The sequence below is a fragment of the Drosophila subpulchrella genome, chromosome 2R (assembly GCF_014743375.2).
Source record: "Drosophila subpulchrella strain 33 F10 #4 breed RU33 chromosome 2R, RU_Dsub_v1.1 Primary Assembly, whole genome shotgun sequence".
In the NCBI taxonomy this organism is placed as follows: Eukaryota; Metazoa; Arthropoda; class Insecta; order Diptera; family Drosophilidae; genus Drosophila; species Drosophila subpulchrella.
Window position 1 is genome coordinate 5554226 of NC_050611.1, and position 284426 is coordinate 5838651.

Consider the following 284426-nt stretch of genomic DNA (forward strand, 5'->3'; position numbering starts at 1 on the left):
ACAATTCCAGCGCCGCCAGCAAAGTCCTGTCAGAGGTCCTCCCGTAATTGCTCATTTTGCTTATCGGTCCGCCCAATCCAGGGGCTCTGCAGGTGCGGAGTGTCCTGCTCTAGGGGGAGATCAATAAAACCCAAAACCCAGTAAACTCTATAACAATTTCGATTTGTGGAAATTGCGTTTTTATTAATTGGCTCTGACATGCCAGTCACTCGAGTGTCCCACAAAGTAGACCATTTCCCATTTAATTTTTTTTATGGCACTCGAAAATCGCGTGCCCTTTGTCCACCTACAAGTCGATTTTTCTGGAGGGAGGGAATTACGGCTAGTAGTGCGACTCCCAGAAAAAGGTACATGATCCTTAGATCACTTTTATCTTATCGTTTGTCGGCAACTGTTTACGAAATTGTTCGGTTCGTTTTCGGGCCACGCGCGTCCCGAAAGCAAGGTGCAACAGGATCCCAGGACCCGGGGAACTGAGGATCTGAGGATCTGGCATCGGGAATAAGGAGGCGAGGCTGCAATGCAACCTGCCTGACTGCATCCATCATCGCGTGGCAGCAATGCTCATGATTTGAGGCACATGCGTAACCTGCGCCAATTTGGCGACCCGCACACACACTGAAATCGCCTTTGTCTTTATATATATTGCTTTTTTGTCCCTTTTCTCGGACAATTTTCGGGACTTCTTGGCTTGCATCTGCTGATTGCAAAGAACGGGGACCCCGAAGCGAACCCTCAATTAGGCCGCCCCTGCAATTAGAAAATATATTCCATACCAGGCTCCGCTTTTTTCATGTGTTCCCCAACTCAAAGGCATGCAAAAAAAAGGGAAGAAAAATAGCGGCAGCTAATTTGCCGCAGGTTTTCGGGCAGCTAATTTCAGATTAGAAGGGCGCCCACGCCAAAAGTCCCAGTTTTTGTTCGATTCCCAGGCGCATTCCTGCGGACACCGCTCATTAATGACCATGAAATCTAGACTCTGCCCCGGAGTCATTCCCGCAGACAGACTGACCTCCAGGCACGAGCCGCCCAAAAAAACAGCTCCTAAATCGGGAGCAGCTTCTGTTTACGGGGTTTTTTGGCCATCCACATCCACCTAATGAGTCGGTAGCACGCATCGCGGAATGCATAGCCCTCGGCTAACTGGATGAGTTCGGTATAATTTGATTAGGCAAAAAGCTGATGTGGGTGTCAGTAGTCTACCAGTCCCTGTCCTCTTCCACCAGACACTCCCAGACCCAAATCACAACCCGCTGCACGAACTGGATTCCATTTCAATTACAATATAAGCGAGTGTAAGTTCTGCGATTGCGATCGCATTTGGGCGCGTGGTAAGCCAAGTCAATCGGAAGAAGTTAAGCCGATTGTACCGCCCCTTTTCATTACAGCTCGTTTTTTGCCCTGCCGGAGGTGCTCAACCCCTGACACCCGCCTAATAAAACCGGAGCAAACCCACTTCCGTTGCTCATTTGAATGCCCTTTTTACTGGAGGGTATGATGGAAGATTCAATGGGTTTGATACACCCCAAATATAACAGGGACCGGAAAGAAACTACCCAGTAGTAGGATTTTTGTAAAATCCATTTGATAGGTATAGCAAAGTATTTTAAAATAAAGAATTTAAATAAATGCAAATATATTTAACGACTACCATTAAAATGGTCTATTTTTTTTTTAATTTTTCGTTGTTTTAGGTATAAAAATGGATATTTGCGTTTTTAAAAAATGTAACCCAGTTTTATTGATAAATCCTGACGAAAAAGTACTTACACTTAATATAATAACTTTCAAATGTTAAAAGTCCGATCGTCCCGAAATTTTACTTTCATAATTTTTTGATAATTTAGTGAATAGACTACTGAATTACCTTTTGCTTGTACTGGTAAATAAGGCGGTGCAACAAATGAGCTTAGGGATATTCGAGCCATCTAGAAATCTAGAATCAGTCACATACTCAACATGTTCATGAACAGACTAAGATGTAACAAAGGGTCAATAAACCATCACTGATAAAAAAATATGGCTTGCTTAAAGCAATGAATTCGCTTTAATTTGTTCGGAAATGCAGTATAATTATAAAATGCATAACATTTACTAATGATTTACTGAGAATATGATATGAGTAGGTTCCTAATTTTGGAATTTATACAATATCCCATATTAGTTTGTTTAAGTTACATATAAAATAACCCATTAAGAGAGAGTATCACCCGTTCGATGCTTTCCACCCTGTTGGCCTTTTTTGCTGCCCGGCTAAACGCACTTCCCACACAGATTTGTGTGTGTGCGCCTTAATTGGGGCGTAGTTGGCTTTTTGGGCTCGAGGTTTGTGTAATTGCCACTTGAAAGGCTTTGGGTCGCATAATCGCCTTGTCAGATAGAGCAAGACACACGTTGAAGGACCCGCGAAGAATGGGCGGCGGGGAGGTGGGCGGTGAAACAAGCTCATTGGGCGTGGGGCGTGGCGAGTTGGGTGGGCCGGAGGACCGAAGGACCAAAGGACCGAAGGACTCTGTGTGTGCCAAAAGGAACAGAGAGGTGTGTGTTGAAGCCACCACGCACGGCTGACTCGCTTGATCTTATTACGCCGCGCTTGGTTGCCTGGGAAAAGTCAGAGGCAGCTGCTCGTAGCTGGGTAGCTGGATGGATGGTTGGATGGCTGGTAAATGGCTACTGGTAGCCCGGCCTTTGTGACAGTTTTATCTCTGGCCAGCAGAAGCTCCAGCCAAGCTCTCGCCATCCTCCTGCCTTTGGAAAATCCTCGCTAAAGGGGCCCAAGAATTTTGCATGTTTTCGCACAGGTTTTTGTGGTTTTTGGTGGCAAGTGGATTTGCATGCGCCACGCGGCTACAAAAAGGGGTTAGGTTCTAGCCAGACTTAGAGCAGGCCTTCCTTTGCCTAAGAACCATTGATTTTCTAGTCATGGAAACTAATTTCCATTCATTATTCATTCATGCTGTCCCTCGAATGGATCAATAATCCATACCCACTCCCTCGGAACAATCGCAAACAATATGACAGCTTTATCTTTCAGCACCAGTCGCCGTCGCAGTGGAAATTCATTTTCGATTGTGAATGCCGAGCGACAATTGTCGAATTCAATTAACGCCTGCGGCACCACCGAGCGTTACTTAACGCCACCACCCACCCAAGGACCTCCTCCTCCTCCTCCTCCTGCTACCCTGTCCCTCCTCCTTTCTCCTGGGAGTTTCCAGTGGGTGGGCCAGGACGAGCCGTAGCTGTGGCCGTAGCTGTGGCTGTTTCGCCAGGGTAACGGCTATGCAGTGTCACAATGCCGATGTGGATGGGCGTCCCTGGAGTGGGAAGTCGAGGGTATCCCTGTTTCTATCAGGGATCAGGGACGCCGGGGGGATCGGGGGCAGAGTGAGAGCGTTTGCGTGCTGCGTTGCCTCCGCCGATTGGCCGGAACGCGGCTGCAACGGCAACGGCAACGGCTGCGGAAACGGCCACGGCTAAGGCCACGCTCTGCCGCAACGCTCTCTGCCCGGAACTCACCGACCATCGACATATCCATAGACATCGACGATGGTATACTACTACCCCTAAAGCGTTTTCGAAGCGGAGGCGGGCTGCACGGACGTCATGCATGCGCACAGTGGGACGAACGCGACAGGAAAGGAGATCCTTTAAAAATATTTAAGTTATAAGTATTACTGTCAGCAATATCAGCTTTTAGTTCTTAATCAGCATATCAAACATTATAGGAATTCTTTTTTCCAGTTTAACTGACTGAATTTTAAAGAATTTCTATTAACATGTACGCTTTGATTCAATGCATAAATTAATTAAATGTTAGGATCCATAGTCCATCAAATTTTTAAATAAAATCCATTAAGTTTAAAGAATTGTAAGCAAGCGTTATAATGACCTTACTTTTCTTACCTTAAAGACTTAAAGTTTCACATTTTAAATGACAATAAAATACGCAAAATTTAAATTTTTATAGATTCAAAAACTTGGGTATCATACTATAGACTATATAAAGACGTTTTCAAATCAAACACAGACTTCGCTTTGGATACAAATCAAGTTAAAGAAAAACTACAGACACTTTTTTATTACCCCGAAGAAAAAGAAATGAATTTGGGAAAGTTAAGGTTAAGCTAGTTTAACCCTTTGTTTCTGTAAGACTTTCTTTAATAATAAAGTTGTATATAGTCTTCATATTAATATAATAATATCATATTAAATGATTCCTTTTTAAGCTAGTGGTTTAGTTAGAAAAAAAGAAGTGACTTAACCTATTTGACAATAATGTTTTCACTGGTTATAAGTGTAAGATATTCAGAGTAGTGGCTTTCTTCTTCTTAAAGTAAGTTACAGACATTGAGCGCTATGATAAAAGAGAGATATCTATTGGAAAGCACCTATTTCCAAAACACCTTTAGATATAGTAAGTTTTCTCCTAATACCATAGCCTTCAGTGTAGTTTTTAAAGCTGTTAGGATTGCGTAAACCGTAGATCTAACCCACTGGCCTCTCCACACTTGACCCACTGTGCCCGTGTCGATTTCGCTCCCGGAGGACGTGTCACCTGGCCCCCGCCACTCCTGCGGCTTCTGGCCAATGGCAGCGCTCCGTCGGCGCAGCGGGCGACGCATGCGCAGCAAGACCGCTCGGGGATTGGCCCTCATTGGCTGGCGGTGGGCCAAATGGGGCTGGAACTGCCGCGGACGTCGCAGCCGTGAAAAACCGGTTACACCAGAAAAACGGTTCGTCCGTGAGTCCGTGAACGCTTCTGTCAGTGTGTGTGGACCCTGAAGTACGAGTGTGTGAGTGAGCTGCGGCTTTTCGGTGGCGTTTTGGCCCGCTCTGCTCGGCGGCGCCTCAGTAGAAATCGTCGGCTGATGGACCGCGGGCGAGGCACGAAGCCAACTCTCAATTTCCACAGCCACGGCCACTTCAACTGCCACCAAATTGATCGGATCGATGCGCCGGCCCCGCGATTCGCGTGCAGTTAGTCGAATTTTTGACGGTCGAGTGACAAGGTGCGTCGCGTCGCAAACTCTCCACGAATAAGAAAGAAACAAGAAAACCCATCAGGCAAATAAGAATCATCTGCCGTCGCGCCACTGAACTGAGTAATCGGCCAATATCCGCGGGATAAGCCCACTGTGCATGCAAAACTCGAGCGGAAAGTGTAGTGCTCAAGTGCTCAAAGGATCCAAAATCAGTTGTAGCCAAGTTTGTGGATAGCCGGCGAATCAAGTGTTCCAAGATTAAGGTAAGCAGTCCTTTAAAACATAGACTTAAGCATTGTCTTGTATGTGAAATTTATTCTGAGTAGCAGTGCTTTATCTAGCTCTAAGGATTTATCTTAAGATGCCAAGTTACAATCATTCAATTTTTTATTACCCTTATGGTACAAATGGGGACTCGACAAGAAATTTTAAAGATCGTACAACTTTTTCAAAGAATGCTAGCTTTGGACAATATTGCGTGATTCTAATTTAAGAAACGTGAATAGAATATTTGATTAGTTTTAAAAAGATTCAGTTCTAAAACGAATCTTAGGTCCGTTTTCTCGTCTGCATGTTAAACTATGTGGAGGTTAAACTGTTGTATCATCTGGCAGAGTGACTTATAAATGTTTCCGGTCATGAAAAATATATTTTAGCTTTATTTGTTCACTGAAAAGGCTTTTAGCTTATATCTTTGCAGAGGTGATTTTCCGGCAGATGTGTTATCTAGTTTTCTATTCAACACCAGATAAGCTGTAATGCCATTGCTGCACTTGAACTTGGTTAGGGGAACACACACTGCTTTTCAAATCCAGACATATTTTGACCAGCTAAGCCCCTGTATTCAGTATTATTCCAAAACTTGACAAAAGCTAACGACGATGACTTATCGGCGACTTAATTAAGACCCAGCCGCATCGATCGACCTGCCTATAATGGCCACCATAAACGATCGTAATCAATTTGTTTGCGCATAATTTGCTTTCTCAACAACTAAATCATTAAATCGAGTCGCTCCCGAGCAGGTTGCGGCATTTTTTGAAAGGCTTTAATAACGATATTTGCTTATCGTGTTCAACACATCGGTCTCAAGTTCCCTTAGCCCCCTTACCTATCTGCTTTTTTCTTATTTCTTAACGAACGACGATCTGATCTAACGGATTAAGTCGGAACGGAACGAACTCCATTCAATATTGCCTGTCCAATATTCATATTGTGAATGAAGTGGTAGATGAAGATGCCACCGGATGGCCGATCGAATTTGCAATGCAAAACCCCGGCCAATTGAACTTCCGCCGGACCGAGATAAGTCATTTGAAGCGGCCAAATCGATCGTTTGGCAGATCGATGACTGCCGTTTGGGCCCGGACTTTAGTTTTCCCACGAGTCCGGCGAGCGACAAAAGTCAAAAACCGTATGCTAATTAATTCTTTGTCATGCCGTCTTTTCTGGCTGCCATTATACCATTATGGCTCATTGATTTGGGAGCTTTCTAAGCCAACGAGCCGCCGGACAACTTACTTAAGCGTGGTCCAGAAAGAGCGAGCTAATCATATTCAAATGGTGAAGCGTACGTTTTATTATAATTTTTATACCCGTTACTCGTAGAGTAAAAGGGTATACTAGATTCGTCGGAAAGTATGTAACAGGCAGAAGGAAGCGTTTCCGACCCCATAAAGTATATATATTCTTGATCAGGATCACTAGCCGAGTCGATCTAGCCATGTCCGTCTGTCCGTCTGTCCGTCTGTCCGTCTGTCCGGATGAACGCTGAGATCTTGGAAACTATGAGAGCTAGGCTATTGAGATTTGGCGAGCAGATTCCTGAGCTTCTTACGCAGCGCAAGTTTGTTTCAGTAGAGTGCCACGCCCACTCTAACGCCCACAAACCGCCCAAAACTGTGGCTTCTACAGTTTTGATGCTAGAGTAAAAATTTAAACTGAAATGAATTGTTCTCATCAATACCTATCGATTGACCCAAAAAAAAGTTTGCCACGCCCACTTTAACGCCCACAAACCGCCTACAAACTTCAAAAAATCGTAAATATGAACGCGGATATCTCGGAAACTATCAAAGATAGAGTATTGGGATTTCAGATTTAGATTCCGTAGCCTTGTACGCAGCGCAAGTTTGGTATGCGAATATGCCACGCCCACAAGCCCACAAACCGCCCAAGCCTGTGGCGCCCACAATTTTTATGCTAGATTAAAAATTTTAACGGAAATGTATTGGTCTCGTCAATGCCTATCGATTGATCCAAAAAAAAATTTGCCACGCCTACCCTAACGCCCACAATGCTTAAATCTGTCTTCCGCCGGTAGGTGGCGCATTTAAATCTCGCTTTGCTGCTTGCATATCTCCATTTCCCTTTAATCCCTTTAGCTGAGTAACGGGTATCTGATAGTCGAGGTACTCGACTATAGCGTTCTTCCTTGTTTTATTTTAATTAGCGGCTGTTAATGCCCCGGTTCGATCTGGCTTCGATCGCTCCGATCCGCGGGGGTCTCGAAATAGAAAAAAAAGAAAGGGACAGGAGAGCGCTTCGATCCGCATCCAAATCCGAAACAGAAGCTCGGCCAACCTGTCGGTTCCACTTTCGGTAATCGCACGAATTTAAATTATTGAATGTTTAACTAATTTCTATCGGTTTTTATGTCTGTTCCGCCTGACATGTGCACGAAGCTAATTGAGACTTACGAGTGGAACTCCATGGAGAAATCGGTAGCACTTGAGGGATATATATATATCGGCTTGTTCTTCCCCCTTAAAACCTGAAAGGGGTTCTCGAATATGGCCTGGATTAGCCACCACTCTATATATAACTCGCCATTAAGCTCGAAGATCATTTCTAAAATTAAATTTGTGGCAGTTAAAGCTCTGAAAAAACCTTTGCTACGCATTTACATTTTATAAGGTCTGTACAAATAAAAGGGGATTCTTTACACTTTCGTTAAGTACCATACACCTTGGATCACTACCTGGTTATTTCATAGTTAAGGCCATATGAACCTAGCTTACATTTTAGAAAACTGACTGGTTGTTATTATTTTTTCAAACATATCCATTCAGTTAGTCAAACATAAGCAAGTGACATAAGGTTTAGCCCTTGGTTTATAACCTCAGTTGGTTCTAGTTGATTTGAATCTCATCTAAACTATAAAAAGAGTTCCATTTCTGGTTTTGATTAATATAACTGTAAGGTTAATATGGTGGCTTCATTGTATTTCTCAAGCAGAAAGGAACCCAAAAACATGGTTGGAAGGGAACAACTTCTAGGGGTTGGCACCTGTCCGGAACTATTTAGTTTTGACTGCTCACTGGCCTCGATTGGGCCAAAACCATTCCAGCGAAATGGGCGAGCAGCACGCCAGCGGGGAAATTAACCCTTTCAGTGCGGCCGAAATTGGATTTGGCCGGAATGTCTATTTCACTTTCTACAAAGTACCAAGCCGATGGAATGGAATCCTTATCGCGCTGTCGGCCAAATCTTGGCCTGGGGCCAGTCCAACTGCGAACTTTATGGCCTTAACGGCCAGCACGAGTTTCCCGTTCGCGGTGAGCGGTAGGGTAACAAAAAAAAAACAAAAACTGAAACTGAGACTGAGACTGAGGAGGGCCAAAAAACCTAATGAACAACTTAATTTCGAGTTCTTTTTTCGGTTTTCTCGTTCTGTTCTGTTTTTTTTTTTATCCAACTCAAACTTCAAAGGGGGAGTATGTGGTGCGTGCGGTGGTTCGGTGGCTTAGCACGCGCATTTCAGTGGTTTTATGAGCTGAAAAGTGGCAAGGGCTAAGGACTCCGGGCTCGGCAATTAAATCTAATGTGAATTCCATAATAATAACATGGCCATGACAAAGTGTGGACCCTTTGGCGGTCGGTGGCAGTTACAGTTTTTGATTTATACGGTTCTTCAGCGCGTTTTCATGCCTCTGACAGGCTGGCGACAGGCCCAAATCCTGGCCAAAAAAAAACACAAAATATAATAAAATAGAAACGGTAGAGGGAAAACAGGAAGCGGAAACCACCGGCCGCAAGTCGGTGGTGCTGAAAGCCCATTTGCATATCTCTTTCGGCTTTCGGTTGCATATTTAACGAAATGAGCAATTGGCCAAAATTCATTTTAATTGTTACCCCTGGCATTTGCATACTCTATAGTTAGGCGTACTAGGTATGCTATATACCATTTAAGACCTGGCTCAAATGGTGCGGTGGGGGGAGTTTCTCGATAATGGGCCAGCAGTTCACGCTGCGCCGGGAATGTGCCTGATAAGCAGCTAATTTGAGATACTCCCTGGCACTGGTCACTGGTCACTGGTCAGTGGTCAGTGGTCACCGGCGGACATGGCCATTGGGCACATAAACCACTGCACATTAAACTCCCAGCCGCGTAGTTTTATAAAATAATTAAGTTTTATGTATTTTCCTTACTAGATTTTCACTGTTCAGCTCGGCACTTGGATCGGATCGTATTGGATCGGTTCTGGCCCGGCCTGGACGCCGTCCGATTTCGTGGAAGCCGTAAAAAGTCTTCGGGGAGTGGGCCGCCAGCATCCAAGAGCCAAGCATTCAGCTCTGAAACTGAGCATCCTAATAGCCCGGCGACCACGACGACATCCATCAAAGCGTTTTTATGACGTTCTTGCTTGAAATTTGATTAAAATTCAGCGATTAACTAAGCAGCAGCCGCAGCAACGGGACGAAAGACAAAATAAAAACTAAAAACAAACAACCATCAGCAAATAAACCAAAATACTTTACGGAGGCTAAGCGACTGCGAGCGACTACCGATCGAATCGGATCGTATCGAATCACATTCGGATTGAATTGGATTGGATTGAATTGAATTGTTGATCACATTTCAGCCATGCCGCATACAGGTGAGTCCCGCTAATGAACTCCGAAAGGAAATTAAACAAAAGCGCCAGATGCGATCTCCAGTCCCCTATCCCAAGTCCCCCATTTCTCTACCTTCCGACTACCCGAATACTTACTATATAGACCCACGGTTATTACTGGCGCACTTTTGCCGCCTTTGTTTACGATCGACAGTTGGGGAAGGTTAAGATGAGATTAGCAAAGTCAACAGGGCGGTTGCCAAACTACGGCTATTTAGCTCAGACGCGTGTGTATATTGTAAATCTTTCCGGCTTTGTCCGCTTTATTGAGAAGCTTAGGACTTGTGATTCCAACCATATTATATGGTTTATGGTCCATATACCTTAAATATTTGTCTGGCTAACTTTTACTCTAAATATTTGTGTAGGCTTTAGATGTTTAAGTTAACAAAGTTAATGTTTATTTAAATTTATTCGACTCTAAGGAGAGGTTTTACAGAGTCAACCAACAAAGATAAATACAACTTTTTACATGAATTCTAAAATTTATTAGTTTTTTATTGGAAAAGGTATACCTATAAGTATAATTATAAGTATAAAAGGCTTAAATTTTGATATGAACATGAAATGGATTTTACCTATACAGTATTTCTATGTAATTTTTTACTGTTCCTTGAACTACCAGATTTTTGAGATATTATTGTACAGAAGAACCGCATGATCTTAAATGTGATTTTTAAATGAGGAGCAGGGACTATCATTTGCCAGGGTCAAAGCTACCAAGATAAATACTAAGTACTAAAATCTAAAAAATATCTCTTTTGATCCTTTTAGGTCAAGCCGGTGTCAACCAATTGGGTGGAGTGTTTGTGAATGGGCGCCCTCTGCCGGACTGCGTTCGTCGCAGGATCGTGGATTTGGCCCTGTGCGGAGTAAGGCCGTGTGATATATCCCGCCAGCTCCTGGTTTCCCATGGTGAGTTCACTAAAGACTAAGTTCTTAACTTCTATCTACAACATTTTGCTTTCTGATCTCCTTTTGTAGGTTGCGTTTCCAAAATATTGACGCGGTTCTATGAGACGGGCTCCATTCGACCGGGTTCTATTGGCGGGAGCAAGACTAAGGTAAGTGGATTCCGAATGGAAACAGAACGGGATTTGGAATAGCCATGGGCTTGGGGATGGAAACCAGATCTGGGGGGACGGGAAACCACATGTGGTCTGATGTGGTGCATGAAATCAACAAACGATTATATAAAAATCAAACGCACAGCAGTAAATCCATAAAGTATCACAGATACACGGAAACAGATAGCCCAGATAAGCATTGTAACCAGCAGCTAGTTTACATGTTCTCTTATTTCGATGACAGCTTTTATGGCCGCGTGGGAGTGGCAGGTGGGAGGAGAAGTGGTAGTGGGACAGGGTTTTCGAGTGGAGAGAGCGCAGCAAATCAATCTCGCCTGCCCGAGGATGATAACTGGCTGGAATAAGTGGGCTAGGGCTGCCTGGATGGAGCCACCTGTCCAGTTCGCACGCCCAATCAAGTGTGGCTGCTACCGTTTAAGCCGCTGCTCGCTTCACGGCCCCAAAAAGTGACGACAATGGCACGATGATAGTGGTGATTGCACCGGGTTACGGAATCAGCCACGCGATAACACCGAATCACGACCCATACGCACCGTAGTTAACGCTTTTCGGAAGGGTATTGTAAAAATATTTGTTATACTCAAGAACACATAGCTACTATGAATATCTACATAAATATTTATTTTGATTTTTTCCAACGGAGAAAAATAGGGTACCAAAGTATAAAAACATATGAGATCATATAAAGACATAAATGATTCAATACCTAAATTCATAATTATTTTTCTAATTGGTTTCCAAGTGTCAGGTAATTATCTTAAAGTAGAGAATATTTGGACCAGTAAGGACCAACCGAAAAAAAAAATAATGCATTGGTGATTTTAGAGATATTACGTTTTAAGTCATTTAGGTGATAAATCAATCTAAATGAATTAAGTTTAACAGTTTCTACAATTATTATTGTAATAACATTAAGTTCTATCGTATCTATGATATTATGTGTTCATAAAGGTCCTTAAAGACTTTCCTCAAGGGGTATTTCCATATTTCAATCCCTGGAACTATCCTCCCCATTTCGGTTCCCCTTCGACTAGGCAAACACTTGCTCAGGTGCTATGTTTGCCGACGGAACAGAACGCCTAATTAACGGTAGTTGCACCGCCCACCAAGTGCACAGTGTACCAGGTAAGCGGCGGTAACCCCCACCCCATCGGTTACCCACCCGCTTACATGGTGATTCAATAAGCGCTCTGCACTCGCTCGCTGAACAAAACGCGCATTTAACACCTACGGTGGGTCAATAAAGAAGTTGCCCCTCCCCCCAATTTTCCCATTTTCCCCTTTGGCATATGGAAAAAGGGGGCGGGGCGGGGCTGGTTGGGCGCAAGGACAGTGGTTACAAAAAGTAAGCGCGCGTGTAGATTTCCGATAAGATCTGGCATGCAAGCTTGCTGCGCCGGGGGGCTTCCGACCCCTCGAAAACCCCATGCCCATCGATAAGCCCCCTTAGGCGTATTTATGAATTTTTAATGAATTGCCGCGTCACACGTGAAAAGCGGGCGCCAGCAAAAAAGGAGGAAGGTCCTTTGAAATACTCTTACAAATTAACATATGCAAAAAGCAGGTACAACACCGATGTGGGTCCGATGCAAATCTCCCTGCGAACATGACAGCTGAAAAGGGGCGTGGCCGTGTTCGCTGTCAGCTTTTGCAATTGTTGCAAGTGCACTTTGGTTTAGTTTAGTGCACAATTGAATTTCACGGCAATTAATCGTGGAGACACCTGAGAATAAAGGGGTTAAAAGCATGTTGCCGAGGGTTATGTTGCTCCATAAAACGTAGTCACGCAATACACCTAATATTTTTATGAGACACATTTTTTATGGTGTAGAAAAAATGCATGATAGATTAAGGGTCGATTTTACATCCGCATTTTTAGGTAAAAGTAGGTTTTAGAACTAGAAAATGTTTAGATATTTGAATAGGTTTTAGGCCAAGAAATGTGTAATTTAAATCCAACTTTTAGTTTAACCTACAGACGAAACTTAACTAAAGGCTTACTAATTTATGTGAGTTACATATTGATCATAAATGTTTAAGTTACAAAAGGTTTAATGTATAATCCCAAAAATATATTTTCACTGAAATCCACAGGATGTAAAGACCCATAAATTTTAGTATAAGCCAGCGTTTTGATGGGTTTTTCTAAATTTTCATTTAATCCTGAACTCATTTTAATCATTTATCTTTCTCTCCTTCCAGCAAGTGGCCACGCCCACCGTGGTGAAGAAGATCATCCGGCTGAAGGAGGAGAACAGCGGCATGTTCGCGTGGGAGATTCGCGAGCAGCTGCAGCAGCAGAGGGTCTGCGACCCCAGCTCGGTGCCCTCGATCAGCTCCATCAACCGGATTCTGCGCAACAGCGGTTTGTGGACGGACGAGATGACCTCCAGTCAGCAGAATGCGGCAGCTGCAGCAGCGGCGGCGGCGGCGGCAGCGGCTCATCAGGCGGGCAGCGGTCCACCGAATGGCTATGGCCCCCAAGCTCCTCCCCCTCCGGTGACCGTGGCCCCGCCCACTGCGGCAGCCACGCCCTCCGTTGCTCGCTATGCAAAACCACCGGCGCTGATGATGAGTTCCGCCGGCGAGATGCCCATCAAACCCGCTCCCAAAATGCCGCCCACCATGGGACATGGCCACAACCACGGGCTGAATCCCAGCGTTTCTGGCCTGGATCTGAGCTACTCTGCTCTGCACAAGCACTGGCTGTGGAATCCCTCCCTGCTGTACTACACTCAGGCTCACATTCAGGCTCAGGCGGCGGCTTCGGGAGGGCAGTTTCTGCCCTATGCCGGCGGCTACTTGCCCCATGCCATGGCAGCGGCGGCCGCCTCCTCCACATCGACCCTGGGTGGCTTCACCAAGTCGGAGAGCTCCATCGATCTCTCGACTCCCGGTGCCGCCGGCGATGCACTCAGCGATTGCGATTCCGGCAAATCCTCGCCAGCGGCGCTCTCACTAACCGCTTCTGGTGGGGGAAATGGAGCAGGATCAGCTCCAGAGGCTTCTCCAGGATCAACGCTTAGCCACAGTCGCAAGCGGAATCCCTACTCCATCGAGGAACTGCTCAAGAAGCCGGAGAAACGACTGCGACTCGACAGCAATCGACTGGAGTGCCTGGAGTCAAGTTCCAGCTGCGAAAGCAGCCAGGATAGTCCAGTGCCTCCTCCCCTGGAAGTCCCAGAGGATGAGGATCCCGCCGAGGGAGAGGAGGAGCAGGAGGAGGAGGACTGCAGCGTGGAAGTGGTCAACTAAATCCCCGGGCTCTACCTGCGCCACTGACCCAGTTTCTGATCTGTGTATATATAGCAACTTAGTATAATCCTAAACGCCCCTGAAACCAATACCATCTTAATCAAAGGTGGAATACGAACTAGTGGAATTTCTAGTGCTGTACGATCTAACCACTTTCTTCTCTCCAAAACTGGATCTCTGATAATGATGTTTTCGAAATGAAACGATTGCTTGATTTAATTAACCGTGAAATTGTATTAATTCATGTTTCATCAAATATGATGGGGTTGAAATGGGGTTATTATATAATAAAATATTTAAATAAAACAATCCGAGTATTTATGCTGAGTAAATACAATGTTTTATATCTTCTGTGGTTGGGGGAGGGAAAAATTCTAGAAATAAGTTATCATGAAGTGCATTTTAGGATGTAGTTTGTACCTGAAACATTTTAGCATTTGATACATTTGGTACTATCTTTGAACATTGTTGATACTATATCAAATTAATTTTTCATATTTTTAGATCCCATAATTTGGTACTTAGACTAAGGTGCGAAATTTCCCGAAAAATAAGCTTTCAGTGTTAATCAATAAGGTTAATATATACAAAATAACCATTTTGAGAGGACATGTGATCGCTAAATGATAAAATAAAAATTTTTAAAATTTTCTGCTTCGAAATTCGTGTAATTTGTACCGAGATACCTATTTAAATGATGATAAATGAAGTGTTTTCCACCAGTACGCCGGTGGTCGGCGGTATCTGCCGCTTCTCCTTCTTAATTAACTTGCGCGCCAATGAAGTGTCAACAAGTTGCCAACACGCCGCCGGAGGAGGAGTGGAAATGGGGATGGGAATGGCGAAATTACAGGATGTCTGACACGACCATAACTATCGATCGCCCGCGGAGGCAGTCGCGCACCGATCGCAGGTTCCCCCAGAAAGAGGCGACAATGGTTGCCAACTGCAACTCGCAACTGCCGAGTGGCGAGTGGAAGTGCGAAAATGGCATTGGAATCGGAATCGGCATGGTGTGGCGGCAGACAATGTGAGTGGAATTCGTAAGCAGGTGCCCGGGGGAGCACGGCATCGCTATCGGCATCGCCATCCTGGGCGAAGGTGTGAAGTTGCGAGAAACTTTCCCAAGACCACTACTCTGAATATGCCAACAATAAATCAGTGGCTAAAAATAATTGCCGCGACAATTGCGCGCAGCTAAATTATGCAAAGCGGGCAAAAAATATGCGAAAAAACGCGCTGCCATAATTGTATCACGTGCATGCCGCGATTCCGTATCCCTTGCCCCGTATCCTGGCCAATGACCAGCATCGCCACATATACTATACCGCTCCTTGCCACTCCACTTCATAAACAATGCTAAAAGGCGTTGAGGATGCGCGCAAGGAAACTGACGGCGAGGAATGCACAGCCAGCTGAATATGCCAAGGAATCGGAATCAGTTCGGAATCGGCACAAGAAGCCTCCTGATCATGGCCAGATTGGAATGCCCTGGCATGACTATGACTGACAGCCACTGGGAGCATCACGCAAAAACTGGACACATGGAGAAAAAATCATATTATTCTCATATTTATTAACAAAAGATATGATATGATCGTGTCTTTATACATATTGCATATCATATCATTTCAACCATAGACTAGCTGAAATTCACTAAGATAACTAAAAGATTTTGTTTATTTATTTAAGATGATAGTTAAGTTTACAAAACTTAGACTTACATAGGGGAGTAGTACTAGCTTTGGGCCTTTGACTACGTATTTTTAGTTAGTTAACTTAATTTATAAAGTGGTTCTTTTTAAGGAAATTTATGATTGCTATGATATTTTCAGATGTTGGGTTCTTAAAGTAATCCGTGGCTGAGCGATTTTTAAGAAAATGTGGCTTGTCCTAAAAGATATAAATGGGAATGTACTTATTTTTAAGGAACAAAATCAGAACAGTACTCTACAAGAAATTTAAGCTAAAACACTATAAACCCTATACCATTTCTTAAGTAAGTTTATTTACTTAATTGCTTTATCAACTAACCACATTATTACACAATCATATCTAAATCCCAAACATAAATATAAATTTCGGGGTGCTAATGAAATTTCTTCCACACAAAGCTGGTTGGACATCCATAACCTATTGATAAGTAGATATTTCTGTGATACACCGAATATAACCATATTATGATTTTGATAGTTTGAAAAATGTAGTTCTTATTTTAAAGAAATAAATATATATTTCTGGTAAGTCGGAGAGGCATCAATTTTTCTCTCAGTGCATTCGACGAAAGACGAAGGGCTCTGGATCGCCGGATCGATGATGATGATGACGATGATTTCTGCTGATCGCTGATCGCAGCGACGATCCCGCTCGGGCGACACTTTTAGGCCAGGCCAGGATTGGAATCAGAATCGGAATTGGAATCGGGATCGCCAGCGGCAGTGGCAGCGGCATCGGCATCGGGATCTCGGGATCGGCCGCGACAGAATATTTTTATACGCTCGCGCTCGAAATATCAATGAGGCTGAGCAGGCAGAGAGACGCGTTTTTGCTGCGTCCATTTGGCGCGGCAAAAAACGCGCGCGCCGCTCGCGTTTGGATTTCGCGCTCGCTTTTGGCCTTTTTTGCTGGCCAACTCGCTGTTGCTCCTCTTGTTAGCCAGCATTTGTGGGCCGGAGCTGGAGCAGCTAAAAGGAGCTGGAGGAGCCACAAGAAGCCGGAGCAGAGCTGGCATGGATTGTTGCAATGTTTCGTCGCGCTGTTTGCGTTTGATTTGTGTTTTCGGTTTTTGCCCGCTCGCCTCTGCGATTTCGGCATAAATCAAAATCCAGTTGGGGCATTGGAAATTGGACTTGGATGCGGACGCGGAATGGGACACAAGATGTCGTCGTGGACGTTTGCCGTTCGAGGCCCTTCCGCGCGACAGATATTATGGCAGAAAATTTATTTTATGGCGGTAATGGTGTTATGTTTTACGCGATTAGCAGATCCAAATGTTTGACATTGCGGCGACATCGGGCTGGGAATGGAATCGCCGAGCGGTTGGAATGGATTTGCCCCGCCGATGGGGATGGTAATGGTAATTGTGATCGCTTGACAGCAGCATGCACCGCAATTAATGGCATTCAATTACGGATAAACTCTCTGGATTACGATGATGGAGATGGAAAGCATAGATATGGGTATGGTACTTGTTGATAGAGTTGCTACTTAGTTAGATTTCTTCGTTATACGACTCTTTCTTATTATCCTTAGCTGTGGTAAGAATTAATTCTCGCTCAGAATACCTTCAAAATTCATGTTGTCGGAAATGCATAGGGCGATGTCATCAATTAGCAGAAGGTATACCAATAAATCATTAAATATCCCAAATATCTCATTTGATTTCGAATAAAGTGTTAGCAAACTGATTAATTTACTAAGGTCTTTTTTAAATGTAGCACTCGTGGAAAAAAATCTTACAGCGGGTCTTATGAAGCCACAAAGCTACGTAACTAGTTCACATTTAAAGCTGAGCTTGGTGCGTCAGTATCAAGGACCTTTTATTTCGACAAACGAGGAATGGTCTTTCGAACATTTCTTTGTGGAACTTTAAAAGTTTTCGGTTCAAACATTTTGCGTTGTGATATATCTTTATGTAAAATAATATCCATGCTATCTAAATTTCTCCCAAAACATAGAAATTTGGTATACGGAAGTTTAAAACTAAGTAAAAAATCCGTTTGAACTTTAAATTTACATTATATTATATTTTAATATACAGTTAACATTTAAAGATCCTCTTTACCCGTATAATATAATTTTCAATCGACCTACTGAAACATATATCAGTTGTACTATTATGAATAATAATTTGTATAGACCATTTGGTTATATTTCTATTTGATCTTCAGCTCAGTAATGTTTTTCCAATATTTCTTAATAATTTCGGTGCATTGCCATAAAAACACATATCCATCTGTTCCCTTATAATTTTCTTCCATCAACACTTATAAAATTCCTAATGAAGTTGTAGAAAAAGTGTGTTGAAACAGTTCCCGTGTTTTATTAACCCCATCTTCCGCTGTAACCTGACTTCCTTCCCCAGTGGTTAGGCATCGTCGGTCCAGAGCTTCCGCTTTCTAGGCCAGAACCTCTGGCCCCCGAAAACCCAGAGATGTGACAGAGAGGTGACCCGACGTCACTCTGGTTTTCTCTCGCTGCCTTTGGCATTTGGCTTCTCCTGCCCCGCGTTGGGACATTGTCTGGGTTGGTTTTTAGTGCCGCACTGCCTTGTTAAATGAAGCAATTTTTTATGGTTAATTTCCTAAAGGTGCACTTAAATGCACCTCGGGGTCTCCGGGGTGACTCCTCGCAATCTCTGTCGGCTGCCCATCGGTCGGGACCTGAATCTTGGGCTGCTCTTGCTCTTGGCCCCACTTGTCAACGCATTTCGAGATTGATTTCTCTGTTTTGTCTCTGGCCGTGGGCACAATTAAACCGTAAAAAGCCGCAACACGGGGGAAGGGGTTAATTGGCGGTGGCAACAGAAGCAGTTATGTTCTCATTTAGAACGCTCCCGACAACAGGTTAGGACCCAATGTGAACTAATAAAAATTGAAACGTTTCGAGACCATTAAATTGTGAGTTTTGAGCGCGTTTCGGAATCGGAATAGGAATACATGGGCAGTGCGACTGGGAATGGGAATGGGTCTGGGAATCGAATTGGAGTGGGAAATGGAAATGAAAATGGATTCGACGACGGTGGACAACAGTAGCAACTGTGTGACATTTACATAATTAACCTTTATTGTGGCCAGTGGCCATTGATTGGGGCCGCAGGGGCGGAAATGAAGTGAACTGGCCCTGGGTGTGAACCGGCCGAATTCGAAAGATCTTTCGCAAACGAGGCGACTGATGCGCCGATGGATCCATGGATCGATTTCAAGTCGAATCCAATGAGCCAATGACCCTTCGGTGGTCCAGCGGCCGACTGTGCGGCAATAAAAGTCGAGTTAACAACTTACAGGAGCCAAACACGCCACACGTTGATGGATATCTGTGCGGCTCCCTGCGCGGCTCTCCTTGAAGAGTGGGGCCAGCTCGGCTGGATTGCAGCCAGAACTAGCCATTTTTTAATGTCCCAAAGTTCTTACTAGGACTATGAACTTAAGAGACTTAAAATATATTTGATTCTTGGTTAAGGTCGATTGAAGCACTTCCGACTTTAAAAAGTATGAAATTCTTGATCAGGATCACCAGCCTAATGAGCGCTGAGATGTCGGAAACTATAGCTGCTAGAAATATGGCGCTAGGTATTCAGATTTTAGACCTTCTTGCGCAGCGCATGTTTATTTCAGAAGGGTGCCACGATCACTCTAATGCCCACAAAGGCCCATAACGCTAAAACCCGTCTAGCGCCCACATTTTAAAATATTTTATAAAAATGTATCTGTTCTGATTATCTATCACCCAGCTTCATGCGTAAAATTGTTCAAATCGGACCATTCATAAAAAAGTTACAAGCAAATAAAGTTAACAATCTCGTAAACAGCCCATTTGCTGCATGCATGTCTCCATCTCCCTCGCACCCTTTAGCTCAGTAACGGTAACAGTAACATTTGTATCCAAACTTTCAGCTATAAGCTTTTTCTCGACTTAAAAGCCATCTTAAATTCAGACATCTCTGTCCTGGATCGCTGAATCGCTGGTCGAGTGGTTCTCGTTCTCCTCCTCGAGCTGGGACATCGCACCATCGCCCGCTGGGCCGCCGAAGTGGCACTCTCCGCTGGAAGTTGGATGGCTGGACGGATGGCAGAGGGACTCCTCCACGCCCCGCAGATGCAAATGAGCCCCCGGACGGAGGCGGATGGGGTCCGAGCGACGAATCACGGCTCCTCCTCCGCCGGGCGACGCAGTTAATTGGGAGCTTGTGTTATGACATTCTTATCGCCGAATGCGCGTCGACCCCACCTGGCGGCTCATAAAAGCGTTGAGTTGAGCGGTTGGATTTAGGTGGTTTTGGTTTGGCTTAGGTGATTCTGGCGGCTGAGCTGTTTAACTGTTGAGCTGGGCAGCTGCGGAGTGGCATCCTAATTGGCAGGGGAGGGGGCAGGGGACGGGAAATGCGCGTTTCGGACATTCCATCAAATGCGGATCGGATCGAATGCGCTGCGAATCGGGCGAAATGCGCATACTTCCGCATTTCGGAGGCCGCTCCACCGATTCACCTGCTCGTCAGCCAACTTGGCGCGTTCTGGCCACATTAACACGGGCCGGCCCGCATTATCCTGGGCCAACCATCATTAGTTGCCGGCTCGGCAATTACGCCACTCAATTGTCTTTGACTTGCGCAGGATCTCGGCGCAGGATCAGCAGCACCTTACCCATTGGGTTCTTGTTCCTGTTGCTCCCCGGTAATGGAATTATAATTATAGCCTTGCTTCCTCCGCTGCTAATGTTGTCAGCGGGCACGATCCCGAACCCGAGCTTCACTTTCAAGTAGTTTCGGTTTCAGCTCCTCAAGCAGAGTTTTCAGTTTCGGACCTGCAGCTTGATGACTGTCGCCACATTAAATTGTCAAATTGTTTGAGCCCGTTATCGTGATGTCCTCATGGGCACGTGCCCAAGCACTCTGTGCTCATCATCCTTTCGTCCTTTGCCCCTCATAACGGTAGTTCCAGTTGACAAGTGCAATCACTAAAGAATCGATCTTTCCGTGAGGTGAACGATATCAGTGTATGTTAAACATAAATGTATTTAACAGCATATTTAATAGCCCGAGTAATGCGTATAAAAACCATGTCCAAGATTTTTCAAATATTTTCTATTTAAGATAATTGCCCTACACTTATTTCATGCTTACCATTTTAAGACCGTTCGTACTGAAAAAGTCTGACATTAAGCACATTTTGGAGTTAAATATCTGTCAGCCCCAAAAACTCCCAACAGTTTATTCTGGAAGTGCTCGGAATATAAGGCGCATAAAATACACAGTGTTAGTGCCCGTGAGCGGCAAGTCGTAAGTAAACTTGTAATATTAATGTAATTTAGATAATGTAATTTAGATAAACAAGATTAATGTCATATTCTGTTTCCAATACTTATATCTCTTACTAGCATATAATTAAAACTAAGTTTAAATTTACAATATATGTGTATAGATTTAAGAATTAATTTAAATTCGTCCGAAAGCTTGTACTTGGCGTAGTTTTGACACTGAAAATACTGGATTCAAGCACGAAATACTAAAATTTTGCTCTGAGTGTACGAGTAAGGTATATAAAAGCATGTTTTTGTTATCTTTTTAAATGCTATACAAAACTTTTTTAATTATTTTCTTCTTTTCTTAGAAAATGTTTTTTTCTGAATACTTTTTACTTTTTTTTGGGGGGATTTATTTCCCGAACCCCCGCGGGTGACTAAAAATAAAACCCTCTGCAAAATATCTACATGTAAAAAGGCGCCACCTATATGTTAGGCAGTACTAAGTGCGATAAGTGCGCCACTAGTTAAGAAACTTCTTTTTTGGTTTCTGCGCCACCTGGATTTCATTTTTAATTGGAAATCAAAGAGTAGAATAGAGTAAACGCCTATATTGTATTTTTCGACAGCAAAGAGTATAGAGTTTAATATTTATACTCTGTGGTACAAGGTAAATTTCCAACCATATATATATTCTTGATCAGGATCGCCAGCGGCCCGCCAAAAATTTTTTTTTTTAATTGAACCATTAGTTAATAAGTTATGATCAATTTAGGGTAGCTTAAACTCATTTTAATGTTGAAACTTTGTTGTTTCAGATTCGTGCGCCTGGGGGTGCCAAACAGATCGTTCACTCAATGGAAATGTGTAGGCATGAAACAAATTAACCCCATCCCAAATTTAGTTCAGCCCTTTTAGAAGATGATATAGGTCTATTGAGGCTGCAAAGCGAAGTGACATTCAATGGTAATATTTTGGATTATATTATTTGATTCCGTTGCGTAATCTAAAATGACACGGTAAATTTATCTAATACCTAAAACTTTACGATATTTTGCTGGGAAAGAAAACCATCAAACCCTCAAGCAACTTTCTTCATACCTTTCGTCCAACCCGGAATAGTTGAGCTGTTTCCTTATATAAATTAATTTTAAGCGATAAGCAATTCTGTGCCGTGGGCATAAATGTAAATCATACTGGCGACTCCGGCGCACCGGTGGCTGCCGATTTCACGTACCAGCAAAAAACAACCTACGTTCAGGCTGGAATCTCAAGCTATGCTGTCGACATTTCCGGTGCAAATATGGTCTACACAAATGAGCAGAGATACAGCAGCTAGATAGCTGATACTGTGGCGGTATAATCCAAATACATACTTATTTTATTTTATTTTTGAAATTCAAAGTGTTAAAAAAATTTCATTTAAAGGATACCCATCTGCTGCTGTAGCTCATGCCCACAATTTTTAGCATTATATAAATAAATATACCCATGTTCCAATGAATTATTACACTCGGGTGTACTTCTATAGATCACATTGATATTTTCAGAATCGCTGTTTATGAGCCTCTCTTTCGGTCTGAACATATTTATATTTCTTCATGATTTTAATTTTTTTATTGGGTATTAAATTGACAGCTGATTGATAAGCTCGTCTAGGGGCATTTATTTATACCTATGTGTGCTCTTCTTTTGTCAGTAGTACAGAAGATTTTCTCCGGGAACAATGTGTGTCCGGCTTCCGTTGGTTCTGCTCGGGATGGCGCTCTGCCACATGGGATTGGCCCAGCTATTGGATGAAAAGTGCCATGACCCGACGGTCACGGGTGACACTCCGTGGATTGCAAGCATATACAATAACGATGAATTTATTTGCCATGGGACGCTTGTTCACAAACGTAAGTATATGAACATTGAACAGACTTTCCAGAGTTATTCAAGATGATTGGATCGTAATACTTCTTATTTCAATGTTAATTTCATCTAGTCTTCGTCCTAACGGCTGCGAGTTGCATAGGGAAAAGAAGAAATATGTAAGTAATACTGAAATACAAGCCATACTGGGTTTTAACGACCGTCTTTCCCTAGATTTGTACGTTTCGGGGAGTACGATAAGTCCTGCACTCCATCTTACTGCAATACCGTCGATCAGTACGGAGTTGCGACGGCTATTCGGCATCGCGATTCTGACCCCTACAAAGACACAAGCGATATACTTTTGCTTAGACTCTTCGGGGAGGTGGAATACAATGGTAAGATAATGCGATCGAATTTCGTCTTGAATCTACACAAAAGAAAGCAACATCCGAGTAAAAACCCTGATTGAAATGTAGCACATCGCAATCTATCTTTTGATGGACTCATTAATTTTAATATTTCTGTGTGCCTCTAGCCCATATCCGGCCAATCTGCATTATCTTCGATGACGTGGTTAGCTCAGGAACAATTGAAAGATTTAAAGCCTTCGAATGGAGTGGGCCGAACCAAGTGCTGCAGACCATAGATGATCTGTATCAAAAGGTATATACCGATTGCGAGAGAAATGGTATGGAATGGCAAGCCAACCAGATTTGTGCGGGCAAATTACATAAAGACTACTGTGTGGGAATCCCTGGCGGTCCCCTGACGGCAGATTTAATTTACGGCGGAAAAAGACTCGATGTTCTATTTGGGATCGTGAGAGATGGCAGACAGTTGTGCAGTTTGGCTAGCGTCTACACAGATGTGACGGCCTACCAGGACTGGATATATAAAAATGTGCGAGATGCCGAAACCAAGGCGGTTCAGGTTTTCAACGAGGAGTGCAGAACCAATTGGACTGAGGAAGTTTTGGTTCGCCTTTGGGAGGTGTCTCTGATGCAGAATTCTTTCACTGGAGCGCTAGTAACAAGCCGTAAGCAATTGTTTATAAGTTTTTTAACAAATATTAAGTTTATTACTTTTTAAAAACCAAAGAATTTGTCGTGACTGTGGCCAGCGCTTTCCGTAACAATCCCACTGTAATGTAAGTAAAAATGTTATTAATATTTATTTATACCATCAAATTTCCCTTCATGAATATCTACATTACAGAAAGGTAAAGACCAAACTTGGGCAGAGTCTTGATGTGGAATCGATCCACCAGCACCCCCACTTCGCATATTCATCAGTACCAGTAAGGAACAATATTGCTTTGCTTAAACTAACTGAGAAACTGTCAAGCTTAGGTAACTACGTGACCTTAATATTCGAATTATTCTCTATAACAACTTTTACTCTAGATGCAGTAAAACCGATCTGCATTATCATGAACCCGAAGCCCTCAAGGACCCTAACTGCACTTTGGAATGTTAACCAGAACGGTTTTAAGGGTGTTTATGAAGAAATGATAGTCCCCATGGATAATTCGCTTTGCAGCCAAAAGATAGGTATGATAGTTGGATCTAACCAATTTTGTGTCGAGAAGCTCGGCGATCTCAATCAGAAACCTGGTTCAATAGTAGGTACGTTTCAAAATATCCGCGGTGTAGATAGGTACGTTGTTATCGGCATAGTTAGCTTTTATAAGAACGGCGTGTTCGTTTTTACAAATGTTCAAAATCACGCGTATTGGATAATGGATACAATTAATGATCTAGTCATTTAAAATGCTTTGCTTTTACTTAAACTAAAGGGAATAAAAAACAAAACGGACAAAAAAATAAATGTGTAAGTTGTGTTGATTATCCCAACAAAAGAGGCACGATTGACAGATTTAATTAAAAAATATTAAAAAGTTTAGTGCCCTCAAGTTGAATGTTGCAATAAATTTAAGAATATATGGTTAAATTAACAGCTCTGGTGGCAGAATATCGCTGATAAGGGAGCATCTCCTATCAAATTATTGTAAATATATGCAGCAGGAATATTTTACAGTGATCGAATGGATTCAGGGTCAGTAATAAAGCATAAAAAGACAAGGAGGGATGTCTTCCTTGGTTTATTCTCTACTTCTGGTTGCATTGGTTTTCTGGCAGGAGGGACACTCCCAGTTGCTAGATGATCGGTGCTACCAGACGAACCTTGACAATTTCATAATCTTGGATGACAAGGCCAACTCGGCGGATGGGCTTTAACCAACGCAAATGAGCCATTAAGCAATGTTTTGAGAACCATCTCTCTGAATCGCAAAAACTCGCAGGACTGCTTCCGAAATGGCGAATTGAGGCAAGTCTCCGATAAACAGATCTGCGTGCTGGGGTTAATTGGGGTCCTCTGGAGTGGAATATCTGGTACGGAAGTAAGTTCTTGCCCGTGCAAGTGGGAATCGTTAGCTATGGCAAAAGGGAGTGCGATGGTATCGGCACCTAAACCGATGTAAAAATTATAGAAAGAAAAAATCAAGATCAAAACTTCTTGATTTTAGTATTTTTCATCCCGCTTTTTAAATAGAAGTACTGGAAATCGAGACGAAATGGTTCTTAAACTGTTTTTCGAGAATACATTATGCTCGAATTTGTTTATCAAGATTCAACAATCTTCAAAGATCGAGTTTTAAATATAAGCTATTACATATTTATCTATGTAGCAAAGTAGAAACAAAATATTTCGAGAGATTTGCCGTTGAATCGATCCACAAGCATCCCCACTTAGGAACTTTACCAATGAGAAGGTTATCAAGCTCATGTAAGTACTCAATTTTTTAAGAGCCCAAACTAACAAAGTACGTTTCTGTTAGATTTAATTCATTTTTATTTGCGCTCAAAAAGAGGATTTTAATCAGCAGTACCGATTTCTCTAGCCAGATTATTATGTTAGTACAGACTAATCGATTCTGCGTCGAGCAACCCGTTTTGGTCTCATTTGATATGGTAATGGGCGTCAAAGTGTAATTTCTGGTTGACATGATAAACTTAATTCAGAACGGATTGATCGTCCTTACAAATGTTACAGGCTATGAAGATTGGATAGTACGAACGATTAAAAGTAATTTATTAAAACCTAATTTAAATAAGTAGGAAGAATAATATTAACAAGCCACCCAGCATAAATTGAGTACAAAGTTCTAAATCGTTCAAGCAATAAATTTAATATTTATATTTGAACATTTATTGTTTTATTTACTTTTATTATTATTAATTTTTTTTAACAATATAAATGTCATCATCATCATCATATTTTAATCATTTTTTTGAAATTCTTTTACAAATTCAACGCCACAAAAAAAACAATATTTTTATTTGCATTTTTAAATAAAAGCGCCAAACATTCTTCCTCTTCTTAAAAAATACCAAAACTGTTTCCTTCAGCTGAGCCGCATAGGCGGCGCTGTTTCAGTGTAAAATATTTGTAAAATACGCAGCTTCTGTAAATGGACGCTAGAGGTCTCGAACAAGGGTTTTAGTTTTAAACATCGATTAATCGATTGTTGTGGCGCCACTGTAAACAATTTAAAGATAAAATGTAAGGCACATGATAAGTTTTTAGTTTAGCGAATAAAAAGTAATTGTTTTAGGTTTTTGGTGTGCAAGTTAAGGGAACTTTCTTTAACCAATACGTAGATGTCACTTCCATTTGTACACAATTTATGTGTCAGCTGCTGGTTTTTTACGGCTTATTCCCAGACAATTGTTGTATTTTAACGCTCATTAAATTGCCAAGCCAAGTGGATTATATAGTTGGCACATCCTCTTGGCCGCCGCACATCCTCAATGCAATTACGCGCATGCCGACGCGCATGCGTGACATTTTCGAGATGACTGCGCGATGTCGCTTCCTCCGCCTGGGTTCTCTGCAAAGTCCGTCCTGGGGTCTCCAGTCCGATCGGTGGACCCTGATCAAACAAAATAGCTGGCAAATGATTTACTGCCGCCTTCGCGTGCATTAGCCAAAGTCGGGGGGCTAGCACTTTTGGTTTCTGTTTGTTCTTTTCACCTTCCATATCGAGGGACAGGGGTTCAGCCGTTCTGTTGGCCCGCTTCTCGCTCTTGGTCAATATCACTGCAAAGGGCCTAAAGCTGGCGATCTGCAAGGCGGCAACCGGTTTCGGCCAACTGCGCAGTTTGATCGCTTTTTTATTTTCCTTTTTTTTTTGGGAGGCATTGCATTTGGTGTAGTGTTACCCTTACAAAAGGGTTTTGGCGATTTTGCAGCGAAGTTGCATAACTGTTCTGATCCCATGTCCTATTTCACAAAATTAAAAAACCCATTGATTAGACTTAGTTTATAGAAAATCTTGAAAATATTAAGTAGGTTCTGAAATTTTATTTGGAGTAGGTCGAGAATCTTTTATTTCTATTAATTAGAAAATGTATTTGTAACTTGTTTATCAGTTGTGGATCTTTAGAGCTTTGATGCAAATCCAAAAATATTATTAACTATGCCCAAAGTATTTGTTGTAGTTGTGATATTTTGGATTTTTAATATGGGTGAAGCGTTAAAAATATAGCTCATATGCCAGTTAAGTTGATTAGTTTTTTTTTATTATGATTTTAGGGACTTATTGATTTCTTGGTAAGAAATAATTTCCCTCTAGTAAATAGGGTGTGCATAAAATGTATCTTCACCGACTTTTCTGATTTTTCTTTTTGGCGCTAAAAAGGAAAATCAGACAGTGGTGGCCAGTGGAGCTATTGGCCCGGCCAGAATCGGGGTGTTGTTGTGTTGGGGCCGCTGTTGTTTTGGGTTGTGTAGCCGTCACCCAGATTATCAGGAAACTGGAGGAACCAGTTTCGGTGCGATGTGGCATGCAACCTAAATATAGAATTGCAGTTCGCAAAAAACAGCGCGACTTGCTGCAAATTAGCTTGGGCCGAATTATTGATCCAGGCCCAGTGATGCGATTATACTCGATTCCATGGCAGTGGTACACCTTTATCACACGCTGCGAAAATCACGGATATACCAAATGTTTGCATTGCCTTTTCTGCTTTTTCGGCTTTTTCTGGCCTTATCTTATCAGCAAGTGCCGCACGCGAGTGCCGCATACAGGTACAGATACAGATATACAGATACATTTGCGCACCTTTCGGCCAAACGCTTACCTGTTGATTGAGCAAAAGACAGAGAGGAAAAGAGGGAGAGAGAGCTGGCCGAGTGGCGATGTGTGGGTGAGCGGGAGTATCTGTGTGAGTCGCTCGCCTTTCAGTGCGACTCCAAACAACCCGTCGTCGTCGTGATCCCGAGATCCCAGCCCTCATTCGCTCGAACGCAACGATCGCGCGCGGTTGTCTCGCCAAAAACAGCATAAGATACAAGCCCGGAACGAAAGATATAAAGCCGAGCAGCAGTACTCAAGTTCTCAAGGCGTCCAGAAACAACTCTCCCGGTCACGGTCCCCCCACAAATCGCTTTTCATTTTCGCAGAGAGAACGATTCGAATCCGCTTGCGATTCCAACAAGTGCGAGTGAAGTGTAAGTGTCTTGGCCAGTTTTAGCCTCCCTCCTGCCAAAAAGTTTTCAAAACGGCCGAGAAGAGCCGGTTTCGAGCCACAGGGCTCGAGTGTGATTCATGATTCATGGTCCAAAAGCTTGACCGTTGACTCAGCATCCCCGAAAATCAAAGACAGATTCAAGCAATTAACCCCTTGATTTAAAAGCAAAAGTGTTAACCGCAAGTTGTTGTGTAACTAACCGTTGTCATCGTCGTTAAAGATCGTCGAGATGCGGTCTTTAAACTTAATTACGTCCATATCTCGCCCGTTCGGCATCTTAATCGGCTGACAATAAAAGAAACAACCGCTAGAACAGTGTTTTTTAGTGATTTGATTGGATTGCGCACAGCGCCAGATTTTTTGATATTATTTTTACCACTCAACATGATTTAATTAAAAAGCCGAAATTGTTTTTTCGGGCTAAAGATAGGTGATGGGGTAGTGGGTTTATTATTATTTGTTTACTTGTTTGCCGTTCTTGTTTAACTCGCCTGAGCTTTTTATGCCGCCCGCGTTGTTATGCGATGTAGACACAAATACGCGCTGCATAAAACATCCAAATATTATATTATATTATACATATTTATCCACATAGTCAGCCATGTTTTCCTGCAGCTTTTTTGTGGATTGTTTGCCCCGATACGATTCAATTCGTTTCGTTTCATTTCACTGCTTGATTGAGCACATCAGCGCTGGCAAAAACATATTTTACGTTTATTTTTGTTAGCACAGCGCGCCGCGGCTACATTTTAACATATTAATGTTTTATGGCTCACTTTTCGTGCACTCGAAATTGAATTTGTGGAAATTTCGATTTAGCCAGAGCCATCTCTTTATTAAAGCGACCTTCGATCTCAAAAGGTTATGGGGGATGTGTGACCCGGCGGCATGATTAATAGTTTATTGGGAAATGGTTAATGGATCGGGTAGATCATGGTTCCGATGGAGTAGTCACCACCGCTGATTCACGCACTCAGGATCTTTTGTGACCCAAATTCCCCGGGGTTGTTGTTCCCAATTCGATGAGCACTTTGTTGTGGTCTAAAGGAAAACAGATCACGGGAAGTAGTTCACCAGCAGAAACTGAATAGCGCAGCCGAAAGCACCTGCACTTGTTTTTAACTTCAAAGAGACGGGCCAAATGTGCGTTTCATAGGCATAGGGAAATAAAAAAAATAAATAGGTATAATAGTAAACAAGAATACGTTCATAAAAATGGGAGATTCTTTAGACTTTTTTAGATAAAAAATAAAAAGTATATATATAACATACTTCAGAATTGGAAGTTCTATAAATCTGTATTTTGGTTTATCGTCTTACGTAAAATTAATATAATTAATAATAATAATTTTTTTGAACTCTTAAATGTAAATATGTGATTATATTGTTCAATGGCTAACTACCGAAATAGTAAAACCCATTTCACTGGCTGCAATTATCGGATTACTATGAGTTATAGCCCCGAAACGGACGGATTGCACATCGGCATTTAGCTGGCTGCGCCGTTAAAAGTTGGGGATTGAAAACAAAATACAAACAATTAGCCAAATAACAAAATACATATCCCGAGCGAAGAACAACAAAACCAGGCGGCCACAAAAGCCAGACAGACATTGGCAGTCGTCGTCGCCGTCGTCTGGCGTTTGTAGCTTTGCGGCTCGGCCGTCGAATCGGTTGGGAACTGAGAACCACCAGTGTCTATATAGCCGCCATATAGCCTCTCACACGGCCCAAAAGCAGCGACGTCGACGGCGACTGCGACGCCAGCGATGTGGTTGAAAAGATTTTTGTATTCGAAAACGGCACAAAATGCACATAAAAATTTTCGGTTTCGGTTTTTGCTTTAGTTGAGAGAAAATCGTCGCTTAGTTAACGTCGCCCAAGAACTGAAGAACTGGCAGTGCACCACAAACGCCACGAATATACGAAACCGATCCAAGTCCAAATCAAAAACCCAATCGAAACCGAATCGAATCGAATCCCAGCTAAAGCCACCCGATCGGAATAAATCGGTCAGTACCAATCACACGTGAAATCAGCCAAACGTTGGGTATAGATCAGCTGGTTATACAATCGATTCGAAAGGATTGCTGATCAATCCGAATCTGAGTCACAGACCCCTTTTCGCTTTCCCCCAAATAGTGCCCTGTGTGAATTTTGTGAAGGTTAACAACAAGTAAAGTCCCTTACGAAACCAAAGACTCATCGCGAATACATTCAATTGCTAAATAATTTTCTTGGCACGCCGATCCAGGGAATTTCTTTTGACGCATATATCATTTTTGTTGGCCAGAGCACAGATACAGAGATACAAAGATACAGATACGTCGTAGATCTTCGGCTCGTTGAAATTGAATAAAATTATATAGTCAAAAAGCGAGAAAATTTTTAGAAACTTTTCAAGGTGAGTTTATTTTTAGCGCCTCGAAATGGCTGCTCGGATTGGATTTGTTTCCGAATATTCTCGCTCAGTCAGTCAGTCAGCGCCATTCGCCATCCGCCAGATAAAATATCTGCCAGATATTCAGATATACACAAATTGCGAAAGTGCTGCGGATGTGGCAGCCACCTCCTGCGCCTCCTTCAAAACGCTCAAATTGCTGCGGTTTGGCGCCACAGTTTCTGAGGCATTTTAGAAAACGTTTTGAGCGATATATCGCCTATATATCACCGCGTATTAATGAAGCCAGCTCTCTAGGTCGCCTGCTCGGAAAAAAATGTCTTTCGTTGTCTTGGCAATTGCGATTTTCGTGGCTGCTCTTCGGTCGGTTTTCCTTTTCGCCCGATCTATTTTCAGCCATTTTCCCTCGCTCACTCTCGCCTGCTATCTCTGACATCACGTATACGCAGTGGTTGCTCTCCATTTCCATTTGCCATTTCACATTTCCCATTTCCAATTTCCAATTGATGCCTGGCCAGCCAGCCTGTGATGTAATTTAGCCATGACCAGAACTTGTTGATACTCGCCCTGTTCTGTTGTTTTAGTTTGGCTAGGGTTCAGTGACCCAACCACCAATCAATCACCCACCTGCTTATCTTACGGTTGGTCACCTCACCAATAATAGCTGTAAAGCAACCGATACTTCTGCCGAATCAATCTTACAACGCCTCAAAACATCCGTGAATCAATGTCCGATAAGATAGCTGTTCTATAAACTTGAATGAGCTAATGGCAATTGCCACTGCCCACTTTGCCGATGAATGAAATGTCTTTGTTTACACTGGGGTTTATCAGGGCAGGGCGGAATTAATTACCCCGAGGATGGTTGCCGAGGAGAATACACAGAAAAGAATCAGTTTTGTTGGAAAACATTAATACTTATAATCCTTTAGATTAATTCTACATTTCTGTCTTCCAATGGAACAATCAAGTTGATTTATTATATACAATTTTGTATAGAAACAGTATAGTCTGGGACTTAGCATAGCAACATATATACACTAGTGGGCGTAAGTCTTTTGACTGAACAGAATTTAAATATAGTCATAAATTGAATGATACAAGAGTTTTCTTAACCCATTTAGCACTTGTTGATAATGCTGAATTTTTGCGATGGTCTAGTTTTTAAACTTTTTTCCTCGGTATGGAAAATAAGGAAATTTGTCTCTGTGTTGTGGAAATACTTGCAGTTTCTTCGCTGGCCGGGGATCGTAAATTAAGGCCGTCGCGGAAATGTAGCTGGGCTCATTAGAATGGCACTTCTCGCTCACATCCTATTCCGTTCCTGGGTGCGTGACAATATTTCATGGCTTGACTTCACTTGACTCGGATTCTGATTCGGAATCGTACTCGTATTCGTGCACATATTGCAACAATCGGGGGACTGATGGGACCGTATGGGGAAAAGGGGAGACATGCTCTAAAAATTTCAAACAGCTTTGCGTATATTTTAATTAGTGCGCTCTCGCATTGGCAGTTTGCTTTTTGCTTTCTGCATCTTGCAGTTTGCAGTTCGCAGTTCGCTGTTCTCTTGCCACCAAATCATTTCTCAAGAATTTAACCTTCGTGAACTGTCATGGTAGATTGCGTTCTCTTTCCCCTTGCTGAGGCGAGCACTTTTCTCGTATCTTTCTCGGCTCTTTGGGGCTCGTATGTCATTCACGGCAAAAAAGACAGCGGAACAACGCGAAACCAGACCAAAGATAATCATTAAAGCATATTTTTACAGACCTTAATGGGCGGCTTCCCTGAGAACGGTTTACTGGCATTTTTGAGATGTGAGCTCTTTTGGGCTGATCTTGAACTGTATCCGCATTTGAAAGCTGGAAGGCGTATGAAAACAGTTGGGTGTATTTGTTGTTTGAAGCTTCTAAACCAACCTAAATAATATTTCTGATTTAATCGTAATACTACTTGTTGTTTCTTAAAAAATAGACTTGTTATACTTAGGTACTTTTGAAGTAAATTCGTTGTAAGTTTCATCATTCCGAAGTCTTTCTAGGATTTTATTAAAAAATTTTTCATAGAGACTTCTGAGATACCATCATATAATGCCCAGTTTAATATTCCCTGCTGAAGCTAGCTGGTTGTTTGATATTTAAAATAGCACTAGTTCACTGATTAATCGAGTTAAAGTGCCTGGATTAACCCAAAGTAATACTCGATGGCTCCCACTTTAAAAGCACTTCGCTCTGCAACCCTGACCTTAACTTCTGCCAGCGGTTTTATCACTTTCCCCTGGCCAACAACTCCGATGGCACACTTTCGCACAGATGCGAAATCGCAAGTGAAGGAGGCGAAATTACACAATATTCGAGCGGCAATTTGACTAAAAGTAATCACGTATCTGACGCCTCGCAATTACATAACCGCAGTGCGTTGAAAATAAACGCCCACAGACGCGAAATCTTCCACGACGAAGAAGTGCAGACTCAACTCTGCTGTTATGGTATAGTACCCCCTTTTACCCCCTTTTGGGGGGGAAGGGGAGCCACTGGCACTGCTCTTTCTGCACCACAAACGTGACTGGCAAACAATTTTTGGTTTCATCGCCTCGGCAAAAGCCACAAAAACCCATCGAGAGATTGCGATTGAGTCGGCACTATGGGCTGGCATAGGGTTAACTGGGTAGTGGGGATGTGGGAAAACCCGCATCACTCTGGAGTTTGTTTTGTTTATGAATTTAACGAAGGGAAAATATTTATTTTGGCCATGCACGTTACGTTGAACAAATTATAAAATCTCGTGCGGCGCGCGCTCATAAATCAGAAAACCATTTACGTGCACATCTCTTTTTCGGGATCCAGAATTAATTGCCCGGCATTTGGCAGCGCTTAAACGGGCTATTGGGAATTTTTTGAATAAAAGACATTCCGAGAGCTTTCCTTGGAAAACCAAGTATGTAGTTCAAAACGCTGGCCTTCCGCCCACCGAGATATTTCTTTTCGAGGGCCATTTCTGCGCCAAGTCTATTTCGATCGGCGGACGTCAATGCCAAAGTCACAAATATTATATCAAATATGTGATTGGCGAAAGCGAAAGCGAACGGCATCTCAATGAAAATTACTTTGCCTTAACCCCTGCTGACCAATGCAGCTCCAATTACCCCACGGAAAAAGTAGAATAGACACAGATGACAGCCGTGTGCGTCCGTCACCGAAATCGAAATAGTTGCCTCGGCATTTTTGTGCGGCGGGGGCAAGAAATATGTATTTTTGATGTATTTTTAAAAGAATCAGACAGTGACACTTGCCTCTGTCCATTAGCAAGGCTGACAAATTGTTTGTTGAAACGGGCTGAAATGCAAATGCTAAGCATTTTATTTAGTCTTTGATTAATTCATATCCAAACAAGGGTAGGATGTTTTAACAAATTCATTTGGGTGTTCGCACAATGTTCCCCGAAGTTCCCCTCTCGAAGGCAGCCGAGGTGCCCAGGAGCCCAGAAGTCGGGCACTTTGTCAACTCTAATTGCAGCACTTTGTAAACTGTCACAGGACAGGCAGTTGCAAGGGGGCGGGGCAGCAACAAGTGGATGGAGTCCTCCGCCTGGAGTCCCCATTTTTGATGGAGAATTATTGCCGCCCGTCCTTGGGGCCGACTTTATCTGCCGGTTTCCATCTGCCGCCTGTCATTAGCCCAACTGACTAGAGGATGCCGATTCCGATTCCGATACATATCCCCCCTACAATCATCATCCGAAAGAGGCAAATTTGCATTTCACAATTGCATTTCGCTTAATCGCATTTTGTTAACCCATTAAAGCCCACCAATTATGCACAAAAGGTAATTACAAACAACCAAAAACAAAGAGACAGAGCGAAAATAGTTTTCAATTAATTGCATTTTGTTCATTAATGTTAAATCAAATGGCAAATCCATTCGCTGTCCGTCTGTTTTTCAGTTTTCAGTCCGATAATCTTGTTGACTGCATAATAAGTTATGTCGATTGTATAAGTATAATGATATAGGTAAGGTTAACCAGGAATGATAATACTTTTAAACATACTTTGGGCTTTTTTATCGTAAGAACTTTTTGAATTAGGAACCCTAGATTTTTAGGCCGGGATTAAATTAAATTACCGCACAAACAGCAGCAGATTGACAAGCCTATTAAATTGTCATTATATATGCCACACAATTTGTAGACAATTTGGAGATGGGGACTGATTGAGGGGCTTTGTTCTGCGCACTTTGTGCGGCTAATTAAATAAATGCGTTGATAATTACGCTTTATTAGCTCAGAACAACTAATATGGCATTAACTATTCCAGTGACAGATTTAAAATTGTATTATTTTCCCACATTTTTTCGCAACGCATTCCTTTTTTTTGTCGTATTTGTTCAGTCGCCAAAGCCGAGAGTGTGTTGTGCTGAGAGTTTAATTTATGGGATTTGGTTTTTTGATTGTTTTCTATTATATTTAATTACATTTTGTGCTGGCAAATAATGTGATATTTTGCAATATTTATGGTGGCATTTATCAGTGCTCCCTTACCATTTTTATGCGGATTTTAAATCCGTTTACTTATCGATATCGAGACTGGAAAAAAAGAATGTATCTTTCCGCTCCCCGCAAATGTATCTGCATCTGAATATCTGCATGTGGCTCTTTAGCTTTCAGCTTTAAATGCCGTTTTTTGACGCACAGTTTAATAAATATTTACCTGCCACATTTTGCCTTTGTTGATTTACTCGAAATTCCTCCGAGCCGATGAAAATAGGTGAACGCATGGAAATTGCATTTTCGGCATACTGAATCGGGCGACGAACTATCTCCGATTAAAATTTGCATTCGCATTGAATTTCACATTTCTCATAGAAAATATGCGCGAAATATTAATCAATTTTGTGCACAGTCATGGCACAATTATAATTCCCATATACAAGCAATCAAATTGCCGCATAAACTGTACTGCCCGCCCAGGGAATGCCATGTGATTGTATTTGTAGAATTTACATATTTTATTTGTGAAAATTTATGCAATTACAGGCAAATATTTGAAATTGCCAATCGGGAAAAAATGTCGATGAATATCGCGTATGTTTACATAAAGAGTGTATATAATGGAGCAAAATAATGGTGGTCTCGGCAGTTTTTGGCTTATTAAGGAACAATTCTGGTAATGAACTTATGGCCATCTAAAAAAGGAGAGCTTCCATGGCTGGCGGAAAAATGTAATGAACTTATGACCACCAAAAAGTACGACTATCAAATGTATCTGTATCTTTATTTTGTATCTGAACTAGGTATGTGGGTGGGAGAACTTCCATGGCTGGCGGAAAAATTGCCACATTCAATGTCACTTGCCTTTCTCCCTCTCTTTCCATTTCCACTCTCTCCCGCACTTGAAAAGCGAAGAAAATAATCACAAAAGAAACGGCAAGAATGCATGCAAAGTGTCACTTTTGTCAGCTTTTCCCTCGCTTTTTGTTTTTTCCCCTGCGCCTAGTGCGAAAATATTAAAAATATCATACAAGCACACACGCAGCACAAAGAGAAAAACTTTTCCCCTGTTGTTTTTCCTCTATTTTTCCTTCGTTTTTCTTCTTTTTTCTTATTTTTTCCCCATTTTTTTTTCAAATACTCAAGTGTTTTGATGCACTGACAGTTGCAGACGTGTGCTGGTGTGAGTGTGATTGCGAGTGAAAAACTTTTTTAGCTTTCAGCGCTTGATAAGCGCCGCGAAAAAAAGAAAATATGGGGGGAAAACATGAAAAAAGAAAAAAGTCGAGTCGTCGAGCCGTTGAGTTACGCCCATTTAGCACGCGCATTGCATTAGACAGACTGAAGAGCAACAGCGTCGTCATCGCCGGCGGGGGAGCGGAGGGATCGGGGGATCGCGGGTTCCCCGGGGGGAGGGGCTTCCAGGCGGGCGGAAAACATGTCCTGTTAGCCGCAAGCACGAGCGCACACATGACGTCACGTCACGTCACATTGCATCAGTGCGGGAAGCCAGCGAAAGCTGGGTAGCAAGGCGACTCGGAAATGCCCTATGGGAACAAAAATCAGACCTCGCCTAGAACCCTCTAAAAACTAAGAAAAGCTTCAAGTATTACCTATATCGATCTTGACTTAATTTTCCTATAGCGAACACCATATTTGATTTCACCAAAATGAAATTGGGCTCCTTTATTTATCTACGTTTCACAACATTTTTTCAAACAATTTCATTTCATCAACATTTGCAAATACTAACTGTACTAAGTAATTTGAACTTAAACCTTATGGTGGCAACGCTCTCAAATGTATCAGTAAAAAGAAGTTAAAATACATTTTTGTCATCTCACTTAGAAACCCTAGAATATGATAAGATAAACTGTTAAAGGCAAAACTATTTTCCAGATATATAGAGTATTACATTCACCAAACAAAAAAATAGTCATAGAAAAGAAACTATTGTAACATTAATTGTACACTATTGAATATCGTTTTGGGGTCGATGATACTGCATTGTCACTGTCCTAAGTATTACATTGAAGTTAATTGGTTTGAAAATAATACCACATAACCAAATTCTAGACTCTTTTTTATAGAAATGATACTGTGAGGTATTTTATATTATAGTACTTTATATTATTTAGTCTTGAATATATACTTAATTTTCAGTACTGCCTCTGGTATTATTTAATTTCAACCGGTGTTAAGTCTTAGCATTCGGTTTTTTTCTTTGGGTGTACTAAGATCATATTTATTCTATGGATCATATTTGTAAGTTGGAAAACAAATCAAACTTTTGATAAAATGTCATAAACTCACAATATCTTTTTCCAAATATTTCGATTTCTATGAGATACCGAAAGTTTTAAAGCTGTCTCCTTATAACCGACAGATCTTTGGTGATCCCTGCCCCAATCACCCCGTAAATCCCATATGCCCAAGCTCAGCGCTGCCTGAACGTTATTCAAAAATCACTCGCCCCCAGGCGGAATTTCTACGACTCGCCAGTCCCCCTCTTAACCCATACCCCTCCATTTCCCCACCGGCAACTTCAGTTTCACTCAGCAGCAGCAAAAGTTTAGTTTTGGCCTGGCCAACAAAAGCGCGTCTGTGAAAAAGGCCAAACAAGGAAAAAAAGAAGAGAAGAGAGGAACTTGAAGAGGCAACAAGCGGGGGAGCTACAAAAAATAAAGACGAAAAAACGTTGAGCAGTTTGAAGTGTACGTGAAATTTGCATAAATGCGAAATCAACGCGTTCACTACTTGGCGCTGCCCTCCGTTTCGATTCCCAGTCCCCGAAAAACCCAGAAAACCCAGGGAACCCCTGGTCCCCAAATCCCCGATTCCCCGGAGGAACTGCAAAGCACTTTGCCACACATATGGATGTGTGGGGATATGTGGCATGGCATTTGCATGGCTTGTTATTCCCCGACAGGCGGGTCTGCTGACTGCGTTTTTCCACTCCTAATTTCAACCAACTTCTGCCAGTTAGTGGGTGAATATGTCGCTCCGGCTTCACTTTTGTTTGGCCCAAAGAGCCAAGGCATCAGCAGCAGAAGCAGCAGATCTTTGAAGTAGTTTTCTTGGGGCCTCGACCACTTGACAGCCGGCAGTCAAATGGGAAATGGAAAATGGGATATGGGATATGGGATATGGAAAAGCTGTTGCTGCCCCGCTCGAGTGGCTTTTAATGAGCTGTTCCCTTATGCAGTTTATTAATGTGTTGAAATGGCCAGCTAACCAAATGCACACTGTTTGCCCAATACCCGATTTGTTTGGAGTAGAGTCTGTAGCACGTAATTAGTTGGCTCATTACAGATTGAAGCTGTTCCGTTTGATAAACAGATATTCCAGAATAAACACCACACCAGACTCCATGTTTCGAAAGCGATTCTAATTTCGATTGGTACACGGCAGTAAAATTTTTAAGGAAGTTTAGGGTTTTTAACATTTACAAAGAGTTTTTAAAATCTTACAAACTTAATTTCTTGAAATAGATTCCTTTTTAATTTCTAAAACATAAAATAATATGGGTGTAGAATTTGAACTCCCTTATTAATAGTTATGATTGGTTATATTGAAGGGTAGAATTAAGCTAGAAGGTAAAAATATATTGAACTATTTCGTTTAGTTATCTTGTTTCAAAATATAGTATTAGCTATTCCCAAAAGAAATTATTATTAACACAAAGAAATCGTTGGACCTCTTTCTTATTGTATTTTTTTTAAAATTGGTTATTATGGGTAAATATAGATCTCTTATGGATTTTCGCGCAGTGTTCTGTAAAGCAGCGTGCGAAATGGCCAAATCGAATTGTCGACCCCAAAGACCGTTTCCTCCCACTTTTGGTCCCGCTTTTTTCCCCGACCATACCTACCATGACATCATCCGTGGCAGCAGCACCATCATCATCATCATCATCATCACCATCATGGCCATCGACTTTGACTGCTGATGGTTCCAGTTTGGTTTCGGTTTCGACGTTTTTTCCCCTTTGTCTGTTTTCTACTCCATCTCCCTGTTATTATTCTGGCTTTTATGGCGGGGGCCAACTGCTAATGATGCTGTGTGCTCCGAAATCAATTTGATTCCTGCTCACTTGCTCGATGGTAATGGCAACTCATGAGCTGCCTCTGCGATTTCCATAATGGAACTCGTTCGGTGACAGGAAATCGGCTTACAACTCGCCCTTTTCACCGCTCACAACCCAGAACTTTTATAAATTTTCGGATATTTTACAGTTTTTGCATACCGAAAACACCACGCCCTCTGCTCGTTGGCAATAAATCTTTGGAATTACCGCATGCAAATTGATTTGTTGCTCTCACCCCGAATCAAATGCAAACTGCATTTTCAGGGGGGGATCAAAAGGGGGGTTAGCTGGGGCGACACATGAATAAATTGTAATTTGCCAATTGTGTGTGTAAAAGTTATTAGCGATAACTCGTTTTTCGACACTGCCCCAGCGCAACGGCTCAAAATCGATGTTTCACTGTACCCGGAAACGGACTACGCCGCTACGTGTCCCCCTGGCTTTTCGCCATCCCCATCCCCCCCACACTCGCCAGCCCACCGCCACTGGCATTTGGTTATTAGTCATAAAGCTGCAATGGGATTGCCGACTGGACAACTTTGTTAATGATACATGGTTGACCAAGTTTGGACTTGCCGCCCCTCGTTGTTGTTTGTGCGGCGTCAAGTTGATAAGTTGCTGGGGCTGGAGCTGGAGCAACTTGCCTGTTTGAGGATCAAATAATTTGTTTACAAATTGCTTGCATATGGAAAGTTTGCGCCGCAGTTTGCCCAAGGCCGACTTAAAGTCGGAAAAGTGGGTCAGGCCCACTGACGGGATGGATGGGAATGCGGAAAGTGTTTCGAGAAGGAAGGAAGATTAAGAAGTAGAAAGGGGTGGCCTAATCCAGGTCCAAACAAATTTCACCATTTGTTTGGAGCTCCTCCAGTCGTCTCAGAAAAGGGTTTGGGTTTACCATAAGGATAAGCAAAGTTAAGAAAGTAAAATTGAAATACGCCATTGGAATTAATCCATTTTTGACATACAAGCTTCGATTTAAAACGGTCTAAGCTGTTTTAAAAAGATAACCGGAAAGATTACGAATCTGTATTTACTTAACTAGGAATATACAAGAAATTCTTAGTTATTTTTGAAAACACATAAGGACCTTAGTATGACAAAAAAATATATTTCGGATGTTATTATATTATATCACAATTAAGATTGAGCTTAATCTTATGATGGTATGGTACTATGATATTTTGCATAAGTCAAAGCAGTTTTAAAAAGTTTACCAGAAAGAGAACGAATATGTGGGGCTTAAACTAGGAACATACAAGAAATTCTTAGTCATTTTAGAAAACAAATTAAGACCTTGGTATGACGAATAAAGATGTTTTGGAATCTATGCTGCGAGTTTAAACGATCTATTATTCAACAACATTTTAGTATAATATCACAATTAAGATTGAGTTTAATCGTAGGATGGTTTTATAGAAAAATGTATAAATAATTAAAATCGAAAGTTTAGAAAGCTAGACATATACAATAAATTTATTAATTTTAAAAAATTAAATAAATAAATATTTAGAATGTTCTGATGGGAAAAATATGAAAATAAGTATTAAAACAAAAAGGAAATTACAATTTCACAATAGACTCAACTCCTAATTAAGGACACCATTTAAATCTCACAGTGTGCTAAATCGCCGATGACATTTTGTCAGCCACAGAGCATCCTCGTGGCAAGAGCATTTGAGCCAGTAATTAGCCAGGACTCCAAACTGCTCCTTTGGCCAAGGAACTCCCATTTACCCCACCTCCTTTCCCCCTTTCAATATCCCCCGGAACTGGAGAGACGCGTTCGTGTTTGCTTTTTCGTGTTGCTGCGCTTTTAGCCTTTTCAGTCTGGCACTTTGAATCCGTGGAAGAGTTGGCCGTATCCACCTCCGCCTCCGCATTTATTTAATATTTTAATTAAATTATTCCCGTGCATGTGCAGTTGGTTTGCCGGGGCGTCTAATGGCCCAACTTCATGGCGTACAAAGTATTTACATGCAAATGCCGTCAACGTGTTACGGCCTGTGCTCTTGGTTCTTGGCAGGAATTCGAGCCGGAAACGGGGAACCTGGAACCTGGACTCGAGATGGAGCCATTACCACCCGCACTTAACGTTAATTAAACTGCTGTGTGTGCTAAAATGTCTCTTTTCCATATGTGTGCGGATATCCCGGCGTCCCCGCCCCTGGAATTCCCCACCTCCACCGGCAGCTGCTGTCGTTTTAATAGCTTAATGTAGTTACTTCCACTTTGAGTGTCTTCTGCTGAAAAGAGAGGGCAGATGCGGAGCGAAAGAGACCGACCAACGAACGAACGAACACAGGGCAAATGTGTCTTTGCTAATAAAAAACACAACACTCAGCAAAATTGTTATGCAGCAAACTAAATCAACAGACACCCATGTCCCGCCCCCTTTTCCATTTTCCCAGACCCCTTTCCCCCCGCCGCCGCCACCCCTGCGACGCACGTACAAATTACAAAGCTATGACGGGAAAAAAGTGCGGCAGGACATGGAGCAGTACGGACGTAGAACCCGTGTAAGCCACACTTACAACACGGCTCCATGTGCCGTTTGGGGTGCGCTTACTTACAGCACTCACTGTGGCAAGTGGGATGGGGACGGGGATGGGGATGGGGATAGGGTCCTTCGCAGTCCTAGTCCTATTCCAAGTCCCCTGGCCGGGTGTGAGTTTCTGTGTGTGCAAAAAAAGGCGATATCTAACAAAGTTTAACTCGTTTTATGTCCAACACCCTGTATAGGGACAACTTAGGGGGGTATAATAGAAGTCTTTGAATTCGGTTGGGTATGAGACGTGGTCCAAAACAAATTTAAAGAAGTTTATCTTGAAGTTAATAGTTTTACAAGATCTTTAAATCCTGCTATTATGATCCCAGTTAAAGCCTCTTATTTCTATAAATTGTAAACTAAACCTAATCAAAATTGAACAAAATGATATAATATTAGATTACCTGACTATGTGACTAAAATACTATTTTTAAAGACGGAATAAAAAATCATGAAAAATCTTTAGGACCTTGGCAAGCATTTTCATAGCACATCCTTTCCCCTAGAACCACCCAGGATATCCCCAGGTCCATTCTACCCCTAAACCACTTTCCTGGCTGCCTGCTGCATTCAGTCAGCCGAATATGTTGGCTCAGTTTGGCACACAAAACGACGCAGCAGCTTTTCCGCATGCAGCTGCATCTGGCAACCGGTTGTGGGTGGCGCCAAAGTGGGGCAGGACTCCTTTTCGGGGGCTATGATGATGATTTGGGGGAGGGGCTGGAATGTGTGCTGGCAGGAGCCGTCTGACTGCTGGCAGGATTAGCCTGGACATGCCTGAATAATGTCTTTATTAGTGCCCAAAAAGGAGCAATCCGCCGACGTCTGTCAGCGTTGTTTTTCCTGGTTTCGTGTGCGTTGGGGTTTTGATTTCATTAATTAGTGGCCTACGTGATATCAAGTATACGCCATGTTATCGTCATTATTACTAAGCCACCCAACCACCCTCTGCTCTTCTCGTTTCTCGTACAGTCAGCGCTAAAAGAAGATGGCCCAACCACAGCTGCTGCAAGTCAAATTGTCACGTTTCGATGCCCAGCCCTGGGGATTCCGCCTTCAGGGGGGCACGGACTTCGCCCAGCCCCTGCTGGTGCAAAAGGTAAGTGAAGGGGGTTCTAGAGGGGTTCTCTCCCCCACAAGAATATGTATTTCCATTTCCCAACACGCCAGAAAATCAGAACCAATTCGCTTATCGGGCGATTGACAAATGGAATTTGTGTGTTCGGCAACACTCGCTGAAAAATGAAATTAAATTTACGCTGGCAACAAACGCGAAAAACGAATATTAGTTGGGCAGTTAATTTATTTATGTATTTAAGTGCTCGCTGGCTTTTTTCATATACGAATTTTTTTTTTTTGTTTGTTAAAAATAAATCTGTGGATATAAGTTTCACTTTTTGTGGTCGCTTTCAGTGCGATTTTTGCGCACGTTACCCAAAACAAATAAAAGCCGTATTTTTCCCAATTTTCAACGAATTTCCTCTGGCCATATTAACATACAGACGAACACATACAGACAGACAGATAAACCCACACAAACTCACGGGCAGAAACCCAACTAAAAATTTGTTAAACATTCATAACAGATCTCGAAACATTTTACATTTGCGGCGACACGCAACAACAAAATTTGCTAAATCATTTTGACAACTTTATGAGCGTTTGCGGCGCGAAAATGTCGAAGGAATAAATGAATACGCCTAGTTTTATATTGATGTGCAGTGCGAATCGCAACTGTAAGGCTGTGATTAATTAATGGGAATTTAATGGCTGCAGTTTCCGTTTAGCGGAAAGTTTTTATGTATAATACTATATAGAACATACTAAAGGCTTTCTATCTAATCTAAAGATAGTATCGCAAACAAAAACAAATGATACCTGTGATAAAAAGAGCTAATATTTTAGAAAACCTTGTAGAAATTAAATTCCTGATACTTCATAACGAAACGAATCATGAATCATATGTGGATATAGCCAGAGCAACTGATGGAACCCATAGCGAAACAAAAACAAATGATACCTGTGATAAAAATAGCTAATATTTTAGTAAACCTTGTAGAAATTAAATTCCTGATACTTCATAACGAAACAAATAATGAATCATATATGCATGTAGCCAGAGCAACCAACAAAACCCATAGCGATTTCGTTTATGACTCAAATTCCGATAAGAGCCCTTGTTTGTGAGCGACTCTAATCAGAAGCTGAAGTCAGTGGAATTCTTATTGCTCTCGTCATAAAGAGAATTGCCTTATGATTGGGGAGACTCAACTAATTTGGAATTATTGATTCCGAGCTTGATATTTGGCCCAAAATTCCCCGTTCTTTGCTCTTGCCCCCAAAACAATCTGTAAATATTTTTGTTCGTTCAGAAATAACACGAATTCTGTGCGCTCTTTTTATCTGTTTGTTTTTGGCTTCGAGTGGGCGGTGGGCGGCAGACCGTGTGGAGGGGGCGTGGCCAGCGCTAAATGCGCAATTTCTATTTAAACAGCTGTGGATTTGTGTCAATGCTATGCGGCTTCTCTCTTTCCGAGCTGCACTGAGCTATTTAAAACGGAAAATAAATAAAACACAATACAGCAAGTACATGGATTATCATGGAATTGAGTTGTTTCGATTAATTTAATTGGGATAAACTGAAGCACTTCTGCAATTACCACCGTCAGAACGGCCACTAAAAACAATGTTGGCCAAAAGTGCAACAGGACTGGCATTTAATGGAGGTGAAAAATGGACTGGTCAAAATTGTTTGGAATTTATGCGAAAATCATACAGCGTGCATAACGCAATTTGAAATGGAAATATTTATGGATTACACAACGAAAAACAAAGCCAGGTAAATCCCAATCGTTTTGCTAGCCACTCTCTGGTTTCCCCGTCCATAAATCCCATCCAGACCAGCTCCTGTCCAAACCCAGATGAGATGGTATAGTCTATAGCTGCCTGCCGGCGGTGCGACATCTCCTGGCTGGCTGCCTTTTGCTTTTCGAACACTTCAAGCCCAATTGAATTTGGAATGGCGCACTTAAGCCGCATCCTGCTCCGCAGGATTTTGCGTAAAAACTTTGCTCATAATGAGCCACACAGGGAAAAACTTTAAAAAGTTTGGCTTTGAGGACTCAAAATTGTGACAAAAATAGTTGCTAAGTACAAAAATCATTTCTAATTACTTAAAAAGGAACATTTGTAAGATAGTTCTAGGGCAAGCGCCTTTAGGTATGCAACATTTTTTTTAAATGCCAAGGATTATCCTTGCTTTTTATTCAGGAGTCTCCTTTTCTGTTACATAATATTGTTATTCTGTAAAATTTATATATAATAAAGAGATGCTTAAACGATATATGATAAAATGCACCTTTGATCCCGAAGAATATCACGTTGGTGAAGCGGTTCCGAGGCATTTTCTCCCTGTGCCGAGGCTGAGCTCCTTGGTTGCCAGGACACAAGCTCCGCAGCGGAACTAAATCCCGACGAACTCGAATGAACTCCGCCACTCCGCCACTCTGCCCAACTGAGCACCGGCACTCGAAAACTCGAGCTCGAACTCGAGCCCGGGCTCTCCTACCTTGACAACGAATCATCATCTCAGTCATCGTCAGCATCCAATCATGTCAGCTTCCTGGCTCTTGAGCCACTGCCAAACAAATTGGTCTCCTTTAAATGCTGCCGCAACTCATCAAGATGCAACACATGACATGGGCAGGCACAAGACCCCCACCGCTTTCATCAAACGGCAAAAACTGGTGGTTCGGAGTTGGTTGGCATAAAAATAAGCTACTGAGCTGCTTAAATCGGATTAATTTACGATTTCTCGCAGCGAGTGTTCAGTGTTCAGTTCTCGAACCCCCAGAGCCAGTGCTATAAAGTCCTTTTCCTGTTGCTTCCGTTGTTGTCCCGTGTGTCCTGTGTGTGTTATAAGCCGTATGCCCACGGATTTTCACCCACTCGCACAGAAGCCACGTCTATATATTTCATTATCAAGTGCAGGGTTGGTCGTTTTGGGCCACAAAAAGCGTCGCACAAAAGGCCAAAGTCAAATAAAAGCGAAAGCCAAGCAGAGCAGCGCACAAATAATGGACCAAATAAGTAATACAAGAGCACAAATTCGGTTTACTACAAATTTCTGGCTTTCTGGCTTGCCGACCAAAGAGCCAGTGTCCACATACCATATCATGCCAGCTGAAAAACAGAAAGCTGAAAAAAGCAGCAGTGTCGGCTATTAGCCAACTTAAAGTCTAGACAACCCCGGGAACTCTGGAGAGGACAGTGCATAACAAGCTACTGACGGCATCCAAGGCAACCGACGTGGCCGCCAGTCCCACACACATGATCCTCCGACCAGCCCCATCCTACAGCATCCTTTTCCCGCCGAACTCCGCGTTTTGCTCATGCAAATCCGTTGGCGTGTTTTTTGGATACCCTTGCAAAAGGTTGACTAACTTTTAACCAATTTTTAATTAAAAATTAAATGGCTATGAATAAAATCTATATATATTTTAAAGTGATCATATCTTGACTTATTCTTAAGAACAAATATATTCGTATACGTTTAAAAATGGCTAAATAGAAGTATTTCAAATATATTTTTGGAATTCTTTAAATATTATAATAACCTTGAGTTCTATAAAACCTTATCAAGGTCAATCAAATATTTGTATATTAAAACACTTTTTAAAACCTATAAACTCAGAGATATACATACTAATTATACAGTTAATCTCAAAACAAATAAAACCCGCTTTGACAAGAAAGTGCATTCGAAACATCGCTTTCGAGTTGACCTTCCTCTTGAGATTTTTTCTGGTTTCGCTTCGTTTCGGTTCGGTTTCGGTTGTTTTTGTTCGTTTTTAGCTTGTTTGTTTGCCATCTCTTCCCCGACTGGCCATTAATTATTTGACTCCTGTCTGGGGGCAGCCTTTGTGTTGCTGGCCGTGTTTGTCTTTGTCTTTACCTCAAACTGGAGCTTTCATAATTCGGAACAGCTCTTCTTTATTGACGGTATATCAGTGGCACATCCTACTTTGGATAGTAATCCCCTAACCTGGACAAAAGGGTATCCACTAGTTGCTGCAAGCTCTCCACGTCTGTTTCTGATTTATGCGAGCCAAATTATAGAAGCAAATTTCCTTTGCTTTGATTAGGGGCCTTTGTGTAATTGAATCAGGCGCAGAGGCGACTCCCTGCTGCGGTCTCCACTCTCGATTGTTGACTCTCGACTGCAGTTAGTAGCTGCTGCTGATTGAACTTGCACTTTTCTCGACCACATGTCAACAGACCAGCGGGGCGAAAGTGGGGATTTCTGGGACTTCTAGGGCTGCGGTTGCTCTCAATTCACTCGGACATTTTATTAATTGCACAATGGCTCAAGAGCAACTGTTGTTGCACAATTCGCCCGGCACAGAGACATGAAAATTTGCTTTTGTGCACTTGGCAGGAAACCTACACACACTTGCAGTTCTGGAAATTTCCTTTGCGGTTCATTGTCGCACTCGATAGCCACAGAAGTGTGCTGATTAAGGCCTTAAGACTCGAAACCGAACCACCTGATCCGCAGGCTTTTGCCTTGAGTCGCCGGCTAATTCCACACCAATTGCCCGGCGCAACGTTAATTGAATTAATAAAGAGCCAGTTGCCAGCCGATGCATTGCTGATTTCCCGTGATTCATCTCTGTCAGTCGCAAAGAGGCGAAATTGAAAAAAGTTGAGCCAGCGGAACAAAAAGGATAATCAGACAGTGATTAAGTGCCTGGCTGCGTCGGCGGCCCATTTGATTGATTATCAATTTCACCGGGTCCGCTTCGCTGGTGAACCCATGACTACTGACTGCTGACCACCGACTATTGAGTGCCGACTGCGGCCCATGGACATCGACATCGACATCGGTGCATCGCATGCCACTGCATCGCATTGCCAATTTAAGAGTGCTGAAATTTATTGAACAGCCCTCATGGCCATAAAGCCGGCTTCCACATCCACTTCCGCTCCAGGGAATCGAGTGGCGCTTCCGTTTTGTTTTGAGGTAGATCCTGAGGGTATGAGTTCGTGAGCTAAAACATAACAATTTGTTTATAAATTGTCAGTTGCAAGTTTGTAACTTTTATACTCATTTCATTCGAGCATTTATAGATGTCGTTTGAATTTCATTCCTTTCTAGATTTTTGATTACCAACTTTGATGGGGTCGGCATATAAATAGGCTGCCACGTGAAAAATGTCATTGTATTGCGTACTGATCGCTGGATTAGTCATATATGGATTTGTATATAGGGATATCCATATGGACATATGGATTCTTTAGGTCCTTTTCTTTAGTCAATGAAATATTTCAGATGTTTCGTCATATTATATTTTTACGGTTTTTGAGCCTAAGGGGATTTTTGAATATGTTTTTGTTCTCTAGTAAACAGTTTTGGCAAATATCTTCTTTAAGAATCCAGAGATTCAGTTGTTCAGTAACGTTCGTGCCTGGAATCCGCACATCCGTCTGCCTCACGCGCCCATCCCTCGTGTGTTCGTGGTCAGGTACCTAGGTAGTTGGGACTATCTTTAGTCGCTTTAAGTTCACTTGCACTTCATTGCACAAATTCTCTGGCTGCTCTGCTGCAACTTCCATGCCGCAGAGAAGAGGGGTATCCGATGCCATACCGCCCCGTCCCACAGCCAGAATCGAAGCACGTCTTATTTAGATTTATCCTGCCTGCTACGCTTCAGTTGAGTTGTCGAATTCGTGCCTGCTGGTGCGCCTGTATCTGCCGATGTGAAGAGCCCCCTCTTGCATCCGCCGCCTTTGTGTGATATCTCTTTCGGGTTGCTGGCTATATCTTTAATATATTATTGAATATTTTGTGGCCTGGACCGGAAATTGTACTAATGTCTAGCCAGTGCGAGCCGAAGTACCAGGATGCTGGAGCAGCCTCCACATGCAAAAGTCACATAAATTTCAGCTCCTTTCTGCTGCAGAGCCCCCTGCCATCCGGCTCCTCCGGCTCCTGGTGGCCTAATCCTTGTGCTCAGCAGCCAGCTTCCCCAATTGTTGTTCCGACTGCACAAGAAAAGTATCCCGCATAAGGAAAGTTTGCCGCTTGTGCTCCTTGCGTCCTGCTTCTGCTATCTGTTGTCCTTGCTTTTAAGTTGCATGTCAGCGAGCATAAATCCTTCAGTGGAAAATGCTCGCTCCGCTGCATCTGGAGCACACACATATCCGTGCATTTAGCCGGGGCTCCCAGCAGCCCAGCAGCCCAGCAGCCCAGCATCCCAGATACACCAGATATCGCAGAGCTGTAAGCGGAGAAATTATTGGCCGAGCTCAACGCGCTGCATTATGTGCGCCATAAATATTTATAACTTCTAAGCGTAAAGAGCAAACGCTTAAAGCGGAATCGATTCTGGTCTTGGATTGGCTTCAAGTGGACTGGAGTGGTACGCAGTGGATGGCTGCCACTCTTGGAGGCCCCGATTAGTCAGCTAATGGTAATGCATGGCGGCCTTTTGTTACCTGCTCGCCAATGATTCACTTCAGGCAGCCTTTGTCTTTGTTTCTGTTCTCCAGTCCTCAAATTGATACCTCTGAGTCACTCGGGGAGTACAGTCAACCTCATGTAACTCGAACTTCTAAGTTTTATAATAGAAGTAGAAATAAATAAAAATAAATTAGTTCATTTTCAAGGCGAAACAGATTTTTGAAGTGACTAAAAAACTCATGAGGCATCTGTCATCGCTTAATAGATACACGTAATTCGTAATTCGCTTATAAAAAAGTATTTCCGTTTGAGAAATCCAATGGATAATTCAATTTTAGCCTAGGCATATAAGATATATGATAAACACACTCGAGCAATAAGTACTAATTTTGGGACTGTCTTATAGACCCATAAACTTTGAACTATAACTATTATAAATTAAATTACTTACTTATTGCTACATATTAAAGAATCCAAAAGATACAATAGATCAAATAAATACTAGCTTAAATACATACAATTTAATGTAGATATCATTCAGCAATTTAGGAAGGCTGGCTCATAGAGCGATAAACTTTGAACTATAAAGGACCTATTTATTAGGAAAGTGTGGTTCAGAGGAGTCTGACTGTACGTGGTACCATCCCAACATTGTGTTCCCTGCTTTCACCGCTCCTATCTCCCCGAGTTGCTCTCGGGAGTCTGTGATTTAATTGTTGCTTAGTGGATTTTCGCAGCATCAGCGCTGGATAAGGGCAGCAAACCAAGCGGAAACGGAAATTGCGCGCTGCGCACACTTATCTCTGGACCGTGGAGCTGGTGGCTCCTGGATATCTCACTTCCTGTGCGTGTCCGTGTGCTCGAAAAGGATGTGCCCGGCGCAAATTGCGTGCTGCGGCGTAATCGAAATAAATTATGAGCCGCACTTACATTGCGGCTGGGCTGGCTCCCGGTAGCCGTGGAGTTTTGGATTGAGGGCTTTTAGCGCCACGGCTGCGGCCGCATTTGTTTGGCCTTAATTGGCGATGAGCTTAGGCGGCGACAGGCTAAGTTTGTCCCACAATTAGCGGCAGGTAATGGCTCCCGCCGCCAACATATGCTATTATCCGGGTTATTACTTTATTCCAAACTGCTTTCTGCTTTCTTCATGGCCCCGATGGGCATTCGCATTTGGCCGTAACTATATGTCATTGATTTGCCGTTAAGAAGACGGAGCTCCGGATCGATGTCATCCCCCTTGGCGGCCATTACGCATCAGTGTCCTTCGAAGCTGACTCTCCATCTTCGTGTGTGTCGTCAGGCGCCTTGGGGCCATGATATATTATGGCCTGTCGCCTTGTCTTGTTTATTTGCCGCACATCGGGGCGATGTGGAAAATGGGAATTTTTTTTATTGTTATGACGCATATCTGCCTCGGAGAAATTGAGACGCTCTTGATTTCCCGGTGATTTATTGTCCATCCAAATTGATTGAATATTTACTAAACGTCTCCGGCACTGCCGGCTAAATGGTTTACAGCTGCGCCTGCTCTCCATCGATCCAAAATCGAAATCGATTGCTTTGAACTGGCAAGTCTGCAAAAAAGTCAATTTTGTTAATCAACACGAACGACTTAATCCAAATTGAATGAACTCGAACCTGGGAGCGCTGCCAAAGCGGATCAGCCGCTACACATCATCCGGGCCAAATGCGAGAAATAAAAGCGGGCGCAAATTTACACATTTTTCGCATTTCTGCACCAGATTCCGCCCAGTTTTCCCCCCGGTTTTTCCTCCTTTTTTCAGCTACGAAACATTTGCCAATAAGTGACTGCGAACCGAACTGAACCAAACGAAACCAAACCGAACCGAACCGAAACAAATCGGCTCAAGGCTCAGGGCTCACAGAGCTCAGGTGAGAGTCCGCAGGCCTAAAAAAGCGAAAATTGAAAAACGCAGCTGCCAGCGCCATAATAAAGCCCCCAAACACCCAACAAAAACTGAGAAAAGGGGAGCCAGCTGCGGGCACTGAACTGAAGAATACCCTAGCAGTCTACACAATTATGTTTATAAAATATATTATATTAGTTAAATTAAATTTAATTTTAATGAATTCCTTAAAATTGATTTAGTCAAGAAGATGCCATTTTTTATCAACCAAGTCAGTGTCAGATAATATTGGGATTAAATGGGGTTTTAATATTGAGATTAAAAGGGGTTTAATCAAAGAAAAAGAATCCACAATGCTAAAATATGGTTTTCTAATAATTTATTTTACTGTAATGCTTATAATTCCTAATTAAATCAATTAGTATAACATTTTTAACATTTAAGACAATCTCTACAACAACGACAGGAGAATCTAATATTTGGCAAAGGATCAGAGTTTCAATAAAATATATCTAATCTTCATTTCAAATGGTTTGATCAAAGAAAAAAAAACCACAATGCTAAGAGACTGAGCAACCAAGTCGGTGCCAGATAATATTGGGATTAAAAGGGGTTTAATCAAAGAAAAAAAATCAACACTGGCAAAAGAATGTTTTCTAATGACTTATTAGATCATTATAACTTTTTCTGCTTGTAATTCCTGATGAAATCGATCAGTACAACATTTTTAAAATATACAACAACGACAAAAGGGTACAATAATTGGCAATCGAAACAAAGGTTCAGAGTTTCAAGACAATAGATCTAATCTTCATTTCATATGGTACCATTTCAGATCAGAGATAAAGATTATAGCCATGCATTCCTGTACGCACAGTTTTTCGTATTAGGCAAACGAGTGTTGAAATCGTAATACCCTTTGAAAGGACGGAAGAGTACACAAAAGGGGACTGAGAGGGAGAGTGAATTGCGTTTTGTGGACGAGCCAGTGTGTGCGGGTGGGCGTGGCACTGCCCACAGCCGGCTCAGCCACGCTTGAGGTGATAATGTAATAAGCACTTTTTATGACCCTGCCGGATTTAGACCTAAAATTCCACTCAACTCGGAATCCGAAGGGCATTGTTCTGTCTGCAAAGTTCGCTAGTTTTTCGACGACCAACAGGCACATCCGGAATGTTAGACCCCGCCTCCGGAGTCCTCCCCTCCATCCTCATCCCTTCGACTCTTTTTATTGGACGCAAGGATTTAGATTTTAGCCTGCAGTTGTTTGAGCTCAGCTGAACATATTGTTTCGCCTTTTTCCATTTTTTTGGAAGCAGGACTCTGCTAATTGGTGGCATTCACAACTCTGCAGGAGGGGGAGTTCCAAATACACATGGGTGCAGGTGTAAGACACAAGGGCAAATGGAAAATATGAAAATCCAGCACTCACCGCCCTTTATTTGATGATGTACTCCTGGATGTCTCACCTACCTGTAGGGAAATCAAATATGTAGATCTTTAGCAAGTGTTCGCAATTAAGATAATTCATATGATATGCCAAGTTACCTGTTTTGATATGATGTCACAGGAGTAATTTAAGCATTTTGGTAATTTTAAATGTAGGGGTGATAGTAAAAAATTCACACTTTTCACAAAAACAAATATGACAAGTTTACGTAAGCTTTTTATTAATGTAGAAGCCTTTAAACACTTATTTATTCACAATTAGCCAAAACTTGCAAAAATATAGATCCGCTTCTTGTATATATAGCGATGACACGGTTTAGTGATGAACAATCGGCTCAAAACTAAGCAGCTTAAAATTGCTCTAAAAATATAGGTTGGTAATTGAAAAATAAAAGCAATTAGCGCCGTTATCTATTATTGAACTAGTTTTTGGCAATTGCATTTTCAAATTAGCAAACTGCTATTGTCGCACACACGAAATTAACTTTTCGGCAAAAGCATCGATTGTCACGCGAAGCCATCCCTGCCCCCATCGATGAATTATCGATGACTTGACTAATTAGTGCAGTTTTCACATTTCGTGGTGGCCAATTTGCAGAGTTGTATTTCGACTGCCGTTAAATTTAACAAAACCGTGACACATTTTATCGAGCATTTCGCCATTAAACTGTACTGTGCAGTACTGTACCCATGTGGCACAATGTTTTTTCCGCATTTAAGAGTCTTAAGTGATTAAGCGAGCGAGACCGACATATGAAGGGACATGCATCAAACATACTGTCATTAATATAAAAATGAAATTACCTTGTCCAACGCCAGATGCCATTAAAAAAAAGGGAAAAAGAAAAGCTCTTGGAAAATAAGGACGTTGCCCACGCCGCTGTTGTTGCTGTTGTTTTTGTTCTTGTTGCGCATCATCAAATTGAAAAATGTCAGCGATAGAGAGGAGGAAAATGGGAAATCAGAGAACAATGCGGCACAGGACAGGTAAAACGCAAAGGTAAAGGTAAACTGCCACGCCCCAGGGGCGTCCTGCTGTCGTCCCTGCAGGTTCTGTTGCAGCCCTTGTTGTTGTCGTCCTGCTGCGGACGCGGCCCAGTTGCATTGACAATCGACAAATGAGGAAAGATAATGCAGGCATTAATCTTGCTACCAGCAATTTGTCAGCGCTCCTCCATCCTGCTCCATCTGCATTGCCATCTCTTTCCGTTCGAGATGCCAGTTGCAGTTCGAATTGCTTGATTCCAGGGGCGACTGACGAGGGGGTCTTCGGGGGGCTAGAACTCCCCCATATGATGGGTGACCCTAACATCGAGAAATGATCATAGCTCACAGAAACCCCTAATGATTTGTAGTTCAAATGTTGTTGCCTTGGATGTAAAATGGGTTAAAGGTCACCCAAGGATAATATATAAGGAGCATGATCATGACTTACCTGAAACTCGACCAGTCTGTATATGAAAAAGCATTCTGGTCTGGTATTAACCAGTTCAATAGTGATGTTTTAAAAGGGAATAAGAATGATATAACCATTTGCCATTTTTAGTTCAGTATTCTCGACCGCATGTTCAACTAAAAGTAGGTTAAAAAATAAAAAAAATTCTATGATTTAGACCTATTTTTTCGTTTATTATGCGGAAAAGAAAAGGTCCTTAAAATATTGATTCCTTTTTGACCCAATTTGTATAGTCATTAAATTGCTGGCTTGCAAATCATATAAAACATAACATTTACATACTAAGCACAACTAAATAGGTCAAACCCTGGACAATTTTTTCAACGACCACCTCTGGAATTCGGAGTCCGAGAGTTTGTCCCTGTCTCTTCTAAACCTCGCCTTCATCAATTAATTTACAATTTGCCAGACGTCCGTGTCCACATTTCCAGTCTTCCGTCCACAGTCTCCAGGACCTCGTCCTCGTTCTCTTACTCGTCTGTGTTATCCTGCGCTGTGTGGTCAGCTTGGCATACTTTTTTTTTCTATTCCTCTCGTGGCCCACTAATGGCCATGTCCTTGCATCCTGGCACCCTTTTCACTTCACCCCTTTCGTCGATCCCCTGCATCCGTAAATTGCATTGCTTGCCAACTTGTTGAAAGGCGGAGCGAACTTAAATGCTTTTCAATGTTTTTCCATGCAGTGGTACCCACTTAAGGTCACAGATAGAGCACTGGAAAAAATGTATTTGTGTCGAGTATTTTAGTTTAGATACTATTGTTAAATTTGAAAAACTTGTTTTAATTTGTTAAGTTAGTAGAAATAGTTAACATAGCTCGATATTGATTTTTCTTAGCTTGGATTAATTTTTTTTGGGTGTCTAAAGGGGTGTTCTGCCATGGATTTGATTGTGGTTTCCGGTTGAATTAATTTTTTTTGTATGTAAAGCAGACTCTGGCGTTGTGAACCCCGTTTAATGGTCACAATTTAGCTTTTAATTAGATCGGCAAATTTGTTTTCGAACCATTTTGTTCGCTCGTGCGGGTGAGGAATACGAATTCGATGGCGGGGAAGCCCCCTGAGAGGACTCCGCCCGCTTTTCCTCCCGGAATTAGAGTGCTTACGGTTTTTCATTTTAATTGTTTTTGTGCGGCGAAGACGACCCTTTGGCCACATCCACCTCCTCCTCCCTTGAGGTTCGCTGCCGTGTCGCTGATTTATTTATTTCTATTTGCTGTTATTTAGCTGGCTCTGTTCTTGTTGCTTCTTCGGTTTTTATTTTTTATTTATTTTGTCGGTTTTTTTTTCATTTTCCGCCAAACCAAGCGAGCGCAATTGCGGCCGCAGAGCGTCTGCCCCCCTTTCCCGGTTTTCCCATTTTCCGCCCCGCGGAAAACCCCTCTGCAGCTGTCTGCGTGCCATGCTCTAGTTTTCTATTTTTGCTTTCCCGGCCGTAATGGCAACCTTAATCACGTAATGATTTTGAGCGAGTGAGTGAGCGGCGCGGGTGGTGTCCGAATTGTGCGCTTTCCCCAACCCCGCCCACTTTTCCAACTCCGCCCACGATTTTCCATCCTCCCACTCCTGCTCCTTGCTGTTTGCTTATTCATCGCAGCTCTTGTTTTTGTATTCTGCATTTCGCAATTGGCGCAAATCTCGGCATTCGGCACTCTCCGCTCGCCACGCTAATGGCCAAATGCTGTGGCGCTAATTGAAATTACATTTCTTAAAGTTAAATATTTAATTGAGAGCTGCCAAGCCGGGCGGACATCATCAGCAGTCCGGCGAAGGCTCAAAAGTTGCTCGAGTGCAAACAAGAGTCCGGGAAATTGGGGAAATTTTTGGGTAAGCAGGGGGGGTTAAGCATCTCAGGGAGCCTTCCATTTGGAAACCTATTTAATATGAAAAGCCTTTAAAAGTTTTATTGAGTACGTTTGTAAACGAAAGGCATTTGCCGACCCAAACCAGAAAACATATTTGTGTTCTTAGATTAAAAGGATGTGGCAGTACTTTTATCTTTATGAGCCAGTATTTTCCGTTCAAAAATTGTCCCTTAAATGGATGACCTAATTAAAAATGTTTACTAATGGGCCATTTTAATGTTTACTATCTCTTAATGCTTGACCAAAATGGCATTTTAATGTATTAAAAACGAGGCTGCAACATTAAGTATTTATTCTTTTACCAAGTGTAACACGAACCATTTAATTGAATATTATACAAAAAGTATGAGCGCTATCTCCTTTAAGGCTTTAAAGATATCTGATGAAAGAGAGAGCAGGCTTTAATTGAAAGTTCTTGAAAAATCCCCTTCCACGGCTCCTCCTTCCCATTTGGGGCAGCTTGGAGATGTTCACTTCATCCTCGTGGATCGACATTTCGGCGCCTTTCATGTCAACTCCCCGGTGGCAAGCGTCGGACCTTGCATCACGGCATCATGTCTGTGCCTCAACTTGGGCTTGTTGCATTCTCCCCCGGGATGGGGCAGCCGGAATCCGGAGACCCGAAAAAGAATGACGATGTGGCATGCTTAGAATGCCCGACACGAAAGCGTCGCCAAATCCTAATTGCATTTGTCTGATTGCACTCGTTGCAGCTGCAACTTCTCCGATATCTGCAATGCTGCATTTCGACAGGCCTACCCGAAGTTGGATAGCTGGATGGCTGGATGGCTGATGATGATGATGCTGATTCATTAAATTGGTTCCCTGCTCCCCTTTCGGCCTTATGACAGGAACATGTAAATGCCATTTACTGTTTCCATTTCGAATTCGGTTTCTGTTGCCCCGCCATTGTCTTGTCATCGTCATTGTCATTCTGGGATTGGGGGATCGGTATTGGTGGACTGTTCGATGGGGGGACTGAGGAGTCGGTCTTTTGGCTCAATCGGAATTCCATTTAATGTAATTTGAGTGCCATCATTCATGCCTCGGATAACTGTGGCGAGGAGATGTGGAGGAGGGTGATTTTTGGTTAGTCTGAGATTACGTTTAACACGATTTCACGGCTGTCAGAACTGCGCCCAGGATTGATGGATGCCTGAGAACATCTCTGGCATTTCCAGGAACCCAAACCCAAACACAGCGTCTCCGGCCTCTTGGCCCTATTAAGACATCAGAGATGTGTAACTGAAACATCAAACAAACAGGCATTTCCTGCTCTGCCAGGGAGTTTATTTAAAGGCTGACCCAAATATGCCAGACTGCAGTCCAGTTGCAATCGCAGATACCAGATACATGGCTGTAGATGCAGATACTTTGGCAGCTGACTCGCATGCCTCGCATTTCGACACGTTCGTCGGCAATGCGTAAACAATGGCCCAAACCATTGGCCACCGGGAAATTGGTCGAGATGCGTGGCGGGAAAATGCGAAAACACATTGCCGCCCAGCGGGTATCAGGTAGTTGGGAAAGTTTCCCACCCCCATTTCCATTACCGAAAATTTCCCAATCCACTGTTTGGGCAAATGTGTGTGGCCCACACGTCTTCGTTATTTCCCGCAACCAATTTCGGGCTTCATTAGAAATTTCCAACGTCCCGCAGAAAATATAATTTATGCATGCTTCTGACACAATACACAAAGGGTTCAAGGCAACCGCAGCCACAACCAGCTGAAGAAATAACAAACGGATTGGCTGGTGTCGGGAAATTCGAATAAGGTATACCCAGTTCTTGTGTGACACCATACCATTAGAGTTAGGAAAAGTGATCAAAAGTGTTAAACTTTTCCTGATGAGTAAAAAGGGAATGCACATTAACTGCATACTCCTATATTTTCATACTTTTTGAAGGCATTGCAATGAAGTAGCTTTTTAATTATCTTCTTTGTCTTTGGCAATCTAATCAAAAATGAAATGATACACATTAGAACAGGACTTTATTGTGAACTCCATCCCCAGTCATTACAAACGATATACCCCTTTTTAATCTCAAATTACTGGATAAAATCGGCAACAAACGACGTTGACGCTGACGACACTAATTAAAAATGTTGGCCAACCCTTCAAGTGGCTCATGCGGCGACTGACAAGCGCAGAACTCTGGTCAAAACCAGGAGCAGGAAGGAGCAGGAGCAGGATCTGGAGCTGCGGCCGTGGCCATGGTTGAAATTGAAAAGCTGGCTAAACTCCTGGCCGCAGTCAGCAGAAATCCGCTAAAGTCCCCAAAACAACAACCCGTCGTCGCACAGCAACAAACAAACAAACAGGGGGGGAAAATGGTGAAAAGGGGTGTGGGTCAGGACACCTTTCGACCTTGCGACCCGCGGCCCATTGATGATGTTGTTAATGGAAAAAATCTCAACACCCTTTCGCACACACAGCGGGATAGAGATGGAGATCTGTCGGGGGACAGGGCCAGAAGGAGAGGGCCCGAGTCAAACAATGGCGCGTAATTTTGCGAAATTTACATTCCTTAATTAATCTTGTTTGCGCTGCGGCAGTTGGCAGTTGTCTGCCAGCTCTGCCAACCCCCTTTGGACTCCGCCCCTGCTGCTGTGTGTGTGCCTGGGTTTTTGGGGTTTCATCCGCCGGTGGATCTGCCTCAGGGGGCAACTAACACCGAGCCACGCTAATGACATTCAAGGCACAAGATGTCAGCCGAGGTGGAAGCTGCACACATCCTGCTGTTCCCGCCTTATTAACCCATATATACACTCGGATGGGGTTACCGGATACCCCGGCCCGTTGCCTAATGAACCCTTCTTGGCCCGGAGTTCAGGTTCAGGTTGCTCCGCTCGCTTTAATCAACAATTTGCGTACGCAGGCAGCGCCGGGACATGTGACATTTATTGAAATTCTAGTTTAGCCAAGTAAGAGGAGCCCCAACATCAGCTGAGAGCAATTTAAACTCAATTTCCAGTCTGAGACACAAAACGGGGACTCGGGAGCCGTAAATTGCTCCAAGAAGATGAGCCGCCAGATGAGCTTGTGTGAGCTGCTGATGATTAAATTGGATCCGAGTTGGGGGGGGGCCTGCTAAAAGAAACTATCTTTGAGAGTTAGCAAAAAAAATACGAACTCAATTGGATCAAGTACTTGCCAGGCGAAGTTATAGAGTGCCAATTGTAGAGAGATGTGATTTACACAAATTGTCTAGATTTATTGCAGGAGAATCAGTTAAGTCCCAAACTAGTTAAATCAATTTCTTTGTAAGATCCGTATCCCCAAGTCCATTGTGTGCCTGAAAGCAGTAAAACACTTTCCTTGAGTGACCATAAAAAATCACAGAAATTACACAAATGCCATGCGTGAGTGGGAATCGTTTAAATTGTATCTCGGACTGAAAACCTGTCCCCGAAGTAATCAGCAAATCTATCACAAACTCGTGCGTGAGCGGGACTTTCACCTGGACCTGGTGCAGCTCCAACTGCAATTGGCAATTTCTCACTCGTTTTTACCCATTTTGCTGCTGTCACAACTCGCAACTTGCAAAAGTCCAGTGCAAATCCAAAGCTGATGGCAAAACCAGAGCCAAAGCCAAAGTCAAAGCCAGAGCCAAGCCCCTCAAGGCGATGGCCGTTTCTCGAGAGGTGTTGCCTCGGCTGTCCAGGAAATCCACACACGCCAGCCCCCAGATTCGCAGATACGAGATACAAAGATACAACCTACCCGTGTGCGGATGATTTGGAGACCTGCAAGTGAGGTCCGGCATTAGCGGCAGATTAATGATCGTCATACTGCCTGCGCCCACGCAGCGGATTAGAAAAAGTCCCTGGGTGGAAGTGGAAATGGGAACGGAGTTGGAATTGGAATTGGAATGCCCCTGGCGGCAGCGACTGCTCCACATGCGAATCCCTCCGAACTGGCCAACATTCATTAGCCGGGAGCCGCGGCATTGTGGCAAACTTTTTCCCATTGCTCCTCGTTATGAATATGCAACATTTATATAAATTGTCACGTTTATTGCAGTCAGACTGTGTTTCACTCTCACGCTCTTTCTGCCTTTTCCCCATCCATTTTGTGTGTGGCCCTGCATCTGTCATTCTACCAAATCAGAAAGGGGAGATCTAGCTACACAAACATAACATAACTTGTAATGCCCTAACTGGAATGTATCTTTTTTACACATAGAATATAAAAATGTTCCAATCCCTAATTTAAAGATGTAGCCCATGAAAAATTATACAACTTATAATGATACGCAGGAATTTAAAACCAACCACGAGCTTTTTCAAACATCAGATAGTTTCTGACAAGCTTAAGTCCTCCAAGTAATTTTTTATGGAATATAAAGATAAAGAAAATAATATTCTTAATGGGCTTGCTAGTGCCCAAAAGCCATAGAGTATAACAACCAACTTACAAGCTGATGGTGGAACGCGCTTTTGTTGAACGTTGATTGCAATCATAATTTATAAATGTTGCCGACAGTTTGGCGGGTGCCACGACGTTGCAGTTGCTGCCGCCCATATTTCGCCATCAATAAATAAATATTATTTGTCTGTCTGTCTGGCCGGTCAGCCCTGTAGAATGGACCCAGGATGATGGTTAGAGGAGCGACGTTCAAAGCCGAAACCATTAGCAAGTGATTTGGGGACTTTTTCCAATCTAATTGAATGGCGATGGGCGGGAGATGAAAAAAGAAGTCAGTCGAGGGCTTTAAGCTGAAGTGAGTCCTGGCCCAGAGAGAAATGGTGGCAAGGAGCACTTTAAACTGCCAGGCGAACCAAGTGGTAGTGAATTGTTTCTCCAGCCGGTAGCTTGCTGTTTTTCACTCACTCTTTGGCCCGGTTTAATCGCTGCTGCCAGCTCAGTCTAGTTGGAAACTGTTTGCCCATCGGGAACCCATTCCCGATCCCATTCCCATTCCCAGCCCCATAACCCCAGCCATCCGTCCCCATTCGCGCTGGTCAAGTGTTGTGGTTGCCATTTGTTTGTGCCAGAAAGCCGCATCACCAGTGGCGGAGTTCTCGGGGACTCCGGACTCCGGACTACGGACTCCAGTGATTTACTATGGCGAGGCTTCTGTTTCTGGGGGGACGTGGCGTATGAGTGATGCGCCATGCATATTCATACACATTGAGATTCATTGTATTTGCGCTGCATTTCCGCAGTGTTTTGTATTTTATCTGCTTTGTTCATGTTCGCTCTACTTACGACTTTTCCGCAATTTCTCTTTTCGCTTTTTACGGCCCCCCGAGAACCGGAGATAGAAATATAGATGGAGATATAGGGCCTGGGCAAATGAGAGTGTGTGGCTGTCATATTGCTCGCCTCAGCTGGGGCTTTAAGCAGATTTATTTTCAATTAAACAAGCTCATAACTTGGCCGACAACTTGGCAGAAGTTGGCTGTTAGGCCTCCACTTCAGAGTCCTGCGAATGCGAGCAGTGTGTGTGTGTGTCCTGGCTCTTGGTTCTGGCTTAATTTACGCCGCAAATTCAATTTATTTGAGATACACCTAATCCACAAAAGCAAACTTGATTTATCAACATAAATATTTTGCATACAATGTGTGAGCATGGCCCCATCCTCGCCGATTTCCCCCTTGTAGAGAATGCATTTGGGGCTTGGTTTTTGTTCCATTGTTGTTATTTTGTCTCTGGACTCACTCTATATGTGTGTGCTGAACGAAATTCAATTTTAATGCACTTGAATGGATTTGAGCAGCGCTTAGTTGACTTGATTACGGGCCTTTGGCTTTGGCTTCGGTTCGGTCCACAGAATTTCATTTGCTTTATGGATTTTCCGATTCTGGCTGGCCGAAACCATTTTTCCCTCGACTCTGGCAAATCAAACACTTCAACAACTCGACAACGAAACGAGACGAAATTCTTCATACTTTTGTGAAAATGTTTGTCGAGCTGCCAGCGCCAAACCAACATCGCCACGAAAGCCACTTGGCCATATCTGGGAGTATTTGTCATAACGCATATAATTTCAAGAGCTCCCCTCAAGTGGGACCGACGGAAGAAGCAGAGGGCATACATATGCAGATGCAGATGCGGAGTAAAATGCTAAACACATGCCAGGGAAATGCTGATGATAATGCAAATGAAATTATTTTTACAACGTTTACTCTCAGCCGGGCATGTTTCGCCCAAGCTCTGTCCACTCACAACAATATAAATCATCATTTGCCTGCTACAGCTTCGCTTCTCATTTAGTGGTTCTGGCCCCTGTGAGCGCCCACACACATGTAATGTGCCAGGACACCGCATTAATGTCCTACTCCCTCAGCGAAGGATACTAAAGGGAGCGGGATGTGGAGTTACCTAACAACATTGTGTTGCAAAGTGGGTGCGTCGCAGCTTTTTAGCTTTATGAGAGGCGCAGAGAAAGGCTTTAAATTGTAATGACCACCCATGAAGAGCTTACAGCGAGTAATAAAAATGTATTTTAACAAACTTACATTTTCTAAACTCAAAGTAATTCAACAAAACTATGTCAGTGGGCAATGCTCCCTTTCGACTGATATACTCCATAAGGGATGTGGATGTGGTATCCTGGGCCTGTCATAACAAACAGCCTCAAATGGCCAACAAGCTCGACCTGTGGGATCTGGAAACTGGCAGCAAAACTAATAATGCGACCGAGGGCTCCTGGTAATGCCATTTCGTCCTTGTCCATCTCGTCGTACTTCTGGCCCGCTCATAAGTCATTCGAAAGAGCACAAACAAATGCTCTGTCAATTGTCGGCCAGCCGCAAATGCTATAAAGCTGACAAATGTCGAACGAGCGCACAGATAGATATTCGAATGGGAAGGGGACACAAACACGGATCGCAGGTACTCATAAAACTGTCCAAATGTCAATATCCCAGACCCACGAAGCCGTGCCAAAAAAATACTTTTCAGGCCGCGTTCGCTTTGATTTCGGTTGCCTGGCAGGCTGAAGGGGGATGGCGATGGGAATGGGAAGGGGAAGGGGAACGAGCAGGACGAGGAGCCAGGACTTATTTGTTGCTGTCTGGAAAACACCTTGGCCAAGCAATTTCAATTTTCCCCACAGCCGACAACAAGAAAATGAACATGTCAACGGCACACGTCGGATATGGACTTGGATTTGGCTTTGGTTTTGGCTTTGGCACTGGGATTGGCTGTGCACTGTGAAAAATTAAAGTTTGTCAAGTATTTAAATAAATAACAGATCACGGAAAGGTTCCTTTTTATTATAAAGTTAAATTAATTTACGTAATAAATTTAAATTTTAAAAACTTAAAAATCTTTTTATTCTTATCCTTCTAAAAGGTTAAAATAAAGTATATTACGATCATATTAAAACATATCTATTTAACGAACCAACTTCACCACAATCCTATAGTTTCAAAATTTAGAAAAATTATTATACCTTTTCAAGACACAATGTCACATTATTAATCTTCTAGTAAAAATAAATCCTTAGAAAGAAAATCTCAATAGCCACTTATACACTGAAAATAACTGATCTTAAGATAAAGATTCTTATATCGATTGGATCTTTTCGGGTACTTTCCTCAGTGTACATTTTTGTGGCTCGGTTAACCTGTCGGCTCTGCTCGGCTGCTCCGATTCGCTGCGCCTCGATTCAATTCGATTCGGTTTCGGGGGGCTTCGACGTTTTTTGGCAACTTTGTAAATATTACAAAATTTAGGTGTCTCGCTTGGTGAGTGCGCCAATGAAATATTTATGCTCACACACACCGAGGCGACGTATCTGTGTGCGAGTGTCTCTGTTTGTGTTTGTTTTTGCACGAGCGTCGCCCGTTTTGTGCAAATATAAACCGACCACAGTCGAAAGGGGGTTCTTCGGGGCGGGGGTTCAGGGGTTCAGGGGTTTTCAGGGGACTGACTGACTGGGCCTGCCAGTTGTCTGATAAACAGACAATTTGCCAAAGTGGATACGTGCATGGCGCGTATAATTTTGGGGCACACCTGAGCCCCCGTTCGGACCTCCTTTCCATCCCCCACCTCTGCCAACTTTTGGCCTAGACCCCGAGAGGAGCAACAGGAGCAGATGAACCCCCTCCTCGACGCCCCTGTGTGGCTGTATTTTGCGGTTGTGGACTTTAGCCTGATGAGTGTATCTATGTGTGCCAGGGATTGAGTGTGTGCTTAGTTGGTTAGTTTGGCTGATGAAGCGACATTGACAGGCCAAGTGACTTCCATGCTAAGCGGCTTTAAATTTTCCGAAAGCAGGTTGAGTTCAAATGGAGCTGAAATAGTAAAAAGGTTGGGATATGTGCAGGTTTAACAACCACATTTATTTACCCTAGTTAATGATTCTAAAAGAAGGTATACTTATACATATGTGCCCTTAAAATGTGATGAACTGTATAAAACTAAAGTTGGCAATTTGTCAAAAATCATTTTAGAATAAATCTGGTGTGTGTATAAACATTAACTGCCATTTACCAACTTTGTTTTTCCGTATAAAACTTGGTAATGAATAGTTATCCGGAACCCTCCGTACTTGAGTTTGAGTCACCGCCTTTCATTTCAATTTCAAGTTGGAAATTTGAAAATTCTCTGCCGGCAGTTCCGCCCACACAGCCGCCGGCCATATAGAAGAATCTCCGGCGTAACTTTTACGATTTTAATCGTGCAAATTTATGGCATTTTCCCGCACGATTTCCCCGCGGACCGAAAACATACATATATTCGGAAATAAATAAATGATGAAAACAAACGCCCGAAACGCCTATAAAACTAAACTTTGGCCAATAGTTGCGGGCCAGAAAAGCCCAGATATACATATGTATATGTCTGTATCTGCATGTTTCGATGGGCATGTGGAATATACCATATACATATTCGGCTAAAGTCAGCGCCACCGCGAGTTTTGGACTCGGACTGCCGCTCATAATTTTTGCAGTTGCAGCATAATAAATTTAAAGCCAATGGGGCATTTTTCGGGGCTGTGAGTTATGGCCGGGGCAAATCGAAGTTGAGTCGAGTGATGGCTACTAACTGGCCTCGTTTTCCTTGATTTTTCCAGGTGAACGCCGGCAGCTTGTCCGAGCAGGCTGGCCTGCAGCCCGGCGATGCGGTGGTGAAGATCAACGACGTGGATGTCTTCAATCTACGGCACAAGGATGCCCAGGACATTGTGGTGCGCTCAGGCAACAACTTTGTCATCACAGTGCAGCGGTAGGTGGCCCAAAGTTCGTCTCCTAAATTGTGGAATTTTTATTAATTTTTCTGTTTTTACTACCCTTTAGTGGCGGCTCCACCTGGAGGCCGCATGTGACGCCCACGGGCAACGTGCCGCAGCCCAACTCGCCGTATCTGCAGACGGTGACGAAGACCTCTCTGGCTCACAAACAACAGGACAGCCAGCACATCGGCTGTGGCTACAACAACGCGGCCCGTCCCTTCGTGAGTGTACTAATTTGCAATCACGCAGAGTATATCCCCATACTTGGGCATCCCTCGTCCCTGCACCACATCATTTATAAAATTCATAAACTGGCAGCCCAAAGTTGGGAATGCGGAAAGTTTTAGTGGCCCAGCTGATGCTGACGTCCTGATGATGACCAATGATGTTGATAGTTAGTTCTAGACCGCCCACACTCCCCACACTTTGCGTTTATTTTGTTGTCTGTCTGTGGCTTTTCATATTCATTCATTTCATTTTCGGTTGTTGGGTTAGGAACCCTATCCCCAAACCCCGGAACCCCAACACCAAACCCTCTGTATGAGTTGACAACATTTGCATTTATACGATGTCTGTCTGTCTGACGCTCAGTTTGTTTGTGCGTAGTTTTGAAAAGTGTCAGAATGAGTAATGAATATGAGTGCTAGGATTATTTGCCTGGCAAGAATTAATGTGCAAAAGGTCCCTCACACACACACACACAATCTCCCGCCCATCTGAGTCTGTATCTGTGCCCTGCCATGCATAGTAATGTCTCTGTTGTGTGTGTGATATGCATACATTTACGTATCTTTTATTGTTATGAATTTGTATAATAATAGCTCCAGCCAATGACAACGGACATGAAATTGATTTGGGATCATTTTATGTGCCAAGTTTCAGGAACAACATTATGGGAAGCATAGCAATAGCAGCTTAATGTGATTTAAGGCTGTGCAAATGGCATAGTTGAAATGGAACTGAGATATTGGTAAACACCTCCGGCTTGGGAATATAATTTAATATGCAAGTTCCATGGCAGACGGATGCACAACTCAATTTGGAATTAGAGCATGTTCCAGTTGGGGCAATATTATAAAAGGCTTAAGAATATTCGAAGAGATGTTATTGGTTATTTAATGAAAGAAAACTTTAACGAATGCAGTAATCTGTATTGATTAAATTCATATCATAAAATAAATAAAAATGAAGATTTTTTCCAGTTAGCTTAGCATTGTGAGAAGTGGAGAAAAGGGCTCAGAAATGGAGAACAATAAATAAATTAAATACATCAATGGGTATCATGAAAATAAATAAAAATAAAGAATTTGTGTCAGTTAGCTTAACATTTTGAGAAGTACAGAGAAGGGCTCAGAAATGGAGAACAATAATTCCATAATTCAACATAAATCAATTGGTTCATGAAAATAAATAAAAAATAAGACTTTTCAGTTAGCTTAACATTGTGAGAAGTGCGGAGAAGGGCTCAGAAATGGAGAACAATAATTCCCAATTACAATAAGTGCGTGGGGAGATATCGTTGCTATTTTTGCACCAGAAACTTCGCTCATTTCACACTTTCTCAGCCTGGCCCAAGTTCTCATGTATTTCCTACTTCCCACTCTTGTTTTTCAGGCCAACGGCGGCGATGGCGGCGTGAAGAGCATTGTCAATAAACAATACAACACCCCGGTTGGCATTTACAGCGAGGAATCTATTGCGGAAACACTCTCGGCCCAGGCGGAGGTTTTGGCCGGCGGTGTGCTCGGGTAAGTTTTCGCCGGGAAGACCCGGGTGAAAAGCTGGGGGAAAAGGCAACAAACAACTGTCTGGGCCGCAGCCGTGACAGTGCGAAATATCAGGAAAAGTTTTACTTAAAAATGTTCTTTCTGCGCTCTGCTTTGCCCTGAACGGAAAAACAAAAAAATGCGGACTCAGAAGGCGGAAAGCAGGGCGTGCGAAGAACCACAGGCCGTTCGAAACGGTGAGTGCAATTTGGCAAATGATAGCCGTAGCTGCAGAAGTCGGGCCAAGTGCTTCAACTTGTGCCAGTGGTCGACTTTTGCGGGCCAAAACGCACGCGTGGGACCGAATCGCGCGCCTTTAGCGCTTAATTTCTTTGGGGGATTTCGGGCCAACGCGGCGGATGCGTAACAATCTTGTTGCCGCCACTCACTCACTTAGTGGAGCATACTTTCGGGCTGCGCAGCGTGCACGCTGGAAAGTATGCTACAGCCGAGCACAAGGGCTCTTGGTTTCATTTACTCCTGTTCTGTTGCGGGATTTCATCCTTATCGTAGGAGCCCAGCCTCCTTGCTCCTCAATTTGCTTTCCTTTCCTTTGGTAAATTTCAGAAGGGAGATTTCGCCTTCTCACCAAATTGGACAACCAATCCATAGTCATTTTACCCAAGTGGTTTGTTTTACAAATCCTTCTCGGTGTTGAATATTAAGGATATTCTAGAAACCGATTTTTTCCAAAGCAGTTTTTATTATAAAATACTCTAAAATATTATTCCTTAAATTTCTAAAAAACACATTCTTTTTTCCAGCGTCAACTTTAAGAAGAACGAGAAGGAATACCAGGGTGATCGCTCCGAGGTTCTGAAGTTCCTGCGCGAGGAGGAGACCGGCCAGTCCACTCCAGGTAATGGGGCCAACTATGAGCTGGCCCGCCTGCTGCTCATCCTGAACGACGGTGCCAATCCGTTCGTCAGCGATGTTCTGGGCGAATAGCGGGTGTGGGCAGTCTGCCAGATGATAGCCAAAGTTTTTTTTAAAACGCCCAGCAGGGACCTTGAAATGGGCGAGACTCGGTTATCCAAATGTAACTAAATTGTTTCTGTTCTTTTGTCGTTTAACCCATCAGACCAGCCAAAGGAAATGGACTTTCGTTTTCTCTATTTGAAGACACATTTCTAGTGCCCACACACAGTCATGTCTATAAATATATATTAACCAACAATTTCAAAGTCACCTGCACGGACCTTATAAGGCGTAGATATTAAAGTATTATCTTCAGTGAAGCAAAGAGTTTTATATAGACAAACAGTTTGGTAGTTGATTGCTAGAAGGGGTTATATATAGTTTAGTTATCTTTCCTTCAGGCCTGATTGTAGTAGAATATATATTGATTTATAGGTATAGAATTTCTCAAAGCTTCATGAGCTATATTTTTGTTTGAATTGCCAGCTCATTTCTGTCTCTCATTGACTGCTAAAGAAAACTTCAAGACACACCCATTGAATGCCCATTTTCTGTCTATCTTTCTGTCTAACTCATGTTTGTATTTAAACTGTTTTTCATACACACCAAAATCAACAACCTGCAACAACAATCACAACACCGCCCACAACAATACATATAAACAGCATTCGGCAACAGCCACTGCGAGCATGATGCACCCCGGCAACAGCAACAGCAACAGCCACAACAGCAACAGCAATACAACCAACAACAGCAGTACAACCAACAACAACAATACAAGCCACCACAACAACACTATCACCAGCAACACCAACAACAACAACAACAGCAATCGAGCACCACTCGCCATGTCAGCGCCCCCGTGAACTCCCCCAAGCCCCCGAGCACCGGCGGACTCCCAACTGGCCAGAACATTTGCACCGAATGCGAGCGCCTCATTACGTAAGTGCAGCCTATTGGATCACACGTCCCTAATAAAAATAATATGGGGTATCAACTAGGTAATGGTAGGGTGATAAGTACTGGTATCTCAGAAATGCAAAAGGAATTGTAATATTATTTATGAACAACTCCTTAAGTCAATACATAAAGTTCCTTAAGTTCCATCTTGATTTAATATGAATAGGTTACTTACAAACCAACATTTTGTTAAAGTTTTTATAAGAACAAACTTAAGAACACCTGCTCTAAGAATTAATCCTGATTTTATATGATACGATATACAAGAACCTTTAAAAACATCTGCAAACATAAGGTATATCATCTTCAAATCGTATTTTAATAGCTATTATTTCTATTATGTTCTCTTTGTAAGCTTATTAAATTTGGCTTTTCATTGATGATTTATTTTCTAATAAAAATGAAACTTAAAATGTTTAAATTTTAACGAACCAAAGACAATTATTTAGATTATTTTCAATGATTGTCCTTAAAACTCTCTGCAAATTTTCCGAATTAAATCTTAAAATCAAATATTGCAGTGTAGTACACTTAATTTATTTCCCTAGCAAATGTGTTCAAATAAGTAAATTAGCACGGGTAGGAGTTGCAATTACATTAAGTTTCACAAAGGTTTTCCTAATTACACCCTTTGTTCCTTTGAGATACAAATATTTACCACCTTATCACACCGAAATACAACCCATGTGTGTAAATTAGCATTTGTGTATGCACATTGACTAACAGCAACAACGGCGATGCTTCTGCACTATTAACTCAATCCCAGCAATTAGTGGGGTGCTTAGAGGGTTCAGTTTCCAGGGGCAGACTTCAGGCAGGTTGTGAACATGCGTTTTCCAAATAACTGATTGAGCTTTTCCGCTTCAATGATGATGATGATGATGATGGTGCTATGTAGAACCACACAGTCCCGCCAACTTTTACTGGACACAGAGCCACGCGATTGGCGGCAACGAGCGACGCACTCCGCTGCACCACCAGCATCATCAGGATGAGCGGATTGGGGTGCCCCTGCAGGCGGGAACTCTGGCTCCGGCTGCTCCACACAGGCCCAGTTTGCCGGTGGCCCAGAAGGACAAAGAGGAGCAGCTCAGACAGCAGCAGCAGCAGCAGCAGGATCAGGAGCAGGCCGATCCGCGCATCATTGTGCTGCCCATCTGCCCCGGGCTCCAGGGGCCCGAGTACAAGGCCGAAATGGAGGCGGCGGCGGCTGCCCTGGCCACCGACCAGGATGGTCGACCACGTCCATTGACCGCCAGCGGACATCCGGCCTGCCAGCTGTGCGGCGTGGGCATTGTGTAAGGATTCGTTGTTCGCCGAATCAATGATAATTCATGCGTCGCCTGTGCCACTTCCACATCTACCGACCCTTCCCCCGTGTGTCTGCATTTTAATTCGCTTTTATTCCACGGACTCACGGCGGCCAAGTCAATTGTTTGCCATTCACGCACTCCCCAACACCTGAGCACCAGCCACGAATAAAGCCCCTGATCCGGACCAGATCCATGGGAGCCATCATTTGTATTAATTTGTATGCCAATTTAATTGGCTCGCCATCGGAGCTTAACTCGATAATGCATTATAGCTTTTTACATATTTCTCGCATTACCTGCAACACCATGGCTAACAGATTCGCTCGGGGACTGTTTCGATGTTCACACACAAATGCACAGCGAACTATCAGTAGTAATCAGTAATACGGTCAATCAAGTGCTGTTCTATCAATCATCGAGTTTAATGTCTGCAAAACTTTCGAGGGGCTCTTCAATGTGGGAAAATATAGTAAACCTTCTCGGTACTTGGTTCTAAAAGTATTTAGTCACCTTTAGAAGTATTTATTTAATTATTATAAAATATGCCTTAAATAAAATACAGTTTTTATATTCACACTGTAAAATATGTATCGATGAAGAGATTATCACATGCATCGAATATTCAAGAGATATGATTCGCGCTTTTGCGAAAACTGCCAATGCAAACCCTTGAAGAGCTTCTCGAACTGTCCCTCCATCATTATAAATCCGCTAATAATCCCCCTCCAATTTTTCAGTGGCGTGTTCGTGCGCATCAAGGACAAGAACCTGCACGTGGAGTGCTTCAAGTGTGCCACCTGCGGCACCTCGCTGAAGAACCAGGGCTACTACAACTTCAACAACAAGCTCTACTGCGACATCCACGCCAGGCAGGCCGCCATCAACAATCCGCCCACCGGCACCGAGGGCTACGTTCCCGTCCCCATCAAGCCGTAAGTGATAGGAGTTATTCCAAATATTTCCTCTGATTTTTTTGCGGCTGTCCCCTTTACACGGCCAATTGGTCAGTGGCGAAGGGGTGAAGGGAGATTGGAGGTCCTGGCTACAGATGAAAATGAAATATAAATAAATTCAGCCCGTTCGCTATATGCCAAAATACGTCTGACATGCCGGCGACGAAAAATCGCCCATGCTGAACCGAGTATTGTATTTACATACACTCGCTAGTGGGAATTTGGAATACCCTTAAAAGATATACTATGATATGAGTTCTAAAATGATACAGCTAACAGCAAAATACTATGGGTATTACCTAGAATATACCTATATTTCCTTAAAATGGGATTACAAAATGTTATTTCTATCAGTAATATATATTTAGCAGGGTATTTAGGCCTTCGATCAACCCTTTCGAAACACTCCCTTTGCCCTGTTTTATTTTTGGTGGGCCACTTTCCGATTTTGGAAATGAAAGAGGCGACACTGATTGCTCTGCTGACGTGTCATCGGCTGTGCCGCAAATTTTTAATAAATGAATTGGCAACATATGTGTGTGCCACATACTTTGCATGCCAACTAAAAACGATGGCAATCGAACTGGGAATGCACTTTCCCAGCTATCCATTGGTTATGGGTTATGGATGGGCAGTGATATTTGAGGGGCGAACCGCCTAAGGGTGTGCGATATTGCTGGTGTGTCAGAAATATATACGACCAGTGACAGTTGCAATTTGCATTTGGCATTTGGATTTTGTTTGGGTTTCTGGCATGCTATTTGCCTAATTTAAAGCGATGTCGACCGTTGTTGGCCAAAACCAAATTAAAGGTCTTGCACTGGGGGGCAATTAGTGCGAATGGCTGGTGACAGGCAATTACCGCTGGCGAATCTGATTTATCGGGCACTTGTCTAAGGTTATGTCTTCTATTGTTTTTCCCGCAGCAACACCAAGCTGAGTGCCTCCACCATCTCGTCGGCCTTGAACTCGCACGGATACGGTGGCAACTCGAACGGCTACTCCAATGGGAACTCCGCCCCTGCCCCGGCACCGGTAAGTAAAGATTCCCAGAAGGTGGTTACCCCTCCTTAAGTGTTAACTGTTTCCTGCCGTGGCTAAAACAATGTCAGACACTCACCGAAACACAGACGTATATAGATATAGACACAGAAAAACAGGGGTCTTCGTTCGGTGGAATCCCACTCCCAGTAACCCCCACCTTTTTTGCACCTGAATCTGCCTTCGCAACATTCAATTCTATCATATTGCCAGGAAAAATGTTTGCTTAAACTCAGCACATTTCGCCGGAAGCGCCAGCTTCCGACATATGCTAAAATGTTAAGAATCATCTGCAGAACAGGAAAACAACCGGCAGAGAAAAATGCAATATAATGCAAAAAGTTTTTGCCAGCAAAGAAGTTCAAACATCTCGGGCAATTTTATCAAGAAACGCTACTTGTTCACTGTTTTCTCTTTGGCTGTTCCTCACTTTTCCTGGCCACAAAGCGATCAAATGAAAATGGAAAAGTTTTATGCATTTGCCAGCACAGAGAAAAGTGTGTCGAGTTATTTGTGAAAATTAATTATGCCTTGAGGTGCTATTAAAAATATCAAAAGCGTAGCTGAAACATGCCAGAATTATGTTTAATAAACATAGATGAAATGGTTAATTTTTTAAAATATCTCTGACTTATTACTGTGACATTTTCTCTGTGTACAACTTGCTTTTGTGTTTGCCTGTGTTTCTATATTTTATTCTCTCTGTGTTTTTGCGTGAGTCCTCTGTTTGCCTTGCATGGAGCATGGAGTTATTGTTTATGTTTGTTGGATCGACCTACGGCTGATTGGGTAAGCGGATCTGGGGGGCCGACAGGAGGGGGCTTTCATTGAGGGATTGAAGACTTCCCCCTTGGCACGGACAGGCGAATCAATCTGATCGACATGGCCAGATTGATTGCACGGGGGTATAAATAGTGGTCGGTCCGTAGACAGTGCAGTGTCTATTTTACTATTTTTCTGAATCCGATTCTGAATCTGTTTCTGTTTCTGTTTCTGCCGCGGCCAGCGCATTTCGCGAAAATGTGCAATGGCTGCTAAAAGCTAAATATATATGCCAAGCGCTGCTTTTTACTCATTCCGCCTTATATATGTTCGGCGATTTTTTTTATTTTATTCTCGGCCATCTATAAAAAACACACAGCTGCAGCGGTTTGTCAGCTTTTTGGCCGCCGTGGCCGCAGATTCGTTGCGCCCTGTGCTCAGTGCGCATCTGGCATCCCAAGAACCGTGTCCGCAACCGTGTCCGTGTCCGCGAAGTGTCCGTAACTGTGTCCGCAGCGAGCGGACACCAGAGAAGTGACCAAAAGCGACGGGATTGAACTCGGAAAGTGTCCAGAAATCGGTTTATATACACTGCTCCAACGACCAACGATTAGCGAATCAAGTGAAACGACTCTATCTTCGGTGATTTAAGCCAGGAGAAGCTCTTCTGGCGAGTCACTTGCGCAGGTTGCATAACCACCCGAGTGGATTACCCATCTTTTTCAGCACTCCCCTTCTGGGATCGGGGCTTTTACTTAGCCCGCCCATTGACCTTGACCTATTAGCCATTTTTAGAACACCACCATATACACACAACTAAACACACACACGCAATGGGGTTTTAGTTCATCAGCCGTAGGTTGTGTGCCACTTGCATTGTTCGTGCATTTTAATTAACCGCCTTTGTTAACCCCCCGCCCGCCTGCCCGCATTAACCCATTTAGCCTGAGTCTGAGAGCAGCCAGGAGCTGCCCCTGCCACCGCCCCCCTCGCCCACCCAGCTGCTGCAGTACGAGGCGGAGCAGCAGCAGCAGCAACAGCAAGTCTCCCCGGAGCAACACCTGTCCACCAGCCAGCAGCAGCAGCAAAAGCAGGAGCACACGCGCACCCACAGCAGCCTGTCATCCATCTCCAGTGGTTCCTCCTCCTCCGGAGTGGGCGGCAGCGGCAGTGGGAGTGGCAGTGGCAGTGGAGTGGGCCAGAGCCAGCAGAGCTACTCATCCACCCTGTCGCTGGACCGCTTTGGCTCGCCCCTGCACTCGCGCCAGACATCCGGCTCCTCCACGTCGCTGGAGGTGTCGCTGGCTGCTCCGGCCGCTGGTCAGGGCGATAATTACACAATGGCGCCGCCCTCCCCGCCGCCACCGCCCCCTCCGCAGACTCTGTCCCAGTCCCAGGCCGTGACGAATTACAGGCTGCAGGCGGCGCAGAATGAGAACGACATGAATACGCAGAACAAGAGCCCCAATGCGTACAACCAGCTGTTGAAAGAGTACTCCAACAAGCTGCAGCAGCAACACCACAACAACACACCCACCCAGCACACGACAGCAACACCAGCAACAACTACACCCTCACAGAGACACAACAACAACACGGCCAAGCCATTTGCAGTGCAACAGGCAACAGCACCACAGCAACACCTGCCCCACCAGCAACACCAACAACAGCCGCTTGTGGCAGCGCTAACGGCGACACTTGCTAATCAATTGAAATTTAACCCACATCAGGTTGCAAGCCCCCAAGCAACATTAGCAACAGTAGCTCCAGTAGCAACATCAGCTGCAGCAGCAGCAACACCTCTAGCAGCAACTGCAACAGATAGCCCGGCTGCAACAGCAACATCTGACAATATGTCGGCCTACGTGGCGGATGAGCCGTCCTCGATTTATGGCCAGATTAGCACCAACTCGGGGGCCTCAGCCCCACCACCTCTATCCCAATCCGGGGATCAGCCCTTCGAGTACGTCACGCTCACCGGCAACGTCATCCGCAGCGTGCAGGCCCCCGGAAAGGGGGCGGCCCCCAGCTACAAGGTAAAACATCCCACTCCCAATCCTCTATTAGACCAAGGTCGAGGATAGTGAGCAACAGGGAAAAATATTTAGGATAACAAGCATTATAAATTAGTTAACGTTAGGATCCCCAAATAATAAAATTCAGGGAAATCAGGTAACCAAATAAAAGAATATCATTTTTAAAAACTTTTTCAAAATATTTTATAACGAAAAGTAGAACTAAATGCCTTAGAGTACTCCACTGGAAAATTACGTATATCAATTAATTAGGTAAAGTCTTTTAATAACAAAATTTAATAGGAAGATTACTAGATTTGTGATAATTTTCTTAAAAACATTTTAAACATTTTTCGTAACAAAAAATATACAAAACTTGCTTATCATCACAAAATCTTTTATCAATAATTTCTACAAAACGCTGTTTCCAGTGGTAATTAAATTTTTGATTATCATAATAAACGAAATTATTTTTTTTTTGTGAAAATACTTTCTTAAATTTGTGGCTTTAAAATATCTAGTTATATTTTCTCATTGGAAATAATCATTTTATATAAAACCCCTGCTGCTCCCTGGCTCTTTGACCTAATCTATGACCATCAACCGATCCGAAAAGTAAGTACCTTGCATTCTGCTCCGCTCAGCTCGCGCCGCAGCTCGCTCAGATCAGCCCTAAGAAACTAACTAAGATTTTTGTTAAGTGTTGTAAGGTGTTACCCCCGAATTGAAACATATCAAAGACATAAAGAGGACCCAACTAATAGCACACTTCCTTCTCCCGTCCAAAGGTGAACCAGGGCTACGCTCGTCCCTTCGGCGCCGCCGCTCCCAAGTCGCCGGTGTCCTATCCGGTGCAGCAGCAACAGCAGCAGTCGCCGCGTCCCGCCCCCGGCGGCAACAACCCGTACGCCACTCTGCCCCGCAGCAATGTGGGCCAACAAGGTAAGGATGATGATGACGACGGCTGTCTGTCAGAAGGTGAATGGGTCTAGTCGCTTAAGCCAATTGAGAATTTGTACCATACTTGTACCATATACCTTTTATAGCCCAATTTAGTTCCTTTGTTGTTAGCCAGAAGAAAAAAGCGAAAAAAAACTATGAGTGATAGACGATGTAGAGAGCGATCGTTGTATAGTATTAACCAGATTTCTGTTTTGTAACGACGATGAGTTTTATATATATATATACTTTTATTGATCGAAATAAATTGCACATGACTTAACCGTGAAGCCGTAAATAGAGAAAACTAACCAACAACAGTCCTCAAATTATCGAAATTATCGAGATGCTTCTGGCGAAATTTACTAAAACATTTTCTGCTCGTTAAAACCCCGCCCACGTGAGCAACTAAATGAAAACTATTTGGCAAATGTGGCTGCATAAAACGTTTAGCATAGTTTAAGTTACTCTACACACTCTGCAATCTACACTCTACTATCTACAATCCATACTATATATATTTTATTGTCTGCTGCCCGTGTATATATATACCGATTTCTCTGTGCCGTGTACATATGTAGGTCGTAATGTAAGGTACCAGCAGCAGCAACAGCAATACAACAATCAGCAGAAGCAGCAGTATAGGAACTCTTACCCCATGGGATCTAATTATAGCACCCCGAGTCAGTCCCCCTATATCATCACCCCCACCAACAACTACAGCAGCAGCAACACCAACAACACCAACTATAGCACCTACAACAATAATAATGTTTACCGAGGTAAAATGCTGGCAAAAATGCAAAAGAAAATCCCATTGCCTCGCAGCCCAAAGTTTCCGTAGTTGTTCAGTTTCGAATTCACTGCCGTAGATTAATTGACTTGTTGAGTCCGATATCATCCGAGAGTTGCTGCTTTAAAGAGCCCTGCCATATCACGTATCCATGCGCTCATACAGCTACAATATAATCCCATTCAGGTGCAAGCACACAAATGAATTTCATTAGCAGGTCCGATTATCCCACATGCCCCCAACCATTGCGAATGCGTTAATAATGGAAACATTTTGTTGACAAACTCAATCAATAGGTGGAAACATTTTAAAATGTGTTTATCATTATTATGGGCCCAGACGGGAAATTAAAACTGACAATGGCCGATGTAAACGCTGCGGGGGAAATGCTGAAAGCAGGGGGGCAGCAGGGCTATCGGCGGTTTCAATGCCAATGCGATTGCCATCTTCCACTTCCGTGTGCCAGTTGAAAGTGCTGAAAGGCGAATGCAAATCGAAGGGAAAATGTACGGAAAATGAGAACGCAGGGTGGAGAGCCACCACACCAAGCCCCACAGAACCAAACCAAACCGATCCGAAAAACCAAACCGAATGAAAGCAAACCAAACCGATACGCTGCGTATACGTAACGCGTTGCCAGTGCAACGAAACGAGACCCATTCATGTTCGCAGAAATAAATGATATAAAATGTATTCGGTTGCCGCTGCAATTCGTGCCTCAGCCTCCGTGGTTGTTGCCATTGTGGTCGCCTCCTCCGCTCCTTTTCACCGGGATGCAGGATAGGGCTTTAAATGCAGCGCAAATATCCGATTGGGGAAAATGAAGAAGGCCTTATACAGTAGGTTCCAAAAGAAAGCACGCAGGAAAAGTCAAGATAACAGAGCTGATGATAAAATATTTATAAAAGATCCATATTTAAATATATCCATGTATAATATATCCATATATGATATATCCATATGTAATAGATTCACATATAACACATGGATATATTACATATGGTTGTATTTTTTATGGATATATTATATATCATATATATATTATACTTGGATGTATTATATACGGATAATATATGGATGTATTTTATATGGATATATCATATATATATTTATACTGGGATGTATTATCCATATATTATATATCCATATAAAATACATCCATATATAATATATCCATAAAATATATGGAATGTTTCAAAATATCTCAATCTTTTCTAATCTTAGTCTTTTAAAAGCTGTTATTATAACCTCAATACATTTTATTTCTTAAATATTATATAATGTTCCTTCGATTTCTACACTCACTGTGTTTTTGCGGCTTTAACAAGAACACTTTGGGGCCCTTGGCGGCCATTCCTGGTATTTTTTCTTCGCCATCTGCACATATATCTATATACATATATGTATTCCTGCTCCTCCGTGTCTGTCTGTTTGTTTGTTTGTTTATCAATTACCGCGCTGCGATGCTGGGCTGTCATAACGGAAATGAATTAACAACAAATATGGCGGCGCCAGCGATTGCACTACCAATTTATGGGGCAATTTTTGCAGCGCCCACATTCGTTAAGCAATTAAAAATGCAATTAGCAAGGGACGCCAGCGAAGAGACTCTTCTGCTCACATAAATCTTCATTCCGCCAGAAATCAATCTCCTAATCAAAGCGAAAATCACGCACAACCGCAGCAATCATTTGGGGTTTTCGGTTTTGGTTTTGGGTGTTGGGTTTGGCCTCCCAAAAAAGCGAATGGCGGCGGCATATGAGCAAATCCAGTTCCAATTTGCTTTTTCCGAGGGTTGGGGGGGAAAAACAAGAAATGTGCTGGCAAACAAATGTTTGCCTTGCACAAATGCCGACACGCACAGCCAGCTTTCCCACACGGAGCGGGAAATGTAAACGAAAGCAGATAAATTACCAGCCATTATTATACGAACAAGCATCCGCCTCGGATGGGGAAAACCACATCCCGTGCTTTTCCCCAGTTTTCCTTGGGCGAGAGTGGCCGAATATTGAAGCGTGCCAAGGGGCCATATATCACATGGTCGGCATTCGTCAGAGCGAGGATTTATCGAGGGCACTTTCGCCCCTGTTTCTTGGGATAGGATGCGGCATCGGGCGGAACTATTGTCCCGGGCTCATTAAGCATAATCCCACGAATAACTTTTGTTTTGGTTTCTGCTTCTTTTAGGTTACGGTTACCCCTACACGTATTAGAAAATCCCAATCCCGCACCTAAAAAAAGGGCCCGCAAAGTTGGCGAAATTCTGGAGCGCAAGCATATGCTCAACAAAATACCTAAGCATACATACTATCAAAATTTGAATGGAATACTATGAGTTTTAAGCAATAAACAGCGAATATATATTTCAATGAAATACCCCCCGAAAATGATCTTTATAAGAACCATAGTATAAATGCTTCGTGCCTAACCGCAAACTGCTTAAAGCGCTCTGAAAAGTCTTTCCGCCCTCGGTTTTGAATACTGAGTATACATTTGTCTATATAAGTACTAATCGAACTGTGTACCCGTACCCGACTATTCTAAGAATTTATTTCTTTGCACAACTTTGCATGCCTTTTGTCTAAGCGAAATACAATGGGGAACGGGGCCAAAAACAATAAACATCAGGAGGAACTTTGGCCTCTTATTATGGTCGAAAAGTTTCCGTAGCTGCTGCCAACATTTTTGATATGACAAAATATTTGCGGCAATAATTTCATTTCGTTCGCTTGTTTGTTTTCCGTTTGTTTCTGCCACAGAAACGGTCCTTTGTCCTTTGTGTCGGTCGTGTGTTTCTGCCATTTTCAATTTCTGCGAAATTACAGCCAATACCGAATTATGCATAAAAAAATCCAATGACTACCTGTCGACGCCATTTTTGCTCGCAACCAGCATTGGGTTGGGGGCTTCCTTTTTTTTCGCCACTTTTTTGAAGGGGGAGTCAGACGTGGGCCCATAAAAAATGGAAGTAAATATGCGTGCCTAGCGGAGAGCATTTCCCCGCCCTGTGTGCACGCGTATGTTTATTGTTGCTCGCCATGAAAATGGCTCTGGAAATAAGAAATAAAAAATTTATTCGCCCCGTCGGAGGGGCATAAAACGACTATTGTTGAATCGCATTTAATATTTTCCCTCTTTATACGATGCCAGCGATACACGGTTGTTTGTTTGTCTGCTCTGTCAACAAATTGCAATGGGGTTGTTCTGGGGGGCTGGGGATACAACATTTCCAACTTTTCCGATCCACTCACTGCTTCGCTTCGATTGAGTTGCCTGACTTAACCAATCGCCTTCCTTCTGCTCGTTTGTGTGCCTTGAACTTGACCATCCATACACCACTCGAGGTCCTTGAACCACTCAGCCCATTACCCATTACCCATTACCCACTATCCCTTATTTACACTAACTACACCACAAACTGAACGAAATCAGGATTGAGTTGCTTTAGTTTTCTGCCGCCTCTTGCCTAATAGTTTTTAGCCAAAAGTTGTGACCTTAGTTTGTAATCGCCTTCGAATCCGCTGCCGCTGTCGCCGTTGCACCACCACTGATATACTGATCCACTGATCCAAGAACCACTGATCCAATGTTCCTAAGAACCACTGAACCACTGATCCACCACCAAAGCTCTGCCGCTTTCTCAGTGCCAAGGACTAACAAGCGCTTGTCTTTTGTTTCTTTCTGCTCTTATATTTGCCCTGCAAACCAAACTAACTATGCTCCTAAAACCACATAAAACACAAAAAAATCTCAAACACTTGCCCCGCAAAAACACTTGACCCCTGCTGTTCGAAAGGTGGAGAGGTTGTGGAGGAGCTGCAGCCGGAATTCGAGGAGGATGACTGCTTCGAGATGGACATCGAGGTGGCCCTGGCCGCCAGTCGTCAGTCGCAGCGTGGCTCCAGTTTCACCTGGCCACCGCCGCAGGATGACAGCCACCTGGCGCCCACCGCCGCACCACTGTATATCCCTCCTCCGGAGACGCAACATGTGGTGGTTACCAATCCGGTGCAGCAAGTGCCTCCCTTACCACCTGGAGGAGCCACTGCTCGACTAGATCCGCAGCCTCAGGGTGAAGCAACTGCTCCAGGAGCTCCCCAGTGGCAGAGCTACTCGGCTCCACAGCTGACCAACCGCCAATTGGCGGAGCAGGAGTCCAGCTCGGATAGCTATACATCCACCTCGACCACGACGACAACCACTTCGGAGGAGTATCAGCGAATGTATGCCGCCCAGATTCAGGCCTACCAAATGCAGGAACAGTCTGGCTCAGAGTTCGACTACCAGGTGGACTACGGCAGCACCCAGGACTCCATTCATGAGTATGCCTCGGGTAGGAGAAGTGCCCAGGAGTGTGTGGACTCCCTGGCGGTGCCCCTGAGCACCTACAAGCTGGTCGATATGGTAAGGGAGGTGACACCCAGTCCCGTGACCACGCCCACTCAAACTCCCGCTCCTGCTCCCTCCATCCGCCGCGTTGTGTTCAACGATGAGCCCGAGATCAAGGAGTTGCCCCAACTGCCCGGCGAACTGGAGACCATTCCCGAGGCCTCAGAGGGTGTCGAGGATCGGGAGGATCGTGAGGGTCTCGTGATCGAACAGCGCTGCCAGATTCTGGAGAGCGAACGCAAGTTCCAGCCCACGCCCGAGATCAAGTTCGAGATTGCCCCTGTGCGCCAGATACCACCCACCAAGATACCCAACCCAATGCCCAAGGAGTGGATCAACCCCATGATTCGAGTGTTGACCACAGCCCCGGAGGTTCCCTTCCACCTGGTGGAGTGTCCTTTTCCCCGGCCCTGTGGGGACGACTTCGAAGCAGAGGCGGCGGCCGCTGAAGCCGCTCGAGCCCAAGAGGTTCCCGCTCCACCTCCTCCTCCTCCTCCACCACCAGCTCCAGTTGAGCCATCTCCTGCTCCCCTGCGGGAATCTCCTCCCCGGGGAACCCGTCTCTCCCAGGCCATGGTTACCGCTCCCGAATTCGAGCTTAAGTTCGCCCCTCCCGCTGACCAGGGAATCCCTCTGCCGGAGGAGACGGAGCCCTATATGCCACCACCCATCGAAATTAAACCCTACCTGCGGGAGGACTATCGACCCAAGTCGCCGTTTGTGAGTGCCCTGACCACCGCTCCCGAGCGTCCCTTCGAAGGTCACTTCGACAAGGATGTGCCCATCCACATGATCGACCTGCCCACCCCTAAGGAGCATCTGAGCATGTGTGACGCTTTGTGCACCGCCCCGGAACGTGGTTACACCCCCCTGAATCCCGAGAATGCCATGCATCGCGTGGACGAGGAGCAGAAGCAGCAGGAACTCAAGAAGCATGAATTTCAGGTGCTGGACCACGAGGAGGAGCTGGGCATCCGGCCGGAGCCACCGCAGTCGGTGGAGTTCTACGAAACGCGGAGGGATCAGCCCCGAAAGTCCTCCGCCTTTGCGGCCATGCAAGCATTCCAGCCATCTCGAGAACCCCTATCCTCCAACTCGGCTTCGAATGCTGGCAGCGTGGTGGACACTCCCCGAGCATCCATTGTGTCCGCCCTGAAAGAGGAAACTGATCTGGAGTACCAGAAGTACCTCAAGGCCCAGCAGCGTAATCAGAAAAGATTGGACTACTTCCACCAGAAGGAGGAGGAGTTGTCGGGCCTCCAGGGCCAGCAGCTGACCCAGCTGCAGAGGGAACTCTCGAACCAACAGCAGAACCTCCTGAACCAACAGCAGCTGCAGCAATCCAAGTTGTTGCAACTGCAGCAGTGCGCCCAAAGCCAAGAGTTGCAGCAACAGGTGCAGCAACTCAGCCAGAAGTCGCAGCAGCAGGAGCAACATCTCCTGACACAGCAGCAGCAACCTCCTCAACAGCAGCAGCAGCAACACTCCCAAGTCACCCAAAGAACCCAACAGCAACAAGTGTCCCATCAACAACAACAACAACAAGTAACCCAACAGCAACATCGACACTCCCTGCTTTCGCAAACCGAGACCCAAACCCTTCAGGCCAACGCCCAATCTCAGAGTTCCGCCTCCTACAGCTCCAAAGCGACTGCTTGCTCTAACTCCTCTTCCACAGTCCCACCTGCCACCTCAACCGCTTTCGCACCTGCTCCAGCACCTGCTCCAGCTCCTGCACCTGCACCTGCTCCTGTGAGCACACCTGTCCGCCCACCAGCCCTCGCTGTACAAAGTAGCTACTGCAGCACCACCCAGTACGATGCCCACGAACTGTTCGAGGAGACCGCCGAGGAGCTTGAGCACTCGCCGGTCCTGTTCCCGCCGCCCTCCCCGCTGAGCCACCTGACCAAGCAGGGCAAAGCCGTACAGTCCGGCCTCCACAGGGCGGACAGCATCCCCAAGTACCAGCGCAACTGGACGGTGCTGCCCACCCAGAGTCCCATTCGCACTCCGGAGCCGCAAGAGCTGCGCGAGAACGTGCCGCTGGCGTTCGTGGATGCCCCCAAGGCGCCGGTCACCAGCGACTCCTCCACTGTACATAGACCCATAGCCATAGCCCAGGTTGCCCCACCGACAACTGTGGTCGCTCCCTCCCGGGAAAGGGAAAGGGAGACTCCGAAGCCACGACCACAGCTGTCGGTGCCCATTATAGTCGAGGATCGATCGGGTCCAGTAACGATGGCTTTTCAACCGCTAGACGAACTGGTGCGACCGGACCAGGCCCTCACGCCCACCAGGCCGTACACCCCGTCGCTGACCAACAAGCCGGCCCCGATTGTGCCCTTCTACCAGACGGAGGAGAAGCTGGTCTTCGAGGAGTGCGCCGCCTCGCATGCCAGGAACTACAACGAGCTGTGTGCCTCGCCCTTTCCAGACAGGACACGTTCCCCGGCTCCGGGACCACCACCGAATCCGCTGAATGCCATTCGAGCTCCTAGGATGAAGGAACCAGAACCGAAGTCGACCATTCTGTCCGTGTCCGGAGCTCCTCGCCTGCAGACGGGCTCCATAACCACGGGTCAGAGCTACCAGGGTCAGCTTTTGGCCCACTCAGAGCAGAGCTCGCAGTCGGCCAGCCAGAGCTTCAGCCAGCAGCCGGAAAGGATTACGGAACAGAGGGTGGGCAATCTGAGCATCCAGCAGAGGGAGCAGTCCTCCCAGTTGCAACAGCAAGCTCAGTCGCAATCCCAGAGTCAAACACGCAGCCAGGTGGGCAACACCCAGATCGAGAGGCGTCGCAAGGTCACCGAGGAGTTCGAACGCACTCAGAGTGCCAAGACCATAGAGATCCGTACTGGCTCCCAGTCGGTCACTCAGTCCAGGGGTCAATCTCAAGCCATCAGTCAGAGCCAGGCTCAATCGCAGGCTCAATCTCAGGTTCAATCACAGGCTCAATCTCAGAACCAATCGGACACAGAGCGTCGCTCCTCCTACGGCAAGACGGGATTTGTGGCCAATCAGGCCAAGCGTCTGTCCTGTTTGGAGCAGGAGATCAGCAGCCTGACCAGCCAGTCCCAGGCCATCAGTGCCAGGGCCTCTGCCCTCGGAGAGGGTTGCTTCCCAAACCTGAGATCACCGACCTTTGACTCGAAGTTTCCACTCAAACCGGCGTCCGTGGAGTCCACAGTGCCTGGCTATGGAACAGCACCGGCAGCCACGGACAAGCTAATGGCACCTCCACCGGGATTCCTGCAGCAGCAGCAGCAACAGCAGCAACAGAGATCCGCGTTTTCCGGCTACCAAGCCACCACTTCGGCGGTGCAGCAGAGCTCCTATGCGAGCAGCGCGAAAGCCACCTCCTCATCGCTCTCATCCTCATCAGCATCTGCTTCAGCATCAGCATCCGTCGCGAGATCGTCGCAAAGTCTAACCCAAGCTTCTGCTATTACTACCACCACTAATAACCAGGCCACCACGGCCTTCAGGAGCAGCAATGGCAGCACCATCAAGCCTAATCCGGCCTCACGGCCATCCATCGCTTCCATCACAGCTCCAGGATCAGCCAATGCTACTGCTCCAGCTCCAGTTAAAGCCATTGCTCCGTTGAAAACCCCGATTGCTCCGAAATCGGTGATAGCCAACGCCTTTAACGCTGCTGCTCCACCTGCGCCTGCGCCCGCTGTCTTCCCGCCAGACTTGGGTGATCTGAACCTGAACTCTAATGTGGATGATTCTGCAGGTGCCGGTGCCGGAGGAAAGAGCGCTGGAGCGTTCGGTGCCACCTCGGCGCCCAAGAGGGGCAGGGGCATCCTGAACAAGGCGGCCGGACCAGGAGTCCGCATCCCATTGTGCAACAGCTGCAACGTGCAGATCAGGTGAACGGAGCATCCCAGAGTTTGTTGTGTTCCAAGTTTGATGTTGTGTTTTGAATGATCCTAACCCATGATACATTATCCAATGAGAAGATTGGGTTATCTTGAGATATCTGACATTCTCCTTTATTAATCCTTGTTATATTCTTTAATCTAAGAGTTACTTGTTGGGATCACCTTTCTACTGAAGGGCTTGATCCCCGATACCCACTAATTGCCTTGCCACTAATCTAACCTGCTCGCTTTTTGTGTTCTGTTTACCCTCGTTTTCCAGTTCCAGTTCCTCCAGGAGCTACCAGCGCTGCCAAGGTCACTAATCCGCATGCTAATCCCCAAACCTATGCCACCTTGCCACGCCCCCATCCACAGGCAACTGACTTACCCGCCCAGGAGGTGGAAAAAGAGAATCCCCAGGAGTCCGATGCCACTTCCATGCTGGCCGAATCCGTTGGAAAGATAAACATGGGCGACAAGACCCATGCTTTCATGCAGGAGGCCGGCAAAATCATCACTAACATGTTGGAGGCACGATTGGCCAACAATGGTGGACACAATGCTCCTCTCTCCCATGCGGGAAGCTCCTTGAGCCTGCGCAGCAACAGCAGTTCAAATCTCTCAAAGAGTCCGATGATTGTACGCAAGCGTCTGGATCTCGAGGATTTCAAGAACCTGGATCCCACCCAGCCGGTGGCCCTCCAGCCTGTAATAGCCGTGCATTCTCAGAAGGAGCTGCCCACCGAGGTGGGAAGCCAAAAGGCACAGCCACAGGTTCCCCGGGTGGAACAGACCCTGCAGATGGAACTGCCTGCACAGCATCCCATGAGCAAGATACTCGATCTCTGCGATGGCGGCAAGGCCATAGATACACCCGAACCGGTTGCCTTCAGGAACAATTTGAGACGCACTGGAGCTACTCATGCTGCCGATAGAAGATCCTACATAGAACCCAAGCAGGGAGTGAACAGTGGGCCTAATGGACCCGCTGTTCAGAATCAGAATGGCAATCAGAGTGGAGCTCAAAGTGGTAACCAGAATGGAAACCAGAATATCTCCTCCACCTACAGTGTTTCTGTCAAGGCCCTGGGACCTCACAGTGAGGATCAGACAACCATGTCGGAGGAAAACGAAAGGGCAGTAAGTCAGTTGCTAAAGGAGGGTAAGCGACCTGTATGCTGTCAGTGCAATAAAGAGATCACCTCGTAAGTACAGCTTGGCTTTTGTTCGTTACTTTGTTTTAACCTAATGTATATTATATAAATTCTCTTACTAAATTAATTTGATCTCTTTTCCGCAGAGGACCTTTCATCACAGCGCTGGGCCGCATCTGGTGCCCGGATCACTTCATCTGCGTGAATGGCAACTGCCGTCGTCCCCTTCAGGACATTGGATTCGTTGAGGAGAAGGGCGATCTGTACTGCGAGTACTGTTTCGAGAAGTACCTGGCTCCCACGTGCAGCAAGTGCGCCGGCAAGATCAAGGTGGGTTGCAGACTTACTTACTTTTAAGTACCCCTCACTAATCATATATATATCTTTATTCAAAAAAGGGTGACTGTTTGAATGCCATTGGCAAGCACTTCCATCCGGAGTGCTTCACCTGCGGCCAGTGCGGCAAGATCTTTGGCAACAGGCCCTTCTTCCTGGAGGATGGCAACGCGTATTGCGAGGCCGACTGGAACGAGCTGTTCACCACCAAATGCTTCGCCTGCGGCTTCCCCGTGGAAGCTGGCGACAGATGGGTGGAGGCCCTGAACCACAACTACCATAGCCAATGCTTCAACTGCACGGTGGGTGTTCTTTGAGATTTATTTTCATTAGTTTCGATTAAAAATATTTTACTATCTTAACCTTAACAGTTCTGCAAACAGAACCTGGAGGGCCAGAGCTTCTACAACAAGGGCGGACGTCCCTTCTGCAAGAATCACGCGCGCTAAACCGCCGACCAGATGATTTTGTTCGACTTCAGGGATCACGCACACTAACCAACACCAACAACTATCTATCACAATCCTCGGATTACTTGGATATGAGAGCTTGCTCTCAGCTCGTATCTAATGCTTATTATTGCAATTGTCAGAGTGAATAATGCGTAACAATTATTATTTCTATTTGTTTTTGAATTGTGCACACAAATGTTATCCTAATTTTAAATGATGAACGAATCACTCAAAATCAAAAACGTAAAAACGTAGCTGCAAACGACACGAAATCGAATTACATAGCTAGCAAATTGTATGCCCCACACAAACAATACCACACACCACTATTATTTATTCAAACATCGTAATCGTATAATCATAACCGAACTACCGATCCCACGCTAAATATGTATGTACTGTGGCCAGAGTTTATTTACTTAGTTGAGCCTGAAAACTGTTGATCAACCCGCAAGCAAAAAAGCTAACAAATCGCGCGAGGGGATTTCGATTACCCAATTTAATTCGTCGACGCAATCGGAAGAGTCAGAAATGCCATACAAACGAGGTTGTCAGCAGGCAGTTGCTTACTTAATTTCTAAATTTATGTTGTAAATTATCCATAATTCGATTGTAAATTGTAAATGATCATCAGCAAGTGAATAAATTTCGAAATCTTTTTCGCGTTTAATGAGTGTGTTTTACCTGCCATTGTGGATGTGATGGTCGTAAGCGAGAATCCTAATTTACTACGCCATGTAATGTCATAATCGTTGGCAACTTCCGGTTTGCTGCGCACACGAATTCCGCCGGCTGCCTGAAAGTATGCAACAGTTTTTGTTTTCCGGCCGTGTGGCGTATACACACACATACTTACTGCCCACCCACACACGCACGCACTTCTACAGCAATTTCATGCTTAACCAATTTTTGTTGGTTTCATTTGAGCCTGGTATTTTATTTTTTCGGCTCTGGGTCTGAGGTGTGAGTGGGTGTGGGTTGGGGTGTTAATCGCTGGGACACCGAAATCCCCAGCATTTCTACCCCTCGGAAAACAAAACTTCAGAGGCCTGACGATGGCAGCAAAATTCACGGTAGATTAAGCAGGATCAGGACGTGCGGGGCATGTGGGCTTGTGCCACGCCCTCGTGCGGGAAAGAAAAACAATTTGGGGTTTTGTGGCATTTTTCAACGATTTGTTGGGTTTTATTTCTCATGTTTAGTTTACGTCGCCTTGCACATTACGGTAAAGGACTTTAAGTTAGTTCTCGAGTGTGTGTCTGTGTGTGTTCTGTGTGTGTGTGTGTGTCGTAACTTACATATCATTAGGGGTAGGTCTACCTATTTTTTGTTTTTGTGCGAAACGCATTCAGAAATCGAAATCGACATCGAAGTTCAGTATTCAGTTGGATATTCGTGGTTTCCGAAAGTGCGCGCCAAATTTGTCACCGTAGCGTTCCGTTGCGAGTTATGTATGGTTATATCCCGGGGATACTCATACCTACACATACACTATATACTTAGTTTTTGCTCTTCCTCTTCTTCGTTTCTGGCCTGGTTTAGAGTTTAGTTTAGTTGCTAGAAATGCATTCGAAATTTCGTATTTACAGTTCGATAGTTGGGCTGAGCTCAGAGTTTCTCGATTTTAACATGTTTTCTTTTGTTCATTTTTTTTCTTTTTTGGATACTTTAATACTTCAATGGGTAGAGGCGTATATGTATAAATTGCAAGTATCTAGAATTCGTAATAACTACGCTGCGCATCTGCTTAATGCTTACAAAAATAAATTCAACACATTCAAGTACAACAAACATCTTAACAGCTAACGCCGCTTACAGATACAGGTTACCGATTACAAGATTACAGATTACAAGTTACGGATTACAGATAGGGGTTACATTACATTCATTTAGGAGCAGCTTGAGTTCCGTACAAATAAATACCTTTGGGTTAACGAGTGTTGTCATCCGCAGTATCCAACCGATGGTTCGATGGTTGGATCGCTACAGATGCGCCAATATGTCGATCTGATCGAGGGCGCTGGCCTGGCCAGCTGGGTTTTGCGTTTGGGTTTGCGTTTGGCTGTGGGCCGTGCTGCCGGGTGACTGGGAGATGGTCACTATGGTCACCAGGTCCTTGCTTTTGCTCCTGGCCGCAGCTCCTCCGCCTCCGCCGCCGGTGGACTCCCTTTCCGGTACCCGGTTGGAGGACTCTATCTCCACGATGGCCGAGGTGAGCAAGGTGTTCGACTGCAGCGCCGTGTAGTCCGGCAATTGCTCCACCACCGACGGCTCCGGCAGCTGCAGATCCTCGTTGGCCAGCAGTCTTCCGGACGGAGCCGTCTCGATGTTCCGCTCACTGCAAACGAGGCTGGCGGGCGTGGCATTCCTCGAGCGGTAGCTGGGCGGCAAACTGTACTCCGATCCGCCCATGCTGCTGCTGATGGTTCCCCCGGCACCGCCGCCTCCTCCTCCCATTCCGGATCGCAGGGTGGTCAGTGGAGCCCTGGAAGTAAGTGAATCAAAGGCATGAATTATTTACACATGAGCCAAAGTCAATCCGGCTCTGTTTGCCCTCTTCGGGCATAAGAAGATGGCAAATATGTTAACCAAATGCACAAATTTGCATCCGTGAGATGGGGTCCCTGCAAACTGGTCTTTCAGTGAGTCTTCTCTATCTGAATGCACTGGGAAACTAAGTAAAGATACCTGGACTTGAATATACACTTTCTACACTTATCTATAACAACCTTTTATTTTCAAGAGTCTACTTCAACTTTAAAATATTAATTTTATTTAGGTGTATAATGTGTATACCTATTGCTATTATTCTAACTGTTCAAAACTTTATATTTATTTATTTTTTTAATAAGTATCATTAAGTAAAAGTATAGCAACATTACATTTCCAGAAGTTTTATGTATTTTCCATGCTCTGAATGTTTTCTGATAATTTCCACCTTTTAATATCCACTACTTTTTCTCAGTGCACTCAAATGCTGGCAGATTCATCAGTATGTATGGGATATATGACGACTCTGTCCCTTTTCAAACATATAGCCAGTGTGTGTGTTCTCTATATATTCCCATCTTTGTCAATTTAAATAACAAAAGGCCGCTGTGGCAATTGTTGCCATGTGCATGGCGATAGGTGAAAAAGGAGGGAATTTCCTGGGGAGGGTGGCTTTTGAAAGGAGCTATTTCTAGAGGTGGGGGTTCAAAGGGGGCGAACTAAACCCAAATCACAGACAATTCACACTTCAGTCGGCAGAGCACAAAAGTCAACACTCAAACGCTCATCTGCACATAATGGCCTGCCCAAAAGGGGGCGGGGCGGGCAATGGGTGGGCGTGGCTGGTTGATTTCTCAAAATTCGAGAAGCAGCTCGCACAAATTGTATGGAGCAATTTGGAGTATGTAAAATTGCATTTAATTGTTCCGACAAAGACGCCGGGCAAACGGAAACAGGAAAATAAGTCATCGTGCAGGAATGGTCGAGGAATCGGGCCTATCTATATGTCGGTGGTCTTCTATATGCTGGCCTCCATTGTCTGGGATGCGAAGTGATGTGCTGTGCATAACAGGCAATTTTCGCAGCACTTTGGTCGGCTCTTTGTTTGTTTAATTGACTTGGCCAGCAGCAAGGACAGTTTTCCGTCCTTGGAACGCAGGACCTTTTCCCATTTTGCCCCCTACGTCCCTGGGTTTTCCATCTTTGCGGGCTGCTTGTTATGCGGCTTGGCAGGCTCTTCAGAAGTGCGCGCGTGTGTGTAAATATTTTGCAAAATTTTCCAGAATTCTTTGCCAGTTTTTCCCCCCCTCCAACAACACTAACGTCATTTGAATACGCAGCTCTCACTCACACACACACACATTTACTTGGGGCTTTGCCTTAAAGTATGCTGTGATTTCTTGCCACACACTTTGCATAAGTTTTGCTTTTTGACATACTTCCCCTGGCTGCTTGCCCTTCCTTCCGTTTCCGCTGGCATTTTTGGCTAACCTAAGTGTGCGGGGAAGCCCCCAAATCAGATTTCCCTACTGCCTTTCCTTCCATTTGCATTACACACATTATAAATATTCAAGTGCTGTGAGTGAAGTAAATTAATTTGACATAAATACGTTACGGTTTGAATGGCAATTTTGCAGAGACGACCTGCAAATATTATTTAAATACGAATTTCAAGCCGCCTTTGTCTCCTTCTCGGGCCGTAATTTGTAGGCCATAAAAATCAACTTTTCTCATTAGCCCAACATTATGCGTTCCGGGCGATAATTATTCCAGCCGGCAGCAACCAGCCACCCGCTTTTCGGAAAAGTCCTTGTCATTTAAATTGCCTTTGTTTGGGACATGTTTTTCTCGAGGGCGGAGCGCAATCAGATTGCTCATATATATTCGGGGAGGATTGGCTTATCTCTTCAATTAGTTGCCGAATCAATTGGCGAGTGTTTGCTGACATCATCAGGCAATCTTTTGATTCGAGTCATCCCTTCGAATGGTTCAAAATCGAAAATTCCCCAAAAACTTTTTCCCCCCCGCCCCGAAAAGCGATGTGTCAATGTTGACACCCTTGGAAAACCGCACAAAAGCCAAACCGCCGGAGCAGAGTCACCCCCAGATCCCAGATCTCGTATATCGCATCCCCAAATGTTCCTTGGTAGTCTGGAAAACATTTTGCGGTTTGGCAGGCGCCAAACTTTGCAAATAACTCACGAATGGCGGAACGGAGCAGTCGGTTGAGAAGGTGGTTGAGGGGGTGAGGGGAAGGAGCTTTCAGGGAGGACTGCGGCGGAAACGGAAGTACTTACCTCAGCAGGCTGCCCGCATGAGATCGATAAGTGGGCGGCGGCGAATTTCCACGCACAACGCCGTTCTGGCGATCGCGGTCCAACAGCAAAAGTCTGCGGGAGAGAAGCGGAAAGGATTCGGGTGAGTAGCTGTTGCAGTTGTGTGGCACGACAGGAAAAAGGCGGCCAGCAAAGGGTTAAGGGTGGGAAAATGCGGATGTGGACACTGGCAATAGATACACTGAGAGGCATCCTTTGTAAAGCAGCCAAGCTTTTTTATTTGCCAAGTATAATGATAAGACAGCTAGCTAATAGCTCTCTTCAGGTTATGTTTATCTCATACTCTTAAAAAACCTATAAATTTTAAAATCAAAGTGAAAGTTATTATTCAAATTTAATGAAGAGTTAAATTTTTATCTCTTTTTGCCAGTCCTGAGGTATTAAAAATTTGATGTATTTGTATCTAAAAATTTAAGAGGAATACAATATTTAAGGATTAATGGTAATAACAGTATTAAATTTACAGATTCATAGCTAATAAAAAATATATAGTTTTGCTAACCCTGCATTATTAGATCTGTATGTATTTCTTTAAAAAGCTCAAAACAGAACATGAAGCTAGGTTCATTATTTTCTGATATGATAACGTTTTTTTTTAATTTTATGTCAGTGATTAAAATAAGATGTGCACCAGAAAGTTTTTAATATTTTCAAGGTATTACTACTATACCTCAGTGAATACTTTTTAATATACTCTTAAGAGTGATTTTAAAGTTTTAAATATTTTTTAAGCAAACTTAAAAGTGCTTCTGATTCTCTCAGTGTAGCTACAAATCGCTCTGGCCGCTGCATAATTATGCATAATGCAATTAATTGCGCCAGGACATGCGAGTGGCGGCCAAAAGCCGCAGGTTCGCCACCAACTGCTGTCCTTGCGTGTAATTTATGCACCAGCAACTCTGGTCCTCCAGAACCCCATAGAACCCAGGGAACCCATAGAGTACTCACCTCAGCCGGTACTCCTGCATGCTGGCCTGGTACGAGGGCGGCGGTGGGCGGTGCTGGAACTCCGGATAGAGCAGTCCGTGCGGCGCTCCCCCGCCCCGGCTGCAGGGCCTCCGGCCGCACCGCCCGAGGTCCACGCTGGTGCCCAGGCCGATTCCCAGGCAGCTCTGGCCACCCGGCGCCGTCATCCGCCAGGCGGCGCCACTCACCGTCACCAAAACGACGCCAACTCCTGGAATCGCAGAGAAAAGAGGGGAGGAGACGCAGTTAATTTCAGAGCCAGAGTTCGGTTAACGCCCCCTTTCCGATTTTCCATTCAACTTTAGAGGCTTTAATTAGCCCACTCCCAACTCCCAAGTGGGCGTGGCCCGCAATTACAGTCCCACTTAAAGCCCCAAATCCGCAGCCTAATCATGCCCAGCCGACAGCCCAACTTTCACTTTTACTCCTGCCGACCAAACGGCCATTCAGTGGAGCATGTCATCATGGCAAATTTGCTAGCTAGGCATACGATTTTATTAGCGAAAATTGTCATGAGCGTTGTGACATCTCCCCACAAAAGCCAAAGACCCCAAAAAGACCTCGCCCATCATCGTGATGACTGCGACGACGATGATGACGGTGATGGGACTCCACCATGCCATCCACCATTATGTTAGAGCTGTACATAGTTGGAGATTTGCTGACTGGCTGCCTTGATTGCCATTAAATTATGTAAAATGCTGCCGCACATATACTGTGAGTGTGGACTGGAAACTTTTCGGTAATTGCCGCCGAAAATGGCGCAATGTCACGCTTCGCGAGCGCTAAACTAAACGCGCTGGCAATTGATTAGACGTCGCACACACAAAACCGAGACTTTAACTCAAAACTCAAAACCGAAAACCCGGACTGCAGACTACAGACTTTAGAGTTTACGGCAAAGTGGAGCTCTGCACTTGGCCCCGCTTTTAGTGGTTGCGTAATGAATGATTCATGAGTGGCCCCAAAAGTTGGCAGAATTGAATCGATGGCGTTTTAATTCAAGAGAGTTTTTCCGGGAGTTCTACTCGGGTATACTATGGTACCAAACCCACCTGTGGATCTTGGCCAAAGAAATCGCAGCCGGAACTAAATGCTCTGCCAATATTGACAGCTGTCTTGTCTGGCTGCAAATTTGTTTGTTCTTCGAACTGGGTCAGCAGATGTACAAAGTATCGCACAAAGCCAGCTAGCTACTCAGGTACTCAGGTACACACAGGTATGTAAGTACAAAGGTACTCAAACAGACACTGGGGAACCTCCTCTTTTTCAACGTGGTAAAAGAAAAAACCCAGCACCGAATGGCATTTATAATTGTAACAATTGTGAACAAACACGGGCCTTTTCGCTGGCCAGGGGATTCCCCCTGTGACTTGTGTAAACATCAGCGAACATCAAAAGACGCTCGTCGCCGACTTTAATGCCAATTTCCCTGCTCGATTTTTGCCCGATTACGTAACGACCTGGCCTGCCCTGCACTCGGAAAATTTAAATGGAACAGCACTGCCATAAAACTCAGATAAATCACCCTTGAATGTATGTTTAGGTCTAGAAAATACCATTAAAGACAATACTGAATTACGGTTTGAACGTCTTTTCTTGGACAATAAACATTATAATGTTGAATATCAATCAAAAACGTTGACGTAACAACATTATCGTTCAAATAATAACATTATAGTTATAAGAAAACCAAGTATAGTTTTTACTAGGACGTTTTAATTAATACTCGTAACTCAAACATCAATAACTACAAAAAAAAACCCTATCAAATAAAAAAATGTGGACTTCTTTTTCGTGATCTAGGGGTACAACTATACCAGGTACCACCATCATCCTTCTTGAGGCATTTTGGCTGTAAGCTAGTGTAAAATGATATGAAACCTATATATTGTTCTTCTAAAGTTGTTTAATTATTGAAAATGTGTAAGCCTTTTTGTATATAAAATAAAATATATCTTAATATACCTATTAAATGGAAATACAAGGCACATCATGTTCTGTAAGTCATATACTATCCCCCAAGAACTCTTTACACATTTTTCCTTATAAACGACTTAATGTTATGGAATCTCATAAAAGTCTCACTCACCAATCATTAGCAGGGCGGCCGTGAGGTGGGAGTTGGGCGGTCCGGCGAGGCCCGTGGCGCCCAAGGCCGCTCCGCCCAGGGCGCAGGCCACGCCCCCCAGGGCGACGACGGCGATGAGGGCGCGCAGCGGCGGTCCGGCGAACCACTGGCCGCAGCAGCCTTTTCCCGATCTCTCCGAGGGGGATCTGAAAATTGAGCAGAATGGAAAACAGATTTTCAGTAAGGCAGCTGCAAAATGGCAAGGAAAAATGTAGGAAAATGTAGAAGGGGTGGGGGAAAGGAAAAATGTGCAGCGCAGGTGGGACGGCGAGGAAAACAGATGCTTTGCTGCGCAGCAAATTGGCAAACGGCAACGTCTCGGGCCAGGTCCTGTTCCTTTATCCCTGCGATTTACCCACACAAAAGCGCAGCGAGTGCGCAATTGTTGTAATTTGATGATTTATGAGGCAAAAGACCAAAAATTTGCGCACTGCCCGCCAACACGAAACAAGCTGAAAGGATCCTTTGCAGGGAATCCTTGGGCATCCTTGGCGGCGAGGCTGGCAGGCAGGCAGACAGCAGACTAGCAGACGACGTTGAATATTTTTGCCCAGAAAGGACAATTTATGCGATGCAGACGGCGACAAAGGCAAAGGGACGTGTGTGCGTAAATTCATTAGGATACGGCCAGCGTTTTCCACACCCGACAAGACGAACGAACCCTTGCCAAACAATTAGAGGAGGAAATATTTATAGTCCTTGGCGGGGTGGGGTGGTGTTGGTTCGAGGTGGAAAAGCGTCTGGCGCTCTTTTGTTGCCTGTGTCATCGAAGCCGCTCCACAAAAAGATGATAAATTGTTGGAAAATTACGTGCACAAACATACATCCGTAAACAAGTTGGGCAACCGGAAATTTATGTTTAATAATTTGATGCCGTTCTCGCTGGCAAAGGATTTTTGGTTCGTATATTTCGGATTTACAGTTTTATGGCGTGCCATTAAAGAACAGGGTTTCCCCTTCCTGGGCCCAGAAAAAAGGGCAGGGTTCATGGCCCCCGGGTCTCTGACACCCGTAATGCGGCGGCATGAATGTTTCATCAGCTGTCGTGTCATGATAAATTTGATCTTTTCAGCTCATCATCGCTCAGGCCCTCGGAAATGAGCGCGCAGAAATGCCAAAAGGTGAGCCCAGTCCATCTGAACAATAAGCATGTGTAAAGTTTCTAACAACATGCGTTCCCAGGTTCCGAGTTCTTAAGATATCTCCAAAACAACCCAAGATTGCCTCTCGTAGATCTCTGCTTAATGCGGCATTTCAATCACGGCCCCATGCGGTGACAAAAAGTTCAACTACAACGATGAATCTTCTCCCCCACCGAGATTGAATGTTCCTAAGCACCAGATGATTGATTAGCTACAAATTAGAGGCGGACCAAATCGGAGAACCGAAACCCATTCCCATTAGCATGTGCATTTCCATCTGGGGCCTCATTAAGTCTCATTGCATTGCATGTGAGCAAACACTGCAATTGCGCACTTGTAATATCGTAAATATGAGTATAGTATATGGTATAGTACAGCGTAATACACAGATCAAAATAGTTCTAATGTTCATGTATATCTTTGGGAGTTATCGATATAAGTTTAATGAAAAATGTTTTTTAAATATAATTACAAACCAGTTTTTAAATTGTGATCAATTGATATTTTAGTCAATAAACTCACTCACAAAAAAATATATATATAATATCAAGCTAATATTGATAAAGAAGAAGCAAAAACTGAAACTAACAAGAACATGTTAATTATATTTGCTAAGTGAAATTAACATTTTTAGGTATTAAAGGTGAATAATATTTTATTATTATATCAAATTGATATTTGATCCCCTTTTTTTCGAGTACATTAATTAATTACACATTCAAAACTAAGCTTTTCCCTCAGTACTTTTATATCCACACATGTGTGTGATTTGTATTCAAAGTAGTTCAGGGTCAGTTTTCGCTTTATAAGTCTAGCGAAGGCTTAGAAGCCAGTATACTCGGCAGCTGACGGACAGTGAGCCAGCTCAGTCTGTCAGTCAGTCATTCAGTCAGCTTGCAGGTCTATCAGCCTGGCACTTATTCAATCAGGCGGCTGCATTTAATTTTCATTTATTAATTGCAGTTTGTAATTACCAACATTGACACAGTTCCATCGGCTGAGCGTATTTATTTATTTATTTTCGCGCCGGCCGCTTACTTATCGCTGAACTTTCATTTCTGCAAAAGTTTCCATTTAAATGGCGTTTCCGTTTCCTTTCCTCTTCTTCTCTCCTTTCCGGCAGCTGTCAGTTTGACATTTGCATGCGAGTGAACAGTTTCCAATTGATTAAGCAATTTGCAGTGCGTCAAAGACAAAGGCGGCTTTATTAAGATAAAAGTCAGCGGGATTTTTTATCAGGCCAACATCCGTCGACAAGCAACCGCCAACAACCAAAGACAACCAACATTGATTCATTCATGTTTTTATGTGAGCTCGTAAAACTGCGGCATTAATTCCGCTCGCACCCGCATGCCAATTAGAAGACGCTGGCGAAGGCCTAATCAAAGTTTAATGGAAACTTAATTTTATTTATCTGGCGAATTCCCCGAGCAGCTCGTGAGAAATCAAACGAAAGCAGTGGAAAACTAATTAAATGCGAACGGCAGACAATGAAAGCGAAATTCGTGTTGAATTTAATTTACATGAATATTTGATAATTTATTTAAGTCATTGAGGCTTTTCTTTTCGCTCTCGCTTAGATTCAGTTTCATTTTCCTTTTCATTTTCAGCTTCAGCCTTAGTTTTCCTTTCTTTTCACCTCGACTTATGTAATTAAATGTGGAAAATGAGGCAATCACCGCGGGCGAGGCAAATGAAAATAATTAGCTGGAAAAGCATATTAACATTGGCACATTGGCACACACAAATACACAGGCTTTTCAGATTTTTAACCCACTGACAAAGCAAATTTTTGAGTGCAGCTGCCGCCGACTGAAGGACGGATTAGGCCACAAAACCCATTTTGAACTTTCAATCACAGAGTTTCGCCCTCTCCCCCCGATTTTCCATCCCGAATGAGGCCATAATTACAGCGCGCTTTTCAACTTTGCCGCAGTTCTGATTTGTAATAGTAACTTTTTTTCTGTTCCCTCATTGTTTGGCGGGCTTTTGTTGTTTTGGCAAGAAGGGTTTCGGGGCCTGAACTACGAGCTGTGTTAATTTGGGCAGGCATTTGGGGGAATTGCTTGTTCTTCTGGCCAAAGTTGGGTGATTCGTGTTCAGCAGATTTGGGCTGCACAGGGAGAAATCTACGAAAAATGTGTCAGATACATTTTATAAATTCCACAAATTAATTTCATAAAAGTAATTAAATATCTGAGATGTCTTGCATACTTCTGTATGATCTTTGTGTGTGAGAAACTCTTATAAATCTTTTCTCCTCTTGAGTTTGCTGAGGTGTTCTATTAAATTCCATGTCACAAAGGCGACTGAATAAATGCCCAAACATGCTTCTATGTTGAAGAGCGCTGTGTGTGTGGGTTAAAGAAACATAAAATGAAAACCAGTGGCAATAGAGACTGAGACTGAGACTCAGAACATGACATTCACCCGGCATTAAAATCGCAGTGGTTTGTTTGCCGCGCACCTATATAAAAATGAAAGCAAACAGCGAGACTCGCAGACGGCAATAAAATATCCAAGCCAAAGAGACAAAGTCACGTTGGGTGTATAGTACTCGTACTCGAGCTATATAATTGTGTATATATATATGTACAGCGGAGTAACGATTTCACACACAGCCGCAGAAACTTCTGACCTACTAACTGCAGAAGACGGAGAGCGAGTCTCTAAACTTGGGCAACGTTTTTCCAGTTAACTGCAAACGCTTTGACGCTTGACTGATACTGATACTGATGCCGGGGCCCCGAAACAGCCAGCTTTAAACTCTGAGCCACCTTAAAGAGTCCAGCCCAGCTGGGTATCTTTTCTTTGCCCTTCCTCTAAGGGGCGTAACTCGAGCACACGACTTTGATAGCGCCCCGAAATGGAGTATCTGCAAGTGGAGTTGTCGGAGGAGTTCTCCTCAGTCGGCCGACTGACAGCTGCACTCCCCCGCTTTCTGCCAGTCGGGCCAAGTGAGCTCTTAATGCGAGTGTAAAAGATTATATGGCAAAGTTGGCGCTGTCCATTGGCTGCGGATATGGCTGCACTTGGGGAAAAGATCCAATCGAAAATATAAGACATATAAGGGGTTTTAGCCAACCAGCTTATAAGTACTCTACATCGATTCTTTAGTTACTTATATTACTTATACTCACACTTTTAAGTAAGATGGCAATAGATAACTATATTTTGTATAGAGATTTTTGATCTATTTTTATATCTTTGGTGGTTAGGATATACAAATTATAAGACATTGTAAAAAGTTCTAGAAAATCAGTTCAGAGTACAGTACTCGATATCGATTTTCTTAAGTCACTAAATACAATCAAATAATTTCATATATATAACTAGCTTTTCTACTCGAATTTTTAGTTAAGGAGGCCAAAGAAAACTGTATTTTTTATAAAGACTTTTGAGTTTTTTGTGGTAAGGAAAGCACAAGTCTTTCTCCAAAGACAGATACACAAACAGATTGCAAAACACTTTTTATGACCAACCACGTTTTTATAGGTGTTTTTTTTATCGAAATCACTTGAGTCGCACAGCCGGCAGAAATTTAGAAGACCTTAAAATTTAAAATTCTATAGCAGTTTCAGGGAAATTATACCCAGAGTGACAACAATTTTACATTCGGTTGGATGTAAGACTTTTCTTTCGAGTGCAGCAGTGCAGACAAAGTTTGGGCCAACGTTTATTGCCAATTTTTGAATGCATAAAAGGCAAGAGTTGCCAGCAATTGACGCCCACGCATGGGGGCCATCCTCTCCAGGAAATCTGGAATATAGGGCAGCATGCCAAGTGTGTGGCGCAGATATATAAAAACATTAGTCGCCCACCCACGTATGGTGGGCATATAAATGGGTTGCTGGCAGGGAACAAGTGCCAAACATCGTGACGACGACAACGACAACGACAACGACAACTGGAGTTGCGTCTCGTCTCGGGCATTTCTAATTTGAGATCCGCTTCTAATTTCTGGCTTTCATGTGGCACAGTCGGCCCGGCAGCCATGGCAGCCATGGCCATGGAGCAGCAGCATCCGGGTTGGCAATTACTTTTACATGTTGCCGACGCGACATTGCAGTTGCAGCAGCAACATTGCTGCAAGAACCGCAGCCAGTGTGGCGCGCTCTCTCGAAAAACACACACACATATAGACCGCCTAAGTGGCTGCGTCATTAGGCTGCGAGAGCTGATGTTGCTGCTGTTGTTGCTGCTGCAACTGCTCATGTTGCTGCTGTTGCTGCTGCTGGTGTTGCTGCTGCTCCTACAGCATTTCCCGAACTGGGATTGGGTCTGTCATGTATCTGTGTCGCTATATGTACGTACATAAATTAAATTCTTAAATTGCTCGTTAGCTCATCATGAGGTTTGCTCACTCATTCATGATGTTGCTGCTGTCGCCGTTGCAGCAATATTGCCGCTGTCGCTGGCCTATGATGATGGGCTACAATAACAATAATCACGCTGTGCTGGCCACAATGTAGGTCACCACCACCACCGCCGCCACTACTATTCCCCACTTTTTCACTTCTCCAGCTGCCCAGCGATTTCCCTCGAATTCTATGCGCTTTTAATATCGCGCAGTGGCATCTTCAAGTGATTTAATTTAGCACCCAATGGATTCTCTTTGGCGGTCGCTTTTGTCTCACCGAAAATACAAGGGGACTTTGCTGGCAAGTTGGGGACACAAAATTATGTGCACCAGTTGTGGGGAGGGGGAGCTATTATATTTATATTTTTATTACCATCCTCCGAGATGCGGGCTCCTCAACTAGCTAAATTTCATCACCCATGAGATGCTATCGGGGAGTTGTCATTAATTAGAATACATTAATGCCCCGGCGAGGAGCTGACAGATAGTCTTGGGCTTTGTTCTCTGCCGGGTGAATCACTGGGCCAGTTGTGAGTCAAATTTAAAGATACAAAAGTATCTGCCAGATACTTAAGCAAACCTCTGTGGAATATCTGATTTACGCAGCGCACAAGAGCTGAAATACTTAAGTATATGGTGCTTATTGGTTGGGTGAAAGGCTTTAATGGGTAGAAAGGGGTTTTATTTGTACTTGTGCCACACTTAAAGAAACTCTGGGGAATATCAAACATTTAAATTGCTTATTACCCATTAAACAGGCAATATAATTTGTCGCTTCAATTTGGTGCAATTAAATAATTCGCAATCAATCGATGAGGCTGCGGCTGAACCGTTTTGAACTCTGCTTAATGCGAGAACCGATTTCTGGGTGGGGGATTCCACACGTACATAAGTATTTACCCCTGGCAAACAAAAGAATTTCGCAACAATCGCCGGCGATGCTCGGCATGAGGTCAACAACTCATTACGCCGTTGTTTAATAAACATTTCTGGGGTGGTGGCCTCCAGATCTTCGGCACCTTCCCCCCTTTTCGGTTTAGCTGTACAAACAGCTGATTGCTCTGCCGTTTGAAGTGGCAGTTTTATTTGATTATGACACCTGATGACCTCGGGCTTTTGCGGTCTGATGTTGTAAAGTGCGAAGAATTCGCTCATGCAGCAGGGCAACAAAGTTCAGAGGTCAGAGGAGGAGAACAACCAAAGGAATGGGCCTCTCAGACGGGGTTAAATCCTTGTCATTGCAGTACAAATTGAATTTCGGTTTCAGAAATGCAAGAAATTCGCGGAGAAAGCCAATAATGTCTAGAGTTATGCAAAAAAGAAACACAACTTTTGCCTTCAATTTATTGCGGAATTCGCTCGGCAGGAATTCAGGAGTTCGCCCCCCCGTTTTCGCGAAGGTCAACCGAAATGGCCAATAAAATGAAATTCCAGCGCCAAAGCCAGGGCCAATAAAAATGCAAGCGATTCCAAATCGTTGACAAATCGAAGCGCCACTGACTTGGGTGTGGGTTTTGCGGATTCAGCGGGGCATTACTGCGGAAAGTTTTGCAGTTTAGGGATGGATTTTCAGTGCTCGAAGGAAAATGCGTTGCGAAGGAGAACTGTAAAACCGTAACTGGATTTTCCCACCTCATCCCCCCCCCCCCCCCCTGTTTTTGAGTGGTGCTTCCAATTGAGTTTTTCCTTTGTTTTTCTCGGCCATAGCCAATTTGATGCGGCGGATTTCTGGAGTTTGTTTTTACGACGAGCCACTCTGCCATGTAAAGGCGGCATTTTCGTTTTGGGCTCCTTTTATTTTTTGGTTGGTCCGGAAATTGCTGCCATCGATAGCTTAGCTATATAGCCTCCACCCATCCGCTGTCCACCCACTCGAATCGGATCCTTTGGCCCTTGCAGACGACACTTTGGCAATTTATTTCCATTGCTTGGCGGCGATTTGCATAAGCGCCAGTCAGACTCAACCTCATTCCTACACAGCAGAAAAGTCCGGCTCTTAATTTAAGAGGAACCATGCTAAAAAGTTAGTTTACTGATAAGTTCTTTAATATTTAATACTGAATTTCGATAGTTTTTATGATAGATATACTTTAATATAGATACTTTAAACTGGTTATGCAAGATATCTTATATAGTTCCAATACAATATCTTATAATAATCTATAATTTTTCCCCCGTGTATTCTTCTGTTTTTCTCCTGAATCCAAAAAGAAGTCACGAAGACGAAGCAAAAAAGGAGCAGATTAAGACAAATACAAATCAGTGCATAATTTTTCTATTAAACAATTTCGGTTGGGTGGTGACCGCCCCGCTGGGGGTGACCCTAAAACAGGACCCAGAGGTGGACGCGGAGCACCTGGCTCTAAATTCACAGTTCGCAATGCGGGGATTGGGTTGCTGATGTCGCTGCCGGGTCACGTGCCAGCCATCTATAAGCACGGACTTTTGTCAGAGTTTTTGCGGACGCGGCGGGCACCAGGACATCCGAACATCCGGACGGACATTCCGGACAATCCGGACACGTTCCGCTGGAACAGCTCGACTTTTCAATTTTGACGCAGTTTATATTCAATTTCGGGCCGCTTTAATTCGATGCCCATTCAGATGTCGCTTAGATCAAATGGCGTTGCCATAGTTTCCCGGGCCTGTTCTATAGACCCATGTATCTATCCATCTCTTTCGCCGGCCATATTGCGCTCTCTTTCATCAGCATTTCTGCGGCATATGCAAATTGGTGCTCAGTGCGCGAAAGTCGCGCCAAATGAAAAGCAACAGCAGATTGAAATTGAAATACACGGCAGAAATTAAATGAATACGTGGGACAAATGTGCTCACATTGTTGCTGCTGTTGTTACTTTTGCTTTTTATTTTGTGTAGCTGCCATGTCTGCTTTTTATATGTCATACATATTCAATAACAGGCGAAATGCAAATTTGCAAATGTCGAAAATGGAAAGTGATGGCAGAAACGGAAAACAAAAAGCAGCCGAACAATCGAGACGGGTGAGAATACTGGATGGCGATAACCCTTCGCTTCCAGAAACATCAGCATTCATATGCCGCTGCATAGATGTATCTACATATGTCCCACTAGACACCGAACATGGCCAGCATTTGAAGTCAGTCGGAATGATTTAAATGTATACGGATACAATAAACAAGGTTTGAACGATTTATCGGAGAAAGTGGAGGTATATGTTCTTCCTGAAACGATTCTTTTCGATTTAGAAATCAATTCTGAAGAGTGAACTTAATTTCAATAGAAGCTTAAAGCCTTTAAATCGGGTATAAAAATGGTTAAAGCTAAATACTCAAAACATGAAAAATGTTTGACTAAAATTTATAAGCTCCCACATTTAAATCTGTTCTCTTTATAACCAGTCAGGTATTAAAAAGAAACGAAACTAGCGATATAAACACAAAATGTGTGCAGATAAATTGGCTCGACTGCCAGCTGCTCCAGCGAAATGCCACTGATTAAAAAACACATGGCTAGTACTCAAAGTCAAACGAGTATTTGCCTTATATTCCAACCCGAGTCATGGCCAAAACAATTTAATATGATTGAGACCGAGGAAACCTGAGCAAACACAGGTATCGCCTGATTTCGAGAAGAAAACAAAGACCGGGCAACGTGAACTCTCCACCTGAGAAAAGATCGTTCAGCTCAATATCAAATGAATTTGAGCAGTCGAGCAGTGGGGCAGCCATGCATATTCATAACTCTGCACGAATAAATAAAACCCGAAGACCAAATTGTGGCCAGGCACTGGCGATGATATCAAATATCAAGTGCTGGCCATAAACAACTTGACCTTGTGCACGTAGTGGCAGCATTTTCCCCCGAGCTCTGGATGGAAGTTGCCTGTTGAAAAAAAAAAACAACCGAGCTAAAGAGTCAAAGCCATGCCCAATGCTCATCGATTACCAATTCACGTTCACACGTTCAGTGCGCTTCGTTGGGGCTGGAAAGCAAGAAAAAATCGGTGGAACTATGGAGCTATAGTAGACCATTGTGGACTGTGGAAATCCGCCTTGGTCATGCTCATAAATGTGGCTAATTTGCTGGGTGGCGAGCTGCGGACGCGATTGGCGATGCTTCTAAGACACCTTGCCCCCGGCACGTTGCCCGATTGTTGGCTGTTGGCAGTTAGCTGATTGAAATGCTGCGCTGACTCGCTTTCGGATTTTCGGATTGCTTTCGTTTCGGCCAAAATTGTACCAAAGTCGTGATTCAGCGCTAAAGTTGAAGCCAACTCTTTTTCGCAGCCGAGAGTTGATAACCCGCCGAATTGTGCAGCAGCCACCTTTAAGTATTTTCGGCACGCAACTGGCCCATTACCCTTGCCATTAACCGATCTTCTGGCAATTAGTTTTTGATTATTTGTGGACTGGAAATTGGGCTGCATCGATGATGGCTCGTTTGGCCTTTAACGGCAATGGATGTTCATTGTGAGAGAGCCTGGACAGCACATGAGGTCGTAAAATTTAATAGAATTTCCATAACGATGATGCGCCCTAATGAGCCACTGTCCGAGTGGAAAATGCAACCCGAAACCGGATTTATCGCCGTCACCGTATAAAAATGCCAGTGCTAAACGATTTGTGCGAATTGAATCACACCGATATCAAGTGAAATTGGATCGTTTGGGCAGCGGCGAGTTTGGCAATCCGCATAACACATGGCTTGCCAATTACTCTGGCCATAATTCTAGGCTCTGCCATTCAAAACTCGCATTTAGCCGGGCTGTTGTCTCTGTTTTTATTTTGTTATTTTTGCTATTCCTGCTGCTAATGTGCAAACGAACTCAATTACGTAGATAAAATACAGTGCCGGGCAGCAACAAGCGCAAAACAAGACAACAACACCCAGTTGAGGCGGGCAAAAGCCATAAAAATGCGCATAAAGCGCAAAACTGATTGAGAGTTATATGGAGACACTCACACTGGCTCACACTATATGGGTATCTGCCAGATACACATGGACACGCAGCTACAGATACGAGGGCTGAGTATCTCGGAGCGAGCCAAGGGACATCACGCCACAGCGCATTAAAGGAAATTGACGCGGAAACGAAGCGAATAAAAACTACCCGAGCTCGCCGCAGAAAGCAATCTGCACTCAGAAAAAAGGGACAGCTGGCAAAGGATCTATTGTTATTGCCACTTGACTTGTTTTCCAATGCAATAAGTTAAAGTAACTACATTTCTAAGCCAAAATATCTCAGGCCAACAGAAAACTGGAACCCCATCAGAAAATTAACTTTAAGTATTTATTCCTTGAAGTCAAGATTAATTCTGTAGCTTAAAGATTTTTATATCATTTTTATGATAGCACTTATTATAGTGTTCTTAGTTTCCAAGGCTTTTTAGCCATGCCTAAAGTATTAATTTAATATTATTAAGAATATCTCTTTAATAATATGATATCTCTACTAAATTAAAATAAATTGCAACGGCTTAGTATACAAATACTTTCTCAGAAATTCCATGTTTATCAATATGATATATTATTTTCATATATTGAAATTAAATTCGTTAAAGGATTTTAGAGGTTTTAAAGCCAGTTTCATATACGGTTTCATATATCTTATTGTAGTTCTGTAAATACCTCTTCAAACCTTTTATTTTAATAAATGTGACCTAAAGTGATTTAAGAGATTTTAAAGCCAGTTTCTTTGGGGTCCTATATTTTTGTAGAACAATTATGAAGGGGGTGAGTTTCAAGTTGATTCTTAAGTTCTTCCGAGCCAAGTTCTTAAGCTTGGAATTAAGCATGTAACTTTTTTTTTTTGACACCTACTAATCAGTAGTTGTAATTTGTTCTTACATACGATATGATATGTGAGGTATTTTGCACTGTGTAGAACGGGGAGGATGGGAGTTCCCTGTTGTCCGTCCGACAAGCAATTTCCAGCTATCAACACAAGGCCCTCACCACTGCGTGCCACACCACACCACATCCACATCCACACATTCGCCCCGATAGCACAGTCCCCTTTCCGCAGAAAGTGCTTACTTCATTACGCATAATTTCCTGAGCCTGCGTTCAGCAACATTTTCATTTTCATGTCCATTTCCATGTTGCTTTTTTTCGCCACCCGAGTGACACAGAGAACTGCAAAGTGGTCAACTTCTGGACTCTGACTCAGAACGAGAGCCCTAGGGGTTGGTTGGATGGTTGGATGGTTGGCTGGCCTTATCGAGGGTCCGCCAAATGAACTATGGGGCCATGGCCATGAGATACGATGAGGGTGTTCATGTCCAGCCGGCCACATGTTGTTTCCTTCGTTTCGATTCGTTTTTATGTGCGGCTGGGCAAAAATTATATGCTGATTGCAGTTTGCCGATAAGCGGAACAAAACCAAACGAAATTATGACCATGCGGGCAGTATCTCTATCTGTACACCGCTTGGAACAGAACGAAAGATCCCAGAAGATGGGGGGCGGGATTGGGGGTTCCATCGTAAATGGAAACTAACCGCAGCTGTGCGAGATTTGCAAAACTTGCATTGTAAAATGCAAAAATTGCATCCACTTGGGATAAGGGATTTTCGAGGTGGAAAAGGGGAAAAGTGCGGCGTGTCTGCGTGTGAAAAGTCGACGCAAGTGTGCGTTTAATAGCTCTGCGGCTGGGGCTTGGAGGAAAGATACTCTCTGCACCCGATCCCGAAAGGGGTAATACCCATCTTGGGCTCTTTAACTTGCAAAGTACCCACACACACACACACACAGTGTGAGCCACCAACTCATGCAGATGAAGCGTTTAGCCGAGGAGAAAGTTTTCTCTACGTCTTGGCTTTTGTGGCTGAGAGATGAGAGTTGCTGTTGCTTTTGTGCTTTGTTTCACTTCCACTTGCCTATCTTTTCTACCAATTTCTTATTTTTCTTTATATTTTTTGCTCCCCCCTTCTTTTGTTTTCAGCTGTTTGGCTACGCTCTTAGTTATTATAGCAAATTATTTGTTTTGACTTTTAGTTGGGCCGTCAACTGGGAGACCCTGTAGATGCTGCCCCAGCTGCCTCGGCTGCCTGAGCTGCCGTTTTCCCAGCTGCTTCAAATTACCGCCTTTGTCTCGTGCGGTTGCCCCGGCCAACGTTTCCCATTTCTGATGTTTACCACGCGGCTGAGGCGGTGATTTTTCAGCATCTTCTCCATTAGTTTGGCTCATGAAAGTGCCCGTGCTTCGTGCTCTCTAATTATGACCCTCGGAACCGAAACTTCCCTTTTAGACACCAACCTCCCAGCCCCAAACATTTATAGTTGTCACTGGCAACCCTTCCACTTGGCGAATATCACGCATACGCCGCGTGGGAGGCCAAGACAAATTGTAAGTCTCTGTTTGCCCTTGTCCTCCATCTGTAAATGCTGGGTGTATGTCTAAGTAATTATGAGAAACGCACACGCAAAGGGGTTTTCTTTTGGCAGGGCTGGGGGAAAACATAAATTATGCATTTTATTTGCCCAAGTGCTGGGGGACCAGGATACGCACAAAGGATATGGGATACTCGGGGATACGGCAGCCACACGCGCATTTGTTAAATGTTTTAATTAATTTGCGAAACGCGCTTGTTGGCTTTTTGTTGCTTAGCTACATAAACACAACAAAAACGAGAGCAATAAGCATTACAAGCGAACCGGGTGTTTTTTTGTATGTGGCAAGCAGATTTGCAGACAACGAACAAATAAGCTTTGGCAACAACTTTGACGGCAACAACACGCGCAACAGCGAAACTGCAAAACTCATTGCACTTTAAATTGAAATCAGTGCGAGATACAGAGGTCACCCCCCGAACCCTCTGAACGCCCCGAAACCCCTGAAACTCTTTCGAAATTCGTGGTATCCTGCTGGAAACTGATTTTTTTGGCTGTCCTTTTTTTAGCGCGCGCATTTTGCGGTTGACAGTTGACACAGTGCAGTAGTTGTGGCAATGGCAATGCCAGGACTTTGGTATCTGAAGAGTCTGGGGGGCAAGGAGTAGAAATTCCGGCACCGGATGCAGCACCCTGCTCGTCTGCCAATTGGTTTTCGGGCAAACGACACACTGTTTAAGCTAAAATGCTGCCATTAAAATGCGCTTTCCCCTTTGAATTTTCCTCAACTTCCTGTGCCCTCATTACGTTTGCGCATTTGGTATATTGGTTTTAAATATTTAAGCACTGGCATTTGTTGTGAACGTTAATTGAAGCCAAACACGGGGCGAGTGTCAGAGGGAATCGTAAATGATCAACGAAATTGATTTCTATGGTGAGTGGGAGCTTAGCTTCGCAGGGGATACCACCTACTGACCATCGATCAAGAGATCCACAGATCTACGCAACAAAACAAGCTGTGAAATCGTTAACTTTCACCCGAAAATATCTTTGGGCCAACAAAACTGGTTCGCCAAATATTACCTCATGCCCCCTAGTCAGTCAGTCAGCTAAAAAACGAATATAAAAAGGGGCTAATTATCGAAATGGCAGCCTTAAGCCTTTGGTTTAATTGCAGCATGTGCCAATATTTCGATTATAAAACCAAATTTGGACAAACGTGAGGGAAATGCGCCCACATATCCGGCCATAATGCGGGTCAAGTGGTCGGTTTGCTCTTTGAGTCAGCTTTAAAGCCGATTTCAGAGCACTTCCAGCGAACGTGTTTTGCAAAACTGAACTTTGCTGAACCCCCGTTTATTCGGTTTACAGCGGTATATAGCCATAGCCCCTCCCCAAATCAATGCCACACACGCCCATGCTGTTGCCAATCCCATCGAGCTCAGTTCATTGCACAAAAGCCAAGCCGCAGCAGCAAAATAAAATTATAAAAAAAAGGAGAGAGAGAGGAGCTTAGCCATAACATAAATTATGGACTTTTGTTTAAAACCGCAGCAGCCGCAGATAAAATAAAAATAAAACCCAGATAGAAAAGCCAAACCGACGACTCGAACTGGCGGTACCGCAGGTGAGGAATTGAAAGGGGACACCTTTTAGAGGGGATTTACCCAGAAAAATTCTCCATCCTGTCACAGAAATTATCGTTTTTCTAAGATATAGTAGTAGTGTATTAACCACTGGATACCCTAGCTTTCAAGTACCTATTCACGAGTGTGTATATTTTATTTATGCGCCAATTTCAAAATGATGCCCATCATGGGAATAATTGTATTGTGCTCAGCACTCCGAATTTGCATGAAACGCCGCCATTTGTTTGGGCTTTTGTGCGAAGTTCAGAATCTGAATTTACAATGAGCTGGCCGGGCTTTGTTCGCCGTTGCCCAAGGCATTGAACTGTAATGGCCAGAACAAAAAACCTAAAAAACCGAAAAAAAACCAAACTAAAAACCTCCGAAAAGCGGCTGAAAAAAAGAGAAAGAGCTGACAGTTTCCCACTGCTCAAGGCCGGGGCTCATTTATGGCAGTTAAAAACTTATTAAAACAATTTGACCACAGTTAGCAAGACTTAATTGCAGTGGCACAATTACGGCCGAAACCCCATTAGATTTGGCATTTTGCGGTTTCTGGGCCACAGAGTGCCCGAAATGAGGCCCAGGCAAAGCCAAAGCGAATCCAATCGAATCGAATCGAATGCACTCGGGTGACAATTTAATAAGCCAGAAGATTGGGCCGTCTCTTTGGCCCTTTGGCCATCCCCGACAACTCTCTCTATTTCGTTGGCAACTTGTTTGCGACTTGGCCCGTCTATTTTGTGATGTTGCTGCTACCTCTTCTGATGTTGCTGCTGCATTTTGCCGGCTCATTTCAACTTGGCCCGAATGCATTTTCTGTACAAACACAAACACAGACAGAGCCAGAAGCTGAGGCAGAAACAGACAGAGCTGCAGCAGACAACCGCAACTCGGTTGGGCATGGGTATGGCCAGAACACGGCGAGAAAAATCAAAGATGCGGTACGTCTTGTAATGGTAAAACCATGTTTTCAATGGAAAACAGTACTTTTTAAAATATTCAAAATTATACGTTGAGGATATAAGGTATTTCCAACACTCCGGATATAAAATATTTTCAACAATAATAATTTAATAAATATAAAAGTCCTAATCTCTTTTGGAAATCCTTCTAGTATTGTCACAAAAATTATATAGACAATTATAATCAAAATGCATTTAATTTACAATTGGTATTGGTAAATGATGATGATGATTTTTGAATTAAGATTTAAGTTAAAAACAATAATACTTAAATTATGGTTAAATTATACTACATAAATTGTGTGGAAGGAATACACTGTTAGAGTTACACTGTAAGGGTAGCTGATGCAAAATCGTAAAGGGAAAGTCGTATAACGTATCAAAAACCTCCTAAAAACCTATTAAAGTAATAGCATAATGATTTGCCAAAATGAGTTTTCCATAACTATAGTTATTCTTACATTATTTTGTCTGTGCAGCCAGTCCCCCCTTAACCCATATCATTTCGACTGGAGAATGGCAACTTTTTGCTTTATTGGCTTTATTGACTTTTGGCAAGTTCTCTTCCCGGTTGACTTCGTTTCGTTTCGATTCGTTTTGTGGCCAGCTTCTTGGACGGGCGACAAGTTTGTAGTGGGTATTTCGGTGGTCGGAGGGACATCCTCCGAATGCGAAGGGCAGGGTATCCCTTCAGTCGGTTAGTAAACTCCCCTGATTGCTGCCTGTGTTTATTCGCTTATAAAAATAAATAAACCCAACACCGCCGAATCAGTGAAAGACCATGTGGCGAGAGGGAGCAGGATGGCAGGATGTGGGAGCAGGACAGACGATGGCAGTTGCAAGACCGTAAAACTGGAAAGTTGTTTGGTCAGTTCTACCAACAACCACCGACAACAGACAGCCACAACATTTAGTGTCGAGCTGTGGCTCTTGGGCTGTGATTTTCTCGCTGCCGAGCTGCGAATTTTGCGAATGAAAATTTATGGAAAAATCACTCAATTTTCCAGCTGCGGAAAAGTGTGTCATCCAAGCCAAAAGTCGCAGAATAGCATCCCCAGCCAAGATCGCCGAGCGTCTTTCTTTGGTCTCGACTCGGGGCTTGCAACTCGATCTTGCCTGGTTTTATGTTTCTCGATATTTCTTGTTGTTTTCGGCTGAAATCTGGTTTTCTGCCTGTCTGCAGCTGTCTCTTTCTGCCCCTGTATGGCCGTCTCTCTCACTGTTTTGTTTCTGATTCTGTTTCTGTTTCTTTTCCATTTGCATGGCTGAAGTTGAATCATCGATGTCGATATCGAGATACTTTTGCAGCTCTTCTCCCCGCCAAATGCGAATGCAAATGCCTGTTTATTTTAGCCAGTTTTTCGAGGTATTTGGACTCTGAATTTGGCACTCGCCATGCAAACTGGTTTCCTCTTCAGTGAACAGGACCCATTTCAGTGTCATCTCATCGCGGCATATTCACCATCCATCCATCTATCCATTCAATTAGCAATTAGCCGCTGCGGCATAATTAATAAAAGAAACACGCGTCCAAATGATGTTAACTAAATTGTTTTTGATTTATGCCCCAAGTTCGAGTTCATTTCGGTTATGAGTGAGTGCCTGGGTAACTTAAAGCCAAATTTATGATAAGCTGTTGGCCATTTGGCCTGGGTTAACCTCAGGCCAGAGATTCGGATTCATATTCGGATGCAGATACAGATACAGATACACAAAAAAAAAACGAATGCGAAAGTGAAAGTGACTCTCTTTCTCATCCCGCTTCTCGTTTGTCTCAAGTGATTTTATTACCGCCTTTCTTGTCTCAGTCTCTCGTGCTCTCTGTGTGTTAACTTGGCTTTTGTTTTTGGCTTCGTCTTTGGCGGAGTTTCAAAATAAAATTAAATGCTAAGAAAAACAGAAGAAAAAAAGAGACAGTAAACAAAAAAATGATTACAACGATTTATACGTGAGTTCGGCATCACGTTTCCTTTTTATTGCCCTCTGAATTTGTTATTTTTGCCTTTGCCTTTGCTGTTGTCATTTTTCATTTCGGGTTCACTGCTGGCTGAAATGGCTGAGTTTTTCTCGTTCGGTTATTTAATGATTTAAAGATTATACACGGTCCACCAGGCGACCCTTTTACTCCTGGTCGGCACAAAGTGCTCCTGCTTCCCTTTATTCCCCTTCAAAAAGTTGGGGCTGAAAAACTTTCGCTTTTTTTACACCTTTTTGGGCAGGTAAAAATAAAGGTGGAGTAGAGTAAAAAAAGCGTTGTGTAAGAGCATGTTAATTTGGGACGAAGGCAGAAGGTGTTAAAATTGCAGATAATGTCTGCGGTTTGTTGTTTGAGCTCGCTCTCACTCTCTCTGCGTTTTTGGTACATAAACCCTTTCTTTGAGGGATGCTGTTCACACCCCGATTTCAGGGATCTCTATTAAGCGACCCAATTATCTGGGAATCTTGTGCTTGGCAAGGTAACCTAAGCAGCTTTGAGCGGAATATCTAATTTAGGAGGAGGTGGTTATGAATAACCTTGGTTATTGGATTAAATCTTGCCATGAATAAAGTTAAACTTAGAAAATCTGAGAACTAAATATATGAACTGAATGTCTAAATAAGAAAATATAAGTATATTCATTGGATTATATCTTGCCATGAACTTATGAAAAAGTATATGCTAAATTAAAATTAAATATTTGAAAAATCTTTGAACTTAATATATAACCTGAATGTCCACTTAAGTGAATATAAGTATATTCATCTTCAGCTGTATTAAACTTTTAAGAACCATTTATATAATGATACATCCAACAAGTTTGATGATTTACTTAGAATGTTGATTAAATCTAGTTCTGAATTTATGAGAAAACAAACAAATTAAGAGCTCCGACTAAGAAAACATTTTAGAATACCAAAGAAACTCTTGATCTAGTTAAGAGAGTGCATATATGATAAATCAGGCTGGGGCCTTAATAATCACCTCACCTTCAGGTAAAAACAATTAATTTAATGGCCCAACTTTGACTCACTCATAAATATGCTAATCAGCCGGCGAACACGCCTCCAATTTAGACAAAGAATAGATAATTCTGGGGCGACACAGTTTTGCAATTATTCAATGGGCAAACACAATTAAAATTGTGAAACACGATTTGCTCTTGACTGGAGCAACTGCTGTCGCAAAATGTCAAACGTTCACAGTGGGAGTTGAGTTCGAGTTGTTTTTCAAGACATTTAGGCAGCCCATTAGACAGATAGCGCGCGCATCCGTCAGATACGGCTATATTAGGGGACTCAGGCACAGAAACAGAAACAGAAACCGAAGCAGATACAGATACAAATGGCGAAGCGGAGATACAAGTTCGAGTACACGCGGCATCGATTATTTGTGCGACGATGGCGATGGCGATGCCAAACAAACTGGTTCTGCCAGTGCCCAACTATAGATAAGTGTCTCAGTGTTCCAGGCAATAAATGCGTGGGAAAGCGACTAGGCCAGTCCGATTCCGATTCCGATCCGGGCTGAATCGCAGAATTATGGCCAGTCAGCCTAGGACAAAGCCAAGCTGCGGCGCTAGATGTGCAATTAAAGATAAGCCCGAACTCATTATAATAAAAATGAGTTATTAAAGCCCCCAAACTGAAGACCCAAAACTTTTCGCCGAAAAGTGGACGAGAGTAATGGCCCCAACTTTAAATTGAAGCCACTCGTCGTTCGCTCTATCCTCTATCCACTTTTGGTTAATTTCTTGGAAGCTGTCAACGTTGAGAATTAATTTTTACACCACGGCCTGGACCTGAACCTGGATCTGAACCTGGTTTCCTGGTCTAGCGCAGAGGTGGAGAATCAAATCATGCAAGAAATTTGTTACTGACATAAAAATTACCATCATTATAATGTCTGGCCCCGTCTAACACGAACACGAATACGAACACTCGAAAGCGAAGCAGGAAGAGCGGCACAAAAGCCAGTATGTGGTAATAGAAAATGTCGAAATGGACACTGCGAAAAATACCAGGAATTTTGGAGGGCAAATATGATTTGCATGGGTTTTAGCCAAGGACGGGAAATGAGAGATTAATTCTTTATGAATAGGTTTATTACCATCTCTGTTAAACTCATGAACCCGAGCAAAAAACAAAATTGAATGCTTTAACCTTAACAGAACAATATATTATTATATATTATGAGATGTTATAATATCTCATGGAGGTTTATATTGTAATATATCAATATTTTATTTATTCAATTGGGAGAATTAATACTTGTAACATGCTAATTTAAATGTATAACCTTAATCGATAAGTTGGTGTATGTTTTATTTAAGAACCATTAAAATAATTTGTTATATCTTAACATGATAATCTAATACTGTAACTCGAAGTCTCCCTAACTCGATTGATTTTGGTAAAATATCCATTTTGGAAATATGATACGTTTTAAAACCATTAAAAGAACAAATTTAGTAATTTTAGGTGTTAGAACGTTGTGAAAAGATTTATGGCTGACATGTACAGAGGTCATGAAATTCGATTTCCCTGCAATCCAACCCCCATTTTCCTGAGTGCACTTTTCACCCGGTAAGGGAAACGAAATTCGAGACTGGCCAAAGACGACAAAGGAGTGCCTGGTCGAACGTAACGGGTCGGATGAGTGATCGATGCTGTCCGGGAAGGGGTGAGAGTGGCTCTCGGGGATTGGAGAATGGGCAGAGATTCCACTTCAGGTGGAAGCGGGGTCGCAACGGAACTCACCTGCGCATGATGGGCAGCGGCAGCGTGAAGCGTCCGTCGTTCATGAGGGGCGCTGGCAGCGGACCCGGCAGTGGCACCGTCGATATCACGGACGTCAGCGCCGGCGGAGGCGCCTGTGGAGCAGCATGTGGCTGCTGCCCCTGTACCGCCGCTGCAACAGCAGCCGGCGGAGGCGGTGGGGGCGGGGCAGCAGCGGTCAGGGGCACGGGAACGGAGAGGGCGGTGTAGGGCGGCGGGTAGTGGGCGTGCAGAATGTCCGGCAGCAGGGCGCGGGCCAATCCCATGGCGGCGGGATGGGGATGGGGCAGTGGGTGGGGATGTGGGTGGTGCAGATGGGGTGGTGGGTGCAGTTGGGGCGGAGGAGGTGGAGGCGGGTGGCGTCGCGGGTGGTGGGGCTGCGGAAATTGCTGTTGCTGCTGCTGCTGCTGCCGCCGTTCCCTTCGCTCCTTGCGGCGTTGCTCGCGTGTCCGTATATGTTGCTGCTGCTGCTGTTGCTGCTGCTGTTGTTGCAGATTGGCTGATGATGATGTACTGGCTGTCAGGTCATCCGTTTGGCATTCCGTTGAGGTGAAGGTGCGTGGGTGGCTGCTATTATTATTATTATTATTGTTGCTGCTGCTGTTGCTGTTGCTATTGCTGGCATTCACATTGATTATATTCACACTGTTATCTGGCTGCACATGATTATTATTGCTGGCCGTGCTAGCAGCAACATGTTGCTGTTCCCCGCTCGGGGGTCTAATATTATTATTTAGCTTATTTTGAACACTTGCACTAAACACTTTGGCTGCTGGCACACAATTATTGATTTCAACCACGCTATTGTTGTTGCTCGTGTTGCTGGTGTTGCTGGTGTTGCTCGTGTTGCTGCTGGGGGTGTAGCTGCAGTTGACAACGCACACGCCGTTGTTGTTGTTGACGATGCTCGTGGGCGAAGCCACCGAGACGCGATTGCCGTTATTGTTACCGTTAGTGTTGCCGTTGTTGTTCACCTGGATCGTTAGGCTCGGCTGTCGCTGGCAGGACTTGGAAGTCGCTGTTGCTGCTGCTGGCAGCACCGCAATGTTGCTGATGGTCTTGGCCTCGTCTACGGCTTGATTGTCGCCGCTGTCGGTGCTGCTGCTGCCGGACACATTGAGGAAAACACTACTGCTGCTGCTGCTGCTGCTGCTGCTGGTGTTGCTGCTGGTATTGCTACTTGCAACAGTTGCTGCTGCCGCAGTGGCTGGCACATTCAGACGCATTTCGTTGGCGTTTTCAATGTACAACTGGCTCAGACCGCGCTCGAATCTGCTTTCACTCGCGCGAAATTCGGCATAGAGACGCTCGAGTTCTGCCAAACATTTGTTGGGCCGCAGCACGCTGCCGCTGCTGCTACTGTTGCTGCTGTCGTACAGTGGGCGATAGTTGCTGCTACCTGCGTAGTAGCAATTCCGGTTGCTGCTGCTGCTGCTGCTGCTCGCGTTCGTTGTTGGCCCGCCGAAAGTTGCCGAGAGACTGATCGCCGAGCTCTCGCCGCCGATGTTGCTGCCGTCGCTGGTGTTGCTCGCGTGGCTCGTGTTGCTGCCTGCTCGCGTTGCTGCTGCTGCTGGTGTGTTGCTGGCTCTCAGCGGCTCTCTTCGCTCTCTGGCGGCACAGGAAACAGGTTGAGTGACCTGCACTGCCACTGAGCTGGTTTCCTCATTCCCTCCCGATGTTGCCGCTGCCGCTGCTGCTGCTGCTGCTGTTGTTGCTGCTGTTGGTGTTGCTGCTGCAGTTGCAATCTGTTCATTGATAATGCAATTCGCTGCGCTGCTGCCTGGGTTTTCTTCGCTTTGTTGTGATCTCGCTTTCGTTGCTGGGCTTTGTGTTTCCGTTGCCGTTGTTGTCTCAGTGTTGCTGCCGTGCTGCAATACAGTTGCTGGCGTGAAAGGAGCGCAATTCTGCGGGAGAGAGACAGAAAGAGAGATAGAGATCGAGTCAAGTTTTTGCATATACCGAATGACAAGATTTAAGTTTCAAGTCGTAATTAATGCTAATTGCTGGGGGATTACCCCAGTCTTACAGTCTCATTTTCCCTCGCATTTTCCCGCCAAAAAGGTGGTGGCAGCGGGATCCTTCGGGTGGGGCATAAATGTGCGCTTAATTGAATTAATTAAGCCAACGCATAAACATAAAACCGTCACAAGTAATTGTTGCTGGTGGTGCTGTGGCTGCTGCTGCCGCCTGCGAAGTGCTGATAAAGCTGTTGGTCCCTATCCCAAAACCCAGACCCGAACCCAATCCCAAACCCAATCCCCATCGACATGATGTGGGTTAAAAGCCATGCGTATATTCTGGCTTTGTGTGGGTTCTAATTATGTTACGCTGTGTTACTTGCATTAATTACGTCACAGAAATATAATGTGATTTACTGTTAGCTCGATCCCAACCCCCCCCTCTCGAATTTATTGTTCTAATGCTGCTCAGTCTTGTGCACTGTGATTGCGTTGCTGTCGAGTGCGTTGCAATCACAGCCAGCGGCAACATGGGTTAAGCGAGAGGGGTTCCTCGGGAAGGGGTGCCGAAAAACCGAAACTCATCCCCGGCTAACGGTGCTTGCCAGTGGAAAAGCGCTGGCAACTTTATTACTTCTTGCCCATAAACCTCTCGTCATGAGTCAGTCGTCCAGGCCACGCATATAAGCAGAGATATGTGCCGGGAAAATAAGTGGGGCGCAGAGGGTTAAAAACATATAGAAGAAGGAGAAGAGCTTGCTTTAAGCCATTTGTCATTGCTTATTAAGTTCGGCCAGCCGTGAAGAGATTGACAGTGGAATTGGATTAGAAACAACAGAACTTTGGGAACATGAAGAATACTTCATTCGGGGAAAGCAGATTAATCTACAGTGTCAGGGATTATTATTAAATGTCGCAGGGGATCTACAAAATAACACATCAATATCTACTCCCCATATATATATATCATTTAATTTTTAAAACTGCCATGCAAAAATCTATAACTTCACAAAAACCCAAAGCGTTTAATTTTATTGCGTGTGATGTTTATGTGGTATTCCATGCCATCGATATGACTTTATGTATTTTGATAGTATGATAAGTTTTCCCGAAATGAAAACTGATATTTTTGTTTTCCCCCCTGCACCCCCCTGCCCCATCCCCCTTTGTGAAACCATTGTTATGCACTTTTCCCCACCCCATTTTGTAGCCCACCGCCTTTGTGCTTTGTTTGTCATTTTTGTGCGGTCAATTTTCCGTTTCGCTGACGCCACATAAACAAATTATGAAGTGTGCACTGAAAACACAGCCACATGCGAGCCCCTATGTGCGAGTACTTATGCCGTTCTTTATGCATATTGCATATAAAATTTAATATGTGGAAACAAAGCCACGCCCCCTCGGTCTCATAGACCACAGCCGCCCCCTTGCGGTCCAATGTTCGATACTGATAGGCAACATATGGCGCTTATCTGCGAGGGATGCTAGCGGCACTTAAGGGCCTAAGTGAAGCATTAGCCCTTATCGGGGTTACAATAGGGCGGTGCGGGGTGCATAATACGGTATGCCATGGGTTGGGGGTACGGAGTGTGGGGCTGTCAATGGGCCCGATAAGGCGACAGTTCGACTTGGCGCTCCCATTTCGCGCTTGAGTCCCACAGTTTCCCATTGGCGGCGCCAAGTATTTTGTGTGTTGAACCCTTGACATCAATTTTGATGGTGCTCCATTAAGCAGCTGAAAGTATCGATGTGGGGGGGTGGGGGTCCTACGCTGGTAAAAGGTATTCCATTTTCACCTAGACAGGGTGCCAGGTGATTGCTAAAAGGTATGCATAATCCCAGTTAAGGTATCTATAAAAGGGGTTCCATTTTTACAAGGCAATTTTAATCTTCTTCAAGGTTTAAGTGCATATTAAATGAGAACCAGGGCGCACTTTATTGTTTCTTTTCTTTAAGAACACTTGCAAATGTATTAGAAGATTATAGAACTCACCTGCGAAATGTAGTCATCCGTGAAGGAGCGCCTTAGACCCAATCCAGCGGGAACATTAGCCGTTAGTGGAGCAGTCTTGGATCTGTTCTCATCCCTATCCTGACCCTCTGCTGCTGCTTTTGTTGGCGATCGTTGCGATCTATCACATGGTTCGGAACCCCCAACCGCTTCCCCACTTGACTTTAGAATCAGAGAGGAGGCGGGAGGAGGAGTAGCTCCAACCTTCGAGCTGGAGACGGTGTACAGAGACTCGTAGGAGGGTGGCTCCTTGATCGAAGTGGCGGCCGAGGAGCACCACTGGGTCAGGGTGCGGGAGGGGCTGCCCTGGTAGGCGGGGAAGGAGTAGCGGTTCCGCCTGCCCACTCCGCTCGAGGAGAAGCCCACCTTGGCCAGGTGATCGAAGCCAGCGATGGCCGCATCAAAGGCGCTTAAACTAAATGGGGGAAACGAAGGCACGGGGGGCAGGAGCAGGGGAGATCCGCTGTCCAGGGTTGGCTGGTGGTGGTGGGCGAAAAGGGGGAGGGCGTGGCCGTGGGCGTGGTGGGGGTGGTTCAAGGCCGAGGCCTCGTAGCTGCTGTGCGACTTGCGCAGCTGCCGGTTGAGCCGCTCGTCGTCGTCCTCCTCCTCGGCCTCCTCCTCCGAGGAGCTGGGCAGGGGCGTGCGCTCGTAGGGGGTCCACAGCATGGAGGACAGAGCCTCCTCCACGTCCGGCGGTCGCTGGCGGTGGGTACCGCCCGATCCGCCTGACCCACCTCCTGCCCCCGCTCCCTGCCCATGGCTGGGTGTGTTCCGTTCCGACAAGGACATGCTGCGGTGGTGGAAAACGTCCGACGCCTCATCGCTCCGCTTTGATCCACATCAGGTGGTCACATGCTGGGATATCCTAAAAAAGTAATAAAACAAATTTAATTACCAACGGTCAATTTGTAATAATACGAATAGTACAACAAAGGCCAACAATTGTTTTTTAATTATAAGCTAAACTCATCGGTCTTTTGCCTGTATGATTTATTTCCATTTAGATAATTTAACTTTGCCTAGTTTTTAAACCACAAAACCTAATGTAACTGCATGCCTGAATATTGGGCAATCTCACTTTGTTATCAAATTGAATATTTAAATTCTTTTAATATTTTGTATTTGATTTTAAATAAATTAAATAAATGAAATGAATGAAATCAAAACTACTTTACCCAGCTTTCAGTGCACTAAAGCTCAATGCTGTGTTAGGAAAACTAAAATTCCGAGTTATTTTTGCAATTTTACCAAAGGCACTTTAAAATTGTTCCATAACCGGAATATTTGTTCGCTTTTACTTATCCTTCGAAATGGTTCAAAAGCATATTTCTTGTCAACCTTACTGACCAGACTCTTTCCCAAAAAATATGTATAAATCAATGCAATATCTCATGTGCGGACTTTCAGTTTTATTGCTGATCGAGAAATAAAACCCTGAAATATTCCCAAAAAAAAGCCAGGCATGTAGCAACTGCAAATGCAAATGGAAAATGAAAAACTTTTAACTAAGCAAATGGCTGACAAATTAAACGCTTACAATGCCCCAATTTCGAAGGCAGAAACTTTTCAGCCCAGCTCGGCCTCTTCCAATTTGATAAATTGCGATTAAAGCATTTGAAATCGGTAGGGCAGGATGGAAAGAGGTTTTCTAAGTGAATATGCCCGCCGGCGGGGGGTTTGGTTTGGTTTGGGTTGAGAGGGGAGGGAAAAAACCTAAAAATGGAAAACCCCAAAACGAAATAAGCCAGCAGACATGAAAAACAAGCATCCGTTTTGTGGAAAATATATGCAGAAAAGTTTGCGATGCAAAGTTTTTGGCAGCCTCGTCCTCTCTCGATTTTCCTCTTCTGCTTCTTTTCATTTTCCCTTTGCTTTTGCCCCAAAGGAGTTGGGGAAAACTTTGCCACACAGGGGGGAAAATCGAGTACGTGAACTCGTGTGCGTGTGTAGGCCGTGCCGAGCCAAGTTTAAACTGGCATCGAGTGGAAGGGAATGGCTTAACTGCCATCCGACTAAACGGGAGACATCGAAACGGAAATGGCTGGCCATCCAGTTGACTGCTGCAATGGCACTGACACAACAGCAAGAGCACTTGGAGAAAGAAGTGAACGTTTTAAAGATACATCTTGAAAATACTATTCCGCATTTAATTTAAACCTCAAAATGCAGTAGAATATTTTCTGTTCACTTCATATTTAATTTAAGAACAAAATTTTATATGACATTCTTTAAGATAGCTTATTAAATTGCGCAATATCAATTGATTTTTGTGAAACCGCTTTAAATCTGGGATAATTATTTCATTCGCAATTTTAATCGGATAATACAAAGCTCAAGACGACCTTACATTTTCCAGAGAAAACATTTTTAGACACTTATATGACTTGCTGACCTCTGCAAATTAAACATTCATATTATATTGCATACTTTTAGACACCTTTTACATTTTTTTCAAGTTTCTAAAGATTTATGAAAACTCTGTAAGTCTGAGTTAAAGTGGGCAAAAATATTTTCAAGTCGGAAGCCTTATGGATACACATATCCTTAAACATATTCTTATACATATTCTAAAAAATAATTTATGTCGTACACACTTACGTTAATGTGATTTCTTGAAGATTATATATTGCATTCTTTTAGGCTTCCGATTAAATTTCTAGAACTTAAGTCTGACTAAAATTCTTCAAATATTTAATATAAATTTTTAAGAAAAGGTTTTTTTTAGGTGTAGTACTTATACATGGGGTAATTATCAGTTCAGGTTGGAGTAGCAGAAAGATGGAATATTTAAAATTTTGTAAGTGTTGCTACCATAAATTAAAAGAATTCTACAATGATCGACCAATTGTGTGACATTTCTCCCAGTGCAACACCCATTTAATCGCGAGAGTGGGGCAAGTTGAAGGCTCTTGAAGTCGCTTTTCCAGCTTGGCTGGCAAGTTTTATGTGTTGCATATCCCGAGGCGCTTGACTGTTCTAATTTTTTCACTCGCCGCCCCGTTGGCCCTCTCTTCCGGCCCTTCTTCTATCACTCTTCCACCATTCTTCTTTTCAGGGCTTCACTGTGTTTGTGGGCTTCCACCATTGAATTGGTTTCTTTCTGCGGCTCTTTTTTCCTACTTTTTTGTGTTTTGTGTTATGCTTAAATAAAGATTTGTGTTAGTGTGTTTCATTGTGGCTGTGGCTGTTGTTGTTGCGCACTTTCCTTGTTGTTTGTTTGGCAAGTTTATGTGCAGTGCTGGCCTTCATTGTTATCATTCTCAATGGTCGCCATTTCATTGTTGTGTCGAAGGAAGAGGAAGCCCCACACACACATCAAGGCATTCTGGCCGAATTAATACGTATGTGCAACAATTGAAAGTGAGTGAGTGTGTGTAATATGCATGTTACCTACTTTTGTGAGCTTTTAATTAACAAAAATCCCCCAACCGAACAACAAACAAAGCGATGGATAAAGAGAGAGCCCAGAAGAAAGGGGCGGAAGAAAGCCTTGAATTCGCAAAAGGCCTTTTGTGGGGATTTCGCAAGTGTTTCTTTGGGCTCGTTAAATATGCAGTTCATATTACCTCGCAAATTATGTGGGATTTGCAGCAGCACAAAGTGCCATTGAGTAATTTTCGCCCTCTTTGCGGGCTAATGAGGCCACATAATGAATGCCTAAAGTTATATCGGGAAATCTAAAGGAATTTTGAAGAAATTTTTAAGTTCCTTTGGCTCAAAGCGAAAATGGCCACAAAGGAAATAAATAAGCAGCCAAACATTCAAATATTTACGCAGCGGAAACTCTGCGAAAACTCTGCGGAAAACGTCGCCCAAATGAGCACTGCACCATTCAATGGAATTATTTACATAAATATTCACAGAGCGACCAAGTTGCTGGCATATTTTATTTTTTATTTCTATTTCCATGTGCCATTTTTATTTGACTAGACGTGCGTCTGTCAATCATGCTCCAGAACTTTTTCGCGCCGGGGGAATTTTCCAGGCCCCCCCCCCCCCCCCCCCAAGAAGTGGGGGAGTTGCTGAGAAAAAAGCGAGAAAAGAACTTGGCGTTGCCATCGACAACTGAGCACAGAGGCAAATTGCTGCCAGTATGTTTGTAATGCAAACAAACTTTATCTAATTAAAGGAACACGTGTTACCCAACGCCCCTTACCCTTCCCTTTCCCTTTCTCGTCTGGGGAGCATCTTCGTCTTGGGGATCGAGTTCTATATCTCCGGCTCCGTCCGAATATTTCTGGGATGCCAGCAGCTGCTTTACATTGATGACGAGGCACTCGAAATGCTTTTGATGTCTCACTTTGCATTTGCCGATTCGACAGCTTTCGCACAGGGCTGGGTCTGAGTGTGTGTGCGTGTGTGCGTAACTTCCGTTTCCTGTTCCCCCCGAGGCTGTCACTGTGACTCTCTTCCGGCTGACTGACTGGGCTGCGTCTCTAGTCTGGCTCTGTCGAGTGCCTTTTGAGTTGTTTGTCAATATGTAGACCATTATTCAATCAATATATTGACACACATTTCATTTCCTCTTGGCAAACGCCTGCCATTCTGCCCTTCTGAGCCTCCTCAGACCTTCTCGCCCATAATCCAAGCCAAGTGCTAATCGCAAACAAAGTAGTTTTTGCTCGAGTTCCATTTCAATTTCTTTTGACGTCTCACCCACTCATTTTGGCCCATTTTTATGGCTCGTGGCTGTTTGGTTTTTCGCCTCGCCTTCAACGCCGCTTCCTTGCCATTCGATTCGCTTCGATTCGATTGATTCCCTCGCCAGCTTTACGTACTTTGACACACTTCCAAGGCTCCGTGATGCCTTTGCCCCCGGGGACTTACATTTCCGCTTAACTATTGTTGGGGCAGGGGTTTTCTTGGGGGCTAAGTTGTGGGAGGGGAAATTGGAAAGGGAAAGCGGAGACTATACTCCTCAAATTGAATTTGAAGCCGGGCTCCCTTCGCTCTTATTTGCACACGAGCCGATATTCCTTTTCGTGCCATTCCCCATTTTTAATTTAATTCGGCGCCTTTTGCTTTGGCACTTAAAAAGTTTTTCACAGTGCCCGAAAGTAGGCAACGTTTCCGGACCGAATTGGAAAAAGAAAAAATCGTGCTAGGGTATATCACTGCGGGAAAAATAGTGGACTTTGATACAATAAACTTTCTAAGAAAAACGAAAAAATCTATGTTTTTACTCCCTTAAAATATCTCAGTTAAGTACCAAGCTGCGTAAATTAAAGATTAATAGAGTGAACTTTCAAACAAAAATGTTTGTTTAAGAATATGTAGCTGTATAATCGAAACAGATATTCTCTTGTTTCAAAAACAATAATAGTATAGATATATACAAGATCATAAAACCCTTTTTATATAAAACAAATAAGAAATTATGCTATAATTTAAAGTAAACAATAAGGAACCAAACCAATTTATATAGGATGAAATGCAGATTACTCTTCTAATAAGCTTATCAAATTTATCACTTTTAATAGTGTCAATATTTTTTTCCACTGCATTAACATCGAAATGCGCAAACGAATGCGATCGAGTTGCTAAATCACTTAAGCCATTCAAGTTTCTTTTCGATTTTGAAGCGAGACAAGGAACAGGGAAATTGTGATAGAGAGATTACTATTGTAGTTAGGAGATTTGTCTGGAAAAGCTGTAGTGGCAGTGTAAGGAATTGACTTCTGAAGCATGGCCCAATAATCCGCATTGAATTGGAGCTTCTTGTTCTTTTATGGCTCTTTTCTTTTTTTGAAGATAAATTCCCAAGGCCCGTGCACTGCATAATTAAGTCTGGCAAGTGCAGTATTCAATTTAAGTTTCTCGGACTTTACCCTGGGCTTCAATTAACCAACTATAAACAAGCTGCTAACTTGGCCAAAACGGAGGAGGAAGGTGCTCGCCACTTACCATGCAGTTCGCCTGCTCGTCGGATCCTGTGAGGAGGGCAAAACACAAAACAGGACCTTAAAGCTGCTTTGACTGGCGGCTGCTCTTCAAAGTTTCAAGGCTCTGGCCAAGTTTTTTGTCCTTCCGTAGTTCTTTGTGAGTAATGGGGGCGGCCGGAGGGGGCGTGGCGATGCGCTTAATTATGCTAAAAGCAGGCAGCAACTTTGCCAGCTACAGAAATGAATATTTACACCTGCCAGGATGCAAATGTGGCGCCAATGTCAAAGCCATCCAGTTAACAAAGCCGAGAGATATGTTTCATTCAACACTTTTTAAGTTTAGTTCTTTGTACTTTAGCTTTTTCACAGATCACTTGCGAGTCCAAAGTTTTTAGGCTGGTCGTAAACTTTTACTCTGCCATCAAAGTCGCGGCAACTTCACTCACTTCTTACGACTTTTGGGAATAATCCCGTTTTGGCAACGGAAAAAGCACGGGACTTCCCCAAGTTACAACGACGGAAAACGCGAACGAACTGACTGGCTGGGAAAGTGAACAAAGGCTTTTCATTGCGAACTTGGCTTGCGGGAAAAACTCAACACTACCGCTCTCACTTCGATTTTTGGTGAGTCTGCGCAGGCAGTTCGCCGCTCTGGTAATCTGCACGTGCATTTTGGGTTTCCAGGAAAACCCCTTTCCGCCTTCCCCCTCCGGAAAATGTTTGTTTACATTTGGCAGAGCGACAGGAGTGAGCCGAGCAGTCAGGCCTCAATTGGATGTTGCCTACTTTCGGGCACTGAAATATGACTTCTGCAATCGAAGTGGAGATGCAATTGCATTTGGCCCAAAAGCGCCGAAGGGCCTGCAACAAGCTGTTCCAAGGATACGGAAGGAAGTGTTGGTAATCCCAGCTGAAACCGATTTCCAGGCTCTATCTCTAATGAACTACCTTCAGCCAGCCGGCTGATGGACAAACTTTTTTAATTATCATTAATGAACACGGAGGGCGCAATCATTGGCCAAGTTGCGCTCTGCAATTATTTTAATGTTCAATGAGGTTGCTGCAGCAGTCATCGCCAATGATTTATTACCGCCCCTTAGCTTTTCCGAAGGCCAGAGTCCATAGTACAAAGTCCCAAGTCCAAAGTGTGTGAGAGTTGCCGGCATTGGCAATTAGATAGGAAAGCTAAAGGGAAGGAGGGCGGAGAGGTCCATGAAACAGCGTTTATGTTTAATGCGTTATAATGGCCGTTGTAAGTGTACATAAGTTGATATAAAAGTTTTATGGCCCGGGCGTGAGCAGCCTCCGGGATCCGATATGGAAAAAGGAAAATGTTGGGGGTGGTAGATATAGGCGGAGATGGTACTGGCTATAGGGATAGTAAAACCACAATGGAGCACAGCCAAAACAAACAAATCGATGAGTTATCCCCAAAAGTTAGCTCAATTGAAATTTCGATTTAATTCCACTCTCGACACTCTGGTCAGAAATAAATTATTGACTTTCCAATTGAATTAGATTATTGTAAATGCCGGATAAAGCCCGAAATTTATGTTTTTTCCCATTCTGTTTTTTGGTTAAACCACAAAGATGGGCTTTTTTGAGGTTTCTCGATCGGGATCGAGCTTGGAACATAAATAATTTGGCCTAGGCCATTTATTGAATTACTCTGATATTGCCTGCCATAAATTATGCATGTTCAACAATTTTCCATAATTTATGCGTGCCTCAAAACAATTTAACCCCCTCCTGCCCATTTTGGGCACATGAAATACATCGATGGAAATAATTTCAATAGAAAAACCTAAGCTCAGTGGATGGGGGCCCAAACAAAAACACGCACGAATACCTCCCCAAAAACACGCACCACACACACAACCGCACACTTTCAACCGCTCACGCACACAGCCACACACGTACGTGTGCTTAGAGAGATATCCGTATCTATAACTGCCTCACAATTGCAGCGCACTTGCCGCAGAAAGACCGATAAAAGAATAAACAAGGAACACTGTTTGGATCTTTCGTATAACTGAAGTTTGAATACACTATTATTTGGGAGTTTCTAACATTACGAGCTTAGGTATTCTAGGATATCTATGATATTTTATTACATGCTCTTTATCTTAGTCAAGGATTCCTTTAAAAAATCATGCTTCCACATCTAAAATACTGATTTCCTACACAGAAATATCCGAGAACATTTTTCTTGAAATGAGAACATTCGTTCTTAAAGGCCGTGTAAGTACATTTTAGTATCAATGTTCTTAATATAAGAACGAAATGATGAGAAGAGAAAAGTTAAATTAAGTATATTTAACAACTTTTACGTATACACTAAGGACTGTACTAATAGTTTATTTGTTGAGATATACAAAGTACATAAATACCGCTAATTCAACTTGATTCGACCAAAATAAAAACATTTTCAACTTCAAAATGTTCTGTTTCTAAGAACATTTTTAACTCAGATAAGAACGTCAGAATTTTCTCTGTGTATCACCACCTTATTGTTCTAGAACTACTCATATTCAAAGATTCCTATAACATTACTAACCAATTCATACATCTAAGAGTTTGGATTGTATTTTGGTTTAATTAAGGAACATTCCCTTTTTTTTTATTTCAATAACCTGTGTAATATAGTTCGTATTATGGGAAAATTTATGGTCAATAAATTGATACGATTGATAGATCAGAAAATAATACATATTAAGAGTTTATTTTTAATGTTAATAATATACCCTCTATGGATTTACTTAATCCCAGGTTCAAAGAAGGTTCGTCCTGTGGTTAGGGTAGGTGGGTGATACCCCTTCGTAGAGCAGTATCCTTAACCACTTCCATTTCGCTTTTGCAACCCTGCCCTTGCCAGGGGGCCAGAGGACCCAGACCCCATTTATGACATATGCGCAGGTCGAAGGGCAGTGATGCGGGGGTGTGTGGAAGGGCCTGCAGCCAGCAGACGCATCGCCAGGACAACTCCAGCCCCCCTTTATGGACCGCTCCTGCCCGATTCAACCCCCTTCACCAGCGGCAGTGGCAAAAAATCTTCGGTTTAAGCGATTTCGCCTGCTTCGGGCAGAGTTTTTCCTTTTGATGCAGATGGAACATGGCTGTATATGAATCGGAATCCACGGATCCCCGAGTGCTCCCCCATATGACAAGCCGTGGCGAATGGAGAAAGTGGGGAAAGGAGTCAGGGGCAGCTAGGTAACCGTAAAATAGAATGTGGGTTGTGGGTGGTGTGGGGTGAAAGGCAAGAATTGCAATAAAACATAAAATTGCTGACTTCAATTCGTTTGCCATTTAGGTTTCGTTTTCCCTTTTTTTTTTTTTGTTTGCCATGCCCATCTGGGCCATTGTAAGTGTGTGTGCGTAGGTGGGTGGTTGGAAAACTGTGGGGAGGTGGGCGTGTGTATGGGCGTGTGGCAACCTGCGTTCGCCCCTTTATATATTTTATTAGGTTTTATTTGATTTACACTTGTTTTGTGCTGAAAGCACTTCGCCCCTGAGCATGTGTGTGTGTGTGGGAGGATGGAAATAAAAATAAAAGAGAAAAGGGGATGCGGTGGATAAACTTGCCGTTTTGAGTTCAGAATTTTCTGCGCCTTGACGATTTTTGTATTCAAATTCAACCTATTACTTAAAAAATATTTATTTCTGATTATTAAATTTCTCACACATACTTAAAATAATTTTTGAATAGAAAAGGAATAATCTAAACTTAATAAATTCGATTTCCCTTTTCATAAACTAAGGTCAAACTTCCCTAAGACTTAAGGTTGCTTCGATGATATTTCCATTTAATTACTTATTAAAAAGATCACTTAATTGGCTGCCTTTAAAGATATATATTAATGAAAACAGCGCAACGAGAGTCCTTCAAAGGCCTTCATTAACTGCAGGTCCGAATGGAAATTAACCATTTCTGTCCAGAACTGTCTAAAGGCGGTAATATGCCTTTCCGTGTTTGAGAGTGGGAATCCTTTCTGCCGCTGCCAGCTAAAGCACAATTAATTAAGCACGCACAGTGAAAGCACAAAGATTTTAATTAAAAATTTTGCTGAAGCTGCACAAGTGTCCTTTGCCTGCCCCTCCCCCTTCCCCACCGCATCCTCCCACCCACTGTTCATATCCTTTGTGGAGCTTTCCGTGTTGCACTTTGTTTCATTATTTCATTACATGCCTGAGCTGCAATTGTAAGGCTTTCAATTTAAGCCGAAAACTGATGAACGGCAATTGGTAATTGCCAATTGACAATTGTCGATTGGCCATATGGGCCATGGTGGTCCATCCAATCCATTGCCGATGGCTCCTTTTTCCCACCCACTTTGCAATCCACACCCTTGACACACTGAGCTCCGTTTAAAATGTACCCCTTTGCTCCACTTCCCATGAGATAACCTTTATCAACTTATGGCCAACCAAACCATGTGTGAAAGGCATCCGTCTCAGCGGGAAAATTCTAAAGAGCTGCTTGTGGGCCTTAAGGTGTTAATGAGTGCGATAAGATCCAAATTAGAATATCCATAATTCATCGTGTTTGCGGGGCGCTTTCAATGCGAGCTGCTCTTTGCCGGCCATGTTTGTTGGGGGCTCGAGGCCACTTTCTCCATGAGGGCGCTCTTTAATCGATTTTAAGATCCTAGCAGACATTCAACAAAGTTATTTAAATAAATATGAAAGGCTTATACTCAAAATAATATCATAGGTGAGCTTAAAAGTAGAATTCTACATTCAAGTTTATTTAAAAAGGCTTACATTTTATTAATGACATCTGTAAATGAATCGAAGAAGTTGCCACATTGACTGACCAACTACCGTATAAATGCAGCACATTTTCCTGCTCCTGGAAACACTTTTCCACCCGTGAACACCTGTGTTTGCTTTTGAGCTTAGCGCCAGCAGCCCCAAAGACAAAAACAGCTTCACACGCTCAACTCCTGTCGGTGTCCGTGTCCGGAACTCCTTGTTCCATACTCCAAACTCCATACTCCGTACTCCCTGCTATATGCTTTATGCTCATGCTCGTGAGTTGGTCCGCAGGTATTAAGGTCAGAAGTATAAAACATGCAAAGCTGCCCGCCAGCCTCACCTCGAATCCTGGCCGGAGGGCAGTAAAGGCAGGCAGTCCATCACAAAAACAAACACCCGGCGAGTGTTAAGCGACTCGGACTGCGATTCCTACCAAGGGTTTAACCCGGAACCGAGATAGCTGCTGAATCATAGTTTTACAGTTCGGTACAGTGGTTTTATAGTAAGTAGAGTGCTAAGAAATTGACTTTTTGAGATATAAATGTAATGAAAGCGGGGTAAAAGGTATTCTTTAGAAATGGTATTAACGGAATAAACCTTTCTTATTAATGATTTATTTTTAATGTTTACTAAATCTATGATTTGAACCTATTATTCAAAACTTAGATATATAAAACTAAAATACAAAATATTTATTTATTTTTGATGAAAAGCTCAAGTAAAGTCAATTTAAATAATTACAAATTGAGAATATAGTAAATCATTTATGGATATATCTTTCAAGTACACTTAACACTTTATGTTATAAAATTTGTTTACAATATTTTAAAAAACTCTCTTGCCAACCAATTTGTTTCAGTATTTTCCTGTTTTGAAGGCTTTTATCACTGAGCATGTTTCCCAGAAGCCACTCTTATCAGTCCCAAATTTTATAATTTCCTTTGAAGAACGTAATTAAATACCTATCTCAGCGGGCAGCTGAGGAGCCTCGACCTAACATCAGTATTTTGGCTGTGACTGTACTGGCTCATAGTTCGGAATTCTCTGATGTTGCGCCCATAAATATGCTTCACTTCGGCGTTGGTCCCTCCACTCCTTAACCCCACACTGGCCCCAGTGCTCCTTTCGACCTCCCCACCCTCGGACTTTGATGTTTTCGCAGCGAAGGGAAGCAGTTTAGACGGACATATTCCCTTGTCATTTGCGGTTGCTCTGGTTTCCGGTTAACACGCACACACACCAACACAGGCGCCATTGCACACACACACTCATGCATATGCATATGAAAGTGTTCACGTGTGAGTGTGTTAGCCTGTGTGTGTGAAGTTTGGCTTGTCTGTTTTGATCCCTTGTTAATAATATAAATGATGATTTATGACCCTCCAAGGAGGACCAGTGGAGCCACAGCGATTGTTGTGGGGTCAGCGGTCAGCGGGGGGTCAGTGGTCATGGGCGGGGGCGGTCAAGGGGCCCGTGCGATAGACAATGGCCTAATGAATTATTGATCAACTTAAAGATGGCTGCAACTTTTAGCCTAATTGTCAATTACCCTCCAAGACAGTTGAGCAAACTTCCAGCGATTGTCGTTTCCCATGGCTGCCAGCGAATTTCGCTTAGCCAGACAGCATACAGAGCTTATCCACCCCCCCTCTTTTGGCAGTAGAAAATATTTAAAGCATTTGCCAGCACATTAAAATCGAATTTTGCATAGCAAAACAAGGAAATAACATAAAAAATGGAAACCACACCGAGGGAAAGTCGAGCGCAAGGAAGAGCTTGGAGGGCATAAAAAAGCCACAGGGCTCGGTTCTGTGACCCACAGCACAAACAGTAACAAAAACAACGAAAATTTATGCAAACGAATTAAATTGGCAGGCTGGCAGGAAGCCAGGAGAACCCGCCCGAATCAGAGAAAACAGGACCAGGACCTGCGAAACCAGGACTAGGATCAACGCCCCCCGCTGATTGCGCCTGCCAGAGCATAATGATATAATACATTATTTTCCCAAATTTAAATATTTGCCCGCACACACCTTTGCTCGAGGTCGAAAACAATCCACTTACGCACGGCCGATAAGCCAAAGGCCCCACGGCCACCATTTTTGCCAATTATCCCCGGCCAAATCGATCCCAACAAACAGTCGACCTAATTGGTATGCCCCCAGAGTTCAGATCGTTTACGCAACATCCAAACATCCAGCAGCCAACAGCCAACAGCCAACGAGCAACGCCGCCTGCTTATGAAATTGAAAATTGCACAGAGCGACAATAATTCATTTCCACGCATAGGAGGAGCGTAGGCCATGGCTATAGCTATGGCCATATCATAAGTCAGACTCGGCCCAGAAATATAACAACAGGCGACGCATGCCAAGCACATATATCATGCTGCCAGTTGAGCGTGAATCGAAATGGAACTGGAGCTGGGAACCGGGTGCCAAATGGGGGGTGAATGCAGCGAAATGAAAATAAACAAGCCAGAAAGCGATTTGTGGTGGGGAAAGGGGAAACCGGGGAAGAGCAGAAGACTCTGGAGGCGGAAAAACCACACTGAGAATTCAAAAAAATCAAATAATACAACATAACATTTCTCATAAGAATTTATCAATTTTAGAAAGAAATCTTTTAGTACTACCAATCAACAATAAATATCAAAAATCAATGATAAAGGTGTCTAAAAGTAGGCATCACAAATATGAATTTTTAAAACTTGCATAATTTTAGACACTTGTTACGTCTAAATTAATTATAAAATTAAAATGTGCAACGATAATATTAATTTTTAAATGTTGTTTCATAATTCTAGACACTTTTTAGATTAATTTAATTATAAAGGTGTCGAAAAGTATGCACTAAAAATATTTGTATATTTTGTTGCATACTTTCAGGCACTTTTATAAGTGATTTATTTACTCACAATCACCTGAAAAATCTACAAACAAGTGACTTTAAATCATTGTAACTTTCTTTAGCACACCTGATGACTATTCAATTTAAAATATATTTAAATCCAGGACTAGTCAAATTCAATTTCAGTGATAATTTTCAACAATCAGAGGATTTTTCTTAAATTGCGAATCAGTTTCCTTTATGCAGAAGTATTTGGTTTCATAACACGATTGCGACATGATTTCCCCAGCAACTAGAGGAATGCTTTCTTTGAATGATTACGGGCAGTGGGGAAACTCCGTCAGCCAGCTATTTCTCGGAATCGGGAGCTCAGGAATTCAGACCCAAGGAGAAGTCCGTGGCGAGAAATTCAGGAGTGAATGAGTGAATGACAGGAAAGTAGCCCGCTGTGCCGCTGTTCCCCTTCCGCTTCCCCTCCCCTCCCCTCGACGAACCACCATTGTTGGCAACATGGCCGTGTCCTTAGGCCAATGCATTTGATTGTGTTTGTTGGCTCACACAATGGTGTGTGTGTGTCTGTGTGCGTGTCGTTGTCTTGACTTCCCGGGGAATTGTTGCTGCCGTGTTCCCATTTACATGTGCCCCTGCCCGATCCTTTTCGTCCTGCTCGTCCTGCTCTTCTTCTTGCGGCGGGCCCATAACACGGTTATTGCATTAAGTAAAGTTGTAGCCTAGATTTGAACGCCTCCCCTCCCCCCACACAGCCACCCCTTCCCAAGGACCTTCGCTTTGTTTAAACATTCAACGTTCATTACTTCTCCTTCGGCAGTCCCCGGTTTTCCCTACCCTCACCATTTTCCCTGGCATTTCCTGGCCACCCCCCAGTGAACGCCCGCTGCTGCATATTTAATAAAGTTTTCAGTTAATTTTCATCATTCGCATTATTTTCGCGGCACATGCGTGTTAACAATTTATTCCTCGGCGCCATCCATTCATCTTTTTTTTGGCCCGCAGCTTCCTAAATATTTATGAGCCAGTTTGTAGCTCTTCAGCGCGGTAAAATGTGTATATTTTTAAAGTGCAGCTTTAAAGCCTGCTTCTCAAATGCCAAACGCTATCTATTATAGTTCGACACACGCGTAATTTGCCAACGGATAATGCGATAATAATAATTTGATAGTCTGCGCTGATATAATTAATAGTGACAAGCTGGCGAGTCGACGGCTAAAATGCTTAAATGGGAATGGTTTTGTGGACTGTGGATTTTGGGTTGATTGGTTTGAGGTGTGGCTGGGTGGACTTGGCCCGTTTAAATAGGGGCCGTGACACGACAAAGTCATCCTGGCTGACATTAACAAGCGAATGCGGCATTGTTGCTCCCCAAAAATACCAAATACCGATTTCGAACGTGGTAGCGGAAGTGGAAATGGAAGTGGGAGCTGGCAGTCCCGATCCCAATGAAAACATCCCATTGAATGGCACGAACGGAACGTGTTCGCCGGAAAAAGCGAAAAACGAAAACAATGTCAAACACATCAAAGTCAAGCAGCGATTTCCCAGCCCCCAAAAAAACACCCACTCCTATGCAAATGGCAGGCAAATCAACTGAAAAATCACAACAAAAAGTGCCAGCAAAAAGTATAAATGTTCGAGGGAAGCGCCGGGGCCAAAAACGATGGCTGTGAAAAAGTAAAAGGCAAAAATGTTGGGGGAAAATTGCAGTTTTCGGCAAAAATGGAAAACGATGTCAAATGCAAATTGACAGCTTTCAATATCAATTCCAAAACAATCGGCGAACTGCACGCGAGGGAAATGAAATGCCGGCGAGAGCGAAGTAAAATCAATTTTCCCCGTCACGAGTGCAGCAGACAGAGAAGAAGACGTCTTTCGGGGCATTTCGCACTGACTGCTCTCGCCATGTAACACTTCAACTTCATTCGATTTAAGCCATCATGGCCATTCAAATGCAATCAAACGGCTTGACAGGTTAAATTAATTAAACCGGATTTATGTGGATACTCAGGATATCAGTGGTGGACAGAGTCTGGCTCACTTTGCTGTGGGTTCGGTTGGGTTTGTTTTGTTGCTTTTGATGCGGTTTCCACTCGTCTTAGTCGCATTTCCGGGATGCCAAAGACCAAAGGCCAAAGGCGAAGGGTCCTAAGCCCAAGAATCATCTCATCTCAACTCATCATCAACGGAGTGCAGCTGATGTGTGTGCGGTTTGACTACATTTCGCAAATTACCCTTGTGGTGAACGCTGCCCGTCACTGTTTGTCAATGGAATAAGTATTTAATCGCAAAATGAGTAATTTGCATAAATTAACTTGGCTCAGGGACTGACTTGGGCGACTTTACTGACTTGGCTGACTGCATTTGCATTAGCAGCGATAAGGTTGAATCAGCATTTAACTTCAACCCACCCCTCCAATTTCCATTGGTCCTTTTTCCCCCGCTGGGAAAACTCCACAACTCGTTATCTCGGTATCCGCAGGAGCGGATTGAAGTCGAGAAAATTGCGCAACTTGCTGCATTTCAACGGCAAATTATTAAACCTGGGCAGCAGAGAAGGCTCCGAGGAAAGCGGAAAATCGGAAAATCGGACCGAGGCAACATAATGCGAAGGGGCATAAATTCAGGGCATAAATTTCAATGCCCCTTGTGCGCATTTTTCTTATCGGCAGGAAATTCCATGTAAGAGTTCGCAGACGAATCGAATCGAATGGCATGGAATCGATCCGGGGGAAATGGCAACGTTATGAAAATTATGAGGGGTCCACAAGGACGGACCATCGATTTTTGCTCAAGTTCAGGGCGGAAAAAAGAAAATATTAACGGAGGGCAGAGCTGGAAAAGTCATTCGAGCGTTGAGCCGTGGATTTGTAATTACGGGATTAGTCCTGCTCATCTTCGATTGGCTCGACAAACACCAAACCATGTGCAAACACCGACGACCACGACACGTGACCTCTGGCCGGGATCTAATTTGCAATTAGATATGTTTTCCAACTCCCAGTCAGCGCCTTTGAAGTGGATGATAAATTCAGTGGGGTGCACAAATTATGACTCCCCTCGTCTTTGGCCGCTTCTGGCCATCAATTTGTTAACAAATCTCGAAAACAAATCATCAAACGCATCAGCTCACGCGATTTAAATGAAGTGGCCGCAGTTTTTTAAAGACCAGTGGGGTTGGGTGAGATACGAATGCCTGGCAGTCGGAAAAGTCTGCTTTCCATTCGACTGATTTTCCAGAGACGCAGCAGCCAGCCATGACGAATGCGGGACTCTTGGCCCGGCTCTTTCCGCCGTTTCTGTTGGGGAATTCATGAAAAACTTGGCTGCCTTTGAGGGCTCTTGTATTGGGATTTAAGCCAGATTCTCTGCTCCGCTGTTATTCTTTATAATTGCGCATATGACCCCGATTAATACAGTTCGCTGAGCAATTCGCCAGCCGACTCTGCTGAACTTGGCCTGTCAGTCCGTCGTCTTGGCCTTGTCTAAATGGCCCAAAGTTGTGGGCCACTGGGGCGAAGATTCCGCTGCCGGATTCCAGTGACAATTGATGGCTTAATAAATGGCAATTAACTGACATTGATGTAGCGTACTTTGGAGTGTAAAACTACTTTGCGGCCATAAATCAAAGGCATCGGTCTCTATCCATCTTTCGGGCCTACTCATTTGATAAAAGCCAACTTTGACGCAGGTGTGCATTTGAGCTTTTCGATTACCCATCAATTTTGTAGGTGTTTTACAGGGAGAAAAATTAAATATCATTCTTACTCTCTGATAACCAAATTATATGAATCGTGTTTATAAGAAATCGCAGAAATCACAAGGGTAAACCGTGATCACAGGTGTATTAAAGTATGCAACAAATATGTTTTAGGATAAGAAATTGCAAAAATCATTAAGGGCAAGATCGTAATCACTTATAGAGGTTTCTAAAAGTATGCATCAAATATGTTTTAAGATCGAAAGACAATGTTCTTATATTTGCAGTACACTTTTAGACACGTTTTAAATTGATGTTTATAAGAAATCCCAGAAATCATTAGGGTAAGGTCGTAATCACTTATAAAAGTGTCTTAAAATATGCATCACATATGTTTTAGATCGAAAGACAATGTTCTTATATTCACAGCATACTTTTTGACACATTTTACAGTGATTTCGAAATAATACTGAGATTTTCGACAAACATTACAAAATTGTAATACAACAAATAGTGTTTTAATTGATATTTATCTGCACTTCGAATATTTTCCCCATCCTAATTACTCTGCTTTTTTCTCCGTGTGGCCTTGGCTCCATTTTAATCTGGTAAGTGAATGTGTCAACTTTTTCTCACTTTGTTTGTTTGGCCTGCACCACGCACACCCCAGGGACACTGGGCACAACAAAGGCAGCCAACCAACTACCAACAATGGGTCTCATTTGGGTTGTTTTTCTTGGCTCACGACGTTCTATTATTCATTTCAATTTGCGTGTGTGAGTGGGGAGAAGGTCCCTCAATGGTACGGGTAGATTTTTCATCAGAGTTCACACACCAGCCCACAGAGGTCAGTGAAAGTTTGCTATTCTTTTTCGCCAGCTCGTTTATTAGATTGTACCTACGTCCCAGCCGCCCTGACCATTTCCCCGCCAGCTGACACATCAAAAAACTTGCCATCGGCTGTTCCTGACAAGTCGATGTGAAGTGCCATCGATGCCCGAGGCCAGGGGATTGCCAGGAAAACTGAAACTGAAACTGGGGGGGCTCGAACTCATAAACACAACAAAGTTTTTTCGCCCCCCCCCCCCTTCCTGTCGAAGTTGATCCGCCGAGGGGAGTTCATTATGGCCAACTAGCTGCTGCTGACCACAAAACCGGGCAACTGAGCCAGGATAAGTCCGGTTTTTTGGGTTGCGTGCAGCTCATAAAACTTGTATGGATCAGAAGAAGGGCTGCCAGCTAATGTCTTTCTAATGGATATCCTGCTGGAGGGTCCATCAATTGTGGGCAAGTAAATATTTTGTTAACATAATTGCATAAATCACAGTCAATTTTTCATATCGTGCGATAATTTCAGCCGGCACACATGACTCCGTGACTCCCTGACTCCCACGGCAAACATTGACTGGCAATGGCCCCGGTAATGATGGCGTTGGGTAAATAAACTGTCAGTTTGCATGACTGCCGCCATCACTCATACGCCCCCATGGCTGCCTGGCTGAGATTGTGCGCCCAGCGAATTACCACGCTCGTACGCACTTCTGGTAAACAGCAACGGCAACATCAGCCAACAGCCACCAGGCAGACAACAAATGAAGTTTGGCGCTTCCGTTTCCGCTCACCGCCTGGGCCATATGCAATCATAATGAAGACATTTCCGGCTCATTGAACACCCAAGCAACAGCTACAACATCATAGCCTAATGAACCCATAAGCGTTGCACATTGGACGGGGTAATTTGACCCCAGTTCAGTGCATATTTAAATGTTTCGAGATTTCAGCTTTGCCACAATCGACAGCTTAACAGTCGAGTTCATTGCTCATCAGGTGGTAATTGGCTATGAGGTTGTGGCAAATGACTTGCGGTAGCTATGGGCACAAACATCAAGATATCATTTAAAGGAAAGACTTATTTAAATGTACAGAAAATTTAAAGAAATTAAACAAAGTCGTGAGGTATGTTCTTTTCTCCTCTTGATAAACTAAATGCAGGCTTTAAACTTAATACAGCAATGAAATTAATGAATTGAAGGCAATGGACCTTACCTTTACTTTGATTTCCCGATTAAAGACCTTACTTTTACATTGTTTTCCCGATTTAAGGACCTTACTTTTACTTTGCTTTTCTAAGGCCCGATTCGTTGTCCTTATGATAAAAAAAGTATGTTTCAAATTTAGTAAAATTATGAAAGCTTAATGCTTAAAACTTTAAGCTGCAAGAGATCTTCAATCAAAGTTAGTTTACTTCAAAGTGCTATATTATGGTTAACTATATAGCTATTTAATCAAAGCAAACCCAAATGAATCTTTATAGAAAGGGTATGGAAATGATAGAAGCAACTTCACATAAGGCTGTACAACCCATGTTCGTCTATGGGAATAATTGGCATGGCCACTGATTTCGTATGCAGATTGAAAAGTGTTCGATGGAGACCCACCGACAATCGTTGCAATTCCTGGGCAGACAATAAATATCTGCGCTGGCTTCCCGGGAAGCACTTTAAAATTGATTCTGCTGAGCTCTCCCCTAAGCGCTCCCAAGTGCATGCTACCTATCCTATCCCTGTCCGCCACTCCAACTCCGTCCAAGTCGTCCATGTCCTGGCCCAAACAAGACACGACAAATTGCCAGGAGAATGCCTTAGGAAAATGCTACCGACCAAAAGTGGGCATGGAGACGGCCGAGGGAAAAAGCCTGGGAAAACTTATGCGCATTGGGCACAAGTCAAATTGCATTTAAAGTGACAAATGTGCCTGGCTTGTAAGTGGGTGGCTCAAATGGTGGGTGGGTTTTTGTAGGGACAGAAATTGACCAAACACGTGCTAAAAATATTTCCTTGGCAAACAAAAACCAAATGCCAGTTAACTTCCTTTCTTCATTCATTTCCCGCAGCAAAACAAGGAGCAGGAAAGACCAAAGGAAGCGAAAGCATTTTTCATGCTTTGGTCAACTGCTACGCCCACACTCACATACGCCCTGGAATCGGGGGCGTGGCAGTCGCTGGCAGTGCTGACCCGGCATTAGAATTTATCGCTGTCAGCACTTGGGGGGCGAAAAGGGGCGGGGCACCTTCTTTTTTGCTTCTTTCCTATTTTCCCAAAGTGGGCGGAATCGAAACGTGCCCGTCCCCATCCTTCGTGCATGTGACATGTGAGTTGGGGAATTCGAAGTTCGGGGTGGTGAAAAAACAGCAGCAGAAAGCCAGAACACCTTGAGGGCGCTTGATTAATGGCATTGTTCGCCTGTCTGTCAGCGAGATCCATTTGGGCCGACATTGATAAGGCGCGGCGGCTTAAAGCCAACTTTGCTGGTAAGTATCCGCATTAAGCACCAATTAGTTGGCGCCCAACGTGGGGCATTCAGCATTCAGCTTTCAGCCCATTCTGCGGCTCTATAATTTGGCTTATTAACAGTGCGTGCAGCGTGTACTGGCAATTGTTATTGTTATTGCCGACAAAGTTGCACACAATACAAAGCGCAGCAGCGGCAGCTCAAGCCAAAATGATGCTGGAAATTAACTCAGAAATCTGCTGTGAGCTCATTGTCAGCAGCCAAAACTTTTCTCGGGCACGATGAAAGTTGGCCCAGCACAACTTTGCCAACGAGAATGCAAAAACTTTTCGGCGAGAATTACAATCGTGATAAAAATTATGAAAATATTTGGAGTGCTCAAGTTCTTGAACGACAACTTGGCGTGGCCACGTTGACTGGCTGCCTGCTGGCAAAATGTTTGCAAATCAAATCCAATTAAATTACATAAATGTTGCAGGGCAGGAGAAATGGAGATCCTCTAGTCTCCTATTAAATTAATAATATTCCGCAGTGCATAAAAAAGGTACTCGCCAGGCAAAAAAACAGCATTTCCACCTGCCCGAATGCCAATGTTCGATGGGAAAACTTTTGTAATCAAACTATTTGAATTGAACAAGCGTACTCACACACAGGGGGAAATGGGAATTCATACAACTATTTTGTATTGGAGAAACTCATAAATCTAAAAGAAAACTATTGGAGCCCAGAGAATCGAATCGAGACAGAAACTGGGACCTCAACTGCCTTTGGGCTGGAAAATGGAAATGGTAAAAGGGGTTTGGGGAAACAATGGCAAAGTTATTTGCTTATTTATGCAGTGTGCATATTGAACTCTGGGTGCCCTCGTCAAAATGCAGCTGTCTTCCGCCCGATGTGCCCCACTTTTCGACTCTCCTCAAGTCCTGCAAAAGTGAAAGACAGAGCTCAAGGGCCACCGAACGCACTTAGCGGCCAATTAGAAAAGTTCTCGAGGAAATCTCGGCTCAGCTCGAGAGATTTTCCGGCCATATCAGACCGACTTGATGTCTGTCGCAATATTTAAACGTCTGCTGTAAATATTTGATGCCTAATTGAATCATTCATTCGACTGCCGTTGCTCATTGCCACGCCCCTTACCCCCCCCCCCCCCCCTCCGCCTCTCGAACGGGTTGATTTGAATAAATTTGAAATTCTGCTGAGTCTGCCTGTGCCAGCATTTAGTGTGTCTGTCAGTCGTCGCCCATCGCAAATTTCCTGGCTGCTCTGCATTTCTGCAGCTGCATTCGACACTGGAAATGCCAGTGGGCGTGGCTGGTGGAATGGGGGCTGTGGGCTGGTTGGGGGCTGGGGGCGTGGCATTGACTTGGGGTGGCATACTTTGCGGCGCATTATGCGGCGGAACGAGAGAATTGTGCAAATTAGCGGAGCGCGTTTGCACTTGCTAGGCACTCATCAATATTTGCACTTCAATTAGTGACGATATGACAAACAGTGCTTACACATTCGCGCATTTTCCAGCATTTTCATGCAGATGAAGCTGAAAAGGTTTAAAATATCAGAGTATCAATTTAATTTACAGAAATAGAAGCAAGGCGTTCCCGGAAAAGAGATTGTTAATGCTTACTTCGAAATATAATATAAATTAATGCTGATAAGCAGCTGAATAAGAGATTATAACCGATGAATGTAAGCTCTTATGCTATCAGTACGTTCGGAGTTCTCAGGGAAGGAAGATATGGCTGTTTTCCTCGCTATTTTCGGGATCGTTTTTCTTTGGCCAGGGGCTTTGGCACAGTTCCTGGAACCCAATTGCGGTCTTTCGGGCATTACGCCTAAAATAATGCATGGTCAGAATGCAGAGCACGGAGAGAATCCTTGGATGGCATACATTTACAAAACTAACAATCAAAGTGTAACTGAGTTCGTATGCGGCGGAGCTCTTATCCACAAAGGTTAGATACCACAGATTGATAAGTAATCTATAACTTAAAACTATATTTTTCAGAATTTGTTTTGACTGCAGCTCACTGCATTGTTAATGGCGATATTCTGTAAGTTCTGTTATTGAAACCAAGAGATAATCTTTTATATGATAAGCTCCTTTCTTTCTAGTGCCGTGCGTCTTGGAGAATATTTTTCCCAGATCAGGTCCAGTACATCCTGGGATTTTGCAGTGACCAAGGCCTTTCGAAATAAGCATTATAAGCAAGCAGACCATATCCATGATATAGGGATACTGAGGGTGGGCCCAGAAGTGCAGTTTAACGGTAAGTTATGCACTCCATTGTTGGAAAGGTTTTCTATAAAGTATTTTGAATAGCCTTCATCAGACCCGTCTGCATTCTTACGGATCCAACAAAAGTTCCCATCGTCAGTGCCTACAAAGCAGCAGGTTGGGGTAAAACGGAGTACGAGAAAACAGCAAGGGTGTTACAGACTTTGGAACTGAACGAACTGGATGCATCCGATTGCTATAACGCGTTTTGGGTAAGGACAACCGAGACCCAGATCTGTGCAGGACATCCCATCGGGGATACCTGTATGGGCGACTCTGGAGGTCCATTGGTCCACCAAGCTTCTATTGATGGTCAACTGCGGTACGTGCAACTTGGAATCGTTAGTTTCGGCAGCACGGAGTGCCGAAGTCCGGGGGTGTATACTCGAGTAACCAGCTATATCGATTGGATCCTTAAAGTTGTAAATAATTACTCGGTACACAGGCGAACGAACATCCAATTTAGAAATGAGCCAAGAAAATAATAAAAAGGGTTTTGTTATAGTTAAAATTCTAAGTTCTCAAGAAATCTATCTTAATATTGAGGAGTGGTATTCATATTAATATTCGCCACTGATTATATGCATAGGTTTTGATTTTGTGGTATATTTTAAGGTGTAAAGAAATTTAAAAAGTCTCCGTACCTACTGGGCCAGAATCTTAAAAATATTTACAAATTCAAAAATTTCAGGAAATCTATTTTCATTTATTTTTTAGATCTTCATATTAATATTCTCCCCGGATAGTATAAATACATTTCGATTTAATGGTTTATTTTTAGAGGAAGTAAAATGAATAAAGGTTAGGTAAAAGGCAAACATAGAAAATAATATTTGGCAAGCCAAGGTCTAGAGCTCTTTAGTTACAAAAAACTACCCAATTGATGTCCAAATTTGGGGATATTTTTTTCTACGACTGGGAGGAAGTAAATTTCAGCTAGAAATTTCTCATAATTCACATTTTTATTGCCGCCCGGATGGTCGAAACTTTGTCCATTTCCTAAGCGCTGAGCTGCAAAAGTAACAAGTTTTTTGGGCCTCGCTTTTGTCCAGGCTCATTACCGTATTGCGTTCCCCTCCGGCTTTCCCTGCTGACCTTCCAGCAAGGCAGCCTGCCACTTGCCACTTGCCGCTGGCTGCTTGTTTGTGCCGCAAATGAACGGAAATGGTGAAACTTTTAATTGAAACCATAAATTTTGCGTGGTTTCTGTGCCCACGGAATTTGTCGTACTCCGCCCCCCATTTCGTATTTCGAATCGCCTGCTTTTCAGAAGGCACCTCCTTCACCTTGTTGAGGAGTGCAATTAGCGCTGTCCTGGAAATCCCTAGAGAAATCCCTGGCCTGCATTTCTGACCAGCCATCTAGGTAAGATGCCCAAATTGCCAACGAAACTTTACCAGCTCAGTAGATTCAGATTCAGATTCAGATTCGGATCCACATCCAGCCGGAGATTCGTTAACTTCACTATGCACATTCGACGGTGTATTTGTGCGCCGGAAATGGCGAATGATTAAAATGGGCGTGCCATAATTTCCGCCTCGCTCCGGCGAACGGGAAATTGTCGAGATGGGTGCTCCTAATTGAAAAGGACGAAGCCACTGAAGAGACGCCGCTCCTGGCTCAAACAACAAGTTGTTGCCGCAGATTCGTATCATCCACATCAGCAGCATCCATTCAGCTCTCGACGTGAGCATTTCGGAATTCAATTTCCTGCACTTAAATGGCTTGGCAGTTACTTTGGAGACTCACTTCAGCATTCTGAATCGATGCAACACGGTATTGAGTACGCTGATCAATCAGTGTGAAGAAACACCAAATAAATTTGATTTAGTTCAAATTTAAGTCTATAAAGACTATAAAGTTGGCAATAATTCTAGTTATGCTTGGAAATAGATTTATGATTTATGATTATGAGGTAAAGATATTTTTTGGGATTTTCTAAAAGATACGAGAAATAATGTTATCAATAAATAAGTTTGAACCTTATCGGCTAATCTGTAACCAATTTGAATAGTAATAATCCTTAACTATAAAACACAAATGATAAGAGCTAATACCACCTAAATTTTAAGATTAATAAGCACTAGTCCCGTACTTCTTTCCAAACAGGGTAAAAAATCTAAACAAACTTATTTATGTAATCAAAATTGAATCTTTGAATATTTTCATACAACGGCAATGTGATTTTCATTTCTCCCACTATTTGCAAAAATATTTATTATTTTAAGACAGAGTTATTCATAAACTATTGCGGTTCTATCCATAACCACATTTGAACTCACACAAAAAAAACATAAATATTACATTCCAATAGCTCAAATATTCCCTTTGCGAATTTAAAGATAGAACTTACCACGGCCTGCATTAAAGTTTCCATTTGTTAACTTTCAACGGAAAATGTCTATCGGATGCTGTGTGATATGTGTGTTTTTGGAGCACCGCGAGAATATTTGGGTCTGGCTAATATTTCAAATGTCGGTGCACCCAGCCTTCCCCCGAAACTTCTCCCCTTAGTTTTTGTGTGCCACTTTCGATATTGATTTTGTTTGGCATAAATATGCTATGTTTGCTCATTTTTGTTGCCACTGTTGTGGCTGCCACTTCCACTCTGGTTACGTTTTTATTATTTCTCCATCTATTTTTTGCCAGTCGACATGGAGCGTGCGGAGCCGCCCCTCCGCCCCCTGCGGCAAAATATTTTTAATTTGCCAAATGGCACAGTCAGCCAAGTGAAAGCCATACCTATACATGATACTTCTACACGAAGTGGTTGTGGGTTCTGTGTGTGTGTGGCATGTGAAAAAGAGAAACCACAGCAGGAATTTTAATAATTCTAATGCGAGCTTTGCGAGTTATGTTCGAAAGAAAAAAGGGAAATCGATACCTCGATGCGATGGCTGCCAATCGAATGATTTACGGCGACAATCGAGAGACCCATTTCCGCCGGATGCAGACGCTCTCCACACGCATCATCGCCTCATTAGCGCGAACCAGCGGAAAAACCGCAAACTTTTATGGCTCACACACACACGCGTACACTCGAAATTTAATGCGCATAATTCATAGCATATTACCAACACTTCATTTTTTGGCTTCGCTTAAGCTCGGATGGCTCTGTGTTTTTGGCAATAAATTCGACGAGAATGGGAAAAATCTGAATGGGCTAGGACAAACTTTTGTTGCTTAAGTAAACTTGAAAAGTTTCAAGACATAAAAGTTTGTTGTGAAAGTCACACGAAAGTTGAATGCAATAAATCTGCACGTTGCTGCCACCGAAAGCGAACCGAAAAAGGCATCTCTCTAAAATTGTGCAATGCGCTGCCTGCTCCCGGGCCAAATCCGTTAAAACCCGTTAGCATTTGCCCACCAAACAGTGCAAAAAGGACCAAGAAACCAAGTTACGAAAAAACTGAATTCACTGAGAGCCGGAAAATAAAATGAACGAAAACTTTCAGCACATTCTTGGCTGATAAATGGGCAGCGAAATCTTGAAACACAGGCGCAGATTTCACCCGGCACGAGTACCATATATAACACATTCCGTGCCACGTCACGGCCAGAACTGCAATGCAGGATGGCTTCTGACCACTTCAGAATGCCAAATGGCCAGCAGCGTTCTGCTGTGTGCTAATTACTATTAAGGCCGGGCCAAAAGAGGCTCAGGTGCGTGGGAATCGGGGTGGGGAAGGAGATGAGGCAGGTGAATATGGACCACCATTTTGGTTGCTTATTAAAACTTTGGCGGCACACATGTGGGCTGCAACTGCCAAGCAATCAAAAGTTGGCAGCACTGCCTTCATGGCTAACAATTGGGTCGAAACATTTTAGCAGTTTATACCTTTTCTTGCAAATGAGTCTTAAATTTAAGTATAAACACGTATTGTAATAAACACTAACTATAAAAAGAAACCACAGTTTTTCAGGGGCTAAGGCCAGGGTCCAAAATTTTGGAGGTACCATCACTGAAATATTAAAATTACATTCTATAGAAGTCGTAAGTAAGCACTTATCACGAGTTTCTTCCAAAACAAGTATATTTCGAAATTTTTTTAAGTATTCCATATCTATAATAGTCCCACATCCTTTAGTTTTGAAAAACAAAGAACTTTTGAGGTCAAAATTTGATATTTAAATACGAAGATCATTTATTTTTTAAGTATTCCATTTTTAAACAATTATAAAATAGTTCTAACCACATTCTTTTTTTTTTTAAAAATGTTGTCTAGAACTAATCTGTATTTATAGAGAACCGAAACCGAAAGTTGGTGTCCAACTTTTGAACTTTAACGGCACATAAGTTAACTGCTACTGCCAAGCAATCAAAAGTTGGCTACATTGCCTTCATGGCTGACAATTGAGTCGAGACATTTAAGCAGGCGCACGGACCCATTGGAATGGCTTTAATTTTCACGGGCCTTAACGATGGTAACCCAGTTAGAAAGCCAAAAGTGTCCTTGTGCCACATGCAAAATAAAAAGAAAATAAAGCCCGGAGCGGAATGGCAGCAATCTTGGCCATAACTAGTGAGAGAGTGGATTCGTTGGGGCAGGCTTAAGCCCCCCCCCCCCCTTTCCTTTAGCCCCTCCACTCTGCACTCTGCACTCCTTTATGCCGGCAGGACCCTCTTTTTATCATTATGTGGCAGTTGCGGCTTAATTGCAATGAAAGCGCACGGCTTCCTCCAGCAATTTGCAGTGCGGCCGAGACTTAATCACATGAACGACACGGCGCCACATAAACTTAATCTCTGCGCCAGGTGAGCGATGGAGGAATGGCACAGGAAACAGGCGAAAGGACCTTTTCCCCGCAGGGCCGGTATGAATGCACTGCCGAGCACATATTTCCCTTGAATATTATTATTATCGATGCACTTTTCCCACTGCGTATTTCCTGCCAGCTTTAAGACGGTTTCTCAACTAATTAGCCTCGTTTAAGTTACAGTTTTCGCAAGTTAAACACGCTCCTACAAACGCAATTAGCAAGCTTACCGAGTTTATGAAAGTTTTGCCAACACTCTTGCCGCCTTTTTGCAGCTAATTAATTTGCCTAGCCCAAAAAGGAACTTCACTGTGACGCGAACTGTGACAGTGACACTCACGGCGAAGTAGTCACAGCGCCCATTTAGGACTAATATGCCGGTCAAAATACAGAAATTAAAAACCAAGCTTTTGCATTGATAATTTTTATGCGGTCCAGCCTTAATTGGAAAAGTTTTCCCATTTTAATTAAAACATTTGACTTAATGCAAAATGCAGCAGCAGTACAACACAAAAACGAAAACAACCAAACAATGGGCGAAAGTTGCGCTGGCCAAATGTGCTGGACATTTTGAATGACTTTGCTTGGTTGGCCAAGTGCAACGCATTGCTCATACGCCCTGTGTACGCCCCTGCTGAAATGGTTAATTATGTATTGCCAGGGCAGAGTGGCTCCTATAGGCATTAAATACATGGCTCATATGCCTCGTATAACAGTTATTTTCCTTAAAAATCGACGACCCTTTATGGCACTCACATTGCTCATACGCCCCGTATGGAACTCAATATGTTGGCCATCGAGAAAGATCTCGGCTCGACTTTCGCTATGTGGCCGCATTCCGGATTCCGCTCGCAGCTTATGCGATTTAGCCGACAAGACAAATAGTTCCATGTAATTTGCTTGTATGTCAAACGACTCGCATATGTCAAATGTCAAACGCTGTCCCACAGCCATTTTTCTCCATCTCAGGCCCCGGCTTTTCCTCCTCCTGCTGGGGGTGTCGACATGTGCGAAATGCTGGCAAAGTTTTGCAAACAATAAATTACTATTACAATGACAATTCCACCCGCAGTAGCAGTCGGGCATTTTTTACGCTTCGCTTACATTTCCGTTTCCGCTTTTTTCGCATGTGTGAAAGATATATCATTGAACACAATTTCTCTGCAGCCACTGATCAATGTGAGATCACGTTTTGATTCGGGATCCTTCGGGATTAGCCAGTGGCCATAGCCACTGGCCAACGATGTCTATAAGGCACAGAGTGACTGAGGATGAAAACAAAAACAGCTAGGACGTCTGGATTAACACTTGAGTTGCCAAAGGAAAAAAGGAAAAACCCCAGGCAAATAAAGCAGCTGGCCAGACACATCGACTTGCGCTAGACTGGGCAAAGAAAATATTGTTCCTGGCCCCGCCGGCTAGGGCCGAAATGTCAAAGCTTAAAGTCGGACCGAGAGAGTTGAGAGGTAATCCGTATCCGGATCCGGGTACGTTGGTAACTCTGGGTTTTAATCAGTCGGCAGCCGTCAGAAGTAATTAAGTGTGGCTGGAGCAGGAGCTAGTTGTTAATTGAATGAGCTTACCTCGGCCCTGTCCACTCGGCGTTTATTTGATTTATTAATTTGGCCAGGAACAGGCTCCGCAGCCACAATCGATTACCCAAACGAACTCGGACTTGCCATTCGATTGCGGTGCAAGGAAGTTGAAGGAAGTTTGCGTCAGCTTTTATTTACGCAAACCGAAACATATTAAAAATTTACGGCTCGTTTACTGCGATTTGTTCAATTAAGTCGATACGTTTCCGGGATCCGTAATCCTCGTCCTTCTTCCTGCGACCTCCTGCTTCCTGCTGGCCTCCTCCATCAAAGTTGGATGGCAACTTCAGTGTGCTTCGTCTGCTTCTCTTGGCTGCCACTTTCTTCAAGTTTATTTGCCGCTTTCCTGTGATTGCTTCATCCCTTTCGCTCTGTTCTGTAAGCCACCCCCCCAGCTACCCCCAGCAGCTTTCCTTTTTAATTTTTATTGAATTGGCTCTTGTTACTGCTTAGACTTTGGATTGAAATTAAACGAGCGTGGTTTATGGCTGCACTCGCCGGGAAGGAGTGAAATTTAATCAAGTTATGCACTGCCGGCAGGGTGGCAGCCAACAAAGAAAACAAGTCTCGAGTGGCCGGCCATTGTTTAAGCCAAGGCAAAACTTTGCCAACTCCAAACTTAATTAAAAAAGAGGATAAAAGAGTGAGTTCCACATTCGCAGAACCCTGAGCCCATATACATATATATCCTGAATAGGCATATATTTGGTGGCACAAAGCGCAAAGCACAAAGCTAATGAAAGCCACGACCGCGAAATTGCGCGTAACTTGGCATAATATTGACCAATATGGCTAATTGTGTATACGCCACGTAGGGCTCGAGTGCTGGAACAGGAACGGCGAAACGGAAACGGAAACAGAAACTGACTGCCGACCGCAAACAGGCAAACACACGTGGAGCAACCGCCACAAAGTGAACCCGTGCACATCAACGTAATAATTGTAATAATACAAATGCCGACACTTGCGGACAACAACTGCGTCCTGCGTCCTGCATCCTGCATCCTGGCAGAGAGCCAGGCCAAGTCGGCAGGTCAACAAGTATATATGTACGTGTGTGCACAAGTGCAACGTCTCCATCATCGGCATCATCATCATCATCTTCATGATGGCCCGAGGTTGCAGGTCGGAGGTCGGAGGTCGCTTGATAATGCTGTTGCTGTTGCGTCAGGAAACTTGAAATGAATTTGCATAAACTTCGGGCCAGGTCCCGAGTCCCAAATTGAAATATGCCAGGCTGCCAAAACAAAAGCCAGCCAACGGTGGTAGGAAAGGAAGGTGGGAAGGCGAAGGGCCACCTTCTCGTCCTTCGTCCTTCGACAAGGGTTAAGAAATAGGTTTTAGGGTTGCCACGTTGGCAAGCTGACTTTATTTGCAATATGGAAATATTTTTCATTACCTTGTCTCCATTTACCCCCTTTTCATGTCAATCGCTGGCTGTCAAGACGCTGGAACTCCTATATCTGCACTGCTTGTGGTTCTGCATGCGGATGTGGATGCGGATGTGAATGCGGATTTGGCTGCGGCGCTTGCCTTGGCATATTTTATGGCAATATTTTTGATATTCCCTGTTAGTCGCTCAGCCACTTATATGCCAATTTCGCAGCCAAACTCGGGTGAAGTGAAGTGAAGCGAGGCCAACTCTGCTTGGGCCTGGGCTTTAACTTTTCGCAAACAAAGGACGGTTCTTAATGGAAGTTTAAGCCATAGTCAGCACTAGTCTGCACTCGGTATGTGTTCCCCAAAAATGGTTTATATGACCTGGTTTAAAAGCGTTTTAATGGGACTCTTGCTTTAAAGTGCTTGAAGACTAAAGATGCGTTTTCTTTTTATGTTTGTATAATGAATATTATATTTTAAGAAAAATTTAGGTACTTTAAAAATATTCAGGTAGATGCATTCAATCGATTTAGGTCGCAGAATATGGTAAGAGCTTTTAATTTTAAATGAAATGTTTAAAATCTTTGGGATCGCCAGAATGGAACTTAATATTTTCCTAAATAATCGACATATTTAGTAAACCCCCTACCAAACCCCTTTGAAATCAGTAATATGCGTTTATGCATCTCTTTACCTATCCCAAACACTTCAAACAAGCGTGACCATATGCCAACCCATCGATCCCGGTTAATGGGCACTCGACCCGAACTGGCTGCATTTGAAGTGCCTGTGCTGTTTGCTCTGCTGACAGATGCGGATATGCGGATAAGGATGCGAGGATATGCGGATATGTGTCGATAGTGGGCCGCTGAGAGCGAAAGTCACAGAAGCTGGTCGAACAATAGAGCAATTGAGGAGCAATGAAGTCATCTGATGAGCATATATGCACTAAACTCTGGACCCCAGATACGTACACACATAGCAAACCTACGTGCGGCATTAGCGATAATCCGCAGTTTGCCAGATTGTGCTTATGCCACTCGCTTAAATTGAATTGCCACGGCGCTTAGCCAGCGACTTTTAATGCGTCCCATGCAAATAGAGGCGCTCCTTCAGCGCCAACTGCCGGGCACGGACAACAATTACGCGCATTATCCTTTCGACTGGACTCGGACACGGACACGAATCCGGATCCGGACGATAACACGGCGTTTGCTTAAACAAGCATAAATGCGAAACGCTAAAAGGACACTAAAACGAAACGGACACGAAACTGTTGAACGCGATTGTCGAGACTGCAATGCTCTTTCGAAATTTCAGTGGATTCGAATCTGTGGTCAAACAATAAAAATAAAATTTAGAAACATATTTATTTTCAATGGTTTTATCTTTACTTTCAAAGTTTTTTTAAAAAACATAAGCTACATTTAAATTTAAATTAAAAGACAACAAAATACAGCTTAATTTTCAATTATAAGGAATGTAGTAATTATTAGAAATCTATTAATATACAAGTATGTACATTGTACAATGTACATGTACAAACTATTATTTTTTTTACACACCTAAGATATTTATTTTTAATTAATTTTCCACTATTAATTAATTTTTTAAAAAATGTGTACAATGCGTTTAAATAGAGGTATATATTTTTATAAGCCAGCTAGTATAAATTGGAAAATAACTAAGTTGTTTCTAATTGTTTTATCTACTTTTGCTTGATTGTGCTTTAAAAAGCTATACAATAGGTATGTTATAAAAATAAGATTGGTATTTTCCTCGGAAAATAGTCTTTATATTTTATCTCAAAATAAAGTACTCATATTGATGGTAATTTATTTTGATAATATATTAAATATTCCCAACCACCACATGGTAAAGTATCTCCACCTCAGGCAGCGTATGAAAAGTGTTCTGCAATTTTAATTTGGCTAAGTAGCAGCCAGTGACAGACAGTGGCAAAAGGATGCGAATACCTTGTTAGCGGGAAGGACTCGGATGCGACCTGGAGATACCCTGCGCTCCCCAGGGAACTGAGTGGCCTTGGACTTAATTCCGTGGCCCAGGATAAGCGAACTTCTCGTGGCCCTGCTACCCTGCGGAGTCTGAAAAAACGCTAATTTAATTTTAACTTTGTGCATCCTTTCCTCGGACTTTCTGTCGGATCTTCTCCGCTGCTTGGCCATATATATACGTATACGTATACGTATACCTCGTTCCATTCGCCCTGTGTTTGATTTCGCTGTCAGCGTCTTTGGCACACTTTTGCAGCGCATTAGAGGGCTCAACTTTGGGCGAGCGGGCAGTGGAAAGTTAAAGTCAGAAACGGAGACGGCGCAAAAAAAGAAAGCTCGCAACGGACGCGAAAGAGTAAAAGTAAAATATTTGTCCTGCCACGGCCATTGCAAGTGAACAGCGCTGATTGCGGCACTAAAAAGGAACGGCTCTTGTGCGGCGATAAGATTTCCAGCATCGCCAGCCAACTGCCAACATCCCCATTCCAACTCTCAAGTTAATCGGTCCGAAGTTTGGCCATCCGCCCTCTAATGTGCCGGCCAAACTTTTGGGCCCGGCTCAAAGGCAGTTGGCACCTCGGTCCGCTTTCAGTTATTTACGCAACGTCGTCTGAACCTGACAATCAGCAGCAATTTGCCGCAGCTCCTGGAATCCGCACTCGGATCCACATCCACATCCGCATCCGCATCCGAATTCTTATTCTTATTCAGAAAGCATCCGATAAGCATAACAGTTGTCGTCGTGCCGCCGGCTCACACCTTGAGATCCGATTTTTGGGATGGGTTCATCCCTAGTGATGAGCAAAAAGGGGTCTTAAAAATATTAAACGTTAACATAAAGAAAAATGCTTACATTTTATTTACTTGTTTTTTGGTTAGTTTTGTTTTTAATATTTATTTTTATTTCTTAGCTCTATCAGCATGATTCAGGCTTCCTGAAATAACTTTCACATTCAGTAATTTTGTTTATAAAAATGGTATATTTAAACCAAACCCAACCAAAATATTTTTTTTGTTAGTTAATTCAAAATCTGTCCTTGGGACAATCAATAAATTTGAGCATTTACATTGTCCAGAAAATGATGAGTAAACATGCAGAACTAATAAATATTTTTCTGATAAGTACAAAATTCTGGCAGAATTGGAACAAATATTTTTGTAAGTGCTATCTTAATTTGCTGCTTTCTAGTTTGTTGGCGAATTAATTTTTAAACCGAATACTAAACATTTGAATAATAGCATATAATCTATGAACAGCAAGAGAATATAATTTATTAATTATTTTATTTATTAAATCAAGGTGATTATGATTGCTTTAAGAACAAATGTACTCATTTAAAATGTTCACATAAAAAATATACATCGAAGTATATTTAACAGGGAAAAAGAGGGCCAAAAGAAGGACAAGTTGTCACCTCTGGTGGGTTCGGTGGTTTCAGTGGGTGGGGCTGGGTGGTTGGGTGGTTGGGAGGTTGGGCGGCTGATGGCGGTGCGCTGCTGCCAACAAATCGTCGCCAGCTGGTGGCGACAATAAAACGTTTTACAATGTAACCAAGGCGACGACAAGGAGCAGGATCCGTGTGGCCATGTGTGGCCAACAATGTGCAACAAAGTTCATAATTGTTTATGGCTACGGCTTCGATTTGATTTTTATGTCTTCAAGGGTTCGGGGCAGTGATTGAGTGTCGGTCCAGCGATAGCAGGAGGCCATATAAGAACCATGCCAAATTCAGGGGAGGAAAAATATCAAAAAGTTTTTACTTCTACGGTCAGAAATTTTCACTTACCAATAAAATTTTTTAATAATAATAATTAATAAATATTTTTCACAACTTAAAAATTCTAAGCCAGTTTGTAAATTAACATTCGAGACCATTTAAATAAAAATGCAAATACAGAAGGGTACCTAAAAATGTTCTTTGTTTATTTCCTCCAATAAAATTTACTGGGTCTTACATTTTAAGACCTTTGCACTGTTGCTTCCCGTTCTACATTTGGCTTAATAGCAGAAGCATTAGGGATGAAATTTCAGACTATATTATTCCCCATCCTGCGATGGGGAGCAACCCCCACCGTGTTGGCTTCATTATATTGAAACTTTGACGTCGTTATTTTGCATAATTTACAGCACGCTTGAATGCAGCAGCCAAGTATAAGTATATTTCTATAACTACGCCGGAGATGGGAAAATGCGAAGAAAATGCGGGGAAAGCACTGTGCGTGTCGGTTGTCAACGCTACCTTGGCACATGCGAAACGTGAACTTCGAGACATCGAGTTAATGATTCGCACTTGTTCGCCCTAGCCACGCCCCCGACTTTTGTGCGCCGGTAATGAAGTTGATTTATTGCATTACAAGACTTCCAGGGCCCCGTCGATTTCCTCAGCTCAAAACGCAGAGCATTGAACTCTGGGCTCAATTGAACGCAGGAACTAAAGACGAAAATAGATGCATTGTGGCTGGAGATAGGGGCCGGCTGAAGTGCATCTGTTCCGCTAGTTCCGCTGGATCGAACCATTTCCTAGACCTCTATTAATAGACTTTATAACACCCTGCCCCCAAACTCAGACACGCGTCTGCGATCGTCAGCCGTCCTAATGCTAAATTTAGAATGTGGAGAACTAGGGCCCCTCAGCCACCCAAAAAAACAAAAGTCTGGAGCTCCAACTTCAGTTTCTTGAGGATCGCGATGGAGTGCAGAGCTGTGCCCATTCTTCCCACCTACTCACAAGCCTGGTTCGTAGTGCTCGGTGTCTGAAAAAACGAAAGGGATCTTAAAAAGTTCAATATTCTCCAACAGCGGTACTTCCCTGCCCCGAAAGCCGTCCCTTTGCCGCACTCTCTTCGATTACGGACCTCTAAACGATCCAGTGATAATACTCATTACGCTAGCCGTTGTAGTGGGATCCTTCTGCCTGCTCAGCGGTTTTATTCTCCTCTGTGTTGTATCGAAAGCCTGGCAGGATGAGACCTCCGAGGCCATTCTTCTGATCGGTGAGTAGCAGTGCTCCGTCTAAGATTATATCCAAGCTAAAGTTACGGATTTCAGCGATTGGATTTTTTATCACGGCCCTCTCCTGCGTATCCTGGAAATTAACGCGGGCCCAACGGATAACTCAGCTGGTGGATGCCCTCAGCACGGAAAACCAGACTATTTGACAGTAATTGTACACAGTGTATAATATCTAGTTGATATACATTCAATTGTTATTCCAAGAGAGCTGAAAAACTGAAACGTACAAAAATAAAAACTAGTCCTTTTTAAACAATCAAAAACGAACTTCATTTATTCAAAGTATTTGTATTTTCCTATCAAACTGACCTAATTGCTAATCTTACTTGCCATAAAAATTGCATCTTTCAATGTATAGTTATATTATTTTCTATATTTCTATAATTTCTATATTTTTTCTTTGATCAACCTTGTTTAAACCTACAAAATAATACCTGTTTCCCGAAAAAAATATTGGAATGGGAATCCTAAATATTTTACTAGATGGGTCAGCGCGGAATACTCAAGAGTGATCTTGACAGCCCTCGTAGACAACGACAGGTCTCACTCCTAAATTATGGAGATCTTGTGATTAAGGTTACGGGAAAGTAGAAATACTATTTTAATCTATTAGTTGACCTCACAACGATCTCGTTATGCAGTGGTAAGGGGAAAGGACGTAGTCTGCCCGGGGCAAAAAATTATTGAGGCATCTCTAATTTTGAAACTACCTGGTAGTTACGGGGCGAAATCAGGGTGCTTCAGCGCAAGAAGTAGGTCCTGTGGAACGAATCAGGTATATTGTTTTTAAGGAGCAGCTGCAATTTCCCTTTATCCTAAGTCCATTGGGTTCTGCTGCATCTCGGGTTTTTGCTTTGCATGTATCTTCGCCATTTAGGGACACTCTCTGTTGTCTATACGCTTCTTCTCTTAGATGTTCAGTGTGTAGAATCTGTCGGAGAGGACAATCACTTCAGACTACATTTTATAAGCCGCCACTTACAGGGCTGTTCCCCTTACAGCATTTCTGACCCAAGGTAAGGTTGCAACTCACCTACAGAACTTAGTCCAGCTTTAAATGGATTTTTCTGGATATTTAGAAGATCTACATTAATTATACCTTCATATCTCAAAAGTGTTATTAAAAGTATTCTAATTGTTCTAAGAGTGTTTAAACACTAACTTATTTACATGCAGGCCAGAAAAAAAGATTACATTTACAGCGAAAAAATTAATACTTAAATAGGGTAATGATTATTTTGTGTGATAATAGTTAATAATAAGTACAAAACAAAATAAAAAGTCTAAACAACTGTTTAGTAAACCGAGATTTCCCTGATAATAAATAAATTCATGCCCTTACATCTCCTTGAAATGTAATGCACGCAACTCGATTACAATATGTTATGCTATTAATATTTGAATGACGGAACCAAATAAGCTAAGTAAAAATACTTTATAGATTTGAAAAGTCAAAAATTTATATATACAATTTTCAGTGATCATTGTAAATGTATAAATTTAAAAGCCAAATCACTTAAATATTTGTGAAATTATTCATACCATTCAAAGCATGACATGACGATAAGACTTGCTCGGTATATGTACTTATTTGATGATATGTGAGTGTTATTAAATATTAATAAACCAATTAAAAATTAAATTAACAAGAGTATAACTTTTGGTACCAATCCACTTTTCAGTGACATATTTCTTATGAGGACTTTCTTGATTACACAGACATGACCTATCCCTCGGCAGCTGAGGCGGGAAAAGAAAGCAGCTGCTTAGGCCTACCTGAGATCATTTTCCCTTCGTATTCAGTCCTCAACTAGAACTCATCGGAGGATGCCGCACTTACAGAACGCCGAGCGGGATTTTCCCATGCACTGGGCCTTGAATCCCATTCGTATCTCTAGAAGTCTCTCCGCAAATACTCTTTCTCTATATAGAAAAATCTCGCGCAATATGTGGCGCTACTGCACGCAATTCTGTCACAGTCCAAAGTTTCAGCGTTATGTGAGGTGAGTTGGGCAACGAACATACATATATTCAGAGAGTCCCGACTTCAGCCAATTCTTCCAGATTCCTCGAGTCCAGTCTCTGCCAGTTCTAAAGAGCAATGCGCCAAGGAAATGCGCAGCTGCCTCTGATTTGCAATCTTCGCACGTAGACGATGCCAAAATGTGTTAGTTGAATTCATTATAGCGAAGCTCAAAGAGACGGCAGTCAACGATCTCGGTCTGTAGAGGCTTTCGATTTGTTTTGATTTTAGAATGCAGTAATATATTCTTAATTTTGTGGCATCGTAAAATGGGGCCTGCACCACAAGGCATGACGCCAGCGGAACGGGGCATTACCAGGCCGGCAACTGGGAAACTACCCTTACTCCGGCGATCCCACAATCCGACCACCAGTTTCCGCACCAGGGGAAAACACATCGCTTGGAGCTGCCATAAATTCCAGACGCCACCAAGCCGAGCGCTCAGTATCGTTCCGAAGCCAGACGAGTGAAGATTGCTAATTGCTAAGCCCCCAACCAGTTGTCGAGCACCAGAACATGGAGATCATTCGATTCGTTGACAGCGCTCTCAGAGCTTTGATCGCCGGCAGCCTTCTCATCCTGATGACGGCCATATACCGGGAGGACAACAACGCCGGCTCCCACTACATCCACCCCAGACACACCATGCACTGACTCCGCCGGGGTCTCTGGATTCCGATTTCACCTAGTCCCCTCGAAAATGCGCCAGAATAACCGGTTGAGTTTAGTGCCGATTCGACAACAAATCGTCATATCAACAAACTGAAAAAATAACGTTAGACGCATTATTTTCAATTCAAAACTCGCCCCCTCGTAAAATAGAATAACTAATCTTGTATATACTAAATTATGTTTAATCCTCTAATATAAACAATTAATATATCATTGTGTTAATTATTAGAATAACAACAATATCCATGAGTTTTTAATTTATTAAAATCTAAACTGGAATAGAGTTCTTCATTGGATTGAATTGATTGAATTGGGTATTTTTACGATATGCACTGAGTCAACTCCCATATGGTCTGAGATCGGGAGGTGGTCACAAAAATCGATTAGCAATCTGGCCGCACTCCCCTTAAACGGGTTGCAGTTCCAAGCGATTTGAGCTTGTTTTTAAAAAAGTATTTATTATAAGCACGTGTACTTCAACATGAGTCGACTTCAGCACGAATATCTTTCTTTATCCCTGACACAATTTAGAAGCTGACCTTAGCTAATAACCGCAATCACGTTTTTGTTATTAGAACAAGTGTGTTTTTAGCGGCGGTTTTGGTGAAAACTAGTTTAAGGAACCTAAAACATTTGACATTAAGAATTTTTGTATGGTACTAGCTTTTTCAATATCTCTAAAACAGATATCACAAAAAATATGAACTATATTTAATAAATTGTATGATATATATAATATTTTTAGATACATACACCAAGATTAATAAATAATAAAATTGCTATATTCATATGAATACTTTTTACACAGACTCATACCATTTAATTCTACACATGTAGTAAACATATCTTACATTTCCAGGGTTAAGCCAGGTTTTCAACCGACATCATTTCAAATGTAAAATGTAGGTTTTCATGAAAAACACTATGTAGCTAAAAACAGAAGTTAGGATTATTGGTTACCTTTGTAATCTTTGAATAGAATAAAAACTGTTAAATATCAGTGTCATTGCCTATACAAGGCAGGAAACCCTGAACTAGAGTTGCAAACATCCCCAAGTAAATGTTCTTTATAAGCTTGTAAACAAGTTTAATCTGATACAGAGGCGTGAAAAATCCTTCCGTATTACTATATTAGTCATGACTGAATTCCTTATCTGTTGGTGTACCGTAATCAACTTAATATAAAAGTTCAGTTTATTGATTCTTATCAATAAAAATAAGGTTTCATGCGCTTATATTGGAACAAGATTTCTTAGAAACAGCAATAAGCCGATAAGCTTTATTTGATAACTTGTTACTGACTAAATTTATAATTTCAATTTTGCAAACTTTTTAAAATAAACTTATTTCTAACTTTTTAGGCGATAAATATGTATATTTTTGCAAATGGTATACATTTTGTTTAACAAGTTCAGATTAAAATGCTCCCTTTTAGGTTGGAAATTATAGTGGGTAATAGAATTCGGGGAATCCGACATTCTTTCTGAGTAACAAAGGTCTCTGCATATCCTGGACGGGTCCAAACTGCCTTACTACCCGTTCGATCCAGTGGCCGTGGCCCAAGACATCCGTGAGTACGCTGGCGTTCAGGCACTGATCGCTCACCCAGCTGGCGATGCCCACTTGGACATAGCGGTCGTGCTTCTTGTAATACATCTTTCGGATCTGCGGACCACCAAGATCTCCAGTGCAGAGGGTTTTGTTACCGTTGCCGCCGCAAATCTGATCGGAGGTCAAGGGTTTTCCAAAGATTTCAGAGCATAACTCTTTAGGTTGACGACTGATGTCCATTTTTTGGAGAACGCTGCTCGTCGCATTCTTGGTAGTCTGTCCCCAACCGGTGGTCGTAAACCACTTGAGCTGATCCACTCGTTCCCTCAACCGTTCGTCCACGAAAATGCAAATAGGCCGGATGTGAGCTGCAGATGGGAGAAGTTACTTAATTGAGACCAAATCCCAGTCTGGTTTTTAATTGACCCACGTAAGTACTTCACCCTCTTGTCGAGCCGCAACATCCCGATGTCGTTGGCATGCGTACTTGAATCGTAAAACTTATGCTTGAAGGCCATGTCCACCTCGTACTTTTGGGCCTTTCCCTGACATATTTGAAGCTCACAGTCCGTCGTGGTTTCTACGTTGTACTCACCCAGGTGAACCGTTCTGAAAGAAAATCATATCATCAGTTTGATATTGCAACTTAAGTAATAGAAAATCTCAGGTGAATTTTTTCGGAAATAACAGAATATTATCAGCTTGAAATTCCAACTTAACTTGTCCAAGATCAGAAGACTCTTGCTTCCATGTACTTTAATAAATAACTTACATTTCCAAGTCGTCGGGAATGCATTGAGCAGCTGTTAGGACGAACCCTAAAAAGAAAAAATATTAAGTATACGCTATCCGAATGATTTATTTCTAACGAACAGTGATTGATAAGGGTGCCGGCACATTTCGATCCGCTGGGTGTTGTCAGATAGGCCATCCATGGATTTTCTCCCAACTTAGCATTCTGACCGTTCAAGATTTTAGCGGCGAATGAAGTTTCGATCCCGCAATCCTCCTCCAAGAGCAAGGGCTTATATCCAAGGACCCTCAGCGGGAGGCAGGCGATGACTGCGATGATGATCTTCATCATTGTGAGGCGATTCATTCTCTGATGCTGCGAAGCACGACCGCTATTTAAATTACCTCTTGAGAGCCTCTTATCAGGAGACTCTTATCCGGGGAATAACCCGGGCAAAAAATTCTTTATTAAAGTCTTGTTTTTTTTTTCAAATTGTTTTTCTGCCAAAAAGACTAATTATACTTCACACAACAAGTCATTATTTTTTTAAAGATTAGTGAAGTAATTTTGTTTTTCTGCAAGTCTGTATAAGTAAATCATTCTCAGAAACTATTTACGCTATAGTATACTTAGGTTTGACAGTTTATTTTTATTAAATATGAAATACAACAGCCCTTGAATTTTTTCTATTATATAAAGAGCGGTTTCTAAAAATTAAAAATTTATATATATACGTATGTATAATTTATATTTATTCACCCGAATTTAAGTAAAAATCAATCATGAGTTTTTATATGCATTCAGAGTCGTTAACAGGTCATTAAAAATACCAAGAAACAGTAAAGTTTATTCCATGCTCTTGGCTGTTCTCACTACCATATCACTGTGGACGGCAGTACACGTAGTGGCGAAGCGCGCAAGAGAGCGTGCGAAGACAACTACTATATATTGCCGCAGAATTGAAAATCTGCCATTATACTATTATGGTCCGATCATAACGATCATAACCATCGAAAGGTATCGCAAAAACTAAGAAGATTGCATACAAAGACTTTCGAAATATAAATTTGTTTGGGAGAAAAAGCGGTGAAAGTGTAAAAGTAAATATTTCGAAAATTGGAGCTGCTGGATACGGTGGGGATAAAAGCCCCCAGCCGTTTAGCTAGTATTATTCTTACTGACAATACGCGTCGAATGACACCACATTTTTTGAAATCCGATGTCCCGTTCAAAAGTAATTCAAACAAGAAAGGAAGTTAACTTCGGCAGGCCGAAGCTTGTATACCCTTGCAGCTATAATTATTAAATTTAAAAACACAAAAAATGATATTCCCAATAGTATAAGATAATATGTCAAAAAACACCGAAGCTATAATTTGTTTAATATTATTTTTCCACCAATTTTCCGATCGTTTCTATGGCAGCTATTGGATATAGTCGTCCGATTTCGATAAAATTAAATTCGAAATTCAGAGCTATCTAAAAAATGTTATTTCCAAGCTTAGGAGGGTATATGCTAAAAAACACCAAAGATATAACTTTTTTACATTTTTTTTCCGATTATTCCTATGGGAGCTATAAGATATAGTTGTCCGATCCGGCTGGTTCCGACTTATACACTACCTGCAAAAGATATAAGACTTTTGGGTAGAAACGTTTGTTTGCGTAGAAACGGACGGACAGACGGACATGGCTAGATCGACTCGACTAGTCATGCTGATCAAGAATATATATACTTTATGGGATCGGAAACGTCTCCTTCACTGCGTTGCAAACTTCTGACTGAAATCAATATACCCTCTGCAAGGGTATAAAAACAAGATTTTCTTCTTCTTCCCAAAATGAAAATGTTTGTCCCTTTGTTTGTGAGTTTGTATGCATCCCATCTTAGTTTTAGGGTTTTGGAAACCCTATGGGTGTATAAAGTAGCTTGAATTAGAAAACGTTTGTTCTACGACTTTTGGAAAAACCCGCTAGCTTAGCGGAAAACCAAAAAAAAAGCCAGATTTAAAATGCGTATAGTATCTAAACAACTAATGATACAGAAACGTGCTATAAATTTCTGAAAAGATAATTTGATTTGCTAAATACTCTTTATATAGTAAACTTGTCTGAATATAATAGATTTAGAGTTATGACAAAAAGTTATTTTTTAAAACCACTTTTTACTATTTTCTCAAAATTGAGTCAAACGATTTCTTTTTAAATTTCAAATCATATAGACCTTGAGATTCCTCGACTTTTGATTTTTGCCCTAAAAATTACCGTTTGGAAGATATTAAGCTATAAGAAGTGCAACTCGTTTCAGCTCCGTATACGAAATATTTCATACTTATTGGAATAAACAAGAAAAAACCAATTTGATGAAAAATATTCTTATTAGATTTTTTCAAACGGAAAATCTGTTATGGTTTTAGGGTCCTTTACTTGCAAGAAGCTAATCGTAATAGGAAACTTGATCTTTTTGTTCTACCACTTTGAAAAAAACCCGCTAGTTCGGCGGGAAATGTAAGATACGACAGATTTCTCTTGGAATCTGAAACTATACAGCCCTTGAGATTCCAAACTTGTGCTATTAAAATAGGTAATTGAAGCGATAAAACTTGTTATTAAAAAGTTTAATGTTCATATTAAATGTTTCGTTCTTAATAGAATGTGAATGTAAGCAACCCATACCTTATTAGAATAAGGTTAAGCCGAAGTGGAACGTAAAAGTTTCTTATCGCCTTTATACATTCTTTAGAATTATATATTTATTTAAAATTTAATTTAACAGTGTGTGTGTTTGGTTTTTCAATAACCAAGCCATATGGCGACGACTCCTAATCATGGTATTGGGGCACTTAAACTCTTGTGCAAAAAAAACCTCTAATATCAAACAAAAATTTCTGATATCAACAATTGTGACGAAACATGATATTACATTCGATAAAATAAATAAACTATATTAAATGTATGTATTCGGCACGCTACTACAGAAAATTTACGTGTAGGTAAATAAATATTTACTGTTGCGGGCCGAAATCATAAATTTAATATAGTTTATTTATTTTATCGAATGTAATATCATGTTTCGTCACAATTGTTGATATCAGAAATTTTTGTTAAAGGCGCGTTCGCCACTACTTTTTACCTCGTTAAGAGGTGTTTTTGTTTGATTTTAATAAAGCCTTAAATTAGAATCTAAAGATTCGTCCCTGGGGGTATTCCAATCCACTATCCTTTTGATCCATTCGCCGTAGCTCACGACGTCCGTGATAATGCTGACCGGGCAGCCTGCTCCCGAATAGCTGGCAATGCCCATCTGGACGAAGCGATACTCGTCGCCAAACTTCCTCCTTACCATCCTCCCCTGCGGACCACCGGAGTCCCCTTGGCAGAGCCTACGGTCTTCGGAACCCACGCAGATCTGTTGGGACGTCATGCGTTGGACAAACACCCAGGCGCACTCAGTTTGATTCCTGCGATTTAGTTTCACTTTTTGAAGAACGCGACTCCCACGGGAAAAGGGTTCCGTAGAGGTTAGGCCCCAGCCGGTGGCTGTGAACCAGGTGGCCTCCTCCGTTACCCACTTCATATTGCTATTTTCGAAAATGCAGATGGGTTTGATATGGTCTGCAGGCGAAAGAAACATCACTGATTAGTAAAAACGTTGCTTTCGGAGCTCAATGGACTCACGTAAGTACTCCACCCTCATTTTGAGCCTCAGCAATGCGATGTCGTGGGTATATGTTTTGTTATCGTAGTACATGTGCCTGAAACCCCTATCTACCTCGTACTCTTTGTGTGCGGAGTCTTCAGTTGTATCCCTATCGTATTCACCCAAGCGAACAATGCTGAAAGGAAGGACATTATTAGCAAAGAAATCAGAAGAGGTATCTGAACGTTACAAATATTTTGTATTCACATATTCGTATGGTAAAATATGTGTCTTTCATTCACCAAAGATTCTATGATGTTATTTATTTACGCTTAATATATTTAAAAGAGGTCTTACTAGTTCACCCCGTTATCGAAGCAATGGGCCGCCGTCAAGACAAACCCTATAAAATACAATTTCGTTAGCAGCTCAATAATGCATGATTCATTTGCAAACGAACAGTGATTGATAAGAGATCCGGCGCATCTAAAGGAAGTTTGCGTGTGCAGAAGGGCCATCCAAGGATGTAGTCCTAATCCCGCTGGCTCACCACCAATGATTTTCGGCTGAATTAAAGACGCTATCCCACAATCCTCCTCTAAAAACTGGGATGAGGAACCAGGGACTTGAAGCCACAGCCACAAGATTACTGCGAGTCCAGTGAAAACACTCTTCATTCCGCGACAAGTCATCCTCACATACTGATACTTCAAGTCGTCGTCGAATTTTTGGAGAGCGTTATCGCTGGCTTTGTTCGGGAAAGACCCATTGCGAAGCCAGCGGTGACTTAATTGTTTTTTATTGTAACACACTAATCAGAAAACTCATAAAAAGACCGACTCTAAAAAATGTAATATGAGAGCATAGCATATAAAATATCTATCAATATAACACATATTTATATATTCTATAGTTCCAAATAAGTTAAGCTCTGATGTATTCTCTACAAAATATGGAAGAAAACTATAGAGACAGATTTCTTGTATTAACTTTTATTAAGTTTTCATTTAATATAAGTGTCCAAACTATTATATGAAGTAATCATTTCGTATAAATCCTTTTACTTGTGGCACTGGCAGCAAAGCTTCTTTTGGGCGTGTAGGAAGAGACTTCGAACAGTGCGATCACATCCTGAATCCACCAGTAAAATTTCGTTACGTCGGTGTAACCCTGTACCCCCTGACAATCCATTTCGCTCAAAGTCGAGATGCCGAACTGAACAATCCTATTTTCATTTTGATATCTAAGGTATTGGGATAGTGCTGAGCCAGAGAGACCATCGCATGACTGCGAGTATTCCGAACTTCCAGCACAGAACTGGGTGTATAAGTCTAGTCCATCGCAGAGGTGAGGCTTACGTTCAATTCTTATGGACCCAAGCTCCATGGTGCTGTACATGCCATCTATATTCATTCCCTGCCAGGCAGTTCCAATGAAATTTTTCACCTCCTGCTTTGGATCCCCGATAATGCAGATCGGCTTTATGTATGCTGTGAAATAAAGTCGCCGTCAGAGAACAGCTTTGAATTCAAGTATTTGCCATGGCTACTTACCTTTAAACTGCACTTCCTTGGTCAGTTTTAGCAGGCCGATGTTATTGGAATACGATTCGTTGTTATAGTAACGATACCTGAGAGAATAGTCTACTAAATGATCTTCCGCCAAATCACCTTCGCTTCTTCCGAACTCCCCCAAGCGAACTTTTCTGCAAGGAGAAAAATTTAAAATTCGTCTTTTTTCTGGAATTGCTCGTAAAAGAAGATAAAATAAAAACATCGCCTGCCTTATTAGGCACAGGGTTTATTTTAAATCAGTGAACTATATGTTTTTTTTTTAATACTTACACGACGCCTTTAGTTTTAATGCAGTTCGCAGCAGTTAATATAAAGACTGGAAATAATTTAAATAGTTTTATTATTACTTCAGTGCTTAAAATCTTGTAATTTATTCCATAGCTTCGGATTTTGGTTTTTAACAATTTTCAAGTCAAAGCCTAAGCCCGATTTTATCTTTTGCACTTTATCAAGCTGAAACACGTGGCTTATGTGTGTATACTTTCATTTAAATTGATAATTATAATTGATCGATTAACTACAAACTGGACCATTGCATAAAGAATTCGCGGTTGATTTTAGAGTATTCTGATAGCACTGAATAAGAATAACATCCGAGATTTTGTACAGAAAGTTATATCACAAAATCACTGATGCGTACGCAAAGAATGTATACTCAAAATCAAAATCAGCTCATTAAAGTAGCATTTCTTCCGTTTATTGTTCAGTGAAACTACCGTCGCATACATACATTTAGTTATCAGTGTTCCGGCACAAAAGATTTCGCCGTTTTGCTGCAATAGAGCTGTCCAGGGACCCACGGCTCCCTGGTATTCGCCTCCGCAGTCGTTGTATAGCCAATTTGCGGATCCGGAGTTGCAACAGATAAAAAGCAGGCTGGCGAGCACTGCGATAGCAGTTAATGAGCTGTTCATTGCGATCGGAACAACGCCTACATACTGAAATACTGAAATTCTTTCGGCGTTGAACGCCTTTAAAAAATCTCTCAGTTTCTTTTCAGACCTTATCAGCGAACAGCTGGTATTAGGGGTCAAGCTTGTGACTCAGTTTAAAAACAGAAGAATACATTCTTGGAAAGATGGCTATCGCAAAAAAATATACTTAAAGCAGTATTGTTTGATTGTCAAAACCAATGCTTTTCTTAAAATAATAATGCATTGTATTCTTTAACAATTCAAAGTATAATATATAAAATAAGTACTTATGAAATTTTTTTGGGCTAGTCCCATAATTAAAACGTTGTTTCCTTGAATTTAGTATGATTAATTGAAGAATCAAATGATTTCATCAATGTTTATTGATAAACAAATATTAATTAACAACAAATTAAATTAATTTCCAAGGGACCGCATCGCCTGCCGAAGCCAATCAATGTAATTGGGAACAAAAGTGTAGACTCCTGGACTCCTACACTGTTTTGGGCCAAAGCTCACGATGCCCAGCTGTAGGTAGCGATTGACTCCATCGAAGTTTACCTTGGTCACGAGAGGTCCACCGGAGTCGCCGGAGCAGGTGTCCTGTTCGTCGTAGCCAGCGCAAATCTGGTTCTGGGTGACTGTCACTCCAAGGTTTTCATTGCAGTAACGTATATTATACCGCGCAAGTACAGTGGTCTGGAGCACAGTGGAATAATGATGTTTCGCAGTTTTACCCCACCCGAAAGCCTGATATTCATCCACATTGGGCACACTGGCCGGATTAAGCACCAGGCAAATGGGCTGAATATGAACTGGGGAATAGAAATTGTAATATTACTGCAATAGTTACAGTTCCATGCCTTAAAATTAATTGATAAAAATTGTAATATTAATGCATTTATTACAGTTTCATGCCTTAAAATTAACTTGTCGTTTATAAACTCAGTCAGCCCTCATGAAAATTTATGTTTTAAAATATATTGAAGATATGTATAAGGTTTTTAAAAAATCTCAGAGTTCATTTTTCACACACATTAATAATAAATATAAAAGATTGTAAAAATTACTTACTATTAAAATTGATGGTTCGGTTTAGTTTGACCAGACCTATGTCGTGGGGCATGGAGTCATTATTGTAGAGTCGGTGCTTTGCTGCTGCCGCAATGCCATATTCCTCAGAACGTGGAGAGCAACTATGCCCCTGGCAGTCGGGATCCGTTCTAATATCGTGTTCTCCCAGTCGCACCTTTCTGAGTTGCAGATTTGAAGGGATAACAATGTGGTTAATGTAACTTAAGATACAAGAACTTACAAATGGGGCTCAATGCAATGCGCGGCAGTTAGTATGTATCCTGAAATCAGTTAACAATAATATTATACATATAGTATACCTAAGAATTTTAAAATACATTACGAACTTGAGTTGATGATCGATCCACCACAATGCACTTTGGAGCTGTTGAAAAAATAGGCCATAAACGGAGCCGATTTTATTACAGCTTCTTTACCGTTCATGATCCTCGTACCCACATAGGATTCATAGGATACACCACAGATCGGATTCAGAAAGTACGCATCCACTACCAGCTGCTGAAGGATTAGGCAGAAGCCAATTACAAACCAAGCCGAGGAAGTCCTCATTTCGCGTGATGGTTTAATAGTCACTAAACAGATTGCAACTGGTGGTGCTGGTTAAATATGCTCCAAGCGGTTCTTATCAGCCCAGAAATTGAAACCCCCATCACAATTCCAAGAAATGTAAGTATTTCTCGCCTTCGGTTTATTGGCATGCAGTATAATAAATTAAGATTTGAAAGGACCTTACCATAATCAATAATAAAAATTAATGATTAATAACCATATCTCTGAATAACCTGTCTGATCCATTCAATGTAATTCGGCACAAATGTATAGACACCCGGACTTCTACACTTATCTTCGCCAAAGCTCACGATGCCCAGCTGCAGGTTGCGGATAACACCATCGTAATTCACCTTGACCACCAGAGGTCCACCGGAGTCGCCGGAACAGGTGTCCGAACCCTGGAAGCCGACACAAATCTGGTTATGGGTGATTGGCATAGGGAGCACCATTCGGCAGTAGTTGTTGTCGTAGCGGGATAGTTTGGTAGTCTGGAGCACATTGGATGAACGATTGCTGGCGGTTTCGCCCCACCCGAAGGCCTGGTACTCATTCACATTGGGCGTAGCCGCCGGATTAAGGAGCAGGCAGATCGGCTGGATGTGGACTGTGGAGTAAAATAGTTGGTACCTTATTCATCTTCATTGGTATTATCACCATCGTGCTATATATTTAAAAGTAAATTTGGTTTTTTTTACCATTGAAAATAATATTTCTACTCAGTTTGAGGAGAGCAATGTCGTTGGCTAGGGTCCGACTGAAAGATCTGTGCTTTGTGGCCGTCAAAATATCGAACTCCTCGACGGGGGGAGCGCAATTAGTCCCCTGACAGTCGGGATCTCTTGTAATATCGTGTTCTCCCAGACGCACTTTGCTGAATCGGAGAAATAAATGCTTAATGTGGCAGAGTGTTAGATGCAAAGAGGAATACCTACAGATAGGATCTCATGCAATGAGCGGCCGTTAAAACGTATCCTGAAAAAACGACTTTAAGCCCACGAAGCTTTCATTTTAAGAGTTTTGAAATACGTACTTTGGGTAATGATTGTTCCGCCACAATACAGTTCCGAGTTATAGTACAAGTATGCCATAAACGGGGCCGATTTTATTATAGCCTCTTTTCCGCGCACTATTCTAATCGACACATTGGACTCATAGGAAATCCCACAGGTCGGATTCAGGAAGTAGTAGGCCACCACCTGCTCCTGCAGAATCAGGGCAACGACAATGAAGATCCCAGCCGAAAAAGACCTCATTTCGCGTGACGGAATTCGTGGTTACTGAACTCTTTGCAGTTGGCGATTCTCATTAAATGAGATTCAAGCTGACCTTATCAGGAATGCGATTCGATGGAAGTGAATGCAATGCACCGCAATAAATTTGTTCGACTTAATCTGATTCAATTTAGAGCTGGAGAACAATCGATGGAAACATCGATAGTATCGATTGTCTCAAAATTTCGTGAAAGTCGATTGTTTTTTCTGACTATCGATGGTTTCCTTTTATTTTTTGCCCATCATTTTATGCTTTTCCCATCACTTTAATACTTTAATACAGGAAGTTCCTACAAGGTGGAACAGCGCTTTTTTTATGATGGAAAGAATCATCAAGACTCATGACGCTATTTCCTATGTTTTGGTAAACACAGCAAAGGCCCCACAGCCATTTTCAATTGAAGAAATTGAGATTTTAAAAGAACTGTGCGCAATAATGTCACCGTATAATGATGCAAGCAAACGAGCCTCAGCGGATAAAACTGCCACTGTATCACTAATTATACCAATAATTGCCGAGTTGTATCAAAAAAATGAATTTAATAAAGTGCTCTTTGAAAGCGGCTCAGGATGCTCATGACTTGATCAAAATTCGTATCAAAGAACGATTTTATCATTATGAATCACGAACTGTCCCTAGAATAGCGACACTGCTAGATCCACGCTTCAAAAAGGAAGGTTTTTTTCTACCATCGAATGCTGAACAAGCTGCTAAGGCTTTGGAGTTGAAGCTCTAAGAAATATTGTCTATGATTTCGAATGCTAGTTCCACAGCTCCAGCACCACCACAACCAAGCTTTTATCCTTACCTGCAAGGTAAACTGTCTAATAAAGTTACATCTAACAGGGCAGACTCAATAATACTAATGCGACAGTACTTTGAGCAAAAAAACGATGATGAAAGCAAGGACCCTTTACTACACTGGAAGGTTAGTATTAGACATGTATAACTATTTGTACAGATTAACCAAAAAAGTCTTTTTCAGATGACCAATGATGATTTTCAAGCCCTCAAGGCCCTCGCGAAAGAATATGTGTGCGTCCCAGCATCCTCCTGTGCCTCCGAAAGGACTTTTAGTAAGGCAGGACAAATAATTTCAGACCGTCGATGCGCGCTGAAGTCCAAAACTGTAGACCAGTTGTTATTTATTAATAAGAATTTTTACTTATAAAGAATTTATTTATTTTTTTTTTTTAACCATCGATAGTCCATCGATTGTTTTTCTAAAACAATCGAAAACCATCGATGGTCCCACCATCGATTGTTCTCAAGCTCTAACACGGATAAACAGTTTCTGCTCCACATTCAGTTATACTACAGAGTAGCGCGTTCAAGAAGGATGCTCGTTCTAAATTAAAATCGAGTGCTTTCTTTGGTCCTTAATTTTATTTTCTTAGTCCTTTTAATTTCATCGAGTGTCCAAGCAGATGAGAGAAACATAAACATCCTCGGAAAAAGTGATTGCGACTCGCTGGGGCTTCAACTCAAAGGTAATAAAAAAATACACAATCTCTCGATTTTGATCTTAATGTACAAAAATAAGAGTGCCATTTTGAACATAGCTTTGCGATTGGCAAATTATAATTCATCAGCATTTACCTAATCATCTCGTACGAGCATTTCATTATTTTTCGGTTACTTCCAGCTGCCCTGCCAGAAGTTATAACCAGAAAATGCAGGAACTGCTCCCCACAACAGGCTCAAAAGGCGCAAAAGCTGACTACATTTTTACAAACTAGATACCCGGACGTTTGGGGAATGCTTCTTAGAAAGTACGACAATGCCTAAATATGGCAATTAATGTACTCCTCATGCATCGAATATAATAAATTAGTCTCGACATCATCCTTGGTTTCTCCATTCGGGTTTTCAGATTTTTCGAATGGTAAGGCGACTGAAAGGATACCCGCCTTCAATTGAAACATAGCTTTATACAAATGACTGTATTATTACATCTTATTATTACATAAACTCTAAAAGTACGTCTTGAAAGGGCCCAGGCCATCATTTACTGTGGCTCTCTAGATAAACTGTTGCATTGTCCACGCCCAAAAACTGGTGTATACTCAGCGTGGACAGCATTTTCATCTGGCCCTGATACAGCACATCGGCGATGATCTTCTCTGCGTAAATGGCCTGGGTCCCGTCCATCGAGCGCAGCTTGTGGGCGATAATTTTTCCAAAGTTCGAGAAGTGATCGTCCAGCTGACTGTCCGCGCTTTTTAAGGCCAGCGAAAATAGTCTCTCAAAGTCAATGGTGGATATGTCCGCCCGGAATTTTCCAGCCGGCGTCCCAGCATCCTCCTGTGCCTCCGAAAGGACTTTTAGTAAGGCAGGACAAATAATTTCAGACCGTCGATGCGCGCTGAAGTCCAAAACTGTAGACCAGTTGTTATTTATTAATAAGAATTTTGGCTTATAAAGAATTTGATCTCAAAATAGAAATTTTTGGCGTATTTTTTTTAAATTTAATTTTTTTTTTTTTACCATCGATAGTCTATCGATTGTTTTTCTAAAACAATCGTAAACCATCGATGGTCCCACCATAGATTGTTCTCCAGCTCTAATTCAATTGTGTGAAAAAAAAAACCTTTATATTAATCAAAAACGCCCTCCTCCTTACATAATATTTTACGAATTCATATTCTTAAGCGAAAGAATTCCTTACATTTTTTTTAACCCTTGACCATAATCAAAAAACCTGACTTATTTTTCGCTTGCTAGTTATTTAGTTTATTTCTCTCCATAATGTTATGTTTAAGTTGTATCTATTTTTTAGTTAAAATTTCAAGGAATATAGGAAGCAAATGCCTTTTAGTACTGACCAGAAAAATTCATATAACAGAAAGAATGAATCATTTTTGACCCATTATCAATATCAAGAAAAAATCGACGATGCATTTTCAAAAAATATTTTTTTTATTTTTATTTGACAGATCAATTATTTGGCATTCTTGGTGCCTGCACATAGGTGTAATCCCGCACTACGGCTGCGATCCAGTTGGTGTAGCTGTACACATCCGTGTAGACCCCGATGCCGGTGCAGTGCAAACTGCCGTAGCTGACCACTCCAAACTGCACGTCTCGCACCTTATTCATGTGACGCACTTTCCGGATGAGCGGACCGCCGGAATCACCGCTACACGTGTCGCCTTCGTTGCTCCCGGCGCAGAACTGGTTGCTCTGCACGATCCTGTCGAGGGACCTCCAGCAGCGGTTGGGATCAAAACGGTGGAGCTTCACGGTCTGGAGCGCACCGCGGGTCCTGTTCGTTTTGGTCTCGCCCCATCCGGTGGCGATAAACCACTGAAGACTCTCGACAACGTGCCTTTTCGTAGGATCCAGGATTATGCAGATAGGTCGGATGTGTTCTGCAAATAAAGACTCTGAGTATTTTGGACGAGCAGAGTTGTTTTTCTAGTCCTACGTTTAAAAGTCACAGGCCGTTCCAAGCGCAGAAGCGCAATGTCGTTCATGTTTCTTTTCTGGGAATATTTCCCATGCCGGATTCCCAGATCAACATTGTACTCCTCGGTTTTCGGGATGCAAACCTTGTTGACGCAGTCCACTGTGGTGGTATCATCGTACTCACCAAGACGCACCTTTCTGCTCAAACCAAAATTACACATCATATAAATTTAAATGGATAGATATAAATGTTAAAGCTAAATTTTGAAAAACACTTAGTACTTTTCTTGGTATTAGATTTATAGTTACTTATTGCCATTACTTACACGGCCATTCCTTCAAAAACACAGTGCGCTGCTGTCAGAACAAAACCTGTTGGGGAAATCTGTTGTTATCGACTGTTAATAAGACCTCGAGCCAATTATACCCACGTTGAGTGATCAGGGTGCCTCCACAAATAAGTTTGGTGGAGGAGTGGATAAAAGCCATCCACGGATTTGAGTTTATTATCGCATCACTGCCACCGATTATTTTAAAAGTTACTAGCGACTCCTTGTTAGGAACTCCGCAGTGGGGTTCTAAATATTCACCAGTGGCCAGAGGACAGGCGATCCCAATAACGAGTGCTGTGATCGCAATAATAGCATCCCACATCTGTCTGATTTGTTAGTCAACTGTCGGAGCTGCCCCTCGATCATCAATATATGTATTCTTGCCCGGCTCTCAGACAGCTTATCTCAATTTTTAATTATAAATACAATTAGTAGAAACATTCCAACGCCTGAATACCCTTGAAGTCCAATCGTAATATTATTTAAAAATAAATATATAGTAGTCCAAAATTTCCCATACTTAAAATGTTTGTATCTTTAAAAATATACTTATTAAAATGTACTATACATAATAAACTGTGAAAGTTTATTAATAACTTAGAAAATAAGTCTAAAACTAATGTTCTGGGTGATGCATTTTTGGACCTATGGACTTTTTGGAAAGGCATTAAGAGATAAGTTTCTGAAAAAATTGGTATAAAAGCGCGAAATCATAACTCATTCATAAATAAGCAAATCTAGCCCAATATATATTTATAACATAAATACATAACTACATTCTATATAAACAGGAAGTTCCTTCGTTTATAACTATCAGTTAAGGTATTTTAAACCTATATAAACCAATGCAGCTGATATAATAGATACGCTTAAACAGCAATAGCGTGCTTTTATTGACTTGGAAATTTCCAAAATAAAACAGTACATTTAATTTAATTACTTGGTAAATCAGAAAATAATTTTGCAGAAAGCATTTTCAATGAACGCATAGATTACCAATAAACGGCGAATTTCGAAAGGAAGGTCAATGATAAGACTGTCTTTGTACCAAAAGTGTATAAAGTAAAATCGAACTCATAAGCCCGAACCACATTCTATCTCAAAATAGTTTGGATTGATGTTTAGATGGCACTTAATTTAATTGACTTGGCCTAATTTATTTTTCTTACTTATAGAGGCATCGAATTGGAGTTGTTAAAGGTATAGAGTTTTGACTTTATATACAATTTTTTAAGGGGAATTGCTTTTGTCTGTTTGAGAACTATTTGATTTACAAACGTTACGTATGATAATAAAAAACCCTCTACACGTATTTTTGTAACATATTCAGGTGAGTAACACCTTTTCAAAACAGGTATCGATACGGGTACTTTCAAGGGGGCGGTTTACCCAATCCGGAAGAGGGTGGCTGACAGGCTGGCCAAAAAACAGGGTCAAACACCCGACCGGAAGCCATGGCAACGCGGCCAGGACACGGGACTTGGGGCGGGTGTGGTTTTGGCTTTGTTTACAAGCAGTCCAGGCCCAAAGTGTCAGGATTCGATAGAGCGAATCTGGCAGAATGAGCACGCGAAATGTTATGATCACAGACTTGGATCAACCTGATCCGGAGCCGCAGCAGCAGCAACAACCGAAGAAACACCGGAAGGTCCTCCAGACGCTGTCGGGCAACTTTAGTCGTCGCTCACGTAGTGTGGAGGTGGAAGTAAAGCAGCGACATGACAACTTGGGCACTGGCCACAAGGACCGCAGGAAGGATCGCTCCTTCAACACGCTGGTAAGGTTTTGAAGACAATCCGTCCGATCCTCTGATCACTACCCCGCAAATATTACTCAGCTGCAGGCCAAGGAGCAGCAGTTGGAACAACTGGTTCAGCGATTGGCCACCCTGCATCGGTACAACGACCAGTTCGCCAAGGAGAACGACCAACTGCGTCAGGATAGTAGTCAGCTGGAGCGGCGCTTGGCGGAGGCTGAGCAGAAGGTGGCCAGTTGTGCCCGCTGCCAGCAGCTTGGCCAGCGTCTGGACACCGTTCTCGGACAGAATCGAACTCTGGCCGGCGACGTGGACATGTTGAAGACACTCGTCTTCAGGCTGAACGTACAGATCGAGAGCTACCAGGATCAGAGGCGCCACGGGGAGGAGGCTTCTTCGAGTGGAGGACCAGCCAAAGTCAATTCGTCATCTGCGTCCTGTCCACCATTACCCACCCACACGTTGGGTCCACTCCTGCAGGCCTACGATGAATCACTGAGGGACAAGGATGCTCTGCTGACTCAATTCAACACAGAGTTCGAGCACTTTACCGGAGAACTGAAGCGAGCTCTGGAGGAGAACACCAAGCTGGTGAGTGGACAGTACAGAATATGCGAGCCTTGAAGTGGTGGAAAGTAATCTGGCTTAATCCTATCCAGCTGCAGTCCCAGGAGCAACTGCGTCGCGATCTCGGCGGCTGGCGTGAGGAGCGTGTGTGCCTGATGGCCCAATTAGGCGTATGTCGCTCCAAAGCGGAGGCTCAGACCCGCAAGACGGACTTGGCCAAGGAGAAGCTGGTGGAGGTGATGCACTGCTACGAACAGCGCACTCAGACGCTGCTCCTGGACATGGACCACCTGCAGGCGGCATATGCGCGGACCAAGTCGGAGTTAGCCGCCCTCAAAAGTGCTCCATCAGCTGTTCCTGCTCCGGTTCCAGCTCCTGTTCCCGCCGAAACGGATGCAGTGCATCAGTGCAAAGTTCTGCTCGAGCAGTTAAGGCAGGAGCACGCTAGGGAGCGATCTTCTCTCCAGGATCAGCTGCAGGCCACCACCGCACGGGCAGCTTCGTTGGTCCGCAGCACGGAGAAGGCCAAACACAGCAGAGATCGGCTAAAGGCTCGCCTCAGGATGGCCCTTCAGTGGGCGCAAAAGCTGGAGGCAGGACAGGCGGAAGTACGTGACACCTACGAGTCGGTACGCCGTCTGGAGGTGCTTGTCCAGCACAAGGAGTCACAACTGCGTGGATTGCACTCCCGGAACGCCGAGGAACTGGACAAGATGCGCCATAAGCTCCAGCAGAAGGACGAAACGATCCGTGCTCTGCTCAGAGGCAAGATGGAGCGGAGGCCAGCGGTGGATTAACAACTAAAATATAGCTTTTAACAATTAAAAATATATAATTTCAATACAAAATACATTAATAACTTAGCGTAGAAAGCTTTTGAAGCACAGCAGTCCGGGATCAGCCGGACTCGACCTGTTCGGAGAGCGTCTCGTCCGCAGGCGCCCCCGATCCGGAGCCCGAGCCAGCGCACACCACGCAGGCCTTGGGCACAGTCTGCTCTATGTACATCGTTATCCTCTCTAGCACATCAGGGACCACTGAGCACATTAGCTGCTCGTAGCGCTGGGATCCGAGCTGTGCTTGCAGCGACTGCAGATGCCACTTGAGATACTCGGTGAGGGGGATCTTGTAGACGGGGTCTTTGAGCACCAGCTGCCGGTGTCGGTCGTCGTGATACGTCTTGGCAGGATAGCCTTTTGCGTGAAAGTCCTCGATGACGCCACCGCCACTGCCCAGCGTCTGCTGAAGTTCGTCCAGCTCGTGCTCGTCATGGATAACCAACGAGTCGTAGAAGCGGGGCGTGGTCTTTGACGCACCCTCCTCGGCTGCGGCGTACTGCTTGTCCATCACCTCGCCCAGTGTCTCGTCCACGAGCTGCAGGATGTGGGGCAAACGAGCCAGCAGCAGCTCGTTGCTGCCAAAGATCGAAGCGAAGGCCAAGCAGAAGAGCTTCCGTTTCTCAGCGTGCGTGTCTGGGACCATTGGGAACATCTCGATCCACACGTCCAGGATGCGGGCCAAAGCGTCCGACTGCGGCAACTGCTGCACCACCGACGTGAAAACGGCCTGATCGATGAGCAGCGTGCGGGCCACGATGGTGAGATACCATCCCATGGTCATGGGATACTCCTGCTTAAGGCACACCTGCTGGAAGACGAAGGGCAGTGCCGGGCGCACCAGTCGCAGACCCATCGCCGCGTCCGTCTTAAGGCATGTCTCAAAGATGCGCAACATGGCGATGATGCCTTCCACGCGGATGTCATCGAAGGAGCGCACGCAGTACGCCACGAATCCCTCGCCGTAGCGACTCAGATAGGCCTGAGCGTCGAGCAGGATATAGGCGTGGATCAACTGCAGCACGGTGCGTAGGTTTTCCGACGACATTTCGATGATGGGCAGAAGGTGGTCGCACAGCGCAAGTAGCTCGGGCGTTAGTGCAGTCGAGTTCCCAATCACCGCCAGCCAGAGCATAATGCCGTCCTCGATGAGGTAGACGTGTGAGGGTTGCTGGGGAAGGAAAAAAGATTGGTTAGAGCCCAATTCCAAAAGAAAATACGATATATCTACATTTATCGATTGACGAAAGGAGGATACTTGCCCCGTATGAGGACTACAAAGTAATAGGCAAGTATTACAAACAAAAATCTTCGACAAGGGGATACGGAAAGGATTGCTTGAACTTAATTGGACGATGGTCATATACAAGAATCTTGTGCTAACGCAATATTTATAATGCCTATCTAATATTCATTTTAAATTTAGTTTGCGCTCACTTGAAGATCCGTGCTCAACTCAATGACGCTGTAAAGGAAGGGCTTCATGGGCTCTGGGACATCCCGGATCGTTCGGACCAGCTGCTCTAGGGTTCCGATGATGGCGCAGCGCAGAAGGTCGTACTCCTCGCTCTCGCGCCACAGAAGCGGCAGATACGCGATGAACTGCAGCGCCTGCGGCTCGATGTATTCGCTCATCTTCTCCACAAGCAGCGTCATCGTTCCCAGCACCACGATCTTGGTGTCGCACTCGGCGGCCTCATGGAGCAGTAAGAAAAGGGCCTCGAAGAGCGATGGGAAATAAGGGTGAAAGGCTTCCGGCATAAACTCGAAGTCGTCGATCAATAGATTCAAGGTCCTGGCGGAGGCCAGTCTCGTGGGCATGTCTTCCTGTGGTCGAAGGAGATGCAGGCAAGCTTCGTAAGCCAGGGGTCGCAGCTCTCTGGGCAGCTGCACGCCCACCCAGTGGCCCACCAGCCAGATGATGCGACGCCGCAGGATGCGGAAGTTGGGAGCCTCCACTCGCAGCTCCGCAAGGAGTTGCGATGTTAGCCAGGCCCCAAAGTCCAGCTTGTTAAAGAAATGGAAGGCGGCCTGGCCCACAGCATTGTAGATGGCGTCTTTCAGCAGGATGGCCTTCAGATCGGATTCCGGGGTGAGCTGCAGCTGCTGAGCGCGTCTCACGAAGCGAAGTACCTCCTGGATCATCACTTGCGAGTGTTGCGTAAAGCAGGTGTAATACAGAGTCTCCACACTGGGCCTTAAGGCATACTTCCAGGCATCGCCACCGCCGTCGTCTTGGTCGTAGCCCTCGGGATCCCGCTGCCACTCCTCTAGCTCCTGCTGCGTGAGCAGAAAGTAGTGCGTCACGATCTTCTCGCAGATGTAGGTCACTCTCTCCGCCGTGAAGAACTTGGCGTGGCTCTGGGCAGCACTGGCCAGCAGCTCATCCTCTATAGAAGCTCCTCCCTCGGGCGGAGCACTAATGTTATCATTGCCGCTCAGCATGATACCCTTCAGCATGTTCAACGCCTGGATGGCAAAGTTGCTAAAGTTGATTCGATCGCCGGCGTCGAAGATGAGGGCGGTGCCCTCGTGGAACACATAATGGAAGCTGAACTCCAGGGCCACCGGAACAAATCTCGCGAAGGACACCGAATGCCGTTCCATCAGTTCGTTGAGGGTCTTCATCATCTTGATCACAAAACGCTCCAGTTCGGTGAGTATCGTGGCAGTTCCAGGCGTGCCCGATCCCATCCTCAGTTCGTAGCGTAGTTCCAGGCACTGTCGCAACCGCTGGAAGAGTTGCTCGACGAAGTTCATGTGGTCCGTGGACTTGTACGGCTTGGCGCAACCGTAGACCACCAGCTTGCGAAGGGATCTCATCACCACATATGCCCTTTGCAAGGCATTAAGGGCGAGGGCCTCCTCCTTTCGGACGTGCTGCAGAAAGCGAGCGGTAAGCGGGGCCCATATGTCCCACGCCAGGTAGCCAAAGATTTGAGAGCCCAGCTCCTCGAAGGCCCGCTGCTCGGCCATAAGCCGTCGGGAGGCGAGGGCCTTCAGGACGTAGTGCAGGACAATAAGAATGCGCTGCTGCAGGGCTGATTCGCCATCCGTGCCGCACGCCTGCAGCTGCTTCATTAGAGTGGGTAGCAGTTCCGGCCAGAACCGCGGGTAATCCGTTCGTGCCAAACGGCCCAGAAGCACGGCTATCTGCAGGGCCACCTGGGGCACCTCCTCCGCGTCATAATGGCGCAGCAGAACCTCCCGGATCTGCTGCTTCTGCTCGGCGGGCAGCTCCTGCCGCGAGTTGGGCCGCCAGTAGCGCTCCACTCCGTTCTTCAGGTAGACGGCCGCCATCCACCGCACCTTCACCTCGGAGTCCTCCGTGCTGGAGGTCCCGCCGTGCTGGGCGTCGCCGCATCCACCACTCCGCCGCATGCTCAGCCGGGCAATCGTGGGAAAGAAGCCCGGCTGCTGCTCCCACTCGCGCAGCTGCGCCTCCGCCTTCTGGACGATCTCGTGGCTCGGATTGGTGGCCGCCTGCAGTGTCTGGGCCACAAGCTGCTCCACCGACGCGCCTGCTCCTGCCGCTGCTCCAGATCCAGCTCCCGTTGCCATTGCCATCTCACGACGCCTCCTCTTGCGACGCTTGCGAGGAAGGTGCGGTGCGAAAATTATTGGCAAATTTCTGCGGCGCGTGCTGCTATCGAACCTATCGCGCCTATCGTTCGCCGATATCGGGAGGCGAGTCTATCGGCAGAGTGACCGTCCTCGACGGCTAGAAAATTCCATCCGGTGAAATGAAACATTTTCATTGTTTTTTAAATATTGGTTTAAAAAAATATTATTATAAAATATTTTACTCGTTATTACCGAATATACTTAAATTTTAACTAAGAAAACTATATATACACTGTACCTCTCATGTTTAATTTATGTCGTGGAGCCTATATTAAACTTAAAATGTAAATAGTTTTTCTTATGGTACACTGGGAAAGCCAAAAATGTATTTTAAATTATCTTGCCATTCATTCAGTAATAATTCTTTAAATATCCTAAAATTATTATTTGAAAAAATTATTTAAAGGTAAATAGCTGCACATGACTATGTTTTTTGAAAGCTTCCATGTTATTGCGATTTAAAAGTTACCAAAAGCAGAATTTTTCAACTGTGCGGTCCATTTTCCCAGAAAGCTAGTGTAGGAGAATATTTTAACGAACACATTTAAAAATGAAGCCAACCGGATTTTTAAGCATTCATCCATGTATACATAGGTTCATTTTATAACGTTACATATTTTTTTAACTAATAAATTTCACCAAATTGGTTTTATTTTAGCTTTAGATGTCACATTTACGGTCATATAATGTAATCTCCAAGATGAGTAACAGTTGATTTGTTTATATAGAGAGGTGCCACTGAAATCGCTTTCCGCTGAATTAAAAAAACCAACCACAATTCAGCGCTGACCGATTTCTGTGGCATCCGCGACAGACTTTTATATTAAGGACGAGTATTTGGGTATTTTAAATTTTGTATTACCCACAATAAACATGGTTTTTGTTCATTTATTTATTTCATATTAACAGACATATGCACTCTCAGGTTAACATCATAAATTAAAAGAACCATAATCAGAAACTCTACTTCTTTACCAGAGTTCCGATCCAATCCACGTAGCTCAAAACATTGGTATACACATCTCGGGAGTGGTTTTCCATCCTTCCGAAACTGGCCAATCCGACGAGTGTGAATGCCCTACTATTTCCGTGGGAAAGAGGCTTAACCAAGGGACTGCCACTGCCCACGTTCGATGTAATAGATTTGGGGTGCTCCATGCAGATCTGCTTGTCTCCGATATCTTGGAGATTCTCCTGGTAGCATTCGCTAGACCTAACCCGCTGAACCATCGATGATCTCCGGATGCCCCAACCGACGGCAGTGAGTTCCTGCGCACGATTAGCCTTCTTCTGGAACTTTTCTTGCTCCTTCTTGTTAGTTGGTGAAGGCAGACAGATCGGTCTTATCAAATCTACGCAGATAAATCCATTTGTTTTCTAAATGTAAGACTTTTTGGTAGTCTCTTACTTACCACTATACTGAACTTTTTTCTCCAATTCAAGCAGAGCGATGTCGTTCCTAGTCAAGCTCGTGAATTCTGGGTGCTTGTGTACAGAACTAACTTTATAGAAATCCATAATACTTTCACTGATCTCCCCAAAAAGAACCTTTCTGCATAGACAAATGAAATTGTATTGTGCATCCACTGGAGATATCAAAGTACTCACAATGGAATTTCTTCAGGAATTAGCTCGGCAGTTGTCAGTACAAATCCTAAAAGAGAACAACGGCTTAAATCGTTTTAAAAACAATCATAACTTCAAATACAAACTGTCGGATATAAGTGCGCCGTAGGACAACACAAAAGATTCCATGAAAACCTGGGCTAACCAGGGGAAAGTTTCTGGAGGGGTCTTGGCTCTTCTTCCTAATTTTGCGTTATCCAAACACCCTTCGTCCAGCAAGTCTATCTTTGGAAGTAAGACGGTAATGTCGGATTCCAAGACGACTCGCTCTATAAAGTCGACATGGCTCATAACATCGGTGTACACACCCATTCCGCCACACTCTTCGGCTCCAAAGCTAACGATTCCGAATTGAGTTTGGCGCCATGTGACACCGTCTGAAACTTTCGAGTACAAGGGTCCTCCGGAGTCACCTTTACAGGTGTCGACCAAATTCGTTGTGCCTGCACATATCTGTGAGTCTGTCAAGTTAAGCCAAAGTAAATCATAGCACAGGTTTTTGTTCAATCTGTAGACGTCCGCCGTTCGAAGTATGTCACTTGAATTTCGTGTTTCCGTTTTTCCCCAGCCGACTATTGTGAATTTCTTAATGGCATCCGATGTCGGTTTAAGGCGGGAATCCAAATGAATGCATATCGGTCGAATTTGGTGTTTGTAAACCACTCTTCTTTGAAGCCTAAGCAGAGCTATGTCATTCGCGTCGGATAACTGTTCAAAACCATCGCGTATGTAAGAGGTCACAACATTAAAGTCTTCGTGGTAATTATCCTTATCCGCAGTCCGATTATAAACTCCCAAACTAACAGTTCTATTAAATAAATACCATTTTTGATTATTGAATCCGTGAAAGAGTTGGACAAAAAACTTACAGTTGAGTGTAATTTTCAGTGCTATTTCTCCCCTTGAAAACGCAATGCGCAGCTGTCAAGACGAATTCTTAAAAAAAGAAATATTGAGTCATATGTCCATGCCGAAGTTATGTCTCGAATACCAACGGCTAGTAATAAGCGTTCCTGCACAGATAAATTCGGTCGGCGATTTAATTAGGGCCATCCAGGGATTCTCAAGGTACCCAGCAGAAACTCCATTCATCACTTTTGGGCCAACATTGACCGCAATCCCGCAATCCTCATCCAGAAGCCATGGCGATCCATGTTTGATGAACAGCAAACCGAATAAAATATAACAAGCTGCTACCGTCGTCATTTTGATCTCACTGAGGAATGCAAACCGCAACATTTTAAACTAAGTGCTCGGCAGTAGAGAACCTTATCAGTGCGTTATTCCTTCTCAGAAACATTGACCTTAAAAAAATATTTTTGGGAAAAAAGATTTGGGGATTAATCTCAAAGCCCTCGATAAGAGTGTCTCCTGTGTGCTTGAATGTGAGTTTTATTTAATGAACACTACCTATTTAATGCAACAAATTAGCTTTTTCGCGGCGATCCAACAGACAAGAAATTTAGTCCAGATCATAATGTAGAAGACTATTCGAGTTAAAAAATTTTTATGTTTACTAACTGTTTTTTAACGATTATGCCTCGACCGTTTTATAAAACGTTTTTTTCTGATATTTGTTCTGAATAGCTATTAAAACTTGGATATTTGCTATAATTTTTTAATTATATGTTGATTAAAGTAAAAGAAGAAAGAAGTAAATATATGATAGCTTTTGGGTGTACAGCTCTTCTTAGTAACGTTAATCAAAGGTATTCCAACAATAGCCACAATTCCAACCGAACGATCGAAATTTTAAACATGAAGAAACGCTATAGTCCAGTGCTTCGACTATCAGGTACCCCTTACTCTGCTTCAAATTTAAAATATAATAAATAAAACAAATCTATAAAAATGTGGGCGACAGACAATCTTTAGCGTTATGGGCGTAAGGGTGGACGTGGTACTCCGCTAAATTAAGCTTGCGCTAATCTCTAGCTTTTGTATACTCAGGGAAAAACACCGTGCTAAAAACAAGTACAGTCTTGGATTTGAGAAAAAATTGCATTCTTAACATATGGGCACTTCCACCAAAAAGTCTACCACGACCGAAAAATTAAAAGTGATCGGAAAAATCTAACATAAATATAATTTGAAAGAGAAATAATCATATCTAGTTAATTTATAAGAAACACACCGATTTTTTAACCATGATCCGAGTTGTATAATTGCAAAGTCGCGCAATGCATTTTTTGGTCTTAGCACATTTCAATGGGTCATTTGGTTTTGATGCTAGATCATAAAGAGCGAGAAAATAATATGACTTTACCTCTCTCAACTCTTTGTTGGAACGTAATGAAAGGGAAAAAAATTAAAAGAGAATTTTGTTATGCGGAAATTTAAAATATTGTTTAACGGCCGCTGCTCCCGAACACTGAACTTGGGTATATACGTTTAAAAATCTGTAAAAAATCGATTTACCAACGGATTGTCGTGATCAATGGCTTATATTCTCCGTTAAGGCTCAGCCTTTAAAAAAACAACATAAAACTAATTTCGGTTTATAGGCGTGTATTTTTAAAGAAGCAATTTATGCCAGAGTTTTTGCATTTTTTCCAACTTTTTCAACTTTGACGAAGTGTAGCTTCTAAACTAATGAATGGATCTCAATGATGTGTATAAGAAAGTTAAAGGGCATTCTATTACCTGTAAAATGAGTCTTTGATGACCGAATTCGGTTAATCACAACTCGAGTTAGAAAATAAAAAAGTGCGAAAAACGTTTTTTACACTTAAAAAAAAATTGGTACCATAGAAAAAATTTTAAATGCCCTTTTCTTAATCAGGGAGATGTATCTTACCGGAAAACAAAGGTTTCCTGAAGTGCGTATTTCATCAATTTTTTTTTGTAAACTGGTGTAATCGAAGAAAGAAAGAGATATGAGTGAACAAGAAAATAAGAACTTAGAAAAAAAGTAAAATAATTAAAATGTGCAGAAAAAATGAAATCTTGCCTTACTCACGCAAACAAACTTTTGAAAAAGCATTTAAAAATTAGAACAAAAATGGAACAAAATTAAGAATATTCATGGGATATCTAAATTTTACTATTTTTATTGTAATGCATGAATTAAAGGCTGCTAGAACAGCTAATTCGGATAAAAAAAAAGGATCTTATTACTTGAATTTAATTATATTATTACGGACTTACATACACATGTATATATTTTTCTAAATAAAAATGTTGTTGAAATAAATAGTTAGTTTATAAAAATACCTCTGTTTATAAAATGAAAATACTTAGTACGCTTTTTTATGATATTTGTCAAATATAACACCAGAAACAACATAGAGATTGTAATCGGAAAAAATGTCCCGAGCGACATGTCCCGAGCGAATATTTTAGAAACTTAAGCTTAACATTTTTGAGCAAAACCAAAACTATTTTACAGCTTCATTATTAAACCACAATTTAAAAATATCGCATGAAAATATTTCATCAGACTTAGCTAAAATCCGGGGTTGAATGAACTCCCGTAAAACCCACTTCTATTTTTGTCCCGAGTGAATACGACAGTTTTTTAAAGATATCTTGAAACCTAAAAGTCGGAAAAAATCAAGATTAGTGCACAAAATAGAGCTTGGGAAGAGTGAAAAGTGAAGTCAATTATCAAAATTAAAATCGTTTTTTTCCAATTTTTTTCATCTTTAAAAGTATACAAACGTCCCGAGCGACAATATGGAAATGCCCATATAAGAACGTTCGTGCTCAAAAAGTTCTCATATTGAGCACTTTTTGTATTTTTAATGTCTGCCAACTCTAATAACTCCCAACTGTTTATTCTGAAAGTACTCGGTATATAAGGCGCATAAATTAGACAGTGTTAATGCCCGTGAGCGGCAAGTCGTAAGTAAACTTAAAATATTAATATTATTTATATATATATCTCGTTTATTACGTTTCAGTTTCCAATACTTATTTCTCTTACTAGCATAAAATAAAAACTCATTTTAATTTCATAATATATATATATATTGATTTAAGAATTATTCGTCCTTAAATCATGCCTGCTTGATTGAAGACCGAAAGATTCTTAAATATAGTATTTTCGGTCTTGAAAATTCGTACGCGAAAGTAGTATTTTGTTCTCGCGTTCTGTATTTTCCATGCTTGGCGAAGTTTTGACACCGAAAATACTAGGTTCAAGCACGAAATACTTGATTTTTTTTCTGAGTGTAGTTTCCGAGATCTCATCGTGCATACGGATAGACAGATAGACGGACAGACCGCTGGTCCTAATCAACAAGATATGGCTTGAAAAGTTTTTATTGATTTTAAAAAGTGTGCCAACAAACTAACAACCTTTTATTACAAAGAAATATTTTTTTCGCAATTTGAAAAAAAATTTTGTTTTTCTTTTTATTTTAAAGCCCAATGACCAATGTTTACAGACCTCTTTCTTAAAGTTGATATTTGAGATAGACTCTACATCTTTACCAGAGTTCCGATCCAATCCACGTAGCTCGAAACATTGGTGTACACATCTCGGGAGTGGTTTTCCAACCTTCCGAAACTGGCCAATCCGACGAGTGTGAATGCCCTACTATTTCCGTGGGAAAGAGGCTTAACCAAGGGACTGCCACTGCCCACGTTCGATGTAATAGATTTGGGGTGCTCCATGCAGATCTGCTTGTCTCCGATATCTTGGAGATCCTCCTGGTAGCATTCGGTGGAATTAACCCGCTGAACAATCGATGATCTCCGGATGCCCCAACCGACGGCAGTGAGTTCCTGCGCACGATCAGCCTTCTTCTGGAACTTCTCTTGCTCCTTCTTGTTAGTTGGTGAAGGCAGACAGATCGGTCTTATCAAATCTACGCAGATAAATCCATTTATTTTCTAAATGTAAGACTTTTTGGTAGTCTCTTACTTACCACTATACTGAACTTTTTTCTCCAATTCAAGCAGAGCGATGTCGTTCCTAGTCAAGCTCGTGAATTCTGGGTGCTTGTGTACAGAACTAACTTTATAGAAATCCATAATACTTTCACTGATCTCCCCAAAAAGAACCTTCCTGCATAGACAAATGAAATTGTATTGTGCATCCACTGGAGATATCAAAGTACTCACAATGGAATTTCTTCAGGAATTAGCTCGGCAGTTGTCAGTACAAATCCTAAAAGAGAACAACGGCTTAAATCGTTTAAAAACAATCATAACTTCAAATACAAACTGTCGGATATAAGTGCGCCGTAGGACAACACAAAAGATTCCATGAAAATCTGGGCTAACCAGGGGAAAGTTTCTGGAGGGGTCTTGGCTCTTCTTCCTAATTTTGCGTTATCCAAACACCCTTCGTCCAGCAAGTCTATCTTTGGAAGTAAGACGGTAATGTCGGATTCCAAGACGACTCGCTCTATAAAGTCTACATGGCTCATGACATCGGTGTAAACACCTATTCCGCCACACTGTTGGGATCCAAAGCTAACAATTCCGAATTGAGTCTGGCGCCATGTGACACCGTCTGAAACTTTCGAGTACAAGGGTCCTCCGGAGTCTCCATTACAGGTATCGGCCCCATTTCCCGAGCCTCCACAGATTTGTGAATCAGTCAAATTTTCCCACAAGAATTGGTAACAAGTGCTCTTATCCAGTCTGTTGATAGCGACCGTTCGAAGTACATCACTCGCATTAGCATTTTCCGTCTTTCCCCAGCCAACTGCCGTGAATTTGCTAATGGCATCCATTTTCGATTTGTGTCGGCTATCCAGCTGAATGCAAATCGGTCGAATATGGAGTTTGTAAACCACACTTCTGTGCAGTCTCAGCAAAGCTATGTCACCGTCGCTGTTCCTCGTTTCAAAAGGCTTGGGTTCGTAGAAGGTCACCACATTAAAGTCTTCATGGCGATGCATGGATTCATTGTCCGTTGATCGGTTATACTCTCCCAGACGAGCAATGCTGTTAAATAATTGTGTCTATTAATATTTTGCGATTTATAAGAGCTAACAAAACGACTTACAGCTGAACGTGTTTTTCTTTGCAATCACTCGATTTGCAAATACAATGGGATGCCGATAAGACGAAACCTGGAAAATATTATTATTAGTCATAAGCAAGTCCATTCTGAAATTCCGTCAGGGGTACCTACGATTATTGATAAGCGTTCCTGCACAGACAAACTCGGTCGGCGTTTTAATAAGGGCCATCCAGGGATTGGCATGGATCCCCGCAGGCGAACCGTGCATTATCTTAGCTACAACATCAGATGCCCCCCCACAGTCCTCATCCAAAAGCGATGTCGATCCCTGCTTAAGCAAAACCAAACCGAGTAAGGTAATCCAATACGCCGCAGATGTCATTTCGCTTGGAAGTGTTCGATTATAATGAAAAATGCCTACAGAAATCCCAACATTCCATGCTGTCTTATCAGCTTTTTATTGATTTTAAGAAATGTTATTACTCGACTACAAGAGGAAGTGCTGCTGCCATCCGTTGATAAGACCTATGTTTGTCTGCGAAAATTGAGATTCTACTTATTTAAAGATCTATACGTTATACGTTCGTCTTATTTGCAAAATAACAAGAAAGGAAGTTAGCTTCGGCAAGCCGAAGCTTATATACCCTTGCAGCTATAATTATTAAATTTAAAAACACAAAAAATGATATTCCCAATAGTATGAGATAATATGTCAAGAAACACCGAAGCTATAATTTGTTTCATATTATTTTCCTACCAGAACTAATTAAAAAATGTTATTTCCAAGCGTTGGAGGTTATATGTTGAAAAACGCCGAAGCTATAATTTGTTTCATATCCACCAATTTTCCGATCGTTCCTATGGCAACTATATGATATAGTCGTCCGATTTCGATAAAATTTAATTCAAAACTCAAAACTAATAAGAAAATGTTATTTCCAAGCTTAGGAGGTTATATGATAAAAAACACCAAAGATATAATTTATAAAAATTTATAAAACACCAAAGATATAATTTATAAAAATTTTTTTTTCCGATTATTCCTTTGGGAGCTATAAGATATAGTTGTCCGATCCGGCTGGTTCCGACTTATATACTACCTGCAAAAGATATAAGACTTTTGGGAAAGTTTCAGCCCGATAGCTTTAAAACTGAGAGACTAGTTTGCGTAGAAACTGACGGACAAACGGGCAGACGGACAGACGGACATGGCTAGATCGACTCGTCTAGTCATGCTGATCAAGAATATATATACTTTATGGGGTCGGAAACGTCTCCTTCACTGCGTTGCAAACTTCTGACTGAAATCAATATACCCTCTGCAAGGGTATACAAATAATATGTATTTACATATATGTTTCGCTAGTCAATTAAAATTCATTCACATTACTTGTTGGAGACCTTGTTTGCAAATAGGAAGACGATGTTTCCATAATACTTTAGCTTACTAACTATGAGACAATTTACATGTTTGATTTATTTGCCAGACAAAAATCTCATATTTAAATACCTAAAACTTGTAAGTAACTGATTCGAGGTTTAGAATTATTGTGATATTAAACACTTTGAAAACTTTTACATTTTTAATGGGCGAATACAACACACTTCCAATTTTTTATTTATGTTCTAGATCAGAATATCTAGCTGAGGAAACGAGAAATCATCCGAATCTGCTCCACGTAATTGATAAACATTTTTTTCAAACTGAAGAAGAAATAAATACACAGAGGCAAAACAATTAAGCATTTCATCCTTATGAAGTCATTCGATATCTTAGAAGTTTAAAATTGTATGTTGTGACATATAACAAAGGTGAACAGAAGGTTTTAAAAACTATATTTTTAAGAAAAAGAGGAGCCATTCAAATAACAAATACTAATAAAAATTGATGTTTTTCTGCTGAACATATTTATAAAAACAATATTTATCTTTCATAGATAAAGCCAGAGTTTTTCAAATATATAATACGGTCGCACTGAATAAGGGACCGTTAATCTTTGGTATTTACTTTATAACATAAAAATACCGAGACATTGCAGTGCTGCTAGCCTCATTCCAGTGCTGTTAAGCGCAATTGGGTCATGTGATAGAAACCAGCTGACCCGAACATTTTCCAGAGTCAGGTTTTATTTTCGCTGTCCACATCGCTCCCCGAAAAAATACAGAAAAATCCATCGAAATGGCTCTGCACTCGGCAATCAAGGGAAAACTGATCAGCGTTATTGGCGACGAGGACACCTGCGTGGGATTCCTTCTGGGCGGCGTGGGCGAGATCAACAAGAACCGCCACCCTAACTTCATGGTGGTCGACAAAAACACGGCCGTCAGCGAGCTGGAGGACTGCTTCAAGCGGTTCCTCAAGCGGGACGACATCGACATCATCCTAATCAACCAGAACTGTGCCGAGCTCATCCGTCACGTGATCGACGCCCACACGTCGCCCGTGCCCGCGGTGCTCGAGATTCCCTCGAAGGATCATCCCTACGACGCCAGCAAGGACTCCATTCTGCGTCGCGCCCGCGGCATGTTCAATCCCGAGGATCTGGTGCGCTAAACTCCCCGGAATCCCCAAGTGGAGGAGCTACCGCACACTGTTTCGTATTGCTGCAACCGTCAGAGTATTGCTTTACGCCCTGTCAACAACTATCCATAGATTCAGTGCTACGCTTTTGTTCTTATTGTGTATTTAAAGACATTTATTAAAAGGTTTTCGTTGTATAAATAGATTAAAATGGAATGTTTGAAGAGCTGGAAAGTCAATTCAGTGTTGGGCTGGAAATAACTGGAGTTTTCCCATTGTCAGGTCTTTCCAGAGCTGTCAGGTAACAGACTTCCAGCGGAGAGACAGTAAGCACTCACTAATTGTGTTTTTAAATATGTATTTAAGCTGCATGGTTTATTATTTTCGCATTAAAGATAATTAGCAGTCGACTGCCAATATTCTATGTATTTCTATCTAAATAAACTGTTGCAGCAAAGAGGACAAAACAGTTTAATTAACACTTGACTTTAAAAATAACGCTTTTTTGTGTTACCGATGTGCTGTTCAGTCAATAAATTTTGTAAAACACAAAAGCAGATGAGTAAATAGTAAATCTCCTGAGAGACGGAATATAATTTATTAATTAATTATTAAACTACCAAAACAAACTTAAATAAAAATACAAATACGAATTCTGGAATTACAGAAAATGTAAAGTTAACAGGGCAAAACCAGCGTGCTGTTAAGTCTGTTATCAGTTATTCCAAGGGCTGTTAGCGCAATCAGCTGTTGTGGAACCCCATATTTTTTTTTTAGTTGGCAACGTAAACAGAAACAGATATCTACCCGCGAATACGGCCACGAATTGTTTTATCGGCATTAGTCACCTGAACCGCTGCACGCACACCATGCTGAAGGCCGTTATCCTCATTGGCGGCCCCCAAAAGGGCACCCGCTTCCGCCCCCTCTCGCTGGACACACCCAAGCCGCTCTTCCCGCTGGCCGGTCGTCCCCTCATCGCCCACCACATCGAAGCCTGTGCCCAGCTCCCCGATCTCCGCGAGATCCTCATCATCGGCTACTATCCGCAGACCCAGATGGAGGGATTCGTGGGCGACATGCAGGCCCTGTACAGCAGCAGCAACATCAACATCAGGTGGGTTTCTCTAGGTTTGAAGAACTGTTCCTGGAGCACTCTTCTTATGTACAGGATATCCTAGAATCTAGCTATTCATCTTTGTACAAATTGCATCCAATTTATAACTGGGAACTTGGGAGGAACTGTTCCTGGATTACATTGGTAGTTTATAAGATAGCATAGGAACTTACTAAACATCTGTATAGGAACTGTACCCAACCAAGAACTTAGACCTTGGAGCACCCTGCCATATAGCATAGCATAGAAATGTACTATACCTTTTTATACATTTGGTTATAATAGTGATTCCGGAGGTTGGGGCTTAGTTTAATAGCCTAAAAGTATAGCTTATAATCATCTAGTTAGCCAGGTTCTTATAAAAACATATATACACAGAAGATATATATGTGTGAAGATTCTTTACCCAGAGTTTAAAGCTATAAGAGCTCCAGAGTTTATAATTCTACTATAAGTTATAATACTAATATTTATAATATAAGTTGACAGGGTTCTAAAACTTTTCCTTTATCAAACGAATTTACTGGTTTCTAGTAAGTGGTAAAGGTTTTAATTTGATTGGAGTTATAAGTACTGGCAATAGTTTACTACAATTTTGGTGATTACCAAGATTTTTAGTATAAAATAATTACCTCTTAGCTATCTAAATTATCCTTTATCATTAAAAAGGGTTGAGTTAATTTGAGCTAAACTTTTCCATCAAAGTCTAGTGGCTTTATTTTTGGCAACCCCTGAAATAATACAAATATTTTTCCATGACGTGTCCCTTATTTCAGATATCTGCAAGAGTTCACTGCCTTGGGAACTGCAGGTGGAATGTACCACTTCCGGGATCAAATAAGAGCTGGCAATCCCAGAGCCTTCTTCGTTCTGAACGGCGATGTCTGCGCGGATTTTCCGCTGCAGGAACTGTGCGAGTTCCACGAGAAGCGTCCGTCGAGTGCCCTGGTGACCATCATGTCCACGGAGGCCACGCGTCAGCAGTCGCTGCACTACGGATGCCTGGTTTTCGATCGGAGTAGCGGAGCTGTCTCGCATTATGTGGAAAAGCCCAGCTCCTATGTGTCCACCTTTATCAACTGCGGCGTGTATGTGTGCTCCATGGATATATTCACCGTGCTGGCACAGATTTTCCACTCACGGGGTCAAGAGTACGGGTGCCATGGCAATGGAAATGGAAATGGCAGGGAGCAGGGGCACATCAAGTGGGAGCAGGAGGTGCTCACTCCACTGGCGGGCACCGATAAACTCTTCGCCATGCCGGTGCCCAATTGGTGGTCCCAGCTGAAGACCGCTGGATCGGCCATCTACGCCAACCGTCATTACCTGGGCCTGTATAAGAAAACGCATCCGGAGAGATTGGCCAACGTGGGCACCAAACGTGGTGAGGGCGACGGCAGCTTGATCTGCACAGTGCTCCCGGATGTCTATGTGCATCCCAGTGCCACCGTTCATCACAGCGCAGTGGTGGGTATAGAAAAATCATCTTCCCTGAAAGGGTTTTTAAGATCTCATGTTTCTGGAGGAAGTCTACAAATAAGACTACTTAAGATTGTTATAAATTTATTAATCCTTTTCCAGCTGGGACCCAATGTGGCCATTGGACCTGGAGTGACAATTGGACCAGGTGTGCGTATCCGTGAATCGATTGTTCTAGAGCAGGCCCAGATCCTAGATCACACGCTTGTCCTGCACGCGATTGTGGGCAGGGGTTCCACTATTGGAGCTTGGGCTCGAGTTGAAGGCACGCCCAGTGATCCGGATCCCAACAAGCCCTTCGCCAAAATGGAGAACCCACCGCTGTTCAACAACGAGGGCAAACTGAATCCCTCGATTACCATATTGGGTAAGTTAGTTGAAACATTTGGGGATTTATTTTTAATAAATTAAGCTCCCATTTCAGGCTGTTTCGTGCAGGTGCCCGCCGAAAAGATCCTGCTAAACAGCATCGTACTGCCGCACAAGGAGCTCAGTCGCAGCTTCAAGAATGAGATCATCTTGTGAGGATGATTACTTATTATTATCTTTGACCTTTGACCCCATAAGTATGCCATTTTGTATGTTTCTACTGTGCAATATTCCAAAAATCTATCTATTAAATGTTCTCTAGCCCTTGCAAAGCAAGTTTGAAGAGTTTTTTGGGAGACTTTAAAGACAGTTTAGAGATAAAAGTTCAAAATTTAAATGTATTTGTTAATAAATCATTGATTTTCCCTTATTGACAACGAACTCAGATCGAAAGTCAATTGCAATTATTGTATCATACCATTACTTTTGTAATGGAGCCAAGGACAACCGTCACTTAGTTCGAACAAAATCATTGCATACTTTCTGGAATTAACTATTTAGGATATTTATCTAACAGTTTGAAATCTCGCATGTGGTTTGTGAATTACGGATTGTGAATTTTGGTCAGATATGTCTGTTTTTCTTTTTGGTTAACAACAAGCCATGGGAAAATTGCTTCAAAACACCCCTAGACTCAACTGGTACAGTCAAACTTTGGTAACTTAAATTTAGCTATCTCAAAGTCTCTCTAATAAAATGATATTTCTTATTTAGTTATCCAGCCTAATAAGACAAATTAGCATTGCGAGGAACACTTTTTAAAATTAATTTTTGTTTATTACTTATTGGTAGATGGATTTGATTTCGATATATGTGACTATTATTTAAAAGGAATATTTACAATAGACTGAATGTGAATCATTTAAACATTGTTTTGCTTTGAATTATATTTTTCTAAGTTGTTTTTATAATTAAATAATATACATTAATTTAAAAGAGAGTTAACATTCCGATAACGATATGTCGTTTGGGGTCGTGACTCGCGTGTTGCACAGGTAAGCGACCCACGCACACCGACACCTGCGCTCTCTCCCGCTCTCCTTCGTTTAGACCAAAACGCGTTTACGTTGCTCGACTGTCAGCCAGTTAGTCGCCGTCGCCTGTTGCTTTTGCTCTGTGTATCTCGCTCTGAAAATAGTGATATCTAAACTTTAGTCGATACTAAATACTAGTTAATACAATGCTGAGCTGAGATGATTCTGGCCAAAAGGAAATGTGAACAGGTAAGCGGACTATTCTACGTGGGCATATTCTCCATTCTCCGTTGGTAATTGAGCAAGCGAAGAAGAAGAGGAGGAAGAAGAAGACGGGCAGAGCAAACAGTGTACAGGTGTAAGTGTGTGTGTGCGAAGGTGAGTGTGTGTGGGTGAAGCAGGTAACTTCTGTGTGAGAGAGAGAGTCATGCTCACTGAGCGTAACTGTCTTGCGCAGCGTGGGAAACTAATGGAGAGCGGATTAGCTCTCTGTTGTAAGTCAAGCTTAGGCTGAGGAGTGCGGGTAACTCTCCCTCTCTCCCGCGTTGCCAACCATCGAAGCCTATTGGCAAACACACACCTGGCCGTGTTGTTGTTTTTGCTAGTATGTGCGTGATGGAATCTTGTTTGGCCTGCTCTCTCGCGCTCTGCCCGCTCTTTTTAGGCAAGCGCAGCTCACTCACCTTAATTTACCTTCGTGGTTACCTGCGTTTCGCTGCGGCGATCAGTTGTTTTTTCAACTTGAAACGAAGCGGATGCGCGACGGTTAAAAAAGCGTTAATAAAAAGTTCCGACACACACACACACACTCTCATAAATCGCTGGCACGCACACTCATACCAGAAAAAAAACTAGAAAAAAGACAACAAGACAAAGTTTTAGAAGCAACAGGTCAAGAAGAAGAAAAAGACTTGTTTGCTGGCTTTAAATTAAAATAGTTAACTATTCAAAAGGCCACAACAACAACGCAGGCGTTGAATCAAATTTTACTGTAGTACGTGTGTTGGCTACCAGTGCATGTGTGTGCGAGAGAAAAGAAAGTGCAATAAAAACCAAAAATTGTGAAAAGCCAACAAGTGCAATGTATACAACAACGTGTTGAACGAAAAAAAAAACATAAAACAAGAAAACAGTAAAAACAGTTAAGTTGCCGCGCGGAGAGGAGGAAAGAGAGTGAGCAAGAAGGAGAGGAAGCAGATAAAGAGGAGCAGGAGGAAGCTGTAGAGTAGATATCATTTACCTTTACCAACAACCTGTCGCATCCCACAAAAAGAGCCAGAGAGCGAGAGGGAGAGAGAGATAAAGAGCGCGCGCGACAGAGAGGGTGAATATCCGATTGAGAACCACTTGTTGTTGCTGTAAGTCAAACAATCTATTTAATATACCAAAATGAATGAACAACATCAACAAAAACAACAAGAAAAGAACAGTAAAGCGATGCGCTAAACAAAGTGAAAACAAATTTACAGTTAACTGAGAAGAGATCAAAAAACGAAGATGCAGAGAGAAAGAGATGCCGACTTGTTTATAATACCCTTCATTCAAAAAAGATCTGTATAGTTTTTTAAAAGAATCTGTAGCTGACGAAACAAAATCAGAAAGATAACCCTATTTTTAGATAATATAAAGTATAGTTTTTCTGTGATTATTTTTTATTGGAAAATCTAAGTTACTAATTTAAATTTTTACCAAGATAAGATAATATGAAACTGAAAGTCATGCTGCTCAGGTGAAAATTAGAGGGCATTCAAAGTTCGCCTAGTGATGACCTCTTTTTTTTATTGGCAGAATCACAGCAATACTTTTCGAGTTGCACTTGTTGCTTGCGTGAGATCCAGTTAAAAGAGTGGCAGGAGATAAAAATCCAGATATAGCGAGAGCCCAAAACATTTTTCTTCTTCTCTGCGTTTTTCTACCACTTTTTCTACTTTTTGTGAATAACTTTGGCAATTGGCATTTCTCGCCAGCAATTTTGCGCAATCATAAGTTTCCTGTTGCCCCAACAACAACTAACGGCACACGCCAGTGGCAGCAACAACAACAACGACACATATTTGCAAGCGGGGAACAATGCATAAAACAAAAACCGTAAAAAAGAAACTTGCGCAATTCATAATTTAATAAGCAAGTCCGAAAAAAAACAAACAACCAGCAAGTAAAATCTGCTCACTTTCTGGTTTACCAATCGGCAGGTAGCAATTCATTAATTGCAATAGTTGTTGCCGTTGTCGGGGTATTAGCTCTTTTTTGTATCGCCCTCCTGCTGCGCCTGTCACTAATTCGTCTTTAATCACGGGTCCATGGTATTGTCTTCCCAAAAGTGTAACGATCGGAGATTAATCTTCATTTGCAATCCAACTTTAATAACAAATTTTCTTTGGATATCTAACTACGATCAATATTAATAATGATACTTTAAAGGCATCGAAAGCAATATAACATATTCAACATACATATGTATGTATTATAAGGACTTTAAAACTTTGGTCTGATTACTTAGTTTACTAAGTTTTGTGGCTATATAAACAATCGGTTGATAGTGTTTCTAATATTCCGATTCATAAAAATAATCTTGTAACAATCATATAACATTATTCTCTTTTCTTAAAAAAATTACCTTACTACTGTTTTAAATCCCATACATCTTTCTTAAATGTACATAGTATTTAAGAATTTAAAAAAATAATTAATGCTTTTATTTTTTAGTTAGCTCCAGTACTTTATATCTAATACTATTCTAACCTAAAGTAATCGGAAATGATCAACACTTTGTCTTGCATTTTTCATTATTTCCAAAACCTCATATCTAATACCTTATTTGACTTACCTCATCGTATGCTACATACATAGTTCAAGTTACGAAAGTCTCACTGTCTGATTTCCAGTTAGGGTCTGTGTTTTGGGTTTCTTCTTTTTAATGACAACCATAACGCTTTCCCATTGTCTTTTCGGTCATTCTTTATTTTGTTTAATTGGGCCCAGACTTGCGTACCGTTACTCATTAATGAAGAGAGTACCTTTTCCATTTCCATTTGCCATCGAGTGTCCAACGAAAGGGAAAACTTATCAATGCGTGTCTACCCTTTTGGTATGGCAGTATCTCTCTACCGTTTCCAATGCAATCAATTAAAATCACATAAACCATATCAAAAGCCTCTGACTTATGATATGCCACTCTCGAAAGGTTGGGATAAATCAACAGGTTTTAATGGGCTGTAAGGGCTTAAAGTCGCGGAACAGGAAATGGGGCACTTTTAGGCCTTGGCTTTTAATTGCAGCTGTGAACTTACAACTTTTCGGTTTAACTAGCCCCAGAGGTCGAAAAACAGTGTCAAAAGTAAGAAACTTACGAACCAGTTTAGGATTTTTTCTTATGAAGACAGAGGTAATTCTTTTGGGGAGTAAGAAATTGTGGGAACCTGTATTGATGATGATTTCCCCGTAACGGGGGCAAAAAAAAACGAACCAAAGGGCAGTGCAAGATGCAAAAACGTTAAACGTTTAAAACCCGTAAAAAGCAAACGTCATAAATTGCACAAGACCTAAGATTATAACCGCAATCGCTCATTACCACACGGTCGCTCTTCGAGATGATAAATCCCCTCGAACAATACGAGTTTCGAGTCAAGTGTGGACTATAAAAGCAGAGCGTTATGCTACAGTCCAACTTCTATAAGTCCAACATACACAAATCCAATATCAGTAATTGGGAAATTTTGGAAATCTATCTTATCTTATGGTTTCAAACTTGAAACTTTAGACTTTTTAAAACACTTATTAAAATTTGTGGTGTCTCATAATGACGGTTTATTTTTTTAGTGGGTAAACAGAGAAAATTCTGACGTTCTCATCTGAGTTGAAAATGTTTTTAAAAATAGAACGACTTTTTTGAAGCTGAATATAGTTTCATTTTGCTCGAATCAAGTTGAATTGGCGGTATTTACCTTGTATATCTCAACAAATAAACTATTAGTTCAGTCTGCAGTGTATACTTATCAAAAAGATAATAAATAAACTCAATTAAACTTTTCTCTTTTCATCATTTCGTTCTTATATTGAGAACATTGATACCAAAATGTACTTACACGGTTTTTAAGAACGAATGTTCTCAAATCAAGAACAATGTACTTGAATAATCATGGATCTTTAGACTACAATAAAAAACTGATGTATTGATAATACAGGGACCTAATGAGTTCAACAGGTATGAACCCCTTTTAAGGATTGGCCTTATCATAGGATTGAGGCTGGGACTATATGATGAGGTTGGACTGTATCAAAGTATACATACGTATAACCCAGCTTCCGTTCCGATCTGATCAGATCCGACACGAGGAGCACTTAAAGTGGCTCAATTACGACAGGCTGGCCTCTTTGCACGTATGCATTATTTAAAATTTTAATTACAGCAAAGAGCAGTCTTGACGACTACAAAGAGCGACTTGCGCCTGCGCGCCCGATTAACCCATGAGCGCCATTTTGTTTGAACCCTGAGGGTCTTGTGTTTTCATTAAGAGTAAAACTTTTCACATTAAAAATGCTCATAAAATTGCACTGTAATTTTTCGTCCGTTCTCCGTGCTCCGTTTGCTGTTTGCCTTTTCGCTTTTCGTTTTGCCGGGGCGAAATTAAATTTCAAATCGCCAGCCGGGGGTTAATACTTTAATTTCAATTTGACCCGCTTGACGTCAGCGGTCTTAGAAGCTCCACTCCGAGCCAATTACAAATGCAGGCGCTGAAAAGCGGCAACGCGGCGGGAAAACTGGCAACGACACATGGGTTAAGTGACGGACAGATGGACGGCCGATGGATTGCATATGCAAAATGTCGCGGTGTCAAGCGTTTTGCCAAGTCTCGCTCAAATCCCCGGACTTTGGCTTTCTTTTTGGTTTTTTTTAGTCCGAGCTCACACTATATTATGTATAGTAAATATATATAGTATGGTATATCAAACTTTGACTCTGCCACAAGCCGATTCGCTTTGTTTGACATTTCTTGAACGCACTCGTAATTAGTGCTTGCTTAATATTCAGCCCAAAGTCCAAGTGTGCAGTCTTGCAGTTTTAAGTTTGTCTGGCAGATTGTGTAATAACTCTATTCCCTTTATTTCAGGCACAACCGCTGGCGGTGCAGCCCTGAGATGCAGATCATCCAAAGCTAGTCGGGAATGAGGCTTCAGTTCGAGGAGCAGAATCACTAGCAATAGAAATAATCAACTGGTTCATCCAGCAATCCACCACCATCTTCAGCACGATCATCACAGGAAGAGATTGCCAAAATGCAGGTTCCCGAGCACGTTGTTTCACTGTACATCGCCACATGCGGCCAAAATGGACCCGGTCTTGGTTCGGATGAGAAGGAGATCATATTGCTGGTCTTTGTTCTTCTGGAGGTTACCACTGGACAGGTGAGTCAACATCCCATTTACTAACTAAATACTTATTAGAGGGGTTAAGTTGATATTTTGATATGAAAGGGAATACCTTTCAAAGGATGATTTAATCCTAACTTAAATTTATTTTATAAATCTTATAGCTATAACATATTTGCTTCATATTTGAAGTAAACATTTTTACTATGAGGAAGTGTATATAATCCATCTGGGGTAGACTCGGCTGGCACCGCCCACTGGCCACCATTTTGTTGGGTCGCTCGGCTCTCGCCTACTCTTTAATTAATGAATGCTGTGCGATAACAGAGCCCTCTCACACACAGAGAAACTGGGGCTGCACTTTCCACTGTGTGGAATGGCGATCGTTTATTATGTTATAGCTCTCGGTTTTGATTCGCCAAATGTTGGAGATGCTAAGCGAGAGCTTTTGTAGGGCAAGCCATTTTAAAAATCCTACGAACGGAAGTTCAAAAGGTTTTTCGGAATACCTAACTGAATATGAAATCAATATTTTCAAAAGTGTACTTATCCCACAGTCATATTGCAATATTGAGACCACTCAACACCTGTAAAAGGAAATGCTTGCAAATATCTGCGATTACATTGAATTGTACTGCAATTATTTTCAGATTTAAACCTAATTAGTGGCCATATCTCTGTAGCATATACTTACAAAGCTGGAGACAAGAATGTTGAGCTTGACACTTTTGAACCCTATTATATAGTGGACTTTTCCAAGATCCACGTGTCGTTCTCTGTTTTTTAGTTTATGATTTTTGGGAAGATCCCACCCAAATGGGTGTTGAGGAATTGAAGGGGCATGCACATTGTATATGGATATTTGCATATTTTGAGTTTGCCAAGCGATTGACACTAATTGTTTGGAAAAGATCTCTAAACATCCGAGGTGGCTAAGGGCAGGCCAACAACCGAGACTTGCAGTCTCGTCAAAAGCCCTCAGCCGGCTCCATGGCATTGCGAAATTCCCCCGACAAACTATCGCCTGCCATTAAAAAGTATTTGTCAAGCGCCAAAGCAAGTTTTCCAAGAAAGCATACAGAAGATTTTCAAATTGGAAATGATGTAATGCTGTGGGATTGCAATCCTTCAAGAAATATTTTGGGAATAGAAGGAAAACTAGATATCTTGTTTTATTGTATTTTTTATATTATTAGGTAACATCTTTACAAGTTCATTGCCAAAGTATTATTCCTATATTTAATAGAAGCTTTTCATATTTTTTAAACGATTTGTTTTGGATTTAAGAATGTGGGAATAATTTATTCTCCCCATTATCGTGTGCATTGACTCGCTATTAGGACTTGCCCATTTCAATGCATTTCGTGGGGTCTAATAATGACGCTTCCAATACGCAATTTTATTTGCCCAATACTTGACAATCTTGAGTGCACACAAAAACCCGTATCGTATCGTATGGGGGGTTACGTGGGCGCTTCGATTCCGGCGGAGGCTGCGTGTTCAGAGGCACACCGACTGGGAGATATATTACTTATACTATATTGTGGACGTTGTTTTCGCACCGACTAGAACTGATGAAGGAAATTGCCGGCCATTAGATGGGTCTGTGTGTACCCTCGGGTCGGGGCTCTTGAGGCTATTTGCTGGCATTAGCCGGGGGTACCCGAGATGTTTGCCTGACATTGTCGCGATTTTATGACGGGCACGCAACATTTTAGTAAGTGCAGCTACATCTACTCCCTGTCCGTCCTGCCCGGCCGTTTAAGGCCCTCCTCCGCGCCGATCTTAAATGGCATTTAATGGCGGCATTGGGGTTCCGCCGGTATTACGAACGCTTCTACTTTAGCTAGAGATTTTTTCAACTCATCCGAAGGCCCTGGCCCGATGTCAGAGCGGTCAGCTTTTGTCGTTGGTGGCTGCCAAAAATATTGTGAATTAATTATCCGAACTTAAACTCTGGCTTCCAGCTAAGTGGCTTTCGCAAAACGTGTCGACTTCGGGGCCAATTTTTATGTTAATCTTCGTGGTGAGTCCCCGCCGCAAATTATTGGTACTATTATAACGCTTTTCTCTTGCTATTTTTGGCCAGGTCAAGGGGTCAGCGGCAGACGCTCGAATTTCTCCAAAATCCTTTCCTTTCTCCGGCACCCCCCTTCATTATCCCCTCTGCACATTATGAGACCCTAATGAGCCATACTAGTCTAGACCAGACTAGACTCGACTTTTGATTTAAGTGTAGGTATCTGAATACCAAATTCAGTCTGCGAAATGTATGCTAATATCGAGACACATTATGCTCGAACGGTATTCGCAAAACCAGTGGAAAGTGGCACTATGTCTTGATCATAAAAACGTCACCATGTATACGATCTGACCGAATTTGAAAATATCTATAGATAACCTTAAACTTGTTGCAATTATGAATATGTTTGCCTCAGATCAGCAGACAAAAGCGTGATTGCAAATAGAGGATGACAAAAAAATAAAAAATGTTTAATAAACCATCTTTATGGGGGAAAGCAATATTGTATCGACGTTATTTAATACTAACCTGTCATCGAAAGACGTGTAACGCTTAAAATCCAAAATTGAGTCAGTAATGCCCGTACTGATAACTCTATTAGATGGTATTCAAAAACCAAAGTGTCATGTCGTTTAGTACCCCGCATCATCGTGATCGTAATATTCCACTGACAGCAATTGATATTGGATTCGGATTTGAAGGCCCACCTGCCATAGAAGTCGACAACGAATTATAATAATAATGGCCAACATGCTGACCGATTCTGGCTGTCATTTGCCTGCCTAATGGAGCGACTGCGGGTCTTATTTAGGACAGCTAAAGGGGGAGTACGACCAAACTGTCAAATCGGATCGTTTGGGTTATATACGAGTATATTTGCTGGGGCAGCGTGATAAGAGAACTGGCTCCTCGAACGGAGATAGACTTTCCAAAACGGAAACATCGTTTTCCGTCTCGGCTGATCCATTTTCTTGTCAGCTCGATCTCGAATTGAATTTCTCTGTTATAGATTTCTTGCTGGAGTGCAATTTCCTTGATTTGCTGGCTTACATATACCGATGCAGTAATTGGCATGTTAATTACAGAGTAGTTATGACTCGCATGCCAACAATTAAAGTTAATTAACATTCGCAAAACAAACTGCAAAAAGTCGTCTAAATGGAGTGCCGAGGGGTAAGACGGGGACCAGGTGAGCTTGCTCTTAATCTCTTTTTGAGCCAATTAGAACTCTTGGCTGGCTGAACTTTAATTAATCAATCGGTGTTTCTATTGACCTGAAATCAGTGGGTAAATGGAAACTCCAGACAATACCCTATATATCACATCGGCTATTTTGAGATCCCCTTGCTGGCATAATTAGGGGTGCTCTTAAGCCCCAAGTAAAGCCCACATTCTTGTGTGTTGAATTTAACATGACCGCAACTCATGCATTTTTCATTTTCTTCGGAACCCTACTCTCGTACACCTCGTTTCCTTTTATTTTTCACCTCCAGTTCCAGTATTGTTCTGACATTCAAAGCCTATGTAAATTGATTTTGGACGCCGGCAGAGATTGGAAAACAAAGAAAAGTACAATTTTATTTTTCTTCCTAAGGCCTACCCATTTTGAATTTGCATAGCGCCCAACTACCTGCAGGGAGCCTCGATTCCAATTCGGATCGAGACTTCTTTGCATATCCGCTGACGCAAGCAGCGTCTTTGTTCCCTAGGGATTGGTATTGTGGTTTTTAGATGGGAATAGTCTGTGGGCTTTCTGCAAGACGCCTCCAAAATACTGTCCCAGAAAGATTCAGAAACCTATTGCGGCCCGGATTGCAGGTGTATTTTTGACCCACTATCGGATGATAGGGATAGTAAATGTTGCCTTAGTCAAGAGGGGTTTCTGTTCTAGGTGATAAGACTGGGAACAGTCATGCTTACAGTATTTCCGATTTGTTGGGAAATATGTATCCTCAAGGTTGTCTATAAAAAATAAATGTTGGTTCTAGACTAAAACTTTTAGTTCTAAAAAGTCTTTAGTTAAAGTTTGTTCATTTGATAAATTCAATTCAGGTCTTAAATGGTGTTATATCTTAAAAATACATAACTATTATTAACAATTTAAATATTATTATGATTTTGCTTTGCCCTTTAACAAAACACACACCCGTGAGCTGTACCCTTTGATAGGGTACTTAAATCTCATTACCCCTATCATTATTACTGACACTTATCATTGTCAAGGTAAACTAATGACTGTTTCTCGTCTATCGCTATCCACATTTTCAGATCGTGGGCACCAAACAAATACTCGTGCGGCCAGATGGCTATTTCATCAAAGACCGCACCATCTCGGGATCCTCGGACAACTCGAGTGTCACCAACAACACGGCCAGTTCCCCACCCCTGGCGATTCTTGGGGACTCCAATAATGGCAGTGGAACCGGAAGTAACAACGGAACCAGTGTGGAGAACGGATCAGAGGTGATCCTACCCATTGCGGAGGCCCAGGCGGCAGGAAAACCCTTAAGTGAGGCCATCGAAGAGGTGCGTAGAGCTACATAAGTGTAATCCAATCTGATCCACGCGGTAATCAGAGCACGTTGTTCGGGTTGTTTTGGGTTGTTTGGACTCCAAGCGTTTATCAGCTGATTACGATAAGATTGGGCCTGCACTATGCTATAAGTAAATGCACATGGTTTGGGGGAATCGGACTCGAAGGGGTCTATTTATGGAACGCTCCCTCTGAATAGAGAATGAGTCGTTGTTGGTCCTTGCCCTGACTATTATCAATGGGAATCGTGTTACCACCAGTAAATATACACTGTTGAAAATAGAAAACGCGTGTAAGCCTAAAATAATTTTAATTTAGTAATATTAAAAATAACCATGAAATAGTATTACAAAATGAAGATAATGAGTTTTTTTTTTACTATTTCACAGTTTAGTGGTTCTAATGTTTAAGCAAGAACATTAGAAATGATTAAAACTAGTCAAATAAAAGTCATTCTGATAAGTTTTTTTAGAAACCTTTAACCTTCCTTTTTAAAAGAGTTACAACAGTTTTTTTATTTCTGAATTGGTAAAAGAGACACATATTATTTTTCTGTGTAGAAAAAGATGAATGACATTAGTGCTTCACGTATTGAACGTTATCAGGTAACACCTATTCAAGATCTAGTTCCGATTTGAGGACGTCATGGTGACTCGGCTAGTTTCTCGCGCTGTCATGCCGGATTGCATTATCCTCTAAAGACCTTTGGCCCAGCACAGATTCCACACCCGTTCAGAATGCGAGGAGTATAACCTCCTACCCCTTCAGCGCTTATCTGACCCACTGATAAGACAAACACTCCAGGCAAGCCCTCGGTTCCATTCTGACACAAGAACTGGAGAACGCCGCTCTATAAACAAATGCGACATACAATATTGGCTGCTGACGCAGATAAAAGATCTTGATATAGGATGTAAAGGCAAACGCTATAAATGTTTGAAAAATCATGAGCTTTTAAGGGCCTTACTTTAAACATTTGCTACCCTCTGAACCTTGACTAATCTGAAAATAGTTTATATTATTACCATATTTTTGTTTTAATGATAGCAATACATTTAGATAAACATGATTTTGAGCTTAGGTTCTTTATTGCTCATGAGTTCAAAAGGTTTAGTTCAGCGGAATTTCAAAGTTCTTGGAAATATTAAAAAGGCTCTAGTGACTTGATTATGACCCACATTTATTACTTTCTTTGTTTAAAAATGTAGTATGTAGTAAATGGCATTACAGTGTATGATTGAACTTTAACTTCTGATTTAAACGTTCTAGACCTTATAAATTAATCTAATCTTCTTTGTATGACATCCCATTGGTCAAGGCAATTACTTAGCTCGTTTTTAAGTTTAAAACTGCACCTGGGAACCTTTGTTCCCCTGTCGAGATCAACGCGTGACGCATTGGGAATCCGGCACAAGTCTGGCATACTAATTGGCCAAGTCAATAGGGCCAATAAAGCCATTGCCCGTGGATGAAGCTGCATTCGAAAGGGGTGGCAAGGTGGCTTGGCTTGGGATTAGTGATGTCATCTGGATTATACTCCTTGCTTTGGGGCGATTTTGACTTCGATTTCGAGCGGGTAATGCGACATTAAGCCGCGTGTTATATTTATTCACCATGACACGGCTGAAAACTGTTCACTTAATTGGCAATAATTGCCGGGCCAGCAAACGGGTTTAAGCCAATGGCATTGGGGCGAGTGTGGGGAATGTGGCACTATCAGTGACCCAAAGTAACTGCTTTTCCTCTCGATGCAGTGGAATGTTTGGGATACTTTTCCCCACCCTGTCTACTAACCTTTGCCCCATGAGAAGTGCTAATTGCAATTGGGTACTAATTATTCCATGTCTCCTCCGCCCTTTAGTTCGATGCCTACCTGCGATCTCTGTCGCTCCACGATACGGAGATCAAGCTCGTCACGGACGGCCAGCTGCCCCTGAGGCAGTGCCTCCACCGGGAGGCCAGTGCCAAGGACGTGGAGCTGCCGGCGTACTACAATCGCTTCAGCGACCTGCGCAAGGAGTTCCTGCGCTACAAGTCCGGCGACCTTGCCCGCGCCCTCGTCCCAGTCAAGGACGTGAAGAAGATGCTCCAGGCGCCGGCGCAGCCCATGCCTCAGTCCATCGCCGAGATGCTGGGAGGTGAGTTGAGATGGGATTGTAACCAGGTCATTTTGTATCCAAAACCACTATGCAAATATCTGTGATTTTTTCGCTAACTAATTTGAATAGTCTTCCATTAAGTTTACTTAATGCGTTTTTCGCTAAATGGTCTTTTATTTTTCCTTTCTTTAAACTTCAAAGAGTTTTGAAATGTATTTGAATTTATAAAATACTTAAGAGCTTATATAAAATTTTAGTTTTTATTTCTTTTGCAGTTACTACACTTTAGATATAATTTTTAAATCAAAAATTTTGAATAAATAAATATATATATTTAAAATTTTATTTATTTAAATATTATTTTACATCTTAAAATTCTATTTTAATATTTTCCCATCTTTCTTAATCAAGTTTTGTCAAGTGACTTTCTTTTCATTTTTTTCTCTTTTATACTCTGTTCAAAATACAAGTAGACTTAATACAAAATATGGTTTTTATCTGGCTTAATTACATACAAGTTTTTTAATTAGTTTTACTTACTTAAAGGTCTTTTATTTTTCCTTTCTTCAAACTTCACTGAATTTTAAAATGTATTTGAATTCATGAAATACTTAAGAGCTTATTTAAAATTTTAGTTTTTATTTCTTTTGCAGTTACTGCACTTTAAATATAATTTTTAAACCAAAAATTTTAAATAAATAAATATATATATTTATAATGTTATTCATTTAAATATTATCTTACATCTTAAAATTCTATTTTAATTTTTTTCCATCTTTCTTAATCAAGTTTTGTCAAGTGACTTTATTTTCATTTGTTTCTCTTTTATACTCTGTTCAAAATACAAGTAGGTTTAATAAAAATATGGTTTTTATCTCGCTTAATTAATTTTACAAGTCTTCTAATTAGTTTCACTTACTTAAATCCCCACAGAACTCAACAGCTCATCGGTGGAGGACAACGACTTTTACATTCGCGAATCTCGCGACATGGTCACTGTGATCCAGACCCTGCTGCAGGCAGGTAAGCCATAAAGCTCAGATCTTTTCCCCGAATTGTTGTACTACCTGAAGTTATCTCTCCACAGGTCACAAATTTGCTGCAAACGAAGTGGTCAACCTGGTACTGGAACCTGGAATTTGGTGAGTGCGGGCCTTTGTTTCTGTTTTGAGTCCGTCCGAACTAGTTCGCCGAAATCACCGAAACCCAACTCGACTCAAGCCCCTCTCAGCTGTGATCCCAGCACTATTTCGAGTGGGAATAACTCACTCAAAAGTGAAAACTCAAGACGATCGCCGAGCCCACAAAGAAACCACTCGAAAAGCCAGACACTGGAAGAAGGCCCCCACAAATCCGAGCTGGGAGCGTCGCTCTCGTCAGTCTTCGTTTGGATTGGGAGGCGATAAGAGGTCGATCGTAGAGCCACATACTATATAGTATTTCCACGGGATCGGTTCTCGGTTTTCGGTTTTCGGTTCTCGGACAATGGGATCGTGTGGTATCGGGTGGCATCGTAACGGATCAGAGGCAACGTGAATGCACGGCTTTTGTTATCGCAAGATCGCCTTGGAAAATTTAATTTACCTATAGAGCTCTGTTTTTCGACCCAATCACTATAAAATATTCAATTAGCTGCAAAGCTACAAAGGTAACTCACCCCCCTTTCTGCTCTTGCCAATTTTGTGAAAACTCCTTGTTGCTGCCCGAGTGCCAAACTCTGATTATTCATTTTGTTATTTGTTCGCACAGCTCGTCTGGTTTTATTTCCATTATTTTTTTTTGTTTTTGCTGGCCCATTTATGCATGACATTCTGCTTTATTTGTGCGAGTATGGGTTTGCGGGAGAGTCAGCAGAAATGTTTATGCGACTTGGTAATCGTCAAGAACTTTGGCTGCACATCGGAACGTGACTCCGACGCCTTTTTCTCCTTGCCCAAGAAGACGTTCCATATATTGCATAACCCGATTGGATAGGATAGGGTTTTCTATGGAACCTCCAGAACTTATAGATTTTCCCATCTATTGTCCCCACAGCTCCATTGACGACGAGGTCGACGGCAATTGTATAGTGAGGGCCAGAGGATTACCCTGGCAGAGCAGCGACCAGGACATAGCCAAGTTCTTCCGCGGCCTCAACGTAGCCAAGTGAGTAATATGTTTGGGTTTTACTCAAGCCAACCGCCAACCCATTGATAAGACGGTCAGGGGTCGGCCGTGTCGAGATTACGGGCGACCCACTTTATCGCACTACCCATCCTCTAACCGCTCCCTTTGCCCTTCCCTTCTCCGAAATCCAGGGGCGGCGTAGCCCTCTGTCTTTCTCCGCTGGGACGTCGCAACGGCGAGGCTTTAATCCGCTTCGTGTGCCAGGAGCATCGCGACATGGCGCTCAAGCGGCACAAGCACCACATCGGAGCCCGCTACATCGAGGTGTACCGGGCCTCGGGCGAGGACTTCCTGGCCATCGCCGGCGGTGCCTCCAATGAGGCACAGGCCTTCCTCTCGAAGGGCGCCCAGGTGATCATTCGGATGCGGGGACTGCCCTACGACGCCACCGCCAAGCAAGTGGTGAGTTCTGGGGACTTTTTAGGTGTCAGTACAGGGATGTTACCTGCTAACTACATAAATGAATATCAATACCAATGTGCAAATGTTATTTAGAACGACATTTGTTATACAAAAATGGGATAATCCTCTTGTAATTCATTGGTAACTAATGAGTAATGTACTGGTAACTCACTAAAAATTCAGTAACAGTTCACTAATAAAAATGAGTTACTAACTTACTACTAAATCACTGAAAACTTACCAATCATTACTGATATCTCATTGGTAACTCAATAATAATTATCTGTTATTTCACTAGTAATTTACTGATAATTCACTAATAAATCAGTAAGCATTCATTGATAATTCATTGCTAATTCACTGGAAACTACCAAAAAAATGCACTCTTAATTCATTAGAACTTTCTAGTAATTCACTTTTCATTCACTGGTAATTTACAGGTAATTCATTATTAATTCACTAATAAATCAATGATAATTCATTAATAATTTATTGGTGGTTTAGTAATGAATATTTTATAGATTTATCAAGAAATGCTCGTATTACCAGTTGCATTGAGGAACAATCTCTAAATATAATACCATATCACTAATATGATCAATATACTAATCAAATATATTCCCCATCCAGCTGGACTTCTTCACCACTGGCGACACGCCGCCCTGCCACGTTCTCGACGGGAGTGAGGGCGTGCTATTCGTCAAAAAGCCGGACGGACGGGCCACCGGGGACGCCTTCGTGCTCTTCGCCCACGAGACGGACGCGCCCAAGGCGCTGGGACGTCACCGCGAGTCCATCGGCCAGCGGTACATCGAGCTATTCCGCTCCACGACGGCCGAGGTGCAGCAGGTGCTCAACCGGTCGATGGACCCCAAGAACTACGAGTCGGGCGGCGGGCACAGCCAGCCGCCGCTGATCGCCCAACTGCCCACGATGCAGCTGCCGCTGCTGCCGCAGGTGGGTGCCCACAGCCTCGCACACAGCCTCGGAGCCAGCCACGCTAACCTGTGCCCCCCCGTGCCACCTCCCGCTCTCCCTCTCCCCACACAGCACCTCATCACCTCGGGCACCACCAAGAACTGCATCCGGCTGCGCGGACTGCCCTACGAGGCGATGGTCGAGCACATCCTGCACTTCCTCGACGACTTTGCCAAGCACATCATCTACCAGGGCGTGCACATGGTGATCAATGCACAGGTGGGTTTTCTATATCTAACTGCTTTGATTACACGTAATAATCATAAAATGATTCCTTTCAGGGTCAACCAAGTGGAGAGGCCTTCATCCAGATGGACCAGGAGGAATCGGCCCGTTTGTGTGCGCAGCGCAGGCACAATCACTACATGATGTTCGGCAAGAAGTACCGGTACATCGAGGTGTTCCAGTGCTCCGGCGACGACATGAACATGGTCCTCAACGGCGGACTGGCCTCGCCGGTGGCCCAGCCGCCGCCGCCGCATCTGGGCCACGCCCACAAGCAGCAGTCCCTGCTGGCCGCCACCACGGGTATGTTCAGTTCGGCGGGTCAGTCGCCGACGACCGTTGCGGCCGGTACCGCTCAGTCGCCGCTCGGCGGCACTCATACACCACACACTCACCCGCACTCACATGCGCATGCGCACGCCCCGGGCCACGCCCATGCGGCAGCAGCAGCAGCAGCCGCTGCCGCCGCCCACCACGGATTGTCCCCCTCGTCGGCCATGTTGCCGGGTCTTTCGGCTGCCGCTGCCGCTTCCGCTTCCGGTTTGGCCTCCCTGATGAGCGCCGCCGCTGCCGGTCAGCCATCGTCGGCAGCAGCAGCAGCTCATTCCGCTGCCTCGTTGCAAAATGCCGCTGTGACTTTAACCCCTCAGGGTTACGCCCTCAATCCCTTCTCGCTGCCGCCTCCTCCGACCGCTTCGGCGGCCTCCACGCCCTTTCTGCTGGCCCAACAGCAGGCCCAGTTTATAGCCCAGCAGAGCTTGCTGGTGCGACAGCAGGCTGAGCAGCAGCAGCAGCAGCAACAACAGCAGCAGCAGCAGCAATTGTATGCCAGTGCCATGCTGCAGCAGCATCCGCTTTACTTGCAACACCAGCAGCAGCAGCAACAGCAACTGTATGCCAGTGCGATGTTGCAGCAGGGTCAGCCACAGTTTGTCCTCATGCAGAGACCCTCGGCCGCCTACTTGCCGCCCTTTCCGCTTAGCTATATGTCCGCTGCGGGGGCGGGTTCGGGAGTGGGCGTGTCCCCGGGAGCAGCAGCAGCTGCAGCAGGAGCGGCAGCGGCAGCAGCAACATCGGCCTCTGCCGCGGGCAACTCCTCGCTGAGTCAGTCGATGAAGCGCTCGTACGAGAACGCCTTCCAGCAGGAAGCGGCTGGAGCGGCAGCGGCGGCCAGTGCGGCCAAAAGAGCCCTAAACCGTCAGTCCAGCAATGTTTATTCGTACTTCAATTCGGGGATCTAATAGATCCTCGAAAGCAATCTTTAAAAACCCTGAAATAAGCGCTCCAAACTCCAGCACTTCGGGCACATTCCGTGAGTGGGTGGGGTGTTCCATATAATACCTACATTAAGGCGCACAAACATAACCATATATCATGTATCATCATGGCCACCACACACTCACACACACAACGCATCATACCAGACATTCTATAGAGCTTAATTATTACCGATTTGGAATGTAGACTTAAGTACTTTTCTTGTATGGAGTACTCGTAGTAGCCTAAGCATACTTGTCTATGGTCTAAGCGAATAATACTTACTATATATATTTAATATACAACGACACGGGCATACACACACACACCCACAAGCACTGCTCACCCATACACACGCATAAGTAAACCAGCTAACAGAGGGAATTTATAAAAACAGGATCAAAAGGATCCTGATCACTTGTGTTCTATTAAGCATTCCACACACATATGTATGGACTTTTATTTTTTATATAAGCTTGGTGTGTGTGTGTGCGTGCGTGAGGCAGAAGGAAGTATATATCCTGGGAATATATCTATATATATATATCCTTTTCTGCCCTCCGATTCTGAAGGCAATCAACAGAGGCTAACGTGGTTCATGGAGGGAGCGAGATCTTCTGGGTGGATACACACCCATTCAGTGCAATCTAATTTTAGTGCCTACCCATTGGAACCCTCCTTAAAATATACATTCAAGTTCCCCTCCCTCCATGAACCACGTCAGGTGTTGGCTCAAGCGCAAATTTAAACTGAATTCGAAACAGAACCCCAAAACGAAACCGAAACCGAGAATTGTTTACGGGCTAACACGAGAATACCACGAAACCCTGTTCTGTAAGAAAGAAACGTTTTGGAATAACAACCATCGATGGGTGGAGCTGTGTGCCTATCGACTTATAAGCCTACATTTACTATATACACGCTAGCTTTAAGACCATGCGACTTGTAAAATGGGTTTGCATTAATCAATTCTACCGGCAATCTTTTCCCGTGTCTCTCCATGGCCGCTAACAATCAAACAATCAATATTAATAATCTCATCGTCTGACTTGCAATACCGTACACCCTATAAATAGTGCCTAGATCTATGGTGTAGCTCTTAAGTGTGCGTAACTGGTGTTAGTCGCAAACGGGATAATACTCTCTACTATGTCACTATCTCTATCTCTCGATATCAATATCTCTCACTGTTTGTGTGTTCTTTGTCATCACTAATTTAGTCTCGGGATCAGCTAGATCTATAGTCTAAAGCTTGTTGTAAGTTGGGGCGCTTTAGTGTCTATATATATACATATAGTGTGTCTAGTCTGCATAATCGGATGATAACTGGTTACTGGTGACTCGGGCTTACATCCCTGCAAAGTGCTTGCTAGCTTTAAGACTGTCTTAACTCTTGAGAAATTATTATTTCGGAACAAAACGATAAGGTAAATTCTACAATATATAGAACATGGTTCGGCACTTTAATAGTTCATTGAAATTCTGCAATTTAAGCTAAGGAACTTCTTTCGCGTTAAGACAGTGGTTAAGTTATCGAGCGTTTTGCAAAGCGAGCTTATGTCAGCTTTTGTCTTCCAGGAGGAACTGATCTCCTGACCCCCAACCCCTTAAAAAATCCAGCTCCTTATATCCACCTCTACCTCTTGTCCTGCTGCGTCTAACACTAAGTTCCGTTCGACTTGGGAAGATCGAGCTTAGCTAGGGAAAGGCATGGGAAAGATAGTCTGCGCCTAGCCTAATTTAACCACTAGTTTTATGTAGTATGGCAATCGAGTGGCTTCCGAGCGGGTTAAGCGGCCACTTTAAAGAAACAACACACATAATCAATAATATCTACTTAACTAGTTCGTACGCACAGCAGTTTTTAATGTTTTTTGGAAATTTTACGATTTTTGATATTCCATTCTTTTTTACCACTAGATGTTAGTAAAACCAATCTTTGATTAATTTTTTACATCAATAAAATACGACATACCGCCTAAACTAAGCCCGCTCTCTCTCTATCTCTGTCTCACACTGTCACCAACCCTTTCGCTCTTTTGTGTGTCGCCCGATGAGTAGAGGATCGAACCCAGACCCACTAACAACCAACACGAGATCATAATGGGTTTAATTCCTAACTAACACTGATGATCCCGAAACGAGAAGAGATATCCTAGTCCCAAATCCCCCTCCCTAATCCCCACACTATCCCCTCATTGAAACACCTATATGTACATGTAACTGGGGTATCGGGCTTGGGCTAAGCTTTACACTCGATCGCGTTTTCAGCGCCTCGTCCAAGGGAGTGGATATCTGGAATCGGCATTTGGAGTTTGTTTGGTTTCTGTTTCCGTCACTGTTCTAGCCACATAAATACTATCGTAACTCTAAGTGGAATGTCCATCATGATCGTACTAGTCATAGTCGCATCCTGTATGTAACTCGACGCAGTCTGTTCCCTCGGGCGCATACTATATAATCAATTACGGTCCTGGTGCTTGGATTAAACAAAAAAAAAAACAAAACAATGAAACAAAAACAAAACAAAAAAGCAATACAAACCAAATCAAAATTACCAAAAACAATCGGCTAAACATGTTCAAAATTTGTACTCGTACTTGTGCGCAACTGTTTCATGGTCTCTGGGTGAGGTGGTAAGATACTCGTTCCAAAAAATACCAACTATATATGTCTCTCCTACCATTTGCAATGTCTAAACGGTGAAACGGTGAGTGATTTGAATACAATTTTGCCCCTGCTAACCGACAAACTAACTGGCCAATTAATTACGGAGATAAGATCACTAACTAACCCAGTAACAACTAAAACAATCGAGAACAGAGTGGCTGAGTTGCCACTATAAAAATCAATGCAGAAGCTGAGATGATCGGCTGATGTACACCTGAAAACCCACAAATATATACCTGTATATCTTGTATATGTCTGCTGAACCCTTTTCCACCCCTTTTCCTTTCAACAAGCAAAAGCCATACTCACAACACTTATTACCCCAAGTTCCCCGAAAGAAGAAGGCCTCTTTCCTTTAGAGGAGCCCCTGGAGATGAAGATGAGAATTTAGCGTAATAACACCCTTTTGTTTGTATCCACATAGGTGCCACTGTGCTGGGCGCCCACTTCGGCGGTCCCTTTCCGGCCTACGGCGCGGCCCCGCCCCCACCGCCGCCGCACACGCCCCTGCTGGCCACGCCCCGCTCGCACCACCATCCGCACCACCACCCGGCCTCCGCCTTCTACCCGCCGCCGCTCGTCTACTGGCCCTACCCGAGTCCGCCCGTCTCGCCCACCACCTACTACAGCCAGCCGGGGGCGCACTCGCCCTCGCAGCCCCTGGTAAGAATTAGAAAACCAGAATCGGGGGGATCCCCACTCCCCGAAAGTAACACTCCTTTATAAGCTGGAAAATTTGAATGTTCAGGGTTAGATAAACCATTAAATTCATATAAAGGGGCTTGGAATATGATCATCATAGAACCGAGAGCAAGTCAACTTACAGTATGATCTAAAATGTGTAGGGTTCTTTAGCAGTACAGAAAAAGAAAAGATTATACTCGTATTGATGAAATGCATTATAACTAATAATACAATACGCTTTCTAGTACTTAAATGATTTTTTCGAAGGGATATAAATCGAAATTACAATTTTCAATGTTAAGTTGGTTCTGAAACACTAAGTTCATAGTTAGATAAACCTTTAAATTGATATAAAGGTGCCTGGAATATTGTCATCATAGAACCTACAGCAATCTAACGTACACTATCAACTAAAATGTTCAGGGTTATTTAAGAGTACAGAAAAAGAAAAGATTATACTCGTATTGATGAAATTTATTATAATTAATAATACAATACGATTCCTACTACTTTAATGATTTTCTCGAAGGGATATAAATCGAAGTTACAATTTTCAATGTCTAGTTGGTTCTGAAACACTCCTTTATGAGCTGGAAAAGTTCAGGGCTAGATTAACCATTTACTTGATGTAAAGGGTTTGGAATATGATCATCATGGAGCCTACAGTAATCTAACTTAAAGAAAATATTATACTCGTTTTAATGAAATTTTCTATATTTACTAAGATGGTACGCTTCGTATCACTTGATATGATTTTTTTCCGAAGAGAGATAAATCGAAAATACAATTTTCAATATCAATTTAACATTATTCCATTTACCTGTGAATATAAGCTGATAATTTTTTCTGTTTGGCTTAACAATCCTTAATAAACCTACTCGATGAAACATTAAACACACTTTCCCAAGTGTCCAAAATAAAAAGTTTTTAGATTTTTAGATTTTCTTGGGCATAAAAGATGTAGTATGACTCAGATACAGAACATTTTTAGAAGAAATAGTCCTAAATAGGTATGAAATGATGGAAATTACTAACCAGCTTTCTATATTGCAGTATCCGCTGGACTTCTTTCCACCCTCGCCGCTTTCGCCGCCCAGCGTGACCATTTCGAACACTAGCACTGGCCTGATACTCACGCCCACCAAGGGGGGCGTGTCCTTTGTGCCGCCCAAGCAGTTCTCGCCCACGACGACCGGAAACGGAAGCGGAAGTGTCAACGGCAGTCCGGTTAAGTTACCCCTTCAGGTGATGCCAGCGAATCTGCCAGCGATCGCTTTGAATGGAAGGGCGGAGAGTGGGAGTGCCACGCCCACTGGGGCCATGGCCACGCCCCCAACGCCTCAGGAGGCGTCAACTGCTACATCTGCATCACAAACGCTGCTCAGCATAGACACGAACCACGCCACGCCCACCAGTGCCGCTGCGCCCCCGCTGAAGACGGGCAGCCAGGGGGCGGCGGGCCCAGCTGCCACGCCCCTCGTGAGCAACTCCTGCGTGGAGCTTTACATCTCGTAGAGGTGCAAACGCAATGCCGAGCTTTATTTTCTTGCCAATCGAAGAAACCTATCCGTTTAGTCTAGCTAAGAACCCAACGCCCACGCCCGCGACTCTAGCCGAGTCGCACACCCCGAGTGGTGAGTTTAAAAGGGCGGCGAATTGAAACTCGAAGTTAAACAATTTTAAAATGGCACGAGCTAAAACAATGGAATCTCGCCGCCGCCTCATGAATTTCTATATCTACATAACCCGCTAGTGCTAAGTAGTTAGGCTGCCCAGTGCAACTCATTCGATGTTCTATTTATTCCGCTGCTGCATTGCATTCTATCCAAATATACACATTATATTTAGCCAATTAGCAAAGAAACGAAGCAAATACGACAAATTTATCCCTAGTCAATAGTCAAATTATTTATACAATTATCTATTTGTAAATGCATGTTAATGTTATTGAAGCCGATCAGCCAATCAGTCAGCGATTATTCATGTTTTTATCTCTAGGCTAGACCATCAAATATTGTTATTATCCTTGTGCACGCCCAGCAATAAAAAAACAAAAAAAATCTGTTTTGTTTGTTAGCCCCCAATCGCAATGAAAAGATATTATCGTTTGTTCAAGTGAAATATACAAATAAATTTTATTTTAAATACCAAAACGGGATTTATTTATTAACAGTTTAGCGGCGTACAATTAATACCGGTTCCCGGATGCAATTACGAATCAATTAATGACATCGACCACTATCGATGGACGGCAGGTGCAAGACACAGGGCATCATAAATAATACCCCTGGCGGGACACTGATAAATCGTTGACAAATGGCGTTACAAACGGACGAAAGTCCCACCGACCCGTTTAAAGGACACGGTCGTTGTGAACCATCATCCGGTCGCACCGTACCATTACCATTACCATTTAAAATAGATTAAAAGTCGGCGCAGGTGAACGGGTTAGTTCTATGCAGCATCATTTGCTGCAGCTGCCAGCCGCATCCGCATCCTTATCCTGATCCACTTCCGTTTCCCCTGCTCACATGATAATTTATCAAGTGCTGGCGCCGCTGCAGTGGACACTAGATCCTCCTCTTCCTTCCGGTTTCCCCTGGTCCTGGAGGGCCTATCAAAAGGACATTAGGCGTGCCGCTTCGCTGACAAGTTGACCTGCCTGCGAACAAGAGAAGTAAGTGAAAAAGCGTCGGTTAATGCGCCAAGGCCAATGGAAAAATATGATCTGGTTGCAAAGGGAATAGGTACTTCTTTCCTTTTTTTTTGGGGGGTTCTTTATGGCCGCACACTCGACTTGGCAGCGCCGCCTCCTGCACTTCCTCTAATGGCTCGGAAATGGCCGTATAAATCTCATTTGTAATCGCAAAGCCGAAAAAAACTATCGCCAGACAACGGCGAACGCCTAAAGTAGGCAGCCCCAATAATAATGGAGAACTTGCCGCTCAAGAGTTGCAAACTTTGCGGCCCCGCCACTCGAAACTAAGTCAATAAAAAATATGGCCCAAATGGTGGTGCAGTCGGTGGTGCTACGGGAATGCAATAACAAGGCATATTTTCGACGACTTAGCGACTGTCGTCGCCACTGCCGAAAACTGAAAGCCGAGAACCGCTTCCGTTTTGGTATTAAGCCATCGAAACTTTTATTGATTTAGGGGCTTTCGTTGCGTTCCAGCGAGCATTTCAGTTGACAGGTCTGCTGGAGACAACAGCCGAGTCAGTCGAAAAAAAATCACTTTGCATGGCCTAAGATTTAAGCCACGATTTGGTCTTAAATCATGAAAAATGTGCGGCAATTATCTGAGGGGTGAATTTATTAAAACAAAACAAATGGAAATTAATTGCATGTTTGATTTGAAATTATAAGAAGCACCTAAGCGATTGCCTATGAATTTAATTTAATTTAATTTTCCTTTCCTTTCCTTTTCCTTCTTCAGGGATCATTTATAGTATATTCTTTAGTTAATTGATTATAACCAGTTTCAAAAATAATTTTAAAGTTAAAAAAGATACTTGAAACTAATATCTAATATTTTTTTAAATCAGTATATGTTTTTAAGATTTAAAAATATTATATAATTGGGCTATAGTAATTTGTATAATTTAAATGATACAAAGTGTAAAGACATTTGATGGAACTTCTGATACTTCCTCAAATGCTGATGAGTGAAGGCAGAAATTATTAAGTATGTATGATGCATTAAAATATGCAAATTGCTGTTTAAATATTAAACCTTCCGTACTAATCCTCAATGCTAACTGATTCTGTTTTTTCTGCGTGTTTTTGACGCTGCTTTCCAGCTTAGGAGAACAAACAAGAACGGGACCCAACACCTGCACGACAATTTTTGACCAAATATTTGCCGAGTACCTCAAACAACCGACCCCCTTTGGCCAATTGTGTCTCCTGCTGTCGTTTTTGTTGCTGTTCTCCTTGTCTGGCGCAACAAAAAATCAATTTCGGGCACATTACCAAGCCTGGCAACTTGATTTTATTATTTACTCGTATTTGCCGTTTGACAGATTCGCCTGGCTGCCCTCAAAAACAGAAAAAAGTCGGGGGAAAATGGGAAAAGCGAGGGGCTTTAAAATTGCCCAAGGGGGCCCAAGTAAAATGACTGCAGTGCGCCTTTCGCAAGCAGCAGATAAATCGAAATAATAAGAAAGAACAAGCTCAGCCAACACACACAGGAAAAAAAAAACAGAAAACGAAGACTGAGAAAACGAGGCGAAATCCATGTATGTTTGCTCACAAATCTTGGGCAAATAAAGCTGGAAAATTCAGCAGGGAAAAGTGGGAAAAGCGGGTAAGTGCGGCTGGATTTTACGTTTTCATTAGAGACTGTCTCGGGGAATCCTTTGCTTTTGCTAAGGAGGGAGAGCCAAGTTTACTGCAACTTTATCCTATTTTACAAACTACTTTAGGCAATTGATTGTGCGAGTGTGAGTGTGAGTATCTGCGAGTGTGAGTATCCGAGTATCTGTGTATCTAAAAGGTGCCGGCAACTGAGCCAGCGCTTTTTGATGTCTCTGCTGTGTGCCTTCTTTATTTTTTATTCTTCGCTGCTACTCTTTGCTCTTACACGATTTCATTTACTTTGTGCAGCACAAAGCCTAAGCACTCTATGTGTGGGTGTGAATTGCCGGGCGCAGCTGTGTGCTGTGTGTGCGCGTATCTGTGTGTGTGTCTCGGAGGCAATGAAGTGCATTTGAAGCGCACTTGATGCACGTACGGCACGCAGCGTCTTTTTAGACGTATTGTAAATGACTGCAGTGGGCGGCCAAGGGGGCGTGGCGTGTGAGGACAGCGCGGTTCGTTAGTTTGACACACACCCACCCGCCCACACACACACACACACTCAGAATCAAGGGGGTAAAGGAGAAAGCGGAGAGAGTGCCATACAGACAGACAGGAAGTGAGTGTGTGTGTGGGCGTCTGTTTGATAAGTGGCAGCAATTTTTTTTGCCCCCCGTCAGCTCTTTTCTATTTTTCCTTACTTTTTGCTGCTGCACGGCACGAAAATGTCACCTTAAATGATGTCAGTCGGTATTATGTCGAATCATAATGAAGATAGTCTGTTAAATTAGTCGCAGCGTAAGAAATACTATAATAAATATGAAAATATTTAATTATGATGTTTAGTTATGATTACTCGATAAAAACTCCTTGAAAGTTACATATAATTAGTTCACAGCATATTTTAAACTTTTTTTATCGATGGTATATCGATATTTTCGATAGTACGCTTTATATTTTCCTATTGCTTTTGCTAAACAACAAATTCACCTATATTTTGATCAAGTAAATATACAACATTTTATAAAAAGTTGATTTGATCATAACTCATACAACTTTAAGCCTTTTTTGTCTAATAATACAAGCTCTATAATATCGATAAAAGTTTACAATCGATGTTTATGCAGCTCTATTAAAAGGATTCGATATTTTTAATCAACCTTAGCACTGTCAGTCTAAAAAAATGTTTTGTATATGCTACAATATCTGATGCTATCCCCTTTTTCGCTTAACTGTCTTTTACGACTACCATTTTTTTTAGGAACTGGATATCATCTTCAGTTTTTATCCCATGTGGAACACCTATTGTTATCTTTTTTTTCCGTGCACTGCTCTGTTGCTCTTCGTTTTTCTTTTCTACGGCTGACACTACGTCACCTCCTTCAGCCATCCTTCAGCATTCCGCATCCAGCATCCAGCACACTGGATAACCAGCATTCAGTCGCCAGTCTCCAGTCCCCAGTATTCGGTCTTCCGCCTTCAGCCTCCGTCCTGCAACGGGGGCCACTAATGAAATTGTTAATTTTTGTTAGCAAAGTCACGTACACGATGTGTTGATGACGCTGAAGAGCCGTCGACGCTGACGCCGCTGGCAATTGGCCCGGGCCAAGGAAGATCCATCCCAAGATGGCCAATGGGATGGGAATGGGTATTGGGATGATGCAGAGATGGGCATGGGCCTACACCACTCATAAGTTAAATGGCCCTTGTAGTTTTTATGGCCTGCCTTCGACAAATTGCTGGCTGGCATATTTATGAGCAACAGTTTTCCATTAGCATTCGATTACTTATGGCGAATCGCGCGAATCGCCGAAAGTTTCGAGTGATTTGTATGTTGCAGCAGTATGTAGTATATATAGAATGGATATAGACGGGGCGCACGTGCAACATACAGCAGGAAAGACATCAACAGCCAAAAAGCGAAAAAGTCGCATTGCAGCTATTTCTGTTACGCTTGCCAACTGCTGCCAAAAAGAAGGTCCTGCCATTAATACCGTTTACCTCTTGGTCTCCCAGTCGTCCTTTTGCCATCCTTGTTCCGCTGCCTTGGCACGTAGCCATTGCAATTGTTGTTCGGTGTTGCATGTTGCTGTTGCTGTTGCCATTGCTGCTGCTGCTGCCCAAATGCGAATTACGTATACGCCAAGTGGCCCGCTGGCTGCTTGCCTGACTGTTTCGCCTCAGCTGAGTTCGGTTTGCATTTGTTTGGCATTGCATTTCATTCGGGATTCTTTTCTTTGCCATTTCTTCTGCTTTCTACTCTCTGGCTCCCCTTGTTTCTATATTTTTCTTTTTATTTTTTATTATTTGAACCATTGTCCTTATGCACAAGTGCAGAACGAAACGAAACGTAACAAAACTGAATACTGAAGGCGCAATGTGGCCAGCGAATTGTGCTCCTTTGTTGGGTCCGCATAAATTAGAATGCATGAAATTTCATTGCAGGAGCAACCAGAACAGCACCAACAATTAAGTGGGATTTGTGGAGCATATGAGCAGGGGCGAGTTTAAATTTGAATTTGAATTTTTATGGCACACTTGCAGGCGGGGATTGCAGATGTCGACGTCTTGGTTGGCTGCCATCTCATCACTTTTGGCTGTTTTTCCCTTTTTTCCCTCTGTGGCGTACTTTTTTTTCAATTTGCAATCTGCGTAGCTGGCCATTAGGATGCGGGAGTCCTGGCCTGCTTACACGTAATCTCTTTAAATACACAATAAATAATGGCCTGGAAATTTGCATGAAAAGCCCAACCGGAACAATGTGCGATATATGTGTAGGAAGGGAGTGGGGGGGGGTCTTGGGTTCTCACGTATTTTCGGGGCAATCATGAGCATGCCATAATGCCTGTGACCACGACTATTAAATCAACACGCGGCGCCAGGCCAAAACATTGGCCCAAATGGCAAAACGCTGCCAACAATATAGCTGGCTGGGAATATTACAATATATGTAGTATACGTATATCATATATATATACCATACCATACCATACATGTGCGTATGGAAATATATATTTGCCATGATTTATTATTATTCCGTGCGGTTGTTCTTCTCGCTTTTTTCTTTTTTGTTGTATTCAGCTATTATTTAAATTTTAAATAGCTGCAAAGTGCAGACATATACACATACTGGGCACTCGTAACTCGTAACTCGTAACTCCCACTAGAGTGAATTTCGCTGTGGCCATTAAAACGTTTGCCTTTTCAGCTGCTGCTGCTGCTGTTGCTGCTGTTGCTCCTACTTTAGCTGCTGCTGTTGTGTCATTATTATTATCGTTCATTGTTTGCTGGCATGTTGTTGTTTGGCAGCCATTTTGTGGTAAATAGAGTCGTTTAAATGCATACACACACAGCTAGCGAGATTTTATAATAACATTCATAATGCAACGTTTGCATGTCATTCGCAACAGCAGCAGCAGAGGCAAAGGCAGCGGCAACAGCAACGGCAACGGGAAATGCAACACGCAAATTGTAATTCGTGTAGCATACTTTCCAGGGCACTCGCCCTCGAGGGTTAATGCAATCAGAGTGGCAGCGAAAGGCACTGCCACACGCCAGCTAATGGAACCAGCCGAATCCCGGGGATTTAATAAACTATGCAAAGTTAAAGACTCCGACAGCTCGCAGCTCTCAGCCTTCAGCAGTCGAGCTCATTACATGAGTATGTGTCTCGTGTGCTTAGCGGATTTTCCGCCTGCCAAATACCAATCATTTGCGCCGAGCTCTATCGATTTTCCTTGGCCCGTAAGACAAAAGTTATTAGCGCCCCGAGACAGGGCAGCAGGAATATAAAATAAAATAGCACAAGGTGGATTTCATTATCATTCTACGTAGCATACTAACTTTTGGGTGTTGGCTGAGTTGGATATTGCAGCTGCAGCAGGCAGGGAAATCAGGCCAGAACCAGAGCCAGGAAAATCCAAGAAAAGCTGCAGCATTTTTATTTTTGCACGCTTCGCTGAGACGACGAGGAAAAATAACTGCCATTGTGCCGAGGCAACGAAAATAGAATGGCAGCGAAATAAAACAAATAGAAATTTATTGCCTGGAATTTATGACAATTCTCGTTCCGCCTTCACCCCGATGCACTCACATTGCCTGCATGTGGCCTGAAATCAAATGTTTAAAATTAAAAAGGAAAAAGTAAGAAATGGTAGGAAAAGGAAGCAGCTCTCGAGGAGATTATATGGAGGGAACCACTGACATTGACTGAATTCACAGAGAAATAAAATTCACCTTAAGACTATTCCTTTAGACCAAAAGTCATTTGAAATGAGGAGAAAACTCATGGGAAGAAAACCATAAATATTGAAAGCATTGAGGGCTGTAAAAGTAGTTATGAGAAAAGTTAAAACTCACTTAGGATTTATGGGCTAAGCTAATAAAATTCCAATTATGTGCAATTCTAAAGCATCTAGGCATGTGAGTCATTTTGTAAATGCAGCGTTGATGTTTAAAATATTTAAAATATTTTTTCTAAATTAATAATAGGGTTGTAACAGGGCGAAAGCACTTCTTAGCTCAAAGTTGATCTAAGTTTATTGTTAAATTGTTAAGGACAGCTTTAAATGTAAAGATAGATTTTGATGTCATATGAAAGCCCTGCATCCTAACTCTTTCCTGCCTAGGCGAGACCTGGCCGATAATTACGGTAGCCTTCCCTAGCAGACCTTAAATGCATTTTCATTTCGCCTGGCTTTGAAGATGGCCCTGGCTGGGTTTTGCTGGCACATGTTCAAGTGCTATTCCCTTGGCCCGGGGTGTGCCATTCTTTTTGTCTTCTCGTTTCCGCTGCTGGTGGCGAATTTAGCTGCCAAGTGCCAAAGTTATGCCAGGCGGCACTTAAAATGCATTTTGCTTCTTGGCCAGTGCCCATTTCCATCCACCATCAACCATATTCCGTCTCCCAGCGTCTAATTCGATTAAAATGTTGTAAATTATTGCACTTGCAACGGAGGCACCACCACCGCATGTACGTCTTGGCCGTATTATATAATGCTTTATTGAATTTGGAATTCGAAAGGGAAAAGGGGGGCTCCTCGGGCCTTCCCCGAAAATGGAAAATGTGTTTTCAATGAACGTTTTTGTGCGTTCGCCCATAAATCTCTGCCGATGGCCTGGCCAAAGGACATATATAAAACACACACTCCCTTTCCTTTGGCTCCTTGTGAAATGGAATTGCAATTCCCTGGCATTGGCAGGCGAAGATCGAGGAACTATACACATTCAATTGCCAAATAAATGCGTACGCTCGTAACTTAAAAATCAATTTTGCCTCATCGCAGCAGCAGCAGCAGCAGGCAGCATACATAATGCATCCATTCATTTAGTCATTTACGCTTTTGAAGTATGACAGGAATGATATGGGGGATTTGGGGACTCGGAACGGGACGCACATGGGGAATATCAAAATTGTTCTGAGCCCGGCAATCAAATGTGGTAATTTAATTTATTGTTTATTTGCCATGAATCAAAGGGGGTTGGCTAAGGGGGAAAAGAAAAGAAGGAGCATCTGCCGCATAAATAAATAATTTGTGTCCCTGCTGCAGTCATAAACAGAGCAAGTCAGAGTCAGATACCGAGTCAAATTGATATTAATGATTGTTTGCTCAGGCAGTCAGGGCATCCTGAGCCCTCGGGCCAGTTACCTTACCTCATTTCGCATCCAGAAGCTCAGAATCCAGCCCAGTTTGTTTCCCCGTGGACAGCCCAAGTCTTATCTGCAAATATCAGAGTGATGGACAAACAGGAAATTAGTGGAATATTCAGTGATTACACGCATCGCATTAAGCGAACGGCTGCTTTTGTTGCGGTCAGCCGTTGAAAAGTCAATCAACTTAATTACAAATAAATAAATATTTTAATTAAAAATCAATCACAAGCGCGCGGGGGGCAGGGAGCGGAAATTAAAATTCAATTAAGTGCGGTTTCTTTTTTTTTTTGTTTTCATCTCCGCCTGTAGGTGCGAATAATCCGCATACGCAGCGCTGTGATTATTCATGTTTCATTGAGCAATTTCCAAGGAAAATATTGCATGCATAAATCATTGCATTGTTTTTAGATACTTGCACCTGGTGGGCACCGTTTCGGTTTCGGTTGCAGTTGCAGTTGCAGCTGCATAATTGTATGCGCACACAGTATTTATTATTTATCGCCTCGGGAAAGGACGCGAGTGTCCTTTGTCGCAAGCTCGTTGTCCTCGCCAACTGGGCGATAATGGGAGCAAGTAACTTTTAATTTTAATTTAAAATGCAGTTTGCCGTGTGTGCATGCGTGTGTGCACACACCGCACACCACACACCACTCAGCCGTGCCACGCCCACCCATCCAACGCCCACTTGTCTGTGTTTATTCACGAAATGAGTTTTAAATTAATGCGATTTTGTTATTTATGAGCGGGTGCCACGCGGCGTATACGCAATGTTAACTTAAAGCCTGCCCATTGACTTGTGCCCAATGCGTTTGAGCCCAGATTCGGCCTATTTCCATCTCTTTCACTGCCACTTGCCCCCTCTCTTTCACACACAAACAATTGAACTAATTTCCCAGCAGGCCTTTCGAGCCTTTCGCATCGAATTTGGATCTAAATTGCAAACAAATCAATTGCTGGCCGCAAACAGGAAATCACCAAATGCAGTTAGAGAGAGAAGGCTATAAAGGGTAGAAAGAGAGGGCGCAACCAAGGGGTGAAAGAGACAGGGAGCACACACAGAGCTCGCAAATTGCATTGCATTTCATTTTCCGTCTGAGTTTAAACTCATTAAATATGCAATAAATATCCAAGCTGCAAAGTGGAAATGAATACATTTGCTGCCTTGACACTGTCCCATCCAACATTTTCACCTCTCTCTCCGTCTCTCTCTCTCGCTCTCTATCCTCATTTGAAATTCTAATTGTTTTGCAAATTCATCAATGAATCCCCGCTCTTTGCTCTCCGTTTCACTCCACATCTGCAAACCTTCGATTACATTACCATTGGATTTCCGCAATTGATTTAAATGTATTACGTCAGCCCCGATTCGAACTCTTTGTTTGCCAATTGATAATAAATTGTAGCTGTCAGTAATTTTAATACCGTGTGTCTATCACTCGGCCACGCCCCCCTGCCAGCACGCCCACCTTTGATGGATATGTTTCGTCATCAATGTATGAGAACCATTGAAAAAACGCCCTAAAATGTTTTGTGAAAAAATGGTGGAATTAAACGCTTTGATTGCCCAAAAAATATCTATAGAAGTGGATAAAATGATGCATTGCATTTGGGGCATATGTTGCGTTTCGAGGATTTTTTATATTAAATTAAATTAATATATATTTGAAAGGGCATAGAGAAAATAAGATTGTAAGTATTTGGTTGAAGTACTCAATTTAAATTACAGAGATTTAAAATACGATTTCAAAATAAGCCAGATTGCCTAAGTATTTACAAAGAAATTGAAAACTCACTAAGAAATATAAAATACTTAGCTTCAACCAAATTCTGTACATTGGTATTCCTATTTCAACATATTTAAGACAAGCATAAATTTTAATCTCTATTTCATCAGAATTAAAAAATATTTTTCTGAACAAAATACTTTCTGGGTCCCTTTTTTTTAAGACCCAAGGAATAAGATAGATTTCCATGAAATAAATATGTAAGTAAAGTGAAAATTTCTCCGAAAACTAAATGCTTTAAGTGCAGGAATTTTCCGTTTACACATCGATATTCCGATACAGATTGATGGCTAAAAACCAGCAGTCTCAGCGTGGTCGTATGCAAATCGGTGGCGGTATAGTTTCGGGAGTTTCGGGAACCTTAAGGCCAAGTTTCGGGCCGCGTCATCCCACGCACTTCCGGCGGTGAAAGGTGAAATTTGAAATTTCAGAGGGCATCAAGAGCCAAGTGTTTGAGTGTTTGAGTGCGGCACGCAACTTGTGGCGTGTGGCAGGCAGTGGGGCGTGGCAGGATGACGGGCGAACGCCTCGAGCGGCACAAGGCAACGCTCCACTGCAGCTGCTCCATAAATCCACCATTCGCCACGCCCCTGGGGGCACTGGGCATTTCCGTTTCCGCTTGGCCGAGAGACACAAAGCGCGCGCTCAGAGTCAACATTTAGCAAGCCATTTGATACAATCAATGATGTTTTGCTGGCGCAGAGAAAATAAACCAAATTGGACAGGGGCCCGCCCGAATGCGGAATCCCTTATTTATAATCACTCACATCCGATGGAAAGGCCAAGGAAAATGAGGAGGAAAAACTGTTTGCTTTTCGGACCTTTTTTGGCCTTGGGCGTGATGGCCAAATTATGTGGCACTTTAATTTGCGTGTGCCCAGCTCGGGGCGCGTTTAATGATGCGTGAGGGAGAAAAATCCACAATGCCCAGAAGGAACCAGCGTAGCCAAATGCCAGGAGACACGTGCCGGCGATGGGAAATTAATGGAGACGCCAGTTTACAGGAGCTTGCACTAATTAAAACCGACTTGGCCGAAATGCAAAGCCAAATAAGGCGCTTAGTCGTGTTGCGAAAATGGAAAACTGTCGCCAGCAAGCGGCGCCCAAGATCTTTTTGCCACCAAAAACGAAAAAAAGTAAAGGAGAACCCCTCAGCTTTATGCAATTATGATAATAACAATGAGGCGTAGTCAACGCCTCTTTGTCTGGCAAATGGAATGTTGCAAAAGTTTTGCGAGTGCATAATTTGGAATCCGGGATCTGGAATCTTTCGCTTTGCAGTTTGCATTTTGCAGTTTGCTCTGGCCAGGCCCCACACACATAATGAAATAATTGCTGCGACAGCCAGGCATTGCCAACAATTTTAATATGGCCGAGAAGAAAGTTTTCCTAGCAGCGGCGACATAATTTAATAAGCAGTCTGTGCCGGCGCCTTCTGCTGCTGCAGTTTTCCTTTGCCATTCCTTTCAATTTATGTGGCATGCGGAATATTCAATTTTCACACACAGCTAGGCAAACACACTCCACACACACACTCCTTGCCGAATGCACCAAAAACTTCTTTTCGAGCACATTCTTTTCGGGGCGGCTTAACTTAATTGCCGAGAGCTGCAGACCATAAACTTGAGCTTATTGGCAGCCGGATAAACTTGGCTTGTAATTGAGCCCCGAAAAACCGAATGGCCGGAAGCCCGGAGGCAAAAACAGATAAAAGCGGGCTCCTTGAGTCGGCCATTTGCAGCTAATAAATTGTGGATGCGATAGGAGATGGCATATAGAACATTCCCAAACATTCCCTACATATGCATTACATGTGTAATTTGTAACGAAATTAGAAGTTTGCTGCGGCAAAAAATAACGAAGAGGAATGCAGTTCCAGGGAAATGAACTGAAACTACTGCCTCTTCACTTGCCAAGACGATGGATGGCGAAAGTTGAGTCTCTGGCCAGATTAACTTGTAGCCGAGCAAACATGGCCATCTCCCCCCCCCCCCACTCTTCTCTTCTCATCTTCAAATGCAGTTGAAGAAATTGAAAAACTTTTCACTCGTTCTCCGTATCTCAGTGCTCGGCATTCTCATCCGTCAGTTGGCAGGGAAAATTGTTGAAAAGGAGCTGAAGAATACAGAGAGGGAAAAAAAGAAAATAGAAAATCTCGTCGCACACACATGCATCTACGCCCCCCGGCCACGCCCACTGCTGCATTGGCAACATGTGTTGCTCAACGCCCCCAGTTGTACAACGGCTCGTATACGTTATATGCCGCACGATGTTCGTTTTGGGTGCTGAAATTACACAACTTGACTGCTATAAAATTCAAATTAACTCCTCGCTCAGCCAAGGCTGCTGCTTTTTGCAGTCTGCGAGTGTGTTTTATGCTGCCTCAGAAGGTCAAAGGACAGGAGGGGGATTCAGCCCGGATTCACTCTAATATGAAAAACGAAAACAAATCTTAATTAAAAATTATTGTTGACATTTGGCGCAACGCGCACAGCACTGCTTCCCTTCCTTCGCATCCTTTTTTCTCGGCTCTCATTTTTTATGTCTGCAAAAACAGTTGTCAGGGAAACAGTGGCCAAGTGTTAGGCATTCAAATAAGTTCCTAAATCATTTTTAGCATGTTCTTAAAAAAATATAAAAGAATTAAACAATTTTACAATGTTTTAATTACGAAAATACCTTATTTATCCTTTTAAAATATTTTAATCCTATTTATAAAGATCTATTTTTAAGTCCATCTAAGAAGATTAGCCAATATATAATTTCATAGTATTTTAGGGAGCTTTTTAAGGTGTTAATAAAAAAGTTTCAAGATTTTTTAAAATCATTTTAAAAATCCTATATTAGGAAATTGGTTTTTATAAATATTTAAGAATTCTCTTCTTACTTTTGGTGGTTATAATCTACGAAATAGTATATAAATTCTCAACGGATTAACTTTTCAGATATTTTATACAAATTCGGCATAAGGAATATTCCTTGTAAATTTTCGTTCTGGGTTTTTTTATTTTACCAGATTCTGTCTGTATTTTTTCGCCCCCCGCTGTTTGTGGCTGCGTAATTCAGATGAGTGGGCGGCAAACGAGGCGGCGAAGCAATTAAAAAGCCAGCCAGCGCCTTCAACAAGTGTTCAAATGTTACACCGCACACACACATTAGCCAGAGAATAAATTCGCAGAAAATGCGGAAAATACGGGGAAAAGGCCTAATGTTCCCCCATGGTTTTTATGGTGTCCCAGAGGCTGTGGGAATTGCCGAAGCCAGGTAAATATTTCATGGCATGCATAAGGTAAGCGACTCGAATTCCGTCATAATTCGCAGGACAGCTCCCTCGAGGTCCATGTTACGCCCCCCTCAAAATTAAATTGAATAATGTGGATGCGTAATTCGTAATTCGATTGGCGAGAGCCCATGGCCTTAAAAGTCAATTAAAGTGGCTTTAAGCCCAAAATGGTGGCCATTTTGAATTTTAAGTCAGCTCCAGGACCCCTTAACCCCTTACCGCCCCCTGGCAGCGATGGGGGGAAACTCGAAAGTTTTGTTGCAGCAAAAGTTTTGTTTAACTTTGTTACGCTTCTATTTTTTATGTGATATTAAGAACGCGTTTAGCCCCGTTGCCCACTCCACGTTTCCAGAGCAACTTTTGGGGCACATACACACATAATAAATATATACAATATCAAGTAAATATATGCAAATGTAGGGCGCCCTGTCGCATGCAAATAAACATTCAATATACAAGGAACAAGCAAGTTTGCCTTGTCTTTGTCTTTGTCCTTGTTTTCAATTGGTTTTTATCACTGCATTTTGATTTTCTTCCTCAATGAGTTGCTCAATTGTTTGCCTTGTAGCAACTTGCAACGGCAATGGCAACAAGGAACTTGCAACTTGCAACTGGCAACTGGCAACTGGAAACTGGCAACTCGTGGAGCAAGTTTGCTTTTATTGCATTGTCGTGCGGTTGCAAGTCGCCGAAAGTATGCTTTTAATTTTCCTGCTTGCATGTTTGCCCCGCAGATACAGATACAGATGATACTCAAGGGCTAAATGGGGGGACTGAGCTGCCGAAAAACTTAAGCCATTTGGAGTGGCGTGGAAAACTTGCAGCTGATTAAGCCCTAAATTATGTGTCACTTAAGGATGCTTTCGCAGGTGAGATCAATTCTCAGCCCGACCTGACTTGCCAACAAAAGCCATTAAAAGCGAAAAACATGGAGCTCTATACTCCGCGTAGTTAGACCATTAAATTTACCATTAAAACGGATCGCCTAATTAGTCTCAGCATATAACATAGCATATACGAGCACTGGCAACTGGCTGATAAAAGTTTAAGTGCGAATGGTTAGCCATTTTAAAGGCAACTAATTAAAATTAATTGCAATGCACAAGTAGCGGGAATGCTAATCAAATATTTAACCACGGCAACGAGCTGATCAACGTTGCTGGCTAATCTGCAAATGAGGTTGAAAATAATAATTTTAAATAATTTCCAGCCAGACGAGGAAGGCCAACCGTAGAGCCATTTGCATAAATATATATATTTTTCTACGCAGGGCCTTCGCGGTGGGAAAATATAATATTTTTCCGCTTTATTGGCTTCCAAGTGCATGACTTTGGTTTGCTTTCGCCTGGCCGGGCCTAAGCTGGTAAAAACTTTACCACAGGCGCTTTTCCGAGCGCCTTTTCCCCCGTGCAGCCTATATAGATGTGTATGTATACATATAACAGCGACCTTCGGCGGTGTGAGAAAACGTGCACCTTGCCAACTTGCGAGTGGCACGAAAATAAAAAATAACTGAGGCACAAGGCAAAAGGGGGGGGGGCTTATGCAGTTCTCAGGCGCGCCTTAAGCCCAAATTGAAAACTCTCGATATGGAATTATTTACATAATGCCAGCCGGGCGCATCGAGTCAAATGGAGCCGGGCTCATCCCAGCAGGATCCCCGGATACCAGGATCCCAGGATCCCTGGAAACCGGGATCCCCCCCCCCCAAAAAAAAAAGTAAAAATGTTCTGCATCCTCTGACAGCTCGCGTTGTTGATTCGCCGAGCGTGCTCGTATTTTACATAACAATTGCTGCCACACACTCCTTTCTCCTCCTCCAGCTGCAATCCCCTCTGGAGATTGGAACACAATTGATTTAAATGTTTGCGCACATGTTCCGAGCAGAAGAAAAAGCAAGCGAAAAAATTGCCAAATTTCGCCTGGGTCCCCATAAAAAGGGACTCCGACGACGTAATATTATGCAAAATGACAGCGGAGGCGACGATGCGGATGTGCGGATGTTGCGGATATTCGCATACGAATAAGCGGCTGCGGGGCTGCGGATGCAGATGCAGATGCAATTGTCGCAACATGTCGCCGCTGACTATTGCAGCCTGCCCGCTGCCGCAGTGGCAATGCAAAAACGCCAGCGAAGGCGACGAGGTGCGGATATTCGCATGCGGATGTGCTGCTGCGGAACTGCAGATGCAGATGCAGATGCAGATGCAGTAGCAATTGCAGTTGCCACTGCCAGTTGTATGGGCACGGCGTCAACAACATTTTTCCAACTCAATTACCCGGGCAGCCGCGACGTGTGCAGCATTTGAAAAAAGCCAAGTCTCAAGCGGCAAAAGTTGCCAACGATATTGAATTGAGGGGCATTCGATGGTGGAATAGTTTTAACTCCCCGAGTTTAAAGGCATTCGAAGTTTTGCAACTCGAACTTTCGCAAGTCGAATTATTAGACAATCGAAAAGTTAAAATGTATTAGTAATTGAAATTTGAACCATTGTCGTATTTTTCAGACATTTCACGTTGTAAATAAGGTTAGTAAATAATTGTAAGACAGGCATATGTTTAGTCAAAATAGTCTAGTGTTTATGATGCCATCATCGCGGTACGTATTTTCAATACTGATAAATTTATAATTTGCAATTAAATGTGGTTATCATAAAAATACCAACTAAAAATGGAGCAATTTTCATAGTTTCTGTATGTTTTTGTGAAAGTTCTTAAGTTTGTTTATTTATTAGCACTAACTATTGTTTATAAATTTTATAAATTTCTCTCACCTTAAAGGACAAGGCAATCATTCCAAGTAACACACTTCTTTAAAATAACTTAAAATATGTCCCCCAATTTATGCTCGTTGCTCCTTCAGTCATATCATTTTGTCTGCATCTTTAAGGTGAGGCACGTGCTTGTCGCATCGCCAAATCTGGCTTGATATTTGCCTGCCACAAACAGCAGACAGTCAAACATTCTAGGGCAGCACACAAACAACACCTTGCTCTAATAAATAAACAGAAAGCAGGTGACATCCCCCAAACCCAAGCTCCCTACTCCGAGCTCTCAACTCCCACTGGCTAATCACTCATATAAATAAAGCCCCCAACAAAGGCGCACCTGCAACTGCCAGAGCGGCTTGCATTTGCTGCAAGGACGACAAGGACAGGCAGGATAGGATAGGATATTCGCACAGGCTCCCAGGTAACCCAGTTAACCCTTCTCGCCGTCGTTTGGCATATGTAAATTATGACAGTGCCAAGTCAGGCACTTAACTCGAATCCGTCTGTGCGAAATATGTGTGTGCGTCTGTCCGTGTGCACGGATGTCAGTCAGTCAGGCCGGAATATTTGTGCTCAGACCTCGCATCAACATCAACAACATCAGGAGCACCAGCTCCAGCATAACCAGGACCAGAACCAGAAACAGGAGCGGGAGCAGATGCATCCTCGCCTGCTGATTACAAAAGTCAACTGGGTGAGCTCCCCTTTTTCGCCCCTTTGGCAACCGCACTTTGCGAGTGTTTGCTGGCTGCACTCGAGTGAGCAAATACTTTATTAACACAGTTTTTTGGCCAACGTGTATGCAGAGAGAAAAATATGTTGTGAATACGAGATGGAGTTGCACAACAAATATGTCTTCATTTAAGACGTAGGAGCACAAGGAATTCTCGAGTAATTTTAAAGCATATCTAGAAATCCTTGAATTTGTAGAATAATATTAGAGGCTATGAAGCACATTGTTTATTTTTGTTTCATATAAAGATTTCAAGTTTATAAACTGAGCAGCTTAGAATACTACTTCACAAAGTGGTCCTTCGAGCCGGATAAATCAACTGCTTTCTATGACCCACGTTTTCCTACTACTCTGGTCAGCTAGTTTTTCCACAGAGATCTATTGCTAATGCTAATTTTCTCTAAGTGCCTGCAATCTAATGAGCAGCCTGCATTTGGGCTTCAAGTGTTCTTTGCTGTAGTTATAAGCCCAAACTTAAACACTTTGCCATTTCTTGAGCAGGGTTGGGGGAATTATAATTGAAACAGAAAGAGCCAATGATGGTATTAGGGAACACGAGACGAGAGCTCGAGGAGATTCCGATGGAAAGAGTCAACAGAATGAGGGCTCTCGACTGGAGTGTCCTTTGAGGAAATCCCAAGTCCTCAGTCCTTTTCGATCTTCTGTCAGCTGCAGCCGCTTCTGTTTGTTTTCGCCCCATTCGAATACCGCCCTCCTCCTCGAGTGTTGTCAAATTTTTTGATTGCCATTCTTGTTTGCATGTGGGCCACGCCCCCCTTTTCCAGAGTTCGTGTCACTTTGCGAGCGGATTGTTTGGCGTCGCTGGCAGTTAATAGCGCGGAATATCGCCTGACTCCATATCGGATGTCTATCTATATATCAATCCCATCCGTCTATCCATCTAACTGCCCTACTTGCCCTTTGCTCCGTTCCATTTGTCGGGCCATGTTGATTTCTGACATAATATTGACAGCTAAACAAATCCAATTATGCCCAACTCCGCTTTAATCTCTGTGTATCGCATTGAATCGTATCCTTGGGTCTCTGCTCATTCGAGCGCTTTAAACGTCCGCCTTTCCAGGGCATTAACTGCTGACCAGAAGGACCTCCTCCACTCCACTTTTCGGAGGTGTGCAATTGAATTATTGCACTCAATGCACAAATACCAACACCCTGGATGCAGCCATAAATATGAAATTTTCAGCACAACGGAGGAAGGCATCCTGCCGAATGCAACGGCTAAAAGCATGCAGCACCATTTGGCCAGCAGCCCCATTCTCCGTCCCTTTTTCTCTTGGCCACCATCCAACCCTCTCTTTCTGCTTTCATCCTTCTGAACTGTACAGTAGTACCCATCTCTTTTCTGGTTGAGGCCATCTCGCTCGCTCGGGCAGCTACCATTTTACGGTTTATTTTTGGGCATTGAATGCAAATATTGGCATAAATTTCGGGCATTTGCGGTCAGAGAAAGGGACGGGTAGCTGGGGCCTAGAAAGAGACAGAGACATGTGGCTCTGCATTGTTTGCCTGTTTGACTGACTGACTGTCGGAATTCTCTCGGATTTTTGGTTATGGATTTGACTTTGCTGTGGACCAGTGTTTGTGTTTTGCGGCTACAGCTCTGCTCAATTGAGTGGACTCGCTTCAGTTGAAATCAATTGGCTTTTGCTACAGTCTGCCCCTCGTCCACCTCTCTTCTGTGGTCGTATCTGTGCTGCGGCACCAAAATTTAATAACATCTACATGGGAACAACCTGCTGGCAGGAGCTGCACACAGGGAAAAAGGGCTATAACTATGGATTGTTTGAACAACAATGTTAAGGCGTATACAAAATATATATAGAATAACAAAAAATATCTCAAGATTCTGATAGCATCTATTGATAATATGAAATTGTATAAAAGTATGCATCATTTATTAACCTGGTCACACTGACAGCATATCAATATAGATTCTTCTGTGTGCATGAGCAAGAGCGGACTAACTAAACTTTGAAATATCTTAGCATACATCTCACGATTCCTATGCAATCTATTGTTGTTATGAAATTGTTGAAAAGTATTCTAAGCAACATGCATCATATATCAACCTGGTCACTCTGAAAGCGCATTAATATATCTTTTTCTGTGTGCATGAGGAGCTGGGTAGTTTGCCGACTTTGGCTTGTCACTCGCATATGTTTGAGTGCGGCCAGGCCGACAAACTTTAACTACTTGGTCTTCCTGGTTGGGGATGGGGGATTTATCCAGTCCAAGTCCAAGTCCCTGGCCGAATCCTCCTGCCCCCGCCGCCGCCGTCTTATCCACACATGCGTGTGATTTATGTGCTTGTTTTTGGCTGCCTGCTGCCGGACATTTATCAAAAGGCGAGGACAAAACAAGCAAAACAATGGAGAACACACAACAGAGAATACAGGACAACGGCAAGGAAAGGAGACAGGACTCGGGGAGATTTTTCAGTTAAATTTACTTAGGCTCCTCAGTGGGTTTATTTAGTCGATGTTTAAATTCCACTCGGGAGCCTTCCAAATTCGATTCGATTTCGATCTGTTCGCTCGGTTCAAAGTTCAATTAAGCGCACATTTGCGGGCTGATTTCGATGTTCTGGTTAAGCCCTTCGAATGCCATTTGGGACAAACGAATAAATTCGCACAAACTCACACACACTCTCTGCCCCCAAAAGTTTGTCTATCTGCGGGCCACCCGAATCAATAAATTAAACGCCCTCGATATCCTTTAGCCTTTAAATTTGCCCTCGCCTCGGCGAAAACTTTTCGACCACCGACTGTTTTGCCTATTTCGTCGGAATCCTTTTTTCGGGGCCGTAAATTGTTGACGGAAATTGGCAAAAACATCTGAAAACTTTCGGCCGCCTAAAACTATGCTAATTTCCGACGTGGGCTATTGTCTGAGGTTGGTTTTTGGACAAGCAGGATTGGGAATTATAATTCCTGCCACAAGCAGCGGACGATTTCTCACACAAATCTTGCGGAATGTGGACAGAGTGCCTTTTTGACACGTCCGCAACTTCGATTACAGAATTTCATTATTTATAATTATAGCTAGAAAGAGTTGGAAAATGTGATGTTGTACCGATGGTTCGATCTTTATAAGAAAAGCCACCAGAGATTATAGAAATGGAAATATAAATCCATTCCCCAGGTGATTTTGAACTTTTCGGACTGATACTATTATTAAACTCGCCTTTCTAAAACATTTTAGCCCCCCATTATAATAAGAAGTCAAAAGTTTATGCCCACCACAATTCATCTTCATCTGCTGGTTATTTAATTGCCTCTCGACAATAATAAATCTCTATTATAAGCAACGTTTCAACGCCCCCAGACCCTTTACGTGTCTATTATACACGGAATTATATTCCCCTGCTTATTATCCTGCCCCGATGTTGTTGTGGTAACTCGACTACTTACAACCCTTTGAGTTTGCAAAGTGTGGCATAAATTGTAAACTCAATTCGCGGACTCTGGCCTTGAACACATTTTAATTAGCTATCACGTTCGTGTGCCATGCCAACAGCTTAACAGCCACCTGCTTTTTCCCCTGGTTCACGGGGGTTTCTCCCCCCTTTTCCCTGGGCCCTTTTCTCGCTGGTTTCTGCCACTCTGTTGCCATGTTCTCCGATTCCAGTTAACAGACTCAAAAAGAGCGCTACAGATTTGTTCGTTTCATTTCGTTTGCTGGCTGCCGTCATTTATAGAAAAGCTACTTAGACACGACTTTCAGTCAGGTCCTGGGAATCCGAGAAAGAAATGAGGGGGAGTGAGGTCCTGGCAGGACGACAACAATGCAAAGCAGGATGAAAGGCAGTCCGACTGATGTTTAGTTGCAAAACAATTAAGCTGAAAGCAAAGCTGTGTATTGAAGTGTGGCTGTGAAAGGAAGCGGTCCGAAAAGAGATATATACTCTGTATATTCCGTGTATAGTATATATATATATATATATCTAGAGAAGAAAGGCCACTATTGACAAATGCAGAGGGACAGGATTCGGGACTCGGAGGGGACACACTGATGGATGAAGATGCCTGACATTAGCATTAATAGAGCGACATTAATTCTGCGGCTAGGACGGCAACTTAAAGAGCCCGACTGGCAATTATCCGGAACAGGAACCTCTATTAATTTTGCAGACCCATCCTGCGCTGCCTTTAAAATGCATGCGAGTATATAAACCCATTAAGGAGACCTACGGATGGTATGGGGGCTGGCTTCCTCTTCCTGCTCGTGAGGAGTCCACTTGACAGGTACCTGGCTTTCCATCTTTCGAGCTTTCCAGAGGGGAAAGCCAGCACACGAACGTAAATGTTTGCATATGTCAGGCCCCACCTTGCATAAATAATTAATTTAAAGCATCCTTTTAGGCGCCTTCCCGTAAAACTGTAGACAAAACTGCTTAAATATGCATAATTACCTGAAGCGTCCGACTCGAGTTGCGCCAAGATCCCGGAGTCAAGTTGGTTCAGGCCCAAGGATCCGGGATCCAGGACCAGTCAGCAGTCAGGAGTCAAGCCATCCATTCCGGAAGTGCCTGGCTCTGGGCTGTGTTCCTGTAAGAGAGGAATAGGACCAGAAATTAGTTGTAGGCTGGGTTGGTGGGCCATATTCATGAGCGGAATTTACACAATTGTTGCATACTTTCGGGCCATTTGCAAATGTTAAATTAATTGCCCTCAGGCAAGTGCAGCTCGAGTGCCAGTGCCTCAATAAAAATCTGCTTAATGTTCTGCTAATTCCCCTTAAGAACTGAAGGACAGCACGCAACATTGTCATGATAACCCCAACTTTCATTCCAGAACCATTCACATTCGCATTCCCATAAATATAATTACAATAATAAAGGAAATATTTACAGCAATTGTAAATACCTCGAGTCGAGTCGAGTGGAGTTGGAGTCGACAACTCGACACGCACGGCCTCAAATTAATAAAGTCCAATTGGTGCCATTCCAGGCCCATTCCGGAGCCCCTTTCGCCTCAGCCTCTGGCTGTCCTAATTGCCGGGGCTTCCTGATGAGCGTGTGAGCCCGTAAAGACTTCCTGCCTCCGGGCCAGGCCTCCTGCTCCACCTCCTCCTCCGCCACCGTCTTTGTGCGTGAGTGGGCCAAAAAGGAGGAGGGGAAGTCCTCCTAAAAGGCGTGCCGAACTGTCACTCCTGCCGCCATTTCAGCTGTAACTTTTTATGGCGTCCTTCCCCCAAATCTCTCTGTGCATAATTGCACTGTCCTATGCTAAATCCGAGCTGGGATTATTGAAAAGAGCCAACACAGCGGAAAAATGGCAATCAAAATGGCAACAAAATAAGCATTTGACGTAATAGACAGCTCTGACAATTTTAATTTGTTTTTGCCCCAGAAATATATTTATTTAATTAGAAATCTGACATCTAATTTTTAAATAGAACAATATTTCAGACCAGAAAAACGTTAATTTAATTGGAAAAATGATGCCAATTTATTTAAAACCAATTAAAAACATTTATAAGTTTTGTATTTGTTTAACATAGATGGTATATTATTGTTTTTAATTGTAATAGATCGGTAATTGTGAGGATTATTAAAATTCTTATTACTGTTTCTGTAATTTTTGTTTGCTTAGTACATAATCTTTGTTATGGGGGGCTTGAAGTCACTTTTAAATTTAATTTTTGGTGTCAAAAAGTATGCAGTGAATAATAGACGAATAATTCATTGAGCTTCTGAGTCTTAAATTTATTGTTGCATACTTTTAGACACCCAAAATGACATTTAAAAGTGCTTTTAAACACTAGTGGTTTGCGTGACACCCCTGATAGATTGTAAACTGTTTTTGCTTTCTAGGTTTACTTTACAATTTAACATCAGCTAAATTCTACTTAATATCTCATAGATATTATCGGAACCATTTTCTCCAAGTGAACAGAGTCCATGTGGGTTAGGTTAGCCACCTCGCAGTCTTTATGGCAGTAATATCGTGATTAAACCGGCCACACGCCACAATGTCATCAAATAAAATGTAGTTAAGAGGTTAAGTCCACTTGACAGCAGTTCGCTTGGCTTTGCCCATTTCACTGGACAATGGGAACGGGGAGTGAGACAGAGATCCAGCTGGAAATTTATGATTAAGCCAGAGGAGCCAAGCCGAAAATCTGAGAGTTGGCCAAAGGTAAACCTCTCTGGCAGTGGCCCCTGGTTATATGCTAAAGAGATCAGTGCCTCAGAACAGTGGGGCAACAATGGACGGCGTTTACCGCAGGCCAAAGTGCCACACTTAAGTGAATTACAAAGGCAGTTGGTTCTGCTGGGGAAGGGGGTTTCAGGGGAGGGGTTTCTGGGCAGGGGTTTCTGGGCAGGGGTTTCCAACGGGGGTTCGCTGGGGAGGAGTAGACCAGTCAACGCGTTGACAGCCACAACAAGCGGCTTAATCGCATTAGTGCGGCATGAACTGGAGGAGGCACAGGGTACAGGGGGTCCTGGGAGGAGGACCCAAGGACCTAGGCAAGTGCGAACTGTGAAAACTGATTGTGTGGCGCCTCCAGCTGGGGAACCCCCTTCTGCCTGCTTCCACATCCACGCCCCCGGTCGGCATTGTGAGCCCCACTATTTATACAAAAAGGGAAAAGCCAGCTGGCAAACGGACGGCTACAGTTACCAGGAACAGGATCTGCAACTGGAGCAGGAGCTGCCGGAGCTGCAGGACTGGCCTGGGCAATCGTCGGGACACAAAAGTTCACAGGGCCAGGGCAGGAAATAAAAAATTCGTATTTATATTACACAAAAATGTTTTTTCCCCAGAGCCACGGGAAGAGCTTTGGCCTCACCCCCAAAAAAAGCAATTAATCTACGACACAAGGCAAGGACATGGAGGCGAAAAAAAAAAAAAAAAAATGGAGGCAAAGGACGAGGAGGCCTATGGGCGGGCCAGAAGGGCAAAGGCAAAAAGTGCTTATTCCTGCTTCCTGCCAGCAAATCCAATAACTTATCTTGATTTTATGGTTATTTCAACAAAGGCCGGAAGTTGTAGGTGCAGCAAGGACGAGGGGCTGGGACTAGCGGGCGAAGGACGAGGCCGACAACGAGGACGAACAATTGGCGAAAAGTTCTGTGGCGTCCAGTTTTGCATTTTGCACTTGACATGTCATTGTGTGCCAAAGCGAAAGGAATAGGAAAGGGATGGCCAACGGAATAAGGTCCTGGCATAGGGCAAGGATTGCGAAAAGGACCCTTCTTCTGGCCGTGACTGTCTGCCATCTTGTTTATGCGACCGTGTGCAACTGCAATTGACATATGGCTTCTTTTCATTTCGGCCCTGTGAGTTGTAAATTCCAAATGAATTATTTTATTAGAACCAGAAACCCCCTTGGCACACAGCTGTCCAAATTCCCACAGCAGGTGATGGGCGATTATTGACTTTGTGGTTCGGCCACGCCCCCTCAAATAGACATATATATATGGCAAAACATCCACAAGATTAATTGTGCGTATCGAGGTGCGTGTCCTGCTGCCTTTGACATTTATGAGCCGCATAAATCGTGGTCATATATATTCAAATGCAACATAATTCGCCTGCCACTAATTGATTGGACAATCCACTGCCACTTAAAGGGTCTTCTTGGAAAGGCTTTCCCCAGATTAGTCGGGGATTAGCTGCAGGGATGGAGTCAACAAGTCCTGCAGGATCCAGTGTTTCAATTAATATTTTAATTCCCCGCTCTTCAGTCTTCAGGCCCAAGTTAATAATCAAATTATTTTTCAAGCAGCCCGCCAAGTACAGCGTCAATTACAAGTTGAGATTGAAAAGCGCAAGGGGGATTTCCTTTTCCGGGGGATTGCCAAAAAATTTACACTCTAAAAGGAGGAAGAAGCAGCTGCCAGTAGCAGAAGAGCAGAAAAATCCCAAGTAGAGATAGCAGGCCGCCTGATAAAGCTTTTTGTTATAGAGCAAGTTTCTTTCCGGGGACGGACGGATAGGGGATGATAAGCGGAAACTTTTTTTTCTCCATCCATTACATATTCATTAAATTGGAACCCGGAGAAAAGCTGAGATCAGGGCGCTGCCATTTCATCTAATTGGTAATGGGACAAATGCCCCATCTCCCCCGACTTGCAAAATGACTTTTGTATTTGCGTGGCAAATAATTGAAACAAGCTCAAAACTCGTTTCCAGCCAACGAGAAAACTGAAGCAAAATCAGCCGAACGAATGACGCAATCTGGAATCCAAAGTCTGTGGTCTCCCATCTGCGAACTCTGAAATCGAAAATCTAAAATGTGAAATCTGAAATCATGGCAAAAATATGCTGCTCCCACTGATGTCATTCGATTTGGCTCACAAAATTAACAGAGTTCGCAACTGCATAAATATAAATTTCAGCGGGCCACCGCTAATGGCCAATATTTTCTAATTAAATGCAATTAATGGTCTTTCGTGGTTTTTTAGCAACATAATAAAATCCAATAAAGAGCAAACATGGCTTAAAGCGATGGCCAATAGCCAGTAACCGCGAAAATTCAGTGTGCGGGACCCGCACAAATAAATCATACGCCATGTTGTCACAGATGTTTTGCCAGCGATTATTATATATTTTTTGTGCCCACGGGGTGAGTGCTACGCTGCTCTTTAAATCAAGGAAGGAAAATGCCAGTCGATCAGGAATTATGACCCGGCAAATGCGTAAATATTTTGCAAAATATCGAAAACCAATTGCAAAAAGTCAATTTAATGTCATCGATATGCAAACAGCCGCAGGATATGGCATAAATATACATATAGTGAGTGATTTAAATGCCTGTTGACGAAATCGTAGAGGCTAATTTGTTAACCAAATAGTATTGAAAATCCGCCATTCCCATAATAACACAATGCCATATTTATTTGTACACAATTCAACCCCGTGTGTGTGTATGGCCAGCGGAAGCTGATCACAAAATGGCCGCAATTAAACAATCAGCACAGCAATTACAATTGTCGACACAACACACGATTTCAGGAGTAGGAAGTGGCCATCGCTGACAATGTTGTTAGTTGGCATTAATTTATCGTATTCAGAGTTCAGAGCCGGCGATGGCAATTAACTTTTCAATAAACTGCATGACAATAATGTGGCAATACGGATTTATGGCGCAAGTTTCGAGCATACGAAAGAAATCCTGGCCGACACTCGTCGTCGTTCATCTTTATCTGCCAAGCTAAATGTTTGCTCGGAAGCGGAAGGAGCTGCCTGCGCTGCGTATGATTGATATGTTAATGCAGCACGTATACGCCGCGTGTGCCGTCATCTTTTCTCCTTTGCGCCCTGCCATCATTTGCATATAGACATAATATGCAAATATCTGCCGCAATCTCACGATGTGTGTGCAAATGGGGGAGCTGGCTGCTGGTTGAGCCACAAAAAAGTATCTGGCAAGTTGTGAATATGCTGCAGATGTTGACAAAATGTGTGTAAGCATAAATTTATGCATGTGCCACATTGGATAAACATTTGCCACACCCCGAAAACCCGTCGGGAAGAGCTTTTCCCTTTGAATTGGCTTATTAGACGGCGGCGGTCCTTTTAACGAGACGAACTGCAGGTGAGCCAAATCCTGAAGAATCCGCCGCTGACACATCCTCTGGATATCTAGATTTCTGTACTCCCGGATTGCAGTGACAGGCGGGGAATGCCGTTGACAATGTTGCACGTTTGTAGTCCGTTCTTCGCCTGGATTTGGGATTGCCCCTCGCCCAACCGCTCACCTTTTTTGTCTGGCCGATTTGCGCTGATTTGTTGGCCCGCCAGAACATTGGCTTGGCTTTTCCGGGCCGGGGTCTCTTTGGGTCAGAACACATGGACAAATAAAAAGCCGCCACACAAAAGCCAGCCACCGACTGTGGGAGTGAGCTTTGCTTTCATGTCGCCCGGCATATGTCCTTTGTATTAGTGGTGCTGTTTTTTTTGCCCCCTTAGTTGCAGGTCCTTTTTTTCCAGCCTAAGCTGATTTGGGTTGGCACTGCTTTTTTGTCGCTACAAATGGGCGTATGAGAGAGAGATATTTCTGTTTTTCTGTAAGCGGCCTTTTGTTGGCAACAATTGATTGATTGATTGAACGTTTTGATAAGTGCCGTCAGTGGTTTAGTCCCTGACTTGGTCGGAGCTTCCCTTAAGGGACTAGCTCTCTCTCTCTGGCCGATAAGCTGACCCAATGGGAGGAGCTAGATGGCCAGGCCAGACCAGACCAGACAGGACACTCGAAAGGAGCACATACTCGAAGCCAGTCGGAGCTCTCGGGGAACTCGAGAACTTCCGCCAAGACAAAGACCAACTGCACTCGCACTCGAAACGGATTTCCTTGTTATGCACACCAGCTGGGCCCAAATAACAATGTGGCATCCTGTGGCCCACCAGGATATTCTTGGCACGGACTTCAATGCGGAGTCGCCTCGCAATTAGCACGCATCAATAGGCACGCTCCTGCACTCCAGCACAAAGCGACTCAAATGGCTAAGGCGAATGCTAATCAAGTGGAGAACAAAAGTCATCTACCTCGGGGAGATGCACTGGGGGAAAATCGGAGGTGGGTTATGGGAAGGCATAGGGAAATCTCAAATGAGAAAAGAAACCCTTTTATATGGTAAATCAATGGAATACTGATTATAGCTAACTTTTGATCGGGTTAAACCACATTAATATCATTTATTTATTGATTATGTTTATTATTCGGAATGTTAAATATGTAATAAGAACTTAGGATGGATGAGGTAAGCCGTAGGAGGATAGATAGTTTGATAGATGATATAAAAAACGGTAAAAATGCTTGTTACTTATATCACACTTTTAACTTAATTTTTAAGACCCTGCTCTATAAACCTAAACACTTTGTTAAAGATTTCGGTTTATAGGAGTTTATTGGACTACCAAACTCTGATCTGTGGATTATTATAATGATTTCATTTTGTTAACTGATGTTACCTGGACAATTATATATAAAAAAGTTAAAAACAATTTAGAAGAGAAATGAATTATTATTTCAGTTCACAAATAAAAAATGGTGGATAGTATATCTTTTAAGTTTAGATCTCAAACTGCATTCTACTGACAACTCAAGCTCATATATCATATTCTATTTTACTTAACAGCTCGGTTAAATTTCTGTCCGATTCCAACACTTAATTTCTCCAAGTGCCCTGCCACCCCCACCTGCCCCAGCCCGCCCAGCTACCCCACCCCACTTTCACACATGCCAAGTGCCATAGATCATAGTCAGTTCCAGCTGAGGACCGAAAAAGAAATTGAGTGTACGGCACTACAAACTACAGACGGCGGCTCCACAAACGAGAATGTTGCCGAGTGTGTGCTTGTGGCAGCCACCGCAGGTGGCACAGCAGGTTGATGCTAGCTGGCCCAAAAGTTTCGCCACAATTAATGTGAATGGTGAATATGTTTAATTGTCGACAGGCATGCCATAACCAAAGAGTCAAAAAAAAGGAAGGGAAACCGAAGGGGCATGCAAATTTTCTTGAGTTAAAATTAAAGTTTCTCGCCTTCCCGAAGGACAAAAGTGCCTTGTAGAGCGCAGCAAATTGCTAGTTTGCTAAACTTGGGTCTTTTTTTTGTCAGATTCAGCTATTTCACGCTCAAAAGCATGAAAATTAAACCAGGGACTCTGCGGCAGAGAGGGTGCTTAAATGCCCGAATAATTACGGGCCATTTTGGAGTAGGGCCACTGGCAGTGGCTTAAAGAGTTAGGTTTAATTTACAATCAATTATGGCGGATACTCCTCGCATTGTTAACCTGTCCGACACATTTAAATGCAATTTAATGGAATTTATGGCTCCTCTCCTGTGGCTTCCAATTCCACTACCAATTCGGTTTGCTTTATTATTATGCACAAGCATATGCATGCACGGCGAACAACGACTCTTATTAAAAGCGGAAACAATGCGCACTTCCGCTTCAATTGTGCGTGCAAGTGCGTGTGTGTGTGTGTGTGTACGTGTACGAGTATGTGCATGTATTTCTGGCTTTCAGGACTTTCAGGACCTCACCGCTCGAGCACGCAATGCGAAAGTGGGCGTGGCTCTGCCTTATTATTCATGCTGCTCCTGTTGTGGCGGCTGATAAAACTTAACAATTTATAGCGCCCAGAAGGGGGCGTGCCCACTCGCAGTACAAAACACTTGAATGCACTCAAATAACGAGGCCCATAAATAAACAAGCGTTCAATTAATAGGGTCAGTCCACGTTGCGTATACGCCATCTAAGTGTGTAACCTCCTTCAACGGAGGGTTAACGTGCCCCACACAAGGAAAAACTTTTTGCCTGCTAAGCGGAAACTTAATATGCCAAGAAACTCAGCCACTTACCTCGATTTCCATTTCCATCCGTTTGCACCAAGATTTCCATCTTGCCCAAAGGACTCCAAAGACATCTGCAAGAAAAAAAGCAGAGAGAAGACACAAAAAATATTAGAGTAAGCTCTTTTTCTCGGTTCCCTCACAAAATCAACATAAAATTCACATTTGTCAGCCAAGTTTTAAAGCAGCGCTCTGCGAGATATATCAATCTGCAGTCACACGAGGCGATTGCGACCTGCCACGCCCACTTGTAAGACACAGCCAAATGGGTGTAGCTTTTTCAGCATTCTGTGTTGTGATTTATTCTAAATTGCGTTTAGTTTTCGGAGCGATCTGTCGTCTACCCCTTTCAGCGGGGTCAAAAGTGACTGCTGGATGTCTCCCAAAGCTTATTTGGCCGTTTTTAATGTCATTTTAAAGACAGCCAACTGACAGGGAAAAAAGGAATCGAACCCAGGCGAAGACCCTCACAATCGGAAGCTGGGACTGTGGGTAACAAAATATGCTGTCATCACGATTATCCTTAACGTCGTATGGCTGCCAATGCCAGTTGTTTCCTCTTTCGTTATAACCCTGACCGAAACACACACACACATGTGATTCCATTCCGGATGTGTAAGAATTTGTAAAACGACCCAGAAGCGAGACAGAGACAGAGGACACAGGACATAGCACACAGGACATCGGACACAGGACACAGGACCTGTTTGAAAAACGCACCGAGGACTCACTCTTCGATAAAAAGCCAAAAAAGCAGAAGGCAAAAGGCAGCAGGACACAATCATCTCGGCTGGGAAAGTGCGTTAGCTACCGCCTGAAAAGGGGTGTCCTTCGTCCTTCGTCCTTCGCCTGACTAGTCAGCATGGCAAAAAATAGGAATAAAAAACATGAAAAAACGATAGAGAGTCTCTTTGTTGTCTGCTAATTTCGTTTCGGCATTTTTTGCCTCCTGCAGATGTCTTCTGTTTTTTTCTTGGTTTGCATAATTTTTCTTTATTTTTTCCTCGACTGCAAATTGAAATTTAAAATTTATGCAAATTTTCTCTGTCATCCCTGACAAGGCGAAAGGGTTACCCTTTTTTTCCCCTTTTATTTTTTTTTTTGGTTGTCTAAGGGAAACTTCAATTTGATTTCATTTTTGATGGTGTTGGTAATTGTGCCAAAATGGGACCAGCGAAAATAAAACACAATGGGAAAACTCTGGCAAATTAATCGAAATTAAGTCCGAACATTTTTATGGCATACTTGAGGGCAACGCCACGCCCAAAAAGGGGGGGAAAATGGGAAAAGCGGTGGGAAAGCGGGTAGGCCGGGGACTTTATCTAAAATCTCCTGGCATGCCAACGCCATTACAGACTGAGTTTCGGCTCGCTTAATCACTGTCCAGCACGCAGTTCTTTTTTGCTTTTCCCCGTCCGATTTTCCCCGCAGCCGCTTTTCCCTTGACTTTTCTCCACATATGAGCCCTTTGCTGTTGTTTTTGGGCACATCGTCATCGCCAGCGCCGCGTGCAATTAATTAAAAACAAACAAATTTGAAAATGCACGACAGGCTCAGCGGGAAAAGGGGGTTTCCCTGGCTGGCTCTCTCTGGAGAGAGAGAGAGGAAAAGCTCGCAGATTCGGCAGAGGAAGCCAAACTGTCAATGAACAATGCCAGCCAGCAGGACACTGGACAGAGGACACAGGACTCTGGACTCTGGGCACAGGACACAGGACACTGGACTCGGGACACTGGACAGTCGCCTGGCAGGCGACAAAGTTGCTGCCCTAAGCGTTTTTTAATGCACAGCGCAGATTTCCTGCAGCTGCCCAGCCTTTCTCCGCTTTCCCCGCTTTCCCCGCTTTCCGCTGCCCTTTCTCTAGGGCCCTTTGGTAATTTCGTTTTATTATTTTGCAGTTTTCTGTTGCCAGCTCTGCTCCACTTTGTAAATATTAAATTATGAGCGAGAAGAACGGGAGCAGCAGCACCAGCAGCAGCGTGAAAAAAAGAATGGAGAAACGAATCAACGAACTTCTGAAATTTCCCAAATGGAAACAGGAACACGAACACGAACACGAAAACGGGCCAAGAGTCCGGGCCCAAAAACAGATAACAGTTACGCTTACGGCCGTAATAACTGCAGTCTGCCTGCCGCACGGAGCGCCGCACTCTGCAGTTGGCAGTTATGACACCAGGTGAGAGCCCGTCCCAAACCATACCATACCATCTCAACCCAACCCATACCATCCCACCGACTTTTGCTGGCTTAAAGGGAGTTACTTTTCAGGTTACTATTACCAAAGCACTAAGAAGTTGGCTGGCTTCGCTAACTGGATAAAGTATATAAATAATTGATACAAGGGTAAGTGAGAAAAATTGTTTGCCTTGGACTGTCAGCCTTTGGTGAAGCGTTTTCTAATTACATTAAAATTATATAAACATTTGTGGGTATTAAAATAAAATATTTTAGTACTTTAAAGTAAGTTTTGTGATACAACAGCTATATTAAAATACCTCAAAAATTTATTATAACCTTTGCTATTCACTTTTTGAATCTTTCTCTTAACCTGCTTTCAAAATATTGTAATTCAAATTAAACTATTTAAGATCTCGGTTGTACTAAAATACAATATTTTAATATTATAAAAAAATAAATGGGTTTTTATTGTGAAATCGTGTAAGAAAATTAAATAAAATATTTTAAATATTGGTTAAACCTAATTTCTGAACATTTTGCTGAGCTATGCCCTTTCTGTCAACCTAAGAAACATATTTTATTATTATTTTGTATCACAAAGATTTATATATATTCAAAACACCTTTATAAAATGTAATATAATGAAATATATTAAATACCTTAGTATACCAAAATCTAATATTTTTGCAGACTTCTTAGTTTTTCCAGAACCCATGGAAACTGTAATATTTTTTAATCCGGCACTAGTGCTTAAAACCCTCGAGTTGAAATACCCCAAAACCAGAACTCGATGTGCCTAGAGCACCCAAAAACTCGATTTACTTTATTAAATCTGTGCTGGCCCTGGCTTTCTCTGCATTTCTGTTTGTTTTCTGGCTTCACGGCCGCTTAGGCACCGAAAATCCTCATCGCAACGCTGCGTATACGTAATGTGTGTGTGTGTGCCAACTGCTCCTGCGGATCCTTTGAACCTCCACCCTCCCCGCTGCTCTGCTCCTTCAACAATTACATGACTTGCCTTGCCTGGCTATTTTCCCTGCATATATGCGCCATATGCAGCAAATGGCCATGGTGGCTGGGAATGGGCTTGAATTCATACATGGATATGCCAATGATGGTCATCGTGCTAACTGCTTTAAGTGCAGACAGAGAAGGCGAATATAATCCCAGAGAGAAAACGAGAGGGAACCAGGGGCACTTCAGTGAAAAATTGAAATTGAAAAAACGACAAAAGTTTGCGGCCGCATCCGGAGCAGAGTCCTCGTGCCCGCCTGCTTCCTGCTTCCTGCCGCCTGCCGCCTGCCGCCCGGCAACCTACAGCCCATCCCGTCATCATTCGCATTCGTGTCCTGGCCGTCCTGACCGTCCTGGGTGTCCTATGTCCCATGTCCCGTGTCCCGTGTCCTGTGCCTGCTGCTGTCGTTTGTCGCATGCAATAAGTGCTAGTTGAGTGGCGGCACTTGAAACCAGAGCCACACATTCAATTGGCCGTCTCTGGAACCCGTTCCCTGGCCTGCTTTCAATCCCACGAATATATATATATCGCCGACTGCCCTCGCCGACTGCATGTGTTTTCCAGCCCGGCGAGGCGAGGCGCTTCGGATTTCACTTTTGGCCCTGGGTGTCGTTGCTGGCGACCTGACGCCGCCATTTCCGCCGACCAGCACGGAAGTGGCAGTCCCCGTCCTTCGTCCTGCGTCCTTCGCCGCTTGCCCCTTGACGATCCTGCGGATTTGCTGCCGCGGCCATTGCATACGAAATGTGTTGCATACATTTGCGGGCAGTGGCAGAGCTGCTCGGTAAAAAAAAAAAAAATAACCAGAAGAAAACCAACCGAAATACACACGAAAAAAAGCCAGCTGCAATCAAAATGGAAATAAACGCGGCAACGGGCAGAATGAAAATTCCCATAATAATGGCACCGTGCAGGACATCAGGCGCTTAGAGAAGGACCTGGCCTTTCTTTCCGAGGCTTTGGCGAGCGAAGCCCGCTTTTTCTTTGCATACAAAAAGGTAGCAGCATGTGTGCAAGCGAGAGGAGACGGCCCAAAAGTCCTGCTAATGTCCTTCGGCCGTGGCAGCCATTTGCCAGTTTGCGGTTTCCGTTTCGCGTCCTTTCGTCGTGCAATTTCAGTTTTAGTTGAGTTTTTAGTGGCGTCCACAACTCGGCCATTTAAGCACATTTGTCGTCTCATTGTCCTGCCAACCAGGATCGCCCCCCTTCCCTTTCGACCACCGCTGACAGTGTGCTAATTAGAAGTCCTTGTTGCTTGTGGCCACAACAAAACAGACGTCGTCCACAGTCTACAGGACACCACCACCACCACCACCACTACATACTATTAAAGGATATGGCCGAGAATAGCACATAAACCGAAGGCAGGGAAAACAATGAAAACTACTTTCGGGCCAAAGTCAGCGGAGGCAGGCCGTTCGTTTTTCGGCCATAAACTGCATGTCCTGGCCACTTGAATGTCCTGGCACGTTTTGCGTGGCCTGCACATTTTTATTGTACTAAACTCCGCTCCTTGCGATGTGTGACTTTAAATTCGAGAGCTGTGGGCCAAGATTCTCCAACGAAAAAAAAAAAAAAACAGAACCGCAGGAGAGAAATGCTCAGCCAAAAATATAAATAATTGCTTTGCTTGCTCAACTGTGAGGGAATGTGGCCAGGATTCGGAGGATGTGGATGGAGAATGCTGGCATTGTCTTCCAGTGCAACGCACATTAGTTCTCGTCTCAGTCGACAAGCCCCCATATATATATATATATATATATATATATATGCACCATTTATATACACCACTCTGAGTTTAAGGGGGCTTAGGGCCTCGGACCACATGACTTCATTTTTCCCCGGGCCGGAGAGCATTTATAAAATGAAATTTGTTTATTATGAAAATGCAGCGATGCGAGATAAGCAAGTGCCAGTTGCGAGCCACAACAAAGTTGGCCACTTGACTGGCCAGCTAGCCATCTAGCCGGCTTTCCCAGCATTTCCCTTACTTTCCCCACCCTGTCCCACCAACTTTTCCCTTATCCTTGTTAATTGCTGCGGTTTCCGACTGCTTGCCAACAAAAATAAATGAATACTTTTGCGCCAGCTTAGACATGAGTGCAGAATAAATTGTTTGGCATCTTCTGCTGGCTGAATTACGCTGCACTTGTATTTTGTATCTTGTATCTGCAGCTTGTATCTCTGTTGGCAAATCATGTGCTGCCGTCTGAGTAATTGCCAGAGCATAAATAAGCCAACCGTCCTGCCCCTTTTCCTTTTTTTTGATAACCCAATGAAGTTTTATGACCGGAAACGGAAATGCGAGCTTAGCCAGTGGCAAGAGTAACTAACGGAGCACAAAACACTCTTAATGGCGGCATAAAAAAGCCAAGTGCGGCAGCATAAACATTAATGAGCTGGAAGCTTTTGGGGAAAAAGGTGGTAACCAATCGATTATGGCCAATATTTGAGCAATTCTTCTTGGGTTTCTTTGCCTTTTTGTCACTATCACTGGGTAGCCGCTGCTGCTGCTGATGCTGTGCATAATTTATGCTGGCCATAACTCAAATCTGCGACGGCGAATGGTTAAAAATGTCTTCCAACTGCAACCATAATTCGTGCAACTCGACGGCAATAAATCACAAAATTTCCATCTTCCATCTGCTTCGGAATCTGTGGTCCTGGTCGAAAAGGATGGCAATGCATATTGGCTGAGTAGCTGGAAAATGCGGCTACATACACACACATACATATGCGACATTAACATGTGACAGACGCCGGGGAAATGGGAATTTCCCAGCCCTTTCTCCCCCTTCCTGTAACTGCTGTTAATTTCATTCATTATTTATGGTTTACCTCAAAAACGCATCAGAGCTGGGGCTTCGAAGGGCAGATGGCAGTTGTAACCGACACAACCTGCAACTTGCAACTTGCAACCCCATCTGCAGAACCCACTCCCTCAAAAGCACACTTTTAATTAACAAACGCACGAAAATGCTATTTTACATGAGACATGTTCAACTGGGGGATGCAAAGGGTGGGGGTTAAAGCTTGTTATTAGGGTAGAAGTCAAACAGATATTGCATGTGTGAGTATTAATGCAATTGTGCACACGAGAAAATAATAGATGGGAAGGGGAAGTAATCTGATATAGAAAATATAATGGCTTCAGTAATACAACTATTTAACTAGGTTGCATTTAAAGGTCTTTAACAAGTTTAAAAGCAATAATGCTCTTCATAAATATTAGACAGATTAAATAAGGATAAACCAAAGACTATTGAAGAACAAAAACATGAACATAAATTTAAGAAAATTACCCGCTTTAGTGAGTCTTATTTTTATATGTTTACTCATTATGAGCAAATGTTTTTATGGGATAATAATAGCAATGGAAGCACTCATAAAAAATGGTATAATAAAGATAAATAAATACGTATTGCACTCAATAAATCGTGTTGTTTAAAAATATAACAATAAATAAAACATTTAACTAAAAATATATTGATCAAGATAGAAAATATTAGAGTTGATGTTAGTCATATATCATTTTTTCAGTGAATAAATAGTCAAATGTACTAGAAAGATGTCTTTTTTCTGCAATCAACCAATTTTTTTGACCATAAAAATTTATAATTATACATAGCGGACTATTTACTTTAAGTTTGAGTACTTAGGGTTAGTGATTCTTTTATTATTTCTTCAACCTGGCTTTTCTCGCATTAAGTATTCGTCGCTTGGACTGCGTTCTGCGACTTCTTTTGCGGTGAGTGCATTGTTGTGTCACCCCCTCGATGCAATTAAGTGCTGGCATTAATCAACAGGCTCAAGCCCCGTCTTACCCTCTAAAGCACTGGGAACTATTACAGTTTTGGGCAGCTCCTGGCTCCTTACCCCTGGCTCCTTGCCCCAGGTTTCTTCCTGCTCCCCCTGTGCCCCACCAAGGATGCTTTAATTTATTTAGACCAAATACAACGCAAGCGAAAAATGGCAAACGACAGAAATTTATCTCCTGCACGCCTTGTCGCATAAATTATGTCGAAGGAGAGACTTTCTCCCCCCCCGCCTCTGGTGAAATTAATGAAAGCAACGCAGAGCGCCGGCGAAAAGATGCCGAAGCAGCGTAAAACACGAGACAAAAGACAGTTAAAATGAACTAAAATCAAATGAAATGTGGCCACCAGGGGCGGCGAAAGGGGGCGGGCCTAATGACAGCCACAATGGGCGGAATGGATGGAGGGGGAGGGGGGTTGTGAGAGGAGGAGGAAGCGGAAATGAAAGCGGCGATGCCGAAGGACAGCGCTGAAGATGCGATGCAGTGCGACTGCTGCATTGGGAATGCAACAAATCACGAGTGCAACAGCAGCAACATCGCAACAGCGGCACCAGCAACATTGCCACATCGCAGCAAATGTTGCATGGCAAATGCGATTGTCAAGCAATGACCTCATTAAGGAGGCGTGGCCAGCGGAGGCAGGAAGTCGATGTTCATCCTGGCTGTCAGCTCTGCCATCCCGGCCCTCCCCCGTCCATCCCCGCATTAATAACTGCCAACCGCAAACAATTATGGCGAGATGAGAAGTGGCAACTTTGGGCAAAATGGGGTAGGGGGTACACAGAAAAAAATGCTGTATGATATAGATTTAAGCTACTTCTAACATATAATTATTGCATTTTTAGGATTTTTAATAAAATATATATTTTGGCAGTTAGCACCTGAAGCTTTTAAAATAGTTATGTTAGTTCTTATATCAGTAAAAGTATTTCTTTTTGAAAAACAGTTTTTTAAAATGGATTGTCAAAAAAGGAAGTTGGTATTAGTTCAATTTTTATAAGGATTCTATTTTAATATTTTATACTAATTGTTTGAACACTAAGAAGCATAGATTGGAAAATTTTCATAACTGTTCCTAACCAATTCCTTCAAATTCGATTTCATCAAAGTAGAAATTAAGAACTGAATACCCATTTTTAACATCCGAGTTAAAGTTACATTTTCGAACCCAATTAAGCTGAATTAATCTCTTATTTTGGGACTCCTTTTTTCGCTGCAGTGTATCTAACACCTCAGATGCAGGGGGGAGGGGTGGGCAAGTGCAGGGGAGTTGGGGGGGGAAAAGCCTGCCGCAGGCGAGCTGTCAGCAGGCATACAACGTCATATACGTCAACGGAATGCGAGTGCGAGTGTGGGGGTATTCAAGGGGTTTCAGCCTCTAATAATGGCGATATAATCAGTGCTAACAAAAGGCGACAAGAGGAGATAGACAGAGAGAGGAGATGGCAGATAGAAGGAAAGAGAGAGAAAGAGGGGAGCCGCACAAAGGTGACAAAATGTGACAGCGCTAAAAACGGGACAATGACATGGCCACGGGAAAACGGTTTCCTGCCAGGGCCCGAAAAACGCGGCCAAAACACACACAGCCACACAGCCACACACTCAGGTGTAGAACCACCCACAGAGACACCTGTCAACCGCACTCAGGAGCGAACTGTAAACTGTCATATCCTTAAAGCGGGCTAAGCCATAACCAAGACAACCAAGAACAAATTACATCGCATTTAAGTTTCATAATATGCTTAAAATGAAAACGCACAAAAAGTTTTTCAGCCACCCATCCACCCACCACCCAGACATATTTTCTTTTGAGTATTGTCAGAAACTAAACCCCAAAAAGCACCTGACAGACCACCTGGCGAGTCCTGTTTGGAAAGGCCCGAAGAGATATCCTGTGAGGGGAGTTGAAGTTGGAGCCTGTGTGTCCAAGACAATGGGCTGCGACAAGTGCAGTGGCGGAGTCTATAAAAACCAACGAGCTGAGGGGGTTGGGTGAAAGGGGATTTGGTCTGCAGACAAAAACTAAAAACTTGCAAATGCACAACGTTCGGAGCGTTGGAGCTGGAAAACCGCATGCTCGACATGGAATAGAAAGAATAAACTAAGAACTGCAACTACAGGAACCACATCTCATTGTCTGGGTCTTGTTCAGAACAGCCCCCCCCCCCCTTTCTCCACCCCTGGTACAAACCCCTTTGCCACCCAAAAAACTTTGCTTGCATTCTGTGCTTAAAAAGGATTGCAACAGCAACAGACAAGACAGCGAACAAACATACAATTGTGTGGGTGTTGGCCGTCTACATGGCCATTGTTGCTCCTTTTGCACCACTGCACCACTCAAAAATGAAAAAAAAAAACAGTGGAAAATGGGTGGTGCTGCCGGCAACTGACAGCTGTTGGCAGCGCAGTTTTGGGCTGCAGTTTTATTTACACTTTATTGACTCGAAATCAACTTGAAAATATTTGCCCATTTATGTTTAAACAGCTGGGGCGGCCGTTTCAGCTGCGGGAAAAACACATCCAGTTTGTTAATTGGCTTTCAGTGGTTTGTTGTTAATACAGTTTGCCCGGAAGCCGCAGGGCGCCCAGTTGAACTTTGAACTCGCCTTTGAATGCTGTCACCTGCGGCGACTTCTGAGAAGGCCCGTTTCTTTCATCGCTTTCAAAAGGATTGGGGAATTTTCCAAGGCAGCACTTTTCATAAATCATATATAAGGATTTTCAGTGGGGGCGGGTGTGTGTGTGTGTGTGTGCGATAACAAACATGACCACATGCAGTGTGGGTCACTTAGAAATTATGACAACCTGGCCAAGAAAACACACACACAACGGGGCAGGACATGTTGGTATGTGCTCTTGTTAGCTGGGAAATTCATGGGCTCTTGGCAGCCGGCCCGGAAAAACCGAGCGAGAGGTGGGAAAAACAGCAGCAAAAGCTGAGGCAGCAGCCCACGCCAATTGGCAGAAAACAAAACATGCCGAAGGGGGGCTGCCACTCATTGCCAAAAGTCCGAAAATCCAACCCTTCCTCACCTTTTGTTGGCCTGCTGGGCGTGGCCCAGTTTTTGCCAAGGACCTGGCCCAAACCGAAACCCCCTCCCCTCCCCCCTCTTTTGGCAATCAGCTTCATCTTCTAGTTGTTCTTGCTCTCGCCTTTCATGTTTGCCAAACGGAACTTTGGCTCGTTAATATTTTTGTGCACAGCGGGCGTAAAAAGGATTGCCATTTGCCTCTTACCAAACAAAAAAATAATCTAAAAAAAAACAAACGAAATCAAAAAAGTTGGTAACAAACGATGGCAACAAATTTTCGCAAATCTGCATAAGCAGATCCTTTTGAAAGGTATTTGCAATATTAATTTGCCATGCAGCCAGTAGAGTCCCCACTTGGCCTTTTGTCAGTTAACAAAATATGTGTGGGTGGCCCATAAAAAATTCATTTGCCCACGCTCGAAAGTAGGCAACGGCAAAACGAAATATTTTCACGGCACAAAAGTGTCGAGTAATGGAAATGGATACTCAAAATCATAAAAAGGCGGTTGAAAAAGAAAAAGAAAGTGGGCCTGAAAGGGATACTACATAGCCCAGCTAACAAAATAAAATGGTGCATAAAATTTTAATGCATATCAAATGATTTAATTTGACGCCACATAAAAATGGACACAAAAGTGTTTAAACAGGCAGTTAGGGCGTTGGGCGGTGGCCAGTGGGCGTGGCATGCGTGTGTGTGGTTGGCAGAGGGGTGGCAAAGAAAAAAAAAGAAAGCGAAGTCTCGTAATTACTTTGATGAAAAATGGCAGTTTCTGTGATTAAGCAAAGCCTGAAAGCAGGGAAAAAGGAAGTGAGTCCATTTTGCTGGTGTGTGAGTGTGTGTGCGTGTGTGGCATGTGGCACCATTCACTTGATTACACATACGCCATGTTGTGCGAGAGGCGAGAGCAGGAAATTAAGCCTGTGGACTAGGCGGAAGTGGCCAAAGTCAAACGATGTGCCAGCCTGCAAGTATGTGTAGCTGCACTGAGAAAAAATGACATAACAATATTATAAGGTAAGACCTCTTATTAAAAAAAACTGTAGAATTAAAATTGTTGAAGGGAAAATATATAGGTTCGTTGAGAAAGAACCCCAATAACAATATTATAAAATATAAACTCTTATTAAAAAAAAACAATTTTATTAAAATTACTGCAATGATAAAATTTCTGCCACCCATTTATTTTTTTTCAACATTTTCAAGTCCCATTAAAAGCAATTTAATGGTTTTAAGGCATTATTTATATTTTAATTAGGGATTTTTCCCATACCCAAAGTAGTTTCCCCCTCAATGGTTATTAATTTTTTTCCCAGTGTAAATTTTTCCAGCTAAACACATACATATGTGTGTGTGCATGGGCCTAATGATGTCAGCGGCAGCGGGAACACGCAGTTGCCGCATTAGTTGTAATTGCCGCGCCATGTTCGCCAATGATCGCCGCGACTCCTTAGCCAAGGATAAGGTCCTCCAAGGACCTGCACACAGCACTCAGCGCCATAACTCAGCGCCCCGTCCTCTGTGAGCTTTTAAGTAAATATCGACGAAATATGCCCGACCATGCTCAGGCTCAAAAAAAGAGACCCGCGACGACATGAAAAATCTAGCGAGAAAAACATCTTGCCATAAAGAATGCGAAAGAAAAATTGCAATTGCGATAGCGCGGCATCAGAACTGCAACGGCTGCCATACCATAACCATGCCACACCATACCATACCATACCATACCGCCAACAATGACAATAAATTGCAGCAAAAATGAGCAATGAGTAATTCATATGGTGAGACAGAAGCCCGAGGAAGGAGCCGCGAGGAAGTCGAGGGAATAGCCGCAGAGCGAGCAATTCAACGGGCCATCAATCTTGACTGCTCCTTCTCCGTGGCCATGGCCAAAAGCTGAATCTGCTGCCGCTCTGCTGGCGCCGCAGAGGCTACATCAATTTGGCAGCCACGAGAGGAGTCAAGGAGGGCTCCAAAGGGGCCGGGGAGCGGACAATACGGACGATACGGACGATACGGACGATACGGACAATACGGACATACGGACAGCCCACGGACAACCAACGGACATGACGCGCTTTTATGTGGCTGCTGGGAATTGAGGAGCCAGAACAAAGGGGCAAGGCGGCAAAAGCTCGGTACGTGCGGGCTGAGCGTTTGTAATATGCTTGTAAAATGCAATAAATTTTGTTAGCCCTCGGACAAAGTCAGGACACAGCAGAAGCAGCAGCAGCAGCACCAGCAACAGCAACATTGACGACGGCAAGCCGTAAAACGCGTTTTTGATTTGCCCCAAAATTTATGTGAGCACATTAAATGCGAGACAGACGAAAGAACAGCCAGGAGTGGCCAAGGCATCAGCCGAGCAACAGATTGTTGGGCGCCATTATCTCCGTGCGTTATCAGGCCAAGCAACACCAACAACACCACCAGCAACGGCAACATTAGCAATCAGCAGCCAGCGACAGGTGTTGTCGTTATGAGCCATAATCTTTTTGACAACCCGCTGCATATTAAAGCAACGCCCCCGATGACAGAGTTGATTGGTGTGCCTGATGTTGCTGCTGCCACTGGGCTGTTGCTGGTTGCTCTCAGCAGTGGCTGGCTGTTGATTTCAAGCTGATATTGCTGGTTGTTGCCTCTGCTTTCGGTGCTGTTGCACGTGTTGCTAGTTGCTTCTGGCTCTAGATTGATGTTGACTGATGTCAGGATGTTGCTAGTTGCTCTTGGTTGTGGTTGAGTTTTAGCTGTTGCTGATGTCACACGTTTATAGCTACTTAAATATCTTAATTTTTGATATATGATAGGCTTAAGGCCTTATAACACCTGCTTGATTTTTGACTCACTAACTGAATTTAACTGAATTATTTAAAGTATAAATTCGGAAAGTGATTTAAAGCTGTAGATCAATTTTTCATTACGCTGCCTTGGCTTTTTAAAATAAATAAGGCCTTTAGGATGGTTTCTGATACTGATATTGCAGGTTGTTGCTTCTATGTTGCAACTAGAACTTGTAAGAAATGTTACAGGGATAATACTGAATGTTGGGTATTTCTAAGTTACACCAGATTTGGTTGATTTCATTCTGATGCAGCTGGCTTAAACATTTCTATCCATTAAATACCCAGTGACACATCTGCTTTTTATTGATTTTTAAGCTAATTTTCGCCGATGCCCGCTGGTTCTATCTCGCACTTATTTGCAATTTCTCCCCGATCTCTGTTTACAGTTCGGTTGGAATCTCTCGCCAAATCTCTCTCTGCATTTCGCTGGTTGCGAAATCTTTGTTTGTTTATGGCAAGTTTTATGTATTGGCCGCTTTGCGAAACGGCAAACATGTGGGTCTATCTCTACTAACATACAAATATGTATGCCGCTAAAATCGGAACATCTGCGTATGTTGACGTAATGCGAATGGAAATAGCCTATCCGCCGATTATTCGGGCTAAACATTTCAAACTCTTTGTTTATGGGCCCGAGCATCACCATTGCCATGTCCAATGCTCATTTTTGGTTTGGGAATAGGGAAAAGGGCACTTCTCTTGGCCAATTGAGATGCGGACCGGCTGACCAAGCCATAAACTTGACAAGAGCCGGAGTTGTGCCCGGACTAGTAATGGATTCGCAATTCCCCAGGACCTCCCTATATCTCTCTATCCTGAACTCCCCGGCCTCCAATGTCAATTAAGGGCCGTTTTTGGGCTACAAACTGCAATTGCAATCAAAGTCTCCCGACACAAATTGCACTCCAATGGCTGGGTTCTATATATATTCCTATATCGATACAGTGCAGGGCGAAAACAATTGCCCGGGATCGGTATTGAATTGGATATTTATTCAACTCCGCTCCGAACTTGAACCGAAAATCATGCAAATTGTTATATATTTCAATATTTTATTAGTCCAGGGAAACGGAATCCAAATGCGAATCGGATTCCGATGCCGATGCCGATTCTTGGCCATGGCCATAAATTGCAGCAGTTGCTGGTTCTGCGAGGAGGTTCCAGGAGGAAGGATGAAGGACGAAGGACTTGCTGGCCATAAATATCGCAGCCATTACACAAAACACAACTGCAGGGGGAGGCGAGACAAAGGGGCGACACAAACACACATAAAGATAGAGAAACATGAATGGCACAATAAATAAATCGGGTAAGCGGCGTTTTAAAACAAATAGAATGAAAAAATACACAATCCGAATAAAAACGAAAAACAAAAACAAAACCATTCGAAATGCACAACTAAAGCCGGGATGAGATAGGCGTTGAAAGAGGGGCGGGGTGTCGAAATAGCGAAATAAAATTTGCATTTTTTGCGTTTAAAGCTTCGGTATCAGCAAAACTACGAACCGTATATAAAACCCAGGAAAAATAGCAACAAAACCCGAAACGAGACGATGAGATGTGCAAAGTCAAAGTCAGCAGAAGCGAAATGTTATCGGTTATTGAACAAGTATCGTTCGGTGGGGTGGGGAGGTGCTCTATAAGGAGGGGTTCTATACGGAGGGGTTCTATACGAATCGTCGAAGATGCTTGGTATGTGCATATTCCGACGCTCACTCACTGTTGTTAGGCCCCTTATAAATAACCGTGTGCGGCTCATCTTTATGTACATATTTCTGTCCTCTGAAGTCGACTGAAGGTGCGCCGTATGCTGATTTCTTTTTCGCTGAGCTTTTGTTTCGCATTTCTTTGGGTCGCCCGTCTTTTAATGAGAGGAAATTTCCTTTTCATGCTGTAGTGACAACGAAGCGGATGAGTAATGTTATCTCAAGGGGGCCGGAAGCTACTTCGTCTGCTTCCAGATCTCGGAACTGGGTTTTATTGCTCTTTTTAAGTGGTTTTTGCATAAGAAAATTTTATTTTAATCTTTGGAGACTACTTCAAATAACATTTTTGATTGATTATTCAGTATCTATTATTTTTTCTGGATATGGAAACCCCATCTTTTATAATTTCAAAACTAATAAGATACTAAGGATCCTGATTTTACTATTCCAAGTTCCGTTTGGTGTATTCCTTTTATTTTTTAGGAACCTTTCTGTCTTATTTTCTTGATCTTCTTAACTTCAAGAGATTACTTTTTATGAACTCTGATTGATTATAAAAATTCTATTTTTCCAATATGTTTTCTAAATATGAGAATCCCCATCTTCTGCTACTTCAAAGCTAATAAGATACTCCAAGTTAAAGTTGGAGTTTTCTTTTAATTTTGTAATAAGCCATCAGTCTTATTGTCGTCATTACTTTAATTTCTAGAAATTACTGACTATTTTTCCATTATGTTTTCTAGATTTGAAAACATCTATCTCCTGTAATTTCAAAACTAATAAGATACTGAGGATCCGAATTGAACTATTCCCAGTTCCATTTGGTGGGTTCCTTTTTTTTTTCTTAATATCCTTTCAGTTAAATTGTCCTCATTGTATATGAGTAATGCCCTAGCCCAACTTAATTTTCTCACCACCCTCTTAGCTGCTTTCTTTCCATTCCTTTTTAGACCCTCTCCCATTCCGACGATCAAAAATCATTTGATGTTCCTTGGCCCTTTCATGCGACTCTAAAAACTTTGCCGGAATCGAAACATTTTCAATACATTTGATTAAACCGGGTCCGGCTGCCTGACCCCCGAACCCCTGAACCCCTGAGCCCCCGATCCCCCCGCCACATTCTCATCATCGTTGCTGATGGCCAGGACCATAAAACGTTTATCTCCCACACTTTGCTCTTTCGCTCCCTATCTCTGGACCCCCTCCCCTCCCCTTGGAGCCTCCTTTATCGCAGTATCAATAAATTAATTTGAAAACTTTGTCGCTTCTATTTGATTCTGGGCGGAGCAGCCAGCCACCCAAAAATTTTCCTCCTGCTCTCTGGCATTTTTCTTTTAATTTTTTTTGTGCAAATTTTCGTCTGTTTCAAATTCGTTTCATCGTCGGTATCTTGTATCTATAAGTTAGCATCGCTTTCTGTTCTGGCTCCGTGTAATTTGCCCTCAGCCCCCTTTCTCCGCCGCTTTCTCCCCGCCCCCTTTCTCCTTAGCACCCCCCTTTTGCAGCTCGTCTTTTACTTTTTGGGCAAGTACAACTACAACTAGGACAACTATGAGTTCAGTGCGATGGCAGTTTGCTCGACAGGCAGTTAACATGAAGCACCGCCGCCCCTTTTACCCCCCCCCCCCCCCTTTTCCACCGCTTTTCCCATTTTCCCCGAAACATTTTCCGCCCTCGTGTGTATGTGTGTGTTAGTATTTTTTGGCTATTGAATTGGTTTCATGCTCATGCATTTTATATGAAATTGTCTGCATGTCTGTCTGACTTTTTGCCCATCGTGTCACGCCCACCACACCCATGCCGCCCCCCGAATTTCGTAATCTAATCCAGGCCCGTGGCAGTTGCAGCACTTTGGGATCGCAAAAATTTACATCGCTTAATTCGTTAGCCGAGAAAATGTTTTTCGCCTGCAATTAGTGGACAACATTTGTTAGCCAAACACTTTTCCAAAGGGGGAAGGCGGCCGAAACGGCTGAAACGGGCAATAGGCAATGCAGGTAGCACAAGTAGGGCTCTTATCTTTATTACAAAAAACGAAAAACTGCCAAAAAGAAGGAAAATGTGGGTAGAAAAAAAATGAAAACCCAACCAGAAAGGAATTCGAATAAGAAAGAACGAGAGAAAAGTGGAGAAAAAAAAATGGTGAAATGGAGATGGGAATTTTTTTTCTACTTGGCTCTCGTATGCTCGACTTTTATTTGAAGTAGAATTTTAATCCATGGTTTTTTAATGCGGGCGATAAACTTTTACGGCAATTGTCGACGGCATTAGCGAGGGCGGAATGAGGTAGAAAGAAAGCGGGGGGGGGGGGGGGGGGGGGGTGCTTTCTTTTTGGCCCTTTGTTACTTGGCCGATCGGCTGGGCTTAACTTAACCTAAGCGTTCAGGTACACACACGCTTATTCCCCGAATGGTAATGCCATACGGTTTCATTATGCTCCCCTGTTGACGCTTCTAATGCTTAATGCCTTAATTAAATGTTTCATTAGCACGCTCGACGCTCGGGGGCGTGGCAAAGGCCCGCCCACAACCATAGTTTAGGCCAACTGGCAACTGAAACATGCAATCAAAAATAGGTGGCAGAAATAATAACTCTGTCTTGGGTAAGGGAAATTGGCTGCCAAGTTACCGTTTTAATCATTGGATATTTAATTATGTTAATGGTGTGATTTTATTGGATTGTAAGGTCTTAGGAATTTTGATTTTCATTTAATTATTATAAGAACTATATGATAAAGTACTATGTAGTATTAGTTTTTATAACAATCTAAATCAAGTCCATGAAATATCACAATAAATTTGTAGTTATAAAACTTAAGCTCTGGTGTGATTTTATTGGATTGTAATGTGTTTGGAATTTTCATTTTCATTTAATTATTATAAGAACTATATTATAAAGTACTATGTAGTATTAGTTTTAATAATAATCTAAATCAAGTCCATGAAATATCATAATAAATTTGTAGCTAAAAAGCTTAAGCTCTTAACACGCAATATATTCTAATAAACGTATAAAACATTGTATTTTCTAAACAGATTTATGGTAATCGCATTTTAGCCAAAAATAACACAATTAGAGCCATTATTTAATATTAATTTGGCTGCGTGGCCTCTCGAATTTCGCAATTTTGTTTGCAGAAATCGGATCCAATTGGTTGGGTTCATATATCTAATATATATTTACATTGGCTTACCCGCTCTTCCTTATCGCCGACTCTCTCCCCCTCTCTCTCTACCGTTCTATTGCCATCTCATTTATCTAATTTTCAAAATTCAGATGGTGCCCATTCAGAATTGGCGTGTTGTGGGTTTTCGGGCTGTGGCGTTTTAATGCTCTCGATTCAGTTGTTGCTGTTTCTCTGTGTTTGCTGCTCGTATGGTGGCCATAAAAAAACCATTTTAGCCGGGCCAACACGCCAAACCAGTCGGTCAGAGTCGCCGAGTCTAGCGTTTTGTTATAAATTCACGACTTCACGGCAGCCACTCGGCTGTTTCTCGCCTCTTGCGTCTCTTTCTAGTTGGTGGCAGGAGCGACCTTAGCCAAGGCTGAGATTGAAAAAGATGACAAAGATGGCTGCAACATCCGGTTGGCCATGTGTGCAAATGGGCGTGTGTGTATCGCATATGGGTAATACCAATACAAATGCGAATACGAGTACGAATTCCAGACAACGCCGGCAGCGGCGTCTCAGTTTCAGCCGCAGTCTGATTTTGAGTCTGTTTCTGTTTCTGAATCTGAATCTGAGTCTGGGTTTGGGTTTTCGTTTGGGTTTGGGTTTGGCTGTGGGTCCGAGACTGATAACTGCTCGGCGCCCCTCCCACTGCGGTTTCAGTCTGCCTTCTGTCTGCCAATCTACACTGCGCGAAAAGGTATGGAAGTTCAGGCCTGACAGCTTTGAAGTTCTGTCTTGAAGTTTTACAAACTTTAAATTCACATGTTATTCAAACTCTGTTTTAAACCCTTACTAAACTCCACTCTTCTAAAAATATGAATTGAAGTATTATAGGTTTTAAGAAAATTTAGTATATCTAGCATAGTAGTATATACTAAAGCAGGGTCCTATTTAATATAATAAGCCTTTAAGGGGCTTAGAAGATTATAGCAAGATAAAAGGTTTTTATCTCCAGTTTTGATAAACTTTTTAGTAAAAATATGAATGGATTTTAGTTTAGTATTCCCTGCTCTAAACTTTTTAAGTATCTTAGGAGATTATAGACAGAAAAATCGTGTTTATCTGTTAAGTTTTTATACACTTTCAAAAAAAGTTAACGTTGTTCTTGCTAAGTTAATCACTATCACACAAGATAGGAGTTTTATAATAGAAGACCTTATACACTTTACAGATCCTAACTAGATCTAATATATTTCAAATATTTAAGTGTACTATTCAACTAATAGCTAGGTTTAAGTACTTTCTTGTGAAGTAGTTGGAATTCTAGAAACTTGTTTCACCAACTTCTCGAGCGCTCTGGTTTAGTTCCGATCTCTTGAGCGGAATCTCGGTTCTATAATGCTAATGCCTTTTGTGGCATTGTAGCTGCTGTATTATGGGTGCGATGTCTGGGCCTGTCGTTCGCACTTTGTAATTGCAACTGTGCGAGTGCGAACAGTCGTGTCTGTGGCGATAGCTCTTGTTGCCGGATTGAGCGACTGCGGGAATGACGCATTGGCTGGGCCCCAAACGTTTTTTGGCTGATTGTTCACTTTTTATATTATTTTCTGTTTTGTATTTTTATTCGGTTTGCTTTGGAATATTTTGTGTGATTTTTGCACTTATTTAGCTGGAGCACTGTGTATGAGTGTATGTGTGTGTGTGTTACTGCCTTTGTCTTTGCTTAGCATTGTGTGTGTGTGTGCTAGCGATGAGGGGGCGGTGGGCGGCTGGGCTGAGAGAGGCAGGAGAGAGCCAGCAGACAACCGGCACAGACGAGACGCGCAGCACGAATGATTGGAGTTTCGCAGCCAGCGAGCGAGCAAGGCTATGCCCGTTAGTTCGGAGAACCGAAGAGCAACGAAGAGAGCCGAAGGCGCCCGAAGCTCGCTCTCTCGCGTCGCATCTCGCTCTTATGGCGGCGGCGGCCATTGCTCAGGCGTGTAGGTCGTCTAGAGGCCGTTGCGGGACCGGCTCTCTTCGCTTTGTTGGCCCGAACCGAGGCGACTCTCTTTGTTGGGCTGGCCAAAACTGCAAATCAAAGTCGAGGTCGTTGTACGAATGAAAGAATGTCGGCATGTGATTGTTGCCGGCGTCGCTGTCGCAGCTGGCGTAGCAGTCGGCGTCGCAGTCGCTGAATGATGTTTAATGCCTGGCCCGATCTGCCACCCAACGCAACTCCCGCCCCCTTTCTCTCTCTCTTTCTCTCTGCACCCCTCTCACGACGCTGCTCTGCTGCATTATGCTGCCATGTATCTGTCTCTTTATTTCGCCTGTGTGTGTGTGTGTGCATGCCTTAACTTGGCTTTCTTTTGAATAATGTTGCTTCATGCTTTCGCAGTCTTGGTCTTCATCTGTCTGCCGCTTCCTCTCTCTCTCTCTCTCCCTACCTCTCTCTTCATAGGCAACCTTTAGCGCCCTCTCTGTCAGCGTCTACACTGGGGGAAATAGGATATGGAATTTTGGCCTTGCTCATAAAGTTCTATCCTAAAATATCTTGTTTGAAATGTGCAATTACCAAATTTTTACTGTTGGAATTTGCAAATATAGCTGATTTTGGTACTTGTTGTTGTAGACTAGAAGAATTCATAGTTTTGTTTAGAAGATATACCATTTAATACATAGTTTCATTTTATAAGCATTTTTGGAAATGTATCGACAAGTAATTTGAGTGGTACTAAACTTGTCTTTAGTATAATTACATAAATTAGAAATAGTTTGTATAATTACATATAGTTATAAATTTATTAAAAATGTAGGTGCTTAGTAAGTTTTTTATCCCAAATCAAGAGCTTTTATTTTAAGAACTTGATGTATTGACACTCTGCACACATAATTTAGAAATACTTGGTATTTTTTTCCAGGTGTAGGCAAAAATGCTGTTACTTTTTATGTGCAACCCTTCCGCCGCCCACCCCCTTGTCAGCCACCCAGAAGGAATTCAGTTAGCCTCGCTCGCTTTGCCCATTTTTACTACCTTTTCTGCTACTCTTTTTTCATTTTTTTTTTCATTCTATTTTACCATTTTTGTCTTCTTTTTTTTAATACATTTTCGGCTGCCTGGCCGCTTTCGCGCGTTTGTAATAAAAACTCGTTATAAGTAGAAATTCTTTTCTTTTGGGCTAGTTCCACCTGTCCTCCCCTCGTCCACTGGCCAACTTTAAGCACTCTTTGCGGCCACTTTTCTTTATTATGATTTTTTTTCGGCTGTTCTTGGCCGTTCCTTCGCATTTGGCCATAACAAATGTGAGAACCGCCCGAGGCTGGAGCGGCAAAAAGCCTTCAGAAGTCAGAATCCGAAGTTAACGCCCCCAATCCCAATGTTATCCCCTAACTCTCAGCCTTTTTTTTGGCCAGCTTAGCTCAATTAGAGCTAATTTGCTTATCAGCAGTGAGTGGGGATGCCTCCGCGAAATGGAATTGTCACTTTCGACCGGCTGATAAGACGAGGCTGAACTCGGCCGATAAGATAACCGCTCACGTGTTAAGCGGAATCGAGGCGAAATTAGTTTTCCGGGACTCGCACAAACTGCAAATTCATTCCGGCCACGGACTATTTAACATCATTTATCGTGAGCCGTAAACAAGGCCCAAAAGCAGAAGGGCAGATGAGCGACTGAGACGCATGATTAGGCAGAAAGTGATTGGCAGTGCTATTGACCAACAGCCACCCATTTCGGGCCAGGAATTTGCATGGCCAACGGGAAAAGCGTGGCAAATGTGCTGATGAATCGGTTCGGTTAGATTGATGACTCGTTTATTGCATTGAGAAAGTACGCCAAGAAATGGAGGCTGTCAAAATGGCAGAAGAGGGGGCTTAACCGTATTGAAAGCACTCCCTGTAGTCTTGGGTATCTTGGGGATCTCATTTTTTAAAAGAAAAACTGATCTTTAATACACTTTTTAAAAGCAATTGCAGTCAGTTTTACTTGTACTTGGTGTGATGCAAGTGCTGGTATATCATTGAAGACCTTTTTAATGCCAAAATCTTAGGAAGATATTGCTATTATTTCTTTTAAAGATGCCTTAGTATTTCCCTAGATTTTGTTTATAAGGATACTTGATATTAACCATTTGTAATATCAGTCAGTTTTACTAGGTATTGTATCATCCAATTACTAGTTTATCATTGAAGACCTTTTTAAGGCCTGGAACTAAGGTGTATACTTTATATGGCTCTCAAATCCCTAAACATTTCTTTGGTATATCCCTTATTTTTGGGACACCTGGCGGATACTTGATATTAACCATTTGTAATTTCAGTTAGTTTAACTCGGTATTGATATCATCCAATTTCTAGTTTATCAGACCTTTTTAAGGCCAGGAACTAAGGCGTATACTTTATATGGCTCTCATATCCCTAAAAATTTCCTTAGTATATCCCTTATTTTTGGCACACCTGGCGCATACTTGATATAAACCATTCGTAATACGGTCAACCCAAACCTTTGCCACTTGTCACATGATTATAATTAATGTCCCCTAATGACTGCTCACTCACCTGTAATTTTCCGGCTCACTCCAACATTTATTTTCTGGCTTCCCATTTAGGTGTTTTTCTGTCATATGTTTTTCTTTTTGTTTTTGGGAAATGGCGCGACGTATTAAATGCAAATGGATTACGGCGAATTGATTATGGTCGCGCCGGAGTTGAGTTACACACGATATTGTAAGCCTTATAAGCGTATCAGAACTTGGCCAGGTACGAGAGTACAACACACAGACACAGCAAAGTGTACTTAACGGTCTCAAATTCCGCTAGCTGATCACTCTTTCGCTTAGAATTTATGGGGTTTTTGTTTCCTTTTTGATACTTTTCTTTTCATTTTTTTTTTGGTAAGTTCACAGAGCAACTGCGACTGTTTCGCTGGAGGCTCTCGGCTCGACTGCGGCTGCACTTTTGGGCCACAATGGCTAGAACTTGGCTGGGAAAGGGTTTCGGGTTGTGTGGAGTCTTCCTCTTCTTTTTTTGCTGGCCACTCGATCAGCGCCGCCAAGCGGAGGAGCCGGGCAACCTCGACTGGCGGACGTTGCGTGGCGACTGAATGCCAACTTCTCGGGGACTGGCCCAACGAGAACTGCCGTGAGCTCTCTGCTCTGCGGCATGAGCGGCGGCAGAGCAGCGGCAGAGGTGCGACAGGGAGCTGCGCTGCGCTGCCTTTCGGCGCTGCATCGCTGCAGCGGCAAAAGGGGGTGGGTGGGCGATGGTCGTCGTGCCAGACAACGAGTGCATTGGCATAGTAAACTTTTGCACGAGGCGCCAGTCTCTCTCTCTTTCTCTCTCTCGCTCGCCCACCCCCCTCCCCCTGCCCCTCTCTCTTTCTGTGGCGCTCGCTGCGATGCCGTTAGATGCGCACTTGACGTCTGGCGTCGCAACAAGTCGGCGGCAGCGCAGTCGCCTGCCGCAGCGGCCGCGGCAGAAGCTTCGCTGTCTGTCTCGCCTTCGTTTCCCCCCAAAAAAAAAGGGATTCCCCGAACCCCAAACGAACCGAGCCGAACGCCAGCGAACCGAACAAAAGCCGAAAAGAACCGAACGCCAACGGCGCCAGCGAAGTTCTTACACCAATTTTTTTCCGCATTTTTTAGTGGCTTCTTTTCGGGTAGTACTAACTAGCCGACAATTGGTAATCCCAACTCAGAAACATTTATTTGGGATATAAAACCTGAAGAATGATTGCAATGAGTTTATTTATGAATATCCTGGCTAAGCACAAAGTTTAAAGAAAAGTATAGTATAAATCCTATTAAAAGCTTTCTTAAAGAGGAATTGGATGATGATTAATGTTCATTAAAGTATAAAGTTGGGGAGGAATTTATTATATTCAAGCAATGATAGGACCTTGATAAAAAAGTTATATAATGTAGAAGAAAAGGAAGTATAAATGAAAGCCAAGATTTATGATTACCATAGAAAGTAACTTCTAAAGTATGCCAAATCCTAGGACAGATGGTATAATCAAAAAGCACTTAAGGATATGTATTTCAAAAGTGAGTAGATAGGGACATTAGTAAAATTGATTTTATACATATGTAGTTGATGAATAGTTACCAAACTAGAATAATCCTTACACTAGGCTTATATTAATAGTTTGTAAGAAGATTACTTAACCGCCTGAGATAGTTATTATTATTTCAACAGAGGTAGTTAGTACTACGATCTCAATTAACGTAACCAAGGAAGAGTACGCAAAAATGGGGCTTACAATCCCGAAAGTAGGCAATGCCACAACCCCGAAGTTATGCCAGTTGTAAGCCGCTCGCTCGGGTATAGATTACAATACAGAACTTGGCCGGGACAGGGAACCCTGAGGAGGGGGATCCAAGGAAGCCTCGAATTTAGCCGGCATTTTGCAGTGCATCCGCTCGGCAATCGGCACGGAACGGGGTGGATTGGCCAAAGGCTTTCTCTCTCTTGGAAGAGAAAGGGTCAGAGAGCGCAGGACTTAAGAGTGGCAGGAGTGCTCAGTTTTTTTTGGGGCAGGTCAAGTCAACCGAAGTGGCCGAAACGGCCGGGAAGCCAGCTGACGGATACTGGACGCCGAATGCGGAAGCGGCGCCCAGAACGAGGCAAGAGGATGCGTCGCAGTCCCAGGTCGTTATTAGATTCATCTTGTTTAGCGCTTAAGCAGCTTGGAGCCATGCCCCCTCTGCAGTTGGGCAACTGGGCAGCCGGGGACAATCCCCAACTGACCATAAACTCCGCTCGCCTTCTTTACGGCCGTAGTCCGTAGCCCCCAGCTCCGCCACTTTACTCATCATTATGCCAGCTGGATTTTTATGCCCGGCATCTGCATCGTTTCATTAAAATGATTATTAGCACATCTTCAGCTGCGGAATCCGGTCTGTGAGTGCTGCATTTGCACGGGCATTGTGGCAGGCAAACATCTAATTAGACGGTTCCTCAAGCTGACGCCTGATTAGGCCGAGGGTCCTTTTGGCCCATGGGTTCTTTGCCAATTTGCATTGTCCCATCCGCTGGCCGCTTTAATTCCTCTCTCAATTTAATGACATTCAACGGCCTACCGCACGCTAGACGACAGCAATTAAATTATCAAACAATTTCCCAACTGCAGAATTATTATTAAATTTTGTAACGGCCTCGCACGCACCCACCCTCCGGATACTCACCCACCACCCACACACCTCTAAATACTTATTGGCATGAATATATATGTATGTAAATGTCCAGATTTGCATGTGTGGGGACTTCCCCGCCCTCTCCGAGGACATTCTGCACACATGTCGCCTATTAACCGCGTACAATTTTCATATGCAAAATTGGCAAAATTTTCGATATGGCCAAAAATATGCAGCCGAATATCTGATACGGAGTTCAGTGGATAAAATGAACAGCTGGCGGAAGGTGAAGGTGTTATTTATAAATAATAAAGAATTAGCTTCTTGATGTTTAACGTTAAAGATTTAGTGAGACAATACTTTGTATGGATTGTCATTGTCTATAAAACGAAACTTATAGGACTTCTACAGCGATACAAGTAGACTTCGTCTAAACATATAAGAACAGTTAAGAACTCAAGTTACTTGGTAATTGTCTTCCTTAAAATGGAACTTACTAATGATATAGTATAACAAATAGAACACAAAAGAATATTAAAATAAAATATTTTATAATTAAGATGGTAGATTTAGTTGGTCAGTGTTTAAATATTAGTAAATAATGAAAAGTTGTAGAGATAATAGCTCAAGATACTTGAGATTAGTTTCTATTCAAGGAAAGTTAAGAATCTCAAAACAAATAACCAAAAACTATTTAACAATAATATTAGAAAGCAATTTTGTAAATTTAATTTGCGAATTTAGCAGACTTCATTTGCAATAGTTACTGTTCCAAAAACGGTGTGGGAATTTGCATTGCTCCCCGCCCCCTCCGCAAAGTTTCAAACTGCATTTTAGGCATTTTGTCGCTAAATTGAGTTCCGGTTTTAGATGGCTTTTGTGTGGGTTTTGGTCCGGCCTCCAATCCCTGCGATCCTTCGCAGCTCGACCCTTCAATGCTGCATGTTTTCCACATTTTTTTTTTTGCGTGTGTGTTTATTTTATGGCCGTCGCAGTTTGTTTTACAAATATTTTTATCCCGGCTAAATAAATTCGCATAAAATTTTGCCCGGCCGCACAGCGTCGGCGAATTGCCTTGTAATTAAACCAGAAATGCCGCTGTTTGCTGCCAAAAATAGCTGCGAGCCGTAACCATTGGCCAGTAACAAGAAGTTGGCAGCAATTAGCGATGGACACAAATAAATTATTTACAAATTTCTGCGTTCGCCATAAACAATCCATAATGCAGCAGCAGTGGAGTGGTGTAAAAAATGTGCATTCAAATGATTTTGAAGGGGGGGTCCAAAAAAGAAAAGCGGAAAAGTGGCAAATTATGGCAGTAGCCACGAGAGCTTTAATTAAACATTAAAACGATGCTAATCAGGGATCCCAGGGCAATTCCAATTCAAAACTAAAAGCCTGCATTAAAGCGGGAAAATAGCCATTAGATGGGCCCCAGCAGCTGGAATATCACAAAAAAAAAAAAGAATCAGGGAATATATATGCGCAAAATATTCAAATGCATCTAAATAAATATGAAAATTTTATAATATTATACATGCAGATAGGCAGGACTAAAAATCATTGTAGTGCGTAGCTCTAATATTGAAAAGGATTAACTTTGATCTGGAATGGCACTGGGATCCGCAGGGGCAGGGGGCACAAATTAAGCTAATTGCGCGCCAGATATGCAAACACAACGCACTCAGCCCAAGGGGTTGCAAGGAGGTTGCGGGCAGGGGTCAGGGGTCAGGGGTCGAGCACATTAATAGTCGCATTTGCATAAAGTGCAGCACTACGGCAGCCAGCCGAATGGACGCACTCATTGTCAGTCTCTCTGGGCCCGGGACCCACTTCGTCCCGATGATGAAATGTCCTGTCAAACTGACAGGCCAACAAAAATCCATCTGTCGAACTGTGAGTGCCGAGTGCCTAGTGTCGAGTTTCGAGCTGCGAATGCCTAAAGCCATATACACCAGACAATATGTGGCCTGATTGACAGGTCAAGTCAATCGAGGTTCCAGCTGAATTATGCAAAAATACCAGCAGCACTGTCGGCTGTTCCAGCCGAGATATCATTGGATTGTAATTCACAGATCAGGCTAAGGCAACTTTGGCCAAAAGAGTCGTAAGTTCAAGGCTTAAAGCCGCCTAAGTCACACCGAATCCGTCTAATTGATTCGATTTCCTTGGCTGGTAGAGCACCAACTTGAAGTACTCAATTAGCTGAAGGTGGCAGCTGAGTGAAAACTTTTAAGCTGCCAAATTAAATGAAGTGCGGCTGGGGCCACACGCAACTTTTGGCTAATTCTAGCGGATTTTCAGGCAGCCAGCTAATTGGAAAAGCCAATGCCGCGTACCACTTGACGTATACTTAATCTCCCTGGCACACAAACAACACGATGTCCTGATGGGGTCCCTGTGTGTACATGCGGGTGTCAGGACATCTCAAATGGGTTAACAGACAAGCTCGGAACTTGACACACTCTCCTAGCTGGCCAAGATGCAAAGCAAATATAAACAAATCAGCGGACAACGAGGAGAGTCAGCAAAAATGGCAAAAACCAAAGGATATGCGAGTGGGTATGGGTATGGGTATGGGTATGGGTATGGAAATGGGGTTGGGAATGACGATGGATGGCTGGCGATTGGGTTACTTTAAAACTTGCACATCAGCAGAAACCTGCAGCAGCTGCCACAGCACACAAAACATATGGAAATTAAATTTCTTCCGCCCGAAAGGAAACAAGAGCAAACGGAAAATGCCAGATTTTGTTGCAGCATTTTTGGCACAGCCCGAACCGAAAAGGTGTCCATGTGGCGGGTGGTTTTTAAGGGGGTTTTTTAGAAAATGAAACTTTGCACGGCCATCGAGTGGCTCGAAAAGCAACCAGCCAACCAGCCAGCCAGCCAAACCATGGAAAACCTCGAAAAACAAGCCCTGAGAGCCGAGAACTGAGAACGCTGCCCACACAACTGCGGCTGCGAAAGCACTTAATCATCTTAAACCGTTGTTTGCACGGTTTGCCGCAGACGTGGCTGCCACCCCCTGCCCCCCTCCCCCTCGCCCTTCTTGGCCACACCCCCTTTAGGCCAAGCAGGCTCACTTTCGGCCCTACATGTGTTTTCATATGCTGCGTCGCACGCAAAACAAAAACAAAAGTCTAAAAAACACATAAAACAAAAAGGGAAACGCGTTTGAAGCTCGAGTTCAAACGAATGTTAAATGTTCTACTTGAACAACCGTTTTCTCATCCGCAGGTTAAACAAAAAGAAGGTCTAAAATAATAAACTTCCATATGTTTTTAAGGCTTTAAGCCTATTTTTAATTTTACATGCGCGCAGAAACAGAAAATTATATAGCGGCTTAAGTGTAAGTGTTTAAAATAGCTTACCACATTTTTTAAAGTGCTAGAAAGGTTGAATAAGTTAACCACTATAATTAAACAAATAAATAATTGTTTAACTTAAATTAAGCTAGTTTTCAGGTTCAAACATTTTTCAAAAATGTGATCAATTGATTTTTTTAAGCATTAAAAACCTAAAGATAGAGTACAGACAGACAGTTTAGAGGTTCTTGAATTATCAATCATAAGAAAAAATCTGTGTTTTATATGCCCTTTTCAATAATGTTATACATTATTTATTTTTGAATTTGTATTAAACCTTACTTAATATTTATACCAGAGAAGACTGGAGTATTTGATAACCATACCCCATATACAACTGGTTCAAAGACCTACATTCTTATATTTTTTAGCGAATCCAATTCCACATGTTTTTCCTGTTAGATGGCATTCCTTTCGCTATAGTGTCCTTACCCATTTTCCCTACGTGCCCAGGTAAAAACTGAAAAGAGTGGGGTCTGCAAAAAGGGATATATAACATCCAGAAGCTGGAAAACTCCCCCGCCAGCGAAACGTTCTATCTGCTGCCACCTCAGCGGTATCCCCAGGCCCCCCGGCCCCCGCTCTCCCCCATTGACCAGTTGCGCAGCAAACTAAACACGTGGCAGCACCTGTCCAACCGAGTTTCATATCCACACGCCCCCGCCGCGTCGCGCCCCTGGTGACCACATTTCATACAGTTTCCAAAGCTAAACCGCATTTAGCGCGCGTTTAGTGGTCGCCATTCCATTCTGTTTGCCATCGCTGCGCGTTGTTGCCCAGATTTATGCAATGGAAATATGCCACTGTCTAAAGTTTCAAGTGCCATTCAGGCCGTGTTCCCCTCTAACCCACACCCCTGACAACCCTTATCGCCCCCATTCACCCCCACCACATGACAGGGTAAACAGCGCCACTGGCTGAATGCTTTCTGCCACGGAGAAGTTCGCTTGGGTTTTTTGGTAATTAAAAAAATTTTTGCTTATATGCAAATCAATTAGTGTGAGCCCAGAGATGGGGTGTGGATATGGCGGATCATAAGGGAAAGCCCTCGAAAGCAATATGGGGCTTTGTTGTTGCCCTCCTAATTTGCATCTCTGGCAACATTTGGTGGCCCGGCCACAAAGGCTCGAAATTGAAAGGCGCATATGCAATCCTGAGAAGGCTGATACCAACCAGGCTCCAGACTGATTTGCGCAACAATTTGGAATCATCCTCAAACATCGACAGATGCTGCACGGAGAGAAAACATTACTCTTCTGATCTGTTAATTATTTGCATCATTTGGTGGCGGTTTCTCAATGTCTTGTCAATTCTTGTCATTGGATTGATTAAATTTAGGTTCTTAGTGTAATATAATGTTTCCTCTTACTTAAAATCGTTAGCTAAAGGCAAAGATTTAGTTAAATTTGTCGCTTGACAAAACAAAACAGACACCGAAAATATCCGATACTTTACTTTTCCAAGCTTGTCAGACCTATTTAACTATGAATCGTCTGATAACATACTCTGTTAAGATTATTCGTACATAAACTTAACATCACATTGAGAAAATGAATTTGCCTTTCCAAACAATTGAAGTTTATGTTATTTTTCTCTGATTTATAACAAACTTAAAGCTTATAAGCTTATAAGGATGACAATGAGAAATATGATTTAGACCTTGGACAATTTTTTTGCAAGTTACGAATTATAAAGGTAATATAACATTCTTCAAGACATCAGAATTCCATTATATCATTTGGAAATAAATTTAGTATTACACTAGATCAAAAATAGTATAATGCTGAAATCTTAACTTGATCTACTTACAGTAAATATTTCTACCCCTAATTGCTGAACTAGCTTACTGTATTTCATGTTTTTTTGTTCGATAGTTGAAAAGGCATGATCACCGCTGAATCATTTGTAAAACACGCACAAGTTTTGACTGCCATATCATCCTGACCTCTTGCAAAGATGATAACCAATACCAATGATGGGTAATTGTAATGATATTTTTCTCTGTAGGGGCACGCAGAAGTGGGGAAGATGGGGCCTCATTTGATTGCCGGGAGCAGCAACAGTTTGCTCTGCACTGCGGCCGTGTCCTGTGGCCAAAATGGATGGAAAAGCGAGGGGCGGGGGCAGGATGCTTTGCATATTGTGTACTTAACTTGTTTGACTGCCTGAGGGGGAGTTGCTAAGGGATGGCAAGGAATGGTAGGGAATGGTAGGGGTTGGGGGGTCTGAAAACTAGCAGAGAACAGCGGCAGCAACAAGCGATGAACGACAGAAAGTTCTGGCAACCCCGTCTCCACCTCACACGACTCACAACTCTTTGAAGCCAAAGGGCAGAAACTTGCCTCGGCTCCTTCAATTTAGCCCCCTTCCCCCGGTTTCCTCAAGCAGCCCAGAGCCAGCTCACATTTCAACGGCAAGAAAACAACTAAAAGTCAAATAAACAATTCAACTTTGCGCTGTCAACGGGAGAATGCAGCCACGTTGGTGGGGCTAAAAAATGGGGGTAAAAAGCAGGCAGGCGCAGCAACATCATCATCGCTCATAATAATACAAGGAGCCACCGAAGGAGCAACCTTCCACCATAGTTTCTTATTTCGTTGCTTTGCATCTTTTATTTATTGTGCTGCCATCGCTTTTCCTCGCTTTTCCAGCTGCTTTTCCCCTGGAATTTTTCTCCTTGCTCCTTGCAAAGGTTACAGCTCTTGACTTTAATTGTTAACAAGTGACTGCTGCGAGCTTAAATCATTGAGGACACCTATGAAAAATGATGAGATCATATTTCACATTTTCGCCCAAGGCATATATATTCTGCTTAAGCAGACCGTCGTATCACGAAGATGATGACAAATGTCCCGATGCTGATTAGGTAAGCATTAATGCTCGTAACTCATCATCAGCTGGCCAACGTTGCGTATGCTTAACGCTCGTCAACGCGGCGTATGAGTGACAAATATCAAGGGAGCTGTCGTGGTTAAGAAAAAGGGGAAACCCCCGTGGCAGCAGCAGGTGTGGGTCAGCCAGCGGGAAAACAACGAAAATGGAGCAAAAATAATTAATACTTTCCGGGCAGGAGTTTTCCTTGAATGAATCATGAACGGACGAATGCAAATTGAAGTGGCCAACTTCGGAACTGGCCAATTGAGCTGTTGGTACTGGCGGGAAAAAACACAGAACACCACAGCACGGCAATCGAGGCGAATCGCATTTGAAATTCAATGAATTTCGTACCCAGGTAAGAGGATGAATGGCCAAAACGACGAGGAAAAGAGCAGGTGGGTCTGGGGGTGGAATCCAGGCCAGCCTGACAGGAGACACGGTCCTGTCAATTGGACGCCACTTGAGCCGAGGCGAAGGATTCGAAGGATTCGAGGGATTCGAGGGATTCGAAGGTGCTGCCACGGTCTGCATTATGGATGACTTTGGACGACAAATGGCGCGCCAGTTTGCAATCCCCATCCGGATTCAATTTGTGACAAGTCGGTTGAGCAATGTCCCCTGGCCAGTGTCATAAATTGTGCAGGGATCTGGATTGGGATGGGGGATCGGGATCTGCTGCACTCGCTAATTATCAAGAGTGCCTTCGCTGCCCGAACGAAACGCATTAAAAATGTGTGCAACTCGCAGTCGTAACTCATGTGCCTGGCTTTATTTATGGCCAACGGGGATTATTAAGGGCAATTAAAGGAGGCAGCTTGCTTACAAATGCAAATCCGCTTTAAATTTTAACACCAATAGTCCAAATTCGGAAGCCAATATACAAATTGGCCTCGGGGAGATGGCAGCTCAACAGAAAGTCAGACAACGACTACGCAATAACAATTAGGAAAAGCTTGCAGGCCGGAAAATTCCACAAGGATCAAGTTGCAACAAGCTGCAACAAATCGAAATTAATTTGAAACTTGAAACTTGAAACACTGGGGCTGCCAGGCTGTCGGAAAGATTTCGGTCCAGCATCTTGAGGCAGACATCAGTCCCAGAGGACCCAGCAGTCCGAAGGATGGCCCGGCAAAACGAAGTGCATTGGACAGGACAAGTTGTCAAGTCGGCCAATTAATAAATCAACTTGTTTCCTCGTATTTAATTTTGCATTTATTGACTGTCACTTATCGGCAGCAGGCAGGCCCTTGCAATTGCAGAAGCAAAAATCAGTAATACATTCATTGCAAGGCCGAAAATTAGAGGGTATCGAACCAAAAGCGACTAAACGATCTTAATTTGAAAAGGTGAAATAATCTTGAGATGATACTATAGGGGCCGGTTTCTGGAGTGCAGGTTAAACTTTCTTGGACAGATAAAGTGCCTGCTAAGGAAATTTGGTTTTCTCGAGTGTCTATGTGAGAACAAACTTTGACAAGGACTCAGACTCCCTGTTAAGTCTTTTTCGGCTCGATAAAATTACAGCTATTTTGACAAAGATGAAATTTTCTAAGATGAAATTATATAATCAAGAACAAAAACATCTCAAATTTGTACTTAACCTTACTCTGTAATTGTTTCTCGTTCAGATAATTAAAAAGAGTCTAGAAAAGCGGTTTCACTTTACGATAAGTTTATATGGTCTTTACCATTTTCCTATAGTTAGCTATTGGGACTTTGTCAGGGACTCGAGAAACCGGGCCTAAATGGATAAAGCAAATCTAAATTTTCATCACACTATTTTCATAGTTATCACAGCTTTAAGACAATCTCAATTCCAAAAACCATTTAGCTTAGATTTCTAGGATTCTTAACGATACCTTAAGACACGATAAACTTTTAAGATGATTTTGGCTAATAAATCTTATTGGTTATATCAAAGTAAAACATTTTTTAACTTTGATAATCTTACAATATATTATCTTTTAAAAATCAACAACACATGATTCGGGAGAAATATGATCTAATAGTCATCAAAAATTTTGTTTCTTTGAATTGTCAAACAGTAATAACATGGAACTAAGTGGTAATTTTTAAGAACATTGGAACCAAAATTTGAATGCACTTGAAGAGCTTTAAATACACCTAAAAAGCTTGGTATATTTGTTTGTTCATAAGCATCGCTAAGTTCTAATTCAATTAGGACCATATGCTTCCTCTCAAGAAAGAAAATAATTAAAGACCTTTTTAATAAGAAATTTCCAAACCTCCAGCAAGATACATATATGTATTTGCGTTAAGTGGGCTTCTAGTCTTGGCTAGAGACTCACAGGAAATTTAGTTTGGGAAACCGAGGCGAATACTGAGTTGAAATGGGTTCGGTTCGGGCAAGGGGAAGGTAAAAAAAAGGGGAAGGGGCCGCGAAGTCTTGTTGCTGCGGTTGTGGTAATCATGCAAGACACGCTCGACTCGTGGAGCAACCGCAAATACATAAATCATGCGGCTATTTTAAGACCCCCGAAAACCGAAAGAAATCTGGAAATCCGGGGAGAAACGGAGCTACGGAGGAACGGGGCTACGGCGGTACGACGGTACGGCGGTACGGAGATGAACAGTTAGGCTAGTCCATCCAGGTAAATGAACTAAAAGTGCGAAGCGGCGCGTGCAGAGCGACAACAACTGAGAAGCGGTAAGCGATCGCCGAGCGAAATGAGATTGCCACACTTTCGGTTCGAGAAGGCAGGGGGGAGGGGGGGAGAGAGCGGGCGATGTGGAGCGGTAATCACCACATTTGAATGAACAGCGCCATCCATTCATTCAAACAGGCGAGCAAACAAACAAACAAACTAATAAAAAACAAATAAAACCGACGAAAAAACGCGTTAAACAGCTGACGATGCAAGCGGCGACGCTAACGGCGACGCAGATTATGCAATCGTAAAAACCGTGAACGGTAAAAGCTCTCTGCCCACTGGCCAGCTGAGGCAGCGCAGCGGCAGCGGCGCCAGCGGATCCCTGGACCGTGTCCGGGTGTCTGGAACCCACTGAGTCCCCCAACCACCGAACCACAGAATCTCCAATTTGCGGTATGTACACAGAATTCATTGATAAAGCCCGCTTTATGGGTGGATTCATAAACCAGTCTTGGATAGAGCTAAGAATACAATGTATACCTACCAAACATTAAAAAAATGAATACCTTTAAAATGGTAAGACCGTTTCTTAATGATTCCCCCACAACCACCATCATCTGGAGCTGAGCAATGGAATAGGATAGATCTTAGAAAAACCAATCTTACCAATCTTAGAACTAAAAATATTTTAATGTAATACAATATAACTATTATATAATGTATATATCAATGCAGAAAATATTACATCTATAGATATGATACACAGATATAGAGGTAAGTATAAATCTAAAGAGTTCCCAACAACGCAACATTGAAGTAATGGTCAATGTGGAGTACTCATTGTCTAGGGAGGTAAACCTCAATAGGTAAGTATTGATCTTAAGAATTCTTTAAAAAAAAAGTAACATCATGTATATGAGAAAATCAAACTTGTACTTAAATCTACCATGGTTCTTAACATAGCTGCTTTTGCAACTTGTTTAATTTGTTCCAAATTTACCTTTTACCTATTTTTTTTAATAATCTCCAAGGGCTGACTGCAGAAATATTATTTTTTTAATGCTATCTAAAAAATTCGATTTTTATGCTTTGTTTATTAGTATAGATTAGTATTAGAATGACAGATTCTCTTGATTCAGCCATGATTATAAGATTATTGTTCTATTTTTTAATAAAACCTTAAAGTTCTGCCAATTCTGCTGGGATCCCAGAAAAAAAGATTCTAGGGCTGCTTCGCCTGAGATCTTGTGGCTTGTCAAGTTTATGCCGCTCTGGATTTGGTAGCTTCTAACCAGCTTCTAAGCCTCTGCTACTGCTTTTGCTGCCGCGCTGGCTGCACAAGTTGGCCAACAAAGTCGCCATCGCCGGCTTCGTCGCCGGTGGAATGTGGAGAAAGTAGGCCGCGATCGTCTAGGCGCTGGCAGAGATCGCTGACTCTTTCTGGCTTTCGAGGCCCGGCTCCGTTCGGCTCTCAACGTGGCTGAAACTGCGAAACCTGGCTTAGACCCAGACCGTCTGAGAGCCAAGAGTCGCGTGCAGGCAGCATTCCATGCGGCAGCTGATGCTGCAGCAACTGAAGAAACTGCAACTGCAACAGCGGACTAACAGTTAGCCGCCCGTTGCAGTTCCGTTTGCAGCAAGCGGATTTCTGAGCCACACTAATTGGTCTCAATCTGTCTGGGAGAGGTGGCAAGTGGGGGGGGATCGGCGGGGCTGGCTGGTCGGCAAGGTTGTTGCACGTTCGAGTTATTAGCGCAACATTGTTGCAGCCAGTCGGCCATGCAGCAAATGTCTTGGCCATTAGGCGGCCGCCTAAATGGCCGGCAGACAGAATGGGGAAAGGGGTTTCGAGCTGCTCACCCAGGCGGTAATACCCCGGGGAACTAATGTATTCTAGGCTCCAGAAATAAAAATCAGCCTTTCCGTAATTAAAGTAATATAATTCGTTACATTGTGATCAAAATATTTCGATTTGCATAAGATTTCGTGTCTCAAACATGATAGCTTCTAGAAATGGTCTTGAAGTTTATGCAACTCTGTAACTAAAACTAGTTGGGGGTCTAGTATATTCTCAGAATATCATGAATATTTGATAATCACAAAGATACCATTCGTAATATTAAGATAATGTTGGGGATCATTTAAAGGGATCTTAAGGAGCTAATGAATAATAAATATAATACGATAAAAATTATTTTTCAATACAAAGTTTATACCACCTGTACTGGATAATATTTATATATAACATCTAAAAAATTATTCTACTTAAAAAGATAATCCCACCTGTAGTAATACCGTTCCAAAAAAAAACCATTTAAGTTTTCTGTATCATGGGTCATTTTTTCTTCAGAGTAATTCCCCTTTGTTTTCTTATCCATTGAGAATATGCAAATAATGATCTGCGTGTGTGTATCTTAATCTTTATCGCCGGTCGGCAATTCGATTTGCGCAGCAGTTTGTCAATCTTGGGTGTGAAAAAGAATTCCGAATACTCTCCCGCCTCGCGTTGGTTCCTGACCTATGCAAAGTCCAGAGCGAACCCACAAGATACTGAATGGGAGGCTATAGCCCGATGGGTTCGGTATACACTGCTTAAAAAGCGCCAGCTGCTGTTTGCTGCGTAGTATCTGGAGCCCGCGCCACCTCGTAAACCCCTCAAAGTTTCAGATAGATAGACAGACAAAAGTACTTAAAGTCTTTTTTTTCAACTGCCCGGCGTGAGTGTAGGTAAACCAATTGTACAAATACAGAGATTTGAGATTTTGCGAAAAATGTCGAAAAAGAGAGAGAACGAGAGAGAGCGAGAGGAGATGAAATATCGAGTGTCGGTGGCATTTCCAGAAACCATTTTCTTTATCATATTTATGGAGTTTCCAGCGAACCGGAAGTTCATTTACCTTTCGAAAGTTGCCTCACACTACCCATGAGTGAGGGAGAAAGGTAGGTAGAGAGAGAGAGGGAAAGATCGCAAGAGATCGTAGTTAAGTGCGCTATAAAGACACAACCGATCTGCTCTTTCTTCCGCTCTTTTCTTCCGATACACGCTCTCTTTTCTTCGCTCTTCGGAGACAAACGAACTTGACACACTGACGCAGTTTTTTGCCTTTGGTGGGGGCTCAAATGGGTGGCGGGGGCGTAACGGGGTCTTGAGATCTCCGCATTAACTGTTAAGCGAAATGCCTGCGCTGCAGTTGACGTCGACGTCGACTGAGGCTGCGACAGCGACCGCGGCGCTTTCTGTTTGCCGTTTGATTTATTTGCCGTTTGCACTTGAATTTCTGTTCTCACCAGCTCTCTTTGCCTCTCTCTTAGTCGCTGTCTGCAACTTGTTTAACTGCACTTGTCTGCCGCCGGGAATTACAGTTAAGCGTGGCCGTTAAGCGTCTGATCCCACACTGAAAAAAATTAGAAGGGGAAATGAAATAACTATTTTGGGAAATAAAAAGCATTTTAAAATCATATATATAAATACTGGTTCCTTTAATCATTTGGTAATCTGTTGAATTTTATCTATCTTTTGATTTGCACTCTAAACCCTTTTGATATTCCTCTTATTTCAGATTTAAGAAAAGGATTTAAAATATCATCAACAATTCTTTCACCCTTTCTAAACTTTGCAGAATCAAACATCATGTTTTGCAAAGAAAAAATAAATTGAGAAAAATAGCTTAATTAATTATTTTTATTACTGTTTCTTATTTTTATTTATGTTTTTGTTAAATTTTTCAAAAGAATGGTACTAAAAGTAAGAAAATGTTAATGTAAAAAAAAATAATATTAGTTTTAAAAATGGAAATTATAATTTTTATACGAAACAATTTAAATAAATATATCGTATTTTGGTAATGGAAATGGAAATAATATTTTAAAATCGAATTAATTTAAATAAATATATCCAATTTTGGTAATGGAAATGGGTATAATATTTTAAAATCGAATTAATTTAAATAAATGTATCGAATTTTGTTAAATGAAGAAACAAGAACCCATACATCTCATCTGTAACAAGTGTAACCATTCTATAAGCTTTTAGATTCCTTTTATCTTCTAAAATAAAGTCATTAAGACCCATTTCTTTCAGTGCCATCACAAACCAGTCTAAAGGCCGTTAAGATCTAGTTTAAGTGACAGCCTTGTTGGCCAGCTCAGCGGTCTAAAATTAAGGCCTGACCATACTTGGTATTCGCAACTGGTACCGCTGCTCGTGACGTCACCCAGCGCATATAGAGTGGCAAGGGGACTGGGAAAATCTCTTATAAGCCTCTGCTCAATCCTCTCGATATCCACACATTATGGTCAAAATAAAAGAGGCGAGCAATTTTCAACGCCAGTCCGTTCGCACAATAACTGACCGCCATAATTTACAGTTTTTAATGACAACATTTACCGCAGCATACTTCACGGCGCTTCTGGCCGCCCACAAAAGGATGTGCGTACTGCGTACTGACCCCCCTTAATACCACGCCTCTGCTTTGCCACACACACACCCCCTTACCCACCCATGGCCATGTCGTTGGGACACATTGTTGTGTTAATTAAATGTCATACGTGAGAAAATTGGCGCCATATTGGATTTTATCTGTGGCGAGGCTGGGACAGTGGCGTGGGGGGAGGGGGGGGCTGATAGGGGGGCGTGGGCGCCTCTTTTGCATGTGGCCAACTGCAAGTGGAGCTGCGCTTATCTGGCTTTGGCTTTTGGCAAATTAATGAGCCACCTTCTCTGGCTGTTTGGGGGAAATCCTTTGGAGCCCTAGCCGGCGGATCCCCCCCCTCGGATTTCACCCCCCTTTGGATTTCACCCCCCCTGGAAAATCTGCTACCAACTCCTGTTTGGTTTTGTTTTGTATTGCGCCTTGTGGCCGGGCCAACCAACTTATAAGTAAAACATGTAATTTCAATTTTGTGGCTCTTGTTCTTCCACCAATTGTTGTTGTTGTTGCAGCACATCACGTATGCAGCGCAGGTTTTTGTTGTTGTTTTTTTTTTTTTTTTGGCCAGGCCAACCTTTTTGTGGCCCAGCGAACAACGAACGTCGACAACAAAATTGAAGTTGATAATAATGCAGTGCGATTTCTTTTGCGGCTACCGCTCATGATGTAAGCAAACAGTGGGGGCGATGGGCAGGGGGCGTTGGGGGCAGGGCAGGGGGCGTGGCAGCGTTGGCGGCTGCAGTTCATATGTCAAATTTTTGGCACATGTCCAACAACCCCCCTCCCCCTGCCCACCACCCCTGGACAAAAAAAAAACATCCCAACTCGATGAGAAATGTGAAGAGGGGGCAGCACAAAAACTGGGCGGCAGACTCGTAAAAATCAACGAGCGGCGTTACGGAAGGGGGTTTACTTCCTCCGAATTCGAATTCTTAGTGAGTGTTGGAAAACGACGGCACTTAGAGACAGCCAAAAGAGGAGGCATAACTACCCAAAACAAATGGACAAAATAGATCCCCCCCCCCCCCCTCTTTCCGAATATCTCCTGTTTTTTTTGTAGACCCCATCTTCCATTTGGCTTTGGCTTGGTTTTTGGGTTTTTGGTGATGCAACGGAAGCGGATGTTCGTATTTGCACTTTTGCATTTTCGCTAAATGCGCAATTTTGTTATGCGCCACTGGCTAACGGGCCACGCCCACCTGACCGCCCACTCGGCAACATAGCGTTACCTATCCAATTTTTTTTTTCTATTTGCCTCCTCTGAAAACTTTGGCATATGCGGCGTATGTGTAATACTTTTTTAGGCTTGCTTTTCGATGGGTTTTCAAGGATTTTTGTAATTAGTTGAAAGCCCAACGGAATGAATGACTGACTGAATGACAAACTGTCACAGGTTTCTATCGAGATGCCGATATGATGATGGCCATGCAAGTCTTTAGGCTAATGAACGAGCCAGCCAAAGACGGCAAAAGGCAGGCCAGGATAACTTAGACAAAGGACTCAAGGACCCCCCTTCACCCAGACCCATAATCAAATTGCATTTTGTGCAATCAACGCAGAGGCAGAGAATAAAGAGCCTGGGAATATGACAAAAATTTAAAATGAAATACAAACGTTCTGGCTGAATGGCTTGGACATGGACTTAAACCGGAAGCGGAAACGTAAACATTACTTTCAATATTTGGGGCCCAAAGTGGACAGTGCCAGTTGGCAGGATGCGAGGGGGGGTGGGGACTAGCTGGCAGGTCCTGTGCAACGAGCGTATGAAAGCTGGGGCCCAGCTCCTGTGTTCCGTGTCCAAAAAGTCCGGCCATGTCCTTTTTCGGCATGTCCTGTCAGGCCGCAAAACGCAAACTGCATACCAAATGCGTGTGTCGCAAAAAAGGATAT

At 43.0% G+C, this 284426-nt stretch overlaps 21 protein-coding genes and 1 pseudogene across 50 annotated transcripts; 12 read left to right on the plus strand and 10 right to left on the minus strand.

Moving 5' to 3' along the window:
* Positions 1-4978: 4978 nt before the first annotated feature.
* On the plus strand, positions 4979-14480 carry LOC119550599 (paired box pox-neuro protein). Its single transcript, XM_037859414.1, has 5 exons — positions 4979-5245; positions 9417-9862; positions 10655-10795; positions 10865-10944; positions 13171-14480. Exons 2-5 carry the CDS (start codon positions 9850-9852, stop codon positions 14221-14223), a joined length of 1287 nt encoding a protein of 428 aa, XP_037715342.1. The 5' UTR covers positions 4979-5245; positions 9417-9849; the 3' UTR covers positions 14224-14480.
* Positions 14481-22904: 8424 nt separating this feature from the next.
* Positions 22905-24863, plus strand: LOC119550309 (transmembrane protease serine 9). Its single transcript, XM_037858910.1, has 7 exons — positions 22905-23081; positions 23171-23216; positions 23272-23435; positions 23576-24076; positions 24139-24187; positions 24256-24389; positions 24444-24863. The coding sequence occupies exons 1-7, from the start codon at positions 22910-22912 to the stop codon at positions 24806-24808; spliced, it is 1431 nt and encodes a 476-aa protein (XP_037714838.1). The 5' UTR covers positions 22905-22909; the 3' UTR covers positions 24809-24863.
* A 3522-nt stretch (positions 24864-28385) lies between these two features.
* LOC119549003 (PDZ and LIM domain protein Zasp) lies at positions 28386-87708 on the plus strand. 24 transcript variants are annotated; one of them, XM_037856622.1, is made up of 16 exons: positions 30392-30586; positions 43065-43191; positions 65223-65374; positions 65446-65602; positions 66996-67129; positions 67912-68006; positions 68731-69007; positions 71076-71270; positions 72218-72326; positions 74039-75130; positions 75898-76051; positions 76630-76830; positions 83488-85105; positions 86397-86580; positions 86649-86888; positions 86958-87705. In XM_037856622.1, exons 2-16 carry the CDS (start codon positions 43081-43083, stop codon positions 87033-87035), a joined length of 4797 nt encoding a protein of 1598 aa, XP_037712550.1. In that variant the 5' UTR covers positions 30392-30586; positions 43065-43080; the 3' UTR covers positions 87036-87705. The 24 variants fall into 24 exon arrangements, with proteins under 24 accessions (XP_037712542.1, XP_037712541.1, XP_037712553.1 ...); XM_037856627.1 differs by having other exon boundaries at positions 30393-30586; positions 84970-85105; positions 86958-87703; XM_037856628.1 differs by lacking the exon at positions 68731-69007 and adding an exon at positions 69924-70323 and having other exon boundaries at positions 30395-30586; positions 74825-75130; positions 84781-85105; positions 86958-87697.
* A 483-nt stretch (positions 87709-88191) lies between these two features.
* Positions 88192-125503, minus strand: LOC119549006. Its single transcript, XM_037856639.1, has 7 exons — positions 124998-125503; positions 119076-119958; positions 115107-117028; positions 94923-95107; positions 92813-93041; positions 91826-91918; positions 88192-89523 (listed from the first exon to the last, which is right to left on the minus strand). The coding sequence occupies exons 2-7, from the start codon at positions 119880-119882 to the stop codon at positions 89022-89024; spliced, it is 3738 nt and encodes a 1245-aa protein (XP_037712567.1). The 5' UTR covers positions 119883-119958; positions 124998-125503; the 3' UTR covers positions 88192-89021.
* A 15806-nt stretch (positions 125504-141309) lies between these two features.
* On the plus strand, positions 141310-142553 carry LOC119550625 (chymotrypsinogen B). The gene is made up of 4 exons (XM_037859455.1): positions 141310-141539; positions 141593-141638; positions 141700-141854; positions 141908-142553. The coding sequence occupies exons 1-4, from the start codon at positions 141323-141325 to the stop codon at positions 142345-142347; spliced, it is 858 nt and encodes a 285-aa protein (XP_037715383.1). The 5' UTR covers positions 141310-141322; the 3' UTR covers positions 142348-142553.
* Positions 142554-154287: 11734 nt separating this feature from the next.
* Positions 154288-154769, plus strand: LOC119551774. Its single transcript, XM_037861300.1, has 3 exons — positions 154288-154346; positions 154411-154604; positions 154660-154769. Exons 1-3 carry the CDS (start codon positions 154300-154302, stop codon positions 154767-154769), a joined length of 351 nt encoding a protein of 116 aa, XP_037717228.1. The 5' UTR covers positions 154288-154299.
* Positions 154770-156432: 1663 nt separating this feature from the next.
* On the plus strand, positions 156433-156829 carry LOC119550174. The gene is made up of 2 exons (XM_037858709.1): positions 156433-156626; positions 156688-156829. The coding sequence occupies exons 1-2, from the start codon at positions 156451-156453 to the stop codon at positions 156716-156718; spliced, it is 207 nt and encodes a 68-aa protein (XP_037714637.1). The 5' UTR covers positions 156433-156450; the 3' UTR covers positions 156719-156829.
* A 129-nt stretch (positions 156830-156958) lies between these two features.
* On the plus strand, positions 156959-157558 carry LOC119550173. The gene has a single exon (XM_037858707.1). The coding sequence runs from the start codon at positions 157163-157165 to the stop codon at positions 157298-157300; it is 138 nt and encodes a 45-aa protein (XP_037714635.1). The 5' UTR covers positions 156959-157162; the 3' UTR covers positions 157301-157558.
* A 1114-nt stretch (positions 157559-158672) lies between these two features.
* LOC119550340 (serine protease grass) lies at positions 158673-159957 on the minus strand. The gene is made up of 4 exons (XM_037858960.1): positions 159743-159957; positions 159642-159687; positions 159300-159478; positions 158673-159237 (listed from the first exon to the last, which is right to left on the minus strand). The coding sequence occupies exons 1-4, from the start codon at positions 159951-159953 to the stop codon at positions 158762-158764; spliced, it is 912 nt and encodes a 303-aa protein (XP_037714888.1). The 5' UTR covers positions 159954-159957; the 3' UTR covers positions 158673-158761.
* Positions 159958-162696: 2739 nt separating this feature from the next.
* On the minus strand, positions 162697-163934 carry LOC119549572 (chymotrypsin-like protease CTRL-1). The gene is made up of 4 exons (XM_037857725.1): positions 163703-163934; positions 163600-163645; positions 163281-163438; positions 162697-163217 (listed from the first exon to the last, which is right to left on the minus strand). Exons 1-4 carry the CDS (start codon positions 163932-163934, stop codon positions 162763-162765), a joined length of 891 nt encoding a protein of 296 aa, XP_037713653.1. The 3' UTR covers positions 162697-162762.
* Positions 163935-164214: 280 nt separating this feature from the next.
* On the minus strand, positions 164215-165740 carry LOC119551709 (coagulation factor X). Its single transcript, XM_037861183.1, has 4 exons — positions 165547-165740; positions 165087-165132; positions 164796-164947; positions 164215-164732 (listed from the first exon to the last, which is right to left on the minus strand). Exons 1-4 carry the CDS (start codon positions 165728-165730, stop codon positions 164284-164286), a joined length of 831 nt encoding a protein of 276 aa, XP_037717111.1. The 5' UTR covers positions 165731-165740; the 3' UTR covers positions 164215-164283.
* Positions 165741-166147: 407 nt separating this feature from the next.
* On the minus strand, positions 166148-167374 carry LOC119549573 (serine protease grass). Its single transcript, XM_037857726.1, has 4 exons — positions 167152-167374; positions 167046-167085; positions 166805-166983; positions 166148-166545 (listed from the first exon to the last, which is right to left on the minus strand). The coding sequence occupies exons 1-4, from the start codon at positions 167372-167374 to the stop codon at positions 166148-166150; spliced, it is 840 nt and encodes a 279-aa protein (XP_037713654.1).
* Positions 167375-167496: 122 nt separating this feature from the next.
* Positions 167497-168694, minus strand: LOC119551708 (serine protease grass). Its single transcript, XM_037861182.1, has 4 exons — positions 168408-168694; positions 168310-168349; positions 168073-168248; positions 167497-167981 (listed from the first exon to the last, which is right to left on the minus strand). Exons 1-4 carry the CDS (start codon positions 168628-168630, stop codon positions 167584-167586), a joined length of 837 nt encoding a protein of 278 aa, XP_037717110.1. The 5' UTR covers positions 168631-168694; the 3' UTR covers positions 167497-167583.
* Positions 168695-169958: 1264 nt separating this feature from the next.
* LOC119550847 lies at positions 169959-170494 on the plus strand (annotated as a pseudogene).
* A 1055-nt stretch (positions 170495-171549) lies between these two features.
* LOC119550450 (serine protease grass) lies at positions 171550-172719 on the minus strand. The gene is made up of 4 exons (XM_037859126.1): positions 172489-172719; positions 172384-172429; positions 172077-172255; positions 171550-172020 (listed from the first exon to the last, which is right to left on the minus strand). The coding sequence occupies exons 1-4, from the start codon at positions 172709-172711 to the stop codon at positions 171587-171589; spliced, it is 882 nt and encodes a 293-aa protein (XP_037715054.1). The 5' UTR covers positions 172712-172719; the 3' UTR covers positions 171550-171586.
* A 1068-nt stretch (positions 172720-173787) lies between these two features.
* LOC119550499 (protein Cep89 homolog) lies at positions 173788-175547 on the plus strand. Its single transcript, XM_037859191.1, has 3 exons — positions 173788-174166; positions 174227-174736; positions 174805-175547. The coding sequence occupies exons 1-3, from the start codon at positions 173951-173953 to the stop codon at positions 175507-175509; spliced, it is 1431 nt and encodes a 476-aa protein (XP_037715119.1). The 5' UTR covers positions 173788-173950; the 3' UTR covers positions 175510-175547.
* On the minus strand, positions 175521-179233 carry LOC119550498 (importin-11). The gene is made up of 2 exons (XM_037859190.1): positions 176986-179233; positions 175521-176719 (listed from the first exon to the last, which is right to left on the minus strand). The coding sequence occupies exons 1-2, from the start codon at positions 179113-179115 to the stop codon at positions 175610-175612; spliced, it is 3240 nt and encodes a 1079-aa protein (XP_037715118.1). The 5' UTR covers positions 179116-179233; the 3' UTR covers positions 175521-175609.
* Positions 179234-180049: 816 nt separating this feature from the next.
* LOC119550587 (polyserase-2-like) lies at positions 180050-182082 on the minus strand. Its single transcript, XM_037859390.1, has 6 exons — positions 181794-182082; positions 181668-181734; positions 180885-181606; positions 180781-180826; positions 180585-180724; positions 180050-180524 (listed from the first exon to the last, which is right to left on the minus strand). Exons 1-6 carry the CDS (start codon positions 182035-182037, stop codon positions 180136-180138), a joined length of 1608 nt encoding a protein of 535 aa, XP_037715318.1. The 5' UTR covers positions 182038-182082; the 3' UTR covers positions 180050-180135.
* A 2963-nt stretch (positions 182083-185045) lies between these two features.
* LOC119551870 (polyserase-2-like) lies at positions 185046-187160 on the minus strand. The gene is made up of 6 exons (XM_037861464.1): positions 186887-187160; positions 186758-186824; positions 185969-186696; positions 185866-185911; positions 185670-185809; positions 185046-185609 (listed from the first exon to the last, which is right to left on the minus strand). Exons 1-6 carry the CDS (start codon positions 187095-187097, stop codon positions 185221-185223), a joined length of 1581 nt encoding a protein of 526 aa, XP_037717392.1. The 5' UTR covers positions 187098-187160; the 3' UTR covers positions 185046-185220.
* A 1644-nt stretch (positions 187161-188804) lies between these two features.
* On the plus strand, positions 188805-189457 carry LOC119549997 (V-type proton ATPase subunit F 1). Its single transcript, XM_037858410.1, has one exon. It carries the CDS (start codon positions 188895-188897, stop codon positions 189267-189269), a length of 375 nt encoding a protein of 124 aa, XP_037714338.1. The 5' UTR covers positions 188805-188894; the 3' UTR covers positions 189270-189457.
* A 529-nt stretch (positions 189458-189986) lies between these two features.
* On the plus strand, positions 189987-192477 carry LOC119551873 (mannose-1-phosphate guanyltransferase alpha). The gene is made up of 4 exons (XM_037861467.1): positions 189987-190353; positions 191130-191820; positions 191935-192199; positions 192257-192477. Exons 1-4 carry the CDS (start codon positions 190106-190108, stop codon positions 192355-192357), a joined length of 1305 nt encoding a protein of 434 aa, XP_037717395.1. The 5' UTR covers positions 189987-190105; the 3' UTR covers positions 192358-192477.
* Positions 192478-193277: 800 nt separating this feature from the next.
* LOC119552150 (RNA-binding protein fusilli) lies at positions 193278-215735 on the plus strand. 7 transcript variants are annotated; one of them, XM_037861954.1, is made up of 13 exons: positions 193926-194533; positions 198287-198581; positions 202837-203094; positions 204963-205239; positions 206134-206223; positions 206288-206342; positions 207235-207345; positions 207498-207768; positions 208399-208725; positions 208819-208965; positions 209028-209274; positions 213323-213561; positions 214636-215735. In XM_037861954.1, the coding sequence occupies exons 2-13, from the start codon at positions 198453-198455 to the stop codon at positions 215095-215097; spliced, it is 2613 nt and encodes an 870-aa protein (XP_037717882.1). In that variant the 5' UTR covers positions 193926-194533; positions 198287-198452; the 3' UTR covers positions 215098-215735. The 7 variants fall into 7 exon arrangements, with proteins under 7 accessions (XP_037717878.1, XP_037717876.1, XP_037717879.1 ...); XM_037861953.1 differs by having other exon boundaries at positions 193925-194533; positions 208399-208965; XM_037861952.1 differs by lacking the exons at positions 213323-213561; positions 214636-215735 and having other exon boundaries at positions 193919-194533; positions 209028-212215.
* The last annotated feature ends 68691 nt before the right edge of the window (positions 215736-284426 follow it).

Coding starts and splice junctions, on each gene's coding strand:
- LOC119550587 (XM_037859390.1), bottom strand. CDS start 182,037: ATGTTGCGGTTTGCATTCCTCAGTGAGATCAAAATGACGACGGTAGCA. Junction 181,735..181,793: donor AGGAACGCTTATTACTAGCC/GTTGGTATTCGA, acceptor TCTTTTTTTAAG/AATTCGTCTTGACAGCTGCG. Junction 181,607..181,667: donor ACTGAAAATTACACTCAACT/GTAAGTTTTTTG, acceptor TTTATTTAATAG/AACTGTTAGTTTGGGAGTTT.
- LOC119549006 (XM_037856639.1), bottom strand. CDS start 119,882: ATGTCCTTGTCGGAACGGAACACACCCAGCCATGGGCAGGGAGCGGGG. Junction 91,919..92,812: donor ATGCAGGAGTACCGGCTGAG/GTGAGTACTCTA, acceptor TCTCTCCCGCAG/ACTTTTGCTGTTGGACCGCG. Junction 89,524..91,825: donor CATGCGGGCAGCCTGCTGAG/GTAAGTACTTCC, acceptor ACTTACTTCCAG/GGCTCCACTGACCACCCTGC.
- LOC119549997 (XM_037858410.1), top strand. CDS start 188,895: ATGGCTCTGCACTCGGCAATCAAGGGAAAACTGATCAGCGTTATTGGC.
- LOC119549573 (XM_037857726.1), bottom strand. CDS start 167,374: ATGAGGACTTCCTCGGCTTGGTTTGTAATTGGCTTCTGCCTAATCCTT. Junction 166,984..167,045: donor CATTGCATTGAGCCCCATTT/GTAAGTTCTTGT, acceptor TCTGCAACTCAG/AAAGGTGCGACTGGGAGAAC. Junction 166,546..166,804: donor CCGAACCATCAATTTTAATA/GTAAGTAATTTT, acceptor TCTATTCCCCAG/TTCATATTCAGCCCATTTGC.
- LOC119550599 (XM_037859414.1), top strand. Junction 10,796..10,864: donor CCAGCTCCTGGTTTCCCATG/GTGAGTTCACTA, acceptor CTCCTTTTGTAG/GTTGCGTTTCCAAAATATTG. Junction 10,945..13,170: donor TTGGCGGGAGCAAGACTAAG/GTAAGTGGATTC, acceptor CTCTCCTTCCAG/CAAGTGGCCACGCCCACCGT.
- LOC119550625 (XM_037859455.1), top strand. CDS start 141,323: ATGGCTGTTTTCCTCGCTATTTTCGGGATCGTTTTTCTTTGGCCAGGG. Junction 141,540..141,592: donor CGGAGCTCTTATCCACAAAG/GTTAGATACCAC, acceptor TATATTTTTCAG/AATTTGTTTTGACTGCAGCT. Junction 141,855..141,907: donor CCCAGAAGTGCAGTTTAACG/GTAAGTTATGCA, acceptor TATTTTGAATAG/CCTTCATCAGACCCGTCTGC.
- LOC119551870 (XM_037861464.1), bottom strand. CDS start 187,097: ATGACATCTGCGGCGTATTGGATTACCTTACTCGGTTTGGTTTTGCTT. Junction 186,825..186,886: donor AGGAACGCTTATCAATAATC/GTAGGTACCCCT, acceptor AATATTTTCCAG/GTTTCGTCTTATCGGCATCC. Junction 185,810..185,865: donor ATTCCTGAAGAAATTCCATT/GTGAGTACTTTG, acceptor TTGTCTATGCAG/GAAGGTTCTTTTTGGGGAGA.
- LOC119551709 (XM_037861183.1), bottom strand. CDS start 165,730: ATGAACAGCTCATTAACTGCTATCGCAGTGCTCGCCAGCCTGCTTTTT. Junction 165,133..165,546: donor CGGAACACTGATAACTAAAT/GTATGTATGCGA, acceptor AATTATTTCCAG/TCTTTATATTAACTGCTGCG. Junction 164,948..165,086: donor ATTAAAACTAAAGGCGTCGT/GTAAGTATTAAA, acceptor TTCTCCTTGCAG/AAAAGTTCGCTTGGGGGAGT.
- LOC119551708 (XM_037861182.1), bottom strand. CDS start 168,630: ATGAGGTCTTTTTCGGCTGGGATCTTCATTGTCGTTGCCCTGATTCTG. Junction 168,350..168,407: donor CGGAACAATCATTACCCAAA/GTACGTATTTCA, acceptor TCGTTTTTTCAG/GATACGTTTTAACGGCCGCT. Junction 167,982..168,072: donor TAGAAATATTATTTTCAATG/GTAAAAAAAACC, acceptor TTTACTCCACAG/TCCACATCCAGCCGATCTGC.
- LOC119550173 (XM_037858707.1), top strand. CDS start 157,163: ATGGAGATCATTCGATTCGTTGACAGCGCTCTCAGAGCTTTGATCGCC.
- LOC119550499 (XM_037859191.1), top strand. CDS start 173,951: ATGAGCACGCGAAATGTTATGATCACAGACTTGGATCAACCTGATCCG. Junction 174,167..174,226: donor ATCGCTCCTTCAACACGCTG/GTAAGGTTTTGA, acceptor AATATTACTCAG/CTGCAGGCCAAGGAGCAGCA. Junction 174,737..174,804: donor TGGAGGAGAACACCAAGCTG/GTGAGTGGACAG, acceptor AATCCTATCCAG/CTGCAGTCCCAGGAGCAACT.
- LOC119550498 (XM_037859190.1), bottom strand. CDS start 179,115: ATGGCAATGGCAACGGGAGCTGGATCTGGAGCAGCGGCAGGAGCAGGC. Junction 176,720..176,985: donor AGTTGAGCACGGATCTTCAA/GTGAGCGCAAAC, acceptor TTCCTTCCCCAG/CAACCCTCACACGTCTACCT.
- LOC119550450 (XM_037859126.1), bottom strand. CDS start 172,711: ATGTGGGATGCTATTATTGCGATCACAGCACTCGTTATTGGGATCGCC. Junction 172,256..172,383: donor GTTTTTGAAGGAATGGCCGT/GTAAGTAATGGC, acceptor TGGTTTGAGCAG/AAAGGTGCGTCTTGGTGAGT. Junction 172,021..172,076: donor ACGGCCTGTGACTTTTAAAC/GTAGGACTAGAA, acceptor CTTTATTTGCAG/AACACATCCGACCTATCTGC.
- LOC119549572 (XM_037857725.1), bottom strand. CDS start 163,934: ATGACTTGTCGCGGAATGAAGAGTGTTTTCACTGGACTCGCAGTAATC. Junction 163,646..163,702: donor CGGATCTCTTATCAATCACT/GTTCGTTTGCAA, acceptor TGTATTTTATAG/GGTTTGTCTTGACGGCGGCC. Junction 163,218..163,280: donor AATGAGGGTGGAGTACTTAC/GTGAGTCCATTG, acceptor TTTCGCCTGCAG/ACCATATCAAACCCATCTGC.
- LOC119551774 (XM_037861300.1), top strand. CDS start 154,300: ATGGAGTGCAGAGCTGTGCCCATTCTTCCCACCTACTCACAAGCCTG. Junction 154,347..154,410: donor CCCACCTACTCACAAGCCTG/GTTCGTAGTGCT, acceptor ATTCTCCAACAG/CGGTACTTCCCTGCCCCGAA. Junction 154,605..154,659: donor CGAGGCCATTCTTCTGATCG/GTGAGTAGCAGT, acceptor TACGGATTTCAG/CGATTGGATTTTTTATCACG.
- LOC119550174 (XM_037858709.1), top strand. CDS start 156,451: ATGCCGCACTTACAGAACGCCGAGCGGGATTTTCCCATGCACTGGGCC. Junction 156,627..156,687: donor AAGTTTCAGCGTTATGTGAG/GTGAGTTGGGCA, acceptor CAATTCTTCCAG/ATTCCTCGAGTCCAGTCTCT.
- LOC119550309 (XM_037858910.1), top strand. CDS start 22,910: ATGTGTGTCCGGCTTCCGTTGGTTCTGCTCGGGATGGCGCTCTGCCAC. Junction 23,217..23,271: donor ATAGGGAAAAGAAGAAATAT/GTAAGTAATACT, acceptor GTCTTTCCCTAG/ATTTGTACGTTTCGGGGAGT. Junction 23,436..23,575: donor CGGGGAGGTGGAATACAATG/GTAAGATAATGC, acceptor GTGTGCCTCTAG/CCCATATCCGGCCAATCTGC.
- LOC119550340 (XM_037858960.1), bottom strand. CDS start 159,953: ATGATGAAGATCATCATCGCAGTCATCGCCTGCCTCCCGCTGAGGGTC. Junction 159,688..159,742: donor CGGCACCCTTATCAATCACT/GTTCGTTAGAAA, acceptor TTTTCTTTTTAG/GGTTCGTCCTAACAGCTGCT. Junction 159,238..159,299: donor CAAGAGGGTGAAGTACTTAC/GTGGGTCAATTA, acceptor TCCCATCTGCAG/CTCACATCCGGCCTATTTGC.
- LOC119549003 (XM_037856614.1), top strand. CDS start 43,081: ATGGCCCAACCACAGCTGCTGCAAGTCAAATTGTCACGTTTCGATGCC. Junction 43,192..65,222: donor AGCCCCTGCTGGTGCAAAAG/GTAAGTGAAGGG, acceptor TGATTTTTCCAG/GTGAACGCCGGCAGCTTGTC. Junction 65,603..66,995: donor ACAACGCGGCCCGTCCCTTC/GTGAGTGTACTA, acceptor CTTGTTTTTCAG/GCCAACGGCGGCGATGGCGG.
- LOC119551873 (XM_037861467.1), top strand. CDS start 190,106: ATGCTGAAGGCCGTTATCCTCATTGGCGGCCCCCAAAAGGGCACCCGC. Junction 191,821..191,934: donor CCGTTCATCACAGCGCAGTG/GTGGGTATAGAA, acceptor ATCCTTTTCCAG/CTGGGACCCAATGTGGCCAT. Junction 192,200..192,256: donor TCCCTCGATTACCATATTGG/GTAAGTTAGTTG, acceptor CTCCCATTTCAG/GCTGTTTCGTGCAGGTGCCC.
- LOC119552150 (XM_037861950.1), top strand. CDS start 198,453: ATGCAGGTTCCCGAGCACGTTGTTTCACTGTACATCGCCACATGCGGC. Junction 205,240..206,133: donor CATCGCCGAGATGCTGGGAG/GTGAGTTGAGAT, acceptor AAATCCCCACAG/AACTCAACAGCTCATCGGTG. Junction 206,343..207,234: donor GTACTGGAACCTGGAATTTG/GTGAGTGCGGGC, acceptor TTGTCCCCACAG/CTCCATTGACGACGAGGTCG.